Raw genomic sequence first — 288,358 nt, 5'->3', positions numbered from 1 at the left:
CACAGCCGGCCAGCAGCTTGCCAGCAGCCTGGCTTGTGAGCCCCACCGGTTGCAGCAGGTGACCAGCCCACCCCAGTGGCTGCCCAGGAGCGGGCCCCGGGGCACAGGGGACGCAGTGGGGACACTCACTGCAGCCAGTACAGGAAGCCGCATCTCCTCGCCAGCGAGTCCTTCTCCTGCAGGGCAACAGAGGACAAGGACGCTTGTCAAGCACTGGTGCATGGTGGGGACAGCTGGAGTTGCACGGTGCCCCTGGCCCCCGCCTTGCGCAGGAGCGTAGCCCGTGTGTGGCTGGCACCTCCGTGGACCCTCTCCCCAGGGACACCCCCGCTGGCAGGGGGACAGGGGCTGGCACAGGCTCTCCCGCTTACCAGCTGTTCTTCCACCAGCTCCGGACGTGCAGTCTGTGGTATCTCGGACTCCTCCTTCCTCTGCAGCTGGCTGCGGGCAACAGGGCTTGGTTGGACGACTTACAGAGCTCCATGGCCACGCAAGGGGTCCCCTTCCAAACACACACCACCCCAGGCAGGGAAAGGGCTCCCCTGTCACACCGCCTGCTGCACGTTCCCCCCACTCCGGTGCCTGCACCAGCATTGGCAGCCCCATCATGCGGTGCTGCAGAGACACCCCGGAGACACGTGTGGGACCAGGGGCCCAACTCACCAGGCCTCTAAATACTCCATCTCCTCTTGAAGATTGCTTACTTCCCGGAACAGCGCCTGGGAGAAGGAAGGGTTGCGAGTGCCTGAGCCCGCTGCGGCCCTCCGCCAATCCCCCACCCCAGGGCCTGCGGGCACACAGCCCTTTCCCCCCAGCCCTTTCGGCATTACCTCGGTCTCCCGCCGCACAAAGGCCCCGGCCTCGGCATAGCGCTTTTCCATCTGCTAAACAACGGGTGCACCATGCGGGCGGCTGAGCCGGGACCTGGACACCCCTGGGCCTTTCCAGCCCCAGGGCCGTGCCCACTCAGGCCTCCTTCTCCCCCCTACCTGCTGCGCCTCTTCTCGCTTTCTTGCAGCCTCCTGTATAGCCTGGCACTGCTCCTGGGGGAGGGGAGGGGGTGAGGAGCAGCCATCAGGGCAGCAGGACACTGCCACCAGTGCGCTCCCCTGCCATTATGGCCTCCCAGCTCCCTCTGGGCACCTCCTTTGCCCTCACATCCCCTCTCCTTCCCAGCCCTGCAGGCGCTGTGGGCAGACACAGGGACCCCCACGCCCCACTCGGGACGCAGTCCACGTCTGGACATGGTCCTGAGCAACTGGCTCTAGGTGAGCCTGCTTGAGCAGGGCCACGAGGTGAGACAACATGATCTCCAGAGGTCCCTTCCAAGCGCAACCCGTCTGTGACTCGGGGAACTCACCTTACACTGGCCCAGCAGACTCTCCAGGTGCCGGCACTCCCGGCGCCGGTTCTCCAAACTTTCCACCGCGGCAGAGGTCTGGGAAGAGGAGCCGCACAGAGGCCCTGAGCCCGTGACACAGCCCCAGCCACCGCAGCCTGGGGACGTGGGCAGGGGAGGGGACACTGACCTCCGCGCTCAGCTGCGTGATGCTGTCCTTCAGCTGCTCCTGGTTCTTTACCTGCGTGGGGAAAGGAGGGGTCAGGGGCTCAAGTCTCACGGCCCCAGCCCCCGGGGACAAGAGGACAACTCCACACCTACCAGACGCCGCAGCATCGCACTTCGCATTTCAGACTCAGCAGAACGCTGAGCCAGGCACTCCCGGAGCATGCGCATCTCTTCCTCCAGCATGTCCATCTCTTCCTCCAGCATGTCCATCTCTTCCTCCAGCATGTCCATCTCCATGCCTGCACTTGTGTGTTGGGACTCTGCGAGGCGTGAACGGCACGGCCGTGGGCACTGTCGGGCACGGACACGCGCAGAGACGCTTCCCAAGCGCAGGCACAGCCAAACTCAGAGCGATGAGGACACGGACACACACGGGCACACTGAGGGATGCCCAGAGCCTTCCACTGCACAGTGGACACAGGACAGGTCCTTGGCAACTACTCTCCAGACTCCTGCCCCGCAGCACCGAAGTTCTCCTCCGGATGCTTGCCCACCTCCAGGAGCAGCCCCTTTTATCCCCGCCAGGGCACCTACGTCACACACCCACAGTGACATCACAGTGACACGGCCAACACTGCCCATGGAGATGTGGCCGTCACCTCCCTGGGGCTGGTGCCAGGAGCTGCTTTGGGGTCCAGCTGCGGCCGCCAAGGGAACAGGGCATCACTCGCAGCACCCACTCACAGGAGTGCTCCTCTAATCGAGCGTGCACGTGATTCGCGCTTCTTAGCATTTAGTACATACACCTATTGCATATTCATTTGTTTCTACTGCTCAGTTAATGCATTAAACAGAAATTATTTCCATAAACCCGCCCTTTGCTGGAAGTCCATCTTTGGTAGTCGAGAGTCTTCATCAGGGGTCTCTAGTGGTCCCCAGGGGTCTTTGCAGCCGCTGGTAATTTCCGCTTGGCTTTCATTGCTAATTTTGCTATTACACCATATATGTCTCTGGGATATGCACCTTGATTCTCTGGCAAAGCAGGAGCACGTTCCCCAGCTAAATGACTGTAACCAATCCCTCTTTGACGGTATACATTACGGGTAGATTCTATAGTACAGTTCTCCCCAAGACCAGATCGCCATACGATATATTGAGTAGTGGTGAAGATCTTTTTCAACAAAGAACGCCAATCATGCGGAGTCAGTACTTAGGAGGCGCTTAACGCTTCTAAAAACTTCACAATGCATGAGGAAGTAACCCCATTTTCTTTAACTGAAGTCTGCAATTCCTTTACAACTTCATAAGACAGCTGTTGAAAGCCTGCAGGTTGCTGTTCACAATAGGCCACAGGGCATGCTGTGACCACTTGCCATTCGCCTGTTTTTTAAGCCTCTTCTCGACTTTTATCCCACACGGTTAAACTAGTGTGCGCTTTCAGTAGGGAAGTATCATCTGGGGGGAATAAATCAGGCTCTCGCTCCGGGTCCGTCAGGCCAGGACCAAGGGGCTTGTTGGGCGACTCCCACAAACCATCATTGGTCGAAAGCGTTGGCTGTCGCGTACGAGCGGGGGCTTCGTTGTCAGCCAGCCCTTTCTCCGCTACCGCATCCGTGGTTAGTGCATTTTTGCACGCTATTTCTACAGGATCCCACTCCTTCCCTGGCAAGAGAGGAGCAGAAGGGTCACAGTTAGTTGCCACCCTTGCAGCTACTTCCTTCTGAGCCGCTTTTAAACTAGTAACAATTTTCCCCCAGGTAGATAAATGTTGGCAAGCAGCATTATCTCCGGTCGCTGCCTGTTCATATAGTTCTCGTCCGACTTTATGCCATGCCTCCAAGGGAAACGTACCAGCTGTAGGAAAGTCCGGGACGTGATCAGCAATCCGTTCTACTAGAGTCACTAATCGGACTCCTGGTACATCCCAATTTTGCCTTTGGAACAATCGCTGAAGGAGACCTAGGCTTTGCCTTTGCTCTAGGGATATCTTCCCTCCCGTGGTTCCCAGTCGCTCACCTTTCCTCGGTGCTGGGTGCGCTGTGATTCCTGTTTCCTGGTTCAGTTGGGCTGCGCTACCGGAATGGCTGCTTTCTTTACAGCCGCGCTGGAAGTCCCTGTTCGGGTGCCATTTGTAGCGCATGAGGCACAGACTCTCAGTAAGGCGCGAGAAGAGGCATTTATTACAAACTCAGGCTTGCCGATTTGCTTAGTTAGTCATTACATAAGCAATGCATTTTGTGTTCCCACCAAAGTTACTGCCATAGACACTGTTTTGTCTGTCACACGCTCTCCTTCTGTCCTTGGTGTTGTCACGTAGCATGCAGTCCCACCGCTTGTTCTCACGCTGCTCGACTTGTGCGCTTTCTCACAAGCCTGATCTCAGCATACGGCCAGAGTACCTGTTCACCCATCTGGCTGGAGATACATTTCTTAATGCAATAGAACTGAATTTGAAAGTGTATATGAAGAACAGTAAGTGCCTTTAACAAGAAGCATCTTAAACTGTTTGTTTTGACATCTGCTACTTGGTGCAAAGCCATAACACACTAAAAGGGGATTGACTGTTTAACCTGTTTTTTTAATCCATTTCATGGTAACAATTCCCTTTGCATGTTATTTTTCTAAGTTCATAGATATAAAATGCAATATTTCATAAATACTGACTGTACATAATAAAGGTGCAATTGACTGGGTTGTTGGAAAGACCAGGATGTGCTTAAACAGAGAAAATGATGTAGAAATTCAATCATATGTTAAAATTTACCGGCTGCAAATAATAAAGCATATATTCTAGACAAACCTTGTGTATCTTTTGAACAGTAGTATTAGTCTTCTAGAGTCTCTGACTTTCCTAAGTATACCTACAGCAGCATGCTGTTCAGCTCAAGGTCTCGTGTGTTGTTCAAGTAACTCAAAATGTCACTGTTGCTTCCCAATATTCTGACCAAGGTTTTAAAAATTGTTCCGTGGATCACAGAGAAATTGCAATTTGCTGATGGAATAGAAAACATGGTTTTCTAATGCTTCCTTTAAAAAGGTGGAATTGTCCTGTTGGAGCAAAGGAATAGATGCATCTCAGATGGGGAAACCTGCACTGCTCACCATAGATAAGAATCACAGCATAATATAATTAAGGTTGGAAAAGACCTTTAAGATCACTGAGTCCAACCGTTAACCTAGTACTGCCAAGTCCACCACTGAACCGTGTTCTTAACCGCCACATCTGCACATGCCTTTTAAACACCTCCAGGGATGGTGACTCAAGCACTTCCCTGGGCAGCCTGTTCCAGTGGCTGACAACCCTCACCCAACATCCAGCCAGGCCAGATCTCTCTGTACGGCCTTCCTACCCTCCGGCAGATCAACACTCCCACCCAACTTGGTGTTGTCTGCAAACTTACTGAGGGTGCACTCGATCCCCTCATCCACATCATTGATAAAGAGATTAAAGATAGCAATATAAAAATTGATATCTAGAAAGATATAGAACAAGTTAAAATACAGGAACATATAGGGATAATGTAAAAGTATAAAGGAGTAGAAAAATACTGATGAAGATACTACTTTGATGAAGCCTTTTTACATTCAGCTGGAGGGAATTTTGTTACCATTAACACTTTGACAGCTACAGGTTTTTAGAGGTGGGTTCATCTGTACTTCAGTACAACAACTTACCTTGGAAATTTTTAAGTACTTGCTATATTAGAATGTACCTTATAGCTTGGTTGTGTAACAAAGCTAAAGTGAGTGTCCTGATCATCAGTTCTTCAGTGTGATTTTCCCCACCACAACCCCAGATCCTTGACTCATTCATTTCATGTATAGTTCTTATTTAGTGGGTAATTATCTTGTAGGTTTTTTGCCTCCTGGTTAGCAGCTACATTTTGTGACTTATGTTCAACAGAGTAACACTTTTTTGTAACCCTGCCCTATTCTTGTGCTGTTCAACATAAGTTCACTGCTGCTGTTAAAGGGGGGGAAAAAAAAGCAAAAAGAGAAAAAGAAAGAAAAAGGACTATTACTTCTTTAACCAGCACCTAATTTGCTTTGCTAGTTCCCCCTGAGCATGTTTCTAAGCAGCAGTTTTACCAGGGGACTTCAACCTAGCCTAATTCCCAAGATATGGGATAAGGTGCTGAAGCATTATCATCAGATGCTGCCAAGTTTGTCTGCCCAACTGTGCCCAGCTGGAGAAAAGCAGTAGCATTTTCACAAGTATGGTGGCGAATATTATGAAGGGCCTCAGACTTGTAGCAAGCTATTTAAATTCTTTCTGTCCTTACTCTCCTTTGTTGTGTCAAAATGTAACCTAGAAAATCTAAGCCTTTCAGGGTATACGTACTTCTTTTCAAGGACGTTTTTATCCCAGCAGTTGCTCTAAAATAGCAGAAATTCCTGAAAAAGGGATAAGAAAGACCAGGTGATGAACTAGAACACACTAAGTCATACAAGATATGAAGCCAGCAAGTTTAGAGAAACCTGACATTGTTAGCCTATTGATACCGACAAGTTGGCAAAGAGAGCCCTTCACACTACCTTGAAACTGTTAAAAAGCAGGCATTTTATTTACAGCACACCGGACGCTCGCAGGATTGCTTCTCTAATCGAGCCGGCGCGTGATTCGCACTTCTCGGTTATTGATTACATATACGTATTGCATATTCATTTGTTTCTACTGCTTAGTTAATGCATTAAGCAGAAATTATTTCCATGACCCCACCCTTTGCCCGAAGTCCATCTTTGGTAGTCGAGAGTCCTCATCAGGGGTCTCTAGTGGTCCCTGGTGGTTTTCTTAGCCTGGTGCCCCCCCGGTGATGGCTTCTTGACTTCATTTCTTGAGCAAGCATATTGTCATTTTGGACTGCTACTCAGCAAAAGCCATGTAGCTCTTTCTTCATTTGGTGGGACATTCCGCTTTCCCAGCTCACAAGCCAACGACATCCCGTTTGCCTCAAGTCCAGTCTCTCTACAGCTGTTGTTGCTCTGTTGCCCAGTCTTGCTACCTTAGGCCTAGTCTTGCTCCATGATGCCTAGGGCTTCTAAAAGAGTTTTGTTCCTCTTATCAAGAGAAAGGAGGGGCCATGGGCTCAGGTCTCACAGCCCCAGCCCCCGGGGACAAGAGGACAGCTCCACACCTACCAGACGCCGCAGCGTCGCCCTTTGCGTTTGAGACTCAGCAGAACGCTGAGCCAGGCGCTCCTGGGGCGGGCACGTTTCTTCCTCCAGCATGTCCGTCTCCGTGCCTGCACTTGTGCATCCGGAGTCTGCACGGCCGTGGGCACTGTCGGGCACGGACACGTGTGGGGACGCTTCCCAAGCGCAGGCACAGCCGAGCTCTCTCGCACGGAGGACACGGACACACACGTGCAAACGGTGGTGGAGACCAAAAAGTCTTTATTGGGGGGGCACTCTAATGGGCAGCGGCCCCACGCTGACCACAGGGAGGATCCTTCCCACGGCATGGGCCGCGTTGTTGTAGGTCTCCTCACACAGTACGTTCAACAGGATGTAGTAGAAGAGCTCGAGGCCAATGCAGGAGGCAAAGAGCACCACAGCAGCAAGAATGCAGGTGACAGCAAACTTCGGGCTGGCAAAGAACATGTAGAGCATCCTGCGGGGCAGAAGAGGCATGGGAGACAGGGCATGGTGGACGCCTCGCAAGCCCCTCCTGATATGGGCTGCAGGGCCCTTTCCAGGAGCCCCACAGGCCTCCTCCCCAGCCGTTTCTCATTGCTCCCTCGGGCAGGCTGGGACATGAGACTCTGCAAGCCTGGGAAAACACCCCGACCCAGGGAAAACTGACGCCGAGCGCTTCTCGGCTGCAAAGCCCACAGCCGGCCAGCAGCTTGCCAGCAGCCTGGCTTGTGAGCCCCACCGGTTGCAGCAGGTGACCAGCCCACCCCAGTGGCTGCCCAGGAGCGGGCCCCGGGGCACAGGGGACGCAGTGGGGACACTCACTGCAGCCAGTACAGGAAGCTGCATCTCCTCGCCAGCGAGTCCTTCTCCTGCAGGGCAACAGAGGACAAGGACGCTTGTCAAGCACTGGTGCATGGTGGGGACAGCTGGAGTTGCACGGTGCCCCTGGCCCCCGCCTTGCGCAGGAGCGTAGCCCGTGTGTGGCTGGCACCTCCGGGGACCCTCTCCCCAGGGACACCCCCGCTGGCAGGGGGACAGGGGCTGGCACAGGCTCTCCCGCTTACCAGCTGTTCTTCCACCAGCTCCGGACGTGCAGTCTGTGGTATCTCGGACTCCTCCTTCCTCTGCAGCTGGCTGCGGGCAACAGGGCTTGGTTGGACGACTTACAGAGCTCCATGGCCACGCAAGGGGTCCCCTTCCAAACACACACCACCCCAGGCAGGGAAAGGGCTCCCCTGTCACACCGCCTGCTGCACGTTCCCCCCACTCCGGTGCCTGCACCAGCATTGGCAGCCCCATCATGCGGTGCTGCAGAGACACCCCGGAGACACGTGTGGGACCAGGGGCCCAACTCACCAGGCCTCTAAATACTCCATCTCCTCTTGAAGATTGCTTACTTCCCGGAACAGCGCCTGGGAGAAGGAAGGGTTGCGAGTGCCTGAGCCCGCTGCGGCCCTCCGCCAATCCCCCACCCCAGGGCCTGCGGGCACACAGCCCTTTCCCCCCAGCCCTTTCGGCATTACCTCGGTCTCCCGCCGCACAAAGGCCCCGGCCTCGGCATAGCGCTTTTCCATCTGCTAAACAACGGGTGCACCATGCGGGCGGCTGAGCCGGGACCTGGACACCCCTGGGCCTTTCCAGCCCCAGGGCCGTGCCCACTCAGGCCTCCTTCTCCCCCCTACCTGCTGCGCCTCTTCTCGCTTTCTTGCAGCCTCCTGTATAGCCTGGCACTGCTCCTGGGGGAGGGGAGGGGGTGAGGAGCAGCCATCAGGGCAGCAGGACACTGCCACCAGTGCGCTCCCCTGCCATTATGGCCTCCCAGCTCCCTCTGGGCACCTCCTTTGCCCTCACATCCCCTCTCCTTCCCAGCCCTGCAGGCGCTGTGGGCAGACACAGGGACCCCCACGCCCCACTCGGGACGCAGTCCACGTCTGGACATGGTCCTGAGCAACTGGCTCTAGGTGAGCCTGCTTGAGCAGGGCCACGAGGTGAGACAACATGATCTCCAGAGGTCCCTTCCAAGCGCAACCCGTCTGTGACTCGGGGAACTCACCTTACACTGGCCCAGCAGACTCTCCAGGTGCCGGCACTCCCGGCGCCGGTTCTCCAAACTTTCCACCGCGGCAGAGGTCTGGGAAGAGGAGCCGCACAGAGGCCCTGAGCCCGTGACACAGCCCCAGCCACCGCAGCCTGGGGACGTGGGCAGGGGAGGGGACACTGACCTCCGTGCTCAGCTGCGTGATGCTGTCCTTCAGCTGCTCCTGGTTCTTTACCTGCGTGGGGAAAGGAGGGGTCAGGGGCTCAAGTCTCACGGCCCCAGCCCCCGGGGACAAGAGGACAACTCCACACCTACCAGACGCCGCAGCATCGCACTTCGCATTTCAGACTCAGCAGAACGCTGAGCCAGGCACTCCCGGAGCATGCGCATCTCTTCCTCTAGCATGTCCATCTCCATGCCTGCACTTGTGTGTTGGGACTCTGCGAGGCGTGAACGGCACGGCCGTGGGCACTGTCGGGCACGGACACGCGCAGAGACGCTTCCCAAGCGCAGGCACAGCCGAACTCAGAGCGATGAGGACACGGACACACACGGGCACACTGAGGGATGCCCAGAGCCTTCCACTGCACAGTGGACACAGGACAGGTCCTTGGCAACTGCTCTCCAGACTCCTGCCCCGCAGCACCGAAGTTCTCCTCCGGATGCTTGCCCACCTCCAGGAGCAGCCCCTTTTATCCCCGCCAGGGCACCTACGTCACACACCCACAGTGACATCACAGTGACACGGCCAACACTGCCCATGGAGATGTGGCCGTCACCTCCCTGGGGCTGGTGCCAGGAGCTGCTTTGGGGTCCAGCTGCGGCCGCCAAGGGAACAGGGCATCACTCGCGGCACCCACTCACAGGAGTGCTCCTCTAATCGAGCGTGCACGTGATTCGCGCTTCTTAGCATTTAGTACATACACCTATTGCATATTCATTTGTTTCTACTGCTCAGTTAATGCATTAAACAGAAATTATTTCCATAACCCCGCCCTTTGCTGGAAGTCCATCTTTGGTAGTCGAGAGTCTTCATCAGGGGTCTCTAGTGGTCCCCAGGGGTCTTTGCAGCCGCTGGTAATTTCCGCTTGGCTTTCATTGCTAATTTTGCTATTACACCATATATGTCTCTGGGATATGCACCTTGATTCTCTGGCAAAGCAGGAGCACGTTCCCCAGCTAAATGACTGTAACCGATCCCTCTTTGACGGTATACATTACGGGTAGATTCTATAGTACAGTTCTCCCCAAGATCAGATCGCCATACGATATATTGAGTAGTGGTGAAGATCTTTTTCAACAAAGAACGCCAATCATGCGGAGTCAGTACTTAGGAGGCGCTTAACGCTTCTAAAAACTTCACAATGCATGAGGAAGTAACCCCATTTTCTTTAACTGAAGTCTGCAATTCCTTTACAACTTCATAAGACAGCTGTTGAAAGCCTGCAGGTTGCTGTTCACAATAGGCCACAGGGCATGCTGTGACCACTTGCCATTCGCCTGTTTTTTAAGCCTCTTCTCGACTTTTATCCCACACGGTTAAACTAGTGTGCGCTTTCAGTAGGGAAGTATCATCTGGGGGGAATAAATCAGGCTCTCGCTCCGGGTCCGTCAGGCCAGGACCAAGGGGCTTGTTGGGCGACTCCCACAAACCATCATTGGTCGAAAGCGTTGGCTGTCGCGTACGAGCGGGGGCTTCGTTGTCAGCCAGCCCTTTCTCCGCTACCGCATCCGTGGTTAGTGCATTTTTGCACGCTATTTCTACAGGATCCCACTCCTTCCCTGGCAAGAGAGGAGCAGAAGGGTCACAGTTAGTTGCCACCCTTGCAGCTACTTCCTTCTGAGCCGCTTTTAAACTAGTAACAATTTTCCCCCAGGTAGATAAATGTTGGCAAGCAGCATTATCTCCGGTCGCTGCCTGTTCATATAGTTCTCGTCCGACTTTATGCCGTGCCTCCAAGGGAAACGTACCAGTTGTAGGAAAGTCCGGGACGTGATCAGCAATCCGTTCTACTAGAGTCACTAATCGGACTCCTGGTACATCCCAATTTTGCCTTTGGAACAATCGCTGAAGGAGACCTAGGCTTTGCCTTTGCTCTAGGGATATCTTCCCTCCCGTGGTTCCCAGTCGCTCACCTTTCCTCGGTGCTGGGTGCGCTGTGATTCCTGTTTCCTGGTTCAGTTGGGCTGCGCTACCGGAATGGCTGCTTTCTTTACAGCCGCGCTGGAAGTCCCTGTTCGGGTGCCATTTGTAGCGCATGAGGCACAGACTCTCAGTAAGGCGCGAGAAGAGGCATTTATTACAAACTCAGGCTTGCCGATTTCCTTAGTTAGTCATTACATAAGCAATGCATTTTGTGTTCCCACCAAAGTTACTGCCATAGACACTGTTTTGTCTGTCACACGCTCTCCTTCTGTCCTTGGTGTTGTCACGTAGCATGCAGTCCCACCGCTTGTTCTCACGCTGCTCGACTTGTGCGCTTTCTCACAAGCCTGATCTCAGCATACGGCCAGAGTACCTGTTCACCCATCTGGCTGGAGATACATTTCTTAATGCAATAGAACTGAATTTGAAAGTGTATATGAAGAACAGTAAGTGCCTTTAACAAGAAGCATCTTAAACTGTTTGTTTTGACATCTGCTACTTGGTGCAAAGCCATAACACACTAAAAGGGGATTGACTGTTTAACCTGTTTTTTTAATCCATTTCATGGTAACAATTCCCTTTGCATGTTATTTTTCTAAGTTCATAGATATAAAATGCAATATTTCATAAATACTGACTGTACATAATAAAGGTGCAATTGACTGGGTTGTTGGAAAGACCAGGATGTGCTTAAACAGAGAAAATGATGTAGAAATTCAATCATATGTTAAAATTTACCGGCTGCAAATAATAAAGCATATATTCTAGACAAACCTTGTGTATCTTTTGAACAGTAGTATTAGTCTTCTAGAGTCTCTGACTTTCCTAAGTATACCTACAGCAGCATGCTGTTCAGCTCAAGGTCTCGTGTGTTGTTCAAGTAACTCAAAATGTCACTGTTGCTTCCCAATATTCTGACCAAGGTTTTAAAAATTGTTCCGTGGATCACAGAGAAATTGCAATTTGCTGATGGAATAGAAAACATGGTTTTCTAATGCTTCCTTTAAAAAGGTGGAATTGTCCTGTTGGAGCAAAGGAATAGATGCATCTCAGATGGGGAAACCTGCACTGCTCACCATAGATAAGAATCACAGCATAATATAATTAAGGTTGGAAAAGACCTTTAAGATCACTGAGTCCAACCGTTAACCTAGTACTGCCAAGTCCACCACTGAACCGTGTTCTTAACCGCCACATCTGCACATGCCTTTTAAACACCTCCAGGGATGGTGACTCAAGCACTTCCCTGGGCAGCCTGTTCCAGTGGCTGACAACCCTCACCCAACATCCAGCCAGGCCAGATCCCTCTGTACGGCCTTCCTACCCTCCAGCAGATCAACACTCCCACCCAACTTGGTGTTGTCTGCCAACTTACTGAGGGTGCACTCGATCCCCTCATCCACATCATTGATAAAGAGATTAAAGATAGCAATATAAAAATTGATATCTAGAAAGATATAGAACAAGTTAAAATACAGGAACATATAGGGATAATGTAAAAGTATAAATGAGTAGAAAAATACTGATGAAGATACTACTTTGATGAAGCCTTTTTACATTCAGCTGGAGGGAATTTTGTTACCATTAACACTTTGACAGCTACAGGTTTTTAGAGGTGGGTTCATCTGTACTTCAGTACAACAACTTACCTTGGAAATTTTTAAGTACTTGCTATATTAGAATGTACCTTATAGCTTGGTTGTGTAACAAAGCTAAAGTGAGTGTCCTGATCATCAGTTCTTCAGTGTGATTTTCCCCACCACAACCCCAGATCCTTGACTCATTCATTTCATGTATAGTTCTTATTTAGTGGGTAATTATCTTGTAGGTTTTTTGCCTCCTGATTAGCAGCTACATTTTGTGACTTATGTTCAACAGAGTAACACTTTTTTGTAACCCTGCCCTATTCTTGTGCTGTTCAACATAAGTTCACTGCTGCTGTTAAAGGGGGGGAAAAAAAAGCAAAAAGAGAAAAAGAAAGAAAAAGGACTATTACTTCTTTAACCAGCACCTAATTTGCTTTGCTAGTTCCCCCTGAGCATGTTTCTAAGCAGCAGTTTTACCAGGGGACTTCAACCTAGCCTAATTCCCAAGATATGGGATAAGGTGCTGAAGCATTATCATCAGATGCTGCCAAGTTTGTCTGCCCAACTGTGCCCAGCTGGAGAAAAGCAGTAGCATTTTCACAAGTATGGTGGCGAATATTACGAAGGGCCTCAGACTTGTAGCAAGCTATTTAAATTCTTTCTGTCCTTACTCTCCTTTGTTGTGTCAAAATGTAACCTAGAAAATCTAAGCCTTTCAGGGTATACGTACTTCTTTTCAAGGACGTTTTTATCCCAGCAGTTGCTCTAAAATAGCAGAAATTCCTGAAAAAGGGATAAGAAAGACCAGGTGATGAACTAGAACACACTAAGTCATACAAGATATGAAGCCAGCAAGTTTAGAGAAACCTGACATTGTTAGCCTATTGATACCGACAAGTTGGCAAAGAGAGCCCTTCACACTACCTTGAAACTGTTAAAAAGCAGGCATTTTATTTACAGCACACCGGACGCTCGCAGGATTGCTTCTCTAATCGAGCCGGCGCGTGATTCGCACTTCTCGGTTATTGATTACATATACGTATTGCATATTCATTTGTTTCTACTGCTTAGTTAATGCATTAAGCAGAAATTATTTCCATGACCCCGCCCTTTGCCCGAAGTCCATCTTTGGTAGTCGAGAGTCCTCATCAGGGGTCTCTAGTGGTCCCTGGTGGTTTTCTTAGCCTGGTGCCCCCCCGGTGATGGCTTCTTGACTTCATTTCTTGAGCAAGCATATTGTCATTTTGGACTGCTACTCAGCAAAAGCCATGTAGCTCTTTCTTCATTTGGTGGGACATTCGGCTTTCCCAGCTCACAAGCCAACGACATCCCGTTTGCCTCAAGTCCAGTCTCTCTACAGCTGTTGTTGCTCTGTTGCCCAGTCTTGCTACCTTAGGCCTAGTCTTGCTCCATGATGCCTAGGGCTTCTAAAAGAGTTTTGTTCCTCTTATCAAGAGAAAGGAGGGGCCATGGGCTCAGGTCTCACAGCCCCAGCCCCCGGGGACAAGAGGACAGCTCCACACCTACCAGACGCCGCAGCGTCGCCCTTTGCGTTTGAGACTCAGCAGAACGCTGAGCCAGGCGCTCCTGGGGCGGGCACGTTTCTTCCTCCAGCATGTCCGTCTCCGTGCCTGCACTTGTGCATCCAGAGTCTGCACGGCCGTGGGCACTGTCGGGCACGGACACGTGTGGGGACGCTTCCCAAGCGCAGGCACAGCCGAGCTCTCTCGCACGGAGGACACGGACACACACGTGCAAACGGTGGTGGAGATCAAAAAGTCTTTATTGGGGGGGCACTCTAATGGGCAGCGGCCCCACGCTGACCACAGGGAGGATCCTTCCCACGGCATGGGCCGCGTTGTTGTAGGTCTCCTCACACAGTACGTTCAACAGGATGTAGTAGAAGAGCTCGAGGCCAATGCAGGAGGCAAAGAGCACCACAGCAGCAAGAATGCAGGTGACAGCAAACTTCGGGCTGGCAAAGAACATGTAGAGCATCCTGCGGGGCAGAAGAGGCATGGGAGACAGGGCAGGGTGGACGCCTCGCAAGCCCCTCCTGATATGGGCTGCAGGGCCCTTTCCAGGAGCCCCACAGGCCTCCTCCCCAGCCGTTTCTCATTGCTCCCTCGGGCAGGCTGGGACGTGAGACTCCGCAAGCCTGGGAAAACACCCCGACCCAGGGAAAACTGACGCCGAGCGCTTCTCGGCTGCAAAGCCCACAGCCGGCCAGCAGCTTGCCAGCAGCCTGGCTTGTGAGCCCCACCGGTTGCAGCAGGTGACCAGCCCACCCCAGTGGCTGCCCAGGAGCGGGCCCCGGGGCACAGGGGACGCAGTGGGGACACTCACTGCAGCCAGTACAGGAAGCCGCATCTCCTCGCCAGCGAGTCCTTCTCCTGCAGGGCAACAGAGGACACAGACGCTTGTCAAGCACTGGTGCATGGTGGGGACAGCTGGAGTTGCACGGTGCCCCTGGCCCCCGCCTTGCGCAGGAGCGTAGCCCGTGGGTGGCTGGCACCTCCGTGGACCCTCTCCCCAGGGACACCCCCGCTGGCAGGGGGACAGGGGCTGGCACAGGCTCTCCCGCTTACCAGCTGTTCTTCCACCAGCTCCGGACGTGCAGTCTGTGGTATCTCGGACTCCTCCTTCCTCTGCAGCTGGCTGCGGGCAACAGGGCTTGGTTGGACGACTTACAGAGCTCCATGGCCACGCAAGGGGTCCCCTTCCAAACACACACCACCCCAGGCAGGGAAAGGGCTCCCCTGTCACACCGCCTGCTGCACGTTCCCCCCACTCCGGTGCCTGCACCAGCATTGGCAGCCCCATCATGCGGTGCTGCAGAGACACCCCGGAGACACGTGTGGGACCAGAGGCCCAACTCACCAGGCCTCTAAATACTCCATCTCCTCTTGAAGATTGCTTACTTCCCGGAACAGCGCCTGGGAGAAGGAAGGGTTGCGAGTGCCTGAGCCCGCTGCGGCCCTCCGCCAATCCCCCACCCCAGGGCCTGCGGGCACACAGCCCTTTCCCCCCAGCCCTTTCGGCATTACCTCGGTCTCCCGCCGCACAAAGGCCCCGGCCTCGGCATAGCGCTTTTCCATCTGCTAAACAACGGGTGCACCATGCGGGCGGCTGAGCCGGGACCTGGACACCCCTGGGCCTTTCCAGCCCCAGGGCCGTGCCCACTCAGGCCTCCTTCTCTCCCCTACCTGCTGCGCCTCTTCTCGCTTTCTTGCAGCCTCCTGTATAGCCTGGCACTGCTCCTGGGGGAGGGGAGGGGGTGAGGAGCAGCCATCAGGGCAGCAGGACACTGCCACCAGTGTGCTCCCCTGCCATTATGGCCTCCCAGCTCCCTCTGGGCACCTCCTTTGCCCTCACATCCCCTCTCCTTCCCAGCCCTGCAGGCGCTGTGGGCAGACACAGGGACCCCCACACCCCACTCGGGACGCAGTCCACGTCTGGACATGGTCCTGAGCAACTGGCTCTAGGTGAGCCTGCTTGAGCAGGGCCACGAGGTGAGACAACATGATCTCCAGAGGTCCCTTCCAAGCGCAACCCGTCTGTGACTCGGGGAACTCACCTTACACTGGCCCAGCAGACTCTCCAGGTGCCGGCACTCCCGGCGCCGGTTCTCCAAACTTTCCACCGCGGCAGAGGTCTGGGAAGAGGAGCCGCACAGAGGCCCTGAGCCCGTGACACAGCCCCAGCCACCGCAGCCTGGGGACGTGGGCAGGGGAGGGGACACTGACCTCCGTGCTCAGCTGCGTGATGCTGTCCTTCAGCTGCTCCTGGTTCTTTACCTGCGTGGGGAAAGGAGGGGTCAGGGGCTCAAGTCTCACGGCCCCAGCCCCCGGGGACAAGAGGACAACTCCACACCTACCAGACGCCGCAGCATCGCACTTCGCATTTCAGACTCAGCAGAACGCTGAGCCAGGCACTCCCGGAGCATGCGCATCTCTTCCTCCAGCATGTCCATCTCCATGCCTGCACTTGTGTGTTGGGACTCTGCGAGGCGTCAACGGCACGGCCGTGGGCACTGTCGGGCACGGACACGCGCAGAGACGCTTCCCAAGCGCAGGCACAGCCGAACTCAGAGCGATGAGGACACGGACACACACGGGCACACTGAGGGATGCCCAGAGCCTTCCACTGCACAGTGGACACAGGACAGGTCCTTGGCAACTACTCTCCAGACTCCTGCCCCGCAGCACCGAAGTTCTCCTCCGGATGCTTGCCCACCTCCAGGAGCAGCCCCTTTTATCCCCGCCAGGGCACCTACGTCACACACCCACAGTGACATCACAGTGACACGGCCAACACTGCCCATGGAGATGTGGCCGTCACCTCCCTGGGGCTGGTGCCAGGAGCTGCTTTGGGGTCCAGCTGCGGCCGCCAAGGGAACAGGGCATCACTCGCGGCACCCACTCACAGGAGTGCTCCTCTAATCGAGCGTGCACGTGATTCGCGCTTCTTAGCATTTAGTACATACACCTATTGCATATTCATTTGTTTCTACTGCTCAGTTAATGCATTAAACAGAAATTATTTCCATAACCCCGCCCTTTGCTGGAAGTCCATCTTTGGTAGTCGAGAGTCTTCATAAGGGGTCTCTAGTGGTCCCCAGGGGTCTTTGCAGCCGCTGGTAATTTCCGCTTGGCTTTCATTGCTAATTTTGCTATTACACCATATATGTCTCTGGGATATGCACCTTGATTCTCTGGCAAAGCAGGAGCACGTTCCCCAGCTAAATGACTGTAACCGATCCCTCTTTGACGGTATACATTACGGGTAGATTCTATAGTACAGTTCTCCCCAAGATCAGATCGCCATACGATATATTGAGTAGTGGTGAAGATCTTTTTCAACAAAGAACGCCAATCATGCGGAGTCAGTACTTAGGAGGCGCTTAACGCTTCTAAAAACTTCACAATGCATGAGGAAGTAACCCCATTTTCTTTAACTGAAGTCTGCAATTCCTTTACAACTTCATAAGACAGCTGTTGAAAGCCTGCAGGTTGCTGTTCACAATAGGCCACAGGGCATGCTGTGACCACTTGCCATTCGCCTGCTTTTTAAGCCTCTTCTCGACTTTTATCCCACACGGTTAAACTAGTGTGCGCTTTCAGTAGGGAAGTATCATCTGGGGGGAATAAATCAGGCTCTCGCTCCGGGTCCGTCAGGCCAGGACCAAGGGGCTTGTTGGGCGACTCCCACAAACCATCATTGGTCAAAAGCGTTGGCTGTCGCGTACGAGCGGGGGCTTTGTTGTCAGCCAGCCCTTTCTCCGCTACCGCATCCGTGGTTAGTGCATTTTTGCACGCTATTTCTACAGGATCCCACTCCTTCCCTGGCAAGAGAGGAGCAGAAGGGTCACAGTTAGTTGTCACCCTTGCAGCTACTTCCTTCTGAGCCGCTTTTAAACTAGTAACAATTTTCCCCCAGGTAGATAAATGTTGGCAAGCAGCATTATCTCCGGTCGCTGCCTGTTCATATAGTTCTCGTCCGACTTTATGCCGTGCCTCCAAGGGAAACGTACCAGTTGTAGGAAAGTCCGGGACGTGATCAGCAATCCGTTCTACTAGAGTCACTAATCGGACTCCTGGTACATCCCAATTTTGCCTTTGGAACAATCGCTGAAGGAGACCTAGGCTTTGCCTTTGCTCTAGGGATATCTTCCCTCCCGTGGTTCCCAGTCGCTCACCTTTCCTCGGTGCTGGGTGCGCTGTGATTCCTGTTTCCTGGTTCAGTTGGGCTGCGCTACCGGAATGGCTGCTTTCTTTACAGCCGCGCTGGAAGTCCCTGTTCGGGTGCCATTTGTAGCGCATGAGGCACAGACCCTCAGTAAGGCGCGAGAAGAGGCATTTATTACAAACTCAGGCTTGCCGATTTCCTTAGTTAGTCATTACATAAGCAATGCATTTTGTGTTCCCACCAAAGTTACTGCCATAGACACTGTTTTGTCTGTCACACGCTCTCCTTCTGTCCTTGGTGTTGTCACGTAGCATGCAGTCCCACCGCTTGTTCTCACGCTGCTCGACTTGTGCGCTTTCTCACAAGCCTGATCTCAGCATACGGCCAGAGTACCTGTTCACCCATCTGGCTGGAGATACATTTCTTAATGCAATAGAACTGAATTTGAAAGTGTATATGAAGAACAGTAAGTGCCTTTAACAAGAAGCATCTTAAACTGTTTGTTTTGACATCTGCTACTTGGTGCAAAGCCATAACACACTAAAAGGGGATTGACTGTTTAACCTGTTTTTTTAATCCATTTCATGGTAACAATTCCCTTTGCATGTTATTTTTCTAAGTTCATAGATATAAAATGCAATATTTCATAAATACTGACTGTACATAATAAAGGTGCAATTGACTGGGTTGTTGGAAAGACCAGGATGTGCTTAAACAGAGAAAATGATGTAGAAATTCAATCATATGTTAAAATTTACCGACTGCAAATAATAAAGCATATATTCTAGACAAACCTTGTGTATCTTTTGAACAGTAGTATTAGTCTTCTAGAGTCTCTGACTTTCCTAAGTATACCTACAGCAGCATGCTGTTCAGCTCAAGGTCTCGTGTGTTGTTCAAGTAACTCAAAATGTCACTGTTGCTTCCCAATATTCTGACCAAGGTTTTAAAAATTGTTCCGTGGATCACAGAGAAATTGCAATTTGCTGATGGAATAGAAAACATGGTTTTCTAATGCTTCCTTTAAAAAGGTGGAATTGTCCTGTTGGAGCAAAGGAATAGATGCATCTCAGATGGGGAAACCTGCACTGCTCACCATAGATAAGAATCACAGCATAATATAATTAAGGTTGGAAAAGACCTTTAAGATCACTGAGTCCAACCGTTAACCTAGTACTGCCAAGTCCACCACTGAACCGTGTTCTTAACCGCCACATCTGCACATGCCTTTTAAACACCTCCAGGGATGGTGACTCAAGCACTTCCCTGGGCAGCCTGTTCCAGTGGCTGACAACCCTCACCCAACATCCAGCCAGGCCAGATCTCTCTGTACGGCCTTCCTACCCTCCGGCAGATCAACACTCCCACCCAACTTGGTGTTGTCTGCAAACTTACTGAGGGTGCACTCGATCCCCTCATCCACATCATTGATAAAGAGATTAAAGATAGCAATATAAAAATTGATATCTAGAAAGATATAGAACAAGTTAAAATACAGGAACATATAGGGATAATGTAAAAGTATAAAGGAGTAGAAAAATATTGATGAAGATACTACTTTGATGAAGCCTTTTTACATTCAGCTGGAGGGAATTTTGTTACCATTAACACTTTGACAGCTACAGGTTTTTAGAGGTGGGTTCATCTGTACTTCAGTACAACAACTTACCTTGGAAATTTTTAAGTACTTGCTATATTAGAATGTACCTTATAGCTTGGTTGTGTAACAAAGCTAAAGTGAGTGTCCTGATCATCAGTTCTTCAGTGTGATTTTCCCCACCACAACCCCAGATCCTTGACTCATTCATTTCATGTATAGTTCTTATTTAGCGGGTAATTATCTTGTAGGTTTTTTGCCTCCTGGTTAGCAGCTACATTTTGTGACTTATGTTCAACAGAGTAACACTTTTTTGTAACCCTGCCCTATTCTTGTGCTGTTCAACATAAGTTCACTGCTGCTGTTAAAGGGGGGGAAAAAAAAGAAAAAAGAGAAAAAGAAAGAAAAAGGAATATTACTTCTTTAACCAGCACCTAATTTGCTTTGCTAGTTCCCCCTGAGCATGTTTCTAAGCAGCAGTTTTACCAGGGGACTTCAACCTAGCCTAATTCCCAAGATATGGGATAAGGTGCTGAAGCATTATCATCAGATGCTGCCAAGTTTGTCTGCCCAACTGTGCCCAGCTGGAGAAAAGCAGTAGCATTTTCACAAGTATGGTGGCGAATATTACGAAGGGCCTCAGACTTGTAGCAAGCTATTTAAATTCTTTCTGTCCTTACTCTCCTTTGTTGTGTCAAAATGTAACCTAGAAAATCTAAGCCTTTCAGGGTATACGTACTTCTTTTCAAGGACGTTTTTATCCCAGCAGTTGCTCTAAAATAGCAGAAATTCCTGAAAAAGGGATAATAAAGATCAGGTGATGAACTAGAACACACTAAATCATACAAGATATGAAGCCAGCAAGTTTAGAGAAACCTGACATTGTTAGCCTATTGATACCGACAAGTTGGCAAAGAGAGCCCTTCACACTATCTTGAAACTGTTAAAAAGCAGGCACTTTTCTTACAGCACACCGGACGCTCGCAGGATTGCTTCTCTAATCGAGCCGGCGCGTGATTCGCACTTCTCGGTTATTGATTACATATACGTATTGCATATTCATTTGTTTCTACTGCTTAGTTAATGCATTAAGCAGAAATTATTTCCATGACCCCGCCCTTTGCCCGAAGTCCATCTTTGGTAGTCGAGAGTCCTCATCAGGGGTCTCTAGTGGTCCCTGGTGGTTTTCTTAGCCTGGTGCCCCCCCGGTGATGGCTTCTTGACTTCATTTCTTGAGCAAGCATATTGTCATTTTGGACTGCTACTCAGCAAAAGCCATGTAGCTCTTTCTTCATTTGGTGGGACATTCCGCTTTCCCAGCTCACAAGCCAACGACATCCCGTTTGCCTCAAGTCCAGTCTCTCTACAGCTGTTGTTGCTCTGTTGCCCAGTCTTGCTACCTTAGGCCTAGTCTTGCTCCATGATGCCTAGGGCTTTTAAAAGAGTTTTCTTCCTCTTATCAAGAGAAAGGAGGGGCCATGGGCTCAGGTCTCACAGCCCCAGCCCCCGGGGACAAGAGGACAGCTCCACACCTACCAGACGCCGCAGCGTCGCCCTTTGCGTTTGAGACTCAGCAGAACGCTGAGCCAGGCGCTCCTGGGGCGGGCACGTTTCTTCCTCCAGCATGTCCGTCTCCGTGCCTGCACTTGTGCATCCAGAGTCTGCACGGCCGTGGGCACTGTCGGGCACGGACACGTGTGGGGACGCTTCCCAAGCGCAGGCACAGCCGAGCTCTCTCGCACGGAGGACACGGACACACACGTGCAAATGGTGGTGGAGATCAAAAAGTCTTTATTGGGGGGGCACTCTAATGGGCAGCGGCCCCACGCTGACCACAGGGAGGATCCTTCCCACGGCATGGGCCACGTTGTTGTAGGTCTCCTCACACAGTACGTTCAACAGGATGTAGTAGAAGAGCTCGAGGCCAATGCAGGAGGCAAAGAGCACCACAGCAGCAAGAATGCAGGTGACAGCAAACATCGGGCTGGCAAAGAACATGTAGAGCATCCTGCGGGGCAGAAGAGGCATGGGAGACAGGGCAGGGTGGACGCCTCGCAAGCCCCTCCTGATATGGGCTGCAGGGCCCTTTCCAGGAGCCCCACAGGCCTCCTCCCCAGCCGTTTCTCATTGCTCCCTCGGGCAGGCTGGGACGTGAGACTCCGCAAGCCTGGGAAAACACCCCGACCCAGGGAAAACTGACGCCGAGCGCTTCTCGGCTGCAAAGCCCACAGCCGGCCAGCAGCTTGCCAGCAGCCTGGCTTGTGAGCCCCACCGGTTGCAGCAGGTGACCAGCCCACCCCAGTGGCTGCCCAGGAGCGGGCCCCGGGGCACAGGGGACGCAGTGGGGACACTCACTGCAGCCAGTACAGGAAGCCGCATCTCCTCGCCAGCGAGTCCTTCTCCTGCAGGGCAACAGAGGACACGGACGCTTGTCAAGCACTGGTGCATGGTGGGGACAGCTGGAGTTGCACGGTGCCCCTGGCCCCCGCCTTGCGCAGGAGCGTAGCCCGTGTGTGGCTGGCACCTCCGTGGACCCTCTCCCCAGGGACACCCCCGCTGGCAGGGGGACAGGGGCTGGCACAGGCTCTCCCGCTTACCAGCTGTTCTTCCACCAGCTCCGGACGTGCAGTCTGTGGTATCTCGGACTCCTCCTTCCTCTGCAGCTGGCTGCGGGCAACAGGGCTTGGTTGGACGACTTACAGAGCTCCATGGCCACGCAAGGGGTCCCCTTCCAAACACACACCACCCCAGGCAGGGAAAGGGCTCCCCTGTCACACCGCCTGCTGCACGTTCCCCCCACTCCGGTGCCTGCACCAGCATTGGCAGCCCCATCATGCGGTGCTGCAGAGACACCCCGGAGACACGTGTGGGACCAGGGGCCCAACTCACCAGGCCTCTAAATACTCCATCTCCTCTTGAAGATTGCTTACTTCCCGGAACAGCGTCTGGGAGAAGGAAGGGTTGCGAGTGCCTGAGCCCGCTGCGGCCCTCCGCCAATCCCCCACCCCAGGGCCTGCGGGCACACAGCCCTTTCCCCCAGCCCTTTCGGCATTACCTCGGTCTCCCGCCGCACAAAGGCCCCGGCCTCGGCATAGCGCTTTTCCATCTGCTAAACAACGGGTGCACCATGCGGGCGGCTGAGCCGGGACCTGGACACCCCTGGGCCTTTCCAGCCCCAGGGCCGTGCCCACTCAGGCCTCCTTCTCCCCCCTACCTGCTGCGCCTCTTCTCGCTTTCTTGCAGCCTCCTGTATAGCCTTGCACTGCTCCTGGGGGAGGGGAGGGGGTGAGGAGCAGCCATCAGGGCAGCAGGACACTGCCACCAGTGCGCTCCCCTGCCATTATGGCCTCCCAGCTCCCTCTGGGCACCTCCTTTGCCCTCACATCCCCTCTCCTTCCCAGCCCTGCAGGCGCTGTGGGCAGACACAGGGACCCCCACGCCCCACTCGGGACGCAGTCCACATCTGGACATGGTCCTGAGCAACTGGCTCTAGGTGAGCCTGCTTGAGCAGGGCCACGAGGTGAGACAACATGATCTCCAGAGGTCCCTTCCAAGCGCAACCCGTCTGTGACTCGGGGAACTCACCTTACACTGGCCCAGCAGACTCTCCAGGTGCCGGCACTCCCGGCGCCGGTTCTCCAAACTTTCCACCGCGGCAGAGGTCTGGGAAGAGGAGCCGCACAGAGGCCCTGAGCCCGTGACACAGCCCCAGCCACCGCAGCCTGGGGACGTGGGCAGGGGAGGGGACACTGACCTCCGTGCTCAGCTGCGTGATGCTGTCCTTCAGCTGCTCCTGGTTCTTTACCTGCGTGGGGAAAGGAGGGGTCAGGGGCTCAAGTCTCACGGCCCCAGCCCCCGGGGACAAGAGGACAACTCCACACCTACCAGACGCCGCAGCATCGCACTTCGCATTTCAGACTCAGCAGAACGCTGAGCCAGGCACTCCCGGAGCATGCGCATCTCTTCCTCCAGCATGTCCATCTCTTCCTCCAGCATGTCCCTCTCCATGCCTGCACTTGTGTGTTGGGACTCTGCGAGGCGTCAACGGCACGGCCGTGGGCACTGTCGGGCACGGACACGCGCAGAGACGCTTCCCAAGCGCAGGCACAGCCGAACTCAGAGCGATGAGGACACGGGCACACACGGGCACACTGAGGGATGCCCAGAGCCTTCCGCTGCACTGTGGACACAGGACAGGTCCTTGGCAACTACTCTCCAGACTCCTGCCCCGCAGCACCGAAGTTCTCCTCCGGATGCTTGCCCACCTCCAGGAGCAGCCCCTTTTATCCCCGCCAGGGCACCTACGTCACACACCCACAGTGACATCACAGTGACACGGCCAACACTGCCCATGGAGATGTGGCCGTCACCTCCCTGGGGCTGGTGCCAGGAGCTGCTTTGGGGTCCAGCTGCGGCCGCCAAGGGAACAGGGCATCACTCGCGGCACCCACTCACAGGAGTGCTCCTCCAAACGAGCGTGCATGTGATTCGCACTTCTTGGTATTTATTACATACACCAATTGCTGATTCATACCGTACCATACCGTACCATAGGTCATCCATCCCCTCCCATATACCATACCATACCATACCATATGCCATCTTATCCCATACCATACCGCATATCATTACATGCAAAACCATACCCCATACCATACCATACAATACCATACCATACACACACCATACCATACCTTACCATACACCATACCTTACCATAACATACACCATACCATACACCATACCATACCATACTATACCATACACCATACCGTACCATACGATACCATACACCATACCATACCATACACCATATCATCCCATACCATACCGCATACCATAACATGCAAAACCATACCCCATACCACTCCACACCATACACCATAATAAGTGTCTTTCAGATCAACACAGTGATGACGAAACCAGAGCTTGCTTCTTCGAGTGGCGCCCGACAACTTCTTCGCAGTTGATGTCTTTAACCCACAAACAGCGGTCATGAGGTGCACTTGTACCATTTTTCCTGCCCTGGGAGACTGTTGTGACAAAATGAACTTAATGAACTTTTCAAAGGATGGTCCACTGATTAATTACTCCTGTGTACATATATAGATATGTATATATATATATATAGTAGTAGTGATTAGACTGTGTTGATAGATTGCATTGATAAGGTTTAAGTATTTCTGTGAATGGCATATTATAAGGGGTGGAATGTCCTGGTTTTGTTAAATAACAAGTTTCTCTTTTAGTGAATTTGCCTGTCAGCTAAAGCCTTCATATTAGCTGCATTTTCCTGGAGAACCAGAGACATCTTTTGGCAAACATAGTAATGGAATGCAAACTTGTTGATAAGCATGGATAGATATCTCGCGAGAGGGGCGACGAGAAACCGGTGACCAAGAAACTGACCAACTGTGCATAACATTCCATTCACGTGAATACTTCATATAAAAGCGGGAGATCACGAGGATCTCGGCCCTTTTTCCCTTTTCCCTTCTGCTTATGGCCGACATTAGGAGAGGACCTTGCTAGTCGTCCCTGCGAACTGAGGCCTAGTGAGAGACTGAATCCAGCTCCGGTTGGCTGCAGAGTTCAATCCAGGACTTTGGGTGCCGGCTCTGCAGTTGCTGAGGCTTTCAAGATTGGTTTTGTATATTTTGTATTATTTTCTCTGTTCTTATTAGTAGCATTAGTAAAACATGTTTAATTTTTCCAACTCTCTTCTCTCTGTCCTTCTTTTCCTCCCAATCACCTGTCCTTAGTGGGAAGGGAGAGAGGGATGGCCCAAAAGGGGAAAGGGGGCAGGGAGGAGGTTAACAATACATCTGCCAGGGTTTTATTGTCACCCCGCAATCTAAACCCTCGACACCATGCCATGCTTTACCATACCATACACCTTAACATACCATACCATATCATACTATACCATATCATACTATACCATACCATACCACATACCATACCACATACCATACCATACCATAAACCATACCATACTGTACCATACACGATACAATATCATACAAAACCATATACCATACCATATCATACCATAACATACACCATAACATACCATATCTTACTATACCATACCATGCCATACACCATACCATACACCATACCATACACCATCCTATCCCATACCATTCCATCCCATCCCAGATACCATACCATACTGTTAGCAATCAGGACACATAACCACGGGCGTAGTTATATGTGGTGCTTTATTTCAGCGCTGGGAAAACAGGGGTTCGCACCCAAAGCTGGCTTCGCTAGTCAGTTTAAGTTACACAGTATTTATGCAGTCCGTTCACATACATATTCATATATTCATTAAGATACGTAACGGTTACTCAGTATTGATTACAACATTGATTGCAACATCTTGGAACTATTTTGATCATGTGCAGTGTCCTCACTCTATGCGTATTTAGGCTAAGATAAAAGCTAGGTTGTTAAGATAGGAGTATACTCGAACACGTTCTGCTTGAACATCCTCTCAGGGACAGTTTACAAAACTGATTCATCCTTTCAGGAACATTTTGTAAAACTGGTTCGGTTACCAACAATACCATACGCCATATGATCCAATGCCATACCGCATACCATAATATCCAGAACCATATCCCATACCGTACCATACCGTACCGTACCATACCGTACCATACCATACACCACACCATTACATACAATAATATATCATACCATACCATAGGCCATACCATACCACATACCGTGCCATAGATAATACCATATTAAACATACACGATACTATACCATACATGATACTGGACCACACCATACCATACCATACCATACCATACCATACCATACCATACCGTACCGTACCATGCCACACCACACACCATACCATACCATACCATACCATACCATACCATACCATACCATGCCATGCCATGCCATGCCATGCCATGCCATGCCATACCATACCACGCCATGACATACCCCACAAAATACCACACCATACCTTACCATATACCATACCACATGGCATACAATACCACACCATATACCATACCATACCAAACCATGAAATATACCATAGCACACCGTACAATGCACCATACGATGCCACAATATACACCATACCATACACCATACCACACTATACCATACAATACCATACAATACCATATAGTACCATATCACACCATACCCCATACCAAACAATACACCATACCATACCATAACATACACCATACTATACCATACCATACCCCATACCAGTCAATACCATACCATACCATACCATACCATACCATACCATACCATACCATACCATACCATACCATACCATACCATACATACCATATGCCATAGCATACCATAACACATTTTACTATACCACAACATACCATATGCCATACCATACAATACCATACCATAGCATAAACCATACCATACTGTATACCATCCCATCCCACACCATATAAAATAGCATACCATAAGCTATAGCATACCATAGCATAACGCATACTATAACATACAAAACCAGACCCCATATCATACCATACCATACATACATCCTACCATCTCATACCGTACACATTAACATACCATACCATACCACACTCAATACCATACCATACACCATACCATAATCCACACCCTACAGTACCATACCATACCATACCATACCATACCATACCATACCATACCATACCATACCATACCATTCCATTCCATACCATACCATACCATACCATACCATACCATACTATACCATATCATACCATAACATACCAGATACAACACCCCATACCATACCATAGCAAACCATACTACATACCATACAATACCATACCGTACTGTACCGTACTGTACCATACCATACCATACACCATACCCCCTACAATACAATACCATGCCATACCATACCATACCATACCATACCATACCATACCATACCATACCATACCATACCATACCATACCATACCATACTCCATTCCATACAATACCATATCCTAGGATAGCATGCCATACACCATACAATGATAGCATACAATACCATAAAATGTACCATACAATACCATACACGATACAATACCATACACCATATTGTGCCATGCCATATACCATACCATACCGTACCATACCATATCATACCATACCATACACCATACCATACAAAACACAATACCATACCATACACCATACCATAACATACCATATTATAACAAACCATACCATACAGCATACTATACCATAGACAATGTCATACCACACACCATACCATACCATCCCATAACATACAAACTAACAATACCATACCATAACATAAACCATATCATACCGTATTATACTATACCCCATACCATATCCCATACCATACCATACCATACCATACCATACCATACCATACCATACCATACCATACCATACCAGACACCATAAAATACGGCATACCATACACCATACCTTACCATACCATACACATTACCATACCGTACCATAGCACACACCATACCATACGATACCATACCATACACCATACCATACCATACCATACCATACCATACCATATCATACCATACCATAAACCATAGGATATGGCATACCATACCATACCATACCATACCATACCATACCATACCATACCATACCATACCACATACAATACAATTTAATACCATACCATAAGCCAAATGACACAATACGATACCATACCATACGATGCAATACTGTACACTACCATACCATACACCATGCCGTACCACGCCATACCATACCCCATACCATACCTCATACCATACCATACTCTACAACATACTATATCATGCCATACTACACACCATACCATACCCCATACCATAACCCACACAATACCATACCATACCATACCATACCATACCATACCATACCATACCATACCATACCATACCATACCATACCATACCATACCATACCGTAATCTAGGATAGCATACCATACACCATGCAATGATAGCATACTATACCATAAAATGTACCATACCATACCATATACGATACAATACCATACACCATATTGTGCCATGCCATATATTATATTCCATACTATATCATTCTACACCATAACTCATACCATTCCATACCATACCATACCATACCATACCATACCATACCATACCATACCATACCATACCATACCATATCATATCGTAAACCATAGGATACGGTATACCATACCATACCATACCATACACCATACCTTACCATACCATACACATTCCCATACCATACCATAGCACACACCATACCATACCATACCATACCATACCATACCATACCATACCATACCATACCATACCATACCATACCATACCATACACCAGACCAGACCATCACCATCCCATCCCATCCCATCCCATCCCATCCCATCCCATCCCATCCCATCCCATCCCATCCACCATTCCATACCCCATACCATACCATAGTATAAGTTAACACACATCATAGCATACCATATGTTACCATATGACACCATGCCATTCATCATACCATACTATACCATAGCATACACCATAGATACCATACCATGCCATACTCCATATCATACAACACCATATCATATGAACCATACCATACCATACCCTATCATACAATACCATACCATACCATAGCCTACCATACCATCCCTCATACCCCACCCTACCGTACTACACCATACCATACCATACCATACCATACCATACCATACCATACCATACCATACCATACCATACTCCATTCCATACAATACCATATCCTAGGATAGCATGCCATACACCATACAATGATAGCACACAATACCATAAAATGTACCATACAATACCATACACAATACAATACCATACACCATATTGTGCCATGCCGTATACCATACCATACCGTACCATACCATATCATACCATACCATACACCATACCATACAAAACACAATACCATACCATACACCATACCATAACATACCATACCATAACATACCATACCATAACATACAAACTAACAATACCATACCATAACATAAACCATATCATACCGTATTATACTATACCCCATACCATACCCCATACCATACCACACCATACCATACCATTCCATACCATACCATACCATACCAGACACCATAAAATACGGCATACCATACACCATACCTTACCATACCATACACATTACCATACCGTACCATAGCACACACCATACCATACGATACCATACCATACACCATACCATACCATACCATACCATACCATACCATAAACCATAGGATACGGCATACCATACCATACCATACCATACCATACCATACCATACCATACCATACCACATACAATACAATTTAATACCATACCGTAAGCCAAATGACACAATACGATACCATACCATACGATGCAATACTGTACACTACCATACCATACACCATGCCGTACCACGCCATACCATACCCCATACCATACCTCATACCATACCATACTCTACAACATACTATATCATAAAATACTACACACCATACCATACCCCATACCATAACCCACACAATACCATACCATACCATACCATACCATACCATACCATACCATACCATACCATACCATACCATACCATACCATACCATACCATACCGTAATCTAGGATAGCATACCATACACCATGCAATGATAGCATACTATACCATAAAATGTACCATACCATACCATATACGATACAATACCATACACCATATTGTGCCATGCCATATATTATATTCCATACTATATCATTCTACACCATAACTCATACCATTCCATACCATACCATACCATACCATACCATACCATACCATACCATACCATACCATACCATACCATAAACCATAGGATACGGTATACCATACCATACCATACCATACACCATACCTTACCATACCATACACATTCCCATACCATACCATAGCACACGCCATACCATACCATACCATACCATACCATACCATACCATACCATACCATACCATACCATATACCATACCATATACCATACACCATACCGTATACCATACCATACCATATACCATACCATAGCATACTATGCAGCATAGCATGCCGTACCATACGATAGCATACCATACACCGTAGCATAACATATACTTTACCATACCATGCCATTCCATACCGTACATCATACCAGACCATACACTATAACATAACATTCCATACCATTCTGTGCACCATTCCACATCATACCATGCACCATACCATACCATACCATACTAAAGAATATACCATACCATAGAATACCTTTCACCATATCATACCATACTAGATACCATACCATACGATAACATACAACGTACCATACCATACCATACCATACCATAAACCATACCATACTATAAACAATACCATACCATAGACCATACCATAAAATACCATACCATACACCATACTATACCGTAGACATTATCATACCACACACCATACCATACCATACACCATGCCATGCCATGCCATGCCATGCCATACCATACCATACCATACACCATAACATACGGCATACCATACACCATACCTTACCATACCATACACATTACCGTACCATACCATAGCACACACCATACCATACGATACCATACCGCATAACATACTATACACATTACCATATCATACACTATAACATTCCATAACATACAACGTACCATACCATACCACACCATACCATACACCACACCATAACATACAATACCATACACCACAGCATGCCATATACTCTACCATACCATATACTATACCATACAATACCATACCATACACCATACCATACACCATACAACAGAGTATCATACACCATACCATACACCATACAACAGAGTATCATACACCATACAATACCATACCATATACCACACCATACCATACCATACCATACCATACCATACCATACCATACCATACCATACCATACCATACCATGCCATGCCTTCCCATACCATACCATACCATACACCATACCATATGTTGAGGGTTTAGTTTGCGGTGTGACAATAAAACCCTGGCAGAAGTATCGTTCATCCTCCTCTCCCCCGCACTTCCCCCTTTTGCCCCTCCCTCTCCCCCGTTCCTACCAAGGACAGGCGATTGGGAGGGAAGGAAGGACAGAGAGAAGAGAGCTGGATGTATTACTAATGCTACTAATACCAATAGAGAAAATAATACAAAATATACAAAACCAATCTTGAAAGCCTCAGCAACTGCAGAGCCGGCACCCGAAGTCCTGGATTGAACTCTGCAGCCAACCGGAGCTGGATTCAGTCTCTCACTAGGCCTCAGTTCGCAGGGACGACTAGCAAGGTCCTCTCCTAATGTCGGCCATAAGCAGAAGGGAAAAGGGAAAAAGGGACGAGATCCTCGTGATCTCCCACTTTTATATGAAGTATTCACGTGAATGGAATGTTATGCACAGTTGGTCAGTTTCTTGGTCACCAGTTTCTCGTCGCCCCTCTCGCGAGATATCTATCCATGCTTATCAACAAGTTTGCATTCCATTGCTAGGTTTACCAAAACATGTGTCTGGTTCTCGAGGAAAATGCAGCTAATATGAAGGCTTTAGCTGACAGGCAAATTCACTAAAAGAGAAACTTGTTATTTAACAAAACCAGGACATTCCACCCCTTATAATATGCCATTCACTGAATGCTTAAACCTTATCAATGCAATCTATCAACACAGTCTGATCACTACTACTATATATATATATATACATATCTATATATGTACACAGGAGTAATTAATCAGTGGACCATCCTTTGAAAAGTTCATTAAGTTCATTTTGTCACAACAGTCTCCCAGGGCAGGAAAAATGGTACAAGTGCACCTCATGACCACTGTTTGTGGGTTAAAGACATCAACTGCGAAGAAGTTGTCGGGCGCCACTCGAAGAAGCTAGCTCTGGTTTCGTCATCACTGTGTTGATCTGAAAGACACTTACTAAATACTGTTAGTATTGCAATTCACATGCTGCAGTTCAGTATTGAATATTTTCACCTAAACTCAAATCCCCTTGAGGTACACACCAAACTTCTCCATCCTTAAGCATCACCCACCAGTTGCTGCCAGGTCCCTGGACAAAAACAATCCCACGAACGGGCTTGCCTTTGCCTGAGGCAGGAGTAACCCAGACTGCCTTTCCTAACATATTTCTGATTGGGCAGGCCCAGCTCGATTGGTTGGTCCCCTAGTGTTGACCAAGCAAGTGGCTTTTGCTAAATGTGAATCCCGGTTTTTAAAGGTTCCACCACCAAGTGCCTTTAGTGTAGTTTTTAGCAAACCGTTGTACCTTTCAATTTTCCTAGAGGCTGGTGCATGATACGGAATATGGTATACCCACTCAATACCATGTTCTTTGGCCCTATTGCCTATAATACTGTTTTTGAAATGAGTACCATTGTCTGATTCAATTCTTTCTGGCGTACCGTGTCGCCAAAGGACTTGCTTTTCAAGGCCCAAGATAGTATTTCTGGCTGTTAGCATGAGGTACAGCCTGTGTTTCCAACCATCCAGTGGTTGCTTCCACCATTGTAAGTACATAACGCCTACCTTGACGTGTTTGTGGAAGCGTAATATAATCAATCTGCCAAGCTTCTCCATACTTATACTTTAACCATCACCCCCCGTACCATACAGGCTTTACTGTTTCACTTGTTTGATTTCAGCGCAAGTTTCACATTCATGAATAACCTGTGAAACAGTGTCCGTAGTTAAATCCACCCCTCGATCGCGAGCCTATTTATATGTTGCATCTCTACCTTGATGCCCTGAAGCATCATGGGCCCACCGAGCTAGGAGAAGTTCACCTTTATGTTGCCAGTCCATGTCAACCTCAGCTACTTTAATCTTAGCAGCTTGATCCGCTTGTAGGTTGTTCAGATGTTCCTTGGTGGCTCGACTTTTAGGCACATGAGCATCTACATGACGAACTTTCACAGGCAGGCTCTCTAGCCGAGCAGCAATGTCTTGCCACAGCGTGGCAGCCCAAATGGGTTTACGTCTGCGCTGCCAGTTGCTTTTCTTCCATTGCTGTAGCCACCCCCACAAGGCATTTGCTACCATCCATGAGTCAGTATAGAGATAAAGTATTGGCCACTTCTCTCGTTCAGCAATGTCCAAAGCCAGCTGGATGGCTTTCACTTCTGCAAATTGACTAGATTCACCTTGTCCTTCAGTGGCTTCTGTAACTTGTCGTGTGGGACTCCACACAGCAGCTTTCCACCTTCGATGTTTTCCTACAAGACGACAGGATCCACCTGTGAACAGTGCATACTGCTTATCAGTCTCTGAAAGCGTACGGTGGTGCTTCTTCAGCACGTTTTACTTCCACCTCACCTGGAGGCATCCCAAAGTCTTTACTTTCTGGACAGTCTGTAATCACTTCTAAGGTCCCTGGACTATTGGGATTTCCAATTCGAGCTCGTTGCGTGATCAGTGCAATCCATTTACTCCACATAACTTCAGTTACACGATGTGGAGAGGGAACTGTCCCTTTGAACATCCAGCTCAGCACCGGCAGTCGAGGTGCTAGGAGGAGCTGTGCTTCAGTACCAATCACTTCTGAAGCAGCTCGAACTCCTTCATATGCTGCTAGTATCTCTTCTTCAGCTGGAGTATAGTTGGCCTCAGATCCTTTGTATCCTCGACTCCAAAAACCTAAGGGTTGACCTCGGGTTTCTCCTGGTGCTTTCTGCCAGAGGCTCCAGGTAAGTCCATTATCTCCGGCTGCGGTGTAGAGCACATTTTTAACATCTAGTCCAGTCCGAACTGGTCCAAGGGCCACTGCATGAGTTATCTCACGCTTAATTTGTTCAAAGGCTTGTTGTTGTTCAGAGCCCCATTCAAACTGGTTCTTTTTTCGAGTCACTCAATAGAGAGGGCTCACAATCTGGCTGTAGTCAGGGATATGCATTATCCAAAAACCTACAACGCCCAAGAAAGTCTGTGTCTCCTTTTTATTAGTAGGTGGAGACATTGCTGCAATTTTGTTGATCATATCCATTGGAATCTGACGACAGCCATCTTGCCATTTTATCCCTAAAAACTGGATCTCTCGTGCAGGTCCCTTGACCTTGCTTTGTTTTCTGGCAAAACCAGCATCCAAAAGAATCTGAATTATTCTCTCACCTTTTTCGAAGACTTCTTTCGCTGTGTTGCCCCATACAATGATGTCGTCAATATATTGCAAGTGTTCCGGAGCTTTACCTTGCTCCAGAATGGTCTGGGTCGGTCGATGGCAGATGGTAGGACTGTGTTTCCACCCCTGGGGCAAGCGATTCCACGTGTACTGGATGCCCCTCCAGGTGAAAGCAAACTGCGGCCTGCACTCTGCTGCTACAGGAACAGAGAAAAATGCATTAGCAATGTCAGTTGTAGCATACCACTTAGCTGCCTTTGACTCCAGTTCAAATTGCAGTTCTAGCTTGTCAGGCACAGCAGCACTCAGTGGCGTAACTTCATTCAGGCCACGATAGCCTACAGTTAGTCTCCACTCGTCACGAGACTTACGCACTGGCCAGATTGGGCTGTTAAAAGGTGAGCGAGTCTTACTGATCACACCCTGGCTTTCCAATTGACGGATCAACTTCTGGATAGGAATCAAAGAGTCTCGGTCAGCTGATCGGAGCCAGCCCAGCGAGAGCCGGAGCCGGCGGGGTTCAGCCAACCACGAGGTTCAACCGAGATTAGGAAGCTCAGAGGGAAACGTACAGGGACAGCGTGATTCCCGGCGAGTCCCGATCCCCGCAGCCCCGGCAGCCATTGCAAGAGAGCGGCTGACGTGGCGGGGGGCGTTCACACGGTGACGGTGACCACACCCCCCCCTTGCCTTGAAAAAGCCTTTAGGAGGGCAGCCACTAGTCTCTGCCCACCAGGTGCAAGGGAGGAGCAACCAGCTTGTGTAGCGGGTGAGTCCCACCCACACTGTGCTGCAGCAGCGGGGGTGGTAGCTTGTGCAGCAGTGTGCAGAGAGCACTTGTCGCTTGTCAGCCCCTCTAACTTATTGCCAGCATCCCAGACTGCTGACGACCATGGTCGCCTCCAGGAGGAGAGCTTGTCTGAAACAGACTGTGGCTACGCAGACTGAGGAGGTTCTGTCCCGAACGGTGGCTGTTCAGGTCTCCGGCTGCAGGGAGTGCCAGAGCCTGCTGCTGCCGGGGGAGGGAGGCCAGCAGTCCACCCGTGTGAGGTGTGAGCAGGTGCAAGATCTGCTTGACATGGTTGTGAAACTTAAGGAGGAGGTTGAGACGCTGAGGACCATCAGGGAGTGCGAAAGGGAGATCGACTGGTGGAGTAACACCCTGACGTGCCAGCTGCTTCCCGTAGTCTGAGGGGAATGAAGAACGATTTCAAGGTCTTGGGAAGGATGGTGAAAGACTCAGGGGCTCAAGTGATCTTCCCTTCACTCCTTCCATCTTCAAGTGACGATGTGGGATGGAATAGGAAAATTCAGTCTCTAAATGGTTGGCTCCAAGACTGGTGCTACAGGCAGGGCTTTGGATTCTTTGATAATGATTAGTTTTATAAGACACCAGTCCAGACAGTGTCACGCGGGAAAGATTTATCTCGCAGGGGCAAAAGGATGCTGGGGCAGGAATTAGCTGGGCTCATTTGGAGAGCTTTAAGCTAGGCTCGAAGGGGGATGGGGTTGTAGCTGGGCTTGTCCCAGTGGGGCAGCATTCTAAAACTGATGAGGACCGGGTGGCCTCCTATGCCCCTAGGGAGAAATTGGTGTGCTCTGCTCGCTCCCTGAAATGCCTGTACACCAATGCGTGCAGCATGGGGAATAAGCAGGAGGAGTTAGAATCCTGTGTTCGGTCGGGAGATTATGATCTGGTGGCAATTACAGAAACATGGTGGGACAGTTCACATGACTGGAATGTGGTCATGGATGGCTATGCCCTTTTCAGGAAAGACAGGCCAACCAGGCGTGGTGGTGGAGTTGCTCTCTATGTGAGAGAGCAGCTACAATGTACTAAATTCTGCCCAGGAGTGGATGACGAGCGAGTTGAGAGTGTATGGGTCAGGATCAAGGGGCAGGCTGGCAGGGGTGACACTGTTGTGGGCGTCGGTTACAGGCCACCAGATCAGGCTGAGGAAGTTGATGAGGCCTTCTATGGGCAGCTGAGAGTGGCCTCACAGTCACAGGCCCTGGTTGCTGTGGGGGATTTTAACTTCCCTGATGTTTGCTGGAAGGACCATTCAGCCAGCCAGCCACAGTCCAGGAGGTTCCTCCAGTGCATTGATGATAACTTCCTCATGCAGATGGTGGAGGAGCCGACTAGGAGAGGTGCACTGCTGGATCTCATCCTCACTAACAAGGAGGGTCTGGTCGAAGCAGTAAAGGTTGAGGACTGCCTGGGTTGCAGTGACCACGAGATGGTGGAGTTCAGCATCTTGGGTGGCAGGAACAGAATAGCAAGTAGAATTGCAACCCTGGACTTTAGCAGGGCTAACTTTGGCCTTTTCAAGCAATTGCTGGGGGAAATCCCATGGGCAAGACTGCTTGAAGGAAAAGAGGCCCAAGATAGCTGGATTGCATTCAGAGATTGCTTCTTCCACACTCAGGATCAGAGCATCCCCACACGTAGGAAGTCAAGGAAGGGAGCCAGGAGGCCTGCGTGGTTGAATAGGGATCTGTTGGGTATGCTCAAGCAGAAGAGGAGAGTTTACAGGTCACGGAAGCAGGGGCTGGCCACTTGGGAGGAATATAAGGCTGCTGTTAGAGGATGTAGGAAGGCAGCTAGGATAGCCAAGGCCTCCTTAGAATTACAGCTGGCGAGAGGGGTCAAGGACAGCAAAAAGAACTTTTTCAAATACATAGCAGATAAAACTAATACCAGAGGCAATGTAGGCCCACTGATGAATGGGGTGGGTGCCCTGGTGGCAGAAGATACAGAGGATACAGAGAAGGCAGAATTACTGAATGCCTTCTTTGTCTCTGTCTACTCTGCCGGAGGCTGTCCTGGGGAGCCCTGTACCCCTGAGACCCCGGATGAAGCCAGGTCAGTGGAGGAGTTTGCTTTAGTCGATGAGGACAGGGTTAGGGAGCAATTAAACAGTCTGGATATCCATAAATCCATGGGTCCAGGTGGGATGCATCCACGGGTGCTGAGGGAGGTGGCTGAAGTCATTGCTGGACCGCTCTACCATCATCCGTGCACCCTGTTACATTCTCATAAAAGGCTATGAGGTTGGTCAAGCATGACTTACCCTTGGTAAAGCCATGCTGACTGCCCCTAATAACCCTCTTATCCTTGATATGCCTTGAGATGGCACCAAGGATAAGCTGTTCCATTACTTTTCCAGGGACAGAGGTGAGGCTGACCGGTCTATAATTACCTGGGTCCTCCTTCTTGCCCTTTTTGAAGACTGCAGTGACATTTTCTTTCCTCCAATCCTCGGGCACCTCCCCCGTTTCCCAAGACTTGGCAAAGATGATGGTGGATGTGGTCTACCTTGACTTCAGTAAAGCCTTTGACACAGTCTCCCACAGCATCCTCACAGCTAAGTTGAGGAGGTGTGGTCTAGACAATAGAGTAGTGAGGTGGGTTGCAAACTGGCTTAGGGAGAGAAGCCAGAGAGTGGTCAATGGTGCGGAGTCTAGTTGGAGGCCAGTATCTAGTGAAGTGCCTCAGGGGTCAGTACTGGGGCCACTATTATTCAATATATTCATTAACGATTTAGACGAGGGAATAGAGTGTACTATCAGCAAGTTTGCTGATGACACTAAGCTGGGAGGAGTGGCTGACACGCCATAAGGCTGTGCTGCCATCCAGCGGGACCTGGACAGGCTGGAGAGTTGGGCGGGGAATAACCTAATGAAATTTAACAAGGGAAAGTGTAGAGTCCTGCATCTGGGCACGAACAACCCCAGGTTCCAGTATAGGTTGGGAAATTACATATCAGAGAGCAGTGTAGGGGAAAGGGACCTGGGGGTCCTGGTGAACAACAGGATGACCATGAGCCAGCACTGTGCCCTTGTGGCCAGGAAGGCCAATGGCATCCTGGGGTGTATTAGAAGGGGGGTGGTTAGTAGATCGAGAGAGGTCCTCCTTCCCCTCTACTCTGCCCTGGTGAGACCCCATCTGGAATATTTTGTCCAGTTCTGAGCCCCTCAGTTCAAGAAGGACAGGGAACTGCTGGAGAGGGTCCAGCGTAGGGCAACGAAGATGATTAAGGGAGTGGAGCACCTCCCTTATGAAGAAAGGCTGAGGGAGCTGGGTCTCTTTAGTTTGGAGGAGACTAAGGGGGGACCTTATTAATGTTTATAAATATATAAAGGGTGAGTGCCATGAGGATGGAGCCAGGCTTTTCTCGGTGGCAAACAATGATAGGATAAGGGGTAATGGGATCAAGCTGGAACACAAGAGGTTCCACTTTAATTTGAGAAAAAACTTCTTCTCACTGAGGGTGACAGAGCACAGGAACAGGCTGCCCAGGGGGGTTGTGGAGTCTCCTTCTCTGGAGACATTCAAAACCCGCCTGGACATGTTCCTGTGTGACCTCACTTAGGCGTTCCTGCTCCAGCAGGGGGATTGGACTAGATGATCTTTTGAGGTCCCTTCCAATCCCAAACATACTGTGATACTGTGACTGTGGTTGGTGCAATATTGCCAGCAATGCACTGTCGTGGTAGCAGTTAGCACCTGCTGATTGTCAACCATCAGCAGTCCTACAACAGAAGGGTCATCTGACAGACCAGGCAAATCAGACAGCAGTTCTATTTTCTCGGTGTCCACAGCTGCTATCCCAAATGCCCACCTATACCCTTTTGGGTCCTTAAAATACCCTCTCCTGAGGTAGTCTATGCCAAGGATGCACGGAGCATCTGGACCAGTCACAATGGGATGCTTTTGCTAGTTTTTTCCAGTTAGGCTCATTTCAGCCTCTACAACAGTCAGTTCCTGGGATCCCCCAGTCACTCCAACAATATCGATGGATTGCATTCCTTTATAATTAGAAGGAATGATCGTGCACTGTGCACCAGTGTCCACTAAAGCTTTGTACTCATGGGGGTGTGTTGTACTAGGCCATCGTATTTGTACAGTCCAATAAACTCTGTTATCCCTTTCCTCCACCCAGTTGGAGGCAGGGCACCTCTAATTTCTGTTTTGCACAGTCTCCGGGTGTGAATTAGAGGTTCCTTCAAGAGCATCAGAATCTCTTCTGCTCCTTTTGTAAACTGGAGCAGCCACATTCCTAGGAGCTTTTCCTTTTATCTCACGTACTCGTTCTTGAAGTTCTGAGGTAGGTCTTCCATGCCACTTATTCATGTTTTCTCCCTGCTCATGTAGGAAGAACCACAGTGAATCTCTTTTTGTGGGCTGCCTCTGTCCTCTCCCTCGAGATTGGAAACGCCTTTTCCTAATAGCTGAAACATAGGTTTGTGCAGGTCGTGAAGGGTACGTGTCTTCTCTGGGTTGTTTGATTTCTTGCAACAGCTTTTCAAACCGGTCATCAGATTTTTCACACAGTTTCTCCACAGCAGAGACACAAGCCCGTAGAGAACCAGCAAGGCTGTCCTAAAAGTTCCGGACCTGCGCAATCACTTCAGTAATATCTTGTACACCTCCAGCTGAGCAGACCATTCCTGCCAATGACGTATGCAGGTGGTGTGCTTTGTACAAATCTGCGCCACAGAGGTCATGTACAATTGATTCTGTCTGGGTCTGTCCCCTCTTGGCTGTTTGGTCCAAAATAGATGATCTCTCGCACAGCTAATTCTCTCAGGAACTGAATACCTCTCTCCATAGTATTCCATTTCCCTAACTTGGATATACAATCTTCCTTGTAGGGAAATCTTACTTTCATAGCTGCCAGGAGTCGGGTCCAGAGTGTAGTGGCGTTAGACTCTCTTGAAATTGCCCTATCAATGGTGGAATCTTTTGACAGAGATCCAGCTGCCTGGCTTCACCACCTTCCAATTCAATTGTTTCTGCCCCAATGTCCCAGCATCGGAGCAGCCAGGTTAAAATATTCTCGCCTTCACGACGACTAAAGTCTTTTCGCAGATCTCTCAGTTCACCTGGAGAAAAGGACCGAGTGGTGGCCACTTCATCTCCTCCCTGCGCTGGTGATGCCCCTTGGGTTGATGTTGGCCCTGTGCCATCACCTGCTGCACGAGTAGTCTTTCTAGTGACTTTCTTACAACCGGCAACTGACACTGATATGGGTTCACCATCATTTGATTCATTTCCAGAGTCTGAATGACTGTCACAGAGTCGGAATGACAGTCGGAATGACTGTCACAGTGATTGCTGTGGTTACAGCAGCAGCAGTGCCCAGTGTGTGTAGAAGGGGGGGCTGCCTTGTTAGCCTTTGAGGCTGGAGAAGTAATGTTATGTGCAGCGACCTTGGCAGAGGAGCTCTGCGGAGGAGCTGTAGCTTCAGCCTGTGAAGCCGCGGTTGGGGGGGCAGTGGCTGCAGCGGCAGCTTTCGCTGTTTTGCTCTTTCCTGAGCGGCTAGGAGTGCTTTTTGCTAAAGCTTCCGAAGACGCACCGCAAATCTCAGGACAACAAAGAGATGCGAACCTTCTATTGAACCTCATTTCTCTTAACAGAAGCACAAACTGACACACATTCAGCAAACCAGATAACACCATCACCGTGCTATCAAAACTCCAAGGATATTCAAAGTTCTCTAAAACATTTGCGAACTGTCCTAGGGAAAAAACAAAAGTATTGTTAGTCAGCCTTTGTAAAGATTCGCTTGACCAATTAGCAAACACAGAGCCATACCGCTCTTTAATCTCTCCTGGAGGATTTTCAAGGTAAAGAAGAAGCGAGTAGTGCCCCCAAAGCACCAGCCAGCACCACGAGAAGCCTCGCTCCGACGTCCACACCTCGCAGGCTGCTCGGCAGGAGTCCAGGCACGAGCCAGGCTGAGCCAGGCTCTGCCGGCGCCCGGAGATGAGCAGTGAGGGACGCGAGCTCACAGTCCGTGGCTCCATGATGTCACAGTCCCTTGCTTGCTGATGTCACTCTCCACCAGATAATGGAAAGATGCGCACACAAGCAACATTTTGGGCAAAGGACCCCTGCAAGGTTTATAGTTCAGGAGAAGCGTGGTTCTTTCACCTGTTCAACAACAGACCTGGGAGAACCTGAGCCTAAAAAGTGCCGTTGTGTTGGAAACACAACTTCTCTACCAACAGAAGAATAAAACATCATGGGCACAGCCAGGAGACACTTGCAGAAAAAAACATGAGAGGGGGATTTAAGCCTCTGTTAGCTGCTGTCTGCAGCGTGGCAGAAGAGCTGGGAAGGCCAAATGCATTTGCTGGGATGTGCCGCAGAGGAAATGAGCTCTTCAATGAGATGTGTGAAGAGAAGGGAAAAAAGAGAGAAGGAGGCTGATAGATAGAGAGGACAAAACCACAGAGGATACGTTCTCTGTCAGGGCAGGGCACATAGTATTTCATGAGCAGTTTATCAGGCTTGGCAAATTGAGAAAGGTACTGCGTATCAAATGCTCTGTGTGAGCAGGGATGCCCAGCTATCTGCACCCATACCAAACCAAACCAAACCAAACCAAACCAAACCAAACCAAACCAAACCAAACCAAACCAAACCAAAGCAAACCAAACCAAACCAAACCAAAGCAAACCAAACCAAACTAAAGCAAACCAAACCAAACCAAATCAAACCAAACCAAACCAAACCAAACCAAACCAAACCAAACCAAACCAAACCAAACCAAACCAAACCAAATCAAACCAAACCAAACCAAACCTCTCCTCCACTTCACCTCAGCAGCTCCTTGATTTTCTGCAGAAGGTTTCCCAGCAGTGTCATTAAAGACCTCAAGTAGAATGCTCATGCAGGTCATCTGGGGAATGTTGGGCTTGGCTCAAAATGCATCCAGAATCCTTCAAATTAGGTGCAGTCACTGCTAGATTACACATTTGCCGTTCAGCATCACAGAGCGTGGGTCCAGAGCATTTGTGATCTCTTTACTGATGTGGGTACAAATCTAGGTGAGATGCGTGGAAGCCAGGGATCTTTCAGTGCATGAGATAAATGCCAAGCTCACCAAGCACAACGAAAGTGGTTATTTCTCTTTTTGCCATTTCTTGTGTGCTGGGGAATGGTCTAAAGATTTCCTTACAATACAAAGAGAGTACTTCTACTTGCAAGTTGCACTGCTCTCTCCTTCTCTCTGACCCTCTCTCACACTTCTTTCTCTTTGTTTCTCCCTTTCTAGTTTTGTGCCATTTTTCACCTTTTCGAGAGACGTTTAAGAACTGGTGGGAAAACCCCAAGAAAGCACAGCTGTTATACGAAGCGATGGCTCCAAGAGCTCTACAGCTGCCATGGCACGTGAGAGGTGTGCTCCATAAGCTCTTTTCCCTTTCTCTCCTTCACTAATAAATGAATCACTAAAGGTACTTTACCAAATTTCCGTTGTCTCATTTTTCTATTTTATTTACGGTTTTCCCATTTTTCTCTTTCTTCCTTTTTTCTTTCCTCCGTTTTTTTTTTTTTTTTACTAAGTTACCAAACTGACCAAAATGCAAAGACCCAAGCTGCTGGTGTCCCTCCAAGAAGCAGACAAGTTCCACGTGTTTCGCTTGGGTCACAAGTATTGATGCACCAAATTCTGCAGAATATACTAACCCACCTACAATGCAGGGGTCACCACATGTCTCACCTAGGTAGTATCCAAACCAAACAAGAGCAAACCAAACAAAGAAAAGTGCCTTCTCTCTACTAATGGAGTCTTACCCACGTCCTGAGCTGGTCCCGCAGCGTCGCCCTTTGCGTTTGAGACTCAGCAGAACGCTGAGCCAGGCGCTCCTGGGGCGGGCACGTTTCTTCCTCCAGCATGTCCGTCTCCGTGCCTGCACTTGTGCATCCAGAGTCTGCACGGCCGTGGGCACTGTCGGGCACGGACACGTGTGGGGACGCTTCCCAAGCGCAGGCACAGCCGAGCTCTCTCGCACGGAGGACACGGACACACACGTGCAAATGGTGGTGGAGACCAAAAAGTCTTTATTGGGGGGGCACTCTAATGGGCAGCGGCCCCACCCTGACCACAGGGAGGATCCTTCCCACGGCATGGGCCGCGTTGTTGTAGGTCTCCTCACACAGTACGTTCAACAGGATGTAGTAGAAGAGCTCGAGGCCAATGCAGGAGGCAATGAGCACCACAGCAGCAAGAACGCAGGTGACAGCAAACTTCGGGCTGGCAAAGAACATGTAGAGCATCCTGCGGGGCAGAAGAGGCATGGGAGACAGGGCAGGGTGGACGCCTCGCAAGCCCCTCCTGATATGGGCTGCAGGGCCCTTTCCAGGAGCCCCACAGGCCTCCTCCCCAGCCGTTTCTCATTGCTCCCTCGGGCAGGCTGGGACATGAGACTCCGCAAGCCTGGGAAAACACCCCGACCCAGGGAAAACTGACGCCGAGCGCTTCTCGGCTGCAAAGCCCACAGCCGGCCAGCAGCTTGCCAGCAGCCTGGCTTGTGAGCCCCACCGGTTGCAGCAGGTGACCAGCCCACCCCAGTGGCTGCCCAGGAGCGGGCCCCGGGGCACAGGGGACGCAGTGGGGACACTCACTGCAGCCAGTACAGGAAGCCGCATCTCCTCGCCAGCGAGTCCTTCTCCTGCAGGGCAACAGAGGACACGGACGCTTGTCAAGCACTGGTGCATGGTGGGGACAGCTGGAGTTGCACGGTGCCCCTGGCCCCCGCCTTGCGCAGGAGCGTAGCCCGTGTGTGGCTGGCACCTCCGTGGACCCTCTCCCCAGGGACACCCCCGCTGGCAGGGGGACAGGGGCTGGCACAGGCTCTCCCGCTTACCAGCTGTTTTTCCACCAGCTCCGGACGTGCAGTCTGTGGTATCTCGGACTCCTCCTTCCTCTGCAGCTGGCTGCGGGCAACAGGGCTTGGTTGGACGACTTACAGAGCTCCATGGCCACGCAAGGGGTCCCCTTCCAAACACACACCACCCCAGGCAGGGAAAGGGCTCCCCTGTCACACCGCCTGCTGCACGTTCCCCCCACTCCGGTGCCTGCACCAGCATTGGCAGCCCCATCATGCGGTGCTGCAGAGACACCCCGGAGACACGTGTGGGGCCAGGGGCCCAACTCACCAGGCCTCTAAATACTCCATCTCCTCTTGAAGATTGCTTACTTCCCGGAACAGCGCCTGGGAGAAGGAAGGGTTGCGAGTGCCTGAGCCCGCTGCGGCCCTCCGCCAATCCCCCACCCCAGGGCCTGCGGGCACACAGCCCTTTCCCCCCAGCCCTTTCGGCATTACCTCGGTCTCCCGCCGCACAAAGGCCCCGGCCTCGGCATAGCGCTTTTCCATCTGCTAAACAACGGGTGCACCATGCGGGCGGCTGAGCCGGGACCTGGACACCCCTGGGCCTTTCCAGCCCCAGGGCCGTGCCCACTCAGGCCTCCTTCTCCCCCCTACCTGCTGCGCCTCTTCTCGCTTTCTTGCAGCCTCCTGTATAGCCTGGCACTGCTCCTGGGGGAGGGGAGGGGGTGAGGAGCAGCCATCAGGGCAGCAGGACACTGCCACCAGTGCGCTCCCCTGCCATTATGGCCTCCCAGCTCCCTCTGGGCACCTCCTTTGCCCTCACATCCCCTCTCCTTCCCAGCCCTGCAGGCGCTGTGGGCAGACACAGGGACCCCCACGCCCCACTCGGGACGCAGTCCACGTCTGGACATGGTCCTGAGCAACTGGCTCTAGGTGAGCCTGCTTGAGCAGGGCCACGAGGTGAGACAACATGATCTCCAGAGGTCCCTTCCAAGCGCAATCCGTCTGTGACTCGGGGAACTCACCTTACACTGGCCCAGCAGACTCTCCAGGTGCCGGCACTCCCGGCGCCGGTTCTCCAAACTTTCCACCGCGGCAGAGGTCTGGGAAGAGGAGCCGCACAGAGGCCCTGAGCCCGTGACACAGCCCCAGCCACCGCAGCCTGGGGACGTGGGCAGGGGAGGGGACACTGACCTCCGTGCTCAGCTGCGTGAAGCTGTCCTTCAGCTGCTCCTGGTTCTTTACCTGCGTGGGGAAAGGAGGGGTCAGGGGCTCAAGTCTCACGGCCCCCAGCCCCCGGGGACAAGAGGACAACTCCACACCTACCAGACGCCGCAGCATCGCACTTCGCATTTCAGACTCAGCAGAACGCTGAGCCAGGCACTCCCGGAGCATGCGCATCTCTTCCTCCAGCATGTCCATCTCCATGCCTGCACTTGTGTGTTGGGACTCTGCGAGGCGTGAACGGCACGGCCGTGGGCACTGTCGGGCACGGACACGCGCAGAGACGCTTCCCAAGCGCAGGCACAGCCGAACTCAGAGCGATGAGGACACGGGCACACACGTGCACACTGAGGGATGCCCAGAGCCTTCCACTGCACAGTGGACACAGGACAGGTCCTTGGCAACTACTCTCCAGACTCCTGCCCCGCAGCACCGAAGTTCTCCTCCGGATGCTTGCCCACCTCCAGGAGCAGCCTCTTTTATCCCCGCCAGGGCACCTACGTCACACACCCACAGTGACATCACAGTGACACGGCCAACACTGCCCATGGAGATGTGGCCGTCACCTCCCTGGGGCTGGTGCCAGGAGCTGCTTTGGGGTCCAGCTGCGGCCGCCAAGGGAACAGGGCATCACTCGCGGCACCCATTCACAGGAGTGCTCCTCTAATCGAGCGTGCACGTGATTCGCACTTCTTAGCATTTAGTACATACACCTATTGCATATTCATTTGTTTCTACTGCTCAGTTAATGCATTAAACAGAAATTATTTCCATAACCCCGCCCTTTGCCGGAAGTCCATCTTTGGTAGTCGAGAGTCTTCATCAGGGGTCTCTAGTGGTCCCCAGGGGTCTTTGCAGCCGCTGGTAATTTCCGCTTGGCTTTCATTGCTAATTTTGCTATTACACCATATATGTCTCTGGGATATGCACCTTGATTCTCTGGCAAAGCAGGAGCACGTTCCCCAGCTAAATGACTGTAACCGATCCCTCTTTGACGGTATACATTACGGGTAGATTCTATAGTACAGTTCTCCGCAAGATCAGATCGCCATACGATATATTGAGTAGTGGTGAAGATCTTTTTCAACAAAGAACGCCAATCATTCAGAGTCAGTACTTAGGAGGCACTTAACGCTTCTAAAAACTTCACAATGCATGAGGAAGTAACCCCATTTTCTTTAACTGAAGTCTGCAATTCCTTTACAACTTCATAAGACAGCTGTTGAAAGCCTGCAGGTTGCTGTTCACAATAGGCCACAGGGCATGCTGTGACCACTTGCCATTCGCCTGCTTTTTAAGCCTCTTCTCGACTTTTATCCCACACGGTTAAACTAGTGTGCGCTTTCAGTAGGGAAGTATCATCTGGGGGGAATAAATCAGGCTCTCGCTCCGGGTCCGTCAGGCCAGGACCAAGGGGCTTGTTGGGCGACTCCCACAAACCATCATTGGTCGAAAGCGTTGGCTGTCGCGTACGAGCGGGGGCTTCGTTGTCAGCCAGCCCTTTCTCCGCTACCGCATCCGTGGTTAGTGCATTTTTGCACGCTATTTCTACAGGATCCCACTCCTTCCCTGGCAAGAGAGGAGCAGAAGGGTCACAGTTAGTTGTCACCCTTGCAGCTACTTCCTTCTGAGCCGCTTTTAAACTAGTAACAATTTTCCCCCAGGTAGATAAATGTTGGCAAGCAGCATTATCTCCGGTCGCTGCCTGTTCATATAGTTCTCGTCCGACTTTATGCCATGCCTCCAAGGGAAACGTACCAGCTGTAGGAAAGTCCGGGACGTGATCAGCAATCCGTTCTACTAGAGTCACTAATCGGACTCCTGGTACATCCCAATTTTGCCTTTGGAACAATCGCTGAAGGAGACCTAGGCTTTGCCTTTGCTCTAGGGATATCTTCCCTCCCGTGGTTCCCAGTCGCTCACCTTTCCTCGGTGCTGGGTGCGCTGTGATTCCTGTTTCCTGGTCCAGTTGGGCTGCGCTACCGGAATGGCTGCTTTCTTTACAGCCGCGCTGGAAGTCCCTGTTCGGGTGCCATTTGTAGCGCATGAGGCACAGACTCTCAGTAAGGCGCGAGAAGAGGCATTTATTACAAACTCAGGCTTGCCGATTTGCTTAGTTAGTCATTACATAAGCAATGCATTTTGTGTTCCCACCAAAGTTACTGCCATAGACACTGTTTTGTCTGTCACACGCTCTCCTTCTGTCCTTGGTGTTGTCACGTAGCATGCAGTCCCACCGCTTGTTCTCACGCTGCTCGACTTGTGCGCTTTCTCACAAGCCTGATCTCAGCATACGGCCAGAGTACCTGCTCATCCATCTGGCTGGAGATACATTTCTTAATGCAATAGAACTGAATTTGAAAGTGTATATGAAGAACAGTAAGTGCCTTTAACAAGAAGCATCTTAAACTGTTTGTTTTGACATCTGCTACTTGGTGCAAAGCCATAACACACTAAAAGGGGATTGACTGTTTAACCTGTTTTTTTAATCCATTTCATGGTAACAATTCCCTTTGCATGTTATTTTTCTAAGTTCATAGATATAAAATGCAATATTTCATAAATACTGACTGTACATAATAAAGGTGCAATTGACTGGGTTGTTGGAAAGACCAGGATGTGCTTAAACAGAGAAAATGATGTAGAAATTCAATCATACATTAAAATTTACCGGCTGCAAATAATAAAACATATATTCTAGACAAACCTTGTGTATCTTTTGAACAGTAGTATTAGTCTTCTAGAGTCTCTGACTTTCCTAAGTATACCTACAGCAGCATGCTGTTCAGCTCAAGGTCTCGTGTGTTGTTCAAGTAACTCAAAATGTCACTGTTGCTTCCCAATATTCTGACCAAGGTTTTAAAAATTGTTCCGTGGATCACAGAGAAATTGCAATTTGCTGATGGAATAGAAAACATGGTTTTCTAATGCTTCCTTTAAAAAGGTGGAATTGTCCTGTTGGAGCAAAGGAATAGATGCATCTCAGATGGGGAAACCTGCACTGCTCACCATAGATAAGAATCACAGCATAATATAATTAAGGTTGGAAAAGACCTTTAAGATCACTGAGTCCAACCGTTAACCTAGTACTGCCAAGTCCACCACTGAACCGTGTTCTTAACCGCCACATCTGCACATGCCTTTTAAACACCTCCAGGGATGGTGACTCAAGCACTTCCCTGGGCAGCCTGTTCCAGTGGCTGACAACCCTCACCCAACATCCAGCCAGGCCAGATCCCTCTGTACGGCCTTCCTACCCTCCGGCAGATCAACACTCCCACCCAACTTGGTGTTGTCTGCAAACTTACTGAGGGTGCACTCGATCCCCTCATCCACATCATTGATAAAGAGATTAAAGATAGCAATATAAAAATTGATATCTAGAAAGATATAGAACAAGTTAAAATACAGGAACATATAGGGATAATGTAAAAGTATAAAGGAGTAGAAAAATATTGATGAAGATACTACTTTGATGAAGCCTTTTTACATTCAGCTGGAGGGAATTTTGTTACCATTAACACTTTGACAGCTACAGGTTTTTAGAGGTGGGTTCATCTGTACTTCAGTACAACAACTTACCTTGGAAATTTTTAAGTACTTGCTATATTAGAATGTACCTTATAGCTTGGTTGTGTAACAAAGCTAAAGTGAGTGTCCTGATCATCAGTTCTTCAGTGTGATTTTCCCCACCACAACCCCAGATCCTTGACTCATTCATTTCATGTATAGTTCTTATTTAGCGGGTAATTATCTTGTAGGTTTTTTGCCTCCTGGTTAGCAGCTACATTTTGTGACTTATGTTCAACAGAGTAACACTTTTTTGTAACCCTGCCCTATTCTTGTGCTGTTCAACATAAGTTCACTGCTGCTGTTAAAGGGGGGGAAAAAAAAGAAAAAAGAGAAAAAGAAAGAAAAAGGAATATTACTTCTTTAACCAGCACCTAATTTGCTTTGCTAGTTCCCCCTGAGCATGTTTCTAAGCAGCAGTTTTACCAGGGGACTTCAACCTAGCCTAATTCCCAAGATATGGGATAAGGTGCTGAAGCATTATCATCAGATGCTGCCAAGTTTGTCTGCCCAACTGTGCCCAGCTGGAGAAAAGCAGTAGCATTTTCACAAGTATGGTGGCGAATATTACGAAGGGCCTCAGACTTGTAGCAAGCTATTTAAATTCTTTCTGTCCTTACTCTCCTTTGTTGTGTCAAAATGTAACCTAGAAAATCTAAGCCTTTCAGGGTATACGTACTTCTTTTCAAGGACGTTTTTATCCCAGCAGTTGCTCTAAAATAGCAGAAATTCCTGAAAAAGGGATAAGAAAGACCAGGTGATGAACTAGAACACACTAAATCATACAAGATATGAAGCCAGCAAGTTTAGAGAAACCTGACATTGTTAGCCTATTGATACCGACAAGTTGGCAAAGAGAGCCCTTCACACTACCTTGAAACTGTTAAAAAGCAGGCATTTTATTTACAGCACACCGGACGCTCGCAGGATTGCTTCTCTAATCGAGCCGGCGCGTGATTCGCACTTCTCGGTTATTGATTACATATACGTATTGCATATTCATTTGTTTCTACTGCTTAGTTAATGCATTAAGCAGAAATTATTTCCATGACCCCACCCTTTGCCCGAAGTCCATCTTTGGTAGTCGAGAGTCCTCATCAGGGGTCTCTAGTGGTCCCTGGTGGTTTTCTTAGCCTGGTGCCCCCCCGGTGATGGCTTCTTGACTTCATTTCTTGAGCAAGCATATTGTCATTTTGGACTGCTACTCAGCAAAAGCCATGTAGCTCTTTCTTCATTTGGTGGGACATTCCGCTTTCCCGGCTCACAAGCCAACGACATCCCGTTTGCCTCAAGTCCAGTCTCTCTACAGCTGTTGTTGCTCTGTTGCCCAGTCTTGCTACCTTAGGCCTAGTCTTGCTCCATGATGCCTAGGGCTTCTAAAAGAGTTTTGTTCCTCTTATCAAGAGAAAGGAGGGGCCATGGGCTCAGGTCTCACAGCCCCAGCCCCCGGGGACAAGAGGACAGCTCCACACCTACCAGACGCCGCAGCGTCGCCCTTTGCGTTTGAGACTCAGCAGAACGCTGAGCCAGGCGCTCCTGGGGCGGGCACGTTTCTTCCTCCAGCATGTCCGTCTCCGTGCCTGCACTTGTGCATCCAGAGTCTGCACGGCCGTGGGCACTGTCGGGCACGGACACGTGTGGGGACGCTTCCCAAGCGCAGGCACAGCCGAGCTCTCTCGCACGGAGGACACGGACACACACGTGCAAATGGTGGTGGAGATCAAAAAGTCTTTATTGGGGGGGCACTCTAATGGGCAGCGGCCCCACGCTGACCACAGGGAGGATCCTTCCCACGGCATGGGCCGCGTTGTTGTAGGTCTCCTCACACAGTACGTTCAACAGGATGTAGTAGAAGAGCTCGAGGCCAATGCAGGAGGCAAAGAGCACCACAGCAGCAAGAATGCAGGTGACAGCAAACTTCGGGTTGGCAAAGAACATGTAGAGCATCCTGCGGGGCAGAAGAGGCATGGGAGACAGGGCAGGGTGGACGCCTCGCAAGCCCCTCCTGATATGGGCTGCAGGGCCCTTTCCAGGAGCCCCACAGGCCTCCTCCCCAGCTGTTTCTCATTGCTCCCTCGGGCAGGCTGGGACGTGAGACTCCGCAAGTCTGGGAAAACACCCCGACCCAGGGAAAACTGACGCCGAGCGCTTCTCAGCTGCAAAGCCCACAGCCGGCCAGCAGCTTGCCAGCAGCCTGGCTTGTGAGCCCCACCGGTTGCAGCAGGTGACCAGCCCACCCCAGTGGCTGCCCAGGAGCGGGCCCCGGGGCACAGGGGACGCAGTGGGGACACTCACTGCAGCCAGTACAGGAAGCCGCATCTCCTCGCCAGCGAGTCCTTCTCCTGCAGGGCAACAGAGGACACGGACGCTTGTCAAGCACTGGTGCATGGTGGGGACAGCTGGAGTTGCACGGTGCCCCTGGCCCCCGCCTTGCGCAGGAGCGTAGCCCGTGTGTGGCTGGCACCTCCGGGGACCCTCTCCCCAGGGACACCCCCGCTGGCAGGGGGACAGGGGCTGGCACAGGCTCTCCCGCTTACCAGCTGTTCTTCCACCAGCTCCGGACGTGCAGTCTGTGGTATCTCGGACTCCTCCTTCCTCTGCAGCTGGCTGCGGGCAACAGGGCTTGGTTGGACGACTTACAGAGCTCCATGGCCACGCAAGGGGTCCCCTTCCAAACACACACCACCCCAGGCAGGGAAAGGGCTCCCCTGTCACACCGCCTGCTGCACGTTCCCCCCACTCCGGTGCCTGCACCAGCATTGGCAGCCCCATCATGCGGTGCTGCAGAGACACCCCGGAGACACGTGTGGGGCCAGGGGCCCAACTCACCAGGCCTCTAAATACTCCATCTCCTCTTGAAGATTGCTTACTTCCCGGAACAGCGCCTGGGAGAAGGAAGGGTTGCGAGTGCCTGAGCCCGCTGCGGCCCTCCGCCAATCCCCCACCCCAGGGCCTGCGGGCACACAGCCCTTTCCCCCCAGCCCTTTCGGCATTACCTCGGTCTCCCGCCGCACAAAGGCCCCGGCCTCGGCATAGCGCTTTTCCATCTGCTAAACAACGGGTGCACCATGCGGGCGGCTGAGCCGGGACCTGGACACCCCTGGGCCTTTCCAGCCCCAGGGCCGTGCCCACTCAGGCCTCCTTCTCCCCCCTACCTGCTGCGCCTCTTCTCGCTTTCTTGCAGCCTCCTGTATAGCCTGGCACTGCTCCTGGGGGAGGGGAGGGGGTGAGGAGCAGCCATCAGGGCAGCAGGACACTGCCACCAGTGCGCTCCCCTGCCATTATGGCCTCCCAGCTCCCTCTGGGCACCTCCTTTGCCCTCACATCCCCTCTCCTTCCCAGCCCTGCAGGCGCTGTGGGCAGACACAGGGACCCCCACGCCCCACTCGGGACGCAGTCCACGTCTGGACATGGTCCTGAGCAACTGGCTCTAGGTGAGCCTGCTTGAGCAGGGCCACGAGGTGAGACAACATGATCTCCAGAGGTCCCTTCCAAGCGCAACCCGTCTGTGACTCGGGGAACTCACCTTACACTGGCCCAGCAGACTCTCCAGGTGCCGGCACTCCCGGCGCCGGTTCTCCAAACTTTCCACCGCGGCAGAGGTCTGGGAAGAGGAGCCGCACAGAGGCCCTGAGCCCGTGACACAGCCCCAGCCACCGCAGCCTGGGGACGTGGCCAGGGGAGGGGACACTGACCTCCGTGCTCAGCTGCGTGATGCTGTCCTTCAGCTGCTCCTGGTTCTTTACCTGCGTGGGGAAAGGAGGGGTCAGGGGCTCAAGTCTCACGGCCCCAGCCCCCGGGGACAAGAGGACAACTCCACACCTACCAGACGCCGCAGCATCGCACTTCGCATTTCAGACTCAGCAGAACGCTGAGCCAGGCACTCCCGGAGCATGCGCATCTCTTCCTCCAGCATGTCCATCTCCATGCCTGCACTTGTGTGTTGGGACTCTGCGAGGCGTGAACGGCACGGCCGTGGGCACTGTCGGGCACGGACACGCGCAGAGACGCTTCCCAAGCGCAGGCACAGCCGAACTCAGAGCGATGAGGACACGGGCACACACGGGCACACTGAGGGATGCCCAGAGCCTTCCGCTGCACTGTGGACACAGGACAGGTCCTTGGCAACTACTCTCCAGACTCCTGCCCCGCAGCACCGAAGTTCTCCTCCGGATGCTTGCCCACCTCCAGGAGCAGCCCCTTTTATCCCCGCCAGGGCACCTACGTCACACACCCACAGTGACATCACAGTGACACGGCCAACACTGCCCATGGAGATGTGGCCGTCACCTCCCTGGGGCTGGTGCCAGGAGCTGCTTTGGGGTCCAGCTGCGGCCGCCAAGGGAACAGGGCATCACTCGCTGCACCCACTCACAGGAGTGCTCCTCCAAACGAGCGTGCATGTGATTCGCACTTCTTGGTATTTATTACATACACCAATTGCTGATTCATACCGTACCATACCGTACCATAGGTCATCCATCCCCTCCCATATACCATACAATACCATACCATATGCCATCTTATCCCATACCATACCGCATATCATTACATGCAAAACCATACCCCATACCATACCATACAATACCATACCATACACACACCATACCATGCCTTACCATACACCATACCTTACCATAACATACAGCATACCATACACCATACCATACGATACTATACCATACACCATACCGTACCATACGATACCATACACCGTACCATACCATACACCATATCATCCCATACCATACCGCATACCATAACATGCAAAACCATACCCCATACCACTCCACACCATACACCATAATAAGTCTCTTTCAGATCAACACAGTGATGACGAAACCAGAGCTTGCTTCTTCGAGTGGCGCCCGACAACTTCTTCGCAGTTGATGTCTTTAACCCACAAACAGTGGTCATGAGGTGCACTTGTACCATTTTTCCTGCCCTGGGAGACTGTTGTGACAAAATGAACTTAATGAACTTTTCAAAGGATGGTCCACTGATTAATTACTCCTGTGTACATATATAGATATGTATATATATATATATATAGTAGTAGTGATCAGACTGTGTTGATAGATTGCATTGATAAGGTTTAAGCATTCAGTGAATGGCATATTATAAGGGGTGGAATGTCCTGGTTTTGTTAAATAACAAGTTTCTCTTTTAGTGAATTTGCCTGTCAGCTAAAGCCTTCATATTAGCTGCATTTTCCTGGAGAACCAGAGACATCTTTTGGCAAACATAGTAATGGAATGCAAACTTGTTGATAAGCATGGATAGATATCTCGCGAGAGGGGCGTCGAGAAACCGGTGACCAAGAAACTGACCAACTGTGCATAACATTCCATTCACGTGAATACTTCATATAAAAGTGGGAGATCACGAGGATCTCGGCCCTTTTTCCCTTTTCCCTTCTGCTTATGGCCGACATTAGGAGAGGACCTTGCTAGTCGTCCCTGCGAACTGAGGCCTAGTGAGAGACTGAATCCAGCTCCGGTTGGCTGCAGAGTTCAATCCAGGACTTTGGGTGCCGGCTCTGCAGTTGCTGAGGCTTTCAAGATTGGTTTTGTATATTTTGTATTATTTTCTCTATTGGTATTAGTAGCATTAGTAAAACATGTTTAATTTTTCCAACTCTCTTCTCTCTGTCCTTCTTTTCCTCCCGATCACCTGTCCTTAGTGGGAAGGGAGAGAGGGATGGCCCAAAAGGGGAAAGGGGGCAGGGAGGAGGTTAACAATACATCTGCCAGGGTTTTATTGTCACCCCGCAATCTAAACCCTCGACACCATGCCATGCTTTACCATACCATACACCTTAACATACCATACCATATCATACTATACCATATCATACTATACCATACCATACCACATACCATACCACATACCATACCATACCATAAACCATACCATACTGTACCATACACGATACAATATCATACAAAACCATATACCATACCATATCATACCATAACATACACCATAACATACCATATCTTACTATACCATACCATGCCATACACCATACCATACACCATACCATACACCATCCTATCCCATACCATTCCATCCCATCCCAGATACCATACCATACTGTTAGCAATCAGGACACATAACCACGGGCGTAGTTATATGTGGTGCTTTATTTCAGCGCTGGGAAAACAGGGGTTCGCACCCAAAGCTGGCTTCGCTAGTCAGTTTAAGTTACACAGTATTTATGCAGTCCGTTCACATACATATTCATATATTCATTGATACGTAACGGTTACTCAGTATTGATTACAACATTGATTGCAACATCTTGGAACTATTTTGATCATGTGCAGTGTCCTCACTCTATGCGTATTTAGGCTAAGATAAAAGCTAGGTTGTTAAGATAGGAGTATACTCGAACACGTTCTGCTTGAACATCCTCTCAGGGACAGTTTACAAAACTGATTCATCCTTTCAGGAACATTTTGTAAAACTGGTTCGGTTACCAACAATACCATACGCCATATGATCCAATGCCATACCGCATACCATAATATCCAGAACCATATCCCATACCGTACCATACCGTGCCGTACCATACCGTACCATACCATACACCACACCATTACATACAATAATATATCATACCATACCTTAGGCCATACCATACCACATACCGTGCCATAGATAATACCATATTAAACATACACGATACTATACCATACATGATACTGGACCACACCATACCATACCGTACCATACCATACCACACACCATACCATACCATACCATACCATACCATACCATACCATACCATACCATACCATGCCATGCCATGCCATGCCATGCCATGCCATGCCATGCCATGCCATGCCATGCCATACCATACCACGCCATGACATACCCCACAAAATACCACACCATACCTTACCATATACCATACCACATGGCATACAATACCACACCATATACCATACCATACCAAACCATGAAATATACCATAGCACACCGTACAATGCACCATACGATGCCACAATATACACCATACCATACACCATACCACACTATACCATACAATACCATACAATACCATATAGTACCATATCACACCATACCCCATACCAAACAATACACCATACCATACCATAACATACACCATACTATACCATACCATACCCCATACCAGTCAATACCATACCATACCATACCATACCATACCATACCATACCATACCATACCATACCATACCATACCATACCATACATACCATATGCCATAGCATACCATAACACATTTTACTATACCACAACATACCATATGCCATACCATACAATACCATACCATAGCATAAACCATACCATACTGTATACCATCCCATCCCACACCATATAAAATAGCATACCATAAGCTATAGCATACCATAGCATAACGCATACTATAACATACAAAACCAGACCCCATATCATACCATACCATACATACATCCTACCATCTCATACCGTACACATTAACATACCATACCATACCACACTCAATACCATACCATACACCATACCATAATCCACACCCTACAGTACCATACCATACCATACCATACCATACCATACCATACCATACCATACCATTCCATTCCATACCATACCATACCATACCATACCATACCATACTATACCATATCATACCATAACATACCAGATACAACACCCCATACCATACCATAGCAAACCATACTACATACCATACAATACCATACCGTACTGTACCGTACTGTACCATACCATACCATACACCATACCCCCTACAATACAATACCATGCCATACCATACCATACCATACCATACCATACCATACCATACCATACCATACCATACCATACCATACCATACCATACCATACCATACCATACCATACCATACCATACCATACACCAGACCATCACCATCCCATCCCATCCCATCCCATCCCATCCCATCCCATCCCATCCCATCCCATCCCATCCCATCCCATCCACCATTCCATACCCCATACCATACCATAGTATAAGTTAACACACATCATAGCATACCATATGTTACCATATGACACCATGCCATTCATCATACCATACTATACCATAGCATACACCATAGATACCATACCATGCCATACTCCATATCATACAACACCATATCATACGAACCATACCATACCATACCATACCCTATCATACAATACCATACCATACCATAGCCTACCATACCATCCCTCATACCCCACCCTACCGTACTACACCATACCATACCGTACCATACCGTAACGTAACGTACCGTACCATACCATACCATACCATACCATACCATACCATACCATACCATACCATACCATACCATACTCCATTCCATACAATACCATATCCTAGGATAGCATGCCATACACCATACAATGATAGCATACAATACCATAAAATGTACCATACAATACCATACACGATACAATACCATACACCATATTGTGCCATGCCATATACCATACCATAACGTACCATACCATATCATACCATACCATACACCATACCATACAAAACACAATACCATACCATACACCATACCATAACATACCATATTATAACAAACCATACCATACAGCATACTATACCATAGACAATGTCATACCACACACCATACCATACCATCCCATAACATACAAACTAACAATACCATACCATAACATAAACCATATCATACCGTATTATACTATACCCCATACCATACCCCATACCATACCATACCATACCATACCATACCATACCATACCATACCATACCAGACACCATAAAATACGGCATACCATACACCATACCTTACCATACCATACACATTACCATACTGTACCATAGCACACACCATACCATACGATACCATACCATACACCATACCATACCATACCATACCATACCATACCATACCATACCATACCATATCATACCATACCATAAACCATAGGATACGGCATACCATACCATACCATACCATACCATACCATACCATACCATACCATACCATACCATACTATACCATACCATACCACATACAATACAATTTAATACCCTACCATAAGCCAAATGACACAATACGATACCATACCATACGATGCAATACTGTACACTACCATACCATACACCATGCCGTACCACGCCATACCATACCCCATACCGTACCTCATACCATACCATACTCTACAACATACTATATCATACCATACTACACACCATACCATACCCCATACCATAACCCACACAATACCATACCATACCATACCATACCATACCATACCATACCATACCATACCATACCATACCATACCATACCATACCATACCATACCATACCGTAATCTAGGATAGCATACCATACACCATGCAATGATAGCATACTATACCATAAAATGTACCATACCATACCATATACGATACAATACCATACACCATATTGTGCCATGCCATATATTATATTCCATACTATATCATTCTACACCATAACTCATACCATTCCATACCATACCATACCATACCATACCATACCATACCATACCATACCATACCATACCATACCGTAAACCATAGGATACGGTATACCATACCATACCATACCATACACCATACCTTACCAGACCATACACATTCCCATACCATACCATAGCACACACCATACCATACCATACCATACCATACCATACCATACCATACCATACCATACCATACCATACCATACCGTAAACCATAGGATACGGTATACCATACCATACCATACCATACACCATACCTTACCAGACCATACACATTCCCATACCATACCATAGCACACACCATACCATACCATACCATACCATACCATACCATACCATACCATACCATACCATACCATACCATACCATACACCAGACCAGACCATCACCATCCCATCCCATCCCATCCCATCCCATCCCATCCCATCCCATCCCATCCCATCCCATCCCATCCCATCCACCATTCCATACCCCATACCATACCATAGTATAAGTTAACACACATCATAGCATACCATATGTTACCATATGACACCATGCCATTCATCATACCATACTATACCATAGCATACACCATAGATACCATACCATGCCATACTCCATATCATACAACACCATATCATATGAACCATACCATACCATACCCTATCATACAATACCATACCATACCATAGCCTACCATACCATCCCTCATACCCCACCCTACCGTACTACACCATACCATACCATACCATACCATACCATACCATACCATACCATACCATACCATACCATACCATACCATACCATACTCCATTCCATACAATACCATATCCTAGGATAGCATGCCATACACCATACAATGATAGCATACAATACCATAAAATGTACCATACAATACCATACACAATACAATACCATACACCATATTGTGCCATGCCATATACCATACCATACCGTACCATACCATATCATACCATACCATACACCATACCATACAAAACACAATACCATACCATACACCATACCATAACATACCATACCATAACATACCATACCATAACATACAAACTAACAATACCATACCATAACATAAACCATATCATACCGTATTATACTATACCCCATACCATACCCCATACCATACCATACCATACCATACCATTCCATACCATACCATACCATACCAGACACCATAAAATACGGCATACCATACACCATACCTTACCATACCATACACATTACCATACCGTACCATAGCACACACCATACCATACGATACCATACCATACACCATACCATACCATACCATACCATACCATACCATACCATAAACCATAGGATACGGCATACCATACCATACCATACCATACCATACCATACCATACCATACCATACCATACCATACCACATACAATACAATTTAATACCATACCATAAGCCAAATGACACAATACGATACCATACCATACGATGCAATACTGTACACTACCATACCATACACCATGCCGTACCACGCCATACCATACCCCATACCATACCTCATACCATACCATACTCTACAACATACTATATCATAAAATACTACACACCATACCATACCCCATACCATAACCCACACAATACCATACCATACCATACCATACCATACCATACCATACCATACCATACCATACCATACCATACCATACCATACCGTAATCTAGGATAGCATACCATACACCATGCAATGATAGCATACTATACCATAAAATGTACCATACCATACCATATACGATACAATACCATACACCATATTGTGCCATGCCATATATTATATTCCATACTATATCATTCTACACCATAACTCATACCATTCCATACCATACCATACCATACCATACCATACCATACCATACCATACCATACCGTAAACCATAGGATACGGTATACCATACCATACCATACCATACACCATACCTTACCAGACCATACACATTCCCATACCATACCATAGCACACACCATACCATACCATACCATACCATACCATACCATACCATACCATACCATACCATACCATACCATACACCAGACCAGACCATCACCATCCCATCCCATCCCATCCCATCCCATCCCATCCCATCCCATCCCATCCCATCCCATCCCATCCCATCCCATCCACCATTCCATACCCCATACCATACCATAGTATAAGTTAACACACATCATAGCATACCATATGTTACCATATGACACCATGCCATTCATCATACCATACTATACCATAGCATACACCATAGATACCATACCATGCCATACTCCATATCATACAACACCATATCATATGAACCATACCATACCATACCCTATCATACAATACCATACCATACCATAGCCTACCATACCATCCCTCATACCCCACCCTACCGTACTACACCATACCATACCATACCATACCATACCATACCATACCATACCATACCATACCATACCATACCATACCATACCATACCATACCATACTCCATTCCATACAATACCATATCCTAGGATAGCATGCCATACACCATACAATGATAGCATACAATACCATAAAATGTACCATACAATACCATACACAATACAATACCATACACCATATTGTGCCATGCCATATACCATACCATACCGTACCATACCATATCATACCATACCATACACCATACCATACAAAACACAATACCATACCATACACCATACCATAACATACCATACCATAACATACCATACCATAACATACAAACTAACAATACCATACCATAACATAAACCATATCATACCGTATTATACTATACCCCATACCATACCCCATACCATACCATACCATACCATACCATTCCATACCATACCATACCATACCAGACACCATAAAATACGGCATACCATACACCATACCTTACCATACCATACACATTACCATACCGTACCATAGCACACACCATACCATACGATACCATACCATACACCATACCATACCATACCATACCATACCATACCATACCATAAACCATAGGATACGGCATACCATACCATACCATACCATACCATACCATACCATACCATACCATACCATACCATACCATACCACATACAATACAATTTAATACCATACCATAAGCCAAATGACACAATACGATACCATACCATACGATGCAATACTGTACACTACCATACCATACACCATGCCGTACCACGCCATACCATACCCCATACCATACCTCATACCATACCATACTCTACAACATACTATATCATAAAATACTACACACCATACCATACCCCATACCATAACCCACACAATACCATACCATACCATACCATACCATACCATACCATACCATACCATACCATACCATACCATACCATACCATACCATACCGTAATCTAGGATAGCATACCATACACCATGCAATGATAGCATACTATACCATAAAATGTACCATACCATACCATATACGATACAATACCATACACCATATTGTGCCATGCCATATATTATATTCCATACTATATCATTCTACACCATAACTCATACCATTCCATACCATACCATACCATACCATACCATACCATACCATACCATACCATAAACCATAGGATACATATACCATACCATATACCATACCATATACCATACCATACCATACCATACACCATACCTTACCATACCATACACATTCCCATACCATACCATAGCACACGCCATACCATACCATACCATACCATACCATACCATACCATACCATACCATACCAGACACCATAAAATACGGCATACCATACACCATACCTTACCATACCATACACATTACCATACCGTACCATAGCACACACCATACCATACGATACCATACCATACACCATACCATACCATACCATACCATACCATACCATACCATACCATAAACCATAGGATACGGCATACCATACCATACCATACCATACCATACCATACCATACCATACCATACCATACCATACCATACCATACCACATACAATACAATTTAATACCATACCATAAGCCAAATGACACAATACGATACCATACCATACGATGCAATACTGTACACTACCATACCATACACCATGCCGTACCACGCCATACCATACCCCATACCATACCTCATACCATACCATACTCTACAACATACTATATCATAAAATACTACACACCATACCATACCCCATACCATAACCCACACAATACCATACCATACCATACCACACCATACCATACCATACCATACCATACCATACCATACCATACCATACCATACCATACCATACCATACCATACCATACCATACCGTAATCTAGGATAGCATACCATACACCATGCAATGATAGCATACTATACCATAAAATGTACCATACCATACCATATACGATACAATACCATACACCATATTGTGCCATGCCATATATTATATTCCATACTATATCATTCTACACCATAACTCATACCATTCCATACCATACCATACCATACCATACCATACCATACCATACCATACCATACCATACCATACCATACCATAAACCATAGGATACGGTATACCATACCATACCATACCATACACCATACCTTACCATACCATACACATTCCCATACCATAGCACACGCCATACCATACCATACCCTACCATACCATACCATACCATACCATACCATACCATACCATACCATACCATACCATACCATACCATATACCATACCATATACCATACACCATACCGTATACCATACCATACCATATACCATACCATAGCATACTATGCAGCATAGCATGCCGTACCATACGATAGCATACCATACACCGTAGCATAACATATACTTTACCATACCATGCCATTCCATACCGTACATCATACCAGACCATACACTATAACATAACATTCCATACCATTCTGTGCACCATTCCACATCATACCATGCACCATACCATACCATACCATACTAAAGAATATACCATACCATAGAATACCTTTCACCATATCATACCATACTAGATACCATACCATACGATAACATACAACGTACCATACCATACCATACCATACCATAAACCATACCATACTATAAACAATACCATACCATAGACCATACCATAAAATACCATACCATACACCATACTATACCGTAGACATTATCATACCACACACCATACCATACCATACACCATGCCATGCCATGCCATGCCATGCCATACCATACCATACCATACACCATAACATACGGCATACCATACACCATACCTTACCATACCATACACATTACCGTACCATACCATAGCACACACCATACCATACGATACCATACCGCATAACATACTATACACATTACCATATCATACACCATAACATTCCATACCATACAACGTACCATACCATACCACACCATACCATACACCACACCATAACATACAATACCATACACCACAGCATGCCATATACTCTACCATACCATATACTATACCATACAATACCATACCATACACCATACCATACACCATACAACAGAGTATCATACACCATACAATACCATACCATATACCACACCATACCATACCATACCATACCATACCATACCATACCATACCATACCATACCATACCATGCCATGCCTTCCCATACCATACCATACCATACACCATACCATATGTCGAGGGTTTCGTTTGCGGTGTGACAATAAAACCCTGGCAGAAGTATCGTTCATCCTCCTCTCCCCCGCACTTCCCCCTTTTGCCCCTCCCTCTCCCCCGTTCCTACCAAGGACAGGCGATTGGGAGGGAAGGAAGGACAGAGAGAAGAGAGCTGGATGTATTACTAATGCTACTAATACCAATAGAGAAAATAATACAAAATATACAAAACCAATCTTGAAAGCCTCAGCAACTGCAGAGCCGGCACCCGAAGTCCTGGATTGAACTCTGCAGCCAACCGGAGCTGGATTCAGTCTCTCACTAGGCCTCAGTTCGCAGGGACGACTAGCAAGGTCCTCTCCTAATGTCGGCCATAAGCAGAAGGGAAAAGGGAAAAAGGGCCGAGATCCTCGTGATCTCCCACTTTTATATGAAGTATTCACGTGAATGGAATGTTATGCACAGTTGGTCAGTTTCTTGGTCACCAGTTTCTCGTCGCCCCTCTCGCGAGATATCTATCCATGCTTATCAACAAGTTTGCATTCCATTACTATGTTTACCAAAACATGTGTCTGGTTCTCGAGGAAAATGCAGCTAATATGAAGGCTTTAGCTGACAGGCAAATTCACTAAAAGAGAAACTTGTTATTTAACAAAACCAGGACATTCCACCCCTTATAATATGCCATTCACTGAATGCTTAAACCTTATCAATGCAATCTATCAACACAGTCTGATCACTACTACTATATATATATATATACATATCTATATATGTACACAGGAGTAATTAATCAGTGGACCATCCTTTGAAAAGTTCATTAAGTTCATTTTGTCACAACAGTCTCCCAGGGCAGGAAAAATGGTACAAGTGCACCTCATGACCACTGTTTGTGGGTTAAAGACATCAACTGCGAAGAAGTTGTCGGGCGCCACTCGAAGAAGCTAGCTCTGGTTTCGTCATCACTGTGTTGATCTGAAAGACACTTACTAAATACTGTTAGTATTGCAATTCACATGCTGCAGTTCAGTATTGAATATTTTCACCTAAACTCAAATCCCCTTGAGGTACACACCAAACTTCTCCATCCTTAAGCATCACCCACCAGTTGCTGCCAGGTCCCTGGACAAAAACAATCCCACGAACGGGCTTGCCTTTGCCTGAGGCAGGAGTAACCCAGACTGCCTTTCCTAACATATTTCTGATTGGGCAGGCCCAGCTCGATTGGTTGGTCCCCTAGTGTTGACCAACCAAGTGGCTTTTGCTAAATGTGAATCCCGGTTTTTAAAGGTTCCACCACCAAGTGCCTTTAGTGTAGTTTTTAGCAAACCGTTGTACCTTTCAATTTTCCCAAAGGCTGGTGCATGATATGGAATATCATATACCCACTCAATACCATGTTCTTTGGCCCTATTGCCTATAATACTGTTTTTGAAATGAGTACCATTGTCTGATTCAATTCTTTCTGGCGTACCGTGTCGCCAAAGGACTTGCTTTTCAAGGCCCAAGATAGTATTTCTGGCTGTTAGCATGAGGTACAGCCTGTGTTTCCAACCATCCAGTGGTTGCTTCCACCATTGTAAGTACATAACGCCTACCTTGACGTGTTTGTGGAAGCGTAATATAATCAATCTGCCAAGCTTCTCCATACTTATACTTTAACCATCACCCCCCGTACCATACAGGCTTTACTGTTTCACTTGTTTGATTTCAGCGCAAGTTTCACATTCATGAATAACCTGTGAAACAGTGTCCGTAGTTAAATCCACCCCTCGATCGCGAGCCTATTTATATGTTGCATCTCTACCTTGATGCCCTGAAGCATCATGGGCCCACCGAGCTAGGAGAAGTTCACCTTTATGTTGCCAGTCCATGTCAACCTCAGCTACTTTAATCTTAGCAGCTTGATCCGCTTGTAGGTTGTTTAGATGTTCCTTGGTGGCTCGACTTTTAGGCACATGAGCATCTACATGACGAACTTTCACAGGCAGGCTCTCTAGCCGAGCAGCAATGTCTTGCCATAGCGTGGCAGCCCAAATGGGTTTACGTCTGTGCTGCCAGTTGCTTTTCTTCCATTGCTGTAGCCACCCCCACAAGGCATTTGCTACCATCCATGAGTCAGTATAGAGATAAAGTATTGGCCACTTCTCTCGTTCAGCAATGTCCAAAGCCAGCTGGATGGCTTTCACTTCTGCAAATTGACTAGATTCACCTTGTCCTTCAGTGGCTTCTGTAACTTGTCGTGTGGGACTCCACACAGCAGCTTTCCACCTTCGATGTTTTCCTACAAGACGACAGGATCCACCTGTGAACAGTGCATACTGCTTATCAGTCTCTGAAAGCGTACGGTGGTGCTTCTTCAGCACGTTTTACTTCCACCTCACCTGGAGGCATCCCAAAGTCTTTACTTTCTGGACAGTCTGTAATCACTTCTAAGGTCCCTGGACTATTGGGATTTCCAATTCGAGCTCGTTGCGTGATCAGTGCAATCCATTTACTCCACATAACTTCAGTTACACGATGTGGAGAGGGAACTGTCCCTTTGAACATCCAGCTCAGCACCGGCAGTCGAGGTGCTAGGAGGAGCTGTGCTTCAGTACCAATCACTTCTGAAGCAGCTCGAACTCCTTCATATGCTGCTAGTATCTCTTCTTCAGCTGGAGTATAGTTGGCCTCAGATCCTTTGTATCCTCGACTCCAAAAACCTAAGGGTTGACCTCGGGTTTCTCCTGGTGCTTTCTGCCAGAGGCTCCAGGTAAGTCCATTATCTCCGGCTGCGGTGTAGAGCACATTTTTAACATCTAGTCCAGTCCGAACTGGTCCAAGGGCCACTGCATGAGTTATCTCACGCTTAATTTGTTCAAAGGCTTGTTGTTGTTCAGAGCCCCATTCAAACTGGTTCTTTTTTCGAGTCACTCAATAGAGAGGGCTCACAATCTGGCTGTAGTCAGGGATATGCATTATCCAAAAACCTACAACGCCCAAGAAAGTCTGTGTCTCCTTTTTATTAGTAGGTGGAGACATTGCTGCAATTTTGTTGATCATATCCATTGGAATCTGACGATGGCCATCTTGCCATTTTATCCCTAAAAACTGGATCTCTCGTGCAGGTCCCTTGACCTTGCTTTGTTTTCTGGCAAAACCAGCATCCAAAAGAATCTGAATTATTCTCTCACCTTTTTCGAAGACTTCTTTCGCTGTGTTGCCCCATACAATGATGTCGTCAATATATTGCAAGTGTTCTGGAGCTTTACCTTGCTCCAGAATGGTCTGGGTCGGTCGATGGCAGATGGTAGGACTGTGTTTCCACCCCTGGGGCAAGCGATTCCACGTGTACTGGATGCCCCTCCAGGTGAAAGCAAACTGCGGCCTGCACTCTGCTGCTGCAGGAACAGAGAAAAATGCATTAGCAATGTCAGTTGTAGCATACCACTTAGCTGCCTTTGACTCCAGTTCAAATTGCAGTTCTAGCTTGTCAGGCACAGCAGCACTCAGTGACGTAACTTCATTCAGGCCACGATAGCCTACAGTTAGTCTCCACTCGTCACGAGACTTACGCACTGGCCAGATTGGGCTGTTAAAAGGTGAGCGAGTCTTACTGATCACACCCTGGCTTTCCAATTGACGCATCAACTTCTGGATAGGAATCAAAGAGTCTCGGTCAGCTGATCGGAGCCAGCCCAGCGAGGGCCGGAGCCGGCGGGGTTCAGCCAACCACGAGGTTCAACCGAGATTAGGAAGCTCAGAGGGAAACGTACAGGGACAGTGTGATTCCCGGCGAGTCCCGATCCCCGCAGCCCCGGCAGCCATTGCAAGAGAGCGGCTGACGTGGCGGGGGACGTTCACACGGTGACGGTGACCACACCCCCCCCTTGCCTTGAAAAAGCCTTTAGGAGGGCAGCGACTAGTCTCTGCCCACCAGGTGCAAGGGAGGAGCAACCAGCTTGTGTAGCAGGTGAGTCCCACCCACACTGTGCTGCAGCAGCGGGGGTGGTAGCTTGTGCAGCAGTGTGCAGAGAGCACTTGTCGCTTGTCAGCCCCTCTAACTTATTGCCAGCATCCCAGACTGCTGACAACCATGGTCGCCTCCAGGAGGAGAGCTTGTCTGAAACAGACTGTGGCTACGCAGACTGAGGAGGTTCTGTCCCGAACGGTGGCTGTTCAGGTCTCCGGCTGCAGGGAGTGCCAGAGCCTGCTGCTGCCGGGGGAGGGAGGCCAGCAGTCCACCCGTGTGAGGTGTGAGCAGGTGCAAGATCTGCTTGACATGGTTGTGAAACTTAAGGAGGAGGTTGAGACGCTGAGGACCATCAGGGAGTGCGAAAGGGAGATTGACTGGTGGAGTAACACCCTGACGTGCCAGCTGCTTCCCGTAGTCTGAGGGGAATGAAGAACGATTTCAAGGTCTTGGGAAGGATGGTGAAAGACTCAGGGGCTCAAGTGATCTTCCCTTCACTCCTTCCATCTTCAAGTGACGATGTGGGATGGAATAGGAAAATTCAGTCTCTAAATGGTTGGCTCCAAGACTGGTGCTACAGGCAGGGCTTTGGATTCTTTGATAATGGTTGGTTTTATAAGACACCAGTCCAGACAGTGTCACGCGGGAAAGATTTATCTCGCAGGGGCAAAAGGATGCTGGGGCAGGAATTAGCTGGGCTCATTTGGAGAGCTTTAAGCTAGGCTCGAAGGGGGATGGGGTTGTAGCTGGGCTTGTCCCAGTGGGGCAGCATTCTAAAACTGATGAGGACCGGGTGGCCTCCTATGCCCCTAGGGAGAAATTGGTGTGCTCTGCTCGCTCCCTGAAATGCCTGTACACCAATGCGCGCAGCATGGGGAATAAGCAGGAGGAGTTAGAATCCTGTGTTCGGTCGGGAGATTATGATCTGGTGGCAATTACAGAAACATGGTGGGACAGTTCACATGACTGGAATGTGGTCATGGATGGCTATGCCCTTTTCAGGAAAGACAGGCCAACCAGGCGTGGTGGTGGAGTTGCTCTCTATGTGAGAGAGCAGCTACAATGTACTAAATTCTGCCCAGGAGTGGATGACGAGCGAGTTGAGAGTGTATGGGTCAGGATCAAGGGGCAGGCTGGCAGGGGTGACACTGTTGTGGGTGTCGGTTACAGGCCACCAGATCAGGCTGAGGAAGCTGATGAGGCCTTCTATGGGCAGCTGAGAGTGGCCTCACAGTCACAGGCCCTGGTTGCTGTGGGGGATTTTAACTTCCCTGATGTTTGCTGGAAGGACCATTCAGCCAGCCAGCCACAGTCCAGGAGGTTCCTCCAGTGCATTGATGAGAACTTCCTCGTGCAGATGGTGGAGGAGCCAACTAGGAGAGGTGCACTGCTGGATCTCATCCTCACTAACAAGGAGGGTCTGGTCGAAGCAGTAAAGGTTGAGGACTGCCTGGGTTGCAGTGACCACGAGAAGGTGGAGTTCAGCATCTTGTGTGGCAGGAACAGAATAGCAAGTAGAATTGCAACCCTGGACTTTAGCAGGGCTAACTTTGGCCTTTTCAAGCAATTGCTGGGGGAAATCCCATGGGCAAGACTGCTTGAAGGAAAAGAGGCCCAAGATAGCTGGATTGCATTCAGAGATTGCTTCTTCCACACTCAGGATCAGAGCATCCCCACACGTAGGAAGTCAAGGAAGGGAGCCAGGAGGCCTGCGTGGTTGAATAGGGATCTGTTGGGTATGCTCAAGCAGAAGAGGAGAGTTTACAGGTCACGGAAGCAGGGGCTGGCCACTTGGGAGGAATATAAGGCTGCCGTTAGAGGATGTAGGAAGGCAGCTAGGATAGCCAAGGCCTCCTTAGAATTACAGCTGGCGAGAGGGGTCAAGGACTGCAAAAAGAACTTTTTCAAATACATAGCAGATAAAACTAATACCAGAGGCAATGTAGGCCCACTGATGAATGGGGTGGGTGCCCTGGTGGCAGAAGATACAGAGGATACAGAGAAGGCAGAATTACTGAATGCCTTCTTTGTCTCTGTCTACTCTGCCGGAGGCTGTCCTGGGGAGCCCTGTACCCCTGAGACCCCGGATGAAGCCAGGTCAGTGGAGGAGTTTGCTTTAGTCGATGAGGACAGGGTTAGGGAGCAATTAAACAGTCTGGATATCCATAAATCCATGGGTCCAGGTGGGATGCATCCACGGGTGCTGAGGGAGGTGGCTGAAGTCATTGCTGGACCGCTCTACCATCATCCGTGCACCCTGTTACATTCTCATAAAAGGCTATGAGGTTGGTCAAGCATGACTTACCCTTGGTAAAGCCATGCTGACTGCCCCTAATAACCCTCTTATCCTTGATATGCCTTGAGATGGCACCAAGGATAAGCTGTTCCATTACTTTTCCAGGGACAGAGGTGAGGCTGACCGGTCTATAATTACCTGGGTCCTCCTTCTTGCCCTTTTTGAAGACTGCAGTGACATTTTCTTTCCTCCAATCCTCGGGCACCTCCCCCGTTTCCCAAGACTTGGCAAAGATGATGGTGGATGTGGTCTACCTTGACTTCAGTAAAGCCTTTGACACAGTCTCCCACAGCATCCTCACAGCTAAGTTGAGGAGGTGTGGTCTAGACAATAGAGTAGTGAGGTGGGTTGCAAACTGGCTTAGGGAGAGAAGCCAGAGAGTGGTCAATGGTGCGGAGTCTAGTTGGAGGCCAGTATCTAGTGAAGTGCCTCAGGGGTCAGTACTGGGGCCACTATTATTCAATATATTCATTAACGATTTAGACGAGGGAATAGAGTGTACTATCAGCAAGTTTGCTGATGACACTAAGCTGGGAGGAGTGGCTGACACGCCATAAGGCTGTGCTGCCATCCAGCGGGACCTGGACAGGCTGGAGAGTTGGGCGGGGAATAACCTAATGAAATTTAACAAGGGAAAGTGTAGAGTCCTGCATCTGGGCACGAACAACCCCAGGTTCCAGTATAGGTTGGGAAATTACATATCAGAGAGCAGTGTAGGGGAAAGGGACCTGGGGGTCCTGGTGAACAACAGGATGACCATGAGCCAGCACCGTGCCCTTGTGGCCAGGAAGGCCAATGGCATCCTGGGGTGTATTAGAAGGGGGGTGGTTAGTAGATCGAGAGAGGTCCTCCTTCCCCTCTACTCTGCCCTGGTGAGACCCCATCTGGAATATTTTGTCCAGTTCTGAGCCCCTCAGTTCAAGAAGGACAAGGAACTGCTGGAGAGGGTCCAGCGTAGGGCAACGAAGATGATTAAGGGAGTGGAGCACCTCCCTTATGAAGAAAGGCTGAGGGAGCTGGGTCTCTTTAGTTTGGAGGAGACTAAGGGGGGACCTTATTAATGTTTATAAATATATAAAGGGTGAGTGCCATGAGGATGGAGCCAGGCTTTTCTCGGTGGCAAACAATGATAGGATAAGGGGTAATGGGATCAAGCTGGAACACAAGAAGTTCCGCTTAAATTTGAGAAAAAACTTCTTCTCACTGAGGGTGACAGAGCACAGGAACAGGCTGCCCAGGGGGGTTGTGGAGTCTCCTTCTCTGGAGACATTCAAAACCCGCCTGGACATGTTCCTGTGTGACCTCACTTAGGCGTTCCTGCTCCAGCAGGGGGATTGGACTAGATGATCTTTTGAGGTCCCTTCCAATCCCAAACATACTGTGATACTGTGACTGTGGTTGGTGCAATATTGCCGGCAATGCACTGTCGTGGTAGCAGTTAGCACCTGCTGATTGTCAACCATCAGCAGTCCTACAACAGAAGGGTCATCTGACAGACCAGGCAAATCAGACAGCAGTTCTATTTTCTCGGTGTCCACAGCTGCTATCCCAAATGCCCACCTATACCCTTTTGGGTCCTTAAAATACCCTCTCCTGAGGTAGTCTATGCCAAGGATGCACGGAGCATCTGGACCAGTCACTAGCTTTTGCTAGTTTTTTCCAGTTAGGCTCATTTCAGCCTCTACAACAGTCAGTTCCTGGGATCCCCCAGTCACTCCAACAATATCGATGGATTGCATTCCTTTATAATTAGAAGGAATGATCGTGCACTGTGCACCAGTGTCCACTAAAGCTTTGTACTCATGGGGGTGTGTTGTACTAGGCCATCGTATTTGTACAGTCCAATAAACTCTGTTATCCCTTTCCTCCACCCAGTTGGAGGCAGGGCACCTCTAATTTCTGTTTTGCACAGTCTCCGGGTGTGAATTAGAGGTTCCTTCAAGAGCATCAGAATCTCTTCTGCTCCTTTTGTAAACTGGAGCAGCCACATTCCTAGGAGCTTTTCCTTTTATCTCACGTACTCGTTCTTGAAGTTCTGAGGTAGGTCTTCCATGCCACTTATTCATGTTTTCTCCCTGCTCATGTAGGAAGAACCACAGTGAATCTCTTTTTGTGGGCTGCCTCTGTCCTCTCCCTCGAGACTGGAAACGCCTTTTCCTAATAGCTGAAACATAGGTTTGTGCAGGTCGTGAAGGGTACGTGTCTTCTCTGGGTTGTTTGATTTCTTGCAACAGCTTTTCAAACCGGTCATCAGATTTTTCACACAGTTTCTCCACAGCAGAGACACAAGCCCGTAGAGAACCAGCAAGGCTGTCCTAAAAGTTCCGGACCTGCGCAATCACTTCAGTTATATCTTGTACACCTCCAGCTGAGCAGACCATTCCTGCCAATGACGTATGCAGGTGGTGTGCTTTGTACAAATCTGCGCCACAGAGGTCATGTACAATTGATTCTGTCTGGGTCTGTCCCCTCTTGGCTGTTTGGTCCAAAATAGATGATCTCTCGCACAGCTAATTCTCTCAGGAACTGAATACCTCTCTCCATAGTATTCCATTTCCCTAACTTGGATATACAATCTTCCTTGTAGGGAAATCTTACTTTCATAGCTGCCAGGAGTCGGGTCCAGAGTGTAGTGGCGTTAGACTCTCTTGAAATTGCCCTATCAATGGTGGAATCTTTTGACAGAGATCCAGCTGTCTGGCTTCACCACCTTCCAATTCAATTGTTTCTGCCCCAATGTCCCAGCATCGGAGCAGCCAGGTTAAAATATTCTCGCCTTCACAACGACTAAAGTCTTTTCGCAGATCTCTCAGTTCACCTGGAGAAAAGGACCGAGTGGTGGCCACTTCATCTCCTCCCTGCGCTGGTGATGCCCCTTGGGTTGATGTTGGCCCTGTGCCATCACCTGCTGCACGAGTAGTCTTTCTAGTGACTTTCTTACAACCGGCAACTGACACTGATATGGGTTCACCATCATTTGATTCATTTCCAGAGTCTGAATGACTGTCACAGAGTCGGAATGACAGTCGGAATGACTGTCACAGTGATTGCTGTGGTTACAGCAGCAGCATTTCCCAGTGTGTGTAGAAGGGGGGGCTGCCTTGTTAGCCTTTGAGGCTGGAGAAGTAATGTTATGTGCAGCGACCTTGGCAGAGGAGCTCTGCGGAGGAGCTGCAGCTTCAGCCTGTGAAGCCGCGGTTGGGGGGGCAGTGGCTGCAGCGGCAGCTTTCGCTGTTTTGCTCTTTCCTGAGCGGCTAGGAGTGCTTTTTGCTAAAGCTTCCGAAGACGCACCGCAAATCTCAGGACAACAAAGAGATGCGAACCTTCTATTGAACCTCATTTCTCTTAACAGAAGCACAAACTGACACACATTCAGCAAACCAGATAACACCATCACCGTGCTATCAAAACTCCAAGGATATTCAAAGTTCTCTAAAACATTTGCGAACTGTCCTAGGGAAAAAACAAAAGTATTGTTAGTCAGCCTTTGTAAAGATTCGCTTGACCAATTAGCAAACACAGAGCCATACCGCTCTTTAATCTCTCCTGGAGGATTTTCAAGGTAAAGAAGAAGCGAGTAGTGCCCCCAAAGCACCAGCCAGCACCACGAGAAGCCTCGCTCCGACGTCCACACCTCGCAGGCTGCTCGGCAGGAGTCCAGGCACGAGCCAGGCTGAGCCAGGCTCTGCCGGCGCCCGGAGATGAGCAGTGAGGGACGCGAGCTCACAGTCCGTGGCTCCATGATGTCACAGTCCCTTGCTTGCTGATGTCACTCTCCACCAGATAATGGAAAGATGCGCACACAAGCAACATTTTGGGCAAAGGACCCCTGCAAGGTTTATAGTTCAGGAGAAGCGTGGTTCTTTCACCTGTTCAACAACAGACCTGGGAGAACCTGAGCCTAAAAAGTGCCGTTGTGTTGGAAACACAACTTCTCTACCAACAGAAGAATAAAACATCATGGGCACAGCCAGGAGACACTTGCAGAAAAAAACATGAGAGGGGGATTTAAGCCTCTGTTAGCTGCTGTCTGCAGCGTGGCAGAAGAGCTGGGAAGGCCAAATGCATTTGCTGGGATGTGTCGCAGAGGAAATGAGCTCTTCAATGAGATGTGTGAAGAGAAGGGAAAAAAGAGAGAAGGAGGCTGATAGATAGAGAGGACAAAACCACAGAGGATACGTTCTCTGTCAGGGCAGGGCACATAGTATTTCATGAGCAGTTTATCAGGCTTGGCAAATTGAGAAAGGTACTGCGTATCAAATGCTCTGTGTGAGCAGGGATGCCCAGCTATCTGCACCCATACCAAACCAAACCAAACCAAACCAAACCAAACCAAACCAAACCAAACCAAACCAAACCAAACCAAACCAAAGCAAACCAAACCAAACCAAACCAAAGCAAACCAAACCAAACTAAAGCAAACCAAACCAAACCAAATCAAACCAAACCAAACCAAACCAAACCAAACCAAACCAAATCAAACCAAACCAAACCAAACCTCTCCTCCACTTCACCTCAGCAGCTCCTTGATTTTCTGCAGAAGGTTTCCCAGCAGTGTCATTAAAGACCTCAAGTAGAATGCTCATGCAGGTCATCTGGGGAATGTTGGGCTTGGCTCAAAATGCATATAGAATCCTTCAAATTAGGTGCAGTCACTGCTAGACTACACATTTGCCGTTCAGCATCACAGAGCGTGGGTCCAGCATCACAGAGCGTGGGTCCAGAGCATTTGTGATCTCTTTACTGATGTGGGTACAAATCTAGGTGAGATGCGTGGAAGCCAGGGATCTTTCAGTGCATGAGATAAATGCCAAGCTCACCAAGCACAACGAAAGTGGTTATTTCTCTTTTTGCCATTTCTTGTGTGCTGGGGAATGGTCTAAAGATTTCCTTACAATACAAAGAGAGTACTTCTACTTGCAAGTTGCACTGCTCTCTCCTTCTCTCTGACCCTCTCTCACACTTCTTTCTCTTTGTTTCTCCCTTTCTAGTTTTGTGCCATTTTTCACCTTTTCGAGAGACGTTTAAGAACTGGTGGGAAAACCCCAAGAAAGCACAGCTGTTATACGAAGCGATGGCTCCAAGAGCTCTACAGCCGCCATGGCACGTGAGAGGTGTGCTCCATAAGCTCTTTTCCCTTTCTCTCCTTCACTAATAAATGAATCACTAAAGGTACTTTACCAAATTTCCGTTGTCTCATTTTTCTATTTTATTTACGGTTTTCCCATTTTTCTCTTTCTTCCTTTTTTCTTTCCTCCGTTTTTTTTTTTTTTTACTAAGTTACCAAACTGACCAAAATGCAAAGACCCAAGCTGCTGGTGTCCCTCCAAGAAGCAGACAAGTTCCACGTGTTTCGCTTGGGTCACAAGTATTGATGCACCAAATTCTGCAGAATATACTAACCCACCTACAATGCAGGGGTCACCACATGTCTCACCTAGGTAGTATCCAAACCAAACAAGAGCAAACCAAACAAAGAAAAGTGCCTTCTCTCTACTAATGGAGTCTTACCCACGTCCTGAGCTGGTCCCGCAGCGTCGCCCTTTGCGTTTGAGACTCAGCAGAACGCTGAGCCAGGCGCTCCTGGGGCGGGCACGTTTCTTCCTCCAGCATGTCCGTCTCCGTGCCTGCACTTGTGCATCCAGAGTCTGCACGGCCGTGGGCACTGTCGGGCACGGACACGTGTGGGGACGCTTCCCAAGCGCAGGCACAGCCGAGCTCTCTCGCACGGAGGACACGGACACACACGTGCAAATGGTGGTGGAGATCAAAAAGTCTTTATTGGGGGGGCACTCTAATGGGCAGCGGCCCCACGCTGACCACAGGGAGGATCCTTCCCACGGCATGGGCCGCGTTGTTGTAGGTCTCCTCACACAGTACGTTCAACAGGATGTAGTAGAAGAGCTCGAGGCCAATGCAGGAGGCAATGAGCACCACAGCAGCAAGAACGCAGGTGACAGCAAACTTCGGGCTGGCAAAGAACATGTAGAGCATCCTGCGGGGCAGAAGAGGCATGGGAGACAGGGCAGGGTGGACGCCTCGCAAGCCCCTCCTGATATGGGCTGCAGGGCCCTTTCCAGGAGCCCCACAGGCCTCCTCCCCAGCCGTTTCTCATTGCTCCCTCGGGCAGGCTGGGACATGAGACTCCGCAAGCCTGGGAAAACACCCCGACCCAGGGAAAACTGACGCCGAGCGCTTCTCGGCTGCAAAGCCCACAGCCGGCCAGCAGCCTGCCAGCAGCCTGGCTTGTGAGCCCTACCGGTTGCAGCAGGTGACCAGCCCACCCCAGTGGCTGCCCAGGAGCGGGCCCCGGGGCACAGGGGACGCAGTGGGGACACTCACTGCAGCCAGTACAGGAAGCCGCATCTCCTCGCCAGCGAGTCCTTCTCCTGCAGGGCAACAGAGGACACGGACGCTTGTCAAGCACTGGTGCATGGTGGGGACAGCTGGAGTTGCACGGTGCCCCTGGCCCCCGCCTTGCGCAGGAGCGTAGCCCGTGTGTGGCTGGCACCTCCGTGGACCCTCTCCCCAGGGACACCCCCGCTGGCAGGGGGACAGGGGCTGGCACAGGCTCTCCCGCTTACCAGCTGTTCTTCCACCAGCTCCGGACGTGCAGTCTGTGGTATCTCGGACTCCTCCTTCCTCTGCAGCTGGCTGCGGGCAACAGGGCTTGGTTGGACGACTTACAGAGCTCCATGGCCACGCAAGGGGTCCCCTTCCAAACACACACCACCCCAGGCAGGGAAAGGGCTCCCCTGTCACACCGCCTGCTGCACGTTCCCCCCACTCCGGTGCCTGCACCAGCATTGGCAGCCCCATCATGCGGTGCTGCAGAGACACCCCGGAGACACGTGTGGGACCAGGGGCCCAACTCACCAGGCCTCTAAATACTCCATCTCCTCTTGAAGATTGCTTACTTCCCGGAACAGCGCCTGGGAGAAGGAAGGGTTGCGAGTGCCTGAGCCCGCTGCGGCCCTCCGCCAATCCCCCACCCCAGGGCCTGCGGGCACACAGCCCTTTCCCCCCAGCCCTTTCGGCATTACCTCGGTCTCCCGCCGCACAAAGGCCCCGGCCTCGGCATAGCGCTTTTCCATCTGCTAAACAACGGGTGCACCATGCGGGCGGCTGAGCCGGGACCTGGACACCCCTGGGCCTTTCCAGCCCCAGGGCCGTGCCCACTCAGGCCTCCTTCTCCCCCCTACCTGCTGCGCCTCTTCTCGCTTTCTTGCAGCCTCCTGTATAGCCTGGCACTGCTCCTGGGGGAGGGGAGGGGGTGAGGAGCAGCCATCAGGGCAGCAGGACACTGCCACCAGTGCGCTCCCCTGCCATTATGGCCTCCCAGCTCCCTCTGGGCACCTCCTTTGCCCTCACATCCCCTCTCCTTCCCAGCCCTGCAGGCGCTGTGGGCAGACACAGGGACCCCCACGCCCCACTCGGGACGCAGTCCACGTCTGGACATGCTCCTGAGCAACTGGCTCTAGGTGAGCCTGCTTGAGCAGGGCCACGAGGTGAGACAACATGATCTCCAGAGGTCCCTTCCAAGCGCAACCCGTCTGTGACTCGGGGAACTCACCTTACACTGGCCCAGCAGACTCTCCAGGTGCCGGCACTCCCGGCGCCGGTTCTCCAAACTTTCCACCGCGGCAGAGGTCTGGGAAGAGGAGCCGCACAGAGGCCCTGAGCCCGTGACACAGCCCCAGCCACCGCAGCCTGGGGACGTGGGCAGGGGAGGGGACACTGACCTCCGTGCTCAGCTGCGTGATGCTGTCCTTCAGCTGCTCCTGGTTCTTTACCTGCGTGGGGAAAGGAGGGGTCAGGGGCTCAAGTCTCACGGCCCCAGCCCCCGGGGACAAGAGGACAACTCCACACCTACCAGACGCCGCAGCATCGCACTTCGCATTTCAGACTCAGCAGAACGCTGAGCCAGGCACTCCCGGAGCATGCGCATCTCTTCCTCCAGCATGTCCATCTCCATGCCTGCACTTGTGTGTTGGGACTCTGCGAGGCGTGAACGGCACGGCCGTGGGCACTGTCGGGCACGGACACGCGCAGAGACGCTTCCCAAGCGCAGGCACAGCCGAACTCAGAGCGATGAGGACACGGGCACACACGGGCACACTGAGGGATGCCCAGAGCCTTCCGCTGCACTGTGGACACAGGACAGGTCCTTGGCAACTACTCTCCAGACTCCTGCCCCGCAGCACCGAAGTTCTCCTCCGGATGCTTGCCCACCTCCAGGAGCAGCCCCTTTTATCCCCGCCAGGGCACCTACGTCACACACCCACAGTGACATCACAGTGACACGGCCAACACTGCCCATGGAGATGTGGCCGTCACCTCCCTGGGGCTGGTGCCAGGAGCTGCTTTGGGGTCCAGCTGCGGCCGCCAAGGGAACAGGGCATCACTCGCGGCACCCACTCACAGGAGTGCTCCTCTAATCGAGCGTGCACGTGATTCGCACTTCTTAGCATTTAGTACATACACCTATTGCATATTCATTTGTTTCTACTGCTCAGTTAATGCATTAAACAGAAATTATTTCCATAACCCCGCCCTTTGCTGGAAGTCCATCTTTGGTAGTCGAGAGTCTTCATCAGGGGTCTCTAGTGGTCCCCAGGGGTCTTTGCAGCCGCTGGTAATTTCCGCTTGGCTTTCATTGCTAATTTTGCTATTACACCATATATGTCTCTGGGATATGCACCTTGATTCTCTGGCAAAGCAGGAGCACGTTCCCCAGCTAAATGACTGTAACCGATCCCTCTTTGACGGTATACATTACGGGTAGATTCTATAGTACAGTTCTCCCCAAGATCAGATCGCCATACGATATATTGAGTAGTGGTGAAGATCTTTTTCAACAAAGAACGCCAATCATGCGGAGTCAGTACTTAGGAGGCGCTTAACGCTTCTAAAAACTTCACAATGCATGAGGAAGTAACCCCATTTTCTTTAACTGAAGTCTGCAATTCCTTTACAACTTCATAAGACAGCTGTTGAAAGCCTGCAGGTTGCTGTTCACAATAGGCCACAGGGCATGCTGTGACCACTTGCCATTCGCCTGCTTTTTAAGCCTCTTCTCGACTTTTATCCCACACGGTTAAACTAGTGTGCGCTTTCAGTAGGGAAGTATCATCTGGGGGGAATAAATCAGGCTCTCGCTCCGGGTCCGTCAGGCCAGGACCAAGGGGCTTGTTGGGCGACTCCCACAAACCATCATTGGTCAAAAGCGTTGGCTGTCGCGTACGAGCGGGGGCTTCGTTGTCAGCCAGCCCTTTCTCCGCTACCGCATCCGTGGTTAGTGCATTTTTGCACGCTATTTCTACAGGATCCCACTCCTTCCCTGGCAAGAGAGGAGCAGAAGGGTCACAGTTAGTTGCCACCCTTGCAGCTACTTCCTTCTGAGCCGCTTTTAAACTAGTAACAATTTTCCCCCAGGTAGATAAATGTTGGCAAGCAGCATTATCTCCGGTCGCTGCCTGTTCATATAGTTCTCGTCCGACTTTATGCCATGCCTCCAAGGGAAACGTACCAGTTGTAGGAAAGTCCGGGACGTGATCAGCAATCCGTTCTACTAGAGTCACTAATCGGACTCCTGGTACATCCCAATTTTGCCTTTGGAACAATCGCTGAAGGAGACCTAGGCTTTGCCTTTGCTCTAGGGATATCTTCCCTCCCGTGGTTCCCAGTCGCTCACCTTTCCTCGGTGCTGGGTGCGCTGTGATTCCTGTTTCCTGGTTCAGTTGGGCTGCGCTACCGGAATGGCTGCTTTCTTTACAGCCGCGCTGGAAGTCCCTGTTCGGGTGCCATTTGTAGCGCATGAGGCACAGACTCTCAGTAAGGCGCGAGAAGAGGCATTTATTACAAACTCAGGCTTGCCGATTTGCTTAGTTAGTCATTACATAAGCAATGCATTTTGTGTTCCCACCAAAGTTACTGCCATAGACACTGTTTTGTCTGTCACACGCTCTCCTTCTATCCTTGGTGTTGTCACGTAGCATGCAGTCCCACCGCTTGTTCTCACGCTGCTCGACTTGTGCGCTTTCTCACAAGCCTGATCTCAGCATACGGCCAGAGTACCTGTTCACCCATCTGGCTGGAGATACATTTCTTAATGCAATAGAACTGAATTTGAAAGTGTATATGAAGAACAGTAAGTGCCTTTAACAAGAAGCATCTTAAACTGTTTGTTTTGACATCTGCTACTTGGTGCAAAGCCATAACACACTAAAAGGGGATTGACTGTTTAACCTGTTTTTTTAATCCATTTCATGGTAACAATTCCCTTTGCATGTTATTTTTCTAAGTTCATAGATATAAAATGCAATATTTCATAAATACTGACTGTACATAATAAAGGTGCAATTGACTGGGTTGTTGGAAAGACCAGGATGTGCTTAAACAGAGAAAATGATGTAGAAATTCAATCATATATTAAAATTTACCGACTGCAAATAATAAAGCATATATTCTAGACAAACCTTGTGTATCTTTTGAACAGTAGTATTAGTCTTCTAGAGTCTCTGACTTTCCTAAGTATACCTACAGCAGCATGCTGTTCAGCTCAAGGTCTCGTGTGTTGTTCAAGTAACTCAAAATGTCACTGTTGCTTCCCAATATTCTGACCAAGGTTTTAAAAATTGTTCCGTGGATCACAGAGAAATTGCAATTTGCTGATGGAATAGAAAACATGGTTTTCTAATGCTTCCTTTAAAAAGGTGGAATTGTCCTGTTGGAGCAAAGGAATAGATGCATCTCAGATGGGGAAACCTGCACTGCTCACCATAGATAAGAATCACAGCATAATATAATTAAGGTTGGAAAAGACCTTTAAGATCACTGAGTCCAACCGTTAACCTAGTACTGCCAAGTCCACCACTGAACCGTGTTCTTAACCGCCACATCTGCACATGCCTTTTAAACACCTCCAGGGATGGTGACTCAAGCACTTCCCTGGGCAGCCTGTTCCAGTGGCTGACAACCCTCACCCAACATCCAGCCAGGCCAGATCCCTCTGTACGGCCTTCCTACCCTCCAGCAGATCAACACTCCCACCCAACTTGGTGTTGTCTGCCAACTTACTGAGGGTGCACTCGATCCCCTCATCCACATCATTGATAAAGAGATTAAAGATAGCAATATAAAAATTGATATCTAGAAAGATATAGAACAAGTTAAAATACAGGAACATATAGGGATAATGTAAAAGTATAAAGGAGTAGAAAAATATTGATGAAGATACTACTTTGATGAAGCCTTTTTACATTCAGCTGGAGGGAATTTTGTTACCATTAACACTTTGACAGCTACAGGTTTTTAGAGGTGGGTTCATCTGTACTTCAGTACAACAACTTACCTTGGAAATTTTTAAGTACTTGCTATATTAGAATGTACCTTGTAGCTTGGTTGTGTAACAAAGCTAAAGTGAGTGTCCTGATCATCAGTTCTTCAGTGTGATTTTCCCCACCACAACCCCAGATCCTTGACTCATTCATTTCATGTATAGTTCTTATTTAGCGGGTAATTATCTTGTAGGTTTTTTGCCTCCTGGTTAGCAGCTACATTTTGTGACTTATGTTCAACAGAGTAACACTTTTTTGTAACCCTGCCCTATTCTTGTGCTGTTCAACATAAGTTCACTGCTGCTGTTAAAGGGGGGGAAAAAAAAGAAAAAAGAGAAAAAGAAAGAAAAAGGACTATTACTTCTTTAACCAGCACCTAATTTGCTTTGCTAGTTCCCCCTGAGCATGTTTCTAAGCAGCAGTTTTACCAGGGGACTTCAACCTAGCCTAATTCCCAAGATATGGGATAAGGTGCTGAAGCATTATCATCAGATGCTGCCAAGTTTGTCTGCCCAACTGTGCCCAGCTGGAGAAAAGCAGTAGCATTTTCACAAGTATGGTGGCGAATATTACGAAGGGCCTCAGACTTGTAGCAAGCTATTTAAATTCTTTCTGTCCTTACTCTCCTTTGTTGTGTCAAAATGTAACCTAGAAAATCTAAGCCTTTCAGGGTATACGTACTTCTTTTCAAGGACGTTTTTATCCCAGCAGTTGCTCTAAAATAGCAGAAATTCCTGAAAAAGGGATAAGAAAGATCAGGTGATGAACTAGAACACACTAAATCATACAAGATATGAAGCCAGCAAGTTTAGAGAAACCTGACATTGTTAGCCTATTGATACCGACAAGTTGGCAAAGAGAGCCCTTCACACTATCTTGAAACTGTTAAAAAGCAGGCACTTTTCTTACAGCACACCGGACGCTCGCAGGATTGCTTCTCTAATCGAGCCGGCGCGTGATTCGCACTTCTCGGTTATTGATTACATATACGTATTGCATATTCATTTGTTTCTACTGCTTAGTTAATGCATTAAGCAGAAATTATTTCCATGACCCCGCCCTTTGCCCGAAGTCCATCTTTGGTAGTCGAGAGTCCTCATCAGGGGTCTCTAGTGGTCCCTGGTGGTTTTCTTAGCCTGGTGCCCCCCCGGTGATGGCTTCTTGACTTCATTTCTTGAGCAAGCATATTGTCATTTTGGACTGCTACTCAGCAAAAGCCATGTAGCTCTTTCTTCATTTGGTGGGACATTCCGCTTTCCCGGCTCACAAGCCAACGACATCCCGTTTGCCTCAAGTCCAGTCTCTCTACAGCTGTTGTTGCTCTGTTGCCCAGTCTTGCTACCTTAGGCCTAGTCTTGCTCCATGATGCCTAGGGCTTCTAAAAGAGTTTTGTTCCTCTTATCAAGAGAAAGGAGGGGCCATGGGCTCAGGTCTCACAGCCCCAGCCCCCGGGGACAAGAGGACAGCTCCACACCTACCAGACGCCGCAGCGTCGCCCTTTGCGTTTGAGACTCAGCAGAACGCTGAGCCAGGCGCTCCTGGGGCGGGCACGTTTCTTCCTCCAGCATGTCCGTCTCCGTGCCTGCACTTGTGCATCCAGAGTCTGCACGGCCGTGGGCACTGTCGGGCACGGACACGTGTGGGGACGCTTCCCAAGCGCAGGCACAGCCGAGCTCTCTCGCACGGAGGACACGGACACACACGTGCAAATGGTGGTGGAGATCAAAAAGTCTTTATTGGGGGGGCACTCTAATGGGCAGCGGCCCCACGCTGACCACAGGGAGGATCCTTCCCACGGCATGGGCCGCGTTGTTGTAGGTCTCCTCACACAGTACGTTCAACAGGATGTAGTAGAAGAGCTCGAGGCCAATGCAGGAGGCAATGAGCACCACAGCAGCAAGAACGCAGGTGACAGCAAACTTCGGGCTGGCAAAGAACATGTAGAGCATCCTGCGGGGCAGAAGAGGCATGGGAGACAGGGCAGGGTGGACGCCTCGCAAGCCCCTCCTGATATGGGCTGCAGGGCCCTTTCCAGGAGCCCCACAGGCCTCCTCCCCAGCCGTTTCTCATTGCTCCCTCGGGCAGGCTTGGACATGAGACTCCGCAAGCCTGGGAAAACACCCCGACCCAGGGAAAACTGACGCCGAGCGCTTCTCGGCTGCAAAGCCCACAGCCGGCCAGCAGCCTGCCAGCAGCCTGGCTTGTGAGCCCCACCGGTTGCAGCAGGTGACCAGCCCACCCCAGTGGCTGCCCAGGAGCGGGCCCCGGGGCACAGGGGACGCAGTGGGGACACTCACTGCAGCCAGTACAGGAAGCCGCATCTCCTCGCCAGCGAGTCCTTCTCCTGCAGGGCAACAGAGGACACGGACGCTTGTCAAGCACTGGTGCATGGTGGGGACAGCTGGAGTTGCACGGTGCCCCTGGCCCCCGCCTTGCGCAGGAGCGTAGCCCGTGGGTGGCTGGCACCTCCGTGGACCCTCTCCCCAGGGACACCCCCGCTGGCAGGGGGACAGGGGCTGGCACAGGCTCTCCCACATACCAGCTGTTCTTCCACCAGCTCCGGACGTGCAGTCTGTGGTATCTCGGACTCCTCCTTCCTCTGCAGCTGGCTGCGGGCAACAGGGCTTGGTTGGACGACTTACAGAGCTCCATGGCCACGCAAGGGGTCCCCTTCCAAACACACACCACCCCAGGCAGGGAAAGGGCTCCCCTGTCACACCGCCTGCTGCACGTTCCCCCCACTCCGGTGCCTGCACCAGCATTGGCAGCCCCATCATGCGGTGCTGCAGAGACACCCCGGAGACACGTGTGGGACCAGGGGCCCAACTCACCAGGCCTCTAAATACTCCATCTCCTCTTGAAGATTGCTTACTTCCCGGAACAGCGCCTGGGAGAAGGAAGGGTTGCGAGTGCCTGAGCCCGCTGCGGCCCTCCGCCAATCCCCCACCCCAGGGCCTGCGGGCACACAGCCCTTTCCCCCCAGCCCTTTCGGCATTACCTCGGTCTCCCGCCGCACAAAGGCCCCGGCCTCGGCATAGCGCTTTTCCATCTGCTAAACAACGGGTGCACCATGCGGGCGGCTGAGCCGGGACCTGGACACCCCTGGGCCTTTCCAGCCCCAGGGCCGTGCCCACTCAGGCCTCCTTCTCCCCCCTACCTGCTGCGCCTCTTCTCGCTTTCTTGCAGCCTCCTGTATAGCCTGGCACTGCTCCTGGGGGAGGGGAGGGGGTGAGGAGCAGCCATCAGGGCAGCAGGACACTGCCACCAGTGCGCTCCCCTGCCATTATGGCCTCCCAGCTCCCTCTGGGCACCTCCTTTGCCCTCACATCCCCTCTCCTTCCCAGCCCTGCAGGCGCTGTGGGCAGACACAGGGACCCCCACGCCCCACTCGGGACGCAGTCCACGTCTGGACATGCTCCTGAGCAACTGGCTCTAGGTGAGCCTGCTTGAGCAGGGCCACGAGGTGAGACAACATGATCTCCAGAGGTCCCTTCCAAGCGCAACCCGTCTGTGACTCGGGGAACTCACCTTACACTGGCCCAGCAGACTCTCCAGGTGCCGGCACTCCCGGCGCCGGTTCTCCAAACTTTCCACCGCGGCAGAGGTCTGGGAAGAGGAGCCGCACAGAGGCCCTGAGCCCGTGACACAGCCCCAGCCACCGCAGCCTGGGGACGTGGGCAGGGGAGGGGACACTGACCTCCGTGCTCAGCTGCGTGATGCTGTCCTTCAGCTGCTCCTGGTTCTTTACCTGCGTGGGGAAAGGAGGGGTCAGGGGCTCAAGTCTCACGGCCCCAGCCCCCGGGGACAAGAGGACAACTCCACACCTACCAGACGCCGCAGCATCGCACTTCGCATTTCAGACTCAGCAGAACGCTGAGCCAGGCACTCCCGGAGCATGCGCATCTCTTCCTCCAGCATGTCCCTCTCCATGCCTGCACTTGTGTGTTGGGACTCTGCGAGGCGTGAACGGCACGGCCGTGGGCACTGTCGGGCACGGACACGCGCAGAGACGCTTCCCAAGCGCAGGCACAGCCGAACTCAGAGCGATGAGGACACGGACACACACGGGCACACTGAGGGATGCCCAGAGCCTTCCACTGCACAGTGGACACAGGACAGGTCCTTGGCAACTACTCTCCAGACTCCTGCCCCGCAGCACCGAAGTTCTCCTCCGGATGCTTGCCCACCTCCAGGAGCAGCCCCTTTTATCCCTGCCAGGGCACCTACGTCACACACCCACAGTGACATCACAGTGACACGGCCAACACTGCCCATGGAGATGTGGCCGTCACCTCCCTGGGGCTGGTGCCAGGAGCTGCTTTGGGGTCCAGCTGCAGCCGCCAAGGGAACAGGGCATCACTCGCGGCACCCACTCACAGGAGTGCTCCTCTAATCGAGCGTGCATGTGATTCGCGCTTCTTGGTATTTAGTACATACACCTATTGCATATTCATACTGTACCATACCATACCATACCATAGGTCATCCATCCCATCCCATATACCATACCATAGCATACCACATGCCATCTCATCCCATACCATACCGCATACCATTACATGCAAAACCATACCCCACACCATACCATACAATACCACACCATACTCACACCATACCAAACCGTTGTACCTTTCAATTTTCCCAAAGGCTGGTGCATGATATGGAATATCATATACCCACTCAATACCATGTTCTTTGGCCCTATTGCCTATAATACTGTTTTTGAAATGAGTACCATTGTCTGATTCAATTCTTTCTGGCGTACCGTGTCACCAAAGGACTTGCTTTTCAAGGCCCAAGATAGTATTTCTGTCTGTAGCATGAGGTACGGCATATGTTTCCAACCATCCAGTGGTTGCTTCCACCATTGTAAGTACATAACGCCTACCTTGACGTGTTTGTGGAAGCGTAATATAATCAATCTGCCAAGCTTCTTCATACTTATACTTTAACCATCGCCCCTCGTACAATACAGGCTTTACTGTTTCGCTTCTTTGATTTCGGCGCAAGTTTCACGTTCATGAATAACCTGTGAAACAGTGTCCGTAGTTAAATCCACCCCTCGATCGTGAGCCCATTTATATGTTGCATCTCTACCTTGATGCCCTGAAGCATCATGGGCCCACCGAGCTAGGAGAAGTTCACCTTTATGTTGCCAGTCCATGTCAACCTCAGCTACTTTAATCTTAGCAGCTTGATTCGCTTGTAGGTTGTTCAGATGTTCCTTGGTGGCTCGACTTTTAGGCACATGAGCATCTACATGACGAACTTTCACAGGCAGGCTCTCTAGCCGAGCAGCAATGTCTTGCCACAGCGTGGCAGCCCAAATGGGTTTACGTCTGCGCTGCCAGTTGCTTTTCTTCCATTGCTGTAGCCACCCCCACAAGGCATTTGCTACCATCCATGAGTCAGTATAGAGATAAAGTATTGGCCACTTCTCTCGTTCAGCAATGTCCAAAGCCAGCTGGATGGCTTTCACTTCTGCAAATTGACTAGATTCACCTTGTCCTTCAGTGGCTTCTGTAACTTGTCGTGTGGGACTCCACACAGCAGCTTTCCACCTTCGATGTTTTCCTACAAGACGACAGGATCCACCTGTGAACAGTGCATACTGCTTATCAGTCTCTGAAAGCGTACGGTGGTGCTTCTTCAGCACGTTTTACTTCCTCCTCATCTGGAGACATCCCAAAGTCTTTACTTTCTGGACAGTCTGTAATCACTTCTAAGATCCCTGGGCGATTGGGATTTCCAATTCGAGCTCGTTGCGTGATCAGTGCAATCCATTTACTCCACGTAACTTCGGTTGCACGATGTGGAGAGGGAGCCGTCCCTTTGAACATCCAGCTCAGCACCGCTGTCGAGGTGCTAGGAGGAGCTGTGTTTCAGTACCGATCACTTCTGAAGCAGCTCGAGCTCCTTCATATGCTGCTAGTATCTCTTTTTCAGCTGGAGTATAGTTGGACTCAGATCCTTTGTATCCTCGACTCCAAAAACCTAAGGGTTGACCTCGGGTTTCTCCTGGTGCTTTCTGCCAGAGGCTCCAGGTAAGTCCATTATCTCCAGCTGTGGTGTAGAGCACATTTTTAACATCTAGTCCAGTCCGAACTGGTCCAAGGGCCACTGCATGAGTTATCTCACGCTTAATTTGTTCAAAGGCTTGTTGTTGTTCAGGGCCCCATTCAAACTGGTTCTTTTTTCAAGTCACTTGATAGAGAGGGCTCACAATCTGGCTGTAGTCAGGGATATGCATTATCCAAAAACCTACAACGCCCAAGAAAGTCTGTGTCTCCTTTTTATTAGTAGGTGGAGACATTGCTGCAATTTTGTTGATCACATCCATTGGAATCTGACGATGGCCATCTTGCCATTTTATCTCTAAATACTGTATCTCTCGTGCAGGTCCCTTGACCTTGCTTTGTTTTCTGGCAAAACCATCATCCAAAATAATCTGAATTATTCTCTCACCTTTTTTGAAGACTTCTTTCGCTGTGTCACCCCATACGATGATGTCATCAATATATTGCAAGTGTTCTGAAGATTTACCTTGCTCCAGCATGGTCTTGATAGGTCGATGGCAGATGGTAGGACTGTGTTTCCACCCCTGGGGCAAGCGATTCCACGTGTACTGGATGCCCCTCCAGGTGAAAGCAAACTGCGGCCTGCACTCTGCTGCTACAGGAACAGAGAAAAATGCATTAGCAATGTCAGTTGTAGCATACCACTTAGCTGCCTTTGACTCCAGTTCAAATTGCAGTTCTAGCATGTGAGGCACAGCAGCACTCAGTGGCGTAACTTCATTCAGGCCACGATAGTCTACAGTTAGTCTCCACTCGTCACGAGACTTACGCACTGGCCAGATTGGGCTGTTAAAAGGTGATCGAGTCTTACTGATCACACCCTGGCTTTCCAATTGACGGATCAGCTTCTGGATAGGAATCAAAGAGTCTCGGTTGGTGCGATATTGCCGGCAATGCACTGTCGTGGTAGCAGTTAGCACCTGCTGATCGTCAACCATCAGCAGTCCTACAACAGAAGGGTCATCTGACAAACCAGGCAAATCAGACAGCTGTTCAATTTTCTCAGTGTCCACAGCTGCTATCCCAAATGCCCACCTATACCCTTTTGGGTCCTTAAAATACCCTCTCCTGAGGCAGTCTATGCCAAGGATGCACGGAGCATCTGGACCAGTCACAATGGGATGCTTTTGCTAGTTTTTTCCAGTTAGGCTCATTTCAGCCTCTACAACAGTCAGTTCCTGGGATCCCCCAGTCACTCCAACAATATCGATGGATTGCATTCCTTTATAATTAGAAGGAATTATCGTGCACTGTGCACCAGTGTCCACTAAAGCTTTGTACTCATGGGGGTGTGTTGTACTAGGCCATCATATTTGTACAGTCCAATAAACTCTGTTATCCCTTTCCTCCACCCAGTTGGAGGCAGGGCACCTCTAATTTCTGTTTTGCACAGTCTCCGGGTGTGAATTAGAGGTTCCTTCAAGAGCATCAGAATCTCTTCTGCTCCTTTTGTAAACTGGAGCAGCCACATTCCTAGGAGCTTTTCCTTTTATCTCACGTACTCGTTCTTGAAGTTCTGAGGTAGGTCTTCCATGCCACTTATTCATGTTTTCTCCCTCCTCATGTAGGAAGAACCACAGTGAATCTCTTTTTGTGGGCTGCCTCTGTCCTCTCCCTCGAGATTGGAAACGCCTTTTCCTAATAGCTGAAACATAGGTTTGTGCAGGTCGTGAAGGGTACGTGTCTTCTCTGGGTTGTTTGATTTCTTGCAACAGCTTTTCAAACCGGTCATCAGATTTTTCACACAGTTTCTCCACAGCAGAGACACAAGCCCGTAGAGAACCAGCAAGGCTGTCCTAAAAGTTCCGGACCTGCGCAATCACTTCAGTAATATCTTGTACACCTCCAGCTGACCAGACCATTCCTGCCAATGACTTAGCATATACAGGTGGTGCACTTTGTACAAATCTGCGCCACAGAGGTTGTGTACAATTGATTCTATCTGGGTCTGTCCCCTCTTGGATGTCTGGTCCAAAATAGATGATCTCTCGCACAGCTAATTCTCTCAGGAACTGAATACCTCTCTCCATAGTATTCCATTTCCCTAACTTGGATATACAATCTTCCTTGTAGGGAAATCTTACTTTCATAGCTGCCAGGAGTCGGGTCCAGAGTGTAGTGGCGTTAGACTCTCTTGAAATTGCCCTATCAATGGTGGAATCTCTTGACAGAGATCCAGCTGCCTGGCTTCACCACCTTCCAATTCAATTGTTTCTGCCCCATTGTGCCAGCATCGGAGCAGCCAGGTTAAAATATTCTCGCCTTCACGACGACTAAAGTCTTTTCGCAGATCTCTCAGTTCACCTGGAGAAAAGGACCGAGTGGTGGCCACTTCATCTCCTCCCTGCGCTGGTGATGCCCCTTGGGTTGATGTTGGCCCTGTGCCATCACCTGCTGCACGAGTAGTCTTTCTAGTGACTTTCTTACAACCGGCAACTGACGCTGATATGGGTTCACCATCATTTGATTCATTTCCAGAGTCTGAATGACTGTCACAGAGTCGGAATGACAGTCGGAATGACTGTCACAGTGATTGCTGTGGTTACAGCAGCAGCAGTGCCCAGTGTGTGTAGAAGGGGGGGCTGCCTTGTTAGCCTTTGAGGCTGGAGAAGTAATGTTATCTGCAGCGACCTTGGCAGAGGAGCTCTGCGGAGGAGCTGCAGCTTCAGCCTGTGAAGCCGCGGTTGGGGGGGCAGTGGCTGCAGCGGCAGCTTTCGCTGTTTTGCTCTTTCCTGAGCGGCTAGGAGTGCTTTTTGCTAAAGCTTCCGAAGACACACCGCAAATCTCAGGACAACAAAGAGATGCGAACCTTCTATTGAACCTCATTTCTCTTAACAGAAGCACAAACTGACACACATTCAGCAAACCAGATAACACCATCACCGTGCTATCAAAACTCCAAGGATATTCAAAGTTCTCTAAAACATTTGCGAACTGTCCTAGGGAAAAAACAAAAGTATTGTTAGTCAGCCTTTGTAAAGATTCGCTTGGCCAATTAGCAAACACAGAGCCATACCGCTCTTTAATCTCTCCTGGAGGCTTTTCAAGGTAAAGAAGAAGTGAGTAGAAATTCATTAGCGGCTGCAGTATAATTAAATAAACCAGTGACGAACCACACAACATCATCAGAACCATTGTCCAGTTTCTTGTTGTTATATAATGAATACTTCTATTTAAAAAGAAACCCCAACACAGCTATGGAATCAGTGAGAACAATGTAGAATATAACTGATACAACTTATGCCATAACATCTTTAAATCAATGTAATTCACTTTGCCTTAACACCACTAAATAATATCCGAAGCAAACAGATGCGCGAGTATCACAACTCTATTAGTTGGCACCGTGCCAAGAAAATTGAAAGGTACGTCAGAGCAGTAGAAAAGCCAAAAATCTTCAACTTCATCCCTTTCTCTTGCCCCACGTTGAGCGCCAATTATCTGTCAAGGGTTTAGATTGCGGGGTGACAATAAAACCCTGGCAGATGTATTGTTAACCTCCTCTCTCACTCACTTTCCCCTTTTGCCCCTCCCTCTCCCCCCGTCCCACTAGGGACAGGCAATCGGGAGGTAAGGAAGGACAGAGAGAAGAGAGCTGGAAAAAATTAAAGATATATTACTAATGCTACTAATAAGAATAGAGAAAATAATACAAAATATACAAAACCAATCTTGAAAGTCTCAGAAACTGCAGAGGTGGCACCCAAAGTCCTGGATTGAACTCTGCAGCCAACCGGAGCTGGATTCAGTCTCTCACTAGGCCTCAGTTCGCAGGGACGACTAGCAAGGTCCTCTCCTAATGTCGGCCATAAGCAGAAGGGAAAAGGGAAAAAGGGACGAGATCCTCATGATCTCCCACTTTTATATGAAGTATTCACGTGAATGGAATGTTATGCACAGTTGGTCAGTTTCTTGGTCACTTGTTTCTCGTCGCCCCTCTCGCGAGATGTCCATCCGTGCTTATCAATAAGTTTGCATTCCATTGCTAGGTTCACCAAAACACGTGTCTGGTTCTCCAGGAAAATGCAGCTAATATGAAGGCTTTAGCTGACAGGCAAATTCACTAAAAGAGAAACTTGTTTTTAACAAAACTAGGACACTGATATACCACCAGATAGTCCCTTAGGGGTAATGATTGCCACTTGGGATGACTGGCCATCCAGACAAGGTAAAAGCAAGGAAAAAATGGTACATTATTGTATGCAGGTGTGGGGACGGAAGCAAATAAGGGGAGTTCATCTGTATTGGCCTGCTTTCGGATCATTTGAGGATTGGATATGCCAGGCTTTGAATATATATATATGAATTCCAAGGAACCTTTCAGCTTAGAGGAAAGTGAATATGCTAGTTTATGGATAAGGGCAGATACTAGAATTTATGTGTTTGCTCTAAGTGAAAAGAATTCTCAGAGAAAGCCTGAACATCATGAGGAGACGCCCATTTCTCCCCCCACTTACATTTCTCCCGCACCCGCACTCGATCCGACCCCTTCTCCTCCTGCTCCTCCTCTGACAGCCCCAGACCTAAATTTAGACCCTCCTAGCTCCTAGCTCCCCTGAGGAGACCCAGAGAGTAACAAGGAGCCAGACTAGGAGAAAGGGGCAGTTAGAAGACAGACTATACCCTTTAAGGAAAGTGCCTATGGGAGGTCTGCAGCCCGGAACGGGGTTTGTGTCAGTACCCTTGAATTCAGGCGATGTAAGCGAATTCAAAAAAGAAATGGGGAACCTTTTAGAGGACCCCTTGGGAGTATCTGATAGGCTGGACCAATTTTGAGGGCCTAACTTATATACTTGGGAGGAACTGCAAGCAATTTTAAGTATATTGTTTACAATGGAAGAAAGAGAGATGATTCGGAGAGCAGGAATGAGGGTTTGGGACCAACAACACCACCAAGGTCCAGCTGCAGACGTCAAATGGCCCTTACAATGGCCAGCTTGGGACAATCAGAATGCCGAACATAGAGCCCATATGTCAGATTTGCGCATTATAATTGGCCAAGGCATAAGTGAATCCGTCCCTCGAGGACAGAATATTAACAAAGCATTCAGCGAACACCAGAAAAAGGATGAAACCCCCACAGAATGGTTGGACAGGTTACGAAAGAATCTGCAGCTTTATTCTGTACTAGATCCTACCACCCCTGTGGCGCAAGCTTTATTGAAAACTCAGTTTGTGGCAAAACCATGGGTGGATATTAGAAGGAAGCTAGAGAAGTTGGAAGATTGGCAGGAGCGGGGATTAGATGAGTTGCTGAGGGAAGCTCAGAAGGTGTATGTGCGGCGAGAGGAAGAAACTCAGAAGAGGCAGGCATGACTTTTTGTAACGGCTGTTCGGGAAGGGCAGAGAGCGATGTTGCCCCGCAATGGGGGAAGTGGTGCTCAGAAAGTGAGGGAGAGACCCCAGAAGAGTCAAGGGAATGTGAGGGATTAGAGTCAAGTTGAGTGTTTTTACTGCCAGAAAAAAGGACACATGTAGAGGAATTGTAGGAAACGCATGCAGGATGAGCAGATGTTCAAGGAAGACTAGGGAGGTCAGGGCCTCTGTTTGCTGGGGACCCCCAAGAGAATGGAGCCCTTGATAAAATTAAAATTGGGTCCTCAGCAGCAAGAAATGGAGTTCCTCGTGGACTCAGGGTCAGAAAGATCTACTGTCCAAACGGTGCCCTGGGGATGTGCACCATCCTCAGAGAAATTGCAAGTAATTGGGGCCAAAAGGGGAACCTTTCCAGGTTCCGATCATAAAGGGAGTAGAAGTTAAAGCTCCCTCTAAATATGGAGTAGGGTCCTTTCTGTTGGTACCTGAAGCAGAATATAACCCGCTGGGGAGAGATCTAATGATTGAATTAGGGATTAACTTAAAAATACAGGATAACGCAGTTATTGTAAAATTGTGTGTTTTGACAGCTGAAGATGAGGCTAAAATTAACCCCAAAGTATGGTACACCCCGGAGTCAGTAGGAAAATCAGACATTACTCCCTTTGAGGTCACTATTAGGAACCCCAAAATCCTGATCAGAGTTAAACAGTACCCTATGTCTCAGGAGGGACGACAGGGGTTACAACCGGTAATTGAAAGATTATTACAACAAGGTTTACTGGAGCCTTGTATGTCCCTGCATAACACCCCTATTTTGTCCATAAAAACATCAGATGGCTCTTACCGTCTAGTACAAGATCTAAGGGAGTTAAACAAGAGAACTATCACTCGGTTTCCTGTGGTAGCCAACCCATACACGCTTTTAAGTCAGCTTTCTCCCGAATTTCAATGGTATAGTGTAATAGATATGAAAGATGCATTTTGGGCTTGTCCTCTGAAAGAAGAACACCAGGACTATTTTGCCTTTGAATGGGAAAACCCTAGAACTCACAGGAAACAACAGTTAAGGTGGACGGTACTTCCCCAAGGGTTTACAGAATCACCTAATCTGTTTGGGCAGGCCTTAGAGCAAGTACTAGAGACTTTCAAACTAGAGCCTAAGGTGACTCTAGTGCAGTACATGGACGATTTGTTATTAGCCAGAAAGGATCAGGAAACGGTCAAGGAGGAGAGTATCAAGTTACTGAATTTTTTAAGTCTAAAGGGATTAAAAGTGTCCAAGTCCAAGCTGCAATTCACTGAAGAGGAAGTAAAATATTTAGGGCACTGGTTAAGCAAAAGGACCAAGAAACTAGACCCAGAAAGACTAAGTAGGATTTTATCACTCCAAGCGCCTAAGAATAAAAGGCAAGTAAGACAGCTGCTGGGACTCTTAGGCTATTGTAGACAAGGGCTTGAGAATTACAGTAGCAAGGTAAAGTTCCTGTATCAGAAGCTATTGGGTGAGTGGCTAATAAAGTGGAGCCAAGAAGACGAACAAAGCCTAGAAGGATTAAAAACAGATCTAGTAAATGTGCCAGTATTAAGTCTGCCTGATGTTAAGAGGCCGTTTCGTTTGTTTGTAAATACGGAAGAAGGAACAGCATATGGAGTACTAACTCAGGAGTGGGCAGGGAAAAGGAAACCTGTAGGATATTACTCCAAGCTATTAGATCCCGTTAGTAGGGGCTGGCCTACTTGCCTACAGGCAATAGTAGCTGCGGCCCTCCTGGTTGAGGAGGCTGGAAAAGTGACTATGGGGGGAGAATTAAAAGTATATACCCCTCACAATATCAGGGGAGTATTGCAACAGAAGGCAGATAAGTGGATCACAGATGCCAGGTTATTAAAATATGAAGGTATCTTAATACATTCTCCTCGACTAGAACTTGAAGTGACTAGTTTGCAGAACCCAGCCCAGTTTCTATATGGAGAACCAAGTGAAAGTTTAGCTCATGACTGTATTCGGTTACTAGAACATCAAACTAAAATTAGAGAAGATTTAGAGAAAAAGTACCAGGAGGGCATGAATTGACTAAACGACCATTTGAAAAGGTGCAAGTTGACTTCACTGAACTCCCGAAAGTAGGCAAGTATAAATATCTTTTAGTACTAGTCGATCACTTAACTCACTTTGTAGAAGCCATCCCAGTGGCATGAGCCACTGCGAGAACTGTAGGAAAGATATTGCTAGAGAATATTGTTCCACCATATGGGAATATAGCCATAATAGGTTCAGATCGGGGGTCCCATTTCACATCCAAAATCATCACTGAGGTATTAAATCCCCTGGGAACCAAGTGGGAGTACCATACTCCATGGCACCCTCAGAGTTCCGGAAGACTAGAAAGAATGAATCGGGAAATCAAAAAACACTTGACCAAGCTGATGATAGAAACTAAGATGAGTTGGGTTAAATGTCTACCAATAGCCCTATTGAATATTCGGACTCAACCTAGAGTAGATACTGGAATTTCTCCTTTTGAAATGCTTTACAGAATGCCTTATGATCTAGAAATGCCCACCGAACATCCGAAAACAGAAGAAAAATTTTTGCAGGAATGTATTAGCAAACTTATGAAAAGGAGACAAGAATTGAGAAAAAAAGGGCTGGTGGTACAAAGGCCTCCTCTAGACATCACTATTCATAAGATCAAACCAGGAGATAAAGTATTAATTAAAACTTGGAAGGAATCATCTCTGACTCCCTGTTGGGAGGGGCCTTTTCTTGTCTTGCTCACTACAGATACTGTAGTCCGGACTGTCGAAAGAGGGTGGACTCACGCAAGATGAATTAAAGGACCTATACGAAGCTCCCACTGAGACGTGACTGGAGATCCCAAAGATTTGAAACTTACCCTCCGGAGGAAAACAGATGAGTGAGACTGTCTTTTGCAGAGAACATAATTGCATTTGTTAACCTTTTGTGTGTTGTAAGTGTAAGGTTCTAAGGAAAAGTGGTAGGTTCATTGCCCCTATGGGTGTCCTTCCAACAGTATTTGTTACCAATGTTATGCTTATGAAAGAAAACCGACTGAACTAGCATTACAGGTAGGAGTAGCAATTGGAAAAATTATAAAGAACTCGGAGGAATGGTGGGAGGTCTTTGCTAAGGGCATCAACCCTGAAGGATATTGTTTTCATTCCAACGAACCCTGTCCAATAAGAACTGAAATAATCTAAATAATTTGCAGATGGACAGTGACTGGAGTGGGGTGTGGAACGTGGGAGGTGAAGAACAAAAATTAAGAAGCTTACAATTCAAGAGCAAACAAACGGAAAGGAGATTCCTCTGAAGAATATGACTGCTGCTGGGAAGATGGTAACCCTTGCTGCTCTAAGCAACAGAGCAGGCAGAGGAGGAGGCAGAGACGTACTGATGTGGGGACTGAGGTTGTTGAACCACCTCCTGAGTTGGTCTGTGAGACCCAGTAAAACTGGATTAAGCCCTCCCCAAGGTTTCCCCTCTCATTTGAATAAGAGAAATCAAATTGATTGCCCAAACCCTTGGAATGCCCGTGACAGAGGCAAAGCTGGACCACCTTTCCAACCATTACATGTAAAGGTTTGGACACTAGTGTTGATATTAGTAAGAGCAGTACAGGGAAAGGAAAGTCCTCATCAGCCTCAGAAATGGAGTCTAACAAGATGGGAGGATCAAAAGGTAATACAACAAGTGACAACATCTGGAAATCCCAGTTTTATGCCAACCCTATGTCAACTAGTACCCATAGCCCCATGTCTCAACTGAAAAGGTTTTTATTTCTGCCCCAGTTCTAACCCTGGGAAAAGCTATGGTAATTACCCTAATTCTTATAATTGCACTTATTGGGGGTGCGAAACGGTGGCATCAGACTGGAAGCCTGGAGGAGGAAAAGACAAATTTTTGTCTGTTGGATGGGGGCCTTACAGGTGTATTCCTCCTAAACAAGACTCTAGTGGGGGGATAGTCCAAGAAGGAAATTGCAACTATATCTAAATAAATAGTACGAATCCTACTGATACCGCATGGCAAATTGGGAAAAACATGGGGGATGAGATATTGGGGACCTAATACTAATCGAGGGGGCTTGATCTTTATTAAGAAAGAAACTGTAGCACCTGCACAAGCTATAGGACCCAACACAGTAATTAAAGGACCCAAAATTGTACCTCCAATTAGTAATACAGAAGAAACCCCAAAGCAAGGGAGTCAAATGAAACCCGTATGGGACATAATACAAGCTACCTACCAAACCCTGAATCATACTAAGCCAAATATGACCGCAGGATGCTGGCTTTGCTATGACGTAAATCCACCTTTTTATGAAGCTATTGGAGTTAATACCTACAACCTAAGTAATGAAATTGCACCTTTGCAATGCTCCTGGGGAAACAGGAAGAAAGGAATAACTATGCAACATGTAACGGGAACAGGGATTTGCATTGGCTCAGTACCAGCATCTGAACACAAACTATGCAGCACCATAGAACCCCATATCAATAAGATTGATGAGAAATGGATTATCCCTCTGGAAGGAGCTAGATGGATATGTTCTAAGACAGGACTCAACCCGTGTGTATCCCTAGACATATTCAATGCTTCCAGAGAATATTGTATTCAAGTGGTTATTATTCCCAGAGTGTTATATCATCAAGAAAATGTAATGTATGATTATTGGGATAGTGAAGCACATCATCTGGTGAAAAGGGAACCCATAACCACCATTACTATAGCCATATTACTAGGTATTGGAGCAGTAGGGGCAGGAACAGGAATAACTTCTCTTATCCAACAGAAGCAAGGATTTAGTTCCTTGAGAGCTGCTGTAGATGAAGACCTTGAGAGGTTAGAGAAATCGATAACAGCCCTAGAAAAATCCTTAACCTCACTGTCGGAGGTGCTATTACAAAATAGGAGAGGAATGGATCTCCTCTTCTTACAGCAGGGGGGATTGTGTGCTGCCTTAGGAGAAGAGTGTTGCTTCTATGCAGATCATACAGGAGTGGTTAGAAATACTATGGCCACACTGCGAGAAGGTTTAGAAAGTTGAAAAAGGGAGAGAGAAGCACAATGAAATTGGTATGAATCTTGGTTTACTCACTCTCGTTGTCTAACAACGCTGTTGTCAATCATAGCGGGACATATTATATTCATAGTTATATTAATACTCTAGTTGTAGGACTGCATTCTTGCCCAGTAGAATGAGTTGCCTTCTTGCTCTCTGGCTGTAGGGGAACACTAAACTCAGAACCGTGTTGTGTCTGCAGGCTTCTTTGGCAACCGTTTTTTCATCTGCATGTTTAGAAGGACAGGCCACCATGCAGAGAACATGTCTAAAATAACAAGGACATACGCAGAGTTCCAGCATCTAGGTCTTCTGAAGAAAGTTCAACTGGAAGCTGACAAATGGTCTCCATAAGGCCAGGTTTGAGGCTGTGCTTGTCTTCTCCTTCTGTCTCACACCGCACTGTTGACAAGTTGTCCTAAGCGCATGAAGAGTTCAGAATTAGAAGAGTACTGTGCTCACAGGCTTCAATCATTTATGCCTTCATCTCCGACAAAATGCAAGTCCTTTCCAGATCCTTTCAGCTATGGAATGGCTTGAATGAACAAAGATAGATGTGTATGAACTCTACAAATCCCACATTTTACATGGACTGTGTGAAAGGCCAAAGCAATCGTATTTGAAGTCTTTTAGGTTTCCTCGTCTACTTTTAGCTCTATCTTCTGGTACGCCAGCTTTTTAATGAGACAGTCTTCAGCTCAGTGACTTCATGACAGCCTTCTGTTGCTCTCGTCCCATTCCAAGACAATGTTGAGAATGGACAGATAATGGAAAGATGCGCACACAAACAACATTTTGGGCAAAGGACCCCTGCAAGGTTTTTAGTTCAGGAGAAGTCTCCTGACGGAGACAAAGGTTAAAAAAACCTCCAGTCGTCTATTTCCTTTGGTGAGGGACTCATCTGAGCATCCTTGGAGACTGGCGGTTGGACTGGCTGACCTTGGCTTGTCCTGTCCAGGCACTTCTTGTTTACCAACAGGATGGGATGCATTTGTATTGAAGAGATTTGCATTTCCACTAGGTACATTATTTATAGAGCCCTGTAATACTTTGTTCTACTTTGTCAGGTTTCCGTCTCTGTAAGATGATGGTCTTCCTTTGCTACTATGCATTTCCCGTTCTTACCTCAGTCTTCACAAATTTTGAAATTAAATTGTAGAGAGCTTAGAATCATAGACTCACAAAATCATTGAATCATTGAATCACAGAGACAGAGGCATAAGCTGACAAAGCATTTCCAGGTGGCAATCACCACTTCAGCTTGGGAACTGCTTCTCTGCACCGTGCTGGGATGAGGTCACTTCACAGCCGTATCCTGTATGTTTGTCTATGTCTGTTCTCACACCTCCTGTGAAAGGAGCAGGGCTCCTCTGAACCCCAAGACACAGCCAAAGGAGGAAGGAGTCTGTGGGACGAAGTGGTGTTCCAAAGGCTGTTTTCTGGGAGAGCAGCAACCAGACATGGGGAAAGGAGCAGGCTGCCATGATTCCTGCTGCCATGGGTGCCTGCTGCTGAAACCAGGAGCAGAAACACCAGCTCTCTGCAGCCTCTGGTGGGAGTTCTCCACAATTACACCGTCACAAGTCCACAGGCCATCTGCATCAGGGAAAATGGCTGTGACACTCACTGCTCCCGTTCACTGGCTGAGGAAATGGTGCTGTCAGCAGCTGTTGGACACGAGAAGCCTTATAAACAGGGGAACTTAGTGGGTTATTGAGCCTATTGCTTGGCAGGTCAGTCCCTTCCACACCCGGCTTCTCCACTGCTTCCAAGGATGCGCGAAACAGAGCTCTGCTCACACATACACAAAGCCCAGAGCACGGGCACAAACGCCCCCAGCAGGACAACCACCTGCCCACCTTGGAGAGGTTCCTGCTTTCTCACACTGTTGGGAGCAGGGACAAGGGCCGGAGGTGACAAAGTTGCACTTCAGTCCAATTCCTTTTATTGACTGGCAGCAGCAACTGGGGCTGATGCCCAGTTGTGTCCCCATCGGACCTGTGGCAAAACCAGCTTCGCCTCCTGCCTGCTCTGCCCTGGCTGCGGCTGAGCAGCTGCGTCAGGATTTCCTGGGCAGGAGGAACCACTGACATGGCCCTGGGGCTGCGTGAGCCCATGGCCGTGCCACCAGAGGCTGGTGACAACCACAGTTGGCGGGGGACAGGGAAAGACCCAGGAGAAGGGGAAGAAGGCAGCACCCAGAGAATGTGCCAGGGAAACAGACATTCATTGGCTTTTTCTTCCACCAAGGGAAGCTGCAGCCGCTCTAGTGCTGCCGACGAGGCGGCCTACACACAGGTAGTCATCTCCTCGCACAGAAAACTTGATCTCTTGCATCTGGCCTCTGCAGAGTGGGCAAGTAGATGTCCTTTGAGCCCAGCACAGATGCAGCCCAGGCAGAACCGGTGCTGGCAGGGCTGCACGAAGGCGACGGTCTTCTGAGCATCGCCGCAGATGGGGCAGCTCCGCGCTGTCTCGCTGGCCATGCTTGTGCTGCGCAGCGGCTTGGGGAGAGCTGAGGAGGAGGAGCTGCTTCCCCTGGCCAGCGCTGGTGCTGCCCAAGGTGTTGGGCACTGCCAAAGGAGAGAGGCCACGGGCATGGGCCGTCACATGGAGGGGAGGGGAGGGGAGGAGTGGAAGGAATGCCCAGGCCCCTGGACAAGGACACCCTCCCGCTCCACTTCACCTCAGCAGCTCCTTGATTTCCTGCGGTAAGGTATCCTTACAATACAAAGAGAGTACTTCTGCTTGCAAGTTGCAGTGCTCTCCCCTTCTCTATGTCCCTCTGTCCCGCTTCTTCCTCTTTGTTCCTCCCTTTCTGGTTTTGTGCCATTTTTCACCTTTTGGAGAAACATTTAAGAACTGGTGGGAAAACTCCAGGAAAGAACAGCTACTATACAAAGTGATGGCAGGAGCAAGTTGCAAAATCCTAATGCCAGTAGTTCCTTTGAGCTGCAAGGGTGCAGAGGTGAGTGGCAATATTTTAATACGGGCTACCTCAGCTCTGTGGCTTCCAAAGCTCCACATCTCCCCATTAGGTAAGCACCACCGTCTACCTGCCAAATTATCAATTCCCAATATGTTTGCCTCATAAGGACTCCGGGCAACTTCCACAGCCGTCATGCGCTTTTCCCCAGGCTTTTCCTCGAACCCCAGGTGGGTTCGAGCTGAAGGACATCTCTCTGCTACACCCGTTATCCCTACTCTATTGATGGCTTTCCTTGATGGTTTAATCCCGAGTCTGTCAGCTTGCCGCCTGTTCAAAACACTGGGCTGTGCGCCCATGTCAATTAGAACTTTCACACTTACCCGCCTTGAACGGACGGGAATATGTGTGTATGGTTCTTTATCACTGGACCATTGGCAAGACAATACAAAGCGGGTGGGGCGGTCCCAGTTCCCATCCGCTTCTACTAGTTTTTTGGCTCCCTTTGTGAGGATACGAAAGGGTTAATGTTTTGCTCGTCCTCAAGGAGGGGGGCGGATCCCGGTGCCTCCTCTTTGTTCTCTGATTTTCCCTCTAAATATTCCACCAGCTGCTGTATATGCTCAGTGGAAAGCTTACATAGCAGTGTTCGAGGCACACCCAGAGCAAACGCGCGGCGCCAGAGGCTGCTCCGCTGCACGCTGCTGCTCTGATCTGACCGGCAGCCCAAACGCTCCGGTTTCTGTGACGGGGGGTGGGAGCGGCCCCAGAAGAGGCTCGGCTCGGCCCGGCTCGAGTTCCGGACCATCCGGCTCCTGCATGGGCTGCCGCTCGGGTCTACCCACCCCATCTCACGCTCCCGTGTAACCACATTGTGTAAAATTTCCGCACAGGTTAATACACGCCCAGGAGGGCTTCGGGGATTTTGCTCACTATGACCGATAGCCCCCTGAATTTTCTCCTTAAGGGACTGGACATATATTTTTAAGGCATCCGGTAATCCCTTAAGAAGTGGCCGAAGGTGGATCGGATCCACCGGCACCGCCATAGGGGGGGACTGTCGGCCTCTTTCATACATTGCTTGTATACAAGCTGCCTTTTGAACTCCCTCAGCAAGCCCTGATAAACCTTTTATAACAATTGTAACTAGCTCCCCACATTCCCTGGGATCTATACCACCAGCCCAGTAAGCTACACGAGATGTGATGGACTGATTACTGTCCGGACCATCACTTAAAAATACCCCTGGGCCCTAGAAGCCTGTGGCCTCGTCCTTACTCAATAATATTCTGTCACCCCTGGTAAGTGAAATGCGCCAAAGCTATTCAGTCTCTGTCTCGCCCGGCTTGCCTGAGAATTTAGTTTGTACATCTCCTAGCTCCAGTCCTGAATATGGCGTGCTATGGGTAGCCCTGCGTGCATTTTTGCCTCGTCTTTCTGTACGTGTTTCAGTTCTAATAAGAGGACGCACGTCCTTTGTTTCTACTCCCGCTTCATCAACACTGTTTTCAGAATCAGTATCTTATCGGACTCCTGATATGTCCCAATTTTGCCTTTGGAACAATCGCTGAAGGAGACCTAGGCTTTGCCTTTGCTCTAGGGATATCTTCCCTCCCGTGGTTCCCAGTCGCTCACCTTTCCTCGGTGCTGGGTGCGCTGTGATTCCTGTTTCCTGGTTCAGTTGGGCTGCGCTACCGGAATGGCTGCTTTCTTTACAGCCGCGCTGGAAGTCCCTGTTCGGGTGCCATTTGTAGCGCATGAGGCACAGACTCTCAGTAAGGTGCGAGAAGAGGCATTTATTACAAACTCAGGCTTGCCGATTTGCTTAGTTAGTCATTACATAAGCAATGCATTTTGTGTTCCCACCAAAGTTACTGCCATAGACACTGTTTTGTCTGTCACACGCTCTCCTTCTGTCCTTGGTGTTGTCACGTAGCATGCAGTCCCACCGCTTGTTCTCACGCTGCTCGACTTCTGGAGTTTCTCACAAGCCTGATCTCAGCATACGGCCAGAGTACCTGCTCACCCATCTGGCTGGAGTTCAGTTAGGAAAGTATGCTTTTAAAAAAAAACACCTTGCATTTTCATCTCTTTTTCCTTTGGTATCTCTTTGGTCTTTGTCCAACTCTGCAAAGTGTGGCCCAAGCCAGACAGCATATCAGAGAAGGCAGAAAGAACAGGCTGGGGATATTTTTCTTCCCTGTTGTCATTTTTCTACCCGGACACTGTCAAACAGGCGCATTCACAAGTGGACACACGCTTCTGTTCTGAAGAAGACGTATGCTTCTGCAGCAAATTTCTCTCTCTTCTTCCCTTCCAAAGAGGTGTGCTCAGGAGCCAGGTGTTTCAAGATTCTCTGCTTGGTCTGTGCTTTTGGGGTGACTCCTCATGCCTTGCAGATGTGCTGTTTCCTATTCAAGTGCTGTCTGCTGCCAAACTTGCTAGTTATACCTCGCCAACCAGACTCGTGGAAACACCCTCTTCTGCTCTGTGCCCCTGAGACAGAAGCGGATGTTTCATCTCTATGGATGACCGTCACTTCAGGGTACTTGAGTGCAACAGCACCAGAAGAAGGGGAAGAAGGCAGCAGCCAGAGAATGTGTCAGAGAAACAGACGTTTATTTGCTTTTGATTCTGCCAAGGGAAGTTGCAGCCCCGCTAGTGCCGCCGACTGGGCCGCCCCATGGTCCCTGCCCCAGTCGGCAGCGGAGGGGCTGCGGCTGCGGCCCCGGGCAGAGGGACCTGCCAGCGCCACCTGCCCCGGCTCCTCCTGGGGCTGCTCCCGCAGCGCGGGGCCGGGCGCAGGTGGAAGGGAGCTGGGAGCCCTGCTCAGGGACGGCCTCCGACGTGCTGGCTTCATCCTCCACGTCGGAGCCCGCAGGGCTGGTGGGGGCCAGCCTGGGGTCAGGAGTCCCCACCCGGGAGCTGGGGGGGCTGGGGCTGGCTGCACGCCCGTCGTTGTCCTCCTCGTCCCTGCTCGTAGGAGCACAGCAGCCTCCAGGCCTCCTCGCTGCACAGCTCCACGATGACCTGGATGAGGCCACGCACCAGCGGTGCTGCATTGCCCTGGAGCTGGGGCTCCATGCGCTGGACCAGGGCCTCCTCGTCCAGCCCGTGGCAGCACAGGGCATACAGAATGATCCTCTCTGTTGCCACCACCAGCCACCACCGCTCCTCATAGATGGCGTCCAGCTCCAGGCTGAGCCAGGGCAGCACGGGCTCCAGGAGCTGCTGGTGTCGCCGGAAAAGCACTGCCCAGACCTGGGGCAGGAGCCCGTCCACGGCAGCCGTGTCCTCCGTCTCCACAGCCCCCTGCTCTTCCGGGAACGGCGTCCCCATCACAAAGAACACAGGGGACCCTGCGGGGCCAGAGCGGCTGCTGCTGACCGGGCGGCTGGGAGCTGCGCTGGCCTGGATGCTGGCCAGGCTTGGCTGTGCAGGGGACATGGTGACACACAGCTGGTCGTGTCCCCGCACAGAAAACTTGATCTCTTGCATCTGGCCTCTGCAGAGTGGGCAAGTAGATGTCCTTTGAGCCCAGCGCAGATGCAGCCCAGGCAGAACCGGTGCTGGCAGGGCTGCACGAAGGCGACGGTCTTCTGAGCATCGCCGCAGATGGGGCAGCTCTGCGCTGTCTCGCTGGCCATGCTTGTGCTGCGCAGCGGCTTGGGGAGAGCTGAGGAGGAGGAGCTGCTTCCCCTGGCCAGCGCTGGTGCTGCCCAAGGTGTTGGGCACTGCCAAAGGAGTACGATAACGTACGATACGGTTTGTGGTATGGTATGGTATGGTATGGTATGGTATGGTATGGTATGGTATGGTATGGTATGGTATGGTATGGTATGGTATGGTATGGTATAGGGTGTGGTGTGGTGTGGTGCAGTGTGGTGTGGTGTGGTGTGGTGTGGTATGGTATGGTATGGGGGATGGTATGGTATGGTATGGTGTCGTATGGTACGGTACGATATGGGTTACGGTGTGGTACCTTATGGTATGGTATGGTATGGTATGGTATGGTATGGTATGGTATGGTATATGATACATACAACACCATACCATACTATACAATGTACCATACCATACCCCATACCATTCCATACAGTACCACAAGACATTCCATACCATACACCATACCATACTCTACACCATACCATGCACCATACCATACCATACCATACCATACCATACCATACCATACCACACAACATAACATGCCTTATACCATACCATACCATACAGCAAACCATAACATACATTATAACTTACTTATAACTCATACCATATCATACCATACTGCATACCATACTGCATACCATACCACACACCATACCATACCCCATACCATACCAGACCCCATATCATACTCCATACCACATCATTCCATACCATTCCATACGATACCATACCATACACCATACCATGCCATGTACTGTACCATACCATACTATGCCACACACCATGCCTTACCATACCGTACCATACCATACCATACCATACCATACCATACCATACCATACCATACCATACCATACCATACCATACCATACCATACCGTACCATACCATACACCATAGCATAGCATATACTATACCATGCCATACCATACCATACACCATAACATACCATACCATGCACTATACAATACGATACCATACCATACACCATACCATACCTTCTCTCAGGCAGCAGGGGCTTCTAAATCAATCTCTGCCATTAATTTTTAGCTCACAAGTTTCAGCCTGGAAACTGGGTCCTGGTCTAATCCTGGAAGGAAAGAAAGCTTCAGCCACATCGGGAAGGGGCATTTCAAGTTCTGTTGACCACTGAGAAAGGGGTACAACCAGCTGAGAAGGGGTGTATTCATTACACACGGATCACAGGGCCAGTTGAACCTCCAAAGGACAATGGTGAGTGGCAAGCACAGACAACTGACGCCGCCCTTCGACTAAGGATACAGAGATAAAAATGAAATAGAACATCTGGGGATTATTGATCTGGTATTATATAGAATTTACAAGTGGGTTACTCATCATTAACGTGATTGTAACTGAAGGTTCCATAACAGTTCAAGTAGAAGCTTGCCAGATCCTTTATTGTGGAGATGTACAGAGCCAAAGAGAATTGAGTTATGAAACAAATACATGTGTCCAGGGGAACTGAGCTGCTCTAAGGATGATTTAAATAAGTGCATAGCTTTTATTGCTGTCTCTCGTTGCCACTCCTGGTACAGTGTTTTCTGGACCACAGAGTTTAGGGGATGGACAGTGAGAAATGAACCGTTACAGAGCTGAAAAGAAAAATTATGCTATATAAAGGACAATCTCTCCCAGGATGTGAGTCCCTGCAGTGCAGCCCATTGCTAATTACAATATGGGGCATAGTAAGTGGGGTTTACGAATAATGAACAAACATTAGTGGCAAAGATGCCCTAGGAAGGTTCAAAATGTAAGTGTTAAACAACAATAGTAATGAAGAATTAACAAAATTACCGATTCAAAAAACTCAAAGCAGGGCCATGGGTCCTGCCAAGTGACCCTAAATTGGTCACTGTTATAGAAATACCAGATGTAAGAGAAACCTTTGAAGTAGGAACAGGCTATGGAGATACAAATACCTGGGTAGAATGGGCCAAATATACGGTGCAAAGCCTAAACAAGAGCAATTGCTATGTGTGTGCACCCAGAAGGTCTGTGGCCCAGGTGGTACCTTTCCCTCTGGGATGCAGTGGAAATCGGCAGGGGACGGAGTGCATTTAGACCGAGACTCGACGGCATGGGGAAATAAGTCATGTCATACTTTCTCCCTACTCTTGCCAGCCTCACGGGGGAAAGATCTCAGAATTTCCCTGGCATTTTTGGGAATAACTGGAAATCATACTGCCTGTCTCTCACCACGGGGCAGGAATGATACCAGGTTCCCAGGAAACATGAATAGGTATGTAGAGACATGTGAAGTTGGGCCTCATGAAAGCAATTCTACCTCTTTAAATGTTCCCTGAGCAGATCTTTGGTGGTGCTGTGGGAAGAGAATGCTTCATTCCACTTTACCCCCCGCACTGGGAAGGTACCTGTGACATTGTTTGTGGAGAATGAAGAATTTGGCAAGGTAAGTCTCTTCGAGAGCGACGGGCAAGCTGGAGCGGACAGAGACATGAGCTCAATATGATTAAAGCAGACCTCAGCCAATTTTTTAAGGCCCGTTATTACCGCTGTAAGCTCTAAAGACTGTAATGAATCTTCTTTTGAACCTTCAATGAGATGCTGTTTCCATTGACTATTTTCTTGCCAAACACATGCTGCCTGGTGTCTTAGTTTTCCTGCATCTCTATATACCGTAAGCCCTTCAACAGGTTTTGCTTTTATTTTGCTTCTCTCTAACCACTGATTTGTTCTGAGGAATTGCCATAGCTTTCCTTTTGGTTGTCGTGAATGTACCTTGCCTGTAAATCCTAATAATGCATCCTGAATAGGCACCGAATTTCTCAACCATCATTCTAAATCGGCTCCATTTATTGGAATACTAATATCGTCTGGCTCTTGACCGCTAATTTTTATTATTTGAGATCTTCCTTTTCAAATCAGTTCTCCAACTGCTTCTGGTCTTGTTTGAATGCTGGATTTTGGTTGGACACTAAGAAAAACCCATTCTAATCTTCGTAAATAATTTTCTATTTTCAATCTGACAGTGGCACAAAGAGAAGAATCTGCATCAAGATCTACAGGGAATTGTTCAATTGGCAATTCCTTTTACTCTGGCATTTGGAAACCACAAGTCATCAGGGCAACGGACAAAGGTGATGACAGAGTTTATCTTGATTCAACTGGGGCTCCCAGAGGGGTCCCTAATGAACACAAGGCAAGAAATCAAGTAGCGGCAGTTTTGGAATCCTTTTTATTCTGGTGGGTAACTATAAACTAGGATGTAGATTGGATAAATTACATCTCTTATAACCAACAATGGTTTATAAGTTATACTAGAGAAGCAGTTAAGGGAATTGCTGAACAACTAGATGCTACTAGTAGAATGATGTGGCAAAATGGGATGGTCCTAGATATGATGTTAGCAGAGAAAGGTGCTGTATGCGTAGTGTTAGGAGATAGGTGCTGTACCTTTGCCCGAACAATACTCTAACGAGAGCTTCACAAGGGCTCAGGACTTGAACAGAAGAATTGTCTGAGACTTCAAGAACAGACAGTCCACTCACAGGATGGTTAGAATCTTGGTTTGGAAAATGGAAAGAAATTATCGTATCTAGTTCTACTTCTTTAATCGTAGGAGCAGGAGTGCTAACTGCAGTAGGACGCTGCATCTTGCCGTGTGTCCGAGGACTTTTCAACGGCTTATCGAGTCAGCTCTAGCAAAGCAAACTCCTTTAGCGCCACCGCTGTACTCTGATAAAGTGATGCTGCTAAAAGAACAAGAAGAAAGAAGCAATACTGGATGAATAGCTCCTGAAGAAAAAGGTGAAATCATGGTGTCCAGGCTTGAAGCCACCTACTAGACTGTGTCATAAGATAATGCAAAGCCAACAAAAGTAAAAAGAAGGAGAAGAGGAAAATTGTAAGGAACATCTAACAGAGGAGTGTTGTTTTTACAGAACTGGGGACCTGACACCTGACCCCAAGCAGGGGAAGGGACTGGGAGACACCTCACCCACCTTCTGTCAGGGGCCTCTCTGGAGCCCCGACCCGTCTGTCTCCTGAGCAGTCTCAGGAGCTGCTGTGGATGGGCAGTGCCAGGAGAACTGCAGGGTCTCTCCCCATCTCCAGCTCCATTGCGGCCCCGTCTGTGACGTCACGACCATGACCTCATAGCAGGAGGGCATCGGTGTGGCCAGGGCTTGGGCAGCCCCCTGGCGCTCTGTGCCGTGCCTGCCGGGCTGGGCGCAGCTCCTGTCCTGGTGGCTGTGTGCCTGTGGCAGGAGCGCTTCTGCGGGGAGCGGCTTGGAGCTTCTGCCTGAGCGGCTGTGCCCTGGGCAGGCAGAACGCCTGCGGCTGAAGGAGGGGCTGCTGCTTTCTCCCCAACATGAGGAGGAGAAAGGCTTCCCCAAACTCACGGGGAGCACTGAGAGCCCCGTCAGGGAGGGGAGCTGGCAGTGACATGGGGGAGAGGTATGTGACTGGGAGGGTTTGTTCCTTCTGGGGGCCTCAGCTGGGGGGTAGCACAGTCAGAGACTTAGGCAGGGCTGGTGGGGGATGCAGGGGAAGCTGACAAGGGCCATACGCAGAGCAGCAGCTGTGGGGCTCGGGAAACTGGCTGAAAGCCCTTCTGACGCCCGGGGCCCAGCCCTGCGCTGCTGCTGCTGGCGCCGGCTCAGGGTCCTGGCCAGGGCGACCTGGGACACCCTGCTGCTTCCCTGCACGAGCTGTCTCTGGGTTGCTGGCGCTGTGCAGGTGTGTCTGGGCAACCTCCAGCAGAGCTGCCGGAGAGCTCAGCCTTCTCCTCGCCTGGTCTCTGCTGGGGAGAGCAGCCCCGAGGGCATTTTGGGGAGGGCTCTGGCCCTCTGTCACGTGCTGCAGGGGCCTCAGGAAGCAGAGGGCGCTTTGGAGGTGGGCAACCTGTGCCCCCTCACTGAATGCCATGGGGCTGCTGGGCTGCCCACTCAAGGGCAGGGTGGTGCAGCAGGGCCTGGTGGGCAGAGCAGGATGGGGTGGAGGTGGCTGTGCCACCTTTCTGCTGCTTCCCTTTCCCGCAACGATGGGGCCGTGTCCCGGGAGCCTGGCAGGGGCTGGCCTGCTGGAAAGCAGCATTGTGGAGAGGGACCTGGGAGTTCTGGTTGGCAACAGGTCGACCACGAGTTGGCAATGTGCCTTTGTGACCAAGAAGGCCAATGGTACGAGTGGTGCATTGGGAAAAGTGTGACCAGCAGGTCGGGGGAGGTTACCCTGCCCCTCTGTTCGGCCCTGGTGGGGCTGTATCTGGAGCAGTGCGTCCAGTTCTGGGCTCCCCTGTTCAAGACAGACAAGGAATTACTGGAGGGAGTCCAGCGGTGGGCTACGAAGACTATTAGGGAGATTCTTTCTTACGATGAAAGAGTGAGAGAGCTGGGTCTGTTCAGCCTGGAGAAGAGAAGCCTGAGAGGGGATCTTATCAATGCTTATAAATATCTCAAGGGTGGGTGTCAAGACGATGGCACCAGACTCTTTTCAGTGGTGCGCAGCAATAGGATGAGGGCCAAGAGGCACAGACTGAAGCACAGAAGGTTCCACCTAAACACGAGGAGAAATGTCTGTACTTCGAGGGTGACAGAGCACTGTCCAGAGAGGTTGTGGAGTCTCCTTCTCTGGAGACATTCAAAACCCTCCTGGACACATTCCTGTGTGGTCTGCTCTAGCTGAACCTACTTTAGCAGGTGGCTTGGACTAGCTGATCTCCAGAGGTCCTTTCCACCCGCAGCCATTCCATGATTCCGTGATTCACAAGGCCTGTCTTCAGTCCAGATCCTTTGTGCTGGCAGCTCCCGCCCGCCTCAAGTCGCATGGCGTGCAGACTGCACAACAGGGCTCTACCTCTTTCCTCCCCCAGGTTCACCCATTCTCAAGTGGCCCAGGGCATGAGCCAGCAAGAACCTGCCTGCTGCAGGGCCAGCTCTCAAGAAGATGAGAGTAAGTTCAACACTGCTTCGTTCCGCATAGTCCCCCGGGATGCAACCACAGAGCTCCCTCTGCACCAGAGGCGGAGGAGATGGTGCTGGCCGAAGCCCACTGGGGAGGGCACTGCCGGCTGCCCTGCTCTGGGCATGATTCTGCCCAACAAGCATTTGCCAGGATCTTGAATTAAAAGGGGAGGGTGAGCTCTCACAGGCCACTGGCCTCTGACCACAGGCTGGATGGCTTTCTCAGGAAAGACGCCCAAGCATCTCCCATTCCCTCCTGCCTCCCCTGGCTATGCTGGGGCCTGGTGCTGCATGTGCCAGCGAGGGCTGAGGAGAAGAGGCTGCCTGTCACCCCACATTTGGGGCTTGGCCCAACAGCCCTGCAGAGCCAGCGCCTTCCTCCTCTGAGGATAGCCAGGGGCCATCTCAGCTACACGTCTGTGACACAGCTGAGGGCTGTTTCCATGTCCTTGCGGCATCCTCTGGTGACCATGGGCTACACCCATCTGGTGGGAGCCCGGAGGCCAAAGCCTCATGCCACCTCCTTCTCCGGATAAGCCATCAGTGCCGTGCCCGTGAGAGGATCCTGCCCAGCCCTCAGTCCTTTGCTCCCAGGGGTGCCCCCAGCTGCCCCCTGCCCAGGGGAAAGCCTTGGCCCTGCCCTTGCCACTGCCCTGGACAGGGAGCACGTGGGACCAGCGCCCACCTCCCCGAGGGTCTGACCTGTGTCCTACCAGGTGTCCTCCAGAAGGGTCCTCAGGCTTTTCTCTGGTTTCTTTGCCAGGCTTGGTCTTGATTGTTTCTGGCAGCCTGGCACTGGCCCTGGTGTCCCTTCAGCGGTACCTCAGCACCTGCGTCTCTACCGTGTGAGTACGGCACGTGTCCAGCATGGACACGGAAGGGGGTGTTGCTAAGTCAGGGGGAGGCTGGTGGTTCTCTGTACCAGGTGAGCGTGGCTCCTGCTGGCAGCAGGTCAGGTGCTGCCAGGGCTGGGCAGCTGCTTGGAAAGCGAGGAGAGCAAAATCCTCCGGCAGCGCCACTCGGCACACGTGTCAGTGTCTGAAACCTCCGCTGCCAGGTAGGTGCACCAGGAGGGTGCAGCGGAGAGCTCAGGGTGAGGGCTGAGCCTCTGCAAAAGGCTTTGCCGCGGCCTCGACCAGCCTCTGGCTTGGGGAAGAATGGGCAGATAGAAACTGTGCTCCTTTTGAAAGGGGCTGCTCAGTCAGCTTTTGTGTCAGCAAGCTGACCTCCAGAATTGGTGCTTCCCAGCTTGCCAGTGAGAATGTCCCAGGCAGAGTCTGCCCCAGTCCCTGAGCACCAGTATCACCAGGACTCCCTCTTTTTCAGGAAGGAGATGGTCCAGACCAGGAGCGGGCTCTTGATGTTCTTCTGCTTCATCTGTGTAGCTGCTACTGGTGAATATTCACCCGCTGCTCGGGGCGGCACAGATGCAGGGGCTGCAAGCCTCAGCGTGAGAGAGAGGCGCTGGAATGCCTGTGGGGACCTTCCAGCCTGCCGCCTCTGCAGCTCCAGGAGCTCTGCACACACAGACCCCAGTCAGCCCAAGGGCCACTGCAGACACCCCCAATGCTAGGATACGCAGCTGGCAGGACCCTTTGAGGGAGACGTCCCTGCTGTTGGGCAGCTTTCCTTTGTGGACAGGTTGTGCAGAAGCTGCCACGGCCCCAGGGAAGCACTTACTTAGCCCACAAGCGTGCAAGGGGAGGCTGTATGGACTTCCATCCTGGCTGGCATGATCGGGGGTTGTGTGAGAGAGGCAGACGGGCAGAGGCAGCGGGAGGGAACAGCCTGTGCTGCCGTGAAGGGGAGATTGAAGAAGGTCCTGCTCCTTCACGGAAACCAGTGCCAGGTTGCCAGCCCACGTCGGGACAGGCTCAGCTCCTGCGCTGCTGTGCAGATAGAGGAAGCAGGAACGGTGACAGGCAGGGCCAGAGCTGAGCATTGCTGGGGACATGGAGCTCAGCTGAAGGGAGGGTCCTCGGCGGTGCTGTGCGCGGGGAGGGACCGAGCGGTGACTGTCTCACAGCCCATGGAGCCAGCTGTTGGTGCTCACTACAGCAGTGAGAAAACCTCTTGGCAGACATCTTGCCCCCCTGGTGTGGGAGGAGATGGCAAGACTGGGCAGGTCATTAGAAACGCTAGTAAAAACACTCTCGGTGATGTGAATTACAGCTGGTGCCTTCTGCGGGACCTCGCTGCCAATGTGGATGCTGTGGGCAAAGGATGTGCCACAGGTCGGTGAATGTTCCTGTGGGACAAGAAAGTCCCGCAGAGGAGCACTGCTGGCGGTGGTTGGGTAAAGTGCCGAATCCTCCGGCTCCAGGCCACAAGCCAAAGCAGCAGCCGCAGCTTCTGCGGTGCCTCCCTAGAGCTTCCTCGGGCTCTGGAAAGCCCCAGCTGCTCTGGGATTCAGGCAGAGAGCCTCTCCTTTTCAGGTGCTGCTGGAGAAGCCTGTGGGCGAGCTGAAGTCCCTGCGGTAAGAGCCCTCTCCTGGCTCGCTGCTCATCTGGTGGGGGAGCAGGACCTGGCCGCGTGCTGTTTGTGCTCCATGTGTAGCACGGGGGGCTCAGGCCTTTCCCTCTCTCTTCGCCTGTTGCATAAGCTGGAGGGGAAGGGGAGCCACCTGCAAAGCAGGGCAAGGAAAGGGGCCTGGAGCCCCTGTATCTCTGCTCTGTGCCTCTGAGCCTGGAGGCTCTAGCAGGGGCTGGGCAGCTCCCTGACAAGATCTGCTCTGCTGGCATTTGCAGGAACTCGCTCGCTCTGCTGAGGGAACAAGCTCAGGAGGTGCAACAGCTGAAGAAGGATCTGACCCGCCTGACTGCTGAGATGAGCTCCTTGAAGACGGTGATGCCGTGCTTTGTGAAAGAGGGCGCGGATGGGCAGCGCCCCACAGGGTGCCTTGTGGGGATGCTGTGGGGTTTTCCTTCTCTGCCCACCCAGCCCAGCCAGCCTTCACCAAGTGTTGCTGCTCTGCCCTAAGGTCCCGTCCTCTGGCCAAGTTTAACTGGCAGTGGAGGACTGCTGATGTCCTGCTGCTGAGATGCTGGGGCCTCTGGTGGTTCTCGTCTGAGCCCAGAGAGCAGTAAGACACAAGTGGCCTCCCAGGAGCATCCAGCCCTGGCAGGCTGAGCCCATCTCCAGGCTGAGCTGGGCAGCGTGGAGGTGGAGACGAGGCCATGGTGCCCAGACCCTTACCCCCGCTATGGCTGCGGACAGAAATGCTCTTCCCGAGCCCTGACTCTGCTCAACAGAGGCTCTGTGCCAGGACTCCGTGGTCACACTGAATGGCCCGCTGACGTGTTTGTCTCCCGTGTTCATTTCTGTCTTTCCCAGGAAATAGAGGACTTGAGAATGGCCATGTCTGCCATGCCTGTGGAAGAGAGTGTCCAGATGTCTGCATGGGCTCTGAAAAGCACAGGTGTGGATGTGGGCAGACCGATCACGTTGCAGTGGGCTCCTGCTTAGCCCTCCCCAAAGGAGGCTGAGGTGCAGACGGTGCCCTCCAAGGCAGGGCAGATGAGACGGAATCACAGGGCCCAAGAGCACGCCTGCGGCAGAGTGCCTGTCCTGCCCTTGGGCCCCTCACAGGCGCCACGCCATGCCCCTGCCAGCACTTCTGTGCTTTCCCTCTCCGCTGAGCTTTCCTGGGCACTGAGAAGCCAGTAGTCAGGTCATCGTTTGCTGTCTGTGTATCGGGTGGCCTCAGCTTGGACCCCCTGCTCTTCTCATGGGGCTTGCAGGCTCCCAGCTCCCGCAAACCTTCTCCTCATGCGGCCATGAGGGAGACACTCTCACCAGGCACAGGGATCCCTTCCGTGCCTGCATCTGCCTTGAGGGCACGGGGCTGGCAGGCAGCCTTAGATATACCCCCCAGCCACCAGCCTGGGGCCTCTGACAGTCAGCTGCTCTCTTCTTCCTTCAGGGGTCACCATCGACCTGCAGAGATCACAAAGGAGCTTTACATGGCCCTGCAGGCTGTTTTGGTTCCTTTGTGATCTGCGGCCTCAGGAGACCTTTGTGCAGGTATGGGAGCAGAAATCATCGGTGCCTGTTTTGTTCCTCCTGCTAAGGCTGAGGGCAAGCCCCAGGGTGTTCCCTCTCAGGCCAGTGGTGTTGCTGAAGCCCGTGGTACTGCTCAGGTGCCAGGTACCTGAGATCTCACGGGGAGCTTGGCTTGCTAGAAACCAGCAGCTTCCCCCAGGAAAGGGATGAATGGAGCTGAGCTGAGCTGAGCTGCTGCTTCCTGACCACTGTACCTGGTCACTGCCAGGTGAAGGAACTTCTCAGATCTCGGTGATTTGAATGAGACACTGAGTGCACCCTCAGTAAGTCTGCAGATGACACCAAGTTGGGTGGGTGTATCGGTGTGCTGGAGGGTAGAAAGGCCATACAGAGGGATCTGGGCTGGCTGGAAAGTTGAGCTGAGACCAATTATTATAAGGTTCGACAAGGCCAAGTGCCGGGTCCTTCACTTGGGGCACAACAACCCCAGGCAATGCTACAGGCTCAGGGAAGAGTGGCTGGAAAGCTGCCTGGAGGAAAAGGACCTGGGAGTGTTGATTGACAGCCAGCTGAACATGAGCCAGCAATGTGCCCAGGTGGCCAAAAAGGCCAAGAGCATCCTGTCTTGTATCAGGAATAGCATGGTCAGCAGGACTGGAGAAGTGACTTGCTGCTGGTGAGGCCCCACCTCAAATCCTGTATTCAGTTTTGGGCCCCTCACTACATGAAGGACATGGAGATGCTGGAGAGAGTTCAGAGAAGGGCAATGAAGCTGGTGAGGGGTCTGGAGCACAAGTCTGATGAGGAGTTGCTGAGGGAACTGTGGCGGTTTAGCCTGGAGAAAAGGAGACTGAGGGGAGACCTTATTGCTGTCTACAGCTACCTGAAAGGAGGTTGTAGCATGGAGGGTGTTGGTCTCCTAAGTAGCAAGAAACAGGACAAGAGGAAACAGCCTCAAGTTGCACCATGGTCGATCTAGATTGGGTATTAGGAAAAAATTCTTCACTGGAAAGGTTATCAAGCACCAGAACAGGCTGCCCAGGGAAGTGGTTGAGTGCCTGTCCCTGGAGGTGCTTAAAAGGTGTGCAGATATGGTACTGAGGGGCATGGTTTAGCAGTGGACTTGGCAGTGGTATGTTAAAGATTGAACTTGCTGATCCTAGGGGTCTTTTCCAACCTCAGTGACTCTATCATTCTCCTTAGTGACCCCAGTTGCCTCCACAGCTCTGATTGTCCCTTTTTAGATGTGGCGAGGTGAGGGTAGGGGAAGATGAGGAGCTGCTGCGCAAACAGAGCTTTGTTCATAGGTCTGACTCAGGTGTGATGTATCAGGTGCTTCACAAAGGCTCTTTTCCTCCCCTGGGGAATTGGGCGAGTCTTCTTTCCCCAGCTGGGAAGGTGGCCAGAGGCGTCTGTCCGTTTCCCAACACACCACTGATCAGGAGCACAAATATCGTCCGCAGGCTCTGTGCCGCCAGCGCTCTGGCTGCGGTGGTAGCAGCGCGGGCCATGTCAGGCCCTCACCGCTGTACAGAAATGGGCTTCGCTAGCGGTTAATGTTCAAAGAGGAGACAGAGGACTAAACCAAAAAAAGAAACTTTATTTGAAGAAAGGGGGAGTCCACAGGAGTCCCTATGGGGACGCTCAAAACCGTGGGAAGACACAGTCCTCTGTTTATCTAATCCCTGGCCGCAGGTGATCCATCCTCCTTTCCCCACTGGCTGAGGTACCTGGAGGCTACAAACTTTCCCAACTGCCTTCCGTATTCCCCCAGCAACATTCCCTGTTAACTGATGGGTTAAACCTGTCTGTTGCACTCCTTTTTTAAAGACATGGGATTGCCGTTCCCTTCACCAACCGCTGCCATTGCCCTCTGCTTTCAGCTGGACATTTCCCCAGGCTACTGCTGGCCCTTCCAAGCATCGGGGAGCCAAGTGGTCGTTACGTTGCCCGCACAAGTCCAACCAACCGCGATCACTGTGCAGCACCCCTTGAAGAAGTCCTCTGCACTCGGGGACACCAGCAGTGCCCCTCGAGATTTCACCGTCTCTGTAAGTCTCTGCTGGGCACCTGGGGCTGGGACCTGGTGCTGGAGAGAAGCCGGAAGGGGGACTTGCAGGTCGCTCTGAATCTCTGCAGAGATTCCTGGTCTCTCCCAAGCACAGCTGCGCTCTGAGGGGACATTTCAGGGGATGTCCAGGGTGGTGTCCTCCCATCTGAAGACTTGCTCCGTGGGCTTTGGCCCAACGCCTCGGCCCTACTGCATCCTGTTCCAGACTGCATTGGAGCCGCGGGAGAGAAGAGGGGTCGGGGGCCTGGATCTGTCATGGTGTTGCCTCATGGCCGAGCTGAGCCTGACCTGTTCCCCTGTGCTTCACCTGCCAGGGACTGGATGAGGAAGGAAAAGAGGAGACTCTGCTGGGGACATTCAGCTATGATATCAAGAAAGCGCCGGCCCAGACCTTCCCTCTGCAGGTGCGGGATGTGTGTTAGGGCACGAGGCCAGGGCAGAAATGGAGGTTGGCCAGCAATCCAGTGGCAGGAGGGGCATGGATGGTCCCTGCCAGGGCAGGGGCTCAACCCTGGCCAAGAGAGACGTGGCGGGCTTTGGAGGGCTGGGCAGCACTCAGCAAGGGCAGCAGAAGTAAACCGAGACTCAGGCCGGCCCCACGGCCACGCGGGTCCCCAGACCTCCTGCCTATGCCTACTGCTCCTGGCAGAGGCAGCCGGGGCCGTGCCACCCCACCTGTGCCGTGTGCTGCCCTGAAACCCAAGTGTCAGGTGGCAACAGCCAACAGGCAGCACCACAGGGATGCTCCGCACACGGGGCAGGGCGGCCAGTGTTCCCAGGCCTGGGCTGTGCTGGGGAGGAGGTGGAGGAGCTGCTGGGTGCTGCCACAGCCCATGTGCAGGAGCGCTCCCTGGCCACTCTGCCAGCACAGACGCCCCAGCAAAGGGAAGGGGTGGTGGGACAGGCACTGAGCCCCAGCCAGACAGGCAGTGGCAGCCACGATACCTAGCGCCTTGCCCCAGCAGCAGGACTTTCCCCAGGCTCCATTTTCCCCCCAGGCCCAGCAAGCCTCAGGTTTCCAGAAGGCCCAGCCTGCTCTCTGAGGCTGGGCATTTGCTCTGCAGGGGCACAGGGGGCCTGGTCGGGAGAAGGCCAGGACAGAGATGATGTCCCATGAGCCAGGGCGGGAGCTGCAAGAGGCAGGCTGGCAGGGGACAACACGCGGGGCCTCCTGCCGCTCCTGCCGCCCTGGCACTGACCTGGCTGTTTGCCGTGTTTGCTTAGCAGCGTGAGCTTCCCAGAGCCTTTCAGCGCATCAGGCTTCTCATCCAGAGCAACTGGGGGAAGTCACGCTACACCTGCATTTATCGAGTGCAGGTTCATGGGAAGGTAAAGGAAATGAACAGCATCGGCCAGGCATGAGGAGACAGTCTGTCATAAAAATAAAAAGCCTGGAGCAGAGGAACCTGGCTGTTAGTCTGGAGTAGAGCAATGTGGTTTCACAGGCCCCCTCAAAGGCCACATGGGGCGTAGACATGTTTGGGACCCTGGGCAGCCTGAGAGGTGCAGGAGACTTGCAAGGGTCCTGGCAGTGTCCAACATATGGCCCAGGAGGAATTCCTTGCACCATGTGCCCAGGTGTGGCAGCCCCATGAAGGACCCTCCTATGAGGAGCAGCCGGAGCCTGGGGGGCTTCTGGCTCATTCTGCCCACCTGAATGACATTGGTGCCTTCACAGGCACAGCCATCTGGACCTCCAGGGACATGGCACTCTCCCCCTCTGGCCCAGCCGTGGGGGCCCTGTGGAAGCATACAGGCACATAGAGTCCTGTGCAATGTGCGATGGGCTGTGAGCAGCCATCATGGGAGCGCATGTGCCTGAGAAGGGGGCACTGGTGGCTCGTGGCAGCTGGAAGCAGCCAGGGAAGCCAGGAGGGGAGGGCTCTGTAGGTGTTGGGGTTCCCCAGAGGTCCCCAGCGGCAAGGTCATCTGGGATGATCTCATACTGGTACACGCTGTCCTGCTCGGAGCTCACAGGGAGATACGGAGTATATTGGACTTGCCTGGGTTCAGTGTGTTTTGCCCTGGTCTTGCAGAAGAATGTAAGGAAAAATGTAGGACACCATCTCCTGTGCCAGAGTGTCATGCCTTGAACCTGCAGGGAGATGGTGAGCTTAGGACATCACCTTGTCCTGAAGCAACCTGCCCCTTGCACACAGAAGTCTGTTTGTGGCCTCAGATACTTACTGCCTGTATTACCTTCATAGGCAGAGAAGATTTATAGAGGGGTTAGGATAGCTGGGGGAGAAATGTGCAGGATTTGTGTGGAAACACCCATAGCCATCCACACCTCCATACACAGCCCTGGATGCCTGGCTGCAGGCCAACAGACCTCAAACAGCCAGGGTAGGTGGATTAATGGGGGAGAAGTCCCAAGGGTGCCATGGTGCCCTGCTGTGGGGCACTGGTGTTAGAGCTGCATCAGAGCCCTGGGACAAAACTCCCTGCACACGGCAGATGGTGGGCTCAGTCATGTGGGGAGCTTCTGGTGCAGGGGTGAGAAACTGGCTGTGAACACTTGGGAGTTTCATTTTGGAGGTGGGACAAGGAGGGTGAAGTCCCCTGCAGGGAGCCTAGCATGGCAGCCGATGAGGGTGATGGTGAGAACAAACCTTTCTGAAGCATGTGGAGGAGGAAGCAGTCCACATCCTTCAGTATGGATGTCCTTGGAAGAGTGTCCTGCCTGATAGATGCTGGAAGGCAGGACAAAGCATCAAGATGCCTCAAGTGGAGGGGCCAGGGCTGACATCTTAACACTGCTACTGGCTAGGCCATGCAGGGGTTGTGGAGGGCTGGACCTGCTGCCTCCCCTAAGGCAGGAGTGACTGGAGAGGCGATAGCCAGGGACCACCCAAACTGTAGTACCTAGGCTTTCTTCTAGAGTTCATGATCCTACAGAGAGTGAGGAAGGCAAGTAGCAGGTACTCAACACGCTCTCCCTGCATGTGGCTGGCATTCCCCTGCAATCATAGTGACCCTCCCGCGCGTGGACTTGCTCCCATGCATCAGTGTCTGTCCTGGGCTAGGAGCCCAATCTAGGAGATGGCATTCCAGGAGCAGTCTCACCAGTGCCAAACCACAGGGCAGGATCCCTTCCCTGGGCTTCTGCCTGCAGCCTTGCTCATGCATGTGGTGACCTTCTTTGCTGTCCAGATGCACTGCTGCCGCATTATAGTGTTGTCCACAGGACCCAGGAAGTTTCCTCCAGAGCTTCTTCTAGCTGGTCAGCCTCAACCTGTCCTGCTGCACAACTTTATGTGTCCCAGGGGCAGGATTTTGCATTGACTTTTGTTAAATCAATGCTCTGAGGTTCCTGTCAGCCCATTTATCCAGCCTGTTGAGGGAAGCAAACAGGGTCCCATATTGCTGAGAGAGTTGGCGTTGTTCAGCCTGGAGAAGAGAAGGCTCTGGGGAGCCTTCAGTACTTAAAAGGCCTTTCAGTACTTATAAGGGGCCTATAAAAAAGATGGGGACAGGCTTTTTAGAAGGGCCTGTTATAGCAGGACAAGAGGTGATGGTTTTAAGCTGAAGGGAGATGCAGGCTAGACGTGAGGCAGAAATTTTTTACAATGGGGGTGGTAAAATACTGACACAGGTTACCAAGAGAAGTGGTAGATGCCCCATACTTGGAGACATTCTAGGCCAGGCTGACAGGGCTCTGAGCAACCTGATGTAGTTGAAGATGTCCCTGCTCATTGCAGGGGGTTTGAACTAGGTGACCTTTGAAAGTCCCTTCCAACCCAAACTATTCTATGGTTCTACGATTATTCTCTGCAGTGGAAAAGATTCCAAGAGCAGAAACACTGCCTGAATGCAGCTATCGGATCAGGCAAGAGCAAAACCTCCATCCACCCTCCATTCCCCTTTCCTGGGGCTCCAGTAGGGGTGCTGAGCCCTGCCCATGGGACACGGCATATGGCACCTGGCACAGGGCCCCAGCATGGCTTGGGGGTGCGGAGGCATTGGCTCCTGGGCGAGTGCTCAGAGCGCCAGCGCTACCGCTCAGCTTTCTCTCTGCCAGCTGGACTTTGCACCACTCTTTGCAGATCTCTGAGCTGGCCCGAATGCCAGAGTTTTCCACTCACCTTCTCAGCCTCTTATCCCACTTGTGGAAGAATGCAATGGCACTGGGAAGGAGCAATGTCGTGCAAAACATAACCCATATAGTTCATTTGTTCCTAGGTAAATACTGACAAGATGAGGATTTCGCTGTTGGATAACATAAAGAATGGCTACGTTATACAGGACCTGCTATCTTTCTCCCCATGCAGAGCAGGAATGGGGCTGCTTCTTCAGAGACAGGGACCATGGGTGGCCAAAGTGCAGGCCAAACAATTCCCACACCAAAAATCGCAATTCCACAGCACCAGAAGCAAGAAAAAACAGATGGCTGGTGCAGCTGGAGAACCCTTGCTATGAAAGGTCCATGGAGGAGCATCCTTGGAGATCTCCCCTCCTTCACCCACGTTCTCAAAAACAAACAGTTCTCTGGGCAGCCTCAGTGGCTCCACAAGACTGCTCTCAGCTCATGGGTACTGTGCTGAACACTCTCCAGATGACTTTCCCCAGATGAGCTGCAAGGAAAATTATAAGAAATGCAACAAAGAGGAAAGAAATCACCTGCTGGGGAACAGCATGAAGACTTTAACATGGGTCTTTGTTCCTGCACCTGTTTTATTCATTGCATCCCAAGGTGAGACTTCACTAAGAAAGGAGGAGGAACCACCACACTCCTGCTTTCATTTTCCTCACCCATTTGTGCCACGCTACTAGCAGGGAATCTGCTGCCTTCTGGTAGAAAGAAAGTTCTGCTCCTCCTCCTCCATCACCACCTCTCCCATGATGACTGTGCCAAAGGAAGGAGGATACTGGCAAAAGCCAGGACCAGTCTGCAAAACTGCATCCCTTCTACTCACAGCTGACCAAGCTGCACACATCCTGCAAAGCATTAGTCAGGAGAGCACAGAAATCAGAAAAGGAACATGCCCCTGTACTGAACTTCTGGAGTGGGCAGGAGGAGCACTCTCAGTGCCACAGGTTCACCCTGTTGCTCTGAGCCTCCCCGCTCAACCCTGCAACTGCACCACAGCTGCCTTGTAGCACCATTCTGCCTTTGCTCCCAGCACAGCAAAGTCAACAAGGACGGCCTGAAGCTTCTCACCACCTGGGCAAGATCTCCCCAGCCATGTGAGGTGCTGAGGGCCAGCTAGAGAAGGGCTTGGGACAGTGGGGTAGCTGGGGGAGAGTGGAATATGAGTCTCCCAAAGGGATCTCACCTCCCCACATGGGGCACATGGCCCCTTTAAAATGCCCGTGAGGCTGCTGCTTGTTCCCTTTCCTCTCCCAAATGTTTCTGCTCAGCAGCCTGTCTTTGCAATGGGGCTCTTCCTACTCCCACAGCCCAAGTTTCCATCTCCAGGAGCAGATTTGGACCTTTTTCCTCAGGGGACACTGTCCTCTTGGTCACTCCTGTGGTGCCAGAGAGGGGGAAAAATCCAGCCCTGGCCTTTGGGTGCATGCTACCAACCCATTCTTGTCCTGACCTGCCAAATGGTCTGAGATTACTCTCCCTAATTGTAAAACTAAAAATGCCTCACATATTTGCCCATTTCCTTATGTATTTGTCTCAAATTTTATGTTAATTTTCTGGGTTATATTTATATGAATTTAATTTTCCCCATTTTTATTGTACATGCCTATGTATTTATATGACTTCCTCATGGTATTCTCTAAGACTGCCTTTATACTGTTTTAGATTTAATAAAAATCACTGTTCCCATGCAAGTCTATTCCTGAAATGTCTGCCTTTTTGAGATGACCAGAAGGGTTTGAAAAGCAATTTTAGCTTGTGTACCTATCGTTTTTCTCAGTATAAAATGAATGTGAGAGATCCTCCATTTTAAGAAGGCAGCTGCCACTCAGAATAGTCTAGTAATTCTTTAGGAATCATTAAAAATGAATGCCACGTGTATTCGAGAGTTTAAAGTCTGAGTACTCTTAGAGTAAATGTCCATTCAACGTGATAAATTATGTGAAATTTCTAGCAAAGCATCCAAAGAACTTCTTTATGCCCAGTGGTTGTGACAGTTCATGTTACCAAATGTAAGAGCCTCAGTGAGGGCAAAATGACAGCCCCAGTGTGTGCTGATCTCCAAGTTGTCAATATAAGAAAGCAAATATACTCCCAGATGATTTAGTTCCCTACAAAAATGACTGAAGGTCCTGCTTCTTTTTAAGCAAACAAAAAGGTCCAACAGTGTTTGTATATGTTCTTATCATGTAGGCAACACACCTTTATTGACATAAATGGATTTTTTTTACTTCTGTGCTTCTAGAAAGTAGGTTATGATAATACTCCTTTATGCTACTTCATTGAGGACTGCTCTGTTAAATTCCTTTTCTGGCAAACTGAATCTGTAGCACTTAAGGGTTTTTTAATTGTTAGTCAATACCCTTGTTTGTAAAATTATACTTCTTGAAACAATACTTTTCAAGAGCAAGCATATCCTGCACAAATGGTTTCAGTGAATCACTCAGCTTAAAACAAAACAGTTACTTGGGCTGGGACAGGTCAATAGGATGCCAAAAAAAGGTCTACCAAGGTGGGAAGGTCATGTAGCTACCTTCTTAATGCAGACTGTAATAGTCATTGTGAATTAAATTGTAGCATATAAGCTAAATGATCTGTGCTCTAATAATCTAAAACTGAATAAGGTATAGATTTTGTAGTAAAAAAAAAAACTATATATAGCCTTATCCATCCATGTGGAAGTGGTTCCAGCTATAGTGTTAAACCTGTACTATCCCGTTTCTTGCCAGTACGTGGGCTCTTTGGGCTGATCCTGCCTTTGTCCATCACAGCTGGAGACTTGCAGCTGGCCAGCCACACTGTCTTAGAACACGAGCAGGTAGTGTGACCTTGCCTGTATTTTAAGTTTTTGCTTACCAAAAAAAAAAAAAAAAAAAAAAAGTAGTAACAAATACATAATTTAGATGCATAAAGCAGAAGGCTGGCAAGTTATAGCTGTGATGGAAAGCATAACAGAGAAAAACTATTTTCTTTTTAACATTGGTGGTGTCAGCCTAGCTGCAGAGGAAGCTATCTTGTGCAGGACAGGCTGAACCTTTTTGGACTCCTTTGTGGAATGCTGACTTGTTTAAATCAGTGCATTTTGAATTACTTAAAGGAAAAAAAAAAACCCTGATAGCTAGAGTAGCTGAAATGTTGAGAGGAACTTGTTATTTTGATTTGAGAAAGTTGGTGTAAGGTTATGTGGAATGATTTAACATGGGCTAGATATCAGAGGCCAAAACCACACTATTTTGCAGGAATGTTTCCTTTTGCTTCTCTGTTTGCCAGCATATACATAGCTTAAACTTAGATTTACCACTTGCCTTGTTGCCTGTCATAAGGGATAGTGAATATTCATTAGATTTCTCTATTCCATTATAAAATAAAATGAAAAACTTCCATTAGAGAAGCAATCTGTGGCATTTGAAAGGTGTTAGAAAGAGAGAACATTGTGCATATGTTTAGCTCTAGTCTTACAGTCCTGCAGTGAATATGTATATAGCTAGATGACCTCTTAAGGGCTGATCTTTCTTGCATGGAATCAAAGATCACATAATCTTTCTGGAATAATTATATGTTTAGTCTGTTTGGAAATACAGCTGTGATTTGTAAATTTACTTCCCCTTTTCATTCTAGGTTACAGAGGTCTGTGCTTCAACCACAGGCAGAGAAATAAACAGCAATCTATACTGTAGCTTCATATCACTCTTTTACCTCTTCCAGCCATTACTTTTAATGAACTGTCTATTTCTGAATTAAACAATAAAGATAGATGATTAGGGGAGACTGTGTCCGAATCATTCGATGTTACTATTATGCGTTGCTCAGTACAATAATCAAGAAACTGGCTACTGAGTGGGGAAGAACAAGTTGTTGTCATTTAAAACAACAATAACCAACCAACCAACCAACCTAACAAAGCAAAAAGCAACAAAATCCCTGAAAACCTGATGTACTATGTCAAGTCTGACTGTTCTGTGAGGAGCAGTGGATAACTGATCTGTTAACAAAGAGAATACAACACCTGGACCAGCTGTGTCTTTGCAAGAAATCTGGAAGAGACCATCTTCTGTTTTTCCCCTCTGTGAAGATTGTGACATCCAGAATGGCATCTCCAGCTCTTCATTGAGTGAGAAACGTGAAAAAAACTATTTTGCAAGAAGAAAGAAAGAAATTGTGTGTCTGCGAGATACAACGAATGTGAAGAAGTTTACCTGTTTAAATCAGTAGAAGAATTAAGCTCATATAATGGTTATAGTTTGGAAAAAATACTGGTGTGTAATTTACGGAAATAGCTGTAGCAATATTTAATACTTTTCTTGAGCTGAATACATTTTTTATCAATTTAATTATGATTGTAATGTGTTATGTGTTTACCTTCTGCAACTGTATTTTTGCAAAAATTGTACATATCCATGGCCATTTTGCTTCTAACACAATGATGCACTTCAGGTCATTTTTTCCATAGTAATTAACATTCTCACTAAGTGAAAATATTTGGTCCCATGTTATGTATTTTATATCCTGCTCTGATTGTTCTTGGTTTTGTTTTTGTTTTTTACTTCATACTGTTATAGGTGATAGGGGATTCATTTCTTCCTCGCACTGGCAGTACGTCCAATCCAAGGTTGCTTAAGCAACATCAGGGCATTCAAGGAGTTTGCTCATGTGAATAGTTGTGCTCAGCTTAATTTATGACTTTTTAAAGCCTCCCAAATACCTATGTGCTGACCACAAGGGAAGCCCTAAAATAGTATCTCAAATCTGCTCAGAGTGACTACCAGGCAGGGAATTAAGCCAGCTACATACGAATGGGTGCCACAGGTCTCAGACTCAAAAGAACAGTTTATCTGACCTCTTCATCAAGACATAATCACCTGCAGAGAATTGCCTTTGCAATAACATACGTTTGTGCAGGAGGCTGGGGAGACAGACTAGCTTTCAGCAAAATAAAATCAGAGATAGAAGCCAGATTTCACAATGTACTGTGGTAGTCCTAACCTCTTCTGTTATATGGCTAGGGAAAGAAAATGGCTGAAATTTAGAGTATTTTTTATCTTTTCTATTCTTTCTCTTCCCATTTAATGTCAGATATCAGACCTCTGCTCTACTGGCATTGATATGAATTATTGCTCAGCTACTCATATAGGGGAAGAAAAGAGTATTTTGTCCAAGTATCTAACGTGTTCCCATGTGAGTATTTGTATTTACATGGCACTTACAGGCTCTGAGATCAAGACCTCATTTAATTAGCAGTGGGTATGTATTAAAATATAGATGGATATATTAATGCATATACACATCTTTTAATACACACACACACATTTTAATGACATGACATCTGTCCTTTGAGGCTAAATGGTCAGGAGAAGTAAAGATGAGGAGAAATAAAACATTTTCACTGAATGAAAATAGGTAGAGAAAACTTAACTGAGTTTTGGAAGTATAGAAAATGCTGAGCAGAAAGGATGGCAGTAGTGTTCAGCAGGTCCCTGACCCATCATTGGGAGTGTTGTTTTATTTCAAGATGTTCTTCCACTGCGAAAATATTAAGAAACTAAGGATATTTCTGTAATTTTTTTCTTTCAAATTCTCATTATACTTGGTGTAGAATTTTTGAAGGAGAGGAAATACATAATCTAAGCTATATATAACATTCTAATATCCAGTTGAAATAAAAAGAAAGTGGCAAAAAACAGACAATGAAGTCATAAAGCAGAAAATGAAAGTGGTAAGTGTCAAAAGCATATACAAGGGGGAAAACCTTAAAAACCAAAAAATGATGAAAGAAAACTTCTCTTACAGAATAATTAAATTTCATGATTTTGAAGAAACAGGAGCCTATGGGTGACCTTCAAAGGATCCCAGCCTGTCTCTTAGTATTTATACAGAGGAAAGGAGGAACATAAGAGCTTGTCTTTATCATGAACACTTTTGGCTTGATACAAATTGGCCTCATAGTGTTGTGCATCACCATCATCTCCAGTCATCAGTGTAATCACCTTCCTTTACAGCAAAGAAAAGCGATAGAGAACAGCCTGCAACTTTTGGACAAAATGGGTGAAAAGTTTCCACAGCGATGTCTAAGAGAGAAAATGTCCTTCAAATTTCCTAAGCAGGTTCTAAAGCCCACACAGAAAGAGGCTGTTGAAGTGGCCATTGAAGAGATCTTCCAACACATCTTCTATATCTTTAGCAAAAATCTGACTCTAGCTGCTTGGGATGGGACAGCTTTAGAAAAGTTCCAAAATGGACTTTATCATCAAATTGAGCAATTGGAAGCATGTGTAATCAAGAAGCAGACCCACTACTTTCGGAGTAAAGAAGTCAACAGGCTGAAACTGAAAAAGTACTTCCAAAAAATAGACTGTTTTCTTAAAGACAAACAACACAACCTGTGCTCCTGGGAGATCAGCCGTGCAGAAATGAGGAGATGTCTTCAATTGATTGATAAAGTCATAAGGAAGCTTTACAACTAAGGTACAAAGATTTTGACCTGACATAACTTAGCTTTTAGTATATTTATTTCTTGTTCTATGATCTATCTTGTGGCAGTGCTTCTAGTTCATTTTGGTTGTATTTGCATAATTATGTTGCTGAGATTTAGTTTTTTAAATGGAATGCATTATTCAATGTTAGCAATTTTTCCCCTTGGCAAGCAAGGTGTCTACACTAGCTATAAAATTAATCCATATGACTTTTCAGTGAGGGTTACTCTATAGGAAGGGATTGTAATCTTATGACAAATAGTGTCATCCTATGGTGTTTTCTGCTGGGAAAATGCGCTGCCACTTTCCATCTCTATTTCACCTACACACATATTTGTGAATGGACTACATATCCCTCACCTTACAAGAAATGATAAATTTGTACTGATTGAGCTGTGTCAAAAATAAAATAGTATATTGTTTAAGTAGTCCTGGCTTAGGTTGAGACCATTCATTATTCTTTGAAAGTTGCTATACTCTTTTTCAGTAGTGTATTTTTTTTAACATTTGAGTAATTCTAACATTTGATTTGTTCAAAGAGGTAAAGTAGTTCTACCAGGATTTGTCTACACAAGATACTGTTTGCAGTAACTGTGGCTTCTGCAGTAACTTCTCAGTTGGATGTTATTTTAAGCAAAGTATCTTTGCCTCCTCTAACTATCTAGGGCAAAGGCATTTTTCCTTCCTGCTGTATTTCCAATTCACTTTCATTTCTTTCACAAGCTTATTTGAAATAACTTCTCCACATAGGAGTACCCTAAAGCCACACCTGCCTGTGGCACGTCCTGCCTGCTCATGGACATATTCATCCCAGCTATTGCAATCTCAAACATCACCTTTCAGTGCTGTGTTTTATTGCTGCGTGAAATTCTTGGCCTCTTTCCCTTTCCTCACAAACTGACCCATAGAAAGATATAGCCCTTGGTATTCCAACACATTTCCCCTCTGAACCACATAGCCTTGAGTATCAATTGCAATACTATAAAATTCTTTAAAGCAACTTGCAATACTCTGGGCAAAAATCCACCAATTTTGGTGAGGTTAAGCCAGGATTTTACCGTTGGGAAATTGTCCTTGGGCAACTCCATTTCAGATGGTTGTGTTTCCCCTGGTTACTAGCTGTATGCTAGTAAGGCAGGGAACAGAGCTATACCCAGGCTCTGTAACCTCATGAATATCGGTAAAAATTTGGTAAATACACAACAACTTAAAAAACACACACACACACACACACACACAAACAAAAAAAACATACCCAAACAAAAAAACCCAACCAACCAACCAACCAAAAAAACCTATTTCCTATGGCCAAGGCTGGTACCCATTCGGCACAGGCTTGTGGGTCTGGCGTGAAGCAGCAGGGGAGAGCAAGCACAGCTGTGGCTCCCAGCTGAGGACGATGTGTCCCGGGGGCTGAAATTGCCAGAGGTTGGTTGAAGCATCAGTTGAGGTACCACTTTAAAGCTTTCCCTGACCTCCAGCCATTCAGAGGAGTACCATTCTAAAGGGTGCAAATAAAAAGGCAAACAAAAAAATCGTCTGGTAAGAACAGTGGCAATGGCACACCAGGTCTCAGGTACCATACCTATGACACGGGTCTCTTTTGCAGGGTGCACATATTCTCCTCTCCGCCACTCATGGATGCAAACTAGAGAAGTGACAAGAGACCTGAGTATCAGGTCTGAAGCTGAAGTACCAGAAGTAAAACAAGCTAACAACTTCACCATGATCCAGAAGAACAGAAAACATCAAAGAAACAGAGCAAAGTATCAGAGCCATTTTTTTTGCCTGTTGACACCTTGCCACAAGTGTTACAGCAAAACATGTATTTCTTGGTCTTTGTAAGTAATAGCACTTGAAATGGCCCTACTATGATGCTGTTTAAAATCTTATTCCTGCTGCTTGTTTGCTTTTTGTACTTCTTCAAGCCTGTACAATAAAATGACATTCAGCCTACTTACCTTACCAGTTCTCATATTCTAGGTGGTTTCTGCAATGCAGTAAACGGTTAGTGAAATAGCCTCATTTTTACTGAAACTTGGAAATAGCACGAAATATTTTCAGCTGTTCTCTCATGAACAATCCCAGTTTTCATTGCCTCATTTACCTGCAGTGGGAATATGTTAATTTGTGGCCTGCTAATTGTTCAGAAATTCTCAAATCATTAAGCATTCCTTTTAGTTTATAGCTGTCCTTAAAAATCTCATTGCCAAATAAAAATATGTTTTGACATATTTCAGTCAACGAGGTGCTCTGCAGTAGAGGAAAATACAAACAAAACCAGAATGGGCACTAGAGGGCAAAGTGATATTATAGACAAATGTAAGAACTGTAGTTGAATGTGCACATATTTTGGCAGTACAGTGTTTCAGCTCTCCATGAACACGTTGCTTATCAGTAAACTGCTACTGGGTTCACAGAAGGGAACTGAAAGAAAAATGGGCTATTCTTGAAAGAAAGAAGATCAGAGGTGATGGACAAGAGCTCATAAACCAGCATTTGATTTCAATTATTTTTTAGCCAGTTCTGAGGCAATAGAAATTATTTGTACTGTGACAATGTCTAGAAGATCCATTTAAAGATGGGGACCCTGGAACAGACATAGTTGCTCAACAAATAAAAAGGAAAAAGAAAATAGCAAACGAATATATCTTTGGTGGGTTTGATTTGTTTTGTTTTGTGTTTGTTTCGTTTTGTTTTGTTTTTTTAAGAAAGGTAGTCTTTGGAGTAAAGAGTCTTTAAAGCAAAGGAAGAAAGCCAAAAAGTAATAAGATCCTCTTTCTTCTCTTTGCCATTGTAACATTTTGGAGCAATCTGTGTTTTATCATCATTGTGTTACCAGGTCAGTTGCGTATTATGCCTCTGGCTAACTGAACCCCTCTGGTATTTCTCCCAGGTAGTATTTTTCTAGAAGTTAAACAAATGTAGCAAAATATAGTTTTTAGCATATATTATCGTCAAACAGAAATGAATGAAATAGTGAATGTGAAGTCTCAAATCCCAATCAGAAATTTAACATAGATGAAAAAAAATCCTTCCAAGATGGAACTACTTGTAGCTCAGAAAGTTTCATAAATTTTCTCCTAAGACTTATGCACCGGCGCTGTGCAACACAGGTCGTAGTCACAGCTGTGGCTGTTCTCATTCTGGGCTTGCAGCACCTTGATTACATGTGCTGTGCTGCGCTTCTTGGGAAACTGCACTAAAAGTGATAGGGTTTTGCCTATGCAGAATCTGTTTTCTGTAGTAGATTTGGGGGACTGTGGTCAAATGCCCGGTGTCCCACATGAAACTTCAGAATAGCTACAGCAGAACTGGAGAATGCTTGTTCTGGAAAAAATTATTCATGACTCACAGTCAACTACAGCTGTCCAAAGCAATTCTTCCAGGGGTTTGGCCTGTTCTTCAACTCTGGCTTTACTTCGTTTATAAATTGGGAAGCGGAGGGGAAAGGCAAACCCAAAACAGATAAAAAACCCCAAAGCAAAACAGGACAGAAGCCTGTGGAAATAACTCTCCCCATAATCACCCAGGATTAGCCCTTGTTGCTAGGAAGGACAGTCGTGAGCTCCAGAGCAGCCTTAGGGAAGCTGCAGCAGTGCCTGTGGTGGGGCAGACAGACGGACAGCAGGGCTGTGGGCTGGACAGGGGACCAGGAGCTGCTCATGGGGAGGAGGTGGTACCCACTAACTTCTGCATCCTGCCAGTCCTCACCCCTTGCAACCCAGCCTGACCCTTGTTGGGGGTAGCCCTAAACTGCCCCTTCCCAGTTGTGGAGGAACACTGGGTCCTTCCAGGGGACAACCAGAGGGGAGACCGAGAAATGGAGGTGACAAAGACACAGAATAAATCTTCAAAGAATGTGTCAGTCCTCAATTTTGACTGGGAGAATGAATTTGCTTTAGAAATTTAATACAAAGCAAAAAAAGGTGAACAAAGCAAGTAAGATTGCATTTGACACTTTCCAATTAAGTGACTGTGCTTTTTATTATCCAAAAATTCCTATTAATCCTCTTGTGAGCAAGGATAAGTGATTTGTATCAGTGTCTCCCACACCTCTGCTGACATCAAGAAATCCTGTTAAAGTGCAAGGGCTTTATGAGTGCTGAGGGCTCTTAGAGGAGTGGAGTCTGGCAGGGACACTGAGGACAGCCTTTCTCAGCCTGTGCTGCAGCCCAGTCTGCAGACGGGAGGGCAGCAACGCACTACCAAGCCCACCTCCTTTCCAAACATGACTTGGGTTCTTTAATATTTGTGTCCTGGCTTAATTCCTTTTCTCTCTCTACAACGTTAAAACTGAAATCCACAGCTCACGTGAACTGGCAACCCTCTGTTTTAATTTTGGGGGAGCTGCGAATAAAGCCGAGCAGAGAAAAAGCAATATCCTCCCTCAGTTCTCTCCAGAAGCAGCTGCAAGGTTGGTTCATTTTCTAAGACCAGCCTTCTTGATTCTAAGTGCTTGCAATTAGGATCCTAAAACCACATTACCTTCTAAGCAAATAAAATAACCTTCTTTTGAAAGTGTGGAAGAAAACACAGCTAACTCTCCTCTCTACAAAATAACTGTTAAAATACAGTAATGCACTTGTAAAGCCAAAATCCACATTAAGGACATTAAACACTGAGATTTCAAATAGCATATCTGTCCCCTGCACACCAGTTGCCACCAAGCCTGCTCACCATAACCCCTGCTGTCGGCTGCATTCCTCAGTTTTCTTATCTTGGTGGGCCAGAACCTACACAGCTTCCTCTGGACTTAGCTGGAGTTCGGTGTTTTACAGTTCATTATCCCAGAAAGGAAATATTGTGACAGATATATTTATGTAAAACAGAAAGCTTTTCTTCTACAAAAGAAAAAAAGCCTGTTTGACTTAAAATATTATTTTAAAACATTGCTCTCTCTTTAAGCAGTTAACATACTTTCTCTTCAAGTCTCTTTGGGTTCTAGGTAGAATCAGTTCTGGTCTCTTCTTTCTGGGAAAAGCTCACTTTGGCTGTAACAAATTTTCTTGTGATTATAACTTTTTAATGGTTAAAAATGAGCTCCTGCTGCTTGTAGTAGAATTCACGCTGTTGTCCTTGGGACAAGCATTAAATCCTGTCACAGCTACTCACATGTATTTAAAAAGGATTTCTGTTGAATGTGATTACTGGTCACTAGAAGTATTTCAAGATACTAAACCCTTCATTTTCTTTCTCTCTCCTTTTTATTTTTTTAAAGAAAAGTAGGGCATATCTCCCTCTCCTTCCTGGTTCCCCATAGCAGGGTAATGGTCACTGTTTGTGCAAACCATTAAACTCCTAGAAAATGTCAGAAGGTGTTATCACAATTTCTGTTATGAGTGACTTGGTAAGTGCAAACAGTTAAAAAAAAGGGGAAAACTCCCAGCCCATCAAGCACCAATTCCTCATTACTGTAGTGGCATGTCTGACAGGCCTGTGGGTCTCATCCAGCAATGAAACAGAGTGCAGTGGACTGGGTGGCACAGAGACCGTGTAAGTGTGACTCAGTTCAGAACTGGCTATGTCTTTGATGTTTAGTTAATCCTTTCACTGCCTCCCCAGTAAAACCAGTGAATTTACCACTTTGCTGAAGAGAGGCTAGTTGGGAATGGGAAGGAAGGACAGGAAGCTCTACTAAAGGACAAAGAGTATTAAAAAAATAAGGAAGTAAATTTAGTGCTGCTATTTACAACACACCCTGTAAAAAAACTAAATTGTAAAAAATTGTTACCCTAAAAAAAAAGATTATATTGTCCCTGAATATCTTTAAGAACAGTTATAGGTTATAATAATCAGCATAGAAAGAATCATCCTTTGCATCATAAAAATAAGTTGCTCCCATGTAGAAACAGTTTTATGAAAAACAAGATTAAGGTGTATTACAGAAACGCAATGGTTTGCATTTTTATCCTATGCTGAGAGCACAGTCAGTAGTTTTCTATTGATTACGTCTGCCTGGGGACTGTGGTAATACTTTGTTGTCTGAGAGATCACTGCTTTAAAATAACGAATCCTAAAAATCATGATATTCCTGCGGAGTTGTAGGGCTGGTTGTGAGTACAAAGGTCAATCTAGAGGCCAGATGAGCTGCTCCTAGCAGGTGACAAGTAAGGAGGGTAAGGCTGTTACATCCCCTCCAAGTGACATTTTGGGAGGTCTGGACTGGAGCTGCCAGGAGGCTCTTGTCCGGCTTCCCTCATCCTTCTGTCCTCTGCTCCAGCTGCAGGGCAGAGGCAAGGAAATGCTGCCAGCCTGCTTTTTCTGAAATACCCCTGCCTGGATGGGAGCTGAACTGTCCGGGAAGATGGTGAATGCAAAATATGACTCACAGACGGCCAAAGCCAAACAGACCAGCTGGGATTTTTTTTTCCTCCAAAATAATTTCCAGACTTCATCCATTTTTCACGTGATGAAACTGTAAAGCTAAAACTCCTGGCAGCTCTGTTTCTGTTTGCTGGACGCCCGTGGCACGATGCTTGCTCGTTCAGTGCACCCTTCCTCACCCTACAGCAGCCAGGAGCTTTGGTGTGACTTACTCTGCCACATGACACCAGCAAGTCAGCTCTGGTGGGGCAAGACCTGTTTGCAAACCAGGGCCTCTGCTGAATTTACAAAATCTCCAGGGTGCGAGAGACACGAAGTTGGCACAGCTGCTGCTTCCTCTTTTGCCCAGTCTGAGCGTGTAGACAAAAGCTTTGACACTTTTCCCCATTACAGCGTGAAGATGACTTTGCATCCTCTGCTGCCTCCGCACAGCCTTCCTTTTCTCGCTGGCAGCCTTGGTCACACGACATATGCACAAGCAGCCCTGTGCAAATGCCCTGACTGCTGGCGAGGAGGCGAGGAAGAGTGCCCAGGACCCCACCACAGCAGCACCACGGCCCCCAGACAACCCAGGATTTACTCTTGAAGTCAACAGTACTGGAGTGTGCGCTTCCAATGAAGCATCTGTTTAAGAGCTGTGATTTACCAGTGCTTAAACTAGTGTAAACCACTGGCCAAAACATAGGCTTGAATTCAAGTAGCCAAAATATCTAATCACGGAGAACAGGAGACATAAAATTAGCAGTTAGGAACATTGAAAAATAATTTTAAGACAGATGGTTTCTTTTCTTAAATTTGCATTTTGCTTTTATAGCACAAATTTAGAAACACAATCTATGCATAAAAGGAGCAGATTTTTTTCCTAGTGGTATGTCCAGTTTGAACAGGATGAGATCCTTTCCATTTCACATGAAACATTTCAGGGCTGCTATTGATTTTATGCATAAAGCGCCCCTTTGCCGTGGTTCTGGACACAAACCCTATGCCCCCACAGAACGTGTTTTTCCCACCCCATGACGCAAGGAAAACAAATGCGGTTACAATTTGTTTAGATTTAAAGAAATTCAGGAGGCTCAGGCTTAATACGTGCTAAACAGTCATGAAGCTTGTTTTAAGAGATGCCAGCAGTTAAGAAGAAGTAATTTTTTAAAGCTGGTTAAGTAGTTTCTAGACAGTAGTTTATCTGCAAGAAAAGTAGCAGAAGTGGAAAAGAAAGTTTATTTTCCAGAAAAAAAATAGCTAGATTTTTTTTCCAGGGCTTATTCTAGTCTTCCTGTATCCAGATAACTTGTGTTCTAATACTGTCATTCAGTATTTGCTTTCATCTGAATGTCTTTGTGGCTTACAAAATTGTTAAATCTTTTAAGCATAAAAGTCTTTCTCCAAACCCTGTGTGCCTGGAAGTGTTCCCACTTCCACCGAGTCCTTTATCATAGCCTTATGCCATCACAATACAAAACCACCACAGCAAATGGCACAGTGAAACAGACCTTACATGCATTTTCAACTCCAAGTCACACACGGAAAAAAAATCATATTTCAGAGCCTCCTTCCTTATCACAGGGAGGGCCTGGAGTGCACCAGCATCATTCCTTTTGGAGGACAACATCACTCCTTTCAGAATCACAGAATAATTTGGGTTGGAAGGGACCTTCAAAGGTCATCTAGTTCAAACCCCCTGCAATGAGCAGGGACATCTTCAACTAGATCAGGTTGCTCAGAGCACCATCCAGCCTGGCCTGGAATGTGTCCAGGAATGGGGCATCTACCACCTCTCTGGGCAACTTGGTCCAGTATTTTACCACCCTCACTGCAAAAGATTTCTTGCTCATCACAATTTATAGCCAAATTCCCTGCGATGCCTTCAGGGTGTAATAGAACCTCCAAGGGACAGCCCAGGGTGGTGGTCATGCCTTCCACCACTCCTGAGGACCTGTCTTGCTCTTCTATCCTCCCCACCCCACCCTTCAATCCCAAAAGCTGCTGGGGCAGGAATATGCTGGGTCCTGAGCTGGGGACCAGACCCACACCCTGTCCCCTCCTTCTCTCCATGTGGCTGCAGCCCCCTGGTCTGAGTCCCCCTGGCCACCAGTGTTCTGGTCCTCCTGCTGAGCCTGGTCCCCACTGCCTACCGCCGCCACTGTAAGCATCCCACCAGCCCCGTGGGACCGTGAGGGGTGCCAGGCCCTGGGACAGCCCGGGGGCAGGATGGGGAGCTAGGAGGAGGTCCTGGGGATGAGGGACACTGTCTCTCCCCAGGTTTGTGGCAGAGACTCTGGTTTTGCAAATCCCACTGGTTCCCCCTGCCTTGGGCATGCAGGGAGAAGCCATGGACCCTACCTGGTGCTGAGCCCAGCCAGGATGTGACCCAGAAAAGATGTTATACGGGACAGACACATTTCTTTCCTGTGATGGACCATGACTTTAACATTTCTCCTTGACACAACAGCTGGTAATAGGACCGGGCTGGACCCCGCAGCATGCGGAGCATTTCTCAAAGGGCACTGAACAGGGTGAACGCCATGGCTGACTCCACACCAGGGCTGGTGTATTGAAGGCTGGAAAGATGCTCTGAGAGTTTCTTGGCTCTCCTCTCTGCTCATGGGACATCACAAAGGTGCTTTTCCTTTGCTCCTCCTAATGCTGATTGATAAGACTTTGCTAACAAACACTCTGAGAACAACCAGCAGACAGCAGGGGCAGGTGACTGTGCAGCGTCTGAAGGCCCTACACAGGCACATTCATTAGAAGCAGTGGATATGTCACTTAGCGGTTTTGCTCTGCAGGCTGGTGTCTTGTGGCTGCACTCAGTGCACAACATGGCTGTGTGGCAAGCAAGGAGCCACGGCCTCTGATCAAGCAAGAGTTCAAGCAGAAGAACAGCACCAGGGGGAGCAGGTCTGGGAGGGCATCTTCTCCCACAGGAGACTGCAAACAGCCAGGAGTGCGAGAGGAAAGCCAGACAAAGCCATGTACGCAAGGCCAAACACCTGGAGCAGCCTGAAGGCCAACACATACCATCACACCAGGAGACTTTTTTTTCCAGCAAGCGATGGGCACCCAGTCCATGGGACCAAAGGAAAACCCTCAAAATGCCCCAGTGGTGGGCAGCAGCTCCTCAGCACTGGTTGTTTTGCCTGGGGCAGGGTAGCACTGGCTGGTGCCGGGGCCCTGGCATGGGGCAGAGACCCACTGCACAGGGGGCTGCAGCTGCTAAGGCCACCCCATCTGCCCCCCTGCCAGGCTGTGCAATGCAGGCCAGCACCACGGGAGGGAATTGGTGTCCGGCTCACAAGCTCTTGCAGGTGCCCTTGTCATCTGTGGGAGCTTTAACTTGGCAGCTGCCCACAAGAAGGATTTTGCACATCACAAACCTCGGTGAGCTTTTGTTGCTTTTACATATTTGCCTAATGTTTGAAAAGACACGTTCTTCCTTCTGCTGGATCTTGTTTCAGTTGTGAGCTCAAGTCTGGGCGGTATTAGTCACAGCATGGTCCTCCCAGAGGCACACAGTGTGGGAGCTGTTTTGCAAGAGCTATGGGCTGAGCCTTTCAAGAGCCATTTGTTTAATTGTTTAACCCTTTATTTAACACTGATTTATTGCTTCCTCCTGAGAAAGAAATACATTCTTTAGCCTATAAAAAGATGGTGGTTCTTGAGCAGTAAAAGTGAGCTGCCACAGCAGGAAAGTCACGCATTACTGCACAACATTCCTGTTAAAGTCCCAGATGGGCTACATAACCAGGAAAAACATGGTGTCCCACTGTGCTCACTAGGAAATCACCCACTTGCCAGGGGGCATTTGCCCAGGGAGTGGAGGTGGTCTTGCCAGCAGCTCAACACCACTCACAGTAGGGATGAGACCAAGTAAGGCACATTTTACTGCCTGGACTTTTTGTCCTTACACCAACATCCTATGCTCATGATGTCTTTGGTGACTTCTTCAATCATAACAGTAAATTTCAAATCTCACTGTAGGATGGGTTTTTAACACTGTAGGATGTGCTTTCAACATGAGTGCCAGTGGGAAAAAAATATTAATTGGCAGTAGGGAGTTTATAAACATGTTATGACATTCATAGGATCATAGAATCACAGAACAGTTTGGGATGGAAGGGACTTTAAAAGCTCATCTAGTCCAATCCCCTCCCATGAGCAGGGACATCTTCAAACAGATCAGGTTGTTCAGAGCCCCGTCCAGCCCGGCCTGGAATGTTTCCAGGGATGGGGCATCTGCCACCTCTCTGGGAAACCTGGGCCAGTGTTTTACCACCCTCATTGTAAGATATTGCTTCCTCATGTCCAGCCTGAATCTCCCCTCTTTTAGTTTGAAACCATTATCCTTTTTTCTGCTGGAACAGACCCTGCCAAAAAGCTGTCCCCGTGTTTCTTATCAGCTGCTTTTAAGTACTGGAAGGCCACATCTAATTTAATCTGTGATATCCAAGACAGTTAAGGGCAGAAGTAAACTAGGATGTATACATAAATTTCCTCTGCCAATAGGCTCTATATTTCACAAGGGCATGAATAAATAGACACTTCTAGATAAGAAGTGGAAAATTCTTTCCTCTATCTGAAGTAATTTAAAGTGCTCCTTTTGCTGTGCTCCCAGTCTTCATTATCATTTGATAGTGTCATTAGCATTGGTTTAGTGCTGATGATTTAAACAGAAAACCAAATTTTTTATTTTGCATTCCTTCTCTCCAGCCTTCAAAATATTGTTCTGGGTTAAGAAACAATGTTAGTGAGATTTACAGACTATCTTACTGGTACAATAGCAAGAAACCAAGTTAGGTTAGGTTAGGGTAGGTTAGGTTAGGTTAGGGTAGGGTAGGGTAGGGTAGGGTAGGGTAGGGTAGGGTAGGGTAGGGTAGGGTAGGGTAGGGTAGGGTAGGGTAGGGTAGGGTAGGGTAGGGTAGGTAAGGCTAAGCTAGGCTAGGCTAGGCTGGGTGAGGAGCGTGGCAAATGGAGTGGAAATACTTGGGGTTAGAAACTCTTTTCTTGGGAAGTGCAGCGTTGTTCCTGCTTAGTGCTACACACAGTGACGTCGTGGGGTGGGGGAAGAGGAAAGAGGAGGGGTGATCTCCTAACAAACAGCTGTTGCAGCTGTAGAGAGAAAAAAGGAGAGAGACCAGAAGCAGCAGCGGCAATCCGACGCCTGCAACAGGTAATATCTCTTGAGTGCAGGTGACCTAGACTGCTCAAATGCAAAAAAGGAAGGGGAAAAAACAGTGGGATGGGGTGTGCCTGTGGGAGAAAAAGTACGTCTTTGGAACTGGTTCTCAGCAGCTTTCTTCTTCCTGAGCTATAGTGGTTACAGCTTGTCACACGGGTGGGAGGGGGAAGAGGCAGAAGCTCAGACCAGTATAACTTAAAAGGAAACTATGTCAGCAGAGGGGCTTTTCTAGCAGACCTTTCCTGCAGAAAAGCAAAACAAAACAAAAAAAAAGGGAACATGCTCTCTGGTTTCAGCGCGAGGATTGCTTCCTCATGTGCGGCCGGCCCGTGTGGGCGCAGGGGAAGGCAGCGCAGTGCAGCGGCTCTGCAGGCAGCGCCGCGCTCCCTTCACACAGGCCTGGGTGGGACCCCCCGAGAGGGACCTGAGCGTGGCCTTCATCCTCACACCTTGCAGGGGACACCAAGCTGGGGCCCAGGCTGCCTGGGCTGAACGCTGCTGCTGTGCTGTCACCTCAGCTCAAGGGGAACATGGTCCTGACCACCCCTCAGACACCAAGGGCACCTGCCTCCCTACTTACCTTAGATGGTAGCTGCCACAGAGACACCCTGAAGACCTTAACGCTAAAAATAATAGAATGCAGTAATTAATACCTATGCCTTTCTGCCTGTGGAGATACACCAGGCTTTGTATTTAAAATCTCAGATGATGAATAAAAGGGAAAAGGGGATGTTTGGGACCATGCTGCTGCCTGTGCTAGTTCTGAGTGGTCTTAAGTTTCATGTAGTTTCCTAGATTTTGAGCCCAGAGAGAAAGCAGATACTTTTCTACTAAGCAAGGCTAATCCTAAATATGATAAACACATCTCTAGCAATTCAATGTATTTGGTATAAAATCAGCCACAGTGAGTGGAACTGACAACTAGAACAAGAGACAGCAAGTCCAGCCTCCTGGGTCCCTCTGCTGCAAGACCCATGTCTGTTTCTTTCTCCCGTCATCAACGCAGGCAGAGTCCTTAAATGTGCGGTGCTCCCTGCAACGCCTTCAGATGAAAGTGAAAGTGTTAAAGCACACAACAAAGAATAAATGCAGCAGCGAGCCCATTCTACAAACCAGGCACCAGGGAGGCTAGGTGAAGTTTGTAAGGTTATCCAGTAAGTTGTGGGGCAGGATCAGGAACTGAACAAGCTACCTGGTGGATTGCTGGTCAGCTTTTTGTCTGCAAAGGTGCTGCAGAAGCAGAGTCTGTGAGGTAAAGGTGGAATGATGGCTACCGTGAACCTGGGAGAGTGGGAAATCTAATTACAGCCTGTCTCTTCTACCAGTGACTTTTCAAACAGAAGGAGATGGCTGAATCTTGTATGGTGACACAAAGCTCTTAGGACAGTGAAACAGGATATCCTCAGTCTGCTTCTGGTTCTCTATGTAAAGAAATCAGCCTTTGGATGAGAAAGACCTTAGAGAACAGTTATATTTCCATTGCCTTTGATTACACTTGAAATAACCTTTTATTCTCTGCAGATTTCTTCACTTCTGTCAAAAGCTTCTGTTTGGTCTTAGGTACATTTTGTGCAGGGATCAACACAGTAGTATGAAAGTTCATTTTGAGATCAGGGCTGTTCCTGCACACAGTGGAGAGCATCATCAAGTGAGGGAGCCTTGCTGCTCACAGCTCTGGGCTGGGGTCGCCTCTCCAGGAAACACCAGCACACTGCCCACCAGCGCTTCTGTACACGTCGCTGGGGACATGGAGCCATCCATAAATGCCAGCACTGTCTATACATTTCAGTAGTCACCAGTACATTTTCAAGACGATGAATTCTAACATGCAAAGACTGACACATTGCCAAAACACTAGCGTGAAGCTGCGTTTACAAATGGCCTCTCAGTTATGCCCTGCTTAGCCAAGATTAAGTAACTTAAGTATTGTAAATACAACAATTTTCTAGCCAGCCAATGGAGAAAGAGTTTAGAAAATAAGCCCAAATCACTAAAAGACAAGTTTTGAGGATGACAGATGTAGCAAACTAAAGTTCAGAAGAAGAGAGAAACCATATGCTCAGCTTGCATCCTACGCAAAGCCCACATGGCAATATCAGACCTAAGAGACTGGTGGAAGTGCTGACTGGAAAGTCTCAAGATTTTTATAACTGTTCCTGTAACTTTCATAGCCATTACCATCATTTCTATCCATCCAGTAATAAGGCTGTTTCTTGAATCATAAAAATGTGTTTCGGTTTTTGCCCTTTTGTAATGTCCAGTGTCCCATCTTTTATCTTCCGTTTCTTCCTGTCTCCTTTCTCTTCTCTTCTCTTCTCTTCTCTTTTCTTTTCTTTTCTTTTCTTTTCTTTTCTTTTCTTTTCTTTTCTTTTCTTTTCTTTTCTTTTCTTTTCTTTTCTTTTCTTTTCTTTTCTTTTCTTTTCTTTTCCTTTTCTTTTCGTTTCTTTTCGTTTCTTTTCGTTTCTTTTCTTTTCTTTTCTTTTCTTTTCTTTTCTTTTCTTTTCTTTTCTTTTCTTTTCTTTTCTTTTCTTTTCTTTTCTTTTCTCTTTTCTTTTCCTTTCCTTTTCCTTTCCTTTCCTTTTCTTTTCTTTTCTTTTCTTTTTTTTTTCTTTTCTTTTCTTTTCTTTTCTTTTCTTTTCTTTTCTTTTCTTTTCGTTTCTTTTCGTTTCTTTTCTTTTCTTTTCTTTTCTTTTCTTTTCTTTTCTTTTCTTTTCTTTTCTTTTCTTTTCTTTTCTTTTCTCTTTTCTTTTCCTTTCCTTTTCCTTTCCTTTCCTTTCCTTTTCTTTTCTTTTCTTTTCTTTTCTTTTCGTTTCTTTTCTTTTCTTTTCTTTTCTTTTCTTTTCTTTTCTTTTCTTTTCTTTTCTTTTCTTTTCTTTTCTTTTCTCTTTTCTTTTCTTTTCCTTTTCTTTTCTTTTCTTTTCTTTTCTTTTCTTTTCTTTTCTTTTCTTTTCTTTTCTTTTCTTTTCTTTTCTTTTCTTTTCTTTCTTCTTCTTCTGTCTTGTCTTTCTTTCTTTCTTTCCTTCTTTCTTTTCTTCTTTCCTTCTTTCTTTTCTTTCTTTCTTTTTTTTCCACTTTTTTTTTTTCCTTACCACAAGGGAGAACAAGGTGTCATTCAGTAATAAAGCAGATGGATCAATAGATATAGAGGTCACTGGACTTTAGTCCAAATCAATTTGATCATACTTTACCAAAAAGGAATATTTATGTATACATTCCTTTGTCTTGGTGCTCGTATGTCTTATTTTCATAGTATCAAAGGGCACTGATGTCTCTTGGGAGGTAAAGTATGCCAACAAATCTTTCTATGCTTGTAGAAATGATGATATGAATAGCAGCCATCCTGTGTAACAGGAAGAGAGGAAGAAACGCATTTTTTATGACCTCCCCAGGATACACTTAGATTAAAAGTTTAGAAGGTCAGTTTATCTAGATCAATTTAGAGAAGAGTGTGTTGTTACTTATGGTATTGGTCCAATGCTGGTAACGAAGTATATGGATTTATCATATTTAGATATTTCTGAACACAGAAATTCACTGTGTTTGCTAATGCACAGATACAAATGAAATAAAGCTTGATGGCCAAGACTTACCACATGAACACACTGGATCAAGGACTAACTTAATGTGATCTTTACTACTTATTGGGGCAGGAAATTAATTGGTCAAACACAGAAGAGAAATTCTAGTACAAAAATAACAAACTCCTTTCCCAAAAAGGTAGACAATCCTTCTCATAGCTGGAGGACAGGCAAGCCTCTCTCTCTGGAATAAGTCAGAAGAAAATACATTTATGGGAATGGAAACTGAGTATCTCCAGAGCCTATGAAGTTTTGCAAAAAGTCAGATTACCTATGAAAATTAGGTTCAAATAGCTACAACAGGTAGTCTACTCCAACAGGAGAAGATTCCCTATATTAAATGCAACTTGAAACACACCAGCTGTATAGAAAGACAAAGACTCTAATGTTTATCTGGGAAACTTGTAAAGCAAGTTGGTTACAAAAGGGAAAGACAGGTGTCCTTCAGGCTGCATCAAGTAAAACCAGATTGAAATGTGACTTTCTTTTCCATTTCTTCACCTACATTTTATAAATACTTACAGCTACGCTGCCTGCTGGAGACACTACAAATTACTTGCATTGTACTTTAAGCTGCCTTGAATGCATGCTAGAGGTGAGTTTTCGGGAAGAAGAGGATAAACCTCACTGGGACGCAGAACGAGGCTGGTGTCTGTGGGACCCCAAGCCCTCAGCAAGGCTGTGGTGGGTGCAACCCTACAGTCCCTTGGGTCTGGTCATGCCAACGGGCTCAGGCTTGAATTCAGCACTCAATGGAGTCTCTTCAGTTACTTTTTCCTCTGGAGGCATGAATTTCACTGTATGGCCACAGATCACTCTAGTCACTGGTGGAAACTCAGAAGTATTTTCTGAGCATATCCTAGGTAAACCAATGAAGGAAGCCTTTTGCCAGGAAAGGCTGGACCAGATGATCCTTGGGGTCCTTTCCAACCCGGTATTCTATGATTCTATGATTAGGGAGAGTACTGTTCTGTAACCACTGACAGACACAGTTTTCACTGATTTGTTTATATTTCAGCTGTTCTCCTTTGATTTGCTAACATGTCCAAAGAGGGTGCAATTTCTACAGGTCAAAAAGCTTGAATGTTTGCTTTATTTTCACCTCCACAGCTTTACCATGAACACCTACCTCTTTGTGTATGACTTAATGCAATTCTGTGGACATTCCTGGATATTTACAAATATGATCATCAGATTCATGTCATTTGGAAAAGGTAGGATTCCTTCTGTATTTTCCTTAAACGTTTTAAGCAGCAGTGACACATGGAAACATCAAATTGGGGATAAAGTTAGGATTCTGAATAGGTGTATGTCCAATAGCAGGGGCTGTAATTTCCACTAGAAAAACATTGCTTCTTCCATTAAAAAGGATGAACAAATAACTGGTACCTACATTCTGCCTGTATCACATCAGGAATGAAGCTCTCGTTTTGCTAATGAGCGTTGATATTCAGCATCATACTAGTAACACTTAGACATAAACTTAAATGTGACTAGATTCAGTCTTTATGGTGAATATTAATCTTATTGAAGACACTATGAGAGAATATATTCATTGTTACTGCGCCTGACTCTCTATCTTCCAAAACATTACAACATATTTTGTTGCCCAGGGCTAAGGCACAAACATAGAAAACTAGTGACTGGAAATTTAAAATGATTTATAATGGTGGACAGTTGTAGACACATAAAATACCTACTTTGTGGTCAACTTGTTTTAGGAAGTGCCATGGGTACACATACGGGCAGGAACTCAGCATCTTCTCGCGTTTAGACATCCCTCATGCATTTCCTCAACATTTCCTCATATTTAGAAATATCCTAAAGCAGTATCTCTAAACCAGCACATCCTGCACAGCGTTTGCCCGTGCATCAAGCACAGGGGATCCCGTTCTTTTCTCAGCTTCCTGCCTCTGTCAGAGCCGCACACACACACACAGAGGACTGCCTCCGCCCCAGCGCCTTGCTCTGCTACCCCAAAGTTTGATACTGTGTGGACTTTATTTCTTGTCGTCTCCAGTGGTGATAGGACAAGCACAAACCCAGTAGCTGGTCCAGCCTTTTGCTGTATAACCATCCTCTAACTTTCCACTTCATGTTGTAGATTCGTTGGCCGACACATTTTACTCCATAGGACTTGTAATGCGCCTTTGCCAATTGTTATCTATACTGGAGATCCTACACATCCTGATTGGCATTGATAAAGGCCGTCTCTTCCCCAGGTTTTTACAGGTAAGTCCATTCCTCAAGACCCTCCTTCCATGAACACACACTTCAGCCATGGCTTACCCTGGGGACAAGCCCAGGCTGAACCATCCTGAATGGTCCACCAGCAGTGAGAAAACCACCAGCACATCAAGGCTCCTGAAAAAGGGTTTGCTGGTGGTCATGGAGTATGGAAGGAAAATAATTGATTAAGGAGAAATCAAGGGACTGAAGAAAAATTAATGCTGGGAGGTGAAAGAAAGAGTTGTCATATTCTTGGTGTAAGGGTCTCTGCCCTCTCCAACCCAGACATGGGCAAATTGTGGCAACATCCAGAGGTTCTGATGCTGTTAAGGGGTTTGCATGGCACATGTTCAGCTGTAGTTAGAAAAACAGCCCAAAGATCACATGCTATAGCAGAAAACAAGATTATTCTCTTGACATTTTCCTTACCACACTGTTGTTTTCTGTTGGGAGTTCATCTCAGGTTTTGGTATTTTTCTTAATGCATTGGAAAAAGTAAAAATGTTCACTTGAGTTTACCTTCAAACCTTTCCAATCCTTAGTATTTGAATAATGGCGAAACTGGTATTGGTCTTGGCAGTCAGAAGGTAGAAGATTAAGAGTAGTCAGTTATGTTTTTAGTTTTCTGGATAGCCCATTTTTGTCAAATGACATATTGCATGGGTGAAGATGTTCCTCTTTTTAAATCTCCATTAGAAATTGATTGACTAATATACATCTCTGTTCTTGATGCTGCACAGTAAGTATGGTAGCAAATTTGTCAAAATGCAATTAACTGTTTTTCCCTGCCAAAATCTACATGCTTTAAAAAAAAAAGTATCCTATCTAATATCCTGTAACAAATGTCACGTCATCTCTTGGAGAGAAGATCAGCCTGCTAATGCTAATAGCCATTAAAGCAAGGCTTGTCCTGGCAGAATTTACACATTCCCCAGCCCTGACATAGGCTGTTCCTTGTTCCTTTCCTACCCTGCCTACAGAAGCAGAGATCAGGGAAACCTACACAAACACTGCTCTGTGTTGGCACAAAAGACATTAGATGTGAAATGGATATTCTGAGCAGAACGTGACCTTCCTTGGGCAGTGCAATTTCTGCAGTGCTCCCCAGGCAGCACGGAGAAGGTGGGTCAGGGAATGACACAACAAAAATAGCTTTGGATCCTGACTTGGTTCTTCCCCAAGTGTTCTCTCGCCGCAAACACGACTCTCTTGCCTTGATGTTAGCAGTAGTCTCATGCTGTCCAAGCAAAGTGCACAAGCTCTTGGGTGTAGACCCTGCTTTCACTTGGGTTGCTTTTGCTGTGAGAGTGCATGGTAAGCAGTTTTGTACCAACAGTACTCCCATGTGCCTTGCCATGCTTTCCTCCCTGCCTCTTAGGAAATGAAATAAAAGATATACTTTCCCATAACGACCTGGGGAAAGACAGTTAGAGATGCTTACCTTACTGCAGCCTACTAGACTCCTGCACATAGTCAGGGCACTGGTAATGCTGCAAGAATTTGATAGTGGCTGCTCTGTTCTGCATTCCCACCATCTGTTCTGACTCCAAGCTTAAAACATGTTCCTAGATGCATCCCTAAGGCCACACATACACACGCACACCCACAGCGAAGTTCATCTCAGGTGATCTCTAGGATGAGAGAACAGGTGGCTCTGACAATGCCAGGGAAGCACATGGAGGGAGGTAACGCCACCTTGAATAAAACAAGCTGTGAAAGCACCGCTGTGGTGGGTGGTTGCTTTGTAGGCATTATACCACAGACAAGATCTAAGCAGAGTTTGCATGAAGGGTTTCTCCCTAATATCCCATTTATCATGGCTTAGTAGCATTTACAAGGAACACTTTGAGATACACATTGCAGATAATGCAGAAGTGAACTCAGAGGTGTGTTCTGGAAAAACCCATTCAGGCCTCATTGGGGGACAAGTCTCAGGCCACCAGGCACCTGAGAAGGGTTAGGTAGGTCAAAGGCAAGTCACACCATGAAAAGAGGATGACTCCTGTGTGACTGATGCTCTGGAGGAACGGAAGACAAGGGAGAGTCACAAAGTTGGTGCAAAGGGATGTCTCTCAGGGCATTTGCAGTTTGAGCGGTTGAGAGGACAGGAGAAATGTCACATGTCATCACAGTTGCCAAAACAGAGTATAATGAAATTTAGTAGTCTGGTGAGGGAGTAAAGGCTGATGGGACTGGTACTTTAGCAAGGGAGAGAGTAGGAAAGATGTGAGAAAAGACTGATAGACTGGTGTTTTTGTGAGCAAAATAGGATTGGATTTACCAGACCAAAAGCAATGTACTATGGTTCTGTGATAACATTAATTTTTAACTTGATCTAAATATTTAAGACCACTTTAAAAAACAAAACACAACAAAACATTCACCAAATTTAACTGTTATGTAAGGGTTTCAGGTACCAAGTATGATACTGCACAGTCATGACCATTAAAAAATGGAAGTGAATCTGTTGCCTGCTTCTGCCCTAACCTCAGCGCCTCAGCTAGTCTGACTTGCTCTGTTTCACTTACTTGTTTCAAATGCCCAGGGTGCCTTGTGGAAATTCATGCCATTCTACAGAGCGTGCCCTATCCTGTGAAAAACAGTGGCTGGGAGAGGAAGGAAATTCCAGTTTGATTTTAACACAAAGAAGAATGAAAAATGAAACCATTTTGTTTATGCTTTGTGAGGTGTCATCACATCACTCCTTTTTATGAACAATGAAAACATAGGGCTTCTAGTTTTTCACCTTTTTTTTTTTTTAAGCAGGAGAGTAGCAGCAGAGAATATCATCTTCTCATTGATGAAAGGACAGATGATCCACAGAAGAAATGACCTGTGGCTGAGTAGCAGCACACACTTTTTATATATATGTGTATATATGTATACACACATGTATACATATTTACACGTATATGTGTGTACACTTATACATGTACATCATTCCATGTATATATGTATACAGATGTGTGTGTATAGGGGCACAATATCAACAGACATTTACCGTAATCTCCTTGTCTTCAAGTAGCACCCTGACTTATCACTTGCTGAAAAGTTACCCAGACTCTGACTAAACCCTGTCTCTAACTTCAATTTGTGAAGTCAGAATTTCAAGGCATGAGTACCATGAAAGAAAAGAGCACAATATCTTGAGGGGGAATACAAGCAAGCAGGCAGGCAACCTCCTGATTTATACAGAAAATTGGCAGAATGCCACTGTCCATCCTCATGAGGACATCAGAATTGCCCTTAGCAGCCAGGCCTGTGTCCTGCCCTGCAGATGTGCCCCTGAGCAAGGTCACAGCCTGTTTTCAGTTTTGGCCCCTGGTGGCTGCTTGTGCACCCGACCGTTTGCTGGCTGAGACTGTGGTCCAAGGATGCAGAAGACCTACAGGGGACCTGCTTTGTGTCAGGTTCAGTTCCCTGCTCTTGCAGGTGTTTAACCTCCTTTACACAGTCTGATTGCTGACTTCGTCATCTGCAACTAGTAAGGCTGGGTGCCTCCACTGCTCCCCTTCCCAAACATGAGTCCTCTGATGGAGGAAATCTGCGGAGCCCCAGCAAGGTGATACTCACTGCCTCTTGGTTGTGCTTCTTCCACTCCCAGACCATGAGGCTGAATTGTGGGTCTCCACAGACACTGTGTCTCATTGCCCAGTGCTCATCCCTTTGAAATCGGGTATGGCATTGTCTACTGCTTATCCTTTTATCTCACTGAAATGGGATCAGCTCCCGACCACTTGACCTGTGCTGTTTTCTAGCACTTTTCCACCCAGCCACCTCTTGAAGAACAAGTGACCATTTGGAAAATCTGCCATCTGAAAACACGTCCAACTTTTCATTATAATGATAAAGCTTTGGTCTCCGGGTGAGACAATTCCCTGAAATATCTTGTGTATTAACAGTTTTGCAGAACTCTCTCCACATCCCAGTCTGATTTTAGGGTCGGTAACAAAATGCTGACAACCACCAATGCTGCACTCCTTTACCACCCTTCACCAAAATGATTTTAACTCAGGTTCTCTTCATTCTCTCCTGCACACAATCCTGTTCAATGCTCACACTTTTACCTTGGTTTCAATTTCCCTCTTGTGATAGTTGTCCCACCATGCTTCTCCTGTCTCTCTTGTATCTGGTTTCATATCCTGCACCAATACTTCCAGTTCCCCCAGTTTCTTGCCAGGTTCCTTAGCATCAGTGTACAAACGCAGGACTTATTACCTTCCACTTTCTGTTTCCCGGCTCATCTATACAGAAGTCTGTCAACATGTGACCTTCTTAGAAATCAGTTTCTCAGTTAGGGACCAATGGAATCAGCAGCAAAAGACCACAGTCAGGGCAGGCTGAGAGGCACGAAAAACGTCTTCATTTGTTGTGGCCCCTCAGTGCTTTTCACAATGAGGAACCAGATCCCTGGGGATAGACGTGCCCTCTGCATTAAAAATTGCTCCCATGTAATTTTGCTGAATAGTGAAGTGATGCCTGCTTTATCTGACAGATGTGGCTTGCAAAAAAAAGTCTGCAGCCAAAATGCTTCACGCAGGAACTGGTAAACATTACGTAGCAGAACTACCACACAAACTTGCTGAGAGGCCAAGTTCTTATTTTGTTTAAGGTAAGAGGTAAGTGGAAGGGTGAAATCAGTGAAGAATGACTGCACCTATAAAAGCCACCTTGTTTCATTTAATGACTTTTTACTAACTGTCATGAAGGCACACCAAAATTCAGGCAGAAGGTAAACTCAAAGGGGATTTTTTTCCAACCAAAATTACTTAACTGGTGATGAATGAAGAAAAGAAAAAAAATGTATTCTTACTCAAAATCATTTAAGCTCCGACAAGCATTTAGTAAAACACAGGTTCAGGATACCAAGTGGAATTAAATTATTACATGGCCAACTCAGGGGATCCCCAAACTTTGGAATGATGACTCAAAATGTGCAATCACTCACCTATAAGATGAGGACTCTCAACCTTGAGGAGTTTCCTTAGCTGGCATCCCAACCTAATGGGAGAGTCCCTGACTGCAGACCCACTGCTTCAAGAAGGACCAACTCAAAAAGAGTCTCTGGCAGGGCTCCATTTCTACCCTAGTCAAACCTTATGGAAGACATGGTAGTGGGTATGAAAAACCTCAGTGAAGTTATACTGATTCATACCAACTGAAGAGATGCATGTTTTCTCCTTTAACCCTCAAAGAGAATGCAAATCAGAGTGAACCGGTACCGGTCTGGGAGACTTTCCTAAGCAAATGTTGGCAGTACTGAATATTACAGATACATTTATTTTACAGGACAGGGCATGGATACTGATAGGAAATTTGTCCAGGAAATCTGCAAAAAGACATTTCTTTTTAACTTCCTGAGCTTTAATACTGCAAAAGTATTTTTTTAAGCTGGAGACACTACCTGTTTAATGCACTGTTATATCTTTTCATTTGTAAAGGCATACTTTGTTGGTCGGATAAGGTTCAACCACTAGAAAAATGTTATGATGTAAATATTATGGCAATAATTCACATAAATAACAAGTTTAAACCCATTTCTCTTAGGCAGGAATAAGAAGGAAAGAATAATAAGGAATTCTACTTTACTGACTCCTTTCTATAAACCTCACGTGAGAGAGAGCCCTTGGACACATATCTCCAAGCTATGGAGAGCAGAGCAGCGACTGTGGGATCAGCACTGCCTGGCACACAACCCAGCCAGGGGCCGTCTGTATCCCACAGCCCCCCAGCAAGGAGGCTTGCCCCTGCCAGCCCCCTGGCTCCACGTGCAGGGGGAGACCTCAGCCGGCTCATTCACAGCTTCCCCGGGCTACAAACCCATCATCCCCACAGGCAAGCAAACCTCCACCCTACCATAGCAGATCTGTGATGCTACAGCCAACAGTTTCCAGTTCGCTAAGCTGGAAGCCAATGGGGTCTTGAACCAAAGCAGGAACCAAAATGTTCACAGAAGCATTTGTGTAAAGCAAGCTGGATTCACCTGTGGCCTCCTATTTTGCCAAATTGCACAAAAATTACAACTACAAAAGGTGCTACCTGAATTCACAATTCTTTTTTCTTTTCAGATCACTGAGAGAATAATTGTTTTATTTGTCGTGATCAACAGTCAGGAAGAAGTTCAAGGAAAATACATCGTGTGTGTTTTATTTTTCCTTTGGAATTTATTAGATGTGGTCAGGTAAGGAGTCAACAGTGAAACCATGAGGAGAAAATGGGTCATTCTTGCAAGCAGAACCCCAGCCGCGCTCTGCTATAGGCTCATTTCATTATCTTGAAAGTGGCAGAAAGCACATTATAAATTTTAAACAAAAACTTGAACCTTATGAGCTACTTACGGATTTTTGCAAAAATCCACATAGTTGAGGGCCAGAGTGACTTCCGGAAGTAAATCATTGCATTAATGTGTAGTTCAAATGCTTTGACCTTTTTTAACAATAAATTAGAAGGAAATCACAACTACCTCCTAGGGAAAAACAATTTCTAAAGCTAATAATCCAAGGGGAAAAGGCTGGTGACCTGCTACACCACTTAGACACACATAAGTCTATGGGGCCAGATGGGATCCACCCAGGGGTGCTGAGGGAGCTTGTGGAGGTGATCCCTAAGCCACTTTCCATTACCTATCAGCAATCTTGGCTAACTGAGGAGGTCCCAGGTGACTGGATATTGGTAAATGTGATGCCCATCTACAAGAAGGGCTGGAAGGAGGATCCGGGGCCTGTCAGTCTGAAATCAGTACCAGGGAAGGTCATGGAGCAGATCATGCTGAGCACCATCACACGGCACATACAAGACAACCATGCAATCAGGCCCAGTCAGTATAGGTTAACAAAAAGCAGGTTGATGAACCTGATCTCCTTCTATGAGAAGGTGACCCATCAGGTGGATGAGGGAAAGGCTGTGGATGTTGTGTACCCAGACTTCAGTAAAGCCTTTGACACCATTTCCCACAGCAGTCTCCTGGAGAAACTGGCAGCTCATGGCCTGGATGGGTGTGCTCTGCAAGGGATAAAGAACTGGCTGGAGGGCTGGGCCCAAGGAGTTGCAGTGAATGAGGCCAAATCCAGTCGGTGGCCGGTCATGAATGGTGTTCCCAAGGGCTTAGTATTGGGGCCAGTTCTGTTTGATCTCTTTATCAAGGATCTGGATGAGGGGATTCAATGCACCTTCAGTAAGTTTGCAGACGACACAAAGTTGGGTGGGAGTGCTGATTTGCTGGAAGGTAGGAAGGCTCTTCAGAGGGATCTGGACCAACTGGATTGTTGGGCTGAGACCAGTTATTATGAGGTTCAACAAGGCCAAGTGCCAGGTCTTGCACTTGGGTCACAACAACCCCAGGCAATGCTACAGGCTCAGGGAAGAGTGGCTGGAAAGCTGCCTGGAGGAAAAGGACCTGGGAGTGTTGATTGACAGCCAGCTGAACATGAGCCAGCAGTGTGCCCAGGTGGCCAAAAAGGCCAAGAGCATCCTGGCTTGTATCAGGTATAGTGTGGCCAGCAGGACTAGGGAAGTGATTGAACTACTGTACTCAGTGCTGGTGAGGCCCCACCTTGAATCCTGTGTTCAGTTTTGTGTCCCTCAACAGGAAAGACACAGAGGTGCTGGAGAGAGTTCAGAGAAGGGCAAGGAAGCTGGTAGAGGATCTGGAGCACAAGTCTGATGAGGAGCAGCTGAGGGAACTGGGGCTGTTTAGCCTGTAGAAAAGGAGGCTGAGGGGAGACCTTATCACTATCTACAACTACCTGAAAGGAGGTTGTAGCATGGAGGGTGTTGGTCTCTTCTCCCAAGTAGCAAGTGATAGGACAAGAGGAAATGGCCTCAAGTTGTGCCAGGGAAGGTTCAGATTGGATATCAGGAACAATTTCTTCATGGAAAGGGTTGTCAGGCATTGGAACAGGCTGCCCAGGGGAAATGGTTGAGTCACCATCCCTGGAGGTGTTTTAAAGATATATAGATGAGGTTCTTAGGGACATGGTTTAGTGCTAGAGTTAGGTTATGCTGGGACTTGGTGATTATAGGGGCCTATTCCAACCAAAATGATTCTATGAATTACAATCTTATTGCTTTATTTATTTATTTTTTAACATCTAACTTCAATCCAAGATTGACAGCACACTAAGGCAGCACTGGCAGAACTCTTTACTAAGATGGAAAGACTATTCTGGGTTCATTGCACTGTGCTTTTCAAAAAGCCAAGAGCTCCCACTGCAGAGACAGGATTTTGGTGTAGCAGGGCATGTATCACACTGCAGAGACAACATGCATGAGGCAAAATGGATAGGAATACAGTTCCGGACTTTTATCTCAAAAATTTGGTATGGTAGAAGTTTACTAGTACCTCCCTGTGGTAAAAGTATAATGGTGAAACTTCCACATTACAGAATTTTACTGAAGTCAGTAATATTACTCAAATGTAACTTAAGCCTCTGTGGGCCTCAGTTTGTAAACTTACAGCAGGGATGACATATGGAATTATGAAGCATTCTAACAAGCCACAGTCCTCACAGCAACCTCTGTATGGGAGCAAAGTTTTTTTCTGTGTCTTTTTTCTTTCTGCTAAAATAGCTTTCTGCTATTTTAAATACATTGCTTTGGGGACTGACTGGGGAATATAGATTTAGGCAGCAAAGGAAAAGTATGTTGTAAAATAGATCTGCAAAATGAAAGTATCAGGTAGGACTGATGAGAAAGATTTTAAGTCAGCTTCAGATTATTTGTACTACATGAGTCAATAAACTAGTACTTGTACTAGTTATTTGGGTTATTGTTCCATCCCATTTCTTTTTGAAGTTTGTAAAGCTAAAACAGTAGAACCTTACCTCAAATGAAGAGGCGCTGTGCGGCTGGAGGGAGGCCACAAGTGTAACATATTGGCTGTGAAGTCTTGTCAGTGCATAACAGTCCTACCAATGCATCATTATTTTCTGTTGTTGCTAAAGAACACAGTCCAGCATAATGGGAATAACATCAGCTGTTTAACAGGCAAGACACTGTGTCTACAGCAGCAAATAGTGTAGTGCAACTCACATAGATTTAGAACTTTACCTGATTTATTTTACAGCATCTGTGCCATGTCCTAGCATATCAAAGAAGTGGTCATGTCTAAAAGTGTACCAGAATCTACCCTATCCCTAGTCAACTAGTCTTGAAGTATTACAAGTTTTTTCACTTAGATCTTCAGGGACATAAATGTGCTGTGCATTATGGCTAATGACATACTGAAAGCAAATTCTGCAAGATTTTCTATATCTTATCTCTTCCGCTTATGCCATAAACAGCCCAAGAAGGTGCAGAGAGAGGGAGTAGCTGTTTCCTTTTTGTATTGGGTTGAGATTATGCCCTCAAAACAATAATAATAAAAAACTGATATAATCCTGAGGTTGCAGGGGGAAAACTTGAGGAAGGATGGTACATTGATAACCTGTCAGACCTTCTACAGTCCAGGAACGATGCAAAATTAGTCAAATGGATTAATAAGAAGGGAATACACAAAGTTTGTTTAATGCTGGTTCCATCTGTCAAAAACAGTCTTGACTAACCATGGCTTTAAAAATCCTTATTTTCATATCTCTAGCAAGGCCACAGGGCAAAAATCCTTTCAGCTGACTTAAAATGCAATTAGGCCTGTTTTTCCAGTGTTTGGAAAGCTGCTGTACCACTCTTAGATCAAACTAGCATTAACTCACCTTTGCAGCCTCAAGTCCAAGGCATCCTGCTCTCTCAGTGAGCAGCAGTAACAGACACAGCAAGAATAAAACGCTGCAACACACTGGAGCACAACTGTGGTTTTTGCACCTACTACCCCTTCTAAGGTCCAGGAAGGGGCAGCCATACTACAGAGATTAATTACTTGTGATTACCTCACTGTTTAGCCACCTCCAGCAGTGGTTTAGCTAGGTCAGCAGTCTTAAGTCAGCATTTTCTCAGCCCCAATAAGCAGTCACATTCTGCCTGCCGCTCTCAGTTGTCATATCCCTATCGGAAATGCCTTTTCTGATGGATAAACATGAAATCACGCTGGTTTCTGAGAGAGCCTTTGGGCTGGAGGGCTGTATTGCTGTCTGTCTGTCCTAGAGTAGCATGACAGACGAACCTTCTGAAACCATGAACCATCTGCCTTCAGACATCAATTAGAGCATGAACAAAACTGTTACAGCATTGCTCTGAAATTTTCTTATATAGGCAGCCTCACCTCTTCTGAAATTCCCTTGGATTTTTCAATAATATATCTTTATAATAAAGACATGATAATTCCCTCAGCTCATTTGCTGTTCCTCTTGCTGCAGGTACACTTACAACATGTTAGCAAGGATGGAAATACACTACCCACCACTGACATGGCTCAACTTCTCACTGTGCATCCCGCTCTATCCCCTGTCAGTTCTGGCTAAAGGTAAGGAGATGGGAAAGGTACCAAAGACTTACTTCCTTAATCTTCTTCAGTAAAAAATGATCAGTTCAGTTGTCATTTGTGTTTAAGATATTTATTTTTTGTGTTGCCAAAGTTGTCATAAATGTTTATGTACTCTCATATTAACCTGTATGGCACTCATCTCTCTTTTGTACTATTTTTCCTTCTCTGGGATTTGTGTGTCTGGTATTTTTTGGTTTGGTTTGATTTTTTAACAGTATGAGAAAACATTATTTTTGCTGGGTAAAGCAGGAAAATATCAGTCTGGATTTCCCCATTCCAGACTCACCACATTGGACAGTAAGTCCCAAAGCTGCCTTGGCCCCCAGTGAGGCTGACCTTACTGGCTCAGACTATATGAACGTACTTACTTAAACCAGGAAACGTGTCCACTGAGATCATATTGAAAGTAATATAACTACAGGAGTTACAGAACTTGTTATTGAATAGGAAATACTTGCTAATTCTAGTATTAAGAGGAATTAGCACCTCAGACCTACAAAACTGAACTCGAGGAGAGAACAACCCCTGCATATATGTAGGAACGACATTTAGTAAATTCAGCATATAATACAGCTGTGCCTTGCAGGTAACTGACTCTTACATGAAGCTTTCTGATGATCTTCCACCTTCTTTTAACTGAAGATTTACCATGTTACCTTACAGCATTTGCCATTTGTGTATCACTGCCCTATTTTGAATCCTTTGGCACATACTCCATCAAGCTACCATTTCCATTCGCCTTCTCAATCTACTTCCCCTATGTTCTGAAAATGTACCTCCTGGTGCTTTTTATAGGTAAGTATCTCATCTTCCAGAAAGCTGGATCTCAAGACAAATGGGATGTCTATGGCAACAAAAAAAAAAATCACATCAGTACACCTTCTTTCACAAACTTTAAACTCTCTCAGCCACATTTGCAGACCACTACAGGGAAGTTAATCAGCAGATGTTACGATTTCTAATGTATTTCAAACACAAATAATTGAATTTGGAAGAGACAGTGTATGTTTGATGCACAAAAGTAGAAAACAAAAATATAAAAACTACTTCAACGATCTTGGCCTTACAGCTACTTACTGAATTTGGCCTTATTTTTTTTTTAAAATCAATTCACATTTGATCATCCTCTCATTCTCTGCAGCCTCTCCTCACTCATTACTCCGAACTGGTATGTCATATGTAAATTAAAACATTTACACCTTGATTATCCAAAGGGGTGAAAAAAGAGTTGCATGTAAATAGACCCCTTCTCCTTCTCAACAAAATACTTTTGAAAAATTTGAACTGGATTTGGCTGCATTACAGCCAAATCTTCATTCTATCATTGGCTTTATAATTAATTTGAAGGATCTTATCTTTGCAATGCAGTGTTCTGTTCCTAAGTTCATGGAAGGAACGGGGCAATATTGCTAGATGAAGTCTCATACAGTTCCTTCTAAATAAACTGAAGACATGTTGGACTCCAGTCCTTTCTTCTTACACCATTTTGTGTTTTGATTCAGGTATGTGCTTTATCATCCAGAACCTCTTCTCTGAAAGGAAGGCACACCTAGGGACAGGCAACGTCAAAAAGAAAAGAAGCTAAACTGATATTTTGTTTGGAAATAAGAAATACATTTCAAGGGGGCTACTGCATATTACAGGTTAAGAATAAATTAGACAAATATTTTCAACGCAAAAGTCCTGTCTGCATGTACATCATCTGGCTGTGTAGAATTTTCAGAAATGCACCCCAAAAATGGCGCAGCTCAAAATAACCAGTTACCTTTGGAAGTTTTGACTTCAAATGCCAGGAGTTTTAATATTTTTTTTTTCTAACATATTTTACAGAGCTCTGAAAAAAATCTCACAGCCAAACTAACAACTCTTACTTTGGTGTTAATTCTTGCCTCATTAGCGACAGACATTCTGTAATGACAACACCATCTAATCTAAGATTATTTAATATTAGGCCAAAATGTATGTGCCTCATATACATAAATGCTAAAGTGGCTAGAAATTGAATCCCTCCAGGAGCAGAAGCTGGAAACTTTGCAGCCTATGAAATCCGTATGCTGATTAGCTTCAGGCATTCACAAAGGATACCTCACATTCTGGCCCAACCTTCTCTTCTCCAAACAAGATTCCAGAAAATGCAGCTAAACTGCAAAGGCAAGAGACCAGGTACTCATCTACTATATGTTCAAGGGGATATTTGCGGGCCAGAAAGAAAAACTTATGTCTCTGGCAGACATTAAGAATCTCTCTGCACAATGAGCTTGTTCCATGCAGAACAACAGACAGATATGCAAAAGAAGTAAGATGTAGCTAGGCCAAATGTATGTCGTTCTCTAAAGGGAAGTCAATGACTATCAAAAGCCATCTGCAAAATTCTAGGCATTTTACTCAAGTGTGTTACTGCTCATATTTCTGTAGGACTATCTGTGAAAATGCAACTAGAACATAGCCTCTTCAAAAGCTGGGAATGAAGAACACAGCAATCCAGTGGACTGTACAGGCAAAAATGGACAAATAAGTGCTCAGAGGCTGGCAGAGGCTTTTCTGATGTTTCATCCATATTGTCATCTACATTTGAATTCAAGCAGGCAGGGGAGAAAATCGAGGCTGTTTTCTTGAGCTTGGCTGAAAACTGGGGGGAGGGAGGAAAGGTAATAGCTGGAAGATAATATTTAAAGGGAAAATGAACACTATCACAATATGAAGAGGCTTTTGCTCGTATGACCTTCTAAACCATGGAGTCTAAGCAGGTATACAAGAAAAGAGTGAGGTTGGTATCAATGAACTCATTTGTTATGAAAGGTCACCTACTATCATTTTTGTTTATTTAACATATGTGGCAGACAACACCTGCAGGCCATTGTGACTACTGGAATATCTGCGAACTATAAGCAACAGGGTCACGTGTGCAATACTACAGGGTCAACTCCAGTTTTTTTATATTTTTTTTTAAGCGCTGGAAACACAGGTAGGCATTTGGAACTTAGAGAAAAAGAAGTTTCCACTTTGGGCTTCTGTCTAACCCAAACTGCTGCAAGTGTTGACAATGTGAAGAAATGTAGACAGCAGCTGAACAAGATGACAGCTTAGAAGAAGACAGACAGAATAAGAACTCTCCATATAAACCCACTATATTACATGCTAAAGGTAGAACATGGACGTTTTTCCCCTTGGAAATTCAATCAAATGTGTTTGTCATCAAACTGCCTGGAGTTAACATACCCTGTAGGTGGAGGTACGACACGTGGTATCGTATTGGGTCAAGGTGGCAAGGCTTTGGCAGGGGGGAAGCTGCACGGATGGCCGCTGTGAGAAGCCAGAGTGTTCCCCTATGGCAGATGCAGCTGGACTCCACACTGCAGCAGATGGATGTGCCCTGAACAAAGCTGCAGCCCACAGAGCGCCCACACAGGAGCAAGTTCCTGGCAGAAGCTGTGGCCTGTGACAGACCCTCACCGGAGCTGCCTTTGCCAAGATGGTCTGTACCCCATGGTATGGATCAATGGTAGAGCAGTTCTTGAAGAGCTGCAGCCTGTGAGAAAGAACTATGCTGGAGCCGTTCATGAAGGACTGCATCCCATGGGAGGGACTCTGTGCTGGAGCAGGGGAATAGTGTGAAGAGAAACAAGCAGCCAGGTTGAAGGTTTATTAACTACTGCAACCACCATTCCCTACCCACCCTGCAGCGCCTGGGGAGGATGGAGGTAGAAGAGTCAGGAATGAAGAAGTGAAGTTAAGTGTAGGAAGAAGGGAGGGGTGGGGAGAAGGTGTTTTCAGTTTTGTCTTTGTTTCTTACCACCCTACTCTATTTTTAATTGGCAATAAATTACTCTTCCTGAAGTAGAGTCTGGCTTTGTGACAATAAATAGTAAATGATCTCCCTGTCTTCACTTGACCCGCAAGCTTTCTCGTCCTATTTTTTCCCTGTCATGTTAAGAAGGTGGAGTGAGAGGAGCAGCCAAACGGGCATCTGGCAGTCAGCGAAGGCCAAACCTACCACAGATTTTCATATTAAGCCGTGTTTATTGTTATACATTAAAAAAGAAAAGAAAATAAAAGAAAAGAGGATGTGATGCTCTCCTTTTGCATTGATTCTTATAGGTGGCTAAAAGGCTGGAACAGGAGAAAGATTATTTAACGTTCCTTATGGGGAGGACCCCCAAACCCAAACTGCAGGAAAAAGGCATGATGTTAAAGACAGAAGACTTCTCCACTCTCTCTGGTGCAGAGGTAACTTAGGGCAGGCACATGGGAGATCCAGGCAATCAGCCTTCCATGTGCAACCACAGCAGGCCACTGTAACTTCAGCTCCAATGCCCTACCTTACCTTCCTAGGAAAGCTCAGGCTTGCACAGGTAAAAAGCTGCCTGAGTCTTTCCATCTCTGAGAACTCAAATCTTTGTTAAAAATGTATATCAGTTTTGAGATCCCAGCTCAAAGTAAGCATTGTTCTTACATATAACTACAGGCAAAATAAGGTACTGTATAGACAAGGGTGAAGAAATACCAGTAGAGAAGTGATCACAGAATCACAGAATGTCAGGGATTGGAAGGGACCTCGAAAGATCATCCAGTCCAATCCCCCTGCCGGAGCAGGAACACCCAGATGAGGCCACAGGAAGGCGTCCAGGCAGGTCTTGAATGCCTCCAGAGTAGGAGACTCCACAACCCCCCTGGGCAGAGTGGTCAAACAATTTATTTGGGAACAGAACGGTATCTGACTGCTACATTTGTCTGACATTTTAAAAAATCATTAGTTTTAGTACAGCTTACGTACTGCAAGATTGAATTCATAAACATGCACATGAAACCCACAGTGTGGAAAATAAATTATAGCTAAGTGCTAAAGGGAGGAAAAAAAAATAATGCCTTCTGTTTGCCCACAGAACAGCTATGCTGGAGTCACAAGAACTTATCTATACCACCAGCTTCCTTTGCTGTCCTCCCAACACAGCTAAAATGCAGTAGCAACTTATTTGCTCACCCCAGTCCTTGAAAGTAATTGCTTCCAGAGCAACATATAATTTTGAAAAGAACACCTAGAAATATTCTCACATATTTCTCTCTCCAGCACTAGCACACAATAGGAAAAATAGTCTCTCCATCACAGGCTACATGTATATTTGCAGGTAGAGCAGCCCAATAGAAACGGAACTATAGAGTGAAAGGATTCACAAGGACCCAACAGGCAACTTCGTCTGCCTTTCAGAAGGCTGGACGTCAAACTAACTCTAGTTTAGTTCTGTGGGCTGAACACACAGAGCTGTAGAGTACACTGGAGTATTTAGAATAGTTCTAGTTGGAAAGGACCTGCAACAATCATCTAGTCCAACTGCCTGACCACTTAGGGCTGACCAACTTAAAGCATGTTATTCAAACACTGACAGACTTGGGGGACTGACAACCTGTCTAGGAAGCCTGTTCCAGTGGTTGATGACCCTCAAAGCAATGTTTCTTTATTTTAAATCTGAACCTCATCTAATGCAACTTTGACCCATTCCCACATGTCCCATCACTGGATCCCAGGGAGATCAGCATCTCACCAGCTTTGTTGCCCTCCTCTGCATCCATTCAAGGCCCTTCCCATCCTTCTCAAATTGTGGGGCCCAGAACTGCACACAGCACTCGAGGCGTGTCCACACCAATCCTAAACAGAGCGGGATAATCCCCTCTTTTGGCTGGCTGGTTGTGCTGTGTTTGATGTACCCCAGGACGGGGTTTGCACTCCTGGCTGCCCGGGCACAAACTGATGACTCACAACCAGCTTAATGCCAACCAGCATCCCCAGGTGCCTTTCTGTAGAGCTGCTCTCCAGCCATTCCTCTCCCAGTCTGTACCTGCACATGGTGTTCCTCCATGCAAGGTGCAGATCCGCCAGTGTTCCAATCTGTTTAAATTTCTCTGCAAAGACTCTTGTCCCTTGAGAGAGTCAGCAGCACATCTCAGTTTCGTATCATCAGCAAACTTACTAATGGTGCATCCAACTCCTGCATCCAGAAAACTGATAAAAATACTAGAATTGAGCCCTGAGGAAAAGCACTGGTGGCCGGTCAACAGCCAGATGTAGCCCCTTTCACTAGTAGCCCCTTCAAGCCCTGCCATTCTGCCAGTTCTTCACCCAGTGCACCGTGAATCTGCTCATCTCACATTTGGATGACTTATCCAGAAGGATGCTGTGAAGGACAGTATCAAAAGCCTTACTAAAACCCAGAAAAACATCCACTGCCTGCCCTTCATCCACTAGGCATGTGATCTTGTCTTGAAGGCTATCAGCTTAGTTAGGATTTTCCCTTTGTGAATGCATGTTGAGTGTGCCTGATGATTGTATTGTCCTTCAGAAATTTTTCCAAGGTAGTAAGGTTAAACTAACTGTTCTGTACTTCTCTGAGTCTACAGAGAACATGTTCAACAAGTATTGCTCAAATGTTTTCTTTAGACCTCCTCTTGCTCTTAACATAATCAAAAAAGTAATGTTTTTGTTATCTGACCCAACACTGGCCATTTCCAACTCTCACTGATCTTTGGCCTTTTGTGTTTTCTCTCTACACATGTGAACCACAGCTTTGTACTCTTCCTGCAATGTGAGACCTGGATTGCAGAGATCATACAATTTCTTTTCCCACTGAGTTCCACCAGTAGTTCCCTGTTCAGCCAAACTTGTCTGGCTTACAACAGTGGCATTGCCTGCTCTTGTGCTTCTGCAGGGTGGTTCTTAAATACTGGCGAGCATGTGTGGACTTCTACACCCTCAAGAGTAGATTCCCAAGGGACACTGCTAACTAGCTCCCTGAGCAGCTTAAAGTTTGCTTTCTTGAAATCCAGGGTAGCAACTCTGCTGACCTTTTTCCTCATTACACTAAAAAATTTAAAGTTAGCCACATTGTGATCACTGTGGCCAAGACAGCCACCTACCATCACATCTCCCATGAGTCCATCTCTATTTACAACAAGTCTGGAAGGGCATCTTTCCTGGCTGGCTCAGCTACCTGTGACAAGAAATTATCATCAATATACTTCTGGAATTTCCCAGACTTGCTTGTCACAGCTGTCTGGTACTCCCAGCTGATGTCTGGGAAGTTGAAATCTCCCATAAGGACACAGGCTACCAGTCTACAGATTTCTCCAGATCACCTGAATAATAAATCATCAGTGATATCATCCTGGCTGAGTGAACAACAGTAGACACCTGCAACAACACCTGCCTTGTTTTCCATTCTCCTAATCCTCACCCAGAGGCTCTCAACCACATAATCTCCAAATGTAAGGGCTGTACAGTCACACCTCTTCCACATCACCTGCTCTGACTGTTCCTCTTGAACCGCCTGTAGCGCCCTGCGCCTCACCCCCCACCCCAGCCACTCCAGTCATGGGGCTCGTGTTCCAAGTCTCACTGATACAAATAGCTCTGGGACCTGACCATTAAAATGTGATGTATTTACCTTTGTTAGAGGTCACTTAGAACTGCACACAAATTGAAATGTCATGAGATCCTGACTCAGTGACAACTTGAGTCCTTCCGTACTTTCAACTTTAGACTGTTTTCTCAGTACACAGCTGCATACAGAGCAGGCAATTAACATTATTGTATACTATTTTGGAAATACAAATGAGTACTGTGTCAATTCTCCACACACCTAGTCAATGAAGAAATGTCTAATCACTGTGGGAAGCTCACTGCCATCCCACAGTAACCTTGTTAGGTGAATAAAGCCCATAAAGAACCCAGAGGAGAATTTCTTCCACAGAGGAAATGTTATCAGTCCTGAAATTAAGAGAATTGCTGCAATGAGGTGTGGCTTCTAGATGCAGTGCGATAACATTTCATGCAACCTGGTAAAAATCAACAATGCTCTCACTAGTACTGCTTTGGAAGACATTAGGGACCAGTGCACAAGCAATTATATTCAGTTAATTTTTTACTATTCTAGTGAGGATTGATAAACACAAAAGCCCTTTTAAGGTCTGTCTTAGCAAGACTGTGAAGTGGAAAAGTTCTCTATTGCTTCAGAAAGAGAAAAGTATTAAAAATAAGGAAAACGGCATACGCTAATCTATTTAAAATGGCAAAGGTGGAAAACGGTTGCTGCATTGTCTGTTTTGCCTAGAGGCAAAGAAAAACTCTCCTTATGTGCAAAGGAGGGTAAGGGAGACAAGAACAGTTTTAAGTGGGAAGAAAACTGCATCTATCCTGGAGCTTGGGACATAGCAGCCATTAGGATCACTGACTTATTTCAATTAACTTGATAAAGCTGTTGCAAAATAGTCAAGTATAACATGCCTTTCAGAAACCTTGCTTACATTATATAACTTCAATGTGTTGTCACTACCGCACAAATGCATTGTGTTATTACTAAAAAAGGGTGATCAGTTAAAAAATATTGCTCATTCTGAAGTCGGTTACACTAAAACATACTTCAGTAAATAGGCTACACCCAAACAAATTTTATGAGTTTGTTTTCCCATCCATTCCTGTAAAGCTTCCATGAGTTAAAGCGATATTCCACTCCTGCTTTCTAGGCTCCCAGGTATCACTGAAAAAACTCAATTGAAACAACTGAATGTGTATTGCTTTTTTGGATACAGCACAGCTCAAACCATGCTACGCAGTTTGTAAGTAAAAGAACACACTCCATCAGTGAAGAACAAAATGCTATTTTTCATTTCATGAGTCTTTGGGAGGATGTAAAAGGACAAAAAAAAAATAAATAATCCAAAACCTTCTGATAGGAAACCTCTTTGAAATTGGTCTTCTTGATGCCCGAGTAGTAATATTACGCTTTTAAGTATGCACAGTTTTCTTTATTGGATAAGATACAGCGCGCAGCTACCACCCATAAGCTCTAGTCCACACTGATTTCTTCTTGAACTCTGCAAGCGATCTCAAGGCCAGAAGTGTAACTGTGAAAACAAGGACGAATGACATTAATTTGTGCAGTCCAGATTGGAAAGGATGTGAAAGTAGTCATTTTACTAACACAGGTATAGGAGCAGTTCTCCCCTTACTGAGTGTTTTAATTACTTTTTCACTTGCTAGTCAAACAGTTTCTGATGCTACTTCCACTATTTACAAGATACACCCTTTTGAAATATGATGTTGTATGAGGCCTTTCATCTTGATGGCACGTCTCCTACTGAAATCTTATCACATAATCTGCTAACTAGGCCATCACTTGGAAGCAGCACATGGATCAACCAGCACTGCAGAAATTTCAGTTCAATGAGTAATTACGCAGAAGGGGAGATAGGAGGCACTGGGAAAGATGGAAGCACAAAGTACAACATCTTAAGTCCTCTGTACAATTCACTGATAGGAAATGCAATTCCCTGATCACTCAATTCAATTTGAAAGGATCGTACGTTTAAGCAAAATCCAGTAACCAAACCAGTCATATTCTAGTCATCCAGAAGACAATTTCAAGTTCTAGTACTCAGAAGCAAAAAAAAAAAAAAAAAAACAAACAAAAACAGCACACACCAATTGAAAGTTCAAGGGAAACAATGACTCATCTCAGTCAGGGCACACTGAGAATATACCATGTATATTCAGAATCCTCTGATGTACAGAGGAGATTCTCCAACAACATTCAGCATTGTTTCTGGTGGAGATTAGCAGACAGAACAGCGAAATTTTGAAATTTATCAGAGAGGGACTTAAGATTGCAGGCCCTCAAAACAAGGCTAATTATCCTAGTAATGTAAAGAACTTATAACCACATTTCAAGAAGACATGTTTAGGTCCAAAAAATCAGGTGAATCAAAGGTGGTGCCTTGTGTTAATGGAAAAAAACACAAGCACATTCACTTCACTTGAGAGTATTTGTGGCGTCCTCTCAAAATTACTACCACAGATTGTATTTACAATCCTACATCTCTAGGTGAGCAATGGGGTGCATGCTAGGGCCATAGGCCATTCCTGTAATTCAAAATATCATGTACTTCCCATCCTTCTCTTCATACACCTTTTCGGCAATCCTCATTCCTCTATTCCTTCTTGTCACACCACTCTACTAGGCTGTCATTGCCTGTCTCCTATCTCCACAGTTCAGTCTTCAGTTGCACCTGAATAAATTGTTATGTGATTTCTATTCTAGTACTGGAGGATTTTCAAATAGTAGGTTGCTTTCTATTTGTACAGATAACTCCAAAAACAATTGTTAGATCACTGAAATACATTTGTAAGACAAGATGTAGCTTTAGGTCCTTTGGATATTCCGTTGTCCATTGTGTCAACAGATGAGACAGCAAATACAACAGAAGGTGTTACCAACATGAATGTTAACTTACCTGCGAAGGTTTCTTTTAATGACAAAATACAGCTCTCCTACATGTGCTAATAGCATGGATTCACCTCACTCTTTTTAATAACCGGATTTTGATCTGTACTGATATTTATGGAAAAATAAGGATACAATAAAAAATACTCTACCTTTCAGCAGGTATGCAGAAGATTTTGATAATGCTTCCTTAGGAATTTCCTGCATATTGATCAGCCAGTCAATAAACTAAAGATTGAAACATAAAGGAAAATCTGAATTAAAAGAGACTCTGTATCAGGACACCACTAATTCTTTTCAGTTTGACAGGCAACATCTGATTGCTGCCAAAACCATCTAATCAGAGACAGTGGCCGAACAACCTTCTGCCCAAACTATCCAAATGCTCTCAAATGCATCTCCCTGTCAGTGCAATTTCTCTCATAGCTGGATCTGAAACTCCTTTTATTCCTTCTCATTACCTCTGCAATAACTCTTCATGACAAAGAAGGCACAGTAAATAGTTTCCCTCTGTCTTGCCTGATCATGACTTTAGCCTATTAATAAGAAACCTCCTTATTGGTCTCTTGCCCAAACATTCTACTGCAAATTCTTCAGGACTTTTACACCCTTTGTCCCTCTTTTGACTTCTCTGATTTTTCATTGTTTTTCTGGTGGTGCAGGGTGCCTGAAGGACAACGTGGTATTTCAAACTTAAGAGGATGATTGTCAGGGCATAGTATCAAATTCTTCCCTAAAGCCTTATTAGGCACTTGCATATTAAGAACCCACCCCTGCATTCCTCCCGCATTCTGAATTCTGACTTCAGTAACTCTGAGCACAGAAGTGTACAGGAGCCAGTCCTTAATGGATTCTGGTTTGCACAAAACAGCTATCTATTAATCTACAGGTCTGTAACAATATTTCCACAAATCTCAACCACAAGCAATCTACAGTAGGCTTACCAAATTAGGCACAATTTTCAGCACTTATTTTCAACTCATACTTGAAAATAAATGACACATACTACAAACTGCACAGAATATTTTTGACTACCCTAAATTGTCACTGTGGTGATGCCCAACTGCAGAGGATCTATCTTTCAGTGTTTAAAGACAGACGAGCAGCTGCCAGTTCTCCTCTCCCAGCTATATGTTCCTAAGAGTTTGACTTGCAACACTGGAATGCCTTTTTTTTTTTCTTCACAACATGTGTTAGTTGAAAAACTACATTCAATCTTTTGAGACAAGTCATATCTGATTGCAGAAAAAGAAAAACAAGACCACAAGTTAGATGCAGTAGATAGAGAGGAAATAACTGCTCTATCTAAGACTTGAGCTGACTACTAAAAAAGGAGCGCTTTCTGACTCTTGGAAAATGCTTACTACTACATTCAAATTTACCTTTTGTGTTTGTTCTTTCCAAGGCTCTTTAGCCAGCAAAAGGGAAAGGCTGCTTGGAAGGAGAGTGAGAGTCTCTTGCACAGCAAGCTTCTCAGTGGGATGCTTGCCAATGTGATCCTCAGATAACCCCGGTGTCATCTGGTGCTTCCACGGTGACCAGTTAGCACTGAGGCCAAGCAGTAATGCTGCACCATGGTCAGCCCAGGCTACCACAGAAGCTGCAAACAGCCACAGGAGGAAATCTATGTACTAAACAGGAAAACGGCAAAAATGCACTTTATTAAGGGGAAAAAAGAACCAATTAAAAAAAAAAAATCAAACCCCAAAATCCAGATGGTGGCTTGCTCTTCCAAACAATAATCTGAAAATTCAGCTAATATTTAAAATGCAAGAACTAAAATGTTCTCAATATGCTCTTACACTTTGAACAGGCATAAGCCTCTTTCTAAACTCCAATCAAACTAAAATGTCTACAGAAAGGACAGCAAAACCACACACTGCTAAAATCATCCTTTAGGTTAAGGCTAATCCACATTTCATCTAAAACGGGGAAATAACTTTTCTACAGAAAGCTGACTGTTGAGGGGAAATTAGAGATGGTCACCCTTGTGGTACTACAAATGATTGGGAATAATGAATGCCTTTCTGATGTAAGCAGCAGCTTACTTTGTGTCCTTAACTAGAAGAAATAAACAGCTGAACAGATGTAACAATGAACAATATTGGTTTCCTAAAACTGTCCAAGCCCTCTTAGAAACAGCAGCTGCAAAGTTTTTATGTGTTTAGACAGTTTTACTGGTGAATTCAATTTCTTCCTTTAATTGTTCTAAATACAATAATTTGAAGCAATTATTTTCTTTAGTTGCCTTTAGCTTCATCATAATTTAAATGTCATGGCTATTTTAAAGTTTTATATACACATACATTTACAAAAATTGAGAAGAATTTTTCTATGGAGGTAAGACGACAATCTTCTAAAAGCATGGAGAATAATACTTATTACTGAGGAAGAATGTGAAATACATCAAAATCTCCCTTTTTCTTGAAAGCTGCAAATTATTTTCACAGCACATACCTCTTTAAGATTGACATTTTGTAAGGGTGCTAACTTGTGTGCTGAATTTCTTACGTAGCCCATCAGGTCTAGCAGCCAGTCCAATCTTTTCAGCACTCCTAGAAGACAACCAAGAACAATGACTCACATAAAACACTAGAACGCAGCATTTTTCATTAAAAAGCAAGCACAGGGAACCACTATAGCAACGAAGCACTGACTGTGGAAGAATAACCATCACCAATACCACCATCACATTTGATTCGTGGTTGCCACCGATATGTGGTATATGGGCACCTGAACAGTACAAAAACTATATAAATGCAGGCAACACACTGAACACACAAAACATGAATGAATGGCAACAATTTTTTCACATAATGGCAGCCTGCAGGTCCCACTAACCCAGTCTACATATATGACTGCTACAGAATTCCTAAAGCCTCCCTGAAGTTTTTGTCCCAGTAGCCCATCTAAGTCTAGCACTGATGTCACTGTACACCTGGCAAGAATGTGGGGAGCACAGCGAAAATCCTCCTACAGTGCAGAGAGGATCTGTAAAATACAGTCAAGGCATGCAAATAAAATCAGTCCTCTACCCAAGAATGGAGCATATCTCATGGATTCAGATTCTGCTGTCCAAAATCCATTCTACCTCCTACAAACTAATAACCATCTTCACGTTCAAGACCATGTCACTTCACACACTACCATTTCCTTGTACTCTTTACATGTGCCCTCTTTCAAGTTGTCTCCTCTTTTACCCAAAGGAGCCTCACCTCACTCATTCAAAACTCACTACTGTTTGAAGTTCTCCAACCAGAGCTGGCAGCTGAGGCATCCAGCAATACAGTGCTTCGAAATTGTTCTGTAAACATAGGCAGCAAAGATCCTTCTGCCAGGAAAATGACGAGACCTCATTCTTTCTTCGTCCTTCTTTATCTTCCCATGTGATTTTGCAACTTCTCTTGCATCATCTCCAGTGCTTTATCAGACCCCTTCTGAGCCAGCCCAACTCATTTAACCCACCAGAAAACTATCTGGTATGGTATGAAGAGGCAGAAGGGCAATTTGTTTTCTGTGTTAACTCAGTGAAGGGAGTTCAGAAAAGCCAGCTATCTCGTTGGTTCAACCAGTCTCACAGGAACACACTCCCACCTACTGGCTCACAGACCAGTAAGTCAGATCTTAGATCTGAAGGTTAGCAGCGTTGCACTATTACTGGTCTCTGATATGCTATCTACATTTATAACTCTACCTTACACTGAAAGTCTTATAAGGATGTAGTCAAAACTGTGGTCTGCAAACCACCTGGCTGAAGATAGATGACTTGTACCTTATCCACAGAAACATAAAGAATTGGAGAAAAACATAAAAGCAATGTTTAATACAAGTATTTGAAGAACAGAAAAATTCTGAAGATTGAGTCGTTTCTAAAACAGAGAAATTTGGAAACATGTCTGTTAAACCATCTTAAAATTATCTTAAAAGAATCAAGTGGAGATCTATCAATATCTGTTGAATTTGTTGTCGATTTTTCTTTCAGACTGACCTTACCTGTGTTCTCGTGGCTCACAATGCCAGCATGATAGAAACTAAGCAAGAGCATCCATAAAATATTTTCCTTCTGGTGATGTCCTCCCACAGTATCAATCACAGCACTTAAGTTCATCAGAGGCACTCTGCCTTGAGAAATTAAGTACAATTTCGTGAACGTGGCCTTCTCTATATCGTTCTGCAAATGCAATTAAAAATGTTAGATTAAAATATATCTTTCTTGTGGGAACATCAGATGCTGCATTCCTCTTTATTAAAAAAAGGAGAGAAATTCTTATTAACTAGCAAGCTCATTTTTCATCAAGACTGAAACCGAAGGCTGTGCACATTACTTCAATTTTACATGCTTCTAAATAGCCCAGTAAAGTGCAACATAGTACAGTGTGACTACTTTCATACTGCTTTAAATTTTACATTTCCCTTTAAATTGAAATTAGTCAACTTGACAGTTCTGGAGACTCAAGTCTTCTTACAAGACAGATTCAATGCAGAGACAAAGTGTTTTCCAGTATGGAAATAAGAACTAAAAGTTATAAGCAAATGACAGCTCAGCTTCCCTAACCTACTCGGATGTTTGATTCTCTAGTGAATTGGCCAGTAAACAGAAAAACATGATTTACATCATGGAAGTTCGTTTATGATAACCTGATCTGAAACCATCAAGTCCTTCCATACAGGTCATTTCTTTAGCATTTCAGCTGCTACGAATTCCACTGCTAATTGATTCTACTGGTGAGCTAGAATCTGAAAGCTTTTCTATTCCATTGTCATCCTTAGCCATCCTGTTCACTTGGAAACATTCTGGGTTCAAATGCAAATACAGCACGCTAAGCCAAAAATCAAATGTTTTTCAGTCAAAGTGTTTAACATTTTTAACAGAAGCAGGGAACCTCCAGTTCAAACACAGCTTGTCACCAGGATGCATTTACAGTTCATTTCAGGTAGGTGGTTATATCAACAAAAGAGGACTAGAGTTTGCTGTTTGCATCATTGGTCTGGGATTGAGAAGATATTAACATCATTCCTGTTCTGCTAACAGAGCCCTGTCTGAACTTGACCACATTGCTTAGACTCTCCAGTTCAAAGCTCCCATGTGAAATCAGTAGTATTTTGGTTGCATTGAGAAAACTTTGGATATGGGGCTCTTGTCACTTTTGCTTCAATCTGCTGCCTACAAATTACAGCCAGAACACTCTTATTTGCATGGAAGATAAAATACAGAACACTCTTATTTGCATGGAAGATAAAATAGTAATTGCTCCCAATGAGCTAAAACACTCAGGTGACAAGAAAAATGGTAAGGCAAGCTTGTTACCTGTGATTTGGTGAAAAAAGACCAGGAGTAAAACATCATTACCTTAGGGATCTGGACAATGCGATCAATCTCTGAATCAGTCATTTCTGAGATACATTTTGCTACATTGATATACATCTCCAGTTTGCCTCTCTGGAAACAGAAAAGTAAATGCATGTTTATCTATATCTCCAGGTTTCTTCATCATTAAAAGTGGTGAGTCCAGGAACCTTGTTAATTATCATGATGAATATTTAATGTAGTCTCAAGCCTTGTTTTATTTATTCTGTTTTAGAAATTCTGTATTTGTGGGGGCCTTCAATGTACTTAATTATTAAGGAATAATATCTGAAAACTTTCAAAGAGTTTGTTTTACTTTTAATGGAAAAGTGCCCCTCCTTGGAAATATTTTCCATCACCAGATGCTTTCTTTAAATCAGTATAAGAAACTGAATCCTCTATGGGGGAAAATATCTTCTGATTGTTTTCTGCTTCTGTTTAAACAACATTTATGTCAGTACTAATACTGTATTTTTCCATTAGCAAATAATTTATGAGAGAAATGTGTACATTAAATTGGTTTCACAACTTCTGTCATATTATAAAGAATATCCAAAAGTTACCTAAATTGAAACTGTGCAAGCATCTTAACTACTATCATTAAAAATTTTACATCTATTTCATACTTCAAGTCTGATGGGTCAGGGCAAAAAGATGAGATTTACCATTAGTAAAAGTATGCAGCCACAATGTTCAAACACCTCATACTTATTCCTTACCTGAATCTCATTTGGTAGAAGCTCAAATATTTTCTCCACAGCCTGGCACAGAAAGCTCCAGCAGTACTGGGCTGGGTTAGGAAGTTTCATTGCCTGCAAAAGCCCCTGTAAAATACACTGGCAAACTTCTGGGTTTTCTGTGCAATTCTTCACTTCAAATTGTTGTATCAGAAACACTTCTGTAAAAAACTGGAGTTTGTCTTCTGCAACATGCTTCATCCACAGGGGCAGGGACATGAAAAGGTATTTCTGGGTTTTCACCTGAAAAGCAAAATGTTTTCCTTAGTTTCAGATTCTAGCTCTTCCCTGACCTTTAACTATTGTTATAAAGCCTGAAATGACATTAAAGTGGCTCAAACACCACTTAAAATCCAGTGAAAGTCATAAAGACTTCTAAATTCTTCTTCTGTCTTTTCATGAGTTGCTTGAATTAAAAAGAGTTCCAACATGTCAATGGTCTGTTTTCCCTAAAAAGTTCAATGAACCCTCTATATTGGCATGACAACTGTGGTTTACCTATATGGTGCCCACTGCATTGCTATATGGACTGACAATATCCCACTGCATTGTTATACTGACCGACAATATATATTGTAAGCATACAGACTGACTAGAAAACCAAGGACAGAAGTTTGGTGCTCTCAGCACCATTAATATTGCTAGCTAGTGAGGAGAAAGGAGTAATTACCTTGAAGAAATCCAAAGGTTACACACTCTGGGGTTGAGTTTGTTTTGTGACCTTAAATCCTCAGTGCAGTGACAAAATGTATGTGCTGAGAAATTTTTTTTTATTTTTTGGTATTTTATCAATTATGTATCTTAAAATTGCCACCAAGTGTGTGGGTATCTGTGAAGACTAATGAATTAAAAATTACAAGACAAAAATACCCCCTTGAAGAACTGGAAAAGATCACAGAAATCCACGATGGATTTTCTGAGAATTGTCATGAACCGGCTACTCAACTTGCATGAACTGATGGAACTGCACAGTGAGGTGCACTGTGGGATTCACAGAGTCCCTGTTGTACCTCCATAAGAAGAACTACACTGCAGTGAAGGATAAGCCCAAACTTGATTATACTATAGGTTAGTCTATTGACTATCTACAGAATTAAGGCAATGTTTTCAAGAAGTAACATGTTTTACTAGATCAAGAGGCATTGCTGGAAGAAGCAAGCGAGCTTTTGGACAGATAGGTTGGCTTTTTTCCTAAGACTATTAGCTAGTATAATAAAAGATACATTTTTCCCTACATGCCATGCCTTCTTAAATCTCTAAGTTATCAGAGATATAGCATGAAATGAGAGAGAGGAAAGAGGTTCAAGCAATTGAAGTAAAACAAACGTAACAGATCTTAAGTCTGCCTTAAATAACCTTTCTTTCACTATAAATATTAGCTAAACAATATCTCTGCAGAACTCTGAACCTAGTAATCCTTTTCTGGTGAGGGATTCTAAACATTATCACAGAAGAATCTTATAGGAAGGAGGTGCTGAGGTCCCATAAATTATCTGACATACATACACTGAGACTGTAGATAAGGGGTGGTGCCACCCACATCCCCAAAAGCATTGCTGCATTTTGAGATGACTGGGCCTGTGTCACAGCCAGTTGAAGGCAGAGATGTTTTACCTCATCACCTAAAGCAGAAGAAAACAAACAGAAGTTATGAAGAAATTATTATCACTTTAAATTTGTTCTCAACTCATAGAAGACGGTTATTTTTCTACTATAGCACTACATTAGAAATGTGCTTTTCTAGAGATGGTGCTTAGAGCTTTTAACACACACATTAGAAGTATCCTCTTCCCACTCACGCACTTTCAGCGAAAAATCTCAGGATTTGTCCAAGTTCATGTTGATTCACACAAGAATAAAAAAGTAGGAATGGTACAAAAAGTTTTAAAAATTCTTGTCAAATAAAGAGAAGATTTAATCTACAGAAGTAAAAATGAGTCAATATTGGACTCCCAAAACAGAGATTATGATTTGCCTATGACTATTCACTTCAGAGCACTACTGAAAAACAAAGAGGTACTACTTCAATAACATTCAATAACATTATGTTTTCTGCTCAGCAACAACTGCAATAAACCTTGTAAGATGCAAAAGTAATCTGTTGTTTTTAATGTGTTTACAGATGAATAAAACCTTAACAGTAGAATTTGTGAATATTTAAGGTTCATAAAAACACTCAAGAATTCTCAGACATGAATAATAGTGACCTAGAGAATCCAGGAGAACTGAAAATATAGTCTAATTTTCATACAAATATCCATGATATAGCTATTCCAGAAAAAGTGCTAGGAGTGCCACATTTCTAGGTGACTGTTAGGTCATAATACAACTGTTCTGCATTATACTTTTTAGCACAACATGAGAATTGCTCATCAGCACACAGCAAGACCTGTTTCTTCCTGCAGGTGCACCTGCCCTGGTAAGGACCAGGGCTGTGAACATTGCAGCTGCTGGCTCTTTTGCACCCTTATTTTCAAGCCTCTTATGCCCCACACAACTGTTAACACGTACACACCTTGGTCAGGTACCAAACATCATGTACCCACTAGGGTACGGTGACTCCATTCACGTAGACCACTTGGTCATGGGAGCAACAGAGGTGGGAACCCTGAGTCAATGGAGAGGGTCCCCAAACAATGTGGTGCCTCAGCCTACAGAAGCTTCTGGACCCTGTCCATACATGACCAGAGCTCAGATCTGACCAGCCTATAAATGGGGCCGCCAATGGCGGCCCCCTTGGAGTGGTCTTCCTGGAGCAGCAGGACTGTGATTGGGACCTCTCCCCTTACATCAGGGACACCATCTGCTCCTCCTTGGTGAGTGATGGTTTCTTCTGGATATATCCTTCAGGAAACCCTTGTGCCCACATCCGCTGCCAGGCAAGTGATAATTTCTTCTGGGTACCCTTGAGAGAGCTTCCCCTTTGTGAGCGAGTGGGTGCATACTTCAGGTGATCATTCTTGTATGTCAATGTGTAGTAATAGCACCCTGACTGCTACGACGAACTGTAGTGGTGCGTTAAATGTTAGAGTGCTGATTGTTTTGGGACTGTCCCTGGTTTTCATTGGTTTCAGTTGTTTGGTTTTGCATTGCCACGAAACAGAAGTTTGTCTGAGCTTACCCTTGGTTTGGATTAGTTTTGGTACAACTCTGTGACATTTCTGCATGCATATATTATCTAGAAAAGGGCGTGCAACTTCCACACACTACAGAGGGACACTCAAGGGAAATTATGTACAGAAATGCAGACTATGCTGTCTGAAGTCAATAAAAACATAGCCAGAAAACTGATATACTGTTTCCTCTGGAATTCCCCTGATTTACAAAAGCAAGACTCCTAAGTGAAAGAATAAAAGTGAAAGTGAAAGAATAAAAAAAAATTCCCCTATACATTTAATAAGTTTCAGCTATTCATAAGGTTACACAAATTTGCATCAGCATAGGAAATTCTTTCACTTACTCTTACAAAAGACTTCACTATCAATTGCAAGAATACCAAGTAAAAAGGAAGTTGTAGCTCAAGTATAAGTAAAAATGTTTAATATGCAGCCAAATCTTTCTGTATCTAGCAAGTACTTACTCCTCATAGGACAGTTCAATGATTTCTAGTGTTTACACATGCACCCTGTATAAGTAAAACAAACACCAGAAAGAACAACCTTACATATTCTGGGCTTTACAATACATAATTTTAAATACAACAGCACTTTCCCAACTCAGTTGTAAAAGAATCTGCAAGGCCAGTAATAACAGTTACATAAATCAGGAGAAAGAAAACTTAGTAGAATCAAAAAAGGTAATGTGGAACTTTGCACAGTAATTTGTTGGGGGATTTTAAGGAAATGAATTTGAAACTCAGACACATCAACCAAAGCAGGCACCGACAGGTATCTTGAGTAGAAAAATATTATACAAACTGTCCAACACAATACTTCAGGATCAAAGCTTGAAGATAAAATGCTCTTAGAAGCACTGAAAATCAGGGTCATGATGAAAAAAAGGGATGTGCTTTTCTCTGTCACCCAGTGTAGTTCAGATAGCTAGCTAAATTATGGAAAGTTCAAACTTGTGAAAAAGCTGTGTGCAGCCTCTGACACAGGCACTGGACCAGCATTTGGCAGGTATTGAAAAAAAGATATAATTAGTTGAGTTTCATGATGGGCTCTTCATACTGCAAACAGTTCAAATGAAAAATTCAATGCAATTTCACCAGTGTCTTAGAAAACTTCCAATACTGATCCAAACTTCTCAGCTCTGATCTTCTCTGGCCTTTTCTTGAGTTAAAACAAACCACGTCCACACAGTGATTGAAATATATGCTTGCAAATCTTAAAAAGCTGGTCTTGAAAGCATAGTAAACACTTCAGTCCCTTCAATAATTTCCAAGCCCTGAAGTGGGCATTAAATTTTGTGCAAGCTGTGTTGGTAAAGTTGTCTTGTGACAAGTACAAGAGACTCCATAGGAAACAATCTTACCAAAGTTTAGCCTCATCAAAGGAGAAAGAATGGATGCCCAGTTTACAGGTGGATACTGATGGCTTTCTCCAACTAATGCAATGGGTGCCAGTGCTGCTTTCACCAGCTCAGTTGGGACATATTCAGGGCCTGCAACAGAAGATCCAATCGGAGTCTGAATTTTATACACATGCATTTGGCTAAACCACTCAGGAAAAAGATGTGAACACTGCACTAAAGACCAATCTGTAGTGAGGAACTGAAAAGCATTATAAATTTTCTGTTATTTTTTTTTGTATCTGAGAATTAGCTCTCTCTTGTTTACAATCAACAGTTGTATTTTTAACATTAATGTCCTATCAGAAAGGCTTTTTGCTACTGAGAAATAGAAATTTTCTGGTTCTTTCTCCTTGAAACAATTTATGAGCTAATTACATGTATTCCTCATCTGGTAAGGTACTATTTTTGCATGTTAGTAGCAGAACAGCAATTTTTTCTGACACTGCTCTCCTTCCCTATCCTGCAGGTGCAGGCCACAAAAATTTTAAAACAGGTGCTAACCTTTGCGACATATTGTGTTACTTAAAGACAGGGAGTTAACTCAGCTAAAGTCCTCCTGGAGGCATGCTCATTTTTTACCTCAATTGAAAGCAAAGCCTGATCCACAGGACAACACTTAGCTCCACACAGGAATAATCTCTGCTTTATCTCCCTTGAGACTGTACTCTATAACATCTCTCTTTTACTAGCACTCCTCATGTGAGAGTACACTTTCTTCAGGTTCCTTTGCATTTATCATACATAGCAGTAACCCATTTGACCACCGCCCTGTTAGAGAGAATCTTAACCTAGGACCACTGAAAAAAAGGACAGCATAAGTTTGCCTGATGATGGGGTATTCCTGAGGACACATGCTAACACTAAAAGTGATTTGACTTTCATTCCCACAGAAAAGACATATAATCTCATAGACAGAGAAGGGGAAAGGGAAAGGCCTTAAAAAGTCATACAGATTCAGAAGAAAACCTAAGAACTAACTGCACAATTCTACCTTATCTTATTGAGTGTTATTAATTTTTTTCTTTAGAGACTAAATATCCCACGCTAGTGAAGTTCAATTTAATATTTAGAAAAGTTTTTGTAGCAAATAAAAGCAGGTTATTAGGGTCAGCTTTTACAGTCATAACAAATTTCCCAGAAGGATACTGTAGTTTGATCCCTTCTTACCTTTCTTTCCACTTTCAATGGCAAAGTCAATAGCTGCCCTGATAAAGCTGTTTCCAGGCAAATAGCTAAAATCTGGAGGAACTGTGAAAACAAAAAAGACTGTTTATATACTGAAACATGTCAGCAGAAATTATAACCTCCAGCTCCCATGTAAATTCAAAGGCCAAACTTAACTCTGTTTGAGCTAACTAATTCTGTAGGTGACTCAAAGCATTTAGATCACAAGATTATTGAGAGATGCATTAGCCTTTCTGCTTTTAAGGCAAGCTAAACATTTGTTTTGGTGAGAAGTGCCAGGTCTCACTGACCCAACTGAAAAGCCAGGAATAACAACTTCCTTAAAATATATCAGCCACTGCAAGTCAGGCTCTAAAAGAGAGAGCTTCAAAAGCTAAGTAAGTTTAATACAACAGGCAAATTCTATATTTATCTAACCTCAGGCATGTGTGCCAAGACTATATAGAAGTAGAAACTCCAAGAATATTTTTACTGTGATGAGGAAATGTACCCACACTTCATATTATTGGTTCCCAACTTGGTTCACACTGAAGCTAACAGCTTCCACTTAATTAGTTCCCTCCTGTAACTGGTATTTCATCAATGGTGTAATCCAGCTTTTGTTTTACCAATGGATATTGAAACACCACCAGAAGGTAATGATGTATTGACAGAATATGAACTTCTGTGCTAACTGCTACACTGAAAGTGTACAGAACACTAATTTTTTACTCAGAGAAGATTGCTTCTAGAAAAATACTTTTGAAGGGTCAGCTTGCTCTTGTTATGGACCAGTTTTCAACTGTTTGCTTCATTATACATTGGGAAGTGCTGAAACAAGGAGTAGATTAACCAGTTCCCAGGGCATTGAGTGGATAACGTAAATATCAAACACAGGTGCCATATCCAGTTTAAAATTTGTTTACATTTGTTCTATAAAAGAATAATGACAGATGCAACATACAAGTTTGACAAGAACAATTCAGAACCTTACTTTGATACCGCAAGAAAAACTAATGGGGGGGTGTCTTATTCAGCGTTTCTGATTTCTGATTCATGTTCCAACCTTTAGGTCTGGCCCACAGGACCATGAGATCTTTGATTCAAAGGCCGTCATGTCATTTAATAGGGCTGCAATATTTAGCCTGTATTGTTTAATATGTCCTTTGCTGTCTTTTTAGCTAGGTGCTACTTCGGTATGTTCTTTAAGCAGCAATAATAAAGAATCTTACCTGATGCCCTGTTCCGGGCAGAAGACAAACAGGACATGTAAAGTCGTCCCAGAAGTCCTGCTGCGTTTGTCTGAAGGCCAATTTGCCCTGAAAAACTGATTATCTGTTGGGACAATAAACCACTGGTTAGACAAATTTCCCTTTGTTGCCTCATTCAAGTGTTAAGAGAAGTTTCCTTCCCCTAGGTTTTCTGCAGCAGAGACTCAGGCATGGATTCCAGAAATTCTTCTAAAAGAAATAATTTATTTGCAAGGTATAGAATAGAGTGGCTCAAGCTTGGCGCCTCCTGAAGACGGACCCTCATCAGAAAAAAATCTTGGACAACTGTATCCCCACAATCCAAGACCCAACCCCCTGCATGTTACTCTGGGCCAACTGGAAAATTAGAGTCTGAGGTCTCTCCTGTTTTTCATTGGATCTCTTAATTTTCACCAGGCAGGCTGCCAATTAAAGCCCTGACCTTCAGTTGCTATTTTGCACCCACGTCTGGAAAAAAAAAAATTCTTGGTAATATCCAAAACATTCTTCTGTTAGATGCCATTCTGTTCCTCTGTTCCCTAACACAGGTTGGACACAGACATTCTGCAGCTTCTTTAAACAGATTTGGCCTGTTTATGCAAGGTGTCAGAGTACCCTAGTGCATTATCTAAAGCAGGAAAGAGGCACCTTCTTACCTGTGTAAGAGTTCTGATGACTTCATTCAGCTTACTTTGAAACTGGGAGGACTGAATGCTCTCAGATTTCAGCTGTCAAAGGGAAAAAAACAGAAAAAAGAAAAAAAAGATGTGAATTTCATAAGGGGAAAAAAAGGAAACAAGAAAACAGAGAACAGGTGCTGAAAAGACAGATTACATTTTCAAACATGCCTTTTTGTGGGGGAGTGGAGGAGAAAAGGAGAAGACTTGTATGGCTGTAAGCTTTTCCCCAACAGCACTGCACATGGGCCATACGATGGGAAAATGGAACAGACCCAATTTTACACATTGTAACTCTGTCTTGCTTGGTTTATACCAAATATGACTCAATACTGAATAAATGGGGTGCCCTAATATATAACGATTGCTCTAAGGATGCAGAGGATGTCATTCCATCTTGCCCTCTTGCCAAATTTCTAGAAGAGATCAAGGTACTACTTGCATGTTCTCACCTGTATCATGACCGCTTCAGAGCCCACCAGTGCCACCAGCCCACTGACAGCAGCCAGACGCTGCATTGTTGGAGAGCCCTGGAAGCATAATTCAGGATCAGTGAGTCAATGCAGTCACACAACACTACTGTAGGACAAAACACCTGTTTCTTCCAACTTAAAACCATGACTGCTATTGCTTGTACACCTCTCATCCCAACAACCTTTTCAGGTCAGACTCCAGCATGTTGGATAATTGTTCATCCCTCATCACACTTCTCCCTGACTAATCACTTTCTTCTAGTACAGATGGTATTCCACACAATACACCTTTGCAATTCAACTCTGAAACACTGTTTCCTTATTGATACTTACCTTCAACTGCAATCTTAATATATAAGTTTGCAGTCTGATTTTAAAAACACATTTTTTTTTACAGTAAGATAAATCAAAATAATTATAACTGAGGCACTATAATGACAATTCTGTTAGTCTAATTTTGATAAGTAGCAACTAATCTCACAAGGAACCTTCATTAAAAACCTAGATTTTATCCTTGGATATTGTTCCAAACTAATAAAGATGTCCAAATTAAGATCTGACTGACATATGCATTTTACTGTTCATTTGAAATCACTCCCCTGTCCCACCCCAAAAAAAACCCCAAACAAACCAAAAGGATATGAATTCAAACTCCTTTACCTCTGCAAGCACAATTTTCATCCAGGCTGGCATTAATCTGTTACTCAAGTCTTCAGCTTTCCCATGACCACAAGCTGACAATCCATGTACTACTGTGCCTAGAGCTAAAGCAAAACTGTGGGTCTGCAAGGCGAAAAAGGCACATTAAAAATCCAGATCTTCCAAGGGATTCTGTATTATTTTTAACATTTATTATCAAAGCATTACTTAAATATTTCTTATTTATCAATAATTCAAAGTAATGTCTTTGTCTAAGATACTGGTTGCTTTCTTACTTCAAGTATTTTCTCATGTCAAGCGACAGAAGATTTCTGAGATGAAAGACTGATCTTTGGCACATAGATTGCTCTGAAGCCTTTATTTTAGAAGATACTTTGATATAAAGGTAAAAACCCATGACAAAGGCAGTTTTTTTTTACTTCCTACTTGCCAGATAAACATTCTAAACAGTTGATTAGTGTAATCAGAAGCTTTGATTCAAATAGTTGCCTTTTTTTTTTTTTCCCCTGGCAAGCATTTAACAAAAAAGAACATGCACTGAAATATGGAGATTGTTTTTGGCATTTTTAGAGGGTAAGCCTAGTACACTAGGGATGAAACAGACACCTGGAGGATGTTGTGACTGTGATGCACTAGCTGAAGGCTAAGGGAAAGCAAAAATTCAGAAGATAACAGCAGATGTATTTTCCTACCAAGAATCTAAAGAAACATGTTACAAAAGAGACAAAAACTGGTAGGACGCAGAGACTAAAGACAAGAAGAACTCAGAAGTACCAATTTTCCTTTTAAATGCAATAAAACATAAAATCCATTTTTATTTCTCCATCTGGTAATTGCTATACACCTATAGAAAATGCATCAATGGATCAAGTGGTATTCTTGTAATTGTGTTGTATGCACAGTATGCTCAATGTTAGTTAATGCTGAAAGTAGATCAATATAATTTTCTTGAAGTTACAGTCTGGGTAAAGCAGCATCCAATATTAAACAGACAAGAGAAAAACAGAACTGAAACAAAGCACAAACACTGAATTATGACCTGCTGATTATTTTCCACTAAGGTCCGTAGCTTGTTCATGGCCTCCTCAGCCTCAGCTGCTTCTATGATTCCAACACTGAAAGCAGAGACACAGGAACAGGCTACAGAATAGGCGAGCACCTGAAAAAAAAAAAATAAATTAATTCTCTTAAGCAGTGTCTGATCAACTTCACAGTAGCAAGTGCACATGGAGCAATGTGACAGCATGATAAAAAAGCCACGACATTTTCCATTTATACTCTTAGATGCTTATTCCCTCTCTGAAAGATTTTTCATTGATGCTAGCATTAAACAAACACAACTAAAGCTTGGAAGTTATTCTGTTTTTACGAGTGTCAAACTCCCGATCTCCCACACAAATACATCTACTTTTCTCAACACAAGTATCTGACAGTTATTTATGTGAGCATACACAGCATACTGTGATCCCATCAGGGCTGTAAGCAGATCCAGAAGGCCAGAAGAGGAGCACACAGTAGAACTGCATGACACTAGACTCATTGTCCTTGCAGAAGGATTCACAAGTGGCACTACTTTTCTATTCTTCTGCCTTAGATGTGGAAAATAAGGAAATGAAGTCTGAGCTTTCAACAAGACATCTGTGTCACCTGTTTAACCCCCTTTGTACCAAAGGTAAGCAACAGAACACCGCATGACTGTAGGGGAAGCAGAGAGCACCTATGCACTGTGCAGGACTGATGACAACTTTGGCAAGTAACACTCAAGTTGCACCTCTTGCTGCAGCAGGCCACAGGTACACTTCAAGTACAGGATTATAGTCTAGCCATTTATAGCTCTGAAAGAGCCTCTTGTGCATCTCATAAATATAGTAGTCTTCATCATAGGGTGTTAGCCAAATTTAACTCATACAATTATCTTTAAAATTCCTTACAGAGATTTTTAATTGAAAAGGGTAGGATTTGCTTCTCATCCCAAACTATCTCATGATGTCAAACAGCTGCTGCCTTTCATCTCAGAAGCTGCAGTATCAAACCCAGTTTAACTCAGTAAAGCACTTTGAAATCTCTGGGGAAAGATAAATTATTTCATAGTTCTAAGTCACTTTAATGCATGAACCATAAACTGCAAAAGTCTAATCCCCAACACGTATGTACTGGCAAAAATAAAAAAGCTTTCAGAGCAGTACCAAGAGGGGAAAGAGAATAATACTACCAATCTCTGCTAACTCCCTTAGAAAAAACACAGGATTATACAACTCAGCTGTTCAGCTGATGCAGGCTTACACACAACAGGTACAGGATTGCTTATTTTCTGCAAAAGCCATACTTATTCTGATTCTTCTCTTCTGTTGTAAACTCCACCAATTTCATCAGTTTTCCTTCTTAAGTTTTACCTCAATAAAGTTATAGACCTAGTGTACGGGCCACATCAAAACTTACAAGATATATCTTGGCAAAATAATTCGAAACGCATGTTTAAACTTAGTAGAGCTCAGTTTAAGTCTTCTAAACATAGTAATAGAGGGAATAGTAAATAGGGCCATGGCAGCATTCACAAGTGCAAGATTCACATTAACTGGTGACAGCAGTTTTCAAAGAAGGAAACAGAAAGCACATTGAAGGAGAAAGTATCAGTATTAAGGTTCTCTCTGAGAGTAACTTGCTGTCTGCTTTCTAGCAGATCAAATAAGCAGTAAACAACTGTGTATAAGAGAGACCCATATCCACAGTTACTCAGGACCCAACTTGCAACAATTTAATTTGAGGTTAAGGAATTAAAGAACTCTAAATAACGATATCTGTCATCTTTTCAGATATTTTCTTAATGTTTGTGTGGCATCAGAGGTTATTCTGTTACTATTGTTTCATTCAATAGATATAAAACCATATATTGTGAAAGAAATAATAGAAACAAAGCATTCTAGTACTACAGATACAAAGCTTCACTTAAAAGTCTATAGTTATTAAAGAGAGGGAACAAAGTAAAGGAAGATTTAAAATTTGTGATAAAATGGGCCATACCTCCTGAACACTTCTGCTTTGGTCCTCACTGTTGTCCAGGTATTTGCAGAGTTTTCGCAATGAAGTGGAAACATGCACTCGTGATTCTGTTTGGCTATTGTGACTCATATGTGAAAGAACAAGTCCTACTCCCAAAATACATCCCGTGCTTGAAGAGAAGACAAAAGAAAAAGGATTTAACTATGTTTTGGCTGCTCTGAACTTTCTTTTCACCTCAACATGGGCTGCTGAGCAAAAAGCCTTCTTGGCCATGCCTGATAACTAGCCCTGTCGATAATTATTATACTTATCGCAGTCAATTTTACAAATGGTTTTTATTTCACAGATAGGTAATGATTTTCAGGACACATGGGATGAAAGAAGAGCAGAAAAAGAAATATGTGCACTTAAAATAACGAGCCCTATGCATACAGCCCCATTATTCCTTCTGCTCCTCAAGAACCAATAGCTCCATCAACAAACACATCAGCTGGTATGAAAGAATTATGGATCCAAACTTCTACATCTGACCTTTACTGATATCCTAAACTCTAATATCCCAGTTAAACATACTAACAGCAGGTCTGTTGGCTGTATTAGGGTCTGTTTCTCTCAGACTCCTGCAAGAGATGTTTCAGTTTGCAAAAATAATGAAATTAGTGGCTGCACCAGAAAGCGGCTAAGATGACTGCACAGATTAAGGTATTTACCTGCATTTCAGAACATAAGTGTCAGGCATACATTCTAACCCATATGCACTAAAATACACATGGTCAACAGTGCACCAGCTTCAGCAGGGCAGACATATCCCCCACAACTAACAGTTTGATGCTGAGAATACTTAAAATTGCAACAAGAGGAAAATAGATTCAAAGTACATGATTTAATAGGGCAGCTGGCAAGGACTGCTTCACAGTCTCTGCCTCTTTTTCAGATCTGAACAGAATTTCCATTCTGGACCAGAGAACTCTTAGTAATCTCAGCACCTGTGCTCCCATAACAAGTTTCAGTTTTCAGTAATATGACTGATGACCTGTGGAAAGTTTTGTCAGAAAATTCCCAAACAGCTCTGGCTGCTATCATGAGACACTAAAAGCGTAGCACATGCTGCTCTGAAGGCGATCTCTCACTGGCATACACACAATAGCTTAAAGAAGCAGCTCTTATCTGAAAACGAATAATTTTTTTTTTCTTCCCCTCACACATCTCCCTGAGCATGCCAATGACAGAAACTGCACGGATTGAGCAGTCAAATTAACGGGGCTAGGATCTTAGGCATTCTTCTAAGTTTCTGCTACCCAACTTAAAAAGGGAAGAGCTACTGCTTTTGTTCAACTAAGTAAAAAAGAAGCTTCTGAGAATAACTTCAGCCGCATTTACAAGTTAATGTTCTTCAGCAACTGGCAATGAAGACAATGAGCATGGCTGGAAGACTCAGAGTGGTGTCTTGACAGTGGTGTCTTCTTCTTCCAGCAAAGAAGTCAAACAAACCTTTGGAATCAACATTTTTAAGCAACTGCCATATTTGAATTCATGAACAGCCAACAAAATAAGGACATGGCTTTCACACAAGTTCTGTGCACACTATCATTACTTTTCAAAAACATACAGAAAGAAAACAAAGTTCCTAATGAGAGCTACAATTTTTTATGTTGTTGACACTTAGCAAAGATCCAAAACATAAGAGGGGACTGAAAAAAGAGTAAAACTTCACCCTCTCTGCTCCCCGCTTCTGTAATTAGCAATTGTTTTTGCTTGACCACCTAGTTTGTGATGTATATAAAATTAACATTTAAAGTACACTTCATCCACATGAAAACTCAGATTTCACAGCATGTTTTAAGTGTTTTACTGCCAGTGTGACAGACATACTGCACTGCTGTCAAGACTCATGTTTGAATCTACTGTCATTCAACTCAATAATGTAACTTGGAAGTACACAGGACTGTACAGTCCATCACCTCACAGAATAGAGGACTTAAGGAACAATAATGGAACAAAATACAAATTTGTATTTTAGGATGAAAGAAAATAGACATTTTCCTGATAATCCTGAGGTCAGTGGAGTTCGTCAGGTTTCTATAAGAAAAATATAGAAGTTTGATGACCTTTTTGATGGAAAATGCTTTTAAGTCTAATGAAACAGCTACTGACCTTGCAAAAAACTCCATAAAAAGCAAGTCAGTTTAATTTTCCACACAGCAATTTAAAGAAAGGCTACTGTGTTCATAGTAATTTGCTTTTTACCGCATCTCTACTCAACCTGTATCAGCGTTTATCACTTGCTCAGTATTTCTCCGAGATTGATCCTTACAGATGCAAGATAGTTCTGCCATGCAACAACTTTATACAAAAAAACCCCATAATTGCAAAGGTTTTGGCGAATTCATCCTCAACATGGGAAATGTAACTCTACTGCCCCTTGGTATTCTCAAAAACTTTTAACATACAAACCTCTGAAAAGGTCAGAATTAACCCAATCTTCAACATGTTTTTCTTATTTGCAGGCAGGAAGGGGGAGGAAGTAAAACGTTCCAATATAGGGACCATATGTACTGCCACGTCTGTTACCTTAATGAGAACTGGAAACCTCCCTTGGATTTTATTATTATTTATTTATTGTTTTTTTCACAGTACACTGAGGTTGATCTGACAAAAATATTTTGAATATCAGCCATGAATATACATGCTTGCTGAACCTATGTTCTATGTAGGTTAGGCTTGGGAGAAAAAATGACCAGCTATATAGCTTCCATAATCGATAAATCTGACAAAGCCTAGTGGCATAAGGAGCTGTCTTAATTACCCGTCATGCATATTTTCCATACATGTGTATACAGAAAAGTGGTGTAGCAGTATATTTTAGAAACATACTTATTTCAGTTTTTGTCTAACGTAAGGGAAGATTTCAGGTTTAGTCACAGATCTCTTGATAAGGTCTGAGTGCACTCTATTTAAAATTAGGAGTAACTGCAAAGCTGCTAAGGCTCTGCAATCTATGAAACTGTTTCAGCTAAAAACTGAAGAATCATATTAGCGCGCTTAACAATCTGAAATGTTCTTCCCCCTTTAAAAGATTGTGAGTGTCGCCTTTCCCCCTCCCCCCCCCCCCCGTGTGGTTATGACAAATAAGATAGTATCGATTTACGAGCTTTATTCTCACAGTGACCTTTTCTGAGAGGAAACTAGGTTTAGAGTATTTTAGACAGATTTTTCTAGAAGGTAGGCAGACTCTCACCAAACTAAAGCACTGGCTCAGGGAAAGATTCTTACTGCTTATTTAAAAAAATCTGTTGTCTTCATTCCTCTTACATCTCCCATCCAATTTTAAAAAGAGAACTATCCTACTTAAATGAAGAAAATCATATATAAACCCCACATTCCTACCAAGGCGGATGCAACCAGTGAAGCGTGGTGTGTGAGCTCCAGTTCACATAGCACACACATTGAGGAACCACTTTCTCATCTGGACACTTGAGGCAGAAAAACAAAACAAAACTTCAGCAAACGTTTCTCTTTCCTGAAAACATCCCTCAGAGAGCACACTTCCCAAAACAGCCGGGAGCAGCGGGGCCCGGCAGGCGCTGAGTTCCGCCGGGGAGCAGCGTGAGGCCGGGTGGCGGCTGCCCTGCCCGCGTCCCCTCAGAGCAGCCCTGGGCCCGGACTTGGCTCCTGCCAGTGTTCCCAAAAATGGGAGCTCCGGCCTCCTGCATCTGTACCGCACCACACACCTACTCTCAAAACACTCGCAGCCTGTTTTAATGGGGAAAGAGAATGGCCAGTCCAGCAGGATCGGACACGTCCCATGGCTGGATGCTGCCTGTCACGCCAGGTGAAAAGGCTGGAAAGGCCCTTGCTTTGGAATAGCAGTTTTAATGTGGACCAATGCCAAATCTGGACAAGTCAGCAACATCTACGGCTTTACATTATTTTGCTGACACTAGACACCAACCTATGATTGATCTTTAAAATATGTAGCCATTACACCCAGCATAAAAATTTACCCACCCTTCAGTCTTCCCTCTCCTGCTTGCCTTTGTTTCATCTTCTTTCAGCAACCCCCTCACTACCAGAGCAATCTAGTTTGGCTTTTCTGAGAGGCATTTATCTGAAGCTAATAGGACACACAAACCAGCAGCAACAGGTGTGACAAGGTGACAGAACTGACACAGCCCCCTGTGCACCGTGTGCCTCAGCCTGGGCAACCCAAATCCCCACTAAACTTGTACAGCTTCACAGCCCTGTGTTGTGTAGCTGCGACCCCCCCACAGTTCTTCAGAAGGTCCGCTGGAGAAGAAGAGGGCAAAGGCAAACAGGAATTACTGCTCTGTTTCCTTTGAACAGGGAAGAGATGGGCAGAATAATGTTCAAAATCAAATAAAATCCTACACATCTACACCGACGTAGGTACTCAAGATACAACAGTTCTTTCCCTGATTTAAAAGGAAAACGACTACTGTGGAAGATACATGCTACTATGTTATGTTAGCTGTTTAATGGCAACTGACATGTGTTTTATGGCTCAATTATTCCAGGCTTGCCAATGCTAGTAATTGTGCAATACCTTTCAATAATTTCTTGCCCCGCTGGTGCGCTCCTCATCTTTTTGGAACACCTGAGGCATAACTTCGGCTGGTTAAACAAAATACATTTGCTTTACTCAGTATTCAACATGCCATCCACAGCTGTTAAACTAACAGCCTGCCTCTGCCAGATAAATAAGCCTTGTGAGGCAGCTGCTCCCGGAGCTTACGCCATATTGCACGCACACACACATTCCAGTAACAGGCTCCAATGCAGAAGCAGCTAGACTTCACTGAACACCTTGGCAACCACCCAGGAACACCAAAGAAAGGCTTTTGAACAGATCTTTCACTAATGAACATGTGCAGGTAAGATGAGCAACTCTGCTCCTAGAATTGCTGGTGTCTTCCACCTACCTGTGAGCAAGACTGTGTGGTTCTCTGTACATTCCCAAGGTTTTTACTTGGGCCTTGGCAGGGATTAGAAGTGGTAGTCATCACTTCTTTTCACTTTGCACTACACATTGCATGGAAAAAAAGCCTGTGTATTTATGTTAGATACAGAGGCATACACTTATATATGTTCATATATAAAGTATTATATATATATTTATGGACACACTCACTTAGAGGAGATAGTAGACAGAGGAATAAACCAGCAGGAACATCCTGAAATTCAGCAAGTACCAACTCACAGTCTGGCAGCTGGCAACAGACAGGCTGGGACCAGAGGTGCTGGGCATCAGCTCCTGGGGACAGCCCTGGGCACTGGTGGGCAGCAAGCTGAGCTGGGACCAGCCGTGCGCCCAGGCAGCAATGACGGCCAGCAGTGCATGGGCAGCAAGAGCCGGACACAGACATGAGAGCCAGGGGAAGGATCAGCCCTCTGCTCTGTGGTCACCAGCACTCCTGGAATAGTGCTCTGAATTGCAAAAAGACACCAACAAAACTGCAACAAGTTTATGGGAGGCTGCCAAGTCATCAATGCTGAAGCCCTTGCTTTGAGAGCTGAGGCTGTAGGACCACAGCTGGTTCATCTGTGAGAAGAGATGGCCTTGGGGACACCCAACAGCATGTGTGGCACTGACAGGAAGGGACTGAGGAGATGTGGCTTGCATGGTGGGAGCCTGATAAGGGACAGCCCCAGAATGGAGCCAAGGCCCAGAGACATTGTGCTAACCCCAGTCTTGGGAGTTTCAAATCCTGACTGGTAAGCCTTGGGCAATGTAGGCCAAGTCCATGACTGAGTCTGTTTTGGGGAGGGACATGGACCAAAGGTCCTTGCCAGTCTGCACAAGTTGGTGGTGATTCTATGGAAGTACTCAGAACAGGCTGTCCTTACCCTACACCTATATTCTTCTATGTTGAATTAAGGAATAAAAGAGATCAAAATAAAACAAAGTATCATCAGAAATGAAGGAAACTCACTTGTACTCCAGACTAGTGTCAAAGCAGCAGTCTTCCAGCGCATCCAGGGACTTCATTAGAACTAAGTTCATCTGTTGACCAGGTACATCACTACAAAACCAAAACAGAAAGAAAAAAAAAAAAATAATAATATCCAACACACAGGTTTGCTCTTTAAATCACATATTAAAGCTCCTGCCAAGACTGAATGTGCCAATAAACAGAATTCTTTTCTTGATATAACAGGTTCTCCTACTAGTCTGTAAGCAACATGACTGGTGATTTGTGTCACATTCATATATACATATACATACTCATATACAAATAATAAGAACATACTCAGTCCTTAACTAGCAACCATTATTGCTACAATACCCTGACAGAAAGCAAACACCCAGGATTTGTAAAACATTCTTGACAGTAGGATACTGATAGAACATGATCTCAGCTAGACCTGTAACTATTCATAAACTGAAAATTCATGACATTTTAAGATACTAGCTCCATAAATCTCTCTCTCCATCTCCTTTGCCTAACTTACTGATAAAAAAGGAAGCATTTACATCTTACTCCAAAGATGTTATAGGGACTACCTTTTTCCAAAACATGTACACAGTTTTCTTAATGAACAGGACATCTTTAATGCAAACTAACTCCACGATTTGATATTAGCTATAGCTACATCCCTACACATTTTGCTGTCCTTGCATGTCAATGCCTGGAATAATGTGTGAGATCAAGCTTTGACACTATGCAGGGCAGTGGCAGAGTAGAAACTGATATCCTTAAGAAATTTTTAGATAAATTTATTTATTTCAACACCCCTTGCCAAACCAAAAAAACAAAAAAAAAAAAAACAAAAAACAAAAAAAAAAAAAAAAAAAACAACAAAAAAAAAACCCAAACCCCAAATGAAGATTCATATACTCCAAAATACCAAGCTCATCTAATGTCATTCTCTTTAAGAGCCTTTTAATGCTTGTGTGTAGCTCAGTTGTCACCACTGCCTAAGTCATCCAGAGACAGTCCATCCTCAGATGTTGTGGCTGAGTCGGAGACAGCAAGGCATCAAGACACCAAAGCACAGACATTAGAACAGAGCAATGGTGCAGTGTTTTAACAAAGACAGGTGCATCAGAAATATGAGTTTCACTGAGTAGATTAACAACTGACTGCCAAATCCATTCAATACATGTGCTTGTGCACCAACTAAACATTTCTTATGGGTATATAGGCAGACAGAATCCCTAATAGTCAAGACAGAGGAGTCCAAAGCTAAGCCTGAAATTCTCTGGAATCCTTACAAATTTGCAGCTGAGGTATTTTCTACCAACTTCAGCACGTCTCTTTGCTGCCAACACAGCCGTAACAGCACTCCTCCAAGACAGCCCATCACACTACTTCTGTTGTAGCTCCATCCTCACACCTCACATGATGTAAGTGGACACTATCCAGTGTCCAGAGCACCACTCAGAAAGGAACTGATGACAACTGTGAATTACTTTACCATGAAGTCTTGTAGGGCAGAGAGACCCCTTTAAAAGCATGTGTGGCTCTTCTAGCAGACTGATTAGCACATGTACCTTAAGATATTATGAAAATTAATAATTCATCCTGAGAGGCTAGCAAAATATCCAGGATAGCACTGGGGGGGTACGTGGTGAAGATGGATAATTAAAAAACCAACCTTTTAAGAATGACCTGTAAATACTTTAATTCATCAGAACTTAAGGCCACATGCAGGAAAAAGGCATTTATTTGCAGACTTACATCTTATATGCTAATCCTTACCTGACTTTTTCTTCATACAAACATGAGATAAACATCCCCAAGCCAAGGCCCATATGGATTTGAACAGCTTGAGACTCATCAGCATTTGGTTTCCCAGGCAGCCTATCAGTCAGCATATTCAGGACCTCCTCAACCTTCTCCTTGCATGATACAATGAAAACTGGCACCAGGAGAGACAAAGCAGTGGCCGCACAGGAACGAGCTATAATACTAGCAGTATTTTCACCTGAATAGGATTTCTAGAAAAACATAAAAAAGATTTTTTTCTTTCTTTTTCTCTTGGGCAAGCAAAATAAAATTCCTTTCCAGGTAGCAAAACTCATCACTTAAGGAATTTAAAATAAATACCTAAACCGAAAACAGCAGCACAGAAGTATTGCAATCTGGCAGTGAATAGTATTGCAGGTAGTTGTCTATGGTAGCTTTTCCTTTTGCCTTACCTTGTAAGGAGCTTAAAACTAGGGTAATTCCAAATGTAATTTCTAAGTGTAAATAAGTATGAAACTGTAAATAAGGGAAAAAAACAGGATGCAACTAGAATTTAACAGCTAGTCTGCACATAAATACATTGGTCTATGTTAGTTTTCACCTTCCTTGTAACAATATCCAGCAGTGTGACCAGAAGTGCAAACAGAAACCAGCCATGATGTTAACGTACTTCTGTAATTATAACACACCAAGAATTTAGTGAGCTGGAAAAAGCACTACCTTAAAAGCATCATACCTAGGATGACAAATATCATGAGAACTTGCAAGATAACCAGTTGAGATGCTTTCTAGAAGAAAAAAAGATCCCTTTCAAAGTCTTTAAGTTCCTTTCAGTTTTGAAAGGTAAAATACATACAGCTATTTCTACTTGTAAAGCAATGGACTGATTGTAAGTAATAGCCTAACGTATATTTATCAACTTCCACATGCAACTCTGAAAATAAATCCCATCAGCATGCAAGGCAGTCTGCAAGACAGTGACTTCTACAGTGTGCCTTGGAATTTCAAAAGCATGAGATTTTTTTAAAAAATCCATTTTTTCAAACAGAGTGGATTTTAGAAATAAAACTTTGTCACAGTGTTCCATCTCAAAACCATCTTTTAAAATCAGCATTCTCTTCAAAGGCAAGATTCACAGAACTATTCAGCAAGAACTGCTAGTGCCAAGCAAGTAGCTGAATGTCCTAAGATCCAACCAGTCTAGCGCTTATTTAAAACGTTTGATTTGGTGATCTGTGTCCCCCACCAGTGATGACAGGAGTCACAGCTAGATCTGACTCAGGTCCATCAATAATATCCAGCTTTTTGATGCTAACTTCTCACTATGGGACTAAACTCAATCCATTAATGCAGTTAACGAAGTTCCATTTAGAAAACATTATGATACATTAACAGGTTGGCATTTGGTCTTGCAGGACTCAAGTTCCCTTCTGCATCCATGACACAAAGAATCTCCAGCCTAGTTGTTTTGACTGCAGACAGTCAAAAGTTAGCAATACCTATTCCTTAAGGTCTATACCGTGCTTTCAAGCTATCTCCAGTCATAAGAACTGCTTGATACTTTCTGGCTGGTTATCACACCACAAGTACGTACCACCCAACTTCTACTGGCCCTCAGGGGTCCAAGAAATACTGTAAAATGAGAAGCACTGTCTCCATAAATATCAAATAGTGAGAAAGTACACATTTCAGAGCCCTACTGAATGGTGTCAGAATCAACCAAGAGTTTGATGGTATGGTCTGAGGAGAGTTTGTCCATATTAGAAGGTTTTGGTTTTGTACATACATGCAGAATATTCTAGGTTTTGAAGGTTTCTTTCTGTTTTTAAAATTTCCTTCATTCATATATCTTCACATGTGATTTTTAATACTTTTGGTAATAAAAACTCAAGGCAAACCAAAATATAAGCAGAAACTGCAAGGAAACAAAAAGAACAAAGCAAAGGAAGTTTTGATTGTCATGTCTTACAACAACTAAAAAGCAAACAGAACCAGGAAAGGCCACACTAAGAACTCAAGGTATTGAATACAGATACATCACAACACCTACCTGGTAGAACCATGGGAAGACTTGACCTTTAGGGTGATAGCGGCTGTTCACGATACTAAAGAGGGTCTCTGTGACCATAGAAATCCAGTGTTTTGTGGGAAGAAAACCAGGTTCAGTCTGCAAAAATCAAACCCAAGTATTCATTGTTCTATTTTCTAAAATCAGGTCCTACCTGAACAGAAACTCAGCAGCTGATATTCCACCTCTGATCCATCAGGAATGAGATTATTTTGTCATTCTTATGTACAAGAAGTAGCATCATTTTTATCAGGTACTATTCAGTGAAAGCAAAAATGATGAGAAAAGAGGCTGGCTGGGTTTCAGTATCCACTAAAACTCTATCTCATCTGTCAAAGCCAACAAATAAATGTCTTAGTCATTATGATCCTTGTGAGAAGGCGCCTACACACTGGCTGCTTTTGTATAGATCACACAGCAGCTACTAGATGGCATTCACTGAGCAGAGTGAAAGTTGAACTTCAAAACACAAAGTACTTCCTATCTATTCACCAGGCCCCCAAACACCTAGTTGTATTGTTTCACTATAGTCACTAAGAGTAGAGAATCTCTTTCACAGATGGACTCACCTCTGGCATCTCTTCAGTGTCTGAGGAAAGGCTGCTTTCATATTTGGCTACGGCAACTGCAAGACCAGTTAAGGCAAAAATAGAGTTGCCTTTCACCACTGGGCTGTCCCTGGACAGAAAAAAGCAAACAGTTAAGAAGTGTAATAGAGATGCAGGCAACAAAACCTGTATCCTCAGCACAGGAAAGTTATGCTACAGTGGTCCAGGAGGGAAGGCCCTTGCAATGAGCAAGTTTATTTGGCTGTCTTCTAGCTCAGAAAAAATTTATTCCATTTCATCTTCAGAAATTAGAGAAGGAACAGGAGGGAGAAGCATTTCAGACTTCTTTTTCTTGTTTGTCTTTATATAAAGTGTAGCACACAGAAATCTGTAGAAAACCAGAAGCTTGCTTCCACTATAATGAGGACTGCCACTCTGCAGAGCAAGGAGCACTCAGAGAAACGCACCAGTTGGTCTCAGCTGTACTACCTCTACACAGGATAACACAAAAATATCTTCAGAGAATACTAGGCAGGCAGGTGCCACTTCACTGCAACAGCATCTGTTCAGGAGATTTACAAGAACAGCCATCACTGAAATCTCATCTTAAAAAAAAAGTTTTGAATTACTCCCCTATGCTATGAAAACTTTAACATCATGGACAATGACAGGTTTCAAGGAGTATGAAAATCTTTACTTTTAAGGAACTCAATAAAAAAAATCTGTCACCTACAAGTAAGAGAGAGAATATAGCTGTGTTCAGTTTCATGAAAAGATAGATGTCGGTATCCCAGTCATTCCCAGAAAAACTTACTGCAATTAAATCCTGCTGGAACTCTCTTGGTTGTTCTACAATAGCAGCTGAACAATACTAAACCACTTACAGTCTAACACAATATACTACACTTTTTGCATCAGTCTTCCACTTCTAAAAACTTCCCCAACTGTGCTGTAACAACACACTTCCACTGCAAATTCAGGCATCTGTTCCAGATCCAAAGATCTCTTTTTCACAATAAAAACATTTTCTGGGTTTCTGGTTTGTTTTTTAAAATTTAATAAGACACATAGGTCTTAGCAGAATGTCACTGACCTCTCCTGTTTAGAACACTGAAACTATTTCCTTTCAGATAAGGGATACCTAAAAATAATTACAGCTTGGTGCTTATTTAAGTTATTTGAAATCTCCCTGTATTTCTTGCCTTAAGCAATTTCCTAATCTATGTATAGAACATCTGTTCTGAAAAGCTACATTTCATTATGTATCTCAGAGAGAAACTTCTAAATCTACACACTCAGGATAGCTGAATGCTATTTAATGAAGGTAAAAATCACTGTCCTAACCGAAAATCTTGCTGCTGTTACCTAAAGAAAATTCACCAGTCCCTCCCAAGTCAGGCAATGTTTCTACCTCAACTAGTTTTTCTAATTAACTTCTATAACAAAAATAATAAATTTAATTCTGAGACATAGAATATGATAAAGTTTATTGTTTTGTTCCTGCTTTATTTATCTCTTTCTACTACCTTACCTTAACACTGGTACTAATTGAGTAGCTAAAACATCAAACAGATCTTCCAGTTTCATCCCTCTTTAGCCAACTCCTTCAAGATGGACTAACATGCAAGGAAATGGAAAAGCTGGGAATATTTTTAAATATCTGGACAATCATAAGTTAAAGTTCAAAACTTTGTGGAAAGTCTTAGTTAAATCTCCAGAACTCTTAACTCACAAAATATTTCAGATTAGTCTATTATACATTTACAAGAATACCAATGTTGAAACCGTCCATGAGATTTCACTGTAACTCTTTCACTGACAACATCTTTATCATTTAAGATTTTATAACTATTGGTTCTTATGAGGATTCACTATTCCTGACACTTTTGCTAACCTGGTGCAAGTGGCCAATTTCAGATTAACCAAGGGCAAAGCATAACAGGAAGCTAGCTGCCAGTGGACAGTGAAAGAAAATGAAGTCAAACCACTTTAGCAGGCTGTGAAAGAAGGTGGAGAGACCTATTGCTTCCAAAAGCCAAGTGCTAATTCTAGTAGCAAATGAGCATGCCTGTCACAATCTGAAACCATGTAATTTTCTGCCCTTGGGGGCATACTGGCACAAGAAAGACACCTTAACACAAAGTGGGACAGTTGTGAAGAGCCAATACTCAGCTAAAGGCCAACTAGCTTCCAGATAAACGATGCTTCTTGAGGCATTGTACTAGTTAAAAAAGGAACAGACTGATAGTGCATATAGCACTAACCAGGCTTTAATCAAAACATTAGGCATCAGCCTTTCTAATAGACAGAGTTAGTGGTAAAAATCTCAAAGCATGAAGTGCAGAAGAGTGTCTTTCCTGAACAGCAGTCATGTGAAACCATGGAATGGGCAGACAACCAAATGCAGAAAATAGTATCTTATATCTTCTGTGACAAAAGATAAGTCATTCTCATCCGAAATAGATCAGCAGTTCTTACTTGGAAGCACCTTTGATGACATCGGTCAACATATCTCTGACCCTGCAACCGAAACAGAATGAATTTACACCATGTGCGTTATACTGTAACACAAACTCGGCTAATTTCCCCTCTTATGACTTACGCGTGTCCATTCTAGGTTAACACCTATCTCATCCAGCTATCAGAATACTTAACACAAATGAATCACAAGCATTAAACTGTAAAACAGCTTGTGTTCCACCCCATATTTCTTTATGCTCACGTGCACTACCAATGTTTTATTATAAAGGGCTATTATTTGACTTCATGCCACTTTTTGTAAAATGTAGGTTCATGCAATAGCCATAAATCTGTCCTTTGAGGTGTTACACATAAGTTTCTAGATCGCTGTACTATGTCTTAGCATAATAAAATGAGAATATTTTACAATGGACAATCACAACAATTTGTCCAACAGTTACTACACTTCTGGAAACCACTATGGGAAGTTATGCTACTAGGCAGTGTAGTAACCCAAATCCATTTAAATGAAAGCCATAGGAGTAGCTACAATTTCTTACACATTACTGTAGTTGATTTATAATAGGCTACTTCTCTGCACTTGTTTAGTTCTGCATTCATACCAAGACAGAAGCAGAAACGTAATGAATCTTCTTTAGGGCCAGGTTTGGGTGAGGAAAGCGATCCTCTATACTACAATATATAATACCATCCTGCCCATGACTGTTATCCTACAGAAAAAAAATACACTCCAATCACAGCTCCACAGCATGTGATTAGAATATTAAAAATGTATGCCTTGTAAAATAGGACCATATGTTATAAGACTGAGTTACACTTAGGCTTTAAAAGAAACCTACTCAGGCGTTCCTTCACAACCCCATTGTTTTCGCATACAGTTTCATACCCACCTACACTGAAAACACACCAAGTTGGCAAATACCAATGCAAAAACGTGCAGTACTTATGCAAGAAAGCATTAACACTAAAGTTTATACCGAGCTGTCTACAATCACGTTGCCAGATGTCAACACAAGTGCTTAACGGGTACTGAAGTTAGAGCCCTGAAGCACCAAGCAATCAAGGGGGAACAGGAAAAGACATGAAAGCTAATACCAAACCCCCAGTTAACTTACTGCTTTTATTTCTCCACTGTTGTAGGGAATTCTGTTCATTTTTGACATAGCTTATGTTAACACTATATAGGAAATACAGAGCAGGAATAGGTTCAGGAGAAATCTACAAAAGGAGCACTGCTTTAGGCATTCTCACCTGGAAAATGTTTTTCCTTCATAGCCTATCATAAAGAGAAGGAGCAGAACAACAACAGAAAATTGTGCCACTACTACATAAAAAACCTCTTCTACAATACAATGTCATTCTGGATCTTACTATGAAACTCTCTAATCTAGAGTTAGTCGGAATAAAACAATAGACACAAATTCTGTATTCCTGTTGAGTGGGACTCAGTTATACCTTTTTGTCTGAAACAGGCCAAGACCATTTAAGTTTTGTTTGTACATACTTTGTTTCCAATGCAGTTATGCACAAGCACAGAAACAGGTATTTATACTGTCCATGGATAAGTAGTTCTTTCTCTTGATAAAGCCTTCCACTTCCCACCTTGTCTCCCTGGCCATTCACATATATGGCTGAACCATGAGACACTCCTCAGCTGACTGAAACAGGAGCAGGTGAGGATGTGGATCAGCGTGTGCATCACGCGCTTGGCTTTAAAGAACACCTCAGGCTCGACACTGCCAACTTACTGTACAAACTGAGGTGTGTCTCACTTCACTACAACATACATCATACCATGGCTTACATTTCCTTTAACCAAGCCATTTTCAGTGAGACAGCTCACTTAGTGAGTACATGTACATTTTGGTCTTTATATAATCCTTCTGCTTATCCATGACGCAAAACAAATACAGTTTTCCATTCCTGCCAGGTGATTACCCCACAAACTTTCAGACCCTGTAGAGGGGAAGGTACCAGTGAACCTATGCATATGGGAATCCTTACAGTTACCCCATAGTCTCTTTCTCTGGGCTCCGCCTCACCTTGGCCTTTGTAACCGGTGTGGTATTTTTCCTGGTGTTTTTTTTCTTTTTTTTTTTTTTTTTTTTTTTTTTTTTTTTTTTTTTTAATTTCCTTCATTAGTACTAATACAGTCTTTAAACCTGCAAAACTAAAGGCTTTGAAGTCTTTCTCTCCTCTGTCCCTTCCCTTGCCATTACAAGCGATCAGGAGCAGACAGGCACTTCCTTACCAGAGCCAGGCTGTAAACTGCCTGTACTGCACCTCTTCAGGATCCTCTTTTCCTTGTTTTAACTGCAACTCCAGCTCTGCCTGCCTCCCCTGCAGAATTACAGAGTAAGTCACACATGGATCTTACATGGCCAATCATAGTAAGATTTCTCCAGAGAACACTTAGATAACAGATGTAGCATTTTACTGGAGGGCTAGTTCATGAGTGAACTTGATGGGTTTTCATATGCATTCGCATTGTCATAGACAATATATTAAGTAAAGGAATTCGTGGCACAAACAGCCACAGATATTAGGACATATCTCCTAGTCCATGCAAAGAGCCAAGTTCCCTTGGGAAGGGGTACAACAAGCAGGGAATGAGATTTAGAAGCCTTCTGGCTAAAATGGATTCTAACAGGAAAACATCACTTTCTTGATTCACTATTTAAAGCAGAATTCCTCACCTTTTCCTTTCTATGACCCAAGTTTCCTGTCACCTCCCACAACAATTCTTTCAGTACCTTAAAGGATATGATATGGATTCTGGCCTCTAACAATTGTTATCTAAACATAGTAAGCAGCTTTACTTAAATGTTCAGAGCCTTTCAGAAACAAGTCTGGTAAATGCCAAGCTTCTTGTGAATTCCTGCCTCAGAGAGGAAGCAAAATAGCAAAGTAATTACATGCAAGCAAGAATGGCCCCCTCTGTAGTTATCACCGAAAATTACAATTTGAATAGCTGCTGCCTGCTTGTAATGGGGCCAGCTTGGCTTAGAATCTGATATTTTTCTGGTGGCCAAGATAAAATTTGTTTTGAAAATGTTAGAAAAGCATATGTTTGCTGCACAGCGAAACAAGGAACAGTCAAAGCTTCCAGAATTCACTTAGCAACCTGAGCTGCTCATGCGGATACAGCTGATGTGGCCTGGAAATACAAATAAATAAGCCCTTCTAGCAGCACAGAGAGCCTTGTAGAAGGTAGCCACTCGTTAAAATGTTTTTCAGATCATTTTGCTGTTGAAAAAGAAATGACACTACATTGCTCTAGATTGATATCCAGACAGCTAACCTAATGAAAGAGAGGTTTAAAGATGTCTCCTAATCATTAGATAGGGTGGAAAATCAAAAGATGAGTCTCTCACAGTGCAAGAGTATTACATCTGATCAGACAACTTCTGTTTAATGAATCATTTCTTGATAGCTTCTGTCTCTTTTGTGATAGTATTATTACAAAATTCCTACCCAAACTGATAGGTTAGACCTCTAGCTAAAATTTAACATTCAAAAAATTCTAAGAAGTAACACATTCTGCAACATGACACAAGAACAAGACTGCAAGAACCTGAACTGTAAGCAGAAGTTACACTTCTACAAGTATCCCAGATTGTGGTGTCATTAACTAAAGACTTGCTTTTATTTCCTTTTCATATATTTTACTATTAAACACCTCAAGCTTTATTTTTAAAATATTGTATCTTGCATGGATGCTCTTGCTGGTAAAAATAAAACTCACACCACTTGATTGAGCATTAATGTGCACAATATGATGCATCTCGAAATTACCTGTAGGACTGCACTGTAGGTTCGACTCATAAATCCTAACCAGGACTGTGGCAGCAGTATGGAGCGGTGCCATTCAGAAGGTTGAATGTTAACCTGTTCAACATACCAAAAAGGGTAGAAGTGCTTTACATTAAGTCTAACATATGCAGAATGTATGTTCTCCAGCCTGTGATTTGCATACAATCATTTCATCACACCCACAGAACATCACCCATGGCTATAGGAAACTAAAATGATAATGTACTTTGCTCTCCTTTCTGGTTTTACCCACAGCAAATTACTTTCAGCTTCATCACCCAAGCAACCCAAAATTGGTTGCTTGATGTAGTTCAACAGATAATTGATCCCAGAGAGAGCACTGGAATTCTATGTGGCAATAAACCCAACATTTAGTAGCACCAATAGACAAAAATAAATAATAAAGATGCGTGCAGTGTATGTTTGTCATAGTTTTTGTAAATCTTAGGTGCTTCAAAAAGTTTTAAACAAACACTTAATATATATGCAAGTAGATGACTATCTAAATATGGAGGAGATAGTTCAAAAAGAGTATCCACAGCTGGGGTGTATATAACCACGTTCAAGTACATAGTTCAGATCTCCTTTAAGGAAAAGAATTGTTAAAAAACGAAAGGAATCACAAAGTTGTTTGTTTGTTTGTTTGTTTGTTTTCTAGGAAGCACCAGTATATAACAGGAAGCAAACAAAACCACCTCAAATAGTTTAAAGAAATACGCAATGGCTTTCCCCTCCTGCCTCTAAGTCTTGCCCAGGTATGACAGTCCCAGCTTCACAACACAATAACTCAGTCAACTACATAATCTGATGCATAGGCAAAGACTTTTCTCAGGAGCCCAACACTGCTCTCTTCAGTAAGCACCACAGCTAAATGACTTTTTCAGAGCATGTTGAAAAACAAAAATGAAGTGATCTCAGTAACAATCCAGCCCTTCAGTAGTTAGCCCTTCAGTAGTTAAATGAAGCAGCAACAGGAGTAACTTAAACAGAACTGGTCACAAGTTCAAGGCCACCAACAAAGTTCTTCCAGGCATCAGGGTCCTACATGATACATGTACCTCTTCCCCTACAATTTGTGTGTTATGCAATTTATAAATCAAGATATATTATTTCACAAAAAATGTGTATTATAACTAATTAGAAGAGTCTCTGTTTCCCCTGTGTCCATGACTGTCTTAATTGCAGCAACATTTTAGTAAAGTAAGATAGTTCAGGTGTCCCCTCTTTTTAAACTGCTGTGTTTTCAGACCCACAAACATGAGCTCTGTAATTAAAATGATGGATGTGTATTGTTATAACTCATCATATTCCATGGTGGACATACAGAATTGATTTTTCTTGCTACCATCCAATTATTTCTACTGTCTGCCCCTACCAGAAAGACAAAAAAGCATCATCACAACCTTTTGGACTTCACTGGAAGTAAGTTATTTAATCTCAGCAGTTTCCAGGGTAATCAGTTTTTAACAAAGGAAAGTCAAACATGTCAGGTTGAGGAGAGTTGGGATATACCTCACTATCTGCTGTTTAAGGTCTACACTTTCGATTTCTAAATTAAAATAGCACGCCAGACTCCCTGAGTTATGGAAAAATCCCTTGAGTTATGATCAAAAATTGTGCAAAGCCTACCTGGAATAAATCTTGCCAGGCTTGATCCCAGAAGGTTACTATTCTTCCTTTTTACTCCTCCTATTTTATCACGGAGACCAGTCACTGTTAACATGTAAAACACTCCATGTCTCAAGGAATGCAAAACCCTCCTTTCTCCACCAAGTGCTCCACTGGCCTCCTCTGTACAGAATGGTTAACCAAGATAAACAGCTAAACTGCCCTTCCTGTTAATGATCCTCCTAAGTCTTCCTGCATCATCTCCTCTATTTTATGCCCCTACATAAAGCAGTCAGTATTATTTCTATACAGGGATTTCATAACAAAGGATTGTGCTAAAGCTTCATGCCCACAGTCTGTGGTGAACTCAAAACAGTTTTGAGTAGGTACTAATACATCTATACAAGCAAATAAAATCTAAAAATCAACAGAAAGGGATCACCTACTCCAGCCCACAGCCAACACAAAAACACCTTGCAAAAAAACCCCAAGAAATTCCATCTGTAAATGACTCAATAGCACTAGTCCTTCCTTTTTTGCCAAAATTTTATTCCCATACCCCTCTCATCTCTACTCATCAATTTTTCCAAGAAGTCAACGAACAGCCAAGCCTCCAGTCAGAATAGTTTGCCTTAGGTTCTCAAGGCATCTGCAGCAACTCCAGTCTTCCCCTTTGCCTTTACTCTGAAACTATTTTAGACCTGTGCATTTAGAATAGTCTGGTCTTATGGTGATGTATGAAATTCATCACGTAATCCACACTTGTGCACCAGAGCAAAAGCAGACCTTTAAAACACTTCAGGACCTCAGGCAGGACATATAAAGCTTGAGGTATACTGTAGCATTTAAAGCAACCAGACAACATGGTCTAATCAGAAACATATTATTAGCACCTTGCGCATTTTTAGATAAAATTTGCAGATGTGCTTGGTAACCAGAAGAACTGCTGAGCAGCCTTCAGTTAATTTTCTTCATGGCAGTAAATGTTCTGCAGATAGGTGGAATGAGAGAAAGCGAGAGGGAAGAGAACATCCTCACATAAGACAGAACACTCAAGTAAAATTCACCTATGACTGAAAATGACTGGATGTGGTGCTGAGGAATATCACATAAGCAGTGCTGACACCTGCTATTTCAGCAGAGGAAACCAGCAATCTTTACTTCTGTCACTGAATACGCAATGAGAACAACAACTACATTAAGCATTAGTGAACTAATACTAGCGAGCATAGACAAATCTGACAGTAAGTGAAGATCAGATTGTTTTGGGTGTGCAATCTATGTGTAAGAAGACATTGGTCAGGTGAGAAGCACACAGAAGAAGGCTAACGGGACTTCTGAGCCAATGACAAGTGGTTATGAAACCCTGCCACAATGGTCCTGGGATGTTCTTGGGAGGCAGCGTAGCCAGATCAGGCTGCCAGGTAGTTCTCAAGGGAAGAGCTACAGCCTGACATCTGAGGCATAAGAAACAGCATGAGCTAGGAGCTAGCAATCTGAGCCTGTTGATGGATGCTTAAGAAGGACACATCTCCCTGAAAACACACAAGCACAGCCTATGTTGGCCGAAACCCAACACAGGGAATGCTGGCAAACCACAGAAGACGCTAATCCTGTACTTCAGCACTTCTGAATATACATGGCACAAGTTCTGAGTGCTTCTACAAGACTGAAAAATAATTTCAAATGAAACCAGAAGCTCATTTCTCCTCTACAGTGCACTCTTCAATAAAAATCAAACACCATTGCAAGATCTGGATGAGCTTTCTTTCAGCACTGCTGTCTTTGTGCTGCGGCAGATCTTTGTATACCACTCACTTGTTTTGCACTGATACATAGCCAGCAGAGGGCACACAAAAACTTAGGGAAGAGTGAAATTGAGCATATTTCTATCACTTCCCTAAGTATCCGAGATAATACTGTTTACAGAACGTAGAAACTATGATATCATTAATATTTATGGCCTATCTTAAAATGTGCTGTAGAGCGGGAAGAGTGGGAATCCCTGTAAGTTCTTTTAGTAAATGTAACAGGTTTACACCTCATCAGCCCTGCCAATTCACACGGTCCCTAAATTCAGCTCATCTCTAACAAATGTGTGGCTCTGAAAACATGTACTAGACAATACTCAGATGTCAGTGAAATGTGTAGTCATGTATTTAATGCCCTTCTCACAGACAGGACGTAACTGCAGCTTCAGTGACCTCATAAATAAGGCTAGTATTACAATATCCACGTCAATCAAAGAGTGAAATATCTCTTTTCAGCTCTGATTTTGCTTACAGGCTCTTTTTAACATACTTGCATCCATGAACTTCAAAATCCTCCACCCAGCACTCCTTTGTGAGAAAAAAAAGATGCCTTTCTCCATTAGACTGAGGAGGAAAGCAAAGATCTGACAATAAACTTATTTCCTATGTACTGTTTTATCATTGGAGGAGACACATTGAGTAAATTCAGTAGTAGAAACCAGCACAACGTACTTCATAATCTGAACCACACCCATTGAAAGACCTAGGCACAGAGAACACACTACAGTGAATTATTTTCCAGAAAATCCCATTATTTTCTCTTCACATACAAGGTCTGAATAAGTCTCTGAATCTCTTTGGAGTATCGATACCAAACCACGAAAGAAATGTACAGAAGGGGCTTTCTACTTTAGTGCTCAAAGATGCATGCTATCCCAGCACATCTATTGAACACAAAAGAAAAGTAGGGGATGCCTCTTCCATGATTATTCAGAGTGACTAACATGATTATTATTTGTAGAGCAGTATTTAATACTGTACAACTCACCGCTGGCATCCAACTTTTAAATTCTGCCCATAAATATTACTAAGATTACTATATTACTGGAGCAAAAGAACTGTGCTATTTCCAACGCAAAGACAGCACATGAATATTGAGAAGCATGCAAAGCCAAGACCATCCTCCTTTATTCTAAAAACACTGCACAGTTTCACGCTGCCAAAGACACCATCTATCACATCTGTGTCCCAAAAACAGAGTGCCTCTGTGTTTTTTGCATGTAGCATGAACTGTTCCCTTCAACCCCACTAAAGAAAGAAAAGACTGGTAACCATCTGAAAGCCTAATAACTTTAATCCAAAACATACTTTTACAGAAGTATCAAAACATATGGTACATTATGTGAACATATGTGACTACTCATCCTCATTCATCTTCACAACAGAGATAAGTGAAGCTGGTAAGAAATTATTCCTATGAAGTCCTAGAAAGAATTACTCCAAAAACTGAAACAGTCACAGGTAATTATTAACTAATCTAGTCCAGGTCACTGTGATAAACCTCAGGGATCTTCTGCAGAGAAAACAAAGAAAACCCATGGTCTACGTTACTTCTGAACACTGTGACTACAGTAACTTACATGTCCTCTCAAAAGAGAGGTTAACGAGCTCTGTTTAATAATAAATCAAACAGCACATCCTCATTTCTGGGGGAAAGATGATCTTCCGCTTTCAAGTAACCAGTGACCAGCAAGGAGCAATACAGCACTTTGAATGCGCCATTGCTTTCTGAACATATGTTCTGCCTCCCATGAGATACCAGTTCAAACAACATCCAAAAACCTTTCTGCATCTTAATCTGATCCTGCTGACAGGTATTACAGCTGCATCCAATCCCTCAGCTGGAATAGAACATAGGAGATAGAGTATGTCTGGCTCATTACAGTTTACCAGTAAATTACCTTTTCACTGTTGTTGTTACTGTCAGATTTGAATGGCAGATATGTTATTCATATGTTTTATAGCCTTTTAAACACACAAGAAGAAATTCTTTCCTCCACATACAAAACTCACATAGCACCTTTTTTTTTTGGTAGCAGAATCTCAGGTATCACATTTAAACATAAGGAATATCACAAAAATTAAACTAGTCGCCTCAAGCCCCTCTCCTATGCCTCAAACTTCAGAAAACTAGGTGTAATAATATCAACTAAGTATATGCAGATCCAGACAGATATACAACCTGAAGGTTCATATTCTACAGATGTGAGCCTAGATAAAAATCACTGAAGAAGTAAAAACATTTTTATGCCAGTATGGCAATTATATTGATGACTGCTAATCCCTAACTAAAGATATGACAACTGTTGAGGAGTTTTAGCAAGCATCCATTTATTTTATCTCTATCTTCCAATTAATTGTAATTTCTTGGTGCTTACATTCACTCCACAGTTTTCTCAGAGCTTTATGCTGACTGCAACGGTTCAAAGGCAACTTTCAGTCTTCTTTTTAATGAAATGCTTCTTAAAAAGTCACAAAGAGATAACCCCCCTCAAAATAAAAAGGAGTCAAAGCAGTAGAAAAAAAGTGTCATTATGGTAGTTAAAAACCCCTAAAAAAACTTGATGTGCTGTGTTGAACTCCGAAGCAATGAGCTTTCAAAAACACATTGATTTCTATATCCACTGCTGGGAGAAGATGAGTCTCGGCCCTACTAACTCAATTTTCTTAGACCAGTACTGCTATTTGATAGCTTTATAGCTTAAGCTCCCCGTTTTTATTGTTAAACTCTGCTCTGCAGAACACTGAGGACTAAATAAACACTAAGGCATGAAATTAAGTTAGATGACCACAGGGACTTGCTTCTCTTCTAGCCAACGGCCCAAATACTTTTCTCCTGACAAGCTTAACTCAAACTGCACCTATGTACGAAGGAAAAAAAGGCACAAAAAAGGGTTTTTTCTGTCTTACAAAGCAGTGTAAGCTGAGAACAGAAATACTATATATATTTTCATCAAAAGTTTATAGCTATTGCGAATTTTCACTGAAAGGCACAGTTAGGATTGTTTGAAGATGTCTTGTGTTTAGGTTTATCTTTGAAACATGGATTTTTTTTTTAGTTTTACTACACCTTGAATTAATTGACTGTGTAAAATACTGAAATACTTAATAATATTTCTGTCTCCAGCCATGGCTACGTATTCACTACATCCAATGAAAAACCCACGCTTTGTCAACCAAACCATTTTAAGGGTGTATTACTATGAAGGTAGCTTGTTAGCACAAGACAATTTTTGATGTGCTGTTGGATATTATAATCACTGCTAGTACACACAAATTTTATATATATATATATGTGTGTGTGTGTGTGTGTATGTATGTATATGTAATGTGTGTATATATATGTGTATATATATATATATATATTTTTTTTTTTTTTTCCAGAGATTGTATTTGGTGCTTTAGTAAGGGAACAAGTAAGTGTATACAACATCGTATTTTAGAACTGATCTTCATCCCACTGTAATTCAGCTTACGTAACACTAAAACATGCCTTTTATTATTATTATTATATTATATTTAAATGTCTTTTCCTCCAGAACCTCTGCCACTGAACCCAGGTGCTACTGAATGAAACATCTACATAGAAGGCGGAGCTTTTCTTTCTGGATGCTGTGCAAAGTCAGGCTTCATTCGTAACTCATTACTCTAAATCTGCTCCTCTGACATGTTATGCAATATCCTTGTGGACTTTCCCTGGTGCTCTCCACTGAAGCATCCAAGTAGTTAGAAAATATTCATTAATTTACTTGCACACTCCTGTGATGATGAGGGGTATTATCTCCAATTTCTGATTTCATTTTTAGCAGTAAAGATGTCAAGATAGAAAATATCTGTTAAATTGTTTAGATATCATAAGACTTGTGTTTAAGGGTGTTGTTTCAGTATAATTTTTACTAGTTTGAGAGAGGAACTTGCCAATTGAAGTACTTCATAAGCCTGTTGACTCTGCCTTCATAACATAGCCACAGGAGGGATTTCTACACTTCAGTCCACCTGCTATCGATTGGCTTTTGTCCTTGTACCACTTGGTCTCACTTCTGCTGGGATCGATCTGGTGTCTCTGTGGTCACAAGACATGATTATTACTTCTTTGTGGCTTTTGAGTTCAGAAGGACCAAAATTATAAGATATTATATGACAGGTAAAAATGTTATGTGTATGCCAGCACATGGAAGCATTTGAGAGATGGTGCAGAGGTGGAAGCCTGCACTAGGTGGAAGCAGCAGCCAGTTTCAGCATGGGACACATATCACATTGCTTGACTGGAAACCTCAGGCAGACAGGTTTGCTAGAGAGTGAACTAACTTGTTTGCTCCAAAGAGACTGAGGGAGTGAATCAATACAAATGCAGCACGAACAAAGCCAGGAGGGAGCCACGCGGGTGCATCCCAGGTTCAGAACGTAGCCCCCATGCGCTTTCCACTGCAGACACCTGTGCTATTTGTCAGGCTTTCGGTTTGTAAAGAGAAAACTCTCCAAAGGCTGTGCCTGCAACATTCCCACTCAAATTCTGTGCTGTACTTGTTTCGTAACAGAAAGTGTTTGGTGTAAGTGATTTTATTAGAATCATAAAGGAATTTCGTAGCAGCTAAGGCTCCAGGTCTATTGGGTGTCAGTCACAAACCAAAATCAGGACCCAGACATACTCTCAACTGCAGCCCATGTCTCATTCTATCTCCTCAAACTTCTGCAACAAGTATAGTATGAGTGTTAGATTAAACACTTGCTTTTATTATGCAGTTCTGGTTCACTGTGCTCTGAAGAAAAGGCTCCTCACTACACAACAGCATATGATCATGTTATCTTCATTAGCACCAAAGTGCCTACGTGGGACAGAGAAAGTAGGAGTAATGGGACTGTTTAAGCTTTTCTGCTCTTGAAAAGTAGAACAAGAATCAGTATTGCTGTGGGGTGGGGGAAAAAAAAAAAAAAAAAATCTTAAAAATGTCCAGATATACATTCATTTTTTTTATTTCCTGACATACCGCTGAAGAGTCTTATCTAAATTTTACACAACTTTTTAAATTGTTATCTATGCTCTCTTTCTCCTGTTAGACTGACGTAATTAATACATTCTTATTTATGTCCTTCACCCTTAGATGCATGTAATTAACCTCTGCAGCAATACAAAATGACCATATCAACAGATTTTTTTTTAAACTTTTAAAGAGATTAATACACTACTTCTGTTATTAACTGCTCTCATTGACATAAAATTGGGAAAGGAACAGTTTTTTCCCTCGATCCAGTTTAACTACTTATTTTGGCTTACTGCTTTCTAAAATTTTCAAAGATAAACTTTTATGTCAACCATAAAAGTACCGTAATTCTCCACTCTCTGAAAGATTTTGTTGCAAGCACCTTATTTCCTGTAATGATTAAGTGGGAACTTATTTCATACCCTTTTTCCAAAACTACCACAAAGGTAACTGCATAGTTTCAGTGGTGTAAGCCTAATAGGGCAGGGAGCTTAAACATTTATGAGAAAAAAAAAAATACAAAGTCTTGGCAAGGTGTAGATGTCACAGAGTCCGATCGTTGTTCAAACCTGCTAGTCACCTACATCTGAGTACACACAACAGGTGTAAGGCAGGTATCACAGTCTGCAAGGCAGATAAAGGCAAAGGTCAGCTTCTGTTTGTTCTACTGATCTTCAGAAGAGGTACTTCGGCAGTGAACTCTTAAAAAGAGGTATTCACATGTTCAATTCAAGTTACTTGTCCCACACAGAAACTTTTAGTTAAGATACATTCATACATGCCATTGCCAGTTGATTCTAATTCCTAGTTGACATAAACAAATGAGGTAGTAAGGCAGGGAAGGCAGCATAACGCTTCTGAGAAGGGAAGAAAAGACAGCGGATTACCTCGTGAATAAGGGCTACCAACATTTGTTGGAAATTGCGTCCTCTGCTGGCCAGAAACCGAGGAATAGGCTTTCCGTCTTTGCCCGTATGGACTGGAAGGTCATAACACAACAGCATGCCAGCTTAAAAAGGGAAGGAAGGAGAAATATAGGTCAATACGAACACGAATGCTACTAGTTCAGAAGTCCTCCGCAATTCAGTGGAAAACCCAAAACAAAGTTAATTTAATAAAGCCAACACCTTAAAAGCATCTGTAAGCATATGCAACTGACATAAGACATCTTGGTTTCTTAAACTGATTTACTCTCAGATTCATAGGAATCTTTGGGTCAAAGCACGTAGACTTGTCTAACTTCACAGAACCACAGAATCGACTGGGTTGGAAAAGACCTCAGAGATCATCGAGTCCAACCCTTGGTCCAACTCTAGTCCGTTTACTAGATCATGGCACCAAGTGCCATGTCCAATCTCAGTTTAAAAACCTCCAGGGACGGCGAGTCCACCACCTCCCTGGGCAGCCATTCCAATGCCTAACCACTCTCTCTGTAAAGAATTTATTTCTAATATCCAGCCTAAATTTCCCCTGGCAGAGTTTAAGCCCATGCCCCCTTGTCCTATTGCTAACTGCCTGGGAGAAGAGACCAATCCCCACCTGGCTATAACTTCCCTTCAGGTAGTTATAGAGAGTGATGAGGTCACCTCTAAGCCTCCTCTTCTCTAGACTAAACAACCCCAGCTCCCTCAGCCTCTCCTCATAGGTCTTATGTTCAAGTCCCTTCACCAGTCGTGTTGCTCTTCTCTGGACCCGCTCCAGCACTTCAATGTCTTTCCTGAACTGAGGGGCCCAGAACTGAACACAATACTCCAGGTGTGGCCTCACCAATGCAGAGTACAGGGGAAGGATCACTTCCCTTGTCCTTCTGACCACGCTGTTTTTGATACAGGACAGGATACCGTTGGTCTTCTTGGCCACCTGGGCACACTGTTGGCTCATATTGAGCTTCCTGTCAATTAGTACCCCCAGGTCCCTTTCTGTCTGACTGCTCTCCAGCCACTCTGCGCCCAGCCTGTAGCGCTGCAGGGGGTTGTTGTGACCAAAGTGCAGCACCCGGCACTTGGCCTTATTGAACTTCATCCCATTGGAATCAGCCCATTTTTCCAGTCTATCCAGATCCCTCTGCAGAGCCCTCCTGCCTTCCAGCAGGTCGACACTCCCTCCCAACTTGGTGTCATCAGCAAATTTGCTGATGATGGTCTCAATCCCCTCATCTAAATTGTCAATAAAGATGTTAAACAGGACTGGACCCAACACTGACCCCTGGGGAACACCACTAGTGACTGGCCGCCAGCTGGATGCAGCCCCATTCACCAGCACTCTCTGGGCCCGGCCCTCCAGCCAGTTCTTAACCCAGCATAGAGTACGCTTGTCCAAGCCAACTTCTTGAAAGTGACAGCTTACCTGCAAGGCCTGGTGTCATTCCTGGTTGTTTGTTCCTCTCATACATTTTTAACAAGAAGTTTGGAACACCTGCCACGGTCTTCCCCTGGTCTGAGCGTGTGGTCCCTTCTCTCAAGGCAGAATGATACACACCACGGGGCATGTTGGTCATCTCCTGTTTCACAAGTGATGTTGCAAACTCTTCAAATGCTGGATGAAGTGCAGGAAGATGAGGACAGAGGAAAAGGAATGTCAGACAGAGCCTGATGACTGAGAGACCAAAAAAAACCCATAAAACCCAAAATGACACCTGTGCTTCAGAGGAGATATGCCTAGATAAACTAGGGATGACACACTCAGATGAAAGCTCAAGGTCAAAGAACAGACAACTCTTCATAAATCTCCCTGACACCACACTTGCTGCCAATGCAACTTCAAGAGGCTCTGAGGAAGTCACGTCAGATACTAAGGCTGAGAGGAACAGTGGCCGTAACTATTCCATGAGCTGTTGATTGCATTTACTGCTATGTCAGTAACACTAGCACATGCTGACAGAAGGACAATTAAAAATAAAAGTGATTTTAACAAGATAGTGAAAAATATTGTCTCTAAAACCAGGTTGTCCTTAAAGACGTTCAAAAACGTACAATGCAAAAAGAGTAGATGGGAGAGAGCATGCCTATATGCAAACTGGGGATACAGAAAGTATTCACTTGATTTCTGTTACCATAGCAGTACAAATTGTTTATTAAGTTCTGTGCTCTCAAGCTATGCATTTTACAGTCTAAACAGCTTTAAAATTATACAGAATTACTATAAAGTTATTGTTCATTTGTGAAGTCAATCTGAGAAGCCTTTAAGGCACACGTTGGAAAAAACGGCTGTATTTCTGTATGTACATATGTATGTGATTGCATGGCATTTGTTACCACATCACAGAGTGCCAGCTTCGTACCTTGCAAACCTGATACATTTAAAAGCCTATAGTGCTTTTGTTATACAAACAAGTTAAGGGGATTTATAACAACTGTTTCACACTAGGCTTGAAACTTTGGCATACAAGTTTCCAAACTGCATACAGGCCTGCTTTGACTAGGAACTATAGGACAAAGGAGACAAACGGGCACTTGCTCATCCTTTCTGGGTCCAAAAAATACATATGGCAGCTCAGAATAAAACAGTTTTACACTGGAACTTCCCCACATTTCCTGTTGTCAGCAAGTTCCCATGATTTTCAGCAATGTTCTTTCCTCATTCAACTTCACAGTGGAGGGCACGTCTAAATGTGACAGATTTTTGTAGCACAGCATGCAGAGCACCTACATCTGAGCTTTTTTTTCTCCACCTGTAATGTCAATATTCTTCAAAGAAAAACTTCAGAACACAGCTAGAAATTTTCACTACAGTGATTTAATCAGAAACTATAAGTCTTTGTCCCCAGTCCTCAACATGACATACTCTTTCAACAAAACTAAGTTTATTGACATGAAAACACTATCCACCAACCTGCCATAGGATTTTATAAAAGTTTTTTTTTGTGTAGGGTGGCTGCAGCAATAAAGAAGAAATCCTCTGAAAGAGAACAGCTCCTTCTCTGCTAAGTTCATTGACAGAGACACCCTAGCACAAATACCACTGCTGTCATATTACTGCACTTGCTAGTTACGACGAAGGACGTAAGGCTTACAAGCCACTCAAAATCAATTATTCAGGCAACAGACACAGCCCAAGGTTCTAGGTTGACAGATGTAACTCAAATCACACAATGTGGATAAATTTAATGAAACACCTAGCTGAGCAGCAAATTCTAGAATATCACAGTTTAATTCTAACAATCAGTCTGAAGGCTAAAAAAAAAAAAAATAAATTTAAAAAAAAATCACAGGAACAAAATTCTTAGCATCCTTCCTGCAGAGATATACTTCTTAATAATAAAGTTCGGACCACAGCTATTATTGTTTGTTATATGGGATTGTTTTTAATTCTCTCTCTACCAGGTTTCAGGGAAGTCTAAGACATCAAGAAAGAAAAACTATTAAAAAGTAATATGGCTGTCATACCCCTTCTTATACACTGTGGACTCTAATGCTTTGAAATAATATGGAAACTGAAATGACAAATCAGTTTTAAAGGAGTTTAATGGAAAATATTGCCTAAAACTTCACTTTTGAATAAACAGACAGCTATAGTAAATTGGAATCACAGCGTGTTCCAACTAACTGCCATAGAAAGTCTGCTTTTACTTGTTTCCTTATTTTTCCTCAGCTCTGTTGCAGGAATAGGCCCTATAGATTTGTTTGTAAGCTTGGACATTTTCTTCCCACAGATCTGGGGAAAGCACCTGAAAAAAAGACAACCAACCACAATGCAACAGTAATGCCAGCACCAAGCCCACCTTCTGGTTGGAACCTTTTAACTGCAGCGGCCACAGCATTAAGTGTCCAGCTCTACAGGAAGAAGCATGCAGAGGCTGAAAACCCTAAAGATTTTGCTCCTTCTGCAAGAATTAAAGAAGAAGGAAGGAAGAAAAAGCAGCAGCAATTCAGAGTTTAAAGAACCAGCAAGGAAAAGCAAGAAGGGAGATCTCACAAGCAGCAAGATAAACTTCCCTTAGAAGCTTCAGCTGATTTGGTGTGCATCAACAAGGACTTTGGGGGAAAGTCTGAGAAACAAAATCTGTCTTCTTAAAAAGCATCTTGGTCCTTCTCCTTCTAATTAGTAAGGAAGTAGTGAATTAATCTGAGTAACGTATAACAGCAGGATTCCAGCAAATGAGATGGCGCAAATTCAGCTTCAACACAACTTTGTGGCTTTTGGTCTGTCTTGGACGTTGTCTCATGAAAGCAGTTTTGCACCCTTTCAGTGGAGCAATCAATTCACAATAATCACCCCGTCAGTCACTCAAGATTTTGCTCAACTGTTCTGTATTCTGTGTTAACTAACAGAGTTAGAAGACGAAGACTCCCCTGAGGGAAAAATTTGTTCAGTGAATGTTTGAGTTGGAAAAGCTATTTGCACATTTGTTCTTTTATCAGTTTGCGGTAGCTGCATCTTTTTATTCCAGCTGTTGTCTCTGAAGTCCATTTTGGTTTGCAATCTTCCTGTTACGTTGCCTGTCTCAGCATCCATTACACAGCTTGAGTTTTCTGCCCAGATATATGACTCTTTGAAGTAGGCTATGGCAGTCTTCTCCACAAAGCTGCTAGAACTTACTGGTTAGTGCACAGAGATTCTCTAGGCGAGGCTGCACACACTCCAGACTCCAATGCATTGGCATATTTTAAAAATTGACCTTTCAAGGAGCCCTCGCTGCAGGAAAATACTACAAAATACCACTACTATCTCATGGCAATGTTTACCGGTTACAATCACACATCAAGATCCCAGGCATGCTACAAACAGCAAAATAACAATGCCTGTGTCCAGGCACCAATGTCACAGTCTTCTTACAGGAGGTGAAAAGTAGCATTAATGAGAGTAACCAAATAAACATTAAAATCCCAAATACTAAAAGTGATTCTACTGTACAGGTGTCAAAACAAGTGCAGCAACCAGAGAACACCTGTTGAAGCACACTTCGGTCTCAATATGTATCACTAAAACTAAGCATTAAGCATAGCAACTAGTATCTGTATAGATTAAGTAGATTTTGTATACAGCATTGTTTCAATACTATTAATACACTTTATGAAAGTCTAAGGTATTGCTTGTGTTTGGTTTTGTTTTTTTTTGTTGTTTTTTTTTTTGTTTGTTTTGGTTTTTTTGGGGGGGTTGGTTGTTTTTTTGGTGGGTTTTTGCGTGTTTGTTTTGGTTTTCTGTTTTTTTTTTTTTCTCTTGAGTCTGTGCTGGGCTAAAACACAGAGCTGCCTTTAAAAACATCTGCTCAGTACTCCCTGTTGAAGTTGCACTGTGATAAAACAATGGGTACTTGAAGTAAATAATAAGCAACTGGCTTTTCCTATAGGACAGATAAGGATTCTTAATTTATGTTTTAAGCATTTTTTCTACCATCATGACCTCTGACACACTGTCCACCTGAAAACGGGTTGGGAATTTTTTCTTCTTCTGAACTTTTACATTTTTTCCTGTAATTTGGTAAGATATTTTCCCAGAGGGAAAAAATAAAAAGCTGCACTTTAACACGACAGTCCATAATAAGAAAGCTGCATGTATGTGCAGTCACTGTGATGACAAATTTTCACAGTAACCTCAAACACTGAGTATATCATACCTCCTAAAACACAAGTTGGTGTTAGAGACAACAGCTTGATATATGAAGAACCTGGAACAAAATTATCTGCCTCCTTCTCTTCCTCATCTTCATTCATGTCTGTCTCCTCCAGTGGGTCAACTACTGGTCGTGCCTGAAAGATTGAAAAGAAGGAAACGTCAGCACAGAATTCCAAATCCTCATTATCTTTCGTGATTCTAAGGGTCAAGCAAGTGCCAAAAATACTAACTAAATATGATAAGTTCTCCATTTCATTAATTTGAAGTTGAAAGAATATAAGCTTTTCTTCTACCTGAATGAAAGGCAAAACTGCTTGATAAAAATCACATGGCTGTGTAAATCCTTATCTCTAATATTAAAATTAATCTTGACACTTACAGTCTGACTTTATATTACTAAAACTTAATTTTCACTCCAATTCCTCTTCAACTAAGAGTAAAAAAAAGTTTTATATTGGTATTTCGATATACACATTCTGTTTCAGAATTTTAAAAACTGCAACATATTTACAATTATTTCAATGAAAACATACTTACTCATTTTCTAATGACTGTAAAGTAACAGCACTAATAATATAAAGCTACATAGTACTGTGAAAGATTTAGTATTGCAAAAGCATTTAGAGATTTCTCTCATTCTACCTCGTGCTCTTCTATGCAAAACACAATTCTCATGTATAAGGTTTACCCTGAACTCCTCTCATCAATTTATATAAAGAAAGTACATCTTTTAAAGTAGCTTATTCCAACCTTTTCATAATAGCAAATTACAACACACAAATGGAGCTAATCTTGTAAAAAAAACATCTTTACGATGCCATAAAGTACCAATGGACTACTGATTGTTGCCTATTCTCACTTAAAAGGTTATTGTAAAAAAAAAAAAAGTCACATGGATGACCTTATATGTTCACTTTCTTGCACTATTTCTTTTTGTAAGGTTATTGAGTCAACTAATCAGAGTGAAGTTTTTAACAGCCCTCTACATACTTGCAGAGCTTTCCAACAAGCACCTTGATTCCTCTCTGTCTGCCTTTATCAACGAAAAAGTAAAAGGTTATGCTGTAAAAATTCAGAACAGAAACATGGCAAGTGTTTTCAGCTTAATTCCAAAAACAGGACCTACTTTTCAACTTGACTTGCCCATTTCAGGAAAAAAAGCACTAAGCATGAGTGTGACTGCAAAGGATGAAGCAGTAATCACAAGAGCTGCTTAGTGTTAAGACTCAACTGCAAGCATTAACAAAAGAGCATAAAGTGCAAACTGACTGTCCAAAAATAACCTGCTGATTGAACTAAGAAGTAAAGCTACCTTCTCACTGCTTAGACCTCACTCAGCCTCTATTCGTGCCTTCCTTTCCCCTCTCATAAGTCTTGGTTATGCTTATCATACATAATATTATCCCATTCCACCAGCAGGATCTCATATTTCTTCTGTGAGTCTCTGACGGTTGTCTGGTAGAGCTGGCAAAAGGCCTTGCGTCCCTTCCAGGAGTATACAACCCATGTCAGATGTCCTTACTATTAAACATACAACATTGCTACCTGTTCAGGAAGATGAAGAATTTTATGTTCTTCAGGACGAAACGATGAGAGTGATTTATAGGCCGAAACAGCTACAACAGCATCCTAGAAATATCAACAGGAAGAAAAAGAAAATCACAAGCACAGAATATGGTATTGCTGCCTACTGGACACTCCATGGAAAGAGCCTATTCAATAAACACTGAGTACTGAAAAATACTTTAAAACAACGTTTTCCTGAGGCATGCACTTTATTACTTTATATCAACAATGCAAACTAGCACGACCAATTATCTAGACTTGATAGAAAACATTCTGATTGCTACACTCCTTTATTGCTGTGAGAGTAGTTTACATAGAAATATTTGAGCTATATTTAAACTCAAATACTTTGGTTCCACCAGTCCCACCATGACGATGGCCCAACATTCCCACTGTGTTACAATACCCCACCGAAGAATTGGGTCAGTTGTCACAGCTGCAGCTTTGCCAAGGAGGATTCACCATGTTTAGGCTGGTAATTTACCAGTGGAATCAAACTAGTTTGTGTTACTCCTTGGGAGCGGCAGATACCAGGACCATCAATTACCACTTTTCATGTGCATTACATTACTTCAAAAACAGTGTTATACAGTCAACGACAAGAAGAAATTACTATTAGAAAATGAGATTGCTGACACTGTTAAGTTCTATATCTTTCTTTCAAGGCAAGGTTAACAGTCAATTGCTGACACCAGGAATTAACATTTTCAGTTGTATCACCTACCTTGTTCTGTGTGTTGTTCCAAAGGAAGCTGATAACTTGAGCTTTGAATTTCTATAAAAGCAAACAAAACAGGTATTTAGAGCTACTTTAACCAAATAAGCAGTCAAAACAGAGGCAGCTACCTGAAAGAAACTGCTGCCACATCAACATGCACTGAGCTAGAAAGGTGGAAGATGCCCAAGTTTGAACTGTGGACACATTCATACACACTCACATTCTGGGAAAGGGAAATCCCTAATCAACCGTGCACTGGAATTTCTCATCTGTCTCCCAGGATTCACTTTTATGATTAACCTGAATTAGGCAGTGAGTACAATTTAGATATATTAAAAACAAGCAGGCATTTTTAAAACTCATGTACAAAGATACACTAAAAGAAGAGAATCATCTTAGTCCATGAGTACATACCTCATATTCATTTGTATTCACTGTTAATGAGGGAACCAGGGCAAACAATTCATTCAGTGCTTTTAAAATGAGGGGTCTTGTATCACAACTCAGCTGTGGTGACAGAGCATTCCATGTAGAACGGATGCAAACAACCTGGATGGAAAGTGGGAGGCACCATTACCAACAGCAATCCAAACCTGACTTAAATGATACTTCTTTCCAGCACTTGCCTTCTTTCTTCCTCCTTGTGAACAGGAATTGAAAAAGGGTCAAGAAAAAAGAATTCACTTGTATTAAGAGTCTCCAGTATATTAATTGACATCCTACAATAATACGGCACAACACTTCACCAGATAAAATAGCTACCAGTGGGAATAAGTAGCACACTGTTAGCAATACACATAAAGCTATAACTGTATCTTCATGGAACACTACTGCTCTACTTAACTTTTTCCAGCTAGCTTGAAAGCAGCTGTCTGGGAGCTAAACAGGAGAAAAGAAGAGGAAGCTATGTTCCCTGGGAGTCTTCCAAAACAAAATGCCCTTAATCTTTAAACACAACCAAATCCAAACAAATTTGTTGAACAAAAGAAGAATGGAAAACTGCAGGAAACCAGAAATAGCTGGGAAAATGTCAAACTAAAATATACACTAATGCCACGGCTTTATTAGCCCTATACTAAGCAGTATATACTACGCAGTATATACTAAGCATTCTCAATATTTTAGAGCGAGAGAGATCAATTCAGCAAACCAGAAACATTAAAAAAAAAAAAATAAATTCAGACTATAGTAGCAACATCCTTCTAATTGTAACTTACAAAAAGTGTATAACTGGTTTGAAAAATACATAATTTATTTTTGTTCTGTTAATAATTAATTTGGAGTCTGGTCATTTGCTTTCCAAGTCCTTAGAACACAGCAGCTTCAGACTTTTAAACCTGTGTTTGCAGTGATACTAGAAACCAGAACGTTGCTGTGCATGAGTTGAGACCTGCTGGTCAATCTGAAGGGCAAGAAGACAACACACAGGCGGTGGCCACAGGGACTGATACCTGGGAAGAGCACAGGGACACTGCCCGGTTGTGCAGAGATGGGGTCAGGAAGGCCAAGGTGCAGCTGGAGCTGAACTAGGCAACGGATGCAAAAAATAACAAGCAGGGCTTCTACAGGTATGTTAACCAGAAAAGGAAGGCCAAAGAAAATATAACCCCCGTGATGAGCAAGACTGGTAAACTGGTAACAATGGACGAGGAGAAGGCTGAGGTACTCAACAATCTTTTTGCCTCAGTTTTCACTGGCGAGCTCTCTTCCCAGACCTCTTGAGTGGCTGAACTGCAAGACAGAAACTGAGGGAGCAAAGTCTTTCCTCCTGTAAGTGAAGATCAGGTGTGTGACCACTTGAGGAAGCTGAACATGCATAAATCATAGAACCATAGAATGTCCTGAGTTGGAAGGGACCCACAAGGATCATCGAGTCCAAGCCCTGTCCCTGCACATGACAACCCCACAGTTCACACCATGTGTCTGAGGGCATTGTCCAGCCTCTTGTTGAACACTATCAGCTCATCTCAAACTCTTTATTCAATGAAACCACAAAACTGCAAAGATATAATTGTAGTTTGAGTAATAATATTTTCAGTCCAGTAGTATTCAATTAGATACTCACACTTTAGACCCACTGAGAAAGGTTTCTTTGGCATTTCTGGCAAAATTAAAACTCTCCTACTGTATGATCATTCTCATCTTTTAGGAGCACCTTTGCTTTGACGGAAATCTAGAAACTTAACACCCAGTATGTTTCTGCTTTTGCAAAGAACACTTGAAACAGAGTTCCCAGCCTAGAGTAGTTAGTCCTATAAGATGCCACTCCGATAGCTGCCAGCTCAAACATGAAAACTTAATTCAATAATCCATCACTCAAGTGTCAGATCTAAAAAAGTCGCAGACAAATTCTGGTTCTTTGCAGTTAAGGTGGGAATGTTTGAAAAATTGCATTGCTCCATCCAGAAATCATAGAATACTAACATTTTGGAAAGTGCAACTCTTTAGAAATGCAAAAGTAAAAGTTTTCTAAATATCAAAAAATAACTTTAAAATAGTGCAGGTGTTATGTTTGTGTGTTTCATTTATCATCAGATGTTTTTAAAACAAACACACATCCTTGAAATGATTACATTCTCTTCTGCCACGAGGTAAGGCATGCTTACTTTGCACGCTTCCCCACCAAAACCAACACATTGCACTTGCATATCCAGTTAATAGCAGAGGAGCTTGCTGGAAGTATAGCAACCTTTTTCTCATTTTAAACACTGCTGGTATTAGGAGAAGAAGAAATTTTTTTGTTGCTGTTACAAAAGGATAACAGAACCAATATGAGTTCATTCAGGTTGTTAAACTCTACTTCAATTTTTAATTAGGACAGAACTAAAGGGATTAAAAATAGCCAATGACATGCTTAGAAGGAGAGATCTGCTAAGAAGGGCATGTGTGTGTCTGTTTTGTCTTAGGTAAATAAGTAGTGCAGCTTGGAATATGCCACAGTCTAAAGGCTTTTGCTGCATTCTGAGATAAAGGAGAATTTACAGTATGTTTCACCTGTTCAGACACTACTGAGAACCAAATACTTGTTCATGAAGTGGATCTCGTACAACTTCAGATTGGGTAATAACCTAAATAAACTTGGTGAGTCGATCTGAAGAAGGAACACGATTCATAATAACCTGGCTAAACATCATCTGGTACATGAAAAATACAGAAGCAAGAGGATATCCAAGCCACCACTGAGCATGGCTGCAAGTTCGAGCCTGTTGTTGATAGACTTTATCCTCATCGCTCTAACACTGAATTTTCTCTAAAAAAACCCAACAAAACTCTTAGAAGGTTAAGACTGTAGAATTCTTTTGGCTCCTTTCAGAAGGAATTTTCTAGACTCATAACGTAACGGTAGTCCTACAGAAAAACCTCTTACCAAATGAAGTACTGTGAACTACTGGGGCACGGGGTCAAGAACAGCAGAGAAGATAAGAGAGTAGTGCTTTACACACAAATAAATAAAAATATTATAAAAGCAGTTCTGGAGGAACAAGTCACTGTGATAAGCATCTTGTGACGAACTCTCTCTGCTAGTCATGAATTCCCAAAGAACAGCCCTGTGATTCCGGAGTCACTGCTCAGGTGGACAAAGCTGTCCTCTGAAAACACAATGCACTCTAGGAAACTAGCAATGTAAGATAACTTTATGACACTGATGTGCCAATTACTATATGCAGAAAAAAAAAAAAAACAGTGATAATCAGAAATTGTATGCTGATAGATCTAGACACACTAGTGTCATACTTCAGTAAAAGTTCTTTTTAAGTCTGTTTTCAACTTCATGTTCTTTGCGTGTTTCCGCCCGCTTCCAGGTTTGTTCAAATTGACATATCATTGTCACCTTGATACACTATAAACCATATAACTTAGACGCTCTCAGTGCTTCTGGTACGGTATGTTTTTTGTTTACATCTGTGTTCTTTTGTTATTTTAGAAATTTGTTTTAAAATAGCAAGCTTATCGCTGGACAAAGCACTGGAAACATATTTGTTAGAGGGGAAAAAACAGAAGTCAGGTTTTACCGATGTCTGTTTACTGAAGCACTCTTGCTTCAGATGATCTACTGCCCTAAGAGGGCAGGAAATCATGGGGAAAAAATAGGAAACAATAATATTATATCAAATTTCACTTCCGATCTGGGGGGGAGCAAGTCAGAGAAGCACATTTTAAGCAATATTTCCTCTGACACAAATATCCATTCACACCAAACCTCAGCAAGGTTCAAGTCTATCACAGAACCGTTGATTCAGAGATTAATTTAGGTTAGAACAGACCACTAGAGGTCACCTAGCCTAACCTACCCCACAAAAGAGGGCCAACTGGGTTACACTACACAGGGACTTTCACTTGCTTTTTAAGGAGACATGCTGGCTTTAATATCTGCAAAAAGATACGTGCAAAAATTGCTTGTGACATTTCTTAGCTCTTCATGGTTGTTTGGTTTCACCCTTTGGTACCTGAAGGTACCACAACCTCTTTCAATGAAAGTAAGTTACAAGATTCCTCCCCTTTTTGGCGGATCACGGACCACAACACTTGTGTAACAAAGGCTCTCAAGCCTTCCGGTTGTGTTTGGCATAGCTGATCACTCCAGAACCTCCTCTAAACTACAATTAGGATAACGCCTATCAGAACCTTCCAGAACATGTAATTGCAGCAAAACCTCCCAGACACATCCTCTACTGCAAAGTGTTACACTTAACAGTCAGCTACAGAAATACCTGCAACTTGAGAAGAGTGAAGGGCATACCATTGCTTTGCCTATGTGCTACATGCTGTGACTGACACATCGTCCCCTACAGTGGAAGAAGGCTCAGATGGGCAAAGCCAATGGGCCCATGAAGCTCAGAGATTAATGCAGGGTGGGGCTAAAAATATGTAGATAAACTAATTTTTGATAACTTCTTACTCACCTGCCCTGCTGTTTTAAACAGTTCAGTGGATTAACCCAGGGTGTCAATTTTTCTCCCCAGTTCATTAAAAGAGCATGAACACGTCCCTTTGTCAGTCACATCAGCATATGGAGGAGGGAATATGTGGTTCAGCCCTACACAGAGTTAAAAACCAGACAGCCAACAAAATAATTTAGAAGAGAGCAGCGGGCTTGAGCTGGCTTCAACCCCCATATTACTTCCTGGCAAGTGGGGACACTCTGCATTGTGACAGTGAGCGTATTACAGAGACCTCTAATGGGAATCACACTGTTATTGTGATTGAACTGTATACTGCAATTGTGCTATTTTGCTAAGCGTAACTTACATTTGTATTGTAACCTCAGTGTATTTTGTATCACACACTGCTGAATCAGAAATCCTGTGTAACAACTATCTTCAAATAAGTAAATTTAATACTACACTTTACACCCATGCACGGAATATCTAAAATAAGCTTGTCCTTGAGTACTGGACTCTAATAACGCACTGTGACAATGAAAAATGACCCCAGCTGCCCTGTGATGTTTGTGGACAAACACGATCTAGGAATGAATTTGAGTAAATAAAACCATCTTCTTTTCAAAACAAATTTTGCCCAATAGTCCAAAACCAGCTGACTTCACAACACGATAGTGCTGCAGAGGTAAAACCGCTACTATTAATCCTGAGGATTAACAGCCAAATCACTCCTCAATCCCATTTCCATAGTAAAAAATTTGGCAATGATCGTTCTGTCTACAGGGTTTGTCCACATTCAAATGCAAAATGCTCATGTTGAAATTTCAGCTACAATAAGGGAATGATTTTTGTCGATTACACAAATAGTTTTCCAGTTTCTCCTACCAGATTTTAAGTACTTGGAGTGCAAGTTTCCTTAATTTATTTTGTGCCTGCAACAAGCCCAACATGAAGGCCACAAAGGAGAAGTAACACGCAAGTCAAAAGTCACTGTTAATGTTTTGAATTGCAAAGTTTAAGATAACATTTATTTAAAATTATAAGTCATATTGTGTGCTCTGAAGAAAATAAAATCTTCCTAAGCTCAAGAACAGTAGCAACTTCACCTAAAATACACTGATGTACTTAGTCTTCCTGAAGCTATTCAGTGTCGCTCAAGCTATTGCTATACACCACTTCTTACAAAAAGTGTATTAGCTACCTTATTAGCAAAACCAGAATAAAAGGGATGAGAATTCTGTTCTAACCTTGAGAAAAACTGCAAATGAAGGGTCAAAAAAAATAACCTGGCAAAGTTTGGCAGAGCAGAAACGGGGCAGGAGGAGAAGGGAACAACATGGTAACACCAGCTAGACTACACTAGTATGCCACACTTGCTAATCAAGAGACAGAAAATGAAGTTACCACTGTAATCAACGTTTCCAAGACAAAAACAGGCTGGGTGCAGAGGCAGGTAGAGAAGGAGGAACTGTTTACGACTAGATGACCTTCAAAAGTCCTTTCCAAGCCGTTCTATGGTTCTATGATACAATTTAGTGCACTCATAAGAGGAAAAATTAAGTTTACATTTCCACAATATCTTTGACATTTCCCACTTTCAAAATCCAAAAATTGCACGAGTAATGAAGATGCACTGAAATTGATTTTGGTACCTGACTTGAAAGTGCAACTGAGGGCAGAGCGGGTAAGAACTAGGACAGGAAAAACTGGTACCTGTCCATGAAGTGATTCTTTCATTTCTTTCTTCTACCCTAAGTAGTTGAAGCTGTCCCAGCCTTACACTTCTCAACAGTGGTATAGTATATCTGATCTCAAATAAGATTTTTATAGTAGGATGTGACATATGTCATAGGCCTATCTCCTGGTTCTTTGCAGGCAACAAGTCTAAATTTAATCCAGCCTGGGAAAACATCGCTTAAATACGAACTGAGACCAGCAATCAAAGAATCTCTGTGACCTTAAGACAAGTCAAACTTCATACCAAAAAGTAAACGCAGCAACTACCCTGAATAAGCTGCTTCTTAGTAGCCACTGTCTGAAGCTTTTAAACTATACTGTATACTAATGTCTATGAACTGTTAACCATTTACTATGTTGTTCTTGAACTGCTGACTTGATTTCAAACGTATTACATGGCAATGTCTGGATTTTGTTGGACTGGCCTCATGCAGTAAACGCTGCACTGAAAGTGAGGAAGTGGATAAACTTTAAATTGCAGAGAATGGGTAATCAAATATTCCTGCAGGCTACTCCACTAACTCAGATGGCCTGCACAGTCCAATTTATCTACAATGTGAATCACAGCATGTCTGCCTCTGCATCACCACATCTGGCATATCACTGCAGAAACAAAGAGCCTTGGTTCCTAACTTGGCGATATGAGACCTCAGGATATTTCTAGTCCAACGTCTAGCTCAAAGCAGGGTCACTATGAGTTCAGACCCAGTTGCTCAGGGTTGTATCCAAAACAAACATGAAAACCTCCGATGGAGCGAGCACAACCTCTCTGGGCAGGATGTTCCAGTGCTTGCTCATCCTCTTCATCAGTAAGTAACAAACAAATTAGTGTAAAGTCTGACCATTACAGGTGATTTCACTCCCTATCAGGTAGATTATGTGAATGAGACCCAGCAGGACAGGCCAGCAAGAAGGTATCAAAAATGAGTTAATCTACATACTTTTCAGCCAATCAGAATTATGTGCCAAACAGCCATTCTTTTCAAATCTCAAGGAAAACTGCATGAAAGGATGTCATTTCAATTGACTGCAAAGCTGTCCATGCACCGAAGGCATGACCTCTTGTAGTATAAATCCACAGTATAATTTCCCAGGAACAACTAACTGATGTTGGAAGAGAGGAATTAAATTTCTCCGAAGAAATAAAACGCCGTAACCATCCAATGTACTCTTAAAAAAAAAGCCAACTAAGAAAAAAGTCCATGATCCACAAGCAAAACATGAAACACACAGACAAGCCACCTTAATCTTACCTCAGCCTCACAAAGTGCCTGAAGACCCTGTAACACTATGGCAGCAGGTGAAGCTTGATCAGGTTTTGTGCATTCATTTAATACCTGGGAAATTGCGGCCAACATGTCTGCTCCATGCTGGTATGGCCTAAAGTAAAAAAACATGACGATACAAGGCAATACTCATGCATACAAACAAAAAATTCATTTATGTACTGACAAAAATTCATTAGGCATTGGTTTTGTTTAAGTGACAACTGAAACAGTCTAAAACTGGGAGGAAAAAAAGATACAAGGGGAAGAATATGATAGGGAGCTCCGAAGGCTGAGTGACATGGAGAACTAAAGCAGCAGGCAACAAGTTCCCAATAAAAGATCACAACGTGGTAAAGCTATGGAAGTTTTTCTCCAAGGATGTTGTATCAGTGAAAAGATTACATCATTCTAAAAGTAACTGAGAAGGAAAATCCATGTGTGCTATCAAACACATTATTCTTGTCTTCTTCACTGCAGTCTTCTGTAAGTACTCACTACCGTATACTGGTGGAGATTCTGGCAGCAAAATACTTTTGGCCCTCTTATATCAGATAAGAATATTTTTCCAAATTTGGTGCTGTTGCAATGTCATTTGTCTCTCCTTCACTGACTGCATGGGCTGCTTATTTGCTTTGCAGTCTTTTAGGATCCACTCAGTTTTATTGGGTGGTGATGGCGGGTGTCAACTGCTGGTTCAGCAGTTCCTCATACTCTAACTGGAAAAACTTGGGGTAAATACCACCTACCTAGGTGATCTACTTGCAGGAAAATTCAGGCTTCCTCTATTTGCTCTCACTTTCTTCCAGAAATTTCTAAATGCATGAAGAACTTGCATAAACCTGAACTTTAACTACATCACTTACCCGGTAAAAAGAATATTACGGCTGCATTGATGTTTATGACATGTTTTTAACTTTTTCGTTTTTTAATTTATTGAAAAAGACTGTTTGGTATAATTAAAGAATGTTGAAGAGGTAAAAGAAAAGGTGTTTAAGAACTTTTATTTTAGTTGATGATTGAAAAATACGTGAATCTTCCCAGCTTTTAGAAACTGACCTTCAAGTACGAAAGTGAAAAGTGGAACCCAAAAGATGGGCGACAAAGAGAAACAAAGGTATTGTGCACGTAAAACCACGAAGTACTTGATAATGTGTTTAAAAATAACCTTTACAGCAACTGTACATTATTATCAAGTATTGATATTCATGGATAGTAAGAGATGGAAAGGGTCAATATTTAATCCAGTGAGACTTTTACAACCATGTTCTCTGGTCAGTATTGTATCTGAATAAGGATCAGTAATTTGCATGTAACAAAATAAACTTTTCAGAAAAGCACCCAAACTCTATTTCAGTAAATCAAAAGATAGAATAAACAACCAATGATCTGTCTAATGTTTTCTCTCTCTTTTTTTATAATTTGGAAGCAGTACACTTTAACTTTCTACTCTGGATCAGTACAGGATACACGTTTTGTTTCCAAATGAAACCATTTTAACATTATTTATATGTGCTTTCTCTTAGTTACAATATAATACCCAAAATTTACTAGCTGCTGAGATTAGCAATGTCTTCGTCAGTGTATCATATGACTAGAAAAATATTACCCACATTTAATATAACAAAGCAGGTAAAAATAATTATGAAGCTTTTCTGAAAAAGATTATTTTCCCTTACAAAGATGTAAGATGAACACAGCACGTGTGCTTACCTCTGCCTACATATATCTCTTATACAAGCCGCTCTAGCAATCAGCTTTTCCCATTGAGCATCTTTGTCAACAGACAAAGAGGGCATATCAGATGTTGCCAAGAACTTCTGCAATTCTGGGTAAACTCGATCCTAGAAAATATTTAACAATTACCATCACACCTTCAAAAGTCAGTGACAAGATTTTCAACTGCTAGTACTTTTACATGACTTCTAAATACCACTTTTATTACACATCATACTTCACTTTCTTTTATTATTGAAATTTAATGTTACAGTGAGATTTAACTGGCTTTTGCAGATCAAATCTCTATTGCTGCTTTATGAACAGAGAAGCAAACTACTGCCGTGTAACTCGGGTCTTGTTCTTACTGCACACTATAAAAAGTAGAATGCGGTCCTTCAAACAAATTGTCTTTCCTAATTCCAGTCTGAGACTTGACGAAATGAAAAGCAGGTTTCATGATATATATGCTATTGAGATTTTTACTAAAACAGGATCTATATTGGCACAACTTCCACCCTCTACCTTATACTGCTGATAATGCAGTACTAGTACAGCAAATATTCCAAAATTAATTTCCTTCTTTGGATAGAGGTAGTGAAGCTTTTCAACTACACATTATCTTAGTGATTCTACGAGAATTTTCTAACCTGTCTTTCCCATAAGGATGTCATCAGACGCAAAGCAATTGCTCTAAGCTTTGGTGTGCTCCCCAGCATGTGTATCACACGTAGAATCTGAGCTACACAAACCTGAAAGAAATTTTTTAACCGAATGTCACTGTTATTTCTTATGTCAAAGAACAATAACTAATCTACAAATCATTATTTTACAACCAAGTACAACAAACAGGTAATTGTCCAACTTCAATGTCAGGAAGAAACTGGGAGTCGTTTTCTGAAAAATTTTAGTGCATAATGAGTCCAAGAGCATCTTATGATCTATATATAATGAAGATACATTGCAGACAAAAAAGCACAATGTGCATTTCACTATTTAAAAAAATACCATATCCCATGCGAAATATTGGAAAGTTACGCTGAAGCTCACAAATCAATTATTTTAAGCAAGCTATGCATTGCTCAGTCTAAATAATTTTTTACAAATAAACAACCTTTTATCAATAGTTTTCACTTAAATAAACATTTTCATTCTGACCTTGTGTACACCCAGTGTAGGCAATGTATACAATATATCCCTGTAAAGTGCAGGCTCCAAAGGTCTTCCCAGTTTAAATATGAGAACTGGTATCAGATTTGGGACCTAAAATAAAACAAAAAGCAGAAAATAAATATGGAACTAGGTTGCCAACACAGATAACAAACTTTTCTGAACATGTTAGAAACTCCTACCTTTTTTGCATTATTGTTTCTGCTAATGGGAAAGAGAAAGGAAAATTCTGAAGTCTGTAATTTCATAGGACTCACAATTCGTTTCTTTTTAATTTACCAGCTTAAAAACATCTTATTATGCAGGTTCAGCTGGAAGCACTGCAATAATCTAATTTCCACAATAAATTGATTTTTACTTGAAATTCTATTATAGGTACAGCGAAAGGAACATGTAATTGAATGTGGTACATTAAAATACATACCAAATCAATGAAGAAACTATTCCAATTCAGTTTGGTCATTACAGAGGCATTCTGATGATGCTACTATCATTTCCCACAAACTTGTCATATAATACAATTTAATTTACTGCATTATTCGACATATGGTACAAAACTTGCAGAGACCTGTCCTTGAAGTGACAATGAAAGGACACTTATTAACCTCTACTCCCCTTTTATTTAGATCAGATTTTCCGTATTTTTATACCTGCAGGTTCTTCAGTTATTTTCTTGTGTACGTTCATATCAGTATGTTGTAAAATCAAATCTACTCATGATGGCCTTGCTTTTTTTCCTCACTTGATTTTATGGATACTTAATAGTAATTACACAGCACTAATTTACATTCTGCCTTTATACAGTACTAATGATTTTCACTTAGCCACATGGGTTAATCTTCCATAGATAAAAACTTGTGTTAAAAGACAATGTCATTCCCACAAACAGAAAAGTTTTACCCAGGCCAAAGAGACAACAGCACTGCCTAAGAGACAATTAGGTTCATTAGTACACAGAAGGAAAACTAAAATTAACTGACTAAATTAAATAGAAACCAAAAGAAGAGCTGAGAACCAAAGGCTCAGCATCCTCAAAGCAAGAATCCATTTTGGTTAAATCAAGCCTTTGGAAAAGGGAAGGTTACACAGAAATCAAATACTACAGGAAGAAAAAAAAAAAAAAATCCCCTTGAAGTTAGGAGACTTGCAGGATGAAAGCAGCCCTATTTCTGGGCACCTGTTGCCCCTTGAGTGTTAAGAAAAAAAATTAATCACCTAATTTACTGTTACCTGAAACATTGAATGATACAAGGTAAATCGCAGGGCCGTGAGCAAACAATCGACATTCCATACTTCTGGCGGACAATCATTACCACTAACATAGCAACTGTCATCACCATTTTAAGTGCCAAAATTATCAAGGAGGTCACATGTGCTTGTCCACTGGGAAACATATGTTTGCCATACACTGTTAACAGCAGCAGGGTTGGGAAGACCCTCAGCTCTGAGGATAAGAGGGTTTTGTTAACTCTTTAAATCATAGCTAGCCCTGACAAATGCTGTCATTAATTTACATTGCACTGGACAAAAAGGCTACATAAATCATCAGTAGTGATGTCACAGATGTCATTATAATTATCAGATTCCCTACCTAAGTTCCCACCTTCTGATCTCTCCCCATTGCACCTCTCTTCCTTTTGTGAGATGCAAGGTCTTAGCGACTCCAACTCTGCTTGGTCTTAAGCGAGTTCAATGGGCCATTTCCTGCACTTTGCTCAGCTGTAGCTATATTGGACTATGAATATGGCAATCAGACTGAATGAGAGTCAAAATAAGTCACAATAAAAATAAATTATATTCATAATCCTTAATTATAAAAGCAGTCAAATCATGTAAAGTCGGTCTGCTCAGGCCTAGCCTTCATCAGCTGTGATGAGAAATTCATTCCAAGTCCCATGTTCTCATTAATTTTCTAGTTACCAAGTTTATTCTATACTAAACAGGTATATAAATGAAAGTTCTACAAAGATTTTCACATTCACACCTACTAAACTGATGCTAAATTTGATTTATATAATTCTCAGGAAGAGACTAAGCACATGCTATTATAAGACCAGTTACATATTTCCTTAAAAGTATTGTTCTTCAAAGTATACTTGTTTTGAACTCTATATTCAAACTATAATATTATGAAAAAAACAAAACATTCTAGTACAGCAAAGCCGCTCCTCTCTCTGTGTCCCTCTTTTAATGGATAAACAATGCTCTGACTAATTTAAATATTAAATTTACACTAAATCTTCATCAAGAGCTGAACAGCTCCGAAAAAGCTGATGTGATGGTTCATTAGCTCCCAGCAGGTAGGAAGCAGCTTCAGAGGGGGAGAGACAGAGACGCGCTGCCTGACAACGCTGCCTCCTGCACACCCGCGCTCCCAGGGGATGCAATGGTTGGGTCAAGCCTGTCATTAGCAACCTGAACAAGAGCTTCAATATTATGGTTTTTGTTTTTACAATTAATTTGCCTCTCAAAAATGATGCCAAGGTATGTCAATAACTCTCCTTGTTAAAGTAATATTAAACATCTGAGACAAAACGCTTTCATTTAATAAACAGGTCTGAGAGCCATCCCCACTCTCTGCAATTTGCTGGTCTGATTTATTTTTTCTGAGCTAGAGGACAGTTATTCTTCTTCAAAAGCACAAGCTAAGGGCGGATAGCAGGGGTGGAAGATAATCCTCCTCTTCTGTTCCTTCACATTTCCTTACATGTCACTGAAGAGAAATTGTGCTCATGCAGCCCTCATGTCAGAAAAAGGATAGAGACAGCCAGAACACAGTAAGCCCAGTCATGTTCAAAAGGAAAAACGTGTCTCAAAAAAATATAATCCAAATACATATTAACATATGCAGTCTCCATTTTAAATTCTAAATGCAGGATATCACTTCATATTATTTCCACCACAGTTTCTTTGCTTGGATGTCTATCCTGGCGGGTTATCTTGGCTCAATTCCATGCCCCCTTCCTCCTCAAAAGTCAACCAAAAGGCAGGAAATAAACATCATAGCAAAGTTACAGCTTTTATTTCTGGGAAATGTCAGGCTGAATTTTGGAAGTGAGTGTTAGGTAATAGCATCAGTCTACAGGGTGCTTCAAAAATATGGATCCAGTTTTGAAGCAGCAAAAATTTCAAATTGGGTCCATCTTTTTGAAACACCCTGCAGTTCCCCAGTAGCCAAGGCAGTGAAATCAGGTTTTCAAAAGCATTCTGTACCCTAGCAAGCAAGACAAAAGTACTGAACAATTCACACAAATGAAGGAACCAGCTTTTGAGATACGTGCACAAATAAGGATAATTGTATAACTTTTATAAACAGAAACTTAAGTGTGCTCAGTAACCAGAAGCACTTTCTAGAGAACATAAGCTAGGTTTTCAAAAGTTTCCTGTTACAGCAGGATCCTAACCAATAAGCTTCACCTGTGAAGAATCTGTCCCACAAGATCTGACTATAATATGACTGTTTCACTACAGCTACTCTCCAAAGTTCACATAATCAGACATAGAACAATATCATCAGGCACCACCTGAGCAAGCCAAGTTCAGTTCAACATATCCCTAGACAGGTTTTTTTCCCCAAATAAAAATGTATTTTACTTTTTTTAATGCATTCCCAGCCCCCAAAGCACACAAAATAATTCCTCTTCAGTTGAGCGTCATTTACCACTAAAATACTTCATTCTAGCAGTTGAAAGACCATAAAAGAATGTGTGTCCTCTAGAGCCTCATAATCCTCTAATAATGGTAATAGATCTTGTGCTACTATTCACCAGTGGCCTTTCAGTCAGACGATTTAATTTCTTCCCCTTGCAGCACAGCTGGTTTCACACAGAGTGTAATAACAGTTTTTGCACAACAGGAAAATTAATCCGATTAGAAGGACTGTATTAAGCCTTTCATGAACAGCATGTGCCAGTGCCGCCTCTGCAGTGATTTAAGACAGCCTAAAAGTCCATGTACTACTCTTCATTTGTCAGCCTTTTAAAAATATTTCTGGATTTTCTTCCATATTGTTTCAGACTGTTACTCCAAAATGCCTCAGCCAAAACCCAGATTTAATATAATCACTAAACTTGCATCATAAAAAGGCTTTTACTCAGTGAGAAAGGAGAAGGTGCATACACAGAAGTCCTCTGTAGGCTCTCTTCATGGAAAGGGTAAGAAAACAAAACAAAACAAGGCATAACCAGAATACTGTCTCCAAAATAACTACAGTAATTATATTTAAATCTGGCAGGGTTTTTTACTTGCTCCATTTATTTACTGCAAAGACAACTGATACCATATAAAAACAACAACGTGGAAATGGGAGAGCCTGTTTGTGAACCCCCTTGTGGAACTGTAATAAACATGAAAGCAATGAGGACATCATTCTCGATATTTTGAAACACAGTTCTTCAACTCAGATTTTGTATGGCAGTAACTTCTGGCTTTTCATTTCAATATCCTCAGCTACAACCACTAATCATCTGAACCACAACATAACAGAATTTCACTAGCAGCAGAATTACTGATTGTCTTGCTCACTTAGGGGAAAAAAAAAAAGGCATCACACAATTCTTTTTATGCTATGACCTTCACAATGACATCTCAGCACTTCCACATATTCTACTGTAGTACAGGCATTCCACAGTATGGCTGCAAAGTTAACACTTTCTCATTTTGCCCTGTGGACACTTTATTTACCTCTTGCAAGCCTAACCTCTGAGGTCTGCTAGCTGGATTTAAACATGAATCAAAGACACGGAATTCAGAACACACCTGCATTTAGTTGGTTACCCCTTCTTTCCATTACAAACACCCGACTCTAAACTGAGTGTTCAAGTGCTGCTAATGCTGAAGGAACAGATTCAAGTTAATATAGGTGACTGTTTAAAAATAAATTTGGGATTAATAGCCTTTTTTTGTTCTCTTCCTTCCACATCAAACCTCTAAGTTTCTTCTTCTCTTATTCAGAACAGTCTTTTAATTACTATGCTGCACACCATCTTCCACTGCATCCTTCAGACAGTGCCCTACAGCCTCAAAATGTTTAACAAGTTTGTTGTGATGAGCTTTTCATTTTCTTAAAGGACATTTCGATCACGGTTTTACCACTTACTTTCCCTAACTTCATAAAACACCATTTATTTATGTGGAACTGAATACAACACAGAACCAAGTAAAGCAATTCCCTAAGTACAACTCTGCCATCAATAAGATAGTGGTTGTAGTGGTTATTGCCATCACACTGCCCATCGAGTTTATTAAAGTAGTCGGTTATTTCCCCCACCCGTGAGCTTCAAATGCTCTCTCCCCCTGTACTAACTACTTTAACTGCAAGAGAAAGACCAGACAAGTCCCAGGTAATTCTTTCTGCCTTATGGAGAGCATTGCATCTACAAGAAACAACGTGGTAATCTTTCAGTGCAGTGCTGTGCCATGCCACCCTGTAATAATCTCTGCGGGCCCATTAAGCAGACTCAGAACTGAAATAAACTTGTCAGAGTCAAAACAGACGCCAGGTGATCCCAAGTTCAACTGAGCCAGGTAGTAAGTCCAGTTTTAAAGCACTGAGATCTTTAAGAACAAAAAAAACCCTAAAAAATCTAATTTAAAAGACATATTGCTAACTGCTGTCCTTGGTTGCACTTAACTAAGGACCGAGAAGGGAAATATCACTCCAATTAGACACAGTATTCTCCTCATGACAAATTTCCAAATACTACTCAGCAGAATGCCTGCTCTATTACTAATCACACTGATTGATTTATGTGATACTACCTAAAAGACACTCAAATACTTCGCATTGTTTTGCAGAAAGGTATTTTAAAGGCCATGGTAATTTAAAAGACTAAAAGCTCACCATTTGCAGTCCCTGGTCCAGAATGAAATGTGAGCTAGTTAGACAATATCAACAATTCTGCATTTTAAATGCCAGTTTCTAATTCACATGAACTTCCACTGATCATTAGTGAAACAGAAAATACGATGCAGTTTGAAATTCACTTTCTCATTGGATTTGAGCATGAGACATTTTTCCCAATGCCAGGAAGGACTTCTCGCCAGCCTGACGCACTTCTTAATTCTGAAGTAGTCAGATCACCATGGTCAGCTCAAGAGGCTGTGTCCACTGAATTTATTGACTGCACTGGTGAACAAAAGCTTTGGCTTAAAGTAAGCAGAAAAAACAAAGCCAGTAAACCCACTCTCCTCATGCTAAACGTCAAAAGCTTTGGGTTAAATTCCTCCTCTCCCTATATCTGTGTAAAGCTTGTTACCTCTGCTGACTTGCATTTGAATTTGTCTCTAAAACTGTTTCTGTGAAGTCAGTGGAGCTATTGCAGACTACTCCAATGAAATGCAGAAGTCAATCATTCCCTACAGTTGGAGTTTGGCCGTACTGCTCTGGTGCCCTATTACTTCAGTAATTTGCTTTTTTGAATGACTGTGAAATTGCATTTTGAACAATGTAATTGTATGCAGATGTACATCTATTGCAGGTGTCACAACATGTAGCTGTAACTTATCCATCCTTTTCCTAAAGAATAATTAGTTAATTTACAAAGCCTGGGGCCTGTATCCCTGGTTACAGACTACTTAGTGGACCTGCTAAACTACGCACAGTTGGGGTGTACCACTCATAATAGTTTCAAATATTGACAGAAAGAAATCTTTAAGAAGAAACTAAGTTAAAGAAGAGATATACAGGTGGTTCTACATCAGCTCAGCTTTGCTTTTACACACAAGTGAAATAATTTTGCTTACTCCTGCCCTTTGAACACAATTAGCTGCTTCCCACTTAAAGCGAAAAAACGAATTTTTAATAACTACCTTCACCAAAAAAAAAATAATCTAGGTCAACAAAACATCTATAAGCTACCTTAAGCTTTGTGTCTTCCCTCAAAAACCTGTCTCTTGCAGTTACAAGAGACAATACAACTGGAAGACTGATTTCTGACTGGTGACTTAGGCTCACATTGTCATGGTCGAATCACAATTTTCATTGCTTGTAAGTTTCACATTCTTCCTCTTGTCACTGATCAGCTCTGCACCTTCCTTCTCAACCAGAGCTCTAAATGGCATGTAAGAAATAAAGTGCTATTTGCCGGAAACACTATCCTATCCTATGCCTAACATGCCTGCTTATTAAAGGATTCCTCTTTGTTTCCTGGAGATAAGACACCAAGATTGCTTACTTTCATGCTACCAGCTCTCCAACTTGTACTTAAGTAATAGGGTCAATATTTAATGCACCTAAAGCTTTGTACCCAGTACAATAAGTAAACTTTTTAGCACAGGCTAAAATAGCATATGGTAAGACCACTTCTATACTAGAGCTGGTAAAAAAGAAAAGTCTTAACTGGTGACGTAGTTCATGCAATGTCCCCTCAAATCCATTATAGTGCATATAATCCAAAATCCCAGACCTTTGATAACAATAAACTAATGAATGAAACACTTCTTAACAGAAACCTTAGCATTGTTAGTAATGCAGAAAAACATTTTCTAACTGTGAATTGTATGACCAAGATAAACCTGTATCCTGAGTTCCGAAGACTAACCTGCACATTAAATGCTCATGGCTTCCACTTCTTTCAGAACAGTTAATTAACAACTTTTTGAATGAACTCTAAACCATGTGCATTCAAAAATATTACTGCATGCCATTGTACCGGGTCATCAGCAGCAATGCCACCACCATTTGGTAAATGGCTCTCCTAGCACAGGTTGTTTCAAGTTTTACCATGTCAGGAAATCATAGTGCAATACGTTTATGTCTCCCTGCCACAGACCACCAGAGCCATTGTGATCCAGTATTTTTCACTGTAAGGTTTTAAAACACACGTAGCATTGGCATCTTAAGTTAAAAATGAAGTGACAAGAAGCAGGCAACAAACTAAAGGGAAGCCAAACATCACATGAAGCAGCAAAAGCCGCTCCAAGTGCCCTCTTGCTACAGCTGTTTGAGAAAGCATCTTTTGCTCCAAGAAAGGTACTGATAGGTTATGACTTGCTCACATGTTATGATTTCTCCCTGCTTTTTAATTCTCCCTTGTTTTGTGTTATCCAACAATCCTCTAGAGGAGGTACAAGGCTATAACAGAATGGAAGAATTTTAAACTTGTAGTTTAAGAAAAAGAACTAATCTGTGTGCAAGAAAATAACAGGCATTCTAAGAAAACAAGAAAGAACCACTAAATTGACAAATTAAGAAGAGGAAAAAACCAAAGAGCACTTCATTTTGCACATCTCCACCATATGCTTTGAGGAGTCCATTCGAACTTCCAGCAGCTCAGTATCTCCACCGAAGCAAGACTTGTAACACCCCAGAGCAGCTATTCTACATGCAATTCAACAAGGAGTATACCCAAGGACATTGAATAAATATTTCAAAAAGAACTATCCAGGAATCAGAACATGGTCTTACTTTGAACTTTAAATAAGCTGTGCAGAATTGCAAATTCTTCCTAAAGCAAATATCAACATCGCAGTTCAGGCTTTGTATAAACACTGCCACGGTGACTCTGCAGCCACCTGTGTATTCACTAAAATGAAATAGCATACTAACATTAGCATAGCGATAGCAGTGTGCATAGGACAAAACAGGAACTTCAAAATATCATAAAAAAAGGACAAAACTTCTGTATTCCATTCACATACAGGCATAGATGTACTATAACAACAAACTGCCTACCCAGTAACTTTTTCAGTTGAGCTGATGACATGGTTTGCCGTGTGCTAGAGATGTGCTGCAGACTTGGGGTTGTTCAGCCTGGAGAAGAGAAGGCTCCACAGAGCCTTATTGTGGCCTTTCAATACTTAAAGGAGTCCTATAAGAAGGATGGGGACAGATTTTTTAGCAGGGCCTGTTATGATAGGACAAGGGGTAATGGTTTTAAACCACAAGAGGCAATAGCTAGACAAGATATAAGGAAGAAAGTTTTTACAATGAAGGTGTTAAAACACTGAACAGGTTTCCCAGAGAGGTGGTAGATGCCCCATGCCTGGGAACATTCCAGGCCAGGCTGGACAGGGCTCTGAGCAACCTGGTCTGGTTGAAGATGTCCCTGCTCATTGACTTTTGAAGGTCCCTTCCAACCCAAACTATTCTATGATTCTTCCAGACAAACAACATGCTCACAATGGTATGCTACAAGGTGACACAATGAAAATCCTTTAAGACCAACAAAACCTTCCCTTTTTTATTCCTCCCTCCAAAGTATTTTATGTGTCTGTTTCCTCAAGCTGTAGAATAAACACCACGAGTTAAATATGTCTGGAGGTTACATACTTCTTAGAAACCCAGCTACAGTTGGCTTGGTTAAGATGTAAATAATATTTCTTTCTTTCTTTCCAGAGCAGAGATCCTACAGTTAACATAAATTACTCACAGTCCTGATCAGTAATTCTAAAGCAAAACCCTGCAGTTTTCTCCAAGTTGAAAACTAGATTTTTCAATCTGCTACTGTGTGTCTGAACAGGAGTCAGAATTATTTTTCCACATACCATCCAAAAATCAAACCCTTCTCTTCAATCAAAGGTTACCAAATTTAAAGACAGAAAACAAAATCCTGGAACTAGAATAATTTAAGCTGAGAAATATAACATAATTAATCCCCACAAAACCTAATTACAGTGCAAAAGTATGACTAAATATAATGCTAGAAATACAGTAAAGTTAAAATGAAAATACATCTGTCAAACTGAGAAAAAAACCTTTAAAGAAATCATATGCTGCCAAATCTCTATCATCTGCAGTGCATTATGAAACAGACTCATACAAGAACACAACAAAACGAAAGGTTAGCCTGAAAGAGGTTTGAGAATAGACACAAAAGGTTAACAGAAGGCAACCCGGAAGAGATGAAGCTGTCACCTGTTTTAAAAACTTCTCTGGCTTAATAATAGTTATCTCCCAAAACACTGTATGACAGGCCCGGTTCAGCACAGCATTTCAGTATGTGTTCAACAGCAAGCACACTCTGGACTGCTTCCCTGGATAAGAACTACAATGCTCAGCACCATAAGTCATCAAGCATGTATCCTGTAAGCTGTATTCTTTTCCAACTCCTGCGCTGCAAAGCATGATAACTCTTTCAGACAAAAAGCAATTTAAAAAAAACCTGAAGCAAATAAAGCTTGTCTTTGGGGCACACCTGAAATTTGGAGCAACACTTCTCCCTTCCCTACATTTTTTTATTATTTTACCATTAAGATATGATTGTTTCTATATAACACCTCCCGCATTACATATTATTGTTTCTAGATATCCCCATTTATCTTTCCAGGTTATGTAGATAAGTCTAACCATACAGCATAATTCTGGTTTGAAATCAGTACTGAGGCAGACAAAGACTATGCACATATTTTTAAGAAGCAAGAATAAAGACCTCACAAGAGACTTGGCAGTGTTCCAGTAACCACAAAAGAACACAAGAGAATAATTTATGGGGTCAAAGTCAGAAATGGTTTAGTAGCCTCTTTTCAACTTCCTCATACAGTATATTCAAACTTATTAGGTAATACCAACAAATAGCCAGTCTTTTTTCCTAAGCCTAAACAACTAAAAAATATTTCATAACAGACATAATACATATTTTGCTCTAAGTGACACACAAACGGTGAGTTCCTGCCAGCCGGGGGTATATGTTTGTGCACATGTACTTCAGGAGCTGCTACCAGCTGATGCCAGTAACTGTGAGACTGTGTTCCAGGGGCCACCCACTCCACACACTAATTGCTGGAGGGATCCATACTGTACATACTATACATTGTACACACGTTCCCACCAGTAGAACTGCCCCCTGCTCAGCCAGAAAGTGGAGCAGGATGGGGCCCCTGGTGCTGTTTTGAGTCCTGAATGTTCTGTGTGTCTGCATTATATACACAGAAGCACAGGCATGTGCATGTTCTTACTGGGAACACAGGCAGAGCCTTGCCGCTTGCCGGACCTGGGTCATGAAGCTGCAGCAGCCTTCCCTCTCTCGAGCTGCAGAACCCAGCCCAATTCCCCTACAAAAATCCACTAAGAGTAAGCTTTTACCTGAGAACAATCAGCCTTGGCTACTTCTGTAGTAGCCAAGAGTACATCACGAAGACTGTCTCCATTCTCTTTGATCAGTAGATACGCCAGAAGAAGAAAAACATGGGCAGGGACTTGAGTTGTCACAGGTAGCAGTGATTTCACTGAAGATAACCAGTTAGTAACTGCAGACTTCTCTTTCATGAGCTCTATGATCTTCCAGGTTGTATACAATGAGCTGTAAGAGCTCGTTATGGGGAAAAGGAGTTTGCAGGACACCTGAGAAAAAGTAAAACAAACAAAACCCTCAAACGAATATGGTACCATGAAAGAACAAATTAAAAATATAACTAATCCAGTTCTGTCATCCTAAACAAATATTTCTTTAGGGTCCCAATGCAATAAATGTAAAGAATAAATTGCAATACACTTCTTTACAGTCCTTTATACGGAGGGATTGCACTAACAATGTTTGAATGGGTTGCTAACTCCCTATTGAGGAGTTCCCCCTTTATTCGGCATCCACCATTCCTGTTCCTGCTGGTAACTGCAGTGCTACTTCCTCACTAAAATGGACACAATAAAACTGGAATACATTAAAAGCTTCCGTTCCTGACAATGACAGGTGCATCACAAAAGTTTAAGTATCATCTAAATTAGTTTAATGAAATCCTCTTAATTTTTTATAGTACTTAATAAAACGCCACAGTTTAAGTTAATCTGACTTTACATTTTTTGTTCAACTGTTTCACTTCTCGTAACAAAATGTTCTATAGATGCATTCATGGAAGATAACATTTAGAAGCAGGAAAAGTATTAAAATATAAATGCAGAATCCTCCTAACTCAGGTTTTTATGCATGTAAAAATATATATTTTAAAGCTCCTGAAAATTAATGCAAAGTTAAGTTTTTCATGAAAACAAAGCTTAATGCAAGACAAGCTGTCCCTTCTCTATTAATTCTTCCTTTAGAAAAGGCAATATTTTCAGAAACGTCTTTCCATTATCAAGACAGTAGTTGGCAGGCAGTAATCAGATGAAGAAGATTCTATAAAAAACATATTAAGAAAGTATTTGAAAAGAGGTCTCCAAATGAACATTAAAAATGGAATCCAGACCCCAACAGGGGTCACACATACAAAGTCCTTCTCAAGCATCTAGGCATAATGCAGCAAAACTGTCAAATGCATCCCCTACCTGCCCCAAAAGAAGGAGAAAACCTTATAACTTTACCAGTTCATTTTTATCCTTCACACCTTCTTCCTGTAATACTTCTAAAATATTTACAGCCAGCTGGTGCCTGGTAGTTCCAGAGTCATCCTCTGATAGGCAATCTCCAACTGCTGCAGAAGATAAGATCTGTAGCACAGGCATCACCAAAGTAAGGGCTGCGGTTGGTATGTTTTGGGTTTCCGAACAGGAAAGGAGCTTGTAGGCTATTTAAGACAAGGTGGAAAAAAAACAAAGATCACATAGGGTAAGAAGAAGTAACATAATTTGTACTTTTAGGCATGACACATTTCTAGGAAACGCTCTGGTCAAGCAAAGTAATGATGTCCAGAATTACAGTACATGCACAGAAGAGTTAAAGTGTAAAAGATTTTTTGGTAAAACTCCAATTCTATTTAGAGACCCATACATTTCTGTTGTTTGCAGCAAAGCACCTCATGGCAGCAAGAAATACAATAACAGAACGTAGCACAGTCCTTTGCTTTCACTGGAATAACTCCACTAACTGCAATCACTAAGTTGAAAGCTCAGACAGACATCGCCAAGACCTTTGGGCCTGCTATCTTCAGATCTGTCAAAGGACACCATTCAAGATGCACAAATCTCAGCTGAGAATATCCTGTTGTTGACTCAAAAATGTAATAGTTAATCTCCAAGATAAGGAGGGAGCTTGGAATACAGTAACATCCATGGAGAAAGTCAGTGCAGCAGGAAAATTTATCTTTATTGCTATTAGATCAAATGGTAGTTTTTAAATTCAGAAGAAATTTTACCACCCAATCCGACTTCAGAGAAATGCAGTGCTTATTTTCATAAATATGAAGAAACAAAGAAACAGTCTTAAAGTGTGTTGATTCCTCTTTCACAACAAGAGCTTTACCTAGACTCAAGACAGACTTCTGCTGACTTTCTGGTGTCTGCAGCAGTAGAAGTGCTAGCCCAATTATACACTGTTCCACTGGAAATCCCTATAAGGAAAAAAGAAAGAGGTTCAAGTCTTTTTTGTTTTTCAGTGGCATTAAACAGTACAAATGGGCAACAAACAAAACTCTGTAAGGAGTTTCTCCATGAATCACAGTGAGTGCACACACAGCGATATAGCACATGCAATGAAGAATATGAATAGCATAAAACTAGTCTTTGAACTGAGTAGCTACAACATTTTAATTCGTTCAAACCACCTGAGCTCCGTTTAAACCAACTCCCATGCTGAACGGTTAACTGATACATACAGATCCAGTTAAGTTTTGCCTTTTGAAGATCTTCTACCAAGAAAAAGCAAAGTAGACACTTTTGAAACAACACCGGTCACTTGCAGATGAATGCCATGCAAGAGTGTTTCTAAATAATGCCTTAAAGATGACATTCTTTAAATTTAATATAACTATTTTATTTTTTCCCCATGAACTCTTACCTCCTTTAAGAGTTCAAAGTTGTCCTCTATTAAGGAGATCAAAGATGAGCATTCTCCTGTTAGATTTAAACACACTTCACAGAAGCATAACAGTTGCAGGCAAAACTGTGATAACTGAACTTTCCAAAACACCGGATGATGGAGGAGCCTGAGGAATAGCTCTTGCAGAAAAAACAAGGCTTCTGTAACTTGCAGTAAGTCTTTAAGCTGCAGAGAGGTAGTTAAAAAACAAAACACGTTCTCGTTTAGTTCCCCTTCCTTTTCCATGCAGAATTCACCAAGTTCAGAATTAGTTCTATTAGCTCTGAAATGTTTCCACTGCGAATATTACAAAGACTTTGAAGAAACACATTCATAAACTAAACACAGGAATCTCTTATCCAACTTCCCTGAAAAAACAATAGATGAACCGCTAGTTAATGTTTTGAAATAAAATTAGAAACATGTGAAAGAATAAAAATATTTCTTGTAGCTGATGAGAAAAATCCCTTTTTCCTCAAAAACAATGGCAAATTTATTCAGCTGTCAGGATTCCCTCAGAAACATAAACAAATTGTGTGGTGCTTTCACACAGCAGGTAAATAGTCTTGTAATGAAAACATATCAAATGACAAAGACAGTGGTGTTACCTGCTTCTAAAGCACCATGCAATCCATCTACTACCAAAATAAAAACCTGAAGTGCAATAGCCAAAAGCAGTATCTTCATACTCAGAAGCCAAGTAAAGACATTTCAAGAAGCAGGTTGCCTCAAAATCCTAATGTGTTAGATAAGAGCATTTGTGCTCTTGAAAATTCTAGTTCCAGACAAACTCTGCTATTTCAATCCACCCCTGGAATCCAGCATTAATTACAACATCCTAACTTTTAGTCTCTATTAATAATCTGTTTTAATCAGAAGCCTCATGTCCACTGAATTTTTCAGCAGAAAAATCTGCAGGTGATGAGCTGTACCTTTTGACAGCTTGGTTGATATTGTCAGGCAAAATGACTAGGAAGTATTTCAGCATTTATACGATACAGAGAATTAAACAAGGCTAAGATTAAAGGAAGGTTAAGAAGATCCTGAGATTCAGAGAAGGAAGGAGGAATGACGGGTTATGAAACACATCATCAAACCGGCTTCTTGAACAAAGTATTTCTCTTTTAATCGTAAAAGCTGTATCTCAGGCAAGACAAAAACATTCAAGTATTAATCTGAGTTTTTAAAAAATGCAACATATTTCTGGTTAAAAAAAAGAAAGTGCCAACAAACACAGAGAAAAGAAAGGTGCATAGCTAATTTCGTACGTCGTCTTCAGTGCCATGTTTATGGCCAAATGTTACCTAGTCAAACGCTTGGTCATACATTCAAGGACACAATGTTATCAGGCAGAATCAAGACAAAACCAGAAATCTCCCTGTGAGCAGAAAAAGTCAGCGTGTACCTGTCATCACAAAGAATAGACTTGAACCAAGATAAAAGTGTATAATACAAGTTACTATTTGTTCAAAATATTGTGAAAAGTAGACTTTACTAGTAAAATTCCTCAGGAGGAAGATGCTATCAAATGTCCTCATATGAAACCTATCTAGCTTTACATTATCGATATTCTAAAACTGTCTCTCTATGGTAATAATACCATAGCACCTCGTGTTTAACTGAATATATATGAAACTGAAGATTTTGCTCTCATATTAAAGAAGGAAAAGATAACATAGGCACAAAAAAGCTTAATCAATGTCACAGTAAAGCATGAGGCAAAGCAGAGCCATTAACTTTAACCAACACCCTAGACCCCTAACCAAAATGGACAGAAGGATTAAATCCTTAGTTCCTAGGCAAGTACCACTGTGAGAGTTAAAAATACTTGAAAAATTTCAGCATATTCCAGAGGGCTTAAGTTTTGTCTTTAAACAGACTAATCCTTCTGTTACAAAACGTGAAAAAGGAATAATCTAGCAGTACTTGAATCATGCTTCTCATACAGTTTGTTTCATTTTAAGATTATCATGTTAGGTTAAAAATTGCATGTTTTTGACAAATTTCTTATTTACCAACATTCTCTCATGAGTATCTCTACAAGTTTATTATTTGTTTACTGGGGCAAGTAGCAGCAAATAATTACGGCAAACATGTGTTTCAATTAACACTATATATCAGGTGTATCGGATTTGAACAACTAAAAAGTTTCACCTACTACCAGAAAAAGACATTTTTTGAGATTTTTGTACTATCAACAAATCAGCTCTATAAGAAGTAGAAGAGAATGCTATATTTGCACACTTGAAAGGCATTAATAATAATGTTATCATTGCTTTGTTAGCATTTATTTGTAAAAGGTGGGGCCAGGTAACAACTGTACCTGGAGGTGTGTAATCAAATCACACAGGAGCTGAAGAATCTGGCATTCCAGCACGGAAGGTGTTTCTTTGTGCTTTGGACCATGAGGCTGAAGTAAGACCTTAAGTAAACCCATTCGCAGTTCAGCATATTCCCGGAGCTGAGATGGTTCACAATACAGGTATCTTAAGAACGGGGCCATTATGCCAACACATGAACTCTGTGCCCTGCAGTTCAAGAAACAAGTTTATCAAAACTGCTTTCTACTGAAAACTTAAGAAACAACAAGGAAAACCCAAGCAATGTGACATTCCCTGCAATAATTTACAGGATGCAATTAGCAGAAAGGTGTTATTAAAGGCATTGCTAATCTCACAAAAAACCTTTGACTAATTTGCACGAAGCATTGTCAAGAGACCTTATATAGCAACTATACAATGAAATGCAATCGTGAAACAACTTAATATTTAAGCATGAATACCATTCAATATGTACTTGCAGATCATGACACTCAGATTTTTTTTTTCTCAGCAATTCAAGAAAATGGCTTTCCTTGCTGAATATCATCTCTGAATACCATCAGACACTAGTGTGCTGTTCTGAAGAAGCATTCAGACAAGACTAATCAAAAATAGCTTTTTAAAACACATAAAAAGCAATTTCAATTAAGAAGAGGCATCTATTCCTTGCCAGTTTTTGCCCAGTGGTCTTAAACAATAACATGGAACAGGATCTGATTTAACCAAGATGGTTTCCCAGTAAAAAAAGTATCTCAGAACAATCATTTCAGCTCGACCATGTTAGGAATACCAGCTGTTCTTGACTCTATTCAAACAACCAAATAAAGCTAATGATCAATGCATTAACAAATATACAGGGAATCAAAATGTGAAGTCAAGACTCAGCCCTGATACAGAGCTTTATAAAAAACTCAGTAATAGATCTACATCGACATACATGGCGCTTGTTGATGTCACACTTAGGGACATGGTTTGGTTTGGACTTGGCAGTGTTAGGTTAATGGTTGGACTCTGTGTTCTTAACAGTCTTCTCCAAACAAAATGATTCTATGATTCTATATTCTCAGACTAGAACTTTATTCCACAGAAGCCTTCACACAAAAAGCAGCAAGGAAGTTCACGACATTTTCTTTTTGAGCAAGAACAACTCCTATTTTTATTCAAAACAAGCCACAGGCAAAAAATCCACAGTTCATTAGACCATTCAGACATCTGACAGAATGTTTCACAAGTCCCAGATTTAGCAGCACAGTGGAAGAACAAGTCTGCAAACAGTATTTTAAAAAAACTCTATGAACTAAATTGAATAAAACACACTTTTGGTTCAAAGTCTTACTCTTGATCAGGTAGTCTAGGCCCACTAGAAATTTAACAGAACAAACTTATTTGTTCACTCAGAGCAGCAGGATACAGAAGTCAATTTCACCGTACAATTACTCTGCTGGATTTGTATAAGTCTTTCAGAACACAGAAGAGGTACTTCTTATCTGAAAAGCACACATTTAGGTGCAAAATCACTGAAAACATTCAGTTCTACAACTGCTACAGCATTTGGTATCTTACAGTGAGTCTTTATTGGAGGTAAGCATGAAGAAATGTTGAAACTGTTGGTAGATTGAATATATTTTCATTGCTAAAGAGACTTTACAATAAGGGTGTGCCACTATTTTTTCTATTTTTTTTAAATCAAGATGTATACATCCTTTTTAAAGACCTCATCCTTTACTGTGAGAGAAAACTGTCTGTGCTTTCCTTTTTTTCATGTCACCATTCTGTATAGATGAGTTATACCTGCATGCTAGTCATCTTTCCTGCCCACGCAAACAAAATCTTGACAAAGCAAATAATATAAATTGCCTATTAAAAAAAAAAAAATAATAATTAAAAAGGTGCTATCAAACTTGCACCAATTTTTCAGCATCCATGAAAATTATATAAACATAAAAGAGCTTTAAAAAACTATAAAATCCACTTTCGGTGGATTATGCTAGTATTTTATTAATATTCTGTTTTTAACCTTTAAATGGTATCCTTAAGTTCTAAAATTATCCTTTTCAAAAGACAGAATTCTCACTGCTCAGTGCAGCTGCCTTCAAGAAAAGAGTTACACTGATATGATTCACTTATCTACATTTGATATTTTTAAATTATTTATTCATTTACCTTTCTGGACACTCATGGAAAAATACTGTTATCTGCTGCAGTAGAACTGGCCAGCAATCAGGTCTGTTTTCGAGGACATTGACAAACGGATGAGGAGTGTTCCTGAAACACAAAGGAAAAAACACATTTGGATCTATAATGCAGAAAGCAAGTGTGCAAAATAACTATCTCCAAAATAAAAGCAGCTGTAGAAATAGACAGTTTAAGCCTCTGGTATTACCAGCTCCCTTTACCAGCTTTGCCAAGACTGCTATACTGTCAAAAGAGGCCATTTTATAGGAACATTGGGAAATAGGATTAAAAAAAAGTCTCTATCAGAAAAATATTAATTTATTTTTTAAAAATAAATGTCTAAGGATCACTGTTCAAATGTGTGGCCTGATTTGAGTCATTGATAGCAGCACTAGACTCTAGCAGCAGGCTCCAAGAAATGGTCACAGAAAAATCTGAACTATATGTCACACACCAATCCAGTCTTTCAAGCATAGGTACAAACCTTCAGCACCTGACAAAAACTGAGGTGACCATGATATCACTTACTGGTTTAAATGCGCTTCAAATTTTTATTTTTTTTTCAGTGAAAGGAAGAGGAAAGGAGAAGGCTGGTCATACCACCAGCCTAGAGACATCCACTTTACTGCCAGCCCTCTGACAATGGTTACATTTGAAAATGTCACTGAGGCCTGGTAGTCACTGGTTCTTCTCAAGTAAATCTATCACCAACAGCTTCCCTACCTCCAGAGTCAAGGACTGAAGGCCATCTACACTACCTAGAAGTGTGATGTTTGCATCAAACAGTGACTACCCTTGTAGTGGAGGACACCTGGGCAGGAGGGCAGCCTGAGGTATATAATTTGTCTGTCAGAAGCAAAATGAAAAATTCATTTGACTAGAGTAAGCCAGCATATGAAAGGACTGAATATGAGAGTCTGAACATTAAATAGCCTGGAGAGGTGGGAAACTGGAAAGAACAGGTGATGTGAAGGCAGGTTCATCACCACCTCCATCTCCTCCTGCTAGAGTTTACCCACTGGCCTTGCTGTGACTGGCCTCCTTGTGCACACCTGCCTGCTAAGTGTCCATATTTCCCCCAGTTTTGTTTCCTGCTTCAGCCAACTACAAGCAGATACCAACAGCTTAACAGCAGACAACCAGATACTTCCCTGCGCTCAGAGCAGAAACAACTTTCCTAATAGCAAGACAGATAAGTTGGAAGAGTCTTGCCAGTTCCCAAGGATCTGCTAGACACACGGAGGAGAGCAGGGCTGCACAAATAAATGGAAGGGCAACAAATGCCCACACACTGCACATGTCTGACAGCCCCAGAGGAGGGCAGCATACATTTAGGAAGTGCAGATAACCACCTTCAGTTTGGGTAACCATCTTTCCTGTTCACGTCCAACAAATCTGTGCTACACACCAGAGAGACTTTCAGTCTATTTTACCTGTACGACACTAGATGATATGAGAACCACCAACTGGAGTGGCACATGTCAAGAGCAACCGCCTCAGCTTCTGACCCTTACCATGCCATTTAAATAAAAGAGAAAGAATTAAAAAAAAAAGAAAAAAGAGGGAGAAGAGAGAATGACAGCACACACCCCACACCTCTATTAGAACATTAAGGCTTCTTGCATGTGTTTAAAGGCCAACTGACTTTCATGCATGCGACCTGTGTCACCTGAAGGGTAGCAGGTACGGCACACTGCAATGAAGAAACTGTTAGTTTTCTTGATACACTGTTAAATTTACTACAGTGAGTGATATAGTCAAATAAGTCTTTTAGAAAGAATTTATAATGGTATTTGGTTGGTTTGTTATTGTTGTTTTAAAAACCTGTTAATAGCAGAAAGCCTAAGATCTGAGGCAGTCTTTTTATTGCAGAAGACAACATTCACTGAGAAGACACTCATATTCAATAGCACGGTGCTACGACACAGGCTTCACCTTCAGCAGCACCAAACCAACCCCAGCTTCAGGTGCGATCTGCAGGAATCCCATGAAAAAATTTAAAATGTGTATCTGATTTTTTCCACTACATAGCAAATTTGAATTGCATAATGTGATAGTGTATTAAGGCTTCCTTTGAGTGACCTAAAGAGGTAACACCCACCTGCCACAAAGAGGAATGCTTAGAGTTATGCTATGCCTAGTAGGATACTATTTCTGAAAAAAAAAAAAAAAAAAAAAAAAAAACACCTAGCAGACATATCCTCAAACTAAAGGTGTCCCTTATTCTGTTATTTTTACATTCTTAATGTCAACATTGTTTGAATTCACAGAATCACAGAATCGACTGGGTTGGAAAAGACCTCAGAGATCATCGAGTCCAACCCTTGGCCCAACTCCAGTGCATTTACTAGATCATGGCACTAAGTGCCATGTCCAATCTCAGTTTAAAAACCTCCAGGGATGGCGAGTCCACCACCTCCCTGGGCAGGCCATTCCAATGCCTGACCACTCTCTCTGTAAAGAATTTCTTTCTAATATCCAGCCTAAATTTCCCCTGGCAGAGTTTAAGCCCATGCCCCCTTGTCCTGTTGCTAACTGCCTGGGAGAAGAGACCAGTCCCCACCTGGCTATAACTTCCCTTCAGGTAGTTATAGAGAGTGATGAGGTCACCTCTAAGCCCCCTCTTCTCTAGACTAAACAACCCCAGCTCCCTCAGCCTCTCCTCATAGGTCTTACGTTCAAGTCCCTTCACCAGTCGTGTTGCTCTTCTCTGGGCAATTGACTCGTTTTGAGAATAATCAGAGAGTAACATCACCATTAGCTGAATGAAAGACCTGTCAAGTTAAGAAAGCGGGTTACAGAATATTGTACATACCTAATGGCTCATTTTCTTCTCGGTTTTGTCAGAATAGAGCTAACACCCAAGGAAACTGGGGGTATCTACTTCAGTAGAAGACAACAGTCAACTATACGGCCCACTGAACCCTGCAGCTGCACAGCTCAGGTAACAGCACGTAACTGCAGCACCCCTACATGCTACAAAAATCAGAATTCTGAAATACTTGAAGAGAAAATATTTTTATAAACTAATAAGTTTTGGTCAACTGCCCCTCTTCAAAAGCTTCAAATTACATTGGATCTTAAGGTGGGAGCATATAGGAAGTTTGCTCTGGCTGACAAAACACTTCCTGCCACGGAAGGATATTCACAAAGCAAAAAGTGTTGCTAATATGCTTTAAAGTATCAAGCAAAAGCTTTTATTTACTGTGAAAGACTTAACTGCACTGCTCAGGACATCTAAATTACGACAGTATTTAGAATATACCTCATCAGCAAGAGGTTAAACCTGATTCATGTAATTTCTATGTAGACAAGAAGATAACTGTGCCTTTAAGAAAACAGCAGAGATCCACAGGAATGCAATAAAGTGACATAAAGAACACTGCTGCTAAGCCATCTCCATATACAGACACCACTACCAAGACTCGCAAGTATGACCACAAATCCATCTTCAAAAGCTATTTGTCATGAACACAGTAAATAACACTGATTTATTGTCTTAATACATAAATATGAGGAAGTAAATATTCTTAGTAAGGTGACCTAAATTGTGGAAGTAATTACAAAAATCAATAATAAAGCTGAAAAACTACAAATACTGTCTGAGCAATAAAATAAAGGAAAATCAGCACTCATAAGGGCTAACAGAACTGAAAGTCATTACAAGGCTCTTGTATCTAAAGACAAAAGGAAATTTATCAATGGGCTCTTATGTCTGGCACATCTTCAATGAAGCTTAAAATAGAGGAAATTTAACATACTATATTTAAATCTTTATAAAAGAATAATTAGTAGCTTCCTGGTTACTCTGTTAGAAAAAAGCGAGTTAAATTTGGAGGTAATCTTGAGCTAAGATAATAAGACCATATACACACCCAGGAAGAAGAATTAAAAATAAAGTATCTGGACAATCTCTTCAGGAACAGATATTTAGCTTTCTGCCTGGATTAACTGAATAGCTTTCAAGCTAGTGCTGTTTTAGCATTTAGAGAAATCACATGAACAAAGAGGAGAAAATATAACAAACTCTGCTTCCAAACCACTCAGCAGCATGAAAGCATAGAGTTTTGCACGCCTACTGATCCATATTTTAACATAAAGAACATTAGATGAGATTCTATTGGGACTTGCCAAAAAATTACTTTGGAAAGCAGGATAAGTACTGCAGTCTAATGGGTATGGGGGGGCAGGAGGAGAGGGGCACCAGTCGCAGTAGATTCCAGTCTCATTACTGAAGTCTTTTGCAGCCTACAACCGGCAAAATTCCAAAGGCTGCAGGTGCCATCTCACTTCAGTGTTGTATTCAGTGTAGAGAAAATTTACCTCGGCTCTCTGTGCAATGTGCTCCACTGCTTACAGAGGAACATTTTTCCTTACATCCAATCAGAAACTCCTGGTTTTGAAACTTACGCTCACTGTCTATTGTTCTTCCACCAAGAACCAGGCTCTGCATTCTTGCTAACCTTACTTCTTCATCTATCAAAGGCTTTGATAGTCTGGAGAGGTCTCTGTTGACTGGAAGCTAGCCAATCTACAAAAAGGGCAAGAGGGAAGACCCAGCAAACTACAGACCAGTTAGTCTCTTCTTCCAAAGACGTGTGTTTCTATTCAGGCAAATACATAAATTGAAGACATACAGATCAGAAAGCTGACTGATGTGATGGACTACTTGAAATACGTTCAGTAAACAGTCACCATGGTCACAAATATGCAAATACTACAGTTCTCCCCTTCACATTTGGGGCTAGAAGCCTGGCACTCCCCACATTCATTGATCTATAATTTGTTAACTTACAAATATGGTCTTCATATGCCCACCTTCCTTGATTCCATAAATATTTTACTCAAGTTAAATAGTCTTTTACAATTGTGTATGTAGAAAGGATAAAATTTTTGCTTCATCGCAGTTTTCCAAGATGACAGCATTCAAGAGGAAAAAACTTCTTGCCTGTCTAGCACTGGAATCCAGCAACATCAGACAGGATTATTTATAAGTCAGGAAGCTAGAAATACTGCTCACATACCATGCCAGGGCCTTGAAAGTGCATAGCCCTGCATGGACATACAGAGTTATAGGAGCTGCTTATTTCAATATCTTTGTCATATTTTAAGAACTAATTACCTTTCCTAATGAGAAAGATATTTCTCCAGTCATCCGAGTGCTGCTATGACACTGAAGTCATTGGAACCTTCATAAAGTCAGCATATGTGACACATCAAAATTAAAACGGCATATTATCCAGAAAAAAGGCAAGCCCTTTATGACAGATTGTGTGTTCTGAAACTAATGTAACTGTACTAAATTTGATGGTGAAAGAAATCAGCTAAGCTCCATAGCATACAGTGATTAATAATGGAACACTAAAATGTGCAGCCTGAAAAAAATTCATTTGATAATGCTCTTAGTAGCAGGAAACATGAGGTGTGTAGATGCAATTTATCATCAACAATAACTTAAGAATTGCTAACATAGCACTGTAAAACACATCTCTTTAAATGGCATCACAGTGCTCCTACCCTAAATTATTGCCAGCAGGTTCAGGATACAGCAAAATACACAAGACACAGCAGCTATCCACCTGTAAACACGTGTCTAGGGAAACAAAGAGAAATTTTATGTGAGGGGCAACAGTAAAACAAAAATTATTTTAACTTTTAGGTCATCTCAACCTCTTTGTTACAGCTCTGAACACAAGAGAGCTCCAATCTGATTTAGTGCATAAATTCAGTGACAGATTGCTTTTTCTGTATGAGGAAACAACGTCTGCAGTCAACATACTTTTCTGTGTATGCAGCTGTGACCCTCGCCCTTTCAGAAAGATGGAATAGCTCTTTACTTCATCAAATATGATCTTTAAAGCATTTTTCTACCTGCTTCGAATTTTGATTTCAGAAAGTTGGCAGCTCTCCAGAATTTTAAGACAATAAAACCCATGCATGGTGAATCATTAAGAAGAATGTAAAATATCAGTTCGTTAAAAAAAAAAAAAGATTCATAGCTCTCAGCAAAAATGCATAGGCAAAGTTCTGTAAATGTATAACCCACTTGTACTGAGAACACTGACAAACACTCGTCAAAAACCCCTCTTTCTTGCCCTCCCATTCAATTAATCTTGAGCGTAGATTACTGGACAGCTATATTAATACACAAAGGAAACGGGCAACTTTATGCCAGACGAGACATAATAAATCTATTGGGAATCCTCAGCTCCAGTTCTCAGTGAGACCAGCTCGCAGACTATTTCTGTGTCTGCTACAGCTGGTCTTCAATTCACAACAAAAAGTGCAGATCATCCCATATGTAAATTTAAAATTCACATTACTTTTTTTTCACACATCCTTTAAAAAAACCAAACAAACAGCACATTTGTTTTGTTATTTATCCACCACTGGAATACGAGTTACTAAAAACAAACAAACAAAAACCAAACACAAACAGTGGTACTTAAACAGCTTACAGAATCAATTAGGGATCCCAAAATTCAGTGATCTATGAGGCAGTTTTCTACCAACCTACTAGGTTAAAAGGAACATTTCCCACTTTCTACAGGAACAGAGGTAATCCCTTCTCTATTTTCCAAGTTTAATTTGCTTACAGAAAATGGAGAACCCTAGCATTAAAGTTACAGAGGCTTCCCCAGATGAAATCAGAAAACCTATCTGGTGGATTGGCCTTGGCTGGCAGCAGGGTGCCCACCAAGCTGCTCTCCTGCTCCTCCTCCTCAGCAGGACAGGGAGAAAATGAGACGGAAAACCTGTGGGCCAACATAAAGGCAATTTAATAAAGAAATGCAAGGATTGTACGTGAAAGCCACAGAAAACAGAAAGATTTATTCTCTACTTTCCATCATCAGGCAGTGTCCTGTAGCAGCAGCAGTCACTTTGGGAGAAAAATGACTTAATGAATGGCCTCCCCACAGCTCCTTTCTCTTAGGTTTTAGTGCTGAGCACATCATACGGTATGAAATATCCCTTTGGTCAGCTTGGATCAGATGTCCTGGCTATGTCCCCTCCCAAAGTCTTGCCCACCCCCACCTTACTGGCCTTTGAAGGGATGGGAATGGGATGGAGAGACAGTCCTGCTCAGTAGTACACAAAACACTGGTGTGTCATGTCTTCGACACAGTTCTAGCTGCCAATACAAAGCACAGCACTGGGATGGCTGCTGTGGGAAAGATAACTCCATCCCAGACAAACCAAATACAACATAAACAAACAAAGCCCCCAAACTGCAAGACATTATTTTCTCCCTTTTATTTTCAGGAATTGCTCATACTATTACACAATCACAAGAAGCATATTATAAAAGTAATTCTACTGTGCAGAATTAACATTGGTCTAAACCAAATTTATTAATTACCCTGCAATACTGACTTCAAAATGTCCCAGGAGAGATGACACTAGCAAACTACTTGAGAACATACTGGTGTTTTTTGATTCTTCATTGATGATTTCCATATGGAATACTTTTGCATAGTTGACAGCATAATATATCAACACTGTAACAGGAAGTTACTTTTGGTGAGTTATTGTATACATTATTTCTTTCAGAAATCAAGTTTAAATGCCACTTTATAGAATGCAACTATGAAAAATTGTTTTGTAAGAAGTCACTGAATAAAGATAAGCCTTTCTGTACCGCAGAAACCAAAAGTCAGATCTCAATCACAGCACTGTGACCTACTAGATATTCAAAACTAAGTCAAACAACCTGAAGTCTCTCTTCCTGAAAGTCAACCGGAAGCAAAAGGAAAAATGAAAACCACATTGGTTAAATACAAGTCTGCTGCTTATTTTCAGTTCTCTATTATTGTGCCTTAAACCATTCTGAGTGATCAAATTTAACCTTCCTTGTATGTTAACAGCAATTCTTCTTTTGGTAGGTGGGGATGAAGGGGGGAAGTAATAATCTTTCCTCACACTACTGGGGATAGGCTACTTCTTCATTCCAGCCACATCCTACTACACCCTTTCTCACACAGAGCTTGGATTAAGTTGCTTTAACTTAGTGTCTTCAACCACAGATTTTAAATACTTTTATTTACTACTATTTACTCTACTCCGCCCTGGTGAGACCCCATCTGGAATATTGTGTCCAGTTCTGGGCCCCTCAGTTCAAGAAGGACAGGGAACTGCTGGAGAGGGTCCAGCGTAGGGCAACAAAGATGATTAAGGGAGTGGAGCATCTCCCTTATGAAGAAAGGCTGAGGGAGCTGGGTCTCTTTAGTTTGGAGAAGAGGAGACTAAGGGGGGACCTCATTAATGTTTATAAATATATAAAGGGTGAGTGCCATGAGGATGGAGCCAGGCTCTTCTCAGTGACAAACAATGATAGGACAAGGGGTAATGGGATCAAACTGGAACACAAGAGGTTCCGCTTAAATTTGAGAAGCAACTTCTTCTCAGTGAGGGTGACAGACACTGGAACAGGCTGCCCAGGGGGGTTGTGGAGTCTCCTTCTCTGGAGACATTTAAAACCCACCTGGACATGTTCCCGTGCGACCTCACCTAGGCGTTCCTGCTCCAGCAGGGGGATTGGACTAGACGATCTTCTGAGGTCCCTTCCAATCCCAAACATACTGTGATGCTGTGAAAGAGAAAGCTTTAAAAAGGGGCCCAAGATAGCTGGTTAGTGTTCAGGGACTGTTTCTACCAGGCACAAGATCTGAGCATCCCAACATGTAGGAAGTCAAGGAAGGGAGCCAGGAGACCTGTGTGGTTAAACAGGGAACTGCTGGGTAAGCTCAGGTGGAAGAGGAGAGTTTACAGATCATGGAAGGAGGGGCTGGCCAGCTGGGCAGAATATAAGGCTGTTGTTAGAGGGTGTAGGGAGGCAACTAGGAAAGCTAAGGCCTCCTTAGGATTAAACCTGGAGAGAGGGGTCAAGGACAACAGAAAGAGCTTTTTCCAATACATGGCAGATGAAAGTAACACCAGAGGCAACGCAGGCCCACTGATGAATGAGGTGGGTGCCCTGGTGACAGAAGATACAGAGAAGGCAGAGTTACTGAATGCCTTCTTTGTTTCTGTCTACTCTGCTGGAGGCTGTCCTGAGGAGTCCCGTACCCCTGAGGCCCCAGAGGAAGTCAGGACAATGGAGGACTTCTCCTCGGTTGATGAGGACTGGGTTAGGGAGCAGTTAGCCAACCTGGACATCCATAAATCCATGGGTCTGGATGGGATGCACCCACGGGTGCAGAGGGAGCTGGCTGATGTCATTGCTAGACCGCTCTTCATCATCTTTGCCAAGTCTTGGCAAATGGGAGAGGTGCCTGAGGACTGGAGGAAAACAAGTGTCACTCCAGTCTTCAAAAAGGGCAAGAAGGAGGACCCAGGTAATGACAGACCAGTCAGCCTCACCTCCATCCCTGGGAAAGTGATGAAATGACTTATCCTTGGTGCCATCTCAAGGCATATCAGGGATAAGAGGGTTATTAGGCGCAGTCAACATGGCTTCACCAAAGGGAAGTCGTGCTTGACCAACCTCATTGACTTTTATGAGGACATAACAACATGGATGGATGATAGCAGAGCAGTGGACGTGGTCTACCTTGACTCGAGTAAGGCATTTGACAGAGTCTCCCCACAGCATCCTTATAGCTAAACTGAGGGAGTGCGGTCTGGATGATTGGGTAGTGAGGTGGACTGCAAACTGGCTGAAGGGAAGAAGCCAGAGAGTCGTGGCCAATGGGGCAGAGTCCAGCTGGAGACCTGTATCTAGTGGAGTGCCTCAAGGGTCAGTACTGGGGCCAGTATTATTCAATATATTCATCAATGATTTGGACAAGGGAATTGAGTGTACTATCAGCAAGATTGCTGATGACACCAAGCTGGGAGGAGTGGCTGACACGCCAGAAGGCTGTGCTGCCATCCAGCGGGACCTGGACAGGCTGGAGAGTTGGGCGGGGAAAAATTTAATGAAATATAACAAGGGCAAGTGCAGAGTCTTGCATCTGGAAAGGATCAACCCCAGGTTCCAGTATAAGTTGGGGAATGATCCATTAGAGAGCAGTGTAGGGGAAAGGGGCCTGGGGGTCCTGGTGGACAGCAGGATGACCATGAGCCAGCACTGTGCCCTTGTGGCCAGAAAGGCCAATGGCATCCTGGGGTGTATTAGAAGGGAGGTGGTTAATAGGTCCAGAGAGGTCCTCCTTCCCCTCTACTCTGCCCTGGTGAGACCACATCTGGAATATTGTGTCCAGTTCTGGGCCCCTCAGTTCAAGAAGGACAGGGAACTGCTGGAGAGGGTCCAGCGTAGGGCAACGAAGATGATTAAGGGAGTGGAGCACCTGCCTTATGAGAAAAGGCAGAGAGAGCTGGGTCTGTTTAGTTTGGAGAAGAGGAGACTGAGGGGTGACCTCATTAATGTTTACAGATATATCAAGGGTGAGTGTCACGAGGGTGGAGCCAGGCTCTTCTCAGTGACAACCAATGATAGGACAAGGGGTAATGGGTAGAAACTGGAACACAAAAGGTTCCACTTAAATTTGAGAAGAAACTTCTCAGTGAGGGTGACAGAGCACTGGAACAGGCTGCCTAGGGGGGTTGTGGAGTCTCCTACTCTGGAGACATTCAAAACCCGCCTGGACACATTCCTGTGTAACCTCATCTGGGTGTTCCTGCTCCGGCAGGGGGATTGGACTAGATGATCTTTCGACATCCCTTCCAATCCCAAACATACTGTGATTCTGTGTGAGTTCCATCTTACAACCCTTTTGCCTGCCTTTTCAATTAAACCTGTTGTATAAGAATGTGGACTTTGTAGAAAGAACTGATATAGCTAGAAAAATAAAGCCACACAGGACTTCAGGAATGCAAGCGTGTCCAGCACTCCGAAGCGTGTCTCACTCTTCTTCACTATTTCATTTTGCTTAAGACATGATTCCTTTCTACCAAATAGTGCCTTTATATCATTAAAGCATTATAGCTACAGCTTGCTACAATGACACCTCTTAACTGCATAAAAAGAAACCTGAGAAGGTCCCAAGCTGGGACCTCTCTAGAAAAGGTACAGTAGGGGCTGTTAATGTCAGCACTGACTCACAGCTCCTCAGGAGCTGGATGAAGTCACCACGATGCCCTCTTCAGAAGGCTGCTACAGCATGACAAGCAGCTTTAGATAAGTAGCTCTGGATGCATCTTTAAAACATTTATTTTTACATGGCAACCACTTTAACAGCAAAAGCATTCAGGAACCTTATTTTGACAAAAGGAATAAGGCAGAAAAAACAAGTGAGAGGGAAGTTGTCCACATTCTTAAAATAAAAGACTTATTAAAAGGACTATTAGCAATCATCCAGCTACTGTATTTGGACAAGTGTTGATATTTATTTGTTCTTTCTCATACACAGGCTTCATGTGTCACCATTGTCCCTTTTGAGCTTATGGTAGCAATCTTATCCCTGTATTGTTTATAAAGCTCCAAGGATGGAGATTCCACAACCTCTGTGGGCAATCTGTGCAAATGACTGATTACCTGTGCAGTAAAAAAAAAAAAAGGAAAAAAAAAGGTAGAGAATGACTGACTGAAAGCCAGCATCAACACTTACTTTATGCTTTTCCTGGAAATCAGAGGAAAAGTTACTATGGTATATAAATAAAACCCATGTGAAACTGACCTGATTCCATACAGATTCCAAACAGCCTCGTCTCCATCTTTTCCCAGTTGAATAGCTTGAATTCGTAGCAATTTCCGAACAGTCTTTACTAAACCATGCACATTTCTGTTGACAAAAAGAAATACTGTCAGATATGTAGTTATGTAAGCTCATTTTTCCATAAGACAAGGAACCCAGGAACAAAACTGACACTCAGGAAGTCTTGAGTTCTCCTTAAGGACCGTCTCAAATCTGCCTACACAATTTTGGGCAAGTTGTGCATCCACATGTCTTCGTTTTCTTTTTCACATAATAAGCAAAACAGCAGAGAGAGTAATTAATGCTTCAGTTAAAACTGTTATTTGTTTGCTTGTACCATCTCTTACTTTTGCTGTCCCCAGCTTAACTGAAACCGATGCTTTTAATATGTTAAAACCAGAAAATTAGCTCTTCTCTGAATGCAAGTGTATAGGCGAACGTCCAGCATGGTACACAAATTTCAACCACGTCACTGTCTAGCAAGAGAAACCACATTGTCAGAAAAGGCACCTGAGACATCTAGTTTGTGCTGAATTTTGATTTCAGGAGCCAACAACTACATAAAATAGATACAGCTATTCTATCTCTCTCTCCCTATGTTGTTTAATTTACCATTAAGAATAATGAAATAACAGTATTTCTGGAATTTTTATAAGATTTCATATATTCTCCTGGAGAGACACTAATGAAATTAAGGTGGGGAAAAAAAGCCCCGTGGGGAAATTAAGGTGGGGAAAAAAAGCCCCATGACCCTGCAGTAGAGCTCAAAAAGTATAGAGTTTGTTACTGCTTGGCTGAGCTTTTAAGGATAACTTTCAATATTTGGTTTTCCTCTTCATAATTTAGTGCTTTCTACGCCTTTCCAACCTTTCCACACCTTTTCAACTAGACCATACCAGATCCAACCCAACCCCTTCTCAAAAAAATAGGCTGGACTCTATAATGAAACATTCTTTCACAAGGTGAAAATGTAGAAGCGGAGCAAAAACAAACAAAAAAAAAATCACAGTTGATTCTTTGATATTTTATCTAGAACATGCTGTACAATTATACCATTAACTCCTAATAATCTTTTAGAGATAGTTTACTACTCACATTATTAAACTACAATTACTCTTTATTCACATAATGAACAAGAAGAGCTAACAAAATACACAATTATAAGGCATTATCACCTGACAAAAAGTTACTTCTGTCATACAGGGCAAGATAGGGACGAAAAACAGAATTGGATGCTGGGGATTTTTGGTGTTTTTCTTTTACTGTTCCCACTTCTCTCCTTCCTAGCAGGAAAAAAAATCTGATAAATCTGCTTTATCTGTAATTCCACTTCTCCATTAGTGAACGGAAAACTGAAGGAGATCTTCAGAGGGTGAGCTGGAAACAAGAAATTATGCAGAATTTATGTAACCCTCTCATGGGACAAACAAAGATGAAGATGGTGATCTCCATTTAATACCTGAGCAAACTGAGATACAGTAATATTAACTGTGTGCAGTATGCTCCACAAACATCTTCCTAAACTGTTAATGGATATACATAAGTTTAGACTTAAGCTAGAACAAAAAGTCTGAAGAAATTTAACCAATTTTTAATCGAAGAACAGAGAGACTTTATGTGAACAGTGTTAGAAGACAGATGTTTACACACACAGGCTGAACCAATACCAGCACAACAATGTGTGGTAACAACATGTAATCACAAAGAAATACCAGGACTTGATATTTACAAACACTTCACTGAACATTCAAAAATTGCGAAAGCAAAGGATCATATGACCACAGAATCATAAGCTGAAAAACCCTCTTGCCATTCATAAAAGAAAGCAGGGACAAACCGGCAAATATCACTCTTAACTGCCAGACCTCTAGCATACTTACCACCAATTACAGAAAGACTCTTTTCCACAAACTGGTATGGTACACAGATTCCCACAGTGCATCTCCCCACCAATAAATGCTTAGATTCATATTCCAGATACAGGCAGAGTAGTATATTCTGTCTTCCAGGCCTTTCACAATTTTGCCAACAGGGTTGGAAAACACTGACCAATATAAAAACTGACAGAACATGCTTCTGTTTTCTTTCTTCCTTTCTTCCAAAAATGGACCATTTATATATAAGATGTGCCTGCAATCTTTAAAACGGCTGCCTGTCCTGACTTGTGGCTCTCCAAACATTGAAATCTGACTATACAAGAAAACATGAGGCTTGACAGAACTCTGCTGCAAAGCAACCAACAGGAAGGCATACAGCAGGTTTCCAAATCCCAACACAGTCAATGTAACATACAGAGGAAGGAAAAACCTTTTGTTTTGGTACAGGGTGGGGGAGAGAGAACAATCTTTTATATACTTCGCAGCTAGCGAGAGGCAATTAAATGGGAATTTGCTAGAACATTCCCCAGCTTCAGTTGGGTAACTATGCACTGAGGGTAAAAACAAACCATAAAACACTCACTAAGAAAAGAGGCTTCCCTGTTCTGAAACTCCTGTATTGCTGTTCCTCATTCCCAGGCAGGAGGTGGAGGAGAATGGCTGCTTCATGCTTTGCACTCAGCTCCTAAACACAAGCAGCACAACACCATGGCATAGTGCAAAGATTTCCCCACCTCCGACAGGCACAGATTCTCAGGTGTTAAAAACATTCTGAAAACTTACACACACACAGAAATCCTTCTGACAATTTCTCAAATATAACAACAACCCATTGTTTCACAGGCTTTTAATAGACTGATAAGATTATTTATGCTCATTCATTATTGAACACAGGTGTGCTGGTTCACAGAATCAAAGAATGTTAGAGATTGGAAGGGACCTCGAAAGATCATCTAGTCCAATCCCCCACCTGGAGCAGGAAGCGGTTATTGTGCTTGTATTGCTAGCTCGGGTTAAGCCACAACAACAGGCCACAGAGTATTCCCATTATCTTCTACGCACAAAGCTGGAGACCAACATTAAAAACATGTAAAAATGTGCGTTTGTGTATTTACATATGTATACACGTTTTGTATACATTCATACACACACAAGCACACACACAAATAAGATATTCAATGAAGTTTAAACTCTCGGGGCATCAGAACAAGCTAAACACTGAGTTTAACCGACAGTTATGGTACAACAACAGACCAGAGAGGTTAAAATAAATTCCCATTTGTATAATGAGCAGATTGCATGAACTGCTTAACAAGTCAACTCAGACAAGCACTGGATGTTCACCTCTGATAAAGCAAAATGTCTTCCCTAGCATGCAGAATTTGATACACCTGAAAAAAAACCACCAGGTGCACTAAGCCCCTGATAAATTCATCATAACAGAATGAAATGAAGCAAAACCAGAACACGGGTAGTCTTTGCCAACAGAAGATTCACCTAACTCCTTTCAGCACTGAAAGGTGCTCTGCAGTTGCAAGCACCTTTCTGCTGGCTGCTAATTTCATATTTATTTTAGAGACACTGTGCACACACACAGCAATGCACAGCCACAGAGCAAACCTGGGTGAAAACTTGGCAGGGAACAGGATGATGAGCAGCAAACTACAATTTTAAAAAGAGTCAAGAAGAAAGAAGTATCAGTACTGAAATGAACCAATCTGAATTATAAATTTAATCAGCTCTGGAGGCTACAGACATTTTAAATGCAGACTTCTGTGGTTAGGCCATATAAACCCTGCTTAGCAATCCATAGTGGATATGGTTTGAATTGAGGCAGCCTGGGGCAGGGCAAGGGGAGAAGAAACCAAAAATACGTAAAAGCTTACTTGGGAATTTGCCAGCACTTACTATAGCAATCACTCGTGTGCTGGTTTCACACAAAGAAAAATCTAAGAACAGTGCACAAATGGAGCAGATCCAAGACCTTTCAATATATAATTCTGATTCTGCATTTAAGGTTAACTCAACCCTAAATATCCCATTTTACACTTTTTATTTTCTGAAGTAGAAAACCGTATTAACACCTCATTTCCTTATAAACCGCAGATACTGTAACCCTTAGCTGAATAGGAATTTCACATTTCTTAGTCTGCAAGCCAGAGCTAATGAAACTTTCTCTCCACCCTACCTCACAGGACACAGGTTCCCATAGTCTAAGCATGTGTGCATCTGCTTCTTTATTAACAATGCAGATTCTTCCCTTAACCCCAAAGTGAACTAGTAAAATTTTGTCATTTGGAGGACAGCAGTTACCAGAAATTATTCATACCATAAAAATATACAGTATTTCGAAAAGATGGACCAATTTCAAAGACAGACCAAATACGAAATCACTACTTATCTGCAACCACAAGCCGCCAATGAGTGAAACTCTTACCACTTGAACGGGTGGGTCATAGAGTTTCAAATGATTACCACCCAGGCCAACTAATTGTAACATGTTGCCATTGTGAAATATACTGCTTTGAAATCAGGTCCATACTTTTGAAACACCCTGTATTTGCAAAACATTTCCTAGAGAACTATAACCATCTATTGTAAACTCAGCATAGAATCCACATCATCACAGCAAGATCCCAGCTATAAACAAGCAAGTGGAAAGGAAAGTCTTTTTAAAAATATCTGATTTCTTAAGTATTTCACTCAAACTCACCTTTGGCTCACACTGACCACAAGAAGTCTCAGCCTGAAACTGATTATGTGAAGGTTTGAAAGGGTGAAAAACACATCCTGAACAGCATGTTTCTCACAACCTCTACACTGAGCCCACCAGCGTAATACATCACAGTTGTAGTATCGATTAGCTGGCTCAGCTGAAAACAACTCTAGCACTCTCTAGGGCAGGAGCATCAAACTCATTTTCACCGGGGGCCACATCAGCCTTGCGGTTGCCCTCCAAGGGCCCAGTGTAATTTTAGGACTGTATACATGTAGGAGTAGTTACATTAATACAGTCTTAAAATTACATTGGGCCCTTGGAAGGCAACCGCGAGGCTGATGTGGCCCCCCGGTGAAAATGAGTTTGATGCTCCTGCTCTAGGGAGAGAATAATATGGCATAGTACAGAAAGCCAGTTAGCTGCCAAAAATCAGAAGCGATAAAGATAACACATATGGGTATGTTTGAACTGAAACATCTTCCCAATCATCATTTGACTTCCCATTTATAAATTTTGTGCACAGTGCCTTTTTTCCCCACAACTGCATTCTCTCAGTACGTTGCACAGGCAGTCTAGCTCAAAACACCATTATGAGATGTAGGCATTATATCTGCAGAATTTTCTAAGAGGAAGTAGCTGCAGGGTTAGGTAAAATTATTTCTTCCTTGGCAGACAAGGAAACAAACCCCAGCATTCCTAAACCCCACCTACAGTCTTGTGGTGATTCTATTTGAGCAACTAGTTATTTTGATTAGGACGTTATTTCTGGTTGCCATAATGGAAGTTGCTGCCATTTTCTTCCCACTTCTCCATGACAGAGGCAAACAAACTAGCCGATGCATTTGCTTCTGAGATTCCACAGTTCAAAATTCAGAGCGTTAGTCTGAATTGCAAACAATTTCACCTTACACACATAGGATATTCTGTGAGTTCTTTAAGTCAGACTCCTAGTGTCACACTGCTAAGATGAACAGCCTTTAGCAGAGTGGCAGAGCCATATCAGTCCTTAACACCAGAGCTTATTTGAAGATACTGTCTTTACAGAACCTCTGTTGACAAAAGACACAAATTCAGACAACCCAACCTACCTTGCTGAGGGAATTAGGTTCAGAGCTCCATGAAGAACATAGTCAAGCTCAGCATGTTTCTCTGCAACAAGTGCCACCAACCCGTCAGAACAGGCTGTTCGCAAGGCAACATTCTCACTGCAGCACTTCTCCCAAAGCAAGTTCAGAGCAGGAGTCTGAAGTCAAAGCATGAGACACAAGCAATGAGAAAGCCAGCAATGATTTCTCTTCATCCTTCACAAACACACTTCTAAATAAAAACCTCCACAAAAGCTTCTTCTCAAGTCTTGTAGAGTGCAAGAGAGGAAGCTGGCCTACAGACTCCAAACCCCAGAAAGGCCTCTCCCAGGGTAGCTCACACTTTCCTTACCACCTATGCCCTCAGCAGGGACAGGAGTCTCTAGGAAAAGGGTAAAGCTGATCAATTTTTCAGCTGCGCCTATGCAGGTAGGCTATCATCAAATCCTCTTTCCTTAAAAGATCAACATGTAATTGGGATAATTCAGGAACTGCTATGTCAAGTGGTGCCTAAGGCAAGGTACAGTGCAGCCAGCTATAGGCAGGCATACAAAGGGCTATCCAGAGTTAAGCTGTCTTTACTCACCATACAAAGTCCTCAGTTCTCTCCATTTGCTAGCAAGCACAAAGATTTGACAACACCCATCAAAACCGTTGCTTGTTTTCACATTAAATAGTTAGTATGCTGACTTTGTAGCTTCCAAATGGCAAAACAAGGAACATTTTTAAAAAACTGAACACTGAAAAGTGTTTGAGTAAAAAGAGAGCCTGTAATGTCTAAGTAGTACAATCTTCTGCTTCTTAGCATTTTAGAAAGTGTTGCTGTATTTCAGTTTAATGCCTTTGTGAGGCAGCAAATGGGAAGAGTCAGCTTGTAGCTCAACACAGAAGGTCATTCAGTAACATGATTATGATCAGGACTGTTAGAGGAGCTACTGTTAGAAAAACTACAAACCTCCAACATTCCCCCACTCAACACTTTTCAGGTGTGGGTTTGTTAGCTTGGGTTTTTGGAAGTTTTTTGGTTTTTGGGGTTTTTTTTATTTGTTGGTTGGTTTGGTTTTTTTAAGACTTTATGCTCAGAAGAAAAAATCACAAATTATTTTCTACTCATTTCTGTACAAGTTAGCTTTTGTGGAGGAAAAACAATGGCACAAATCGTAACTAATGCCTCTCCTATGTTGCTGTGACACTTCGCAAATGCCAGCATTTATATGCCTCTCAGCTAATGAGACAGACCTGAATTTAAGTGAGCTTCCCTCAACTAAAAGGCAAAGTATGCCCTTGCACTACACTCTCTCTTAGAGAAATACAATCTCTACTTAGCTAACATGAAAAGTAACAGCATTACAGGTATGCAAAATGCAATACTTCTGAAATTTTTATAGTGATGTAAAAAGCCTTCCCTACTCAAGTGACAATGTCACCATATGGCACTTCACTTACAGTAACGTACATAAACTCAAGTAAAACTCACTCAAACTGAGCATAGCTACATGTTGGTATACTGCAGAATTAAGACTTTTGCCATTAAGACTTCTCATGGAAGTAAAACTGCTCTTCTGATCCCAGAGATGTACCGTTTCTATCTGTATAACCAGACACATATTGCTAACTACCCTTACTTCTAAGATTTATTGAAATTACACAATGTGGAATTAGAAACCACGAAAAGACATAAGCACATGTGGACAGGAGAGGAGACCAAAGGGAAGAGTGCCACAGACCTGGTCAGACGACTGTTTGATCTTCTCTGAAGAAACTTTTTCTTTCAGAACTGCAGCAATCAGATGGCCCACTGCCTAAAAGAGAAAAAGAAAAAACACATGCAGATCAGGTGTTATTTTTCAGTTCTCCGTTAGGAAGAATTTACATTGCAGTTGCATACAATCATTTTACGGTTATTTGAAGTATCAGACACTGGTATGAAAGCTAAAATATATTTTGGGGCAAAAAATCTCCAGAATGCCAGTATACTACTTTTTACTGCTATCCTGAGCCAGAAAAAAAAAACCACAATCTTCCACAGGGCTCCACACAGACTGAAGGGTCTCTTCAAACAGAATCACTTACAAGATTAGAATCAGGTATATACTCAGGAACTGCAGATATTTTAAATGCATCAGCTCTAGTAGACGTTTACAGCTCCACTGCTGTACAGATCGTAGTGTACTGAAAAGCACTGGTAATTATTAAATTCTTCACTATATAGGGCAGTGGAAGCAAGAGAAGTAATAGAACACAGCAGATCTAAGCAACTTGCCCAAATTTGTGCATCACAAGTTTTGTTAAACACTGATAACAAATATATTATGATACTTTAAGCACTTTACATAGCATACTCACTGCCAGAAGCGTTTCATTTATTTTAAACAAAGCATTTGAAGTTAACAGTATTTTTCAGAAAGCTCTTCTGCAGTAGTGATGATGAAGACGATAAAAATTTTCAAGGTCCTCCAAAAAATGCTTCTCTTCTAAAGAACAGCATATATTTGTTCATTTGACCTTTAAAATTGAGCATCTTGTTCTATTTTAGTAGAAGGAATGTTTTATTTCCTCAAACTGCTTTTAAAAATCCAAATGTGAACTGAAATAACCCTCAGAGGCTTCAAGGTGTTTGGATACAGGCTTTTGTTTTCTGATTCTGCTCTAGTGCCTTACTCCATCTTCTTTCTTAGCCCTAGACTCTGATACACAGAAAACCCTTTCCATGGGAGACAGAATGACATGTTTTCACACAAAAATGTTTCAGATTATCATTGTAACCAGAACAGCTGCTGCATCGACTCTTCTATGGTATGGACAGATCCTTACTTTTGGCAAAAAGTAAATGAGGAAGCCAGCAAGAAAAAAACAAAAACAACCAAGAGTAAGATTTCTGTTTTGTTAGTGTACAAAAAGACAGAAACAGATTATTTAAAATGTTTTCAGGTTCCTTTTTTCAGGATTTATTTACACTTCATTTAGATACTAGTTGCCAGCCTGACATGACAAGCAGTAGCACTGTGAGACAACAGTTCACACTTCCAGGAAAGACTATACTTTTCTAGATGACACAGATGATGCCCTTCAAAGGTTTGTATACATAGTGTAACACTTTTTAAAAAACAGTTTATTGCCTAGGAATCTTACTCTTGTGAAAAAAGAATGAGAAAAATGGAACAAAGTCAAATATTTATCTGCACTGCTCAGCAGCTATCCCACTGCAAGAGCAACAACATGCCCCCTAGGCAGGTTAAATCTTTCTTCTTGGACTTACCAAGTTAATCTTCTATTTTTCCTATTTCCTGCTTCTAAGGAACTTCAGAAATCAATTCACACCCACATCCTTAAAACACTTTCATTGCAATGGAAAAGGGGCTTACCAATAGAAAGTGGCTTTTGCAGTGAACTATACAAGGAAGTCAAAATGCAGACTAGCCCATTGCATTCCAAGAACTCGATTTACCCATAAAACTTTTTGACATAGAAAATTATGCTCAACTTCCTCACTTCTCTGATCCTTGTCTGTGTAGGTTACATGCTCTGCAAAGCAGACATCTCTGTTGGTCTGACAAAGAAGGCACCTGTCACAACGCTGAATCCTGGCCTCATGACATGGAAAACTGCAGACCACTTTTCATGGTGTGGTGGATGCATTTGACCCCCGCCGCACCCAAACAAACAGCAGTTTGGTCCAGGCTCCAGAGGAGGGAAGGGCCTGGGCCACAGCCAGACCACGAACCCCTTCCAGAAGATCCATGGGAAGCAGAATGGCACACTGAATGACGGTAACTTGTGGGTGCAGGGAGTCTCGTGCATACTTTTCCTACTATATCCAATTTGACTATGAGTGAACCACTTCATTCTAGAAATACGGCAGCCTGAATGAGCCCACTTTGAGCTCTCCCTGAAAAATAAGTGAGCTGTATGGCAACGGTTTTATTACTCGCAGGTCAGTGGATGAGCCCAATTCAAGTTCAATATTAATCATTTAGCTTGAGTAGGTGCACACCAAATGTAATGGATTATTTAGAGATATAAGGTTGTATGATTTTTAATATACTCTTTGATTCATGTTACTTGGTAGACTAGATTTGCTAAATTTTTAAGCTGTAAAGTCCTGCTCATATTTACCAAGGACAACTGCGAACTCCACTAAACGCTTGCAAGATAAAGTCTAGCTTGCATTTTGCTGGTAATGATGGAACTCACTGGGAAAACAACAATCCAAGGCTAACGTGGAGACATTACAGACATCTGCAAAGCGGCACCTATTTTTCACTTCCCTGAGAAGAAAGGATTTATCCAGACAAAATGGCACCTGCAAGGCTATGGACCAAAAACAATGTCTACAACTGAACAAAACAAAGGCCAACGTGGAATCAGAGAAAAGAGGTCCAATGGGGAACAAAGGACCTGGTGGTGAAATTTTGCTATAGGACTGAATCCTGGTGTGAATGGTCTGTAAAGATATAAAAGTTTGTAGTTTACTATGCTCGGGGTGACCTCTGTACAGATACCCAGGTTGAGCCAGCCCTTCTGCTATTCTACTCCATTAAGTTTTTTATTTTCTGAGAATTTTGTCTCCTGAAAGTCTCCTTTGCATACAGTCACGTGCCTTGCCTGAAAGTTTGCCACTGCAGCTTTAAATATAGGCTCCAGAGCAAATAGCTATCAGGGAGGGAATGCCTGAAAGTTTGCTTTTGCAAACAGTTACAGGCCTCCCCTGAAAGTTTGCCTTCAGAGCTCTAAATACTGGCTTCTAGAGCAAACGGTTATCAGGGAGAGAAAAATACTGAAAGTTTTCCCCATGACAAATACAGGCCTCGCCTGAGAGTTTGCCTCCAGAGCTCCAAGGCACAGCCCCTCAAGCTAACAGTTATCAGGGAGGGAAGACGCCCGAAGGTTTGCTTCATGAACAGATACACGGGCCTGGAAAGAAGGTAAGCAGCATTTGGCTTGTTATATCTCCCTTATGCAGTAAATAATAAAGCCACCATTGTTTTAAGTCGTTCTTCTCTTTCAGAAATGGTTCTGCAGAAAGCAGAACTTTAAATTACTCTCCTGTGACACAGGGGTCACAGAATTTAAGTGGAAACAAGCAAAACAACCAAGCACAGCACAAAATCAACCAAAGCACACCGGTAGCCCTTAACAATATGCAGCTGTAATGATGAACCAAGACATTTCAACAATACTTGTAATATGGGGACATTCTTCTGCACTGAAGAAAAATGACCTGGTTCAAAGATGCCGAGTCCTACTCATCAAGGCTGGTAATAATGTGAACTCATTTGCAGTACATGACACTGCTAGACTTCAGATGAACTTCAGCTTTCAGGAACATGACTGCCACTGCTAAACACCAGGATGATCACAAGAAGACTTCCGTGTGTCTTTCAAACTAAATTATTGTAAACCAATGCAGACTGAGCTAAACTGAAAAGGCAACAGAGAGAGCAGGTTGCACAGACTGCATTCATATCAACTTATTCCATCAAACAAATGGCTACGTATTTAATCCTGAATTCAAAACGGGAAAGTTAGCAATGATCTTACAGCTGAAGAGACACATTTCTAATACTGAAATTAGCAATGTCCAAAGCAAGTAAAGAGTGTTATTTTTAAAAAAGAACCTATTATTTTCTTCCTTCCTCTCATAGTATTAAGAATACTATGATAAACCCTTTATGCACATAAGAAAGTTTCAGGTGATCGTGATCAGGAACCAACACATGGATCTGAAAATGAAGGTATCTGGTCTGCTGACGACAGCGGAGCTGTATACAGTTATTCTTTGATGACAGACAAGAATGCAGTAGTTCAATCAGCTCTCATCATACAGGAACAGATCAGTCCTAAAGGCAGTTTATAATGCACTGTAAAGCATTTTGACCCCATACATGATGTCTGGTAACTCCCAGCATCTCTTGAGATCACAGGGTCACTAAAAAACATTTGGCCCCACATAAACCTTCTAGTCCTGGAAAGCTCCCTATTTTCCTGCAGAGACTTCAGAGTGATGAGCAATTATCTCGTTTGGATTACACAGAGATTGCTATTAGCATTTGTTTTCAACTTAAGAATACACTACTTCTATGGTTTTCTGCCTTTGGAGCAAACATCAACCAAACAAAGAGTGCTCCTTATCACCTTTTTTACTGTCAGGCAGCAGGCCTTGGGACAACAGTTTCCACAGACAATTCATTTTTTAAAAAATTACCTGTGACTGAATAAGTGCATTAGGAAATTCAAACCGCTTCTTGATGTCATCCAACATTTTGGCGCTGTGATATGATCACTCTGCAAGAGAGATGAAAAATGTATTTAGGAAAGAAAGTGTGTTATTCACCAGAAAAAAAAATATACAAGATTTATGTTAAGCTTAAGAGCAGATACTAGCATTAAAGCCTTAAAGTTTCCTCAGTAGTAGGATGTTCTTTTCTTGCACTTTATGCTGTGCTTATAGCTCTGCCAGCTTTTCTAAGCTCCTTCACCCTTCAAAGCTACTTCTCATAGGGTCCTACCAAAGTGTCCCCTGAATACATCAACATCTGCTCCCCTGACGTTCAGGGTCTGTATTCACTGCAGAGTACTCAGTTGAACAGGCACTTGCATAGTTTCTGATCTGAACCTTAGAATTGGGAATGAGATAAATCAAAAATAAGGATGCCACCCTGCACATTCCTGCAAGGCTTAGATGGCAATGCAATTGCAAAACATCGTGAAAGATGCAGGAATCCACTGCAGCCAACTCTAGTTGCATTTTTAAAAAGCACAGTAAAAACACATAGTACTGGAAACTTGACAATCTAGAAATCCAATTCTGTCACCCTTAACTACAAAAGGAACTTCCAAGCATCATTCAACAAAGCACTTTTGTCCATAATAAAGGAGTCTGCTGAATGAGCATCTATTTGCCTACATGCTTAATACTAATCAAGGGTTCTCTTTCTCTAGAAATTACATTAAAAAATTAGAAGCTATCAAATATATGTAGGTGAAAACACTTAGTACTGTGAAAAGAAAAAGAGAGCACAGCTTACTTTTAATACATTGTTTTATTGTAAGTTTCCCACACGAATTTTGCACATGTGCAAAGAGCGGAAAGTTTTTTATCCCAAATACATTACTAATACATCTTCATAACTAAGCTGTTGAATGCTATTATTTCACACTAGTAAAATACAAACATGAAGTGATATTTTATGATTCTCCCAATTTATGCATACGATTTCACAGTTATTCATCTGTGCAAAAATAAGTCTTTCTTCTCACTATATATTTGGAACACTTTGTCTCTACTGACTTTGCACTCGAAACAGATAATGGAAGGTGATTACAGGCAGTGTTGTCAGAGCACCATTAACAGTTCTTACTTCTCAGAAGAGGTAAAAAGTTCACATACAACATTTAGCAAATCTAAGAATACCCAAAAGGAAAACTTTAAGGAAGTAGCATCCAGTCAAAAGGTGGTGGTTAAGGTTCTTTTAAAGCTTTGAAGAGAGATGTTTTCACTTAACATTCATGTTGGAGTCTGGAGGTCAACCAAACTTTGCAGTTCAAAACCTCAATCATAAAATGCTAAACGCATTCTTGAGCTGAGCACATCTCTCCATGATGCTCTTTATTCATTCATATCTCCCTTCTCAAAGCATCGTTTCCAGTCTTACCAATAGCAAATAACATCTATGGAAACATCATACAATCATTTGTCCACTCTGAGAGCAATGATATAATGAGACAAAGACTGTAACGAGAAAACGTTTAGGAGAAGCACAGCTGTTGTTGGTAGTAACTGCAGATCCAAAAGATAATAAAAAATAATTGCAGAAAATCCCAGGTATGATTTATAAAAAGGAATATCAGCACCACCTAAACCTGGAAGTAGTAAAAAACAAAAAAAAAACCAAACAGGCAAAAAACACCACACACACCCCTCCCCCCCAAACCCAAACCAAACTAAAGAATCCAAAACAAAAAACCCCAAACAAAACAACAACAACAAAACACACCACACCCAAACAAAACCATAAATCCTTTTCTTAACCCTGTATCTTCCTTTTTGGCATTGAAGACATGAAAGCTCTCAAGATTAGGTCAAGACTTACTTGAAAAGAAGGAAATTAAAAGGTGAGGGCATTTTCCCCTTCTTTAGTTTAGGGAGCTACTTTAATTTGGAGACCGCTTTCTATTAATTTAATAAAAAAATAATTCAGAGTATCTGCTTTTTCACCTTTAGGAAGCATGGTTACCACCCCCTCTTGTCAGTATGCCAATCCCCTTCTATAAATAGGTATATGTGTCAGTATTTCTAACAGACCCTTTTTTCTTTCCCAGGAATGGCACAATTTCCACACAGTAATCCCAAGACCTGGAAAAGCAATAGCAGAACTGGTTTTGACTGTCTTTCACCATGAAGAGAAGAAGGGCCAGGCTCCTGAGAGCTGGTGAGGGTCTCTACAGCCTATCAACAGCAGCCTTGAAAACTACTGACAAGCTTTACCCCAGCACTCTGTCACCAAAAGAACCAAAAATGAAACCAAAAAAATCGAACAACTCACTCATAAAAAAACCACCATCCAAAACATTTAGCAGAATCTTCTTAAACATTAACAACTTAGAGCACTGTGTAATTTATTTCCACATTGAAGCTGACAGATATTAGTGTTCTACAGAATACAATTCTTGCAAAGGAAACAGCATTACCATGAAACTAATCCATCCATATCTAAAACAAGCTCTACAGGAGCAGTTCTTTTCCATTTCCCCAACTCGAGAAATAAAAAAATAACACAGGAATACTATGAAAGGGAATAATTATCCTGCAGATTCTTACTGTAGTCCTCTCCTAACACATTGCAAAGATCAGTGCCAAAATAGCCAGTCTCAGCAGGCATACACTGGCTACTAAACATCCCCAAACTTACCCCATATACAGCATCAGCAGGCTACCTTGTTAAGCTGTAACTAATTACATCTCACTTCTCCTGACACCTTTGTTTTGTTTGTTTATCCTTAACTGTATTTTTCCTACTCTCATTGCTGAAGAGGTACTCTACAGCATCAACCACACAGACAACCCCAACCCTAAACAACTCTGTAACGCAAACGAGAGGAAAAAACAAACAAACAACTCATAAGGTATAAGCAAGGGTCCATTTTGTGTTTTACAGTATAATTAACGTGAATGGTAAGCATCTGTGGTGGGTTGACTCCAGCTAGCTGCCAGGTGCCCACCAAAGCTGCTGTACCACTCGCCCTCAAGTAGGCAAGGGGAGAAAATATAACAAAAGAGTCGTGGGTCAAGATAAGGACAGGGAGATCACTCACCAGCTACCATCACGGGCAAAATAAACAGGGAAATTAATTTATTACCAATCAAGTCAGAGTAGTAGGAACAAATCTAAAAGCGCCTTTCCCCCACCTCTATCTTCCTCCTGGGGTTAACTTTACTCAGTCTCAACTTGGCTACCTCTTTCCCTCAAGTGGAGCAGGGAGACAGGGAACAAGAGTTGCAGCCACACTCTTCCCCTGTTCCAACATGGGGTCCCTCCCATGGGCAACAGTCCTTCATGAACTTTTCCAACATGAGTCTTTCCCACGGGCCGAAGTTCTTCACGAACTGCTCCAGCCTGGGTCCTTTCTACAGGGAAGAGTCCTTCAGGAACAGACTGCTCCAGTGTGGGTCCTCCACAGGTTCTGCCAGGAGCCTGCTCCAGCACGGGCTCTCCACAGGGTCACAGACTCCTGTGGGCACATCGACCTGCTCCAGTGTGGGGTCCTCTATGGCCTGCAGAGGGCAGCTGGCCTCACCATGGGCTGCGCCATGGGCTGCAGGTGAATCTCTCCTCTGGTGCCTGGAGCACCTCGTCCCCTCCTTCTCCACTTACCTTGGCGCCTGCACGACTGTTTGGCTCACATATTCCTGTCACCAGTCGCTGGTGTGTTGCAGTTTCTGCTGCTTCTTAAATACGTTATCTGAGAGGGGCTACCATCATCATTGATGGGCTCAGCCTCGACTGGTGGGCAGGTCCGTCCTGGAGCCAGCTGGCATTGGCTCCATCCAACGTGGGGGAAGCTTCTGGTATCTTCTCACAGATGCCACCCCGATTGCCCCCACACTACCAAAACCTTGCCATATAAACCCAGTGCCAGTACAGCATCCTAATGTTAAGAAAGACAAGCTAAGACAGCTGAAGCAGAGAGGGGTTGCTGTAGCTTTACACCTTCAGATCACATAGAATCATAGATCTAGTCCATACCAGTTTACCAGAAGTAATTACAACAAGGCAAACTAAGTTAAATAACAGAAAATGTTCGCTGAGAGCACTGAGATCACACTTCCTACCTTTATTGCCTTTTGCTCGTTTTAAAGGACTCTTGACTCAAACCAGTGTTCCTACCAAAGCAGCAGTGAGAATACCTGCAAACCCTCCCCCCGCTTGTGTGTCAACTGTGCAGCACTTCACAGGTCCTCAAAACAACCAGGTTTAAATTAAACTAAACCAAAAGCCTTACAAGTGAGTAACGGCAAGGGCCGTTGCAGTGTGGCTGCGGGCCTGTCGCCGTGCTGAGCCCCCGCCGCGCTGACATCCCCGCCGGCCGGGCCTCGCCCTGGGCCGCCCGCCCCGCTGCGCGCACGGCGCGTCCCGGCCCAGCAGGGCCAGACGCCGACAGCCCCGGAGGAGCTGTGCCGGGGCGGTCCCGCCACCACCCAGCCGCCGCTCGCTTCCCGCGCCCACCCCGGCGCGGCGAGAGCCCAGCGCCCGCCCCGCGGCCCTGCGCCTCGGCGCTAGCGGCTCCCCGGCCCGCCAGTGCGGACAGCACAGCCTCCTCCCGCCGCTCCGCTCCGCGCCCCTCACCTCGCCTCGCCGAGCGTGCCAGGCGCTCCCCGGTAGCAAACGGACACGTCCACCCACCCCTGCCTCAGCCAGCCCCATGGGCCAAGGCGCCTGCGCGGCAGATGGCGAATGGCGCATGCGCACGGGCTGCCGGGTGGCTGCGGGATTAGCGGCGCTGTCACTGCCCGGGGCTGTCACTGCCCGGGACTGCCACTGCCCGGGACTGCCACTGCCCGGGACTGCCACTGCCGGGGGCTGCCAGTGCCCGGGGCTGCCACTGCCGGGGGCTGCCAGTGCCCGGGGCTGCCACTGCCCGGGACTGCCACTGCCCGGCCCTTGTCGCTGCCCGGCGATGTCACTGCCCGGCGATGTCCGCGATCACGTAAATCCGGCGGGTTTTTTAAACGGAGCCGTCATAGCGAGACGGGCCTGAGCCAGCGGGGTGCTGCTGCTCCGCGATGCGCGGTGTGAGCGCACCGTGGCTCCCCGCGGCTCCCGCCGAGGCTGCCGGCCCTCCCGCAGTGCAGGGCTCACCGGGTGCTTTGGGCCCAGGCTTTTGTGCCAGATGCAGGGCATGAGCTAGTCTTCTAGTGCTTTCCAGGTGTGGATACTTCCTTACATCCAAACTGAAATGCAGACTTAAATCCGAAGACTTAAACAGAAGCAACATATGTTGAAGCGAATATGCTAATTAGTTATATATTCCACAAACATGAAAAACCCAAATCTTTATCAGCTTCTAAATTACTGCAGAGTGTGTCTCCTCAGTCTTGTGAATATTTTGACAGGCAGTGACCAGCAAGCTGAAGGCACATCAGGAAGACTCTGGGCATGAAGAACGGATGACGCACTCTGCTGCACGTTGTGCAGCTTTCTCAAAGGCAGAAGAACTGCTTAAGATCAGCTCTAATGTGTTTTGATGACCACTGTGCTACCAACAGCTTGAAAGCTCCACACAGCAGGGGCTAAGAGATCGTATTCTCAATTAAGATTGTTATCTTAACACAAAACAGCACTTCTGTTCCTGAACAAAGAAGCAACAGGCAACTTGTATATGACATATATAACATTGGAACAGGTCTCACTAAAAATATCTTCAGAGAAAGTCAGAAATATTTTGAAAGGAATTTGTTTGAACAGGGCTACGTTAACCTGTAATGTAACTCAAAGGTGTATACTGTGAGTTGATTTGAGCTGAAAGCAGTGGAAATTAGGAAATTGCTTAGTATCTTAATATATGCTTCCAGATTCACCAACTAATGCCACAGTTTACAGCGTTCAAAGGGTTCTGCTCCTTCTTCTACTGATTTGGTGGTAAAGCACACACTGTCATTCAAGAACCAGAAGCAGCCTGAAAGTGACTCAGAGAACAGAATTATATTATCTTGAGCTGCCTACATGTGTACATGCTGAGGATATTTAATGTAAGTTGACTTGCTAAAAGTTACTGCTTCTCCTAAGTTGATTATTCAAAGAGCAAAAAAAGTTCCTGCTGTTAACAATGCCAAATAATGTATTATTCACAGAACAAATATATATATTCCCAAGTAACAACCTGTCAGCTTCTAGTGTTTTAGTCTTAAAATGTAAGCATTCATAAAAAGCATTAAAAAAAAGAAGTCCTGAACATTTCAAAATTACATGATAGCAAAGCAAAACAGGAAAGTAGTTGGCCAGAAAAAGACACATGGTTTTCCTAAGTGTCAGTCTTTAGAAGTCTTGACAAACCAAGGCCTCACCACAGTAGGACTATGAACTATGAGGAAGGAGGCCTTGATCTTTTATACCAGAGTGACTCTTGTTAAGTCTTGTTAAGCCATTGCAAAGTGAAGACCAGTAAGATTCCACAGATGATGTACACTGCTTGTTTTCTCCATATGACTTCTTCACAGTAACTTTTTGCAAAGAGCACAAACAAGTATTTGTGATGTGGCTATGGGGTCAGTACACTGAGCCCAAGATGGGCTCACAAGCCCACTTGCTGCTAGAGCTGCAGTATCCCAAGATCAGCTAAAAGGACATGGAGTACTTTCACACTGATGTATTTCAATCCATGTCTAGGTGACCGTAGGCAACGACACAAATCGAAACACAGTGTTCAGTCTCCTCTCCCCATTCCATCCTTTCTGCTTCATCTAAGAACATCTCACTATTGGTTGGTTTGTTATTGCCATGCTGTAGGATACTTTGGGCCTCATATTCTCCATTTAGTTCTTGAGACACAGTGGGATACACACTGCTGTGTGAAGTGGCTGATTTATGATGCTTGGTACCCTGTTCTGTCAGTAACCTAAGTAACAACTAGACCCAAAACCTGCTGAATTGCTCTATGAAATCACTGAATCTTAACTCTGTTTAGTAATATTTTCTGATGTCTTATAAATAATTAAGACAGCTATACATTTGAATAGTTAGGAACTCTTTATAATTTATTGTTCACTCAGGCTAGAGAAATAAAAGCTGAATGGAGAGGCAAGAGTCTGTACAGTAAACCAAGTAATTATTTTGACCATTGCTAGTTTTACTTGGAAACAGAAAAAAAGAGTTTTAGTGGACTTACATGCTGACCAGATTAAGGGAAGACAGGGCATTTGTTGTGGGCATTTTAGTGTGGGTTTCTCCCATCACATTAAGTTTGTCTTGGAAGAGTTGCACGACTGAACATTTTCCTGGTAATGGAGGATGAAAGTAGGGTGTCCACCTTCTGTACCAGGGAGTGCAGGGACAGATGGCAGAGAGAAGTGGTGCGGGGCCTGGATCTCAGTAACAAATGCTGGGCAGCAAGTGGCTTAATAAAATAGTTAGTAGAACAGAAAAAGAAATGTAGATAGCAAATAAATCTTGTGTCCCTTCAGACAGTGCTGCATTCATGCAGCATTAAACGGACCTCAGATAGATTTTCACAGAATCACAGAATGTTAGGGATTGGAAGCGATCTCGAAAGGTCACCCAGTCCAGCCCCCTGCCAGAGCAGGAACACCTAGATGAGGTTACACAGGAATGTGTCCAGGCAAGTTTTCAATGTCTCCAGAGTAGGAGACTCCACAATCCCCCTGGGCAGCCTGTTCCAGTGTTCTGTTACCCTCACTGAGAAGAAGTTTCTTCTCGTATTTGAATAGAACATCTTGTGTTCCAGCTTGTACCCATTGCCCCTTGTCCTATCATTGGTTGTCACCGAGAAGAGCCTGGCTCCATCCTCGTGACACTCACCCTTTACATATTTATAAACACGAATGAGGTCACCCCTCAGTCTCCTCTTCTCCAAACTAAAGAGACCCATTTCCTATAGCACACCACACAGATCCTGTATGTGGAAAGAAGTTCCTCCTTTCTGGTTGGTTGAGGTACTATACTATGGCAAGGCCACACAAGTAGTGTAATTGCCGGTAGCGAGTGGGAGCTGCCTGCAGGCTCATCAGTTACAATGCCCTTTTGCCATTAGACCCGTGCAGCATAACACAGGCCTGAAGGCCACGCTGGACACGCAGCACAGCAGAGTCCTGCACCTGCTCAGGGCAGCTGTGATGTGGGTCTCTGACTTCTCAATGTACAGTGGTCTCCTGGTCAGGATCAGCACATTCCACCCCTTGATCCACATACATATTACCTTTCCCAAAGATACTAAATATTAGAGATTACATTCATAACATATAGGCTTCTCTGGCCCCAAATGTAAGCCCCAATAGAACAGACATGGTCTGTTCAAGTTCCCTGACTCCTGGCATACAGTCATCCACAAGACTCCCAATACAGCTTGTCCAGTCCCTGCCTCACATGCTGCTGGGGCAGAAAATGAGTCAGAAGCAACGGCCACCACATCCACTCTTGCAGTAGGTGGACATGGAGAGTGTGCATGCATTTGACATGCTTCCTTCCTGTTCTTTTTCTCTTTTTTCCTCCACCTTGACAGAGACTATTTTTGTTTCTTGCCACATAGCCTTTTAGCCGACCAGCTTTTTCTTTGTGAAGCTGTCATGTTGCAGAGCTTGCGTAGACACATGACGTGTGTTTCAGTAGTACTTAACCAAGGAAACTTCTCTAGCCAAGTGTCAGCTCCATGTCACACCCAAGAGAGGAGACCTCTGGTTTCTGAGTACAGTGCTAAGTCTGCTGTTGCCCAAATGAGCATTAGCCAAAAGGTTTTCCATTAGTTGAAAATGACAATGAGATCTCTTGAGGGGAAAGAAGCATATAGACTTTGAAATATTTTGATGCTGACAGTTGTGATCCTGCTTATACTGTGGAACACCTTACTTTGAGAAGCACCCCACCAGAGTGGCTTCATGCTTGACATTGGGATATCAGGAATATCACATCCATTCTCTGGATTAACTGACTCAGGTGCCTAATTCCCAGCAGTGTTTCAAAAACCTGACTTTCATGCAGGTCATTTAAGGACACTGACGTAGGAGAACGTTAGGTGTACATAACTCAAACACTCTCACAAAGTCCAGAGACTCAGTTCTGACATGAGACCAAAGGAAACTATCTCATCTGCATGAAATCATTTACTGTCCTGTGGTCTCGCTATGTTTTCATACCCTTTATTTATATATGTATATATATTTTTTAAACCCAGATCTTGGAAGCAGGTAAAACACATTAGATACCTCTTAATGGACATGCTTAAATTCACAGATATTGCTTTTGATTGCCTTTCAACTTGCAGGTCTTCTAGAGCCTGAGTGTGAAACTGTAGTTCCCCAAAGCAGTGTCCCCAGCGTCCAAGCTCTTCTACTAAAGCAGAATAAATGCTTGGGAGTTACAAAGGCAGCATCAATGCCAAAATCATAAATGGGTTTTATTCAAAGCAGTTCATACCAGCTGCAGATTATGCTGCAAAATCTGCTTTCACTAGTCAAATTCAAAAGAAATTTGACACCTGCAAGAGGTGTCTCCCCCATAATTTCCTGCTGGTCTTAACGTGGCCTGTCTCTTGTACAGAAAACAATAAAAATAGAATTCAGTTAGCTTGGATTGGGTTGCCAAATAGGCTTTACCACCCTCCAGTTTCTGTGACAAGAGCTTTTGCAAAGGTCAGCAAATCCATTAAAATGGCCCTGTTTACTGGCCTGTGAATTCTCTTCCAGGAGAGAAACTAGACAGGAGTCCTTGGATCCAGTCATGCTTTCTTCCAGGACATTTGGAATTGTTTTATCAGAGGACTGTCATCCCATGAGGGGTGATGTGCTTCTAGTGCTCTCCAAAAAATGCCAGAAGGTTCTCTTGGCAGCTTTTGTAATGTGCTATGAGGTCTCCCAGTGAAGGTTATTATCCACATGAAAATCGTACAGTAACAGCACTGATAATAGCCTAATCTGCATGTTTCATTTCTTATATGGAGTTTTACCCAAGCCAGAAAGCAATTCTAGCTTTAAAAATGAAAGAAAGGAATAAGGAAAGTCAATGTTTCTAATATATTGCAGAAATAAATAGCAGCAAAGCCTGCCACTATTAAATTTTATTTATTTAAAATCTCTTACGCCTGATAATAAAATATAGGTTTAGCAAAGAGGCCTAGTCATCTATGTCTTTAGCCTTTCGTACTAAGATTAAGGCTTATTTAAAATGCATTAAACTTTTAGATGCAGCTCCTTTTACTGCAAACAGTAGTCAGGGGTGGAGGGCCATCGCTCCATACAGAAATTCAATGGACTTCAATAGAAATTCAGCATGAGAGTGGAATTGAGCAAAGCCTCCCTAATTTGTATCCTCAAAGCCTGTTGAGATTAGTGGGAGCTGAGGATGCTTAACACTTGCCAGGGTGTGCGCTGCAACTCACAAGATAAGACTTGAAATGCCTTACTGAACCTTATCCTGCAAGAGTTCAAAGATAAAAACGTCCTTTGCATTAGTGTCAGCAGGGCCCACAGAATAGCCAGGCTGCATGTGACCGTACAGCACTTGCTCTGCTGAAGGGTAATGTAGAAAGTTTGAGACATATCCCTGGCAAAGACTCATTGCTATCACTGTTGGAGCATTTCAGCTTCCCACTGATTGTTGTGAGTGGCAGAGAGCTCCAAGACACTGAGGTATGAAACCCTAAATATGTTTGTTTTTTTTTTTTCTTAAAAAAAAGCACCTTTTATTCTTTGTTATTTTACCCCATTTTCCTCTCTTGGTTTAACCATAATGGAGCAAAATACATGCATTTATGATTTTTATTTTTGGTTTGGACATGTCTATGTCCAAGTGAATGCCAAATGACATTTCATGCATTCCTTTTGGTTAGTTTCTCCAACAAAATCTAATAAAACCTCCAGTTAATTATGTGTAGGAGCATGTTTCACGGTCTTGTGGGCAAAGAAGTGGTGTTTCTTCATTTTGGAGTCCCCCTTCATGCTTACCAGCACTTTTTTTCATCTGTCCACTCATTATTTAATCTTACTTTGGAGCTGACTGAAAATTACCATCTACAACTGAACTACTAATACAGAGTTTTCCCAGTATTTACTATATTAAAGATCAATTTTCTGTAACTGAAACAAAATAACTGGACCAACTACAAGTGGAGGCTGCTTAGGACCACTGGCACGTTTTATGTTGAGCTTGCTACATTCCAAACATGTCTCCTGCATTCCTGGATGAGGTACTGTCTTCCTTCTGGTTTTGTTAAGGGTGGCTGTAAGGTGCTGCTGAATTGCCAAAGGGCTTGACTGGTCAAGTACAGCTGGAACCAGCAGAGTACTTCTTGCTGGTGGACTTCAGACCATTATTGAAGCAAATCTGGGGCAAAATTCAGACCGGGTACATTTCTGTGTAGATTTCAGTAACAGTAGTTAAGTAGCTGTGTCTTATGTTGAGATAATGATTATTTTACATGAGGATGAAGCGCTAAATGTTGAGCAGAGAGTTCCAGGATTGTACATCCAGACAGAATGACAAGATAAGGAAAGTGGCCTCCAAATGCAGATACTTCGCATGCAGAGTAAAATGGCTTCAGATTTGTTTTATGTGACATTTTGGCTCATGGACACAAGTGGCCAGATGGGAAGTGGTGGGAGACAGCAACATGTTTACCTTGAGTTGTCCAGCCTTCCCCCGTTGTGGGGTGTCTAGTGGCTGAGTCATGCACTCACCCATCCTGTCTTGCCACTGCACCCTGTCTGCATTTACTAGATGCTGAGATGTTCTGTACAACACAGTTCTGTGTCACGTGCTGCATGCAGACCCACACACTTCTTATTGCAGTTAAGGGTCTCCCACAGCTGCAGCTGCTTTACTTAACAACAGAAGAAAAAAGCTTCTATTTTGCATAGACTGATTTAAATACAATCAATCGATCAATGAGATAAAAGCCTTTTGGAATTCTTACAGGCAAACTGAAATGGATATTCAGATATCCAACATTAAATAGTTTATCTTTGCTAGAAGACCAGAAGCCTGTCTGTGACTAGGTTTACAGCAACAGAAAAAAATTAAAACCCCCTAGAACCTGACCCTGAGATCCTGAGCACCGTTACCTGGATGGAGCTGAGGGTATTTTGTGGTTCAGAGGGAACAGCTAAATCACTTGAAAGAGGGCTTTACATATGACCCAGCCAGGAAGTTGAGCCGGTGGGTCAGGTTCTGGACTAGCAAGACCAGGCATAGGCCTGGCTGCACTCTAGCTCAGGAAAGCCCTGGGTGAGGACTGGGCTTAAATGCAGCTCCTGAGCAAAGTGGTGAGGCCCCTACTGAGGCCTTTTCTCACACAGCTGTGACAGCCGAAGATGAGCTGGGGAGATGGAGCCCAGTACAGCTGATAGAGCAGCAGGGGGGAGCTGCCAAAGATCCAGATCCTTGAAAAGACACCACGCCAAGAGTTGGTGAGTTACCAGGAATGGGGTGGGGGAACTTACCTAAAGAAGAGGGTGTTATATTATCTAAATGGAAGTTGCTTGTGAAGAAGCAGAGTATTAGCCTTCTGGAACTGACTTGATGAAGGATGTTACTATGGGACAAAGCACTACTGAAAGATCCAAAGAAACAACTGAATTGTTAACAACATGGCACTTGTTGCTAGAGACTTTGAGAGGATTAAAAGAGCAATGGGAACAGGCAGAGACAGTGGGGTGTGGCGGGGGGGGGGGGGGTGTGAGGGAGTGAGGGGTGGCTTCCCTGGACTAGATTTGGAAAAACAAACAAAAAACCCAAAAACGTGCACTGTTCCAAACCCCTCTGTTACTGATGATTCTCCAGCACTGTTCAAGTCCGCCTTATCTGATTACTTGGATGAGGATGAGGATCTGCAGCACTTTCTTGAAAAGTTAAAAGGAAAAGGGGTATGTGTACATGTTGCCCCGAGGTCAGATAAAAACCATGAAAGACTTAAGCAAAATTAGACCTACGCAATGTAACAGCTATAGATCATTTAGGACAGAACGATGGGGATTCATTGAAAGGGGCAGGTATCCCCCAGCTCTTGGAAGAGACACTAATTGGCACACCACAATTACAGGCACAATTAGTTTCTGAAATCCTGAGGCAGTCAGCAGACCTTGCATATCAAGCTATGATAAAGGCGCCTGAAACCAACAAAGCAGCCAAGTCATTTACAACTATTAATCAGGGTCCTAATAAGAATTACATGCAATTTATTGACAATCTTCAAGAGGCCATCAATAAGCATGTTGAAAACTTAGAAGCTAAGGAAGCACTAAGTGTTGAAATTAGCAGTAGAGAATGCTAATGTTTGCTATCAACATGTTATCTGTGAGTTTTACAGTACATATTACATGCTTCTGCGTATTGCCTCTCTGAAAATCAAGCAGCTTGTCAGGAATGTGATTTAATTGTTTTACTGGTTGTTGTTACAGGCTTTTTTGTGGTATTGATTGTGTGAGTGTGCTGTAAACCTTGTCCCTACTTTTTCCACTCATGCTGCAAGCAGCCCTGTGCTTCCCCCGCTTCCCTCCTTCTTCTCATGGTTTTTGCTTACAAGATGGTGTCAGGAATGACTGTTTTCAGTTGTGTTCCTAAGAAATCGGTATTGAGAGGTGTTTTAGAACATAGGAAAGCACTTGAAAATATGAGGACAGAAAATCTTGTGAAATATTTCAGTCAGTGGTGGCTACTGTATAAGTTAAATGATTGGGAAAACTGGCCAGAGAATACAACCTTGAAGTATCTTTAAGTATAACATAGCAATCATAGATGTCTTTCTTGCTAGCCTGTTTTCTTTGTGGGTATCTGTTTAAGCATGTTGCAGTTTTAGTAGGTCTTTTGACTGTTGTGTGGTACGGTGAGTTTGCAGACTGTTAAATAATGAGAATCCATGGACTCAAAATGTGTGTTTTGTAATAATATAGAAGATCATGAGTAATTTTGTCCTTTACTGTGTGAATGTGATGGTAAAATTTTGTGTGTAGTAGCTGTTATTTTTCTTTCTAGCATGCTAGCTTTATTCCAGCATTCAGATTTGTGCAACTCTGTGATAGGCTGTGTCTCATCTTGGTGTACTAAACTTGGCTCTTCCGTATGGACACTGGACAAAGAATCCTGTTTTGGGGATAAGAGTCGTAGCGCACCAGATGAGACACTAATAAAAGCATTGCCCAGTCCAGCTTGCCAAAGCAGCAGAGGGGCAGGTGCCGATGGGGCTCCAGCGCACACTGACCTGTTTTGTCAGGGAGACCCAGCAGTGCCTCCACCCAGCTGAATGGTAATCGGTAGAAAGATGCGATGCAAAAATAGAGATATTGTCTTGAATTAGTGTAACTGTGATCCATCTGCATATTTGAACTTGGTATTTGGTTTTCGTATCTGAGCTCAGTATTTTAGTTTGCATATATATATATATATATATATATATATTTGGTACCAAAATAATTTTGTTTGGGGAGATAATAGATAATTACAAAATGGGAACCAGTTCCGCTGCTAAAATACCACCTTGCTCCCTCTTAGGATGCATCCTTACACATTAGAGTAACTTTTGGGGAAATATTCTGATAAAAGAAAACTTGAAACGATACTGTACTCAATTGTGGCTTAGACGTGGAATTCTGGGTTTTAGTGCTGTACTGCAATTAATATTGTTCTGCAGAACTTTGGAAAAAATTGGATGAAGTAAGGTACTGTAAGTTAATTTGCTCTTATTGTTATATAATAATTTTGAGACCAGAAGAGAATTTAACTTGTTAAACTTTGATTCGTTTTAAAAAACAAACAAACAAACCAACCACTAAATGCTATGATGGATGTGAACTTGGCATTGTACGAGGTTGTATTTAAAAGCTGCTAGAATATGAGCTGATTTGGATCAAGGAAAATGGAATAATAGATTGATGTTTAATATGCTGATATTTTGACATCTGCAAATTGTAAAAGGTAAATGGAGCTAAGGAATGTAGCTATTGCTGAGCTAATTGAAATTGCATATAAAATGTATTATTGTGGGAATGAAATGGGAAAACGAAAAACCAAAAAATATCCCAGGCTTGTGCTGTACAACTTGAATATAAATTTCAGACCTGTGTCCAGCTGCAAGATAAATTTAGCTCATTGTAATTAAGGAGTCTGCCAGGGCCAATTCCTCCTTAGCACCAGCGATTACGCCACTTGTGTGGCCTTGGTTATGTCTAAACTGCAGCAAGAAGACAAAGAAAAAAAAAATTATGGAAAAACCTGGTTGCCCGCTGCTCGGTGGAGAAAGGGGGGCTTTATTGCCCCTGCTCTGTCTTTTTTTTCCTGAAGTGTTGTTGTCCATCCTTGTGGCACTGTGGTGCTTCTCGACTTTGAATCAGGGGTTGCCAGTGCTGTTTCTTTTTGCTTCTGTCTTGTTTCCTAGGTTTTGGCACATCTGGGGAAAGAGCTCATCATTTTACCTCCTTGCTGAGGTCAGTCTTTTCACACTGTTCAACTTTGAGGGTCAGAGTGCTCAGTGCTTCTCTGGGTCAGACCGGTGCTGATTTGGGTGTGAAGTGGAGTCAGGTTGGTTTGATGTGGAGTTTAAACTGATTTGTTTTCATGCTGGGCTGGGGATCTTGCCATCCCAGATGGGGGCGAGAGGGAGGTTTTATTCCCACCCCACCCCCCCCCAACAATGTTACTGCTAGAGAACTGTAATACTGCATGAAGGAGCCTGAGGGTGAAATTCAAAGGCATCGCCAGTGGATCCATAGTTCTAATGAAGCTGGGAAATTAAACAAAAAAAAAAATTAATAGACTTATTCTGTGGTAACTAATTGTAAGAGACTTCTTAGTAAATTCACCGTGCTAGTTTTTGAGGTCATGGGAGAGAATGAAAGAAAGGCTGTTTTTTGAGATCAATGGAATGCCCATTTTGGAACAACGTTTTACCATATGAATTCTTGTATTTGCTAGAAAGCCCTATACCTCTCTTGGGTCAAGATTTGTTAAGTAAATTGTAAGCTCAAGTAACATTTTCTGAGAATTCTGTTCAGTTGCATGTCCCACAAGAAGCTGCTTGGATGGTGCAGGTCTGCTTGCTGCAAGTGAGAAATCTCCAAGGAAATTTCGAATGCTGTATTTCCACTAGTATTAACAGCCTATGTTTCATTAAAGCAAACACTATACTGATAGAACTGAAACAGGACTTCAATCTGGTAAGGGAAAACAATATCCGATAAATATGACAACCAAAAGGGACTTAGAGACTTTGATGAATAAATTTATGACAACCTTACAGGCTGACTGAATGCGATTGAACTTGCAGATTTGTCTGTTTATAGCTATCACATAGAAACAACCCGTGGCTATTATGGGACAATATGATGAGATTGCTAACAGACTGATATACTAATTGTTACTCTGATCAAGAAATGCAGAGAATGAATTTAAGTTTAATAGGCCATGATCCTTTTGTCATACATGTACCATTTGTGAAGTCTAATTATTATTATTATTATTATTATTATTATTATTATTATTATTATTATTTATTTGCAATATACGTCCTTGTAAATTGCACTAGCTGTTTTTCTTAACCGCACAGCTTTTGCCATGCATAAATGTAAATTGCTGCAGAACCTGCAAGTCTTTAACATCAGGTCACAGACCGTACTTGTATTTGGTCTGATCCTACATACTTGCACAGTTTTGTTGATGGTTCTGGGAAGTCTCATAAAGCTGTAGAAGTTTGGCGTGAAGATAACAATTGGCATCATTCTGTAAAAATTATTGAAGGTTCAACCCAATTAGCAGCACTTGGCGCAGCTTTACATTACTTAGAGCTTTTTAAGGAGGAACCTCTAAATTTGGTTTGTGATTCTGAGTATGTAGTCAAGGTCCAACACACACATATGATTCTGATTTAAAAAAAAAAAAAAACAAAACAAAAAGGGGGAGAAGTAGGGGAAACACCACAAAACCAACGGTCAAAAGCATTGTATGTGATGAATCACTTATATCAAAGTGATGCAGCCCAAATTCATCCTGCAATGGAACACTTTACAAGTATGACCCAAAAACATGCTAATTCAGAAAGAACCTACATTAGTTATGGTCAAATCACTAGTTAATGATCAATGGAAAAGGTCACATCAATTGATAAGCTGGGAGAGAGGCTACGCTTGTCTCTTTACAGATCAAGGGCCACAATGGTTGCCGTCAAGAAATATGAAACCTGTGTTATCTTCCTGACAGTGATTGCTGCAGCTGCTGCGTTTTGGATGCCTGCACAGACAAAGACTAACGTGGATTACTTTAGCCAACAAGACCAGGACTCCGTATGCCTAGCTATGGCGTCTCCAGAAAAACCGTTCCACACATGCTTGGTTGGCATCCCCCTGGATGACTACAGCAGCATCACACAACTGTTTCAAAATAGTGGTCGGTGCAAAGGCATTGAAACAAACTGTAATAATACCAACATGGCACTTTGGTTTAATTGTCTCCTGGAAATATATATTTAACCACAGGAACTGGAATTGCTGGGATCTGTGCATACAGACACTTGTATCCAGCTGGTTTGTGAAAAGTGTCAGGACAATATGCTAAAGCATGAATGGATAAAACTGCAAAATGTTAATGCTACCCTTGATGACTACAGAAATGAAACTCGTTGGTGCAATGCCTCGCAGAAGGATCCATGGGGTTGCCATTAATAATGTGGGACAGCGACCCCAAAAACTCCCGTATGGTGTATTCTTGATCTGCAGAGATAGAGCCTGGCCAGGAATTACTCCTAATGCTGTTGGAGGACCACGTAGTTTGGGACTATTAACTCTCTTAACACCCAGTGTTCCTATGATGATAGATCACAGAAGAGCAAGACAGGAAGAACACTTTTTGCATGTATATGAGTCAAAATGTGATGATAATGTAGATTTTTGGGGATCGGGATTAAGGGTTTTAGGATCTCCTGTACCTGGTGTTGGCACAGCTAAAGCTTGAAATACTTTAGAAAAATTAGGATGCTGGTTAGGTAAGCAAACTAACAGAACTCCTAAGGGTTTAAGTAGACTCTTGTTAGATGTAGATTCTGTAAGACATGCTACACTGCAGAATAGAGCCGCAATAGACTTTTTGTTATTAGCTCAAGCACAAAGGTATGAAGATTTTGATGGGATTCGTTATATAAATTGTTTAGTGACTGCGGGCTTTCAGGGTTGTTGTGATCAGTAGTGAAAACGGGACTGATTGTTCTGATGACTGATGTTGTTCTGATGACTGTATTACTAATGTTGCCGTGCATGATTTCTCTGCTGCAAAGGGCCCTGCAGTGGACAATGAACGCAATTATTTTAGCACAAATACAAAAAGAGGGAATTGTGGGAAACTATAGTGGGTCCGTGCATTCCCTGACAGAAGGTATGGGAACAGAGATCAGCCTTGAAGATATTACAGGTTACCCATGAGAGAAATGGGAGTAAAGGAGTATCTGGAGATGTTAAGGTGTACCTGTGGGAAAGAAGGGATGTACCCGTGAGAGAGAAGGGAGGAGAAGAGTAACATTGATGATAGCATATATAGTAAATATGTCTCTCACACACATAT

At 44.3% G+C, this 288,358-nt stretch overlaps 3 protein-coding genes and 1 long non-coding RNA gene across 7 annotated transcripts; 3 read left to right on the top strand and 1 right to left on the bottom strand.

Moving 5' to 3' along the window:
• Positions 1-114,951: 114,951 nt before the first annotated feature.
• Positions 114,952-118,444, top strand: LOC135577309 (uncharacterized). The gene is made up of 4 exons (XR_010469009.1): positions 114,952-115,050; positions 116,913-117,080; positions 117,415-117,504; positions 118,328-118,444. It is a non-coding gene; the product is annotated as an uncharacterized LOC135577309 (long non-coding RNA).
• An 8,581-nt stretch (positions 118,445-127,025) lies between these two features.
• LOC102092004 (interferon alpha-2) lies at positions 127,026-127,651 on the top strand. Its single transcript, XM_021295433.2, has one exon. It carries the CDS (start codon positions 127,097-127,099, stop codon positions 127,649-127,651), a length of 555 nt encoding a protein of 184 aa, XP_021151108.1. The 5' UTR covers positions 127,026-127,096.
• An 11,379-nt stretch (positions 127,652-139,030) lies between these two features.
• Positions 139,031-159,229, top strand: HACD4 (3-hydroxyacyl-CoA dehydratase 4). Of its 4 annotated transcripts, none has more exons than XM_013368893.3 (7): positions 139,031-139,154; positions 143,852-143,955; positions 144,846-144,973; positions 151,039-151,151; positions 155,260-155,366; positions 156,051-156,182; positions 156,890-159,229. In XM_013368893.3, the coding sequence occupies exons 2-7, from the start codon at positions 143,859-143,861 to the stop codon at positions 156,970-156,972; spliced, it is 660 nt and encodes a 219-aa protein (XP_013224347.1). In that variant the 5' UTR covers positions 139,031-139,154; positions 143,852-143,858; the 3' UTR covers positions 156,973-159,229. The 4 variants fall into 4 exon arrangements, with proteins under 4 accessions (XP_013224347.1, XP_021151096.2, XP_021151097.2 ...); XM_065046225.1 differs by lacking the exon at positions 139,031-139,154 and adding an exon at positions 143,259-143,336; XM_021295421.2 differs by lacking the exon at positions 156,890-159,229 and having other exon boundaries at positions 156,051-156,483.
• Positions 159,230-164,161: 4,932 nt separating this feature from the next.
• Positions 164,162-274,559, bottom strand: FOCAD (focadhesin). Its single transcript, XM_065046224.1, has 44 exons — positions 274,439-274,559; positions 269,797-269,876; positions 265,319-265,393; positions 263,595-263,749; positions 257,893-257,997; positions 246,263-246,364; positions 244,102-244,306; positions 241,758-241,964; positions 241,224-241,311; positions 240,347-240,549; positions 239,135-239,392; positions 228,100-228,204; positions 227,592-227,693; positions 226,939-227,069; positions 225,214-225,340; positions 217,755-217,889; positions 217,347-217,397; positions 216,602-216,685; positions 215,058-215,190; positions 210,848-211,036; positions 209,389-209,510; positions 200,083-200,175; positions 198,539-198,627; positions 196,285-196,326; positions 193,828-193,936; positions 193,241-193,357; positions 191,203-191,441; positions 189,433-189,522; positions 183,503-183,650; positions 181,521-181,640; positions 180,482-180,604; positions 179,801-179,878; positions 179,328-179,399; positions 178,654-178,756; positions 177,425-177,505; positions 176,219-176,347; positions 173,249-173,364; positions 171,725-171,985; positions 171,009-171,098; positions 169,652-169,829; positions 168,116-168,213; positions 167,041-167,289; positions 165,811-165,886; positions 164,162-164,282 (listed from the first exon to the last, which is right to left on the bottom strand). The coding sequence occupies exons 2-44, from the start codon at positions 269,851-269,853 to the stop codon at positions 164,209-164,211; spliced, it is 5,409 nt and encodes a 1,802-aa protein (XP_064902296.1). The 5' UTR covers positions 269,854-269,876; positions 274,439-274,559; the 3' UTR covers positions 164,162-164,208.
• Positions 274,560-288,358: the final 13,799 nt, after the last annotated feature.

The sequence above is a fragment of the Columba livia genome, chromosome Z, assembly GCF_036013475.1.
Source record: "Columba livia isolate bColLiv1 breed racing homer chromosome Z, bColLiv1.pat.W.v2, whole genome shotgun sequence".
Classification (NCBI taxonomy): Eukaryota; Metazoa; Chordata; class Aves; order Columbiformes; family Columbidae; genus Columba; species Columba livia.
The sequence above is the reverse complement of the archived record's forward strand: the minus strand, read 5'-3'. Positions and strand labels throughout refer to the sequence as shown.

What these genes read in the sequence shown, in the direction of transcription:
- FOCAD (XM_065046224.1), bottom strand. Translation starts at nt 269,853, where the DNA reads ATGTTGGATGACATCAAGAAGCGGTTTGAATTTCCTAATGCACTTATT. An exon ending in GTCATCAAAGGTGCTTCCAA is followed by an intron (nt 193,937 to 196,284) that starts GTAAGAACTGCT and finishes TTTTCTGTCCAG; the next exon opens with GGACAGCCCAGTGGTGAAAG. An exon ending in CCCTTATCTACAGTCTCAGT is followed by an intron (nt 171,986 to 173,248) that starts GTATGTATGTCA and finishes TTTGCTTTTCAG; the next exon opens with GTGAAAACCCAGAAATACCT.
- LOC102092004 (XM_021295433.2), top strand. Translation starts at nt 127,097, where the DNA reads ATGAACACTTTTGGCTTGATACAAATTGGCCTCATAGTGTTGTGCATC.
- HACD4 (XM_021295421.2), top strand. Translation starts at nt 143,859, where the DNA reads ATGAACACCTACCTCTTTGTGTATGACTTAATGCAATTCTGTGGACAT. An exon ending in TCTTCCCCAGGTTTTTACAG is followed by an intron (nt 144,974 to 151,038) that starts GTAAGTCCATTC and finishes TTTTCTTTTCAG; the next exon opens with ATCACTGAGAGAATAATTGT. An exon ending in AATTTATTAGATGTGGTCAG is followed by an intron (nt 151,152 to 155,259) that starts GTAAGGAGTCAA and finishes CTCTTGCTGCAG; the next exon opens with GTACACTTACAACATGTTAG.